The sequence below is a fragment of the Mus musculus genome, chromosome 5, assembly GCF_000001635.26.
Source record: "Mus musculus strain C57BL/6J chromosome 5, GRCm38.p6 C57BL/6J".
NCBI classification, from domain to species: domain Eukaryota; kingdom Metazoa; phylum Chordata; class Mammalia; order Rodentia; family Muridae; genus Mus; species Mus musculus.
Window position 1 is genome coordinate 115354288 of NC_000071.6, and position 202023 is coordinate 115556310.

Consider the following 202023-nt stretch of genomic DNA (forward strand, 5'->3'; position numbering starts at 1 on the left):
AGCTCAGCAAGGCTGAGGCAGGAGGATGAGTTTAAGGGAAAATCGGTTACTAGCAACTGAGAAAGATGTGGGTTTTCAGGGGTGGTGGGGGATAAAGAGAGATTGATAGGGCTAGAGAGATGGCAGTTAAGAGCACTGACTGCTCTTCCAGAGGTCCTGAGTTCAAGTCCCAGCAACCACATGGTGGCTCACAACCATCTGTAATGAGATCTAATGCCCTCTTCTGGTGCTTCTGAAGACAGCTCCAGTGTATTTACACATAATCAATCAATCAATCTTTGGGCCAGAGCAAGCGGGGGGGGGGGGGAGAGAGAGAGAGAGAGAGAGAGTGAGAGAGAGAGAGAGAGAGAGAGAGAGAGAGAGAGAGAGAGAGAGATGCCCACTATGTACTCAAGTGGAAATAGCACACTGAACCCTACTAATAGGTACTGTTAACATAAGCTAATCAAAATAACCATTTAAAAATGGTTCTGACTCACAGTCAGCTATTGGATGGAACACAGAGGCCCCCCAATGGAGGAGCTAGAGAAAGTACCCAAGGAGCTAAAGGGGTCTGCAACCCTATAGGTGGAACAACAATATGAACTAACCAGTACCCCTGGAGCTCGTGTCTCTAGCTGCATATGTAGCAGAAGATGGCCTTGTCGGCCATCATTGGGAAGAGAGGCCCCTTGGTCTTGCAAACTTCATATGCCTCAATACAGGGGAACGCCAGGGCCAGGAGGTGGGAGTGGGTGGGTAGGGGAGTGGGTGGGGGGAGGGTCTGGGGGACTTTTGGGATAGCATTTGAAATGTAAATGAAGAAAATACCTAATTAAAAAAAAATGGTTCTGACTTCTGCGGAAATATTTCAGGTCATCCTCGAGAATGAACCAGGTCATCAAATGTCTTCTCAAGGGTCTGAGGTGGCAGTTCTACACCGGCTGCCTCTCGCTGCCTCCCCGGGGACTGCCTGGCCTCTCCGAGTACCCAGCCTCCCAAGGCCAGCTCCAGGCAGGCTCGGGTCTGAGGTCATCCTCTCTAGCGGCCCGTGATGTTTACATCCAGGCTGGGGCCATGGCTTCTGCTGTCCTGTTTTCCGGAACAAATATCTGGTAGGTGAAGAGCTCTGTAGTGGAGAAACTCACGTTGGTGGAAGAGGATGTTCGGGTGACCCTGGCTAAGAACAGCCCTCGCTTAGGAGGAAACCTTATGGGGGCATCCTGCCTGCTACTTTAGCTACAGTCTCTCCAAGCTAAGAGCACCTTTTAATTCCTGGACCAAAATACAGTTGTCTACCAGGAGACTGCACCTGGAAGGTACCGAGGCGTCTTTCCAGCAGGTCCCCAGGGAAACAAGCAGGTTGTGACCAGCGCCTTCATCTTTGGCTGGTCACATGGACCCCAGGATTCCTCACGGTCTCAATATGACCCTTCAAATGGGGACCCAGCAGTGGCCAGTCCAGAAGGAGGTGCAAGCTAACGTGTTGTGTTCTGCAGCGAGGAGGAGACAGGACTGCATGCATCACTGACATCAAGTTCAACTCTCAGGTCTGCCGCTTCTCTCTGTAATCATCCTTAAGGCACCTGGGAAAGCCCACTTGTGAGGCGAGGGTTTACCATGTAACAGGCTCGCCCCCTGCACTGATCTCACAGTTGCAACACTTCGACAACCGGTGTTATGCTGATCCCCATTCTGCAGATGGGGCAACTGAGGTCCTGCGTGGTTAAGTCATTTGCCGAAGCTTCACCCTTCATACGATAAAGCCTAAAGCCGGTATTCGAATCCGGAAGTTTGGCCCCAATGCTTTCCACGTTGAAGCGCCACGAAACGCTGCATCAGGGGCTGGAGAGATGTTAGCTCAGCCAGTGAGCACTTGTGGTCAAGTCCGGACTTCTTAACCGACAAGCCTGGTGTCCACAAGCGCCTGCAACTGCACAGCCAAGGGGTTGGACACCCCCTTCTGCCTGCCCAATGGCACACTTGCACACACCAAAGCAGACATGTACACATACAGATACTGTTTCTAATGGTTAGAACTGGAATGGTTGGGGGGGTACTGGGGGGAGGGTAAGGTGCTTTCTACCAATCATGATGACTGAGTTTGATAATTGGGACTCACTCCCTGGAAGGGAGAGAAACTAGTCCTGAAAATTGTCCTCTCGTCTCCACATGTGTGCTGTGGACATATGTGCATGTGTGTGCCCACAAATAAAAATATATGTGATTTTAAAAGTACCTTAAAGAAACATTACAAAGCCAGGCGTAGTGGCACATGCCTTTAATCCCAGCACTTGGGAGGCAGAGGCAGGCAGATTTCTGAGTTCAGCCTGTCTACAAAGTGAGCTCCAGGACAGCCAGGCTACACAGAGAAACCCTGTCTCGAAAAACAAAAACAAGCAAACAAAAACAAAAAACACTACAGCGGTAACTCAAGGGACCACAGGAGAGTGTCTGGCAAGAGCTTAAACTTGTGTGAGTTCGAGGCCAACCCACACCATATAGCAAGACCCCCTTCTTCTCTCAAAAGAAGAAAGAAAAAAGAAAGAAAGAAAGAAAGAAAGAAAGAAAGAAAGAAAGAAAGAAAGAAAGGAAGGAAGGAAGGAAGGAAGGAAACAGGGTGTGGTAGTGAGTGCCTTTACCTGTAACAGAGGCAGGCTCTGAGTTTGAGGCTAGCCTGGTCTACTTAACGAGTTCTGGGACAACCAGGGCTACAAAGTGAGACCCTGTCTTGCTTGGCTATTTTTCCTTCCCTGTCTAGATCATTAAGCTTGTCCACTCCTGACTTCCCTCAGGCTGCTCTGGAAGGTTTCCTGATACTCCATACCTCACCTCTATCTGCCCTTTCCAGCCAGTCCCCAGCTCCCCACCTCCAACAGGAAGCCTCTCCGGATTAATTCCTACCCTCCCTCTGGCTTCTGGTCCTCCAGTGATGTCAAAGTTCTCTGCGCTCCTGAGTTCCCGGGGGGGGGGGTGGGGGGGTGGGGGGGTGGGGGGTGGGGGGGGTGGGGGGTGGGGGGGTGGGGGCGCTGGCACAGAGCAGAGCGGAGCACACAGGGATGAAAGTTCTGAGATGGAATTGGATTTAGATCCTGGTTCTGCTACTTTTGTTGAATAAATCATTTATCTGGGCCTTAGTGTTCTCAGGACTGAATGTGGTTTATGTGAAACACTTAGTATCTTGCTCCGTAAATGACAGCAATTATTTTTGTTGTTGTTGTTGTTTTGTTTTGTTTTGTTTTTCGAGGCAGGGTTTCTCTGTATAGCCCTGGCTGTCCTGGAACTCACTTTGTAGACCAGGCTGGCCTCGAACTCAGAAATCCGCCTGCCTCTGCCTCCGGAGTGCTGGGATTAAAGGCGTGCGCCACCATGCCTGGCTACAGCAGTTATTTTTAATTTTCTTTGTCTTGTTTGTATGTTTGTTTGGTTGGTTGGTTCGTTTTTGAGACAGAGCCTCACTGTGTAGCTCTGGCTATCCTGGAACTTGATATGTAGACCAGGCTGAGATGCAATCCCTCTTGCTTCCCCAGTGCTAGGATTAGATGTTGTGCCACAGGCTGGCTTCTGACTGAGCTAGTATTGATCATCCGCAGTTTCATTCAGTGAAAAAACGAGGCAGGTCCGGGATGTGGCTCAGCAGGTTGAGTGTTTGTTGGTCATGTAGGAAGCACTGATTTTGGCCCCCAAGTCCCTACTATACCTGGGCATCAAGGTGAACAGCAGCAACCCCAGCACTCCAGGAGTTAGGATGGTCCGAAAGGCAAGGTCATCCCGTGCTACACGGCTAGTCTCATCTACATGAGATCTTGTCTCAGAAAGAAAACAAAATCGAATCTGCTGGGCAGTGGTGACACATGCCTTTATTCCCAGCACTCCGGAGGCAGAGGCAGGCGGATTTCTGAGTTCGAGGCCAGCCTGGTCTACAGAGTAAGTTCCAGGACAGCCAGGGCTATACAGAGAAATCCTATCTCGAAAAAAAACACACACACAAAGAAAATCGAATCTAAGGCATGTGAGGATGTGTTTTGCAGTGCTGTGGTGCTGCTCACTGGTGGAGATCACTTTCTGCTCTGGCAGAGGATAATAAAGGGCCCAGAACCCAGATAGTGGGTCAGAACTTTACATAATTCCAGTTCCAGGGAATCCAACACGCTCTTCTGGTCCCCACGGGCACCAGAAATGCACATGGTACATGTAGGCAAAACACTCATATACATAAAATTAATAATGATGTAAAAAATATGGTCACCGGGCAGTGGTGGCACACACCTATAATTCCAGCACTTGGAAGGCAGAGGCTGGTGGATTTTTGAGTTCAAGGCCAGCCTGGTCTACAGAGTGAGTTCCAGGACAGCCAAGGCTACACAGAGAAACCCTGTCTCGAAAAAAAAAAAAAAAAAAAAAAAAGTCTATGAAAATACATTAAATGAGTCCCTACCACATTGTATTTAAACATTTTTTAGACGGAAAGGCTGCCTACAGTTTGTGTAGCTGCTATGCACATGTTTGAGGAAAGCTATATCTGGGCTTTTTTTCTTTTTAAACATTTGGCTATGAATGTATACTATTTGTGTTGTTTTAAAAAATCCTCCCATCCAAAAAAAAAAAAGATCCAAGGCTGTTCAGCTGCTACCGGGATTTCTGTCGCTCTTGTCAGTTCCATAGACTGTAAGTCACATGAGGACAAGAACCCTTTGGGCAGAGTTAAATCAGTCAAAGGACTGGGTAGGGGGTGGGTGTCCAGCACCTGCAGTACCGCTCGCTCCCAGTGGGTGGCAGGCTCCTCCTAGGCGGGCGCCGCCCAAAAGCCTGGGCCAGGGAAGTCCTGCCTTCGACCTTCAACGTGGCTGGTCTCCTCTCAGGTTCCTGGAAGGAGATGGAGGGAGGTGAAACCTGAGAAAGGAATACAGGGAGAGAGGTCGGCTCAACCCCGGGGGCTCTTTCTTCCGGCCTTCTTCTGAGGCTTCTCATCTTCCTCACATTGGTACAAGAAATCTTCAAGGTAGGCATGGTGGTGCTCCCCCCACCCCCACCCCCATTATCCCAGCACCAGGGAAACTAAGGCAGGAGAATGAAGAATTCCAGGCCAAAACACATGCCTTTCATCCCAGAACTGGGGAGGCAGAGACAGGAGAATCTCTGTCAGTTTGAAGCCAGCAGGGTCTGTCACTATGTATAGTGAATCCCTGGGTGCGTGAGGGATGGGAGTCTTCAGTTATTCTAGTCAGGCCTGTTATTCCAACGACTCTATATTCTGGAACAAAAAGATCACAAGTTCAAGGCCAGCTCCAGGCTGTAGATTGAGTGCCAGGCTAGTGTGGGCAACTTGGTAAGATCTGTCTCAAAACAGGAAATAAACGCTAGGCATGTACTTTTAAACGCAGCAATAGAAGACAGAGGCAGAAAGGACATTGCAAACTCAGGGCCAGCTGGGGCTTCGTGGTAAGAACCCGTATCAAAAACAAGACATGGACAAATTACGATTAAGAAGGCTGGGGATGTAGCTCAGCAGTCTGGCAATTGCCTAGCATGCCTGAGGCCCTGGGTTCAATCTCCAGCACCGCAAAAAAAAAAATTTTTAAGTAACAATCAAACAAATAAATAAGTTAGAAAAGAAAAGGAGAAAGGAATTGGGACAAAGCAAAGTGCTTACCTAACTGCACAAGGCCTGCGCTCTGTCTGTCCCTAGCACTGTGATAAAAACAGCTGTGGTAATAAATGCCTGTTATCCCAATATTCAGGAGGCGGGGGCAGGAGAATCAGGGGCTCAAGGTCATTACGTAGCAAAACCAAGGCCAGCCTGGGCTACAGGAGATCCAGTCAGAGAGCTCTGAGAATCCTCATTTCCTGTAGGAGTGGGAGTAGATAAGAAATACGAAGAAAAGTCCCATCCCTCCCCCAGGAACTGGGCACAGAGCAGAAGGCAGGAACCTTTCCTGAAAATCTGCATAACTCAGAACTCACCTGACAGTTGATTTACTGCCCTGCTTGGTATTCCCTTTGATCTTCAGGTGGTGGTGAGTTGTCTGAAGTGGGGGGCAGGGACACACACACACACACACACACACACACACACACACACACTCACTCACTCGGGTTCTCTAACAGAGCTGCAGGCCCTGAGCCACCTCCTCAGCTTTTGGTTTGTTTGCTGCTTCATTGGTTGGTTGGTTGTTCTTTTCTTTTTAATGACTTCTTTGTTTTTATTTCGCGGGAACTGGTGTTCTGCCTAAGTGTGTGTCTGTGTGAGGGCGTTGGATGCTGTGGAGTTGCAGGCAGTTGTGAGCTGCGATGCGGGTGCTGGGGATTGAACCCTGGTCCTTTGGAAGAACAGCCAGGGCTCTAACCACTGAGCAGTCGCCCCAGCCCTGTTTGTTTTTAAGTAAGGGTCTCACTATATAGCTCAGGCTGGCCTTAAATTCCCACCCTTTTGCCCTAGCCTCCTGAGTCTCTCCCTCCTCCTCCTCCTCTTCCTCCTCCTCTTCCTCTTCCTCCTCTTCCACCTAGTTTTTTTCCTAACTTTTATTTACCATCTCTGGTAAGAAATCGAGAGAGCAAGAGAGTGAGAGAGCAAGCAAGAGAGTTCAGTAGTCAGTGCAAGCGGAGATCAGAGGACAGCTTTCAGGAGTTGGTTGTCTCTCGCACCACGTGGGTCTTAGGGAACTGAACTAAGATTTTTAGGCTTCATGTTTTTGTTGTTTTTGTTTTTTGGTTTTTTTTTTGTTTTTTCTTTCTTTTTTTTTTTTTTTTTTTTTTTGGTTTTTTGATACAGGGTTTCTCTGTATAGCCCTGGCTGTCCTGGAGCTCACTTTGTAGACCAGGCTGGCCTTGAACTCAGAAATCCGCCTGCCTCTGCCTCCGGAGTGCTGGGATTAAAGGCGTGCGCCACCACGCCCGGCTTAGGCTTCATGTTTAGTGCCTTAATCAATGACTCACCTCTCACCTCACCCCTCTGTCTTCTTTAATAACCGCAGGTCAGGGATCTGGGCAGTAGCTCAGCTAATAAAGTGCTTGCCTTACAAGCATTCAGACCCCAGGTTCAATTCCTAGAACCCATGTGGAGAAAATTAAAATAAAATAATATAATATAATAAAAAAAGAAAGAGAAGGAGGAAAAGTGAAAATCCCAGCACTTGGGAAATGAGACCAGAGGACTCCTAGGGCTCGACAGCCACTGTAGCCTAGTTGGTGAGGTTCGTGAGATTCAGGCCTGCCAAAGAAAAAGCTCCAGTCTTTAAAGAACAATACCCAAGGTTATTCTCAGGCTTCTACCTACACGCGCGCACATATACACACACGCCTGTGCACCTGCACACACACATCTGTGTAATCCCTCCACCTGTTCACCTGCATATACCTGTGCATCCTCACACACCCGCACATGCACACTAATTGTAGATAAGACAGTATATAGTTAAAATTAAGAAAAGAAAGACAGGGCCGGGCAGTGGTGGCACATGCCTTTAATTCCAGCACTTAGGCAGAGGCAGGCAGATTTCTGAGTTCAAGGCCAGCCTGGTCTACAGTGAGTTCCAGGACAGCCAGGGCTACACAGAAAAAACCTGTCTAGAAAACAAACAAACAAGTTTGAGGCCATCTCCAGTTACAGGAGACCCTGCCTCAAAACAAACAAAAACAAAAACAAAACAAAATCCAAACCAAACCTAGCAATCAAAACCTTAGAGATAGGAGGGGGGCTAGAGAGATGGCTCAGTGGTTATTCCCAGCAGGGCCGCTCACGAGCTGGAACTGCTTTCAGTTCTGCAGGTGGTGCACGGATATATATACGTGCAGGCAAAACATTCGTACACACAGATAAGCAAATTAAAAAAAAAAAAAACCCATAAAAATAAGACCAAAGAGCAACAATGGAGGTGGGGGGGTGGGGAGGGAGAGAGAGAGGGAGGGAGACAGGGAAAGGGGAGGGAGGGAGAGAGGGGCAGAAGGAGGGGGAGGGGAGGGAGGGAGAGAGGGGCAGGAAGAGGGGAGAGGGGGAGGGGAGGGAGAGAAAGGGGGAGCAGGGGGAGGGGAAGAATGGGAAGGGAGAGGGGAGGGAGGGAGAGAGAAAGGAAAGCGAGGCTGGAACACCCACTTCACTGCTCACCCTCTGGATGAGAGGGGCCACATTTACATCTGCTAGAGCCAAGAGTCTTTGTTGCTTCCCTCTACTGAACCCTTGGGTTGTCATTCAGGGACTCCCAGGGCCACTGTCACTCACTCTGTCTCACCCACGTTGTAGACTCATCCTCCCAGCTCCTTGTCTCCAGCATCTCTGCAACGAGTTGGTGCCATGTGTACGCAGTTTTCCCCTCGATTATTAGCCCTGGGCATCTCTTGCCCGTCCGTTTGATGGTTTTCTTTTTTTTTTTTTTTAAAGATTTTATTTATTTATTATATATAGGTACACTGTCGCTGTCTTCAGACACTCCAGAAGAGGGAGTCAGATTTTGTTACGGATGGTTGTGAGCCACCATGTGGTTGCTGGGATTTGAACTCCGGACCTTCGGAAGAGCAATCGGGTGCTCTTACCCACTGAGCCATCTCACCAGCCCCCCCCCCCCCCCCGTTTGATGGTTTTCTACGGGCGGCAGCCAGTGCCGTCCAGTCCACCTTCCAGCATCCAGGGACCAGTGTTTCCTTCCTCTCTCTCACCAGGATCTCATCCAAGTCCTCCGCATTTCTTTACCCCGGTGTCTCTCAGCTCTTTCCCGCCCACCTCTGTTGAATCACCGGCTAGGCTAGCCGGTGTTCCTCTGCTGGGACCACGGCAGTGCTTCCCAGACTGTTCTCCCTCCTTGGAGCCTCACCCCTTCCCATCTGCTCTCTCTATGGCAGCCACAGGGATCTTTCTAAAGCGCAGAGCTGATGTGAAACCCTTCAGAGACTGCCTGTTGCCCTTAGGATAAACCCCAGATTCTGACCTCCGAGTCCTGACCTGTAAGCGCTCCCCAGTCCCGTCCATCACTGCTCGGTCACCTTCTGCGGTAGCTTTCCTCCTGTTTCTAAAACCTTCCCAAGCCTTTCCAACGCCAGGGCCTTTGTTCATGCTGTAATCTCAGTCAGGAGTGGTCTTACCTTCTCTTCCTCCTTCCCCCTCCTTTCTTCCTCCCACTTCTCCTTCTCTTTCCCCCTTTCTCCTTGCTTTCCTCCTTCTCCCCTTCCTCCTCTTTCTCCTCTTCTCCCCAGCAACCTACCACTGGGCTAAATCCCATCCATCACTGACTTACAAAAAGCCCAGAAGTCCTCCCTCCCACCATCTGCCCCAGAGCAGGACCACGCTTTGCTTATTTCTGTTATCCCATACCAAACACAGCCTCTGACCAAAACCCATGGTTTTGAGTATTTTAATGGCATTTTGCTGTTCCCTTTCTTCTAGTGACAAAAGAAAAACCATCTGCCCAGCGTGGTAGCACAAACCTGTAGTCTCAGCACTCAGGAGTAGGAGTCAGGATTAAGATTTTTGTTTGCTTGTTTGTTTGTTTGTTTGTTTTTCGAGACAGGGTTTCTCTGTATAGCCTTGGCTGTCCTGGAACTCACTCTTGTAGACCAGGCTGCCCTCGAACTCAGAAATTCGCCTGCCTCTGCCTCCCGAGTGCTGGGATTAAAGACGTGCGCCACCACTGCCCGGCTGTTTGCTTATTTTTTTTTTAAATATTTATTTATTTATTATATGTAAGTACACTGTAGCTGTCTTCAGACACTCCAGAAGAGGGAGTCAGATCTCATTAAGGATGGTTGTGAGCCACCATGTGGTTGCTGGGATTTGAACTCAGGACCTTTGGAAGAGCAGTTGGTGGTGCTCTTAACCACTGAGCCATCTCTCCAGACCCTGTTTGCTTATTTTTGAGAAAAGGTTCTACTATGTAGACTAGGTTGGCCTTGAGCTCACCAGAGATCCACCTGCCTCTGCATCAGAAGTGCTGGGATTGAAGATATACTTTGGTAGTCCCAGTTTGGGGAATTGGGATTTTGGAGTCTAGCCTGGGCTACATAACAAGACACTGTCTACAGAACCAAAAGCAAAAACCCCCAGAACATCAGAAAGTGGCTGTGTCAGGATTTGAATCCAGGTTGTCTGGGGCCTAGGAGTCTTCAGTGGTGGCCATCAGGGAAATTCTAGGTGGGAGGCACTCCTAAGCACCACCCTGTGTAAGAAGTGTAGGTGTTCTTGGCGACAAAGTGATTTCCTGCCTACTCTAGTGTCACCACTTCTTGCCAGGCACTAAAAGTTCCACATAGACTCAGTTCAAACAAGTAAAGGTTTAGCCTTGACAACGGAGATAGTACCTACGCTAGCAGAAAGCCCCCTTCAGTCAGCTGATGCCTGTACTGGACACTTTTATGTCAGCTGACCCAAACTAGAGTCGTGAGAGAGAGGAAGGAGATTCAATTAAGAAAATATCACCAGGGGCTGGAGAGATGGCTCAGTGGTTAAGAGCACTGACTGCTCTTCCAAAGGTCCTGAGTTCAAATCCCAGCAACCACATGGTGGCTCACAACCATCCGTAATGAGATTTGATGCCCTCTTCTGGTGCGTCTGAAGACAGCTACAGTGTACTTACTTATGTATAATAATAAATAAATCTTTAAAAAAAAATCTCCAAAACAGCAGGCTGTAGGCAAGCCTGAAGGGCATTTTCTTAATTAGTGATTGATGGGGGCTGGCCCCGCCCATTGTGGGTGAGGCCTGCCTACTGTGGGCGGGAACATCTCTGGACAAGTGCTCCTGGATTCTATGAGAAAGCAAGCTGAGAAGCTATGGGAGCAAGCTAGTCAGCAGCACCCCTCCATGGCCCCTGCATCAGCTCCTGCCACCAGGTTCCTGCCCTGTTTGAGTTCCTGACCGGACTTCCTTCAGTGATGGACCATGGTATGGTAGTGTAACCCAAACAAACCCTTTCCTCCCCAACTTGCTTTGATCATGGTGTTTCATCACAGCAACAGAACCCCTAACTAAGACACAAATTGGTACCAGGGTAATGGGGTATTGCTGTGATAGACCTGATCGTGTGTTTTGGGGAGGACCAGGGAAGGACTTTGAACTAGAAAAGCCGTGTGGAGAGCTCCGTGAGCTGCTCTGCAGAAGCCTGGAGGATGAGACTGTTGAGAGCATCCAGCCAGCAGTGGCGCACACCTTTAATCCCAATGCCTGGGAGGCAGAAGCAATCAGATCTCTCTGAGGTCAGCCTGCTCTACAGCGTGAGTTCCAGGACAGCCAGGGTTACACAGAAAAAAACCCTGTCTCAGAAAAATAAAAATAAAAAAGTTGAGAAGAGTGCACATGATGAAGGCCTGGCTTATGGTGTTTCAGAGGGAAGTTTAAAGACTCTACTGCGGCCAGTTGTTATTTAAATGAAGATTCCGTGGTTCTAGTCAGCTGGAGCTGATGAATCAGCTGTGATTAACAAGAGACCAGCATCACTGAGGTGATGTCTTCTGGGAAGGGTTTCCTCAGAGCTGGCACACAGAAGCTGTGTTCCAGAGATGGACAAGGTTGTATTATCTCCTGCTGGCAGCTGGACTTAAGAGTCACCAAGGTGGTCCTGGTTTTGAAGACATGGAAGGGTCATGGAGAACAGCTGAGGCTTGGCACTTTGTGGTGGCCGGAGTCCCTGAAGAGAGCCCAGGAGAGGCTGTTTATGAAGGTGCAGCCCAGTTGCAGCAAGGGACCCTAGGATTTTGGAGATGCCAGTACCATGCAACGACCACCAAGAACAGCAGCAGCAGTGGAGGAGCGGGGAGCCAGAGCCTAGAAGACAAAGCTGCGTGTGCTGCAGAGGGCGGAGCCAGAAAAGTGACCCAAACCCTTCGGAGGAGCCCGAAGACCTTGAGTTGATTCAGACTTTGGATGCCGAGTTATTTGATTATTGTTGGGGTTTGTTTTTGCTTTGATTCGATTGTGACACTGCCCTGGTTCTTCTCTCTTGGAGTAAGAAAGTATTTAATGTATTTTTTTATTTTACAAGAGCCCACAGTTGAGAGACTGAATTTTTGAAGAAATTTTAGGACCTCAAAGACGCTTTGCGGTTAAAAAGACTGAATTTTAAACTGTTTGAACTTGTGAAGACTGTGGGAGTTTTCAGACTTGGAATATTTGACATTGTGATCACGTTCATGTGGCGGGGCACAGGAAAGGAGAGGTTAGGGCTTAACAGCGATGAGTTTGTGTGTCAAGGTGACAAGGGGTCAGTTGTGCAGGATAGTTTTACATCAACTTGACACAAGCTAGAGACATCAGAGAAGAGGGAACTTCAACTGAGAAAATGCCTCCATGAGATTGGGCTCCAGGCAAGCCTGTAGGATATTTTCTTAATTAGATTGATGTGGGAGGGGTCAGCCCACTGTGGGTGGGGCCATCCCTAGGCTGTTGGTCCTGGGTTCTATAAGAATATGGACTGGAAAGATGGCTAGCAACCACATGGTGGCCTACAACCATCTGTAATGGGTTCTGATGCCCTTTTCTGGTGTGTCTGAAGAGAGCTACAGTGTACTCACATATATAAAATAAATCTTTTAAAAAGGAAGGAAAGGAGCTGGGCGTGGTGGCGCACGCCTTTAATCCCAGCACTTGGGAGGCAGAGGCAGGCAGATTTCTGAGTTTGAGGCCAGCCTGGTCTACAAAGTGAGTTCCAGGACAGCCAGGGCTACACAGAGACACCCTGTCTCGGAAAAAAAAAAAAAGGGGGGGGGGCTTATTAGAGTGGCTTACAGGCTGTGATTCCAGGAGCCCAATAGTGACTGTCTGCAGCAGAAAGTCCAAGGATCTGGTAGCTGTTGAGTCTAGGAGACTGGACGTCTCAGTGGTCCAAATCGAGTCCTGGAGGCCCAGAGAAATCCTAGCGAGCTGCTGATCTTCAGTTCACATTGGCATCCTGAAGAAGTGGGGTCTGATACCAGCAAAGGAATGCCTCTGTAACAGGATAGATGAGCTTGACAGCAAGAGGGAGGGCAAGCAGGCCAAGAGCAAAAGCATTTGTGTGACCCTGCTTGCCCTGGAACTGGCTCTGTAGACCAGGCTGGTCTTGAACTCACAGAGACCAACCTACCCCTGGCTCCCCAGTGCTGAAATCAAAGGCATGAACCATGGCAGCGTCCACCATCCATGACCTTTTATGTGGGCTGCCACCGAAAGATGGGGCCCAGATTGAGGGTGGGACTTCTCAAATGATCCAGTCCAAAACGACAACGACGAAGACAACAACAACAACAACAACAAAATCCTTCATGGGGTGCCCAACTGCTTGGGTTTCAGTTGATTTCAGATAACAGTAAAGTTAACAACCAAGATCAGCCATGCCAGGCTGATCATGTGTGTGTGTGTGTGTGTGTGTGTGTGTGTGTGTGTGTGTATACTAAATGAGGCCAGAAAAGAGCATCAGATCTTCTGAAACTGGAGGTATTGGTGAGCTGCTATGTGGGTGCTGGGAATTGAACCCTTGTCCTTTGGAAGAGCTGTCAGCATTCTTAACCCCTGAGTCATCTCTCCAACTCCCAAGTTTTTCTCAGGCGTGTGTGTGTGTGTGTGTGTGTGTGTGTGTGTGTGTGTGTGTGTGGCCAGAGCTCACCATCGGGTGGCATTCCTCAGTAACTATCCGCCTCGAGTTTGTTTTCATTCTTCTTCTTGAGACATGGACTCATGGAGCCCAGGTTTGCCTTAAATTTGCTATGTAGCCAAGGATAGCCTCGAGCTTCCTATCCCTCTGCCTTCCCCTCTAAAGTGCTGTGGGAAACAGGCATGCACTGCCACACAGGGTTTATGTGGTACTGGGAATTGAACCTAGGGCTTTGATCATGCTAGGTGATCAACTGAGCTACGTACTCAGCCCTACCATGGTTTTGGTTTTGTTTTGTTTGTTTGTTTGCTTGTTTTTTTTTTCTTTTTTCTTTTTCTTTTTTTTTTTTTTTTGTTTGTTTGGTTTTTTTTTGAGACAAGAGCTCTTGCTGGGGACTTGGGCTTGAAGATGAAGCTATATTGGCTGGCTAAGTGAGCCCTGGGTAGGGAGCTGTCTGTTAAATACTTCCTCAACACTGGGGTTGTGAGACTGCTTAGATCCCCCACCGCACCCCCTAACACAAGGCTCTGTAGACCAGGCTGGCCCCCAACTCAGAGATCGTCCTGCTTCTGCCTCCTGAGTGCTGGGATTAGAAGTGTGTGCTACCACAGTCCAGCGGTGTGGTATATCCTGTGGCACTGGGCAAACACACATCCTGAGTGTGTATGTATGTACACGCAAGCCAGAGCAGGATGTCATGTTTCCTGCTTGGTTCCCCTCAGGGCCCAGTGAACCAGGATCCCTATAGTCGGCAGGTGGATTGTCTGGTCAACATGCTCAAGTGATCCTCCTGTCTCAGCGTGCCCCCCACCCCACCCGCCCCCAGGCTCGGGGTCGCAGGCACATGTGGCCACTCCCAGGTTTTATATGGATGCTGAGGAGTTTAACTCTGGTCCTGCTCGCACAGTAAGCCCCTTACCCCGGGGCTGCCGGCCTCTGACCTTCACAAAGCATCCATTTGCAGAAATGTTCATTTTCTTTTCCTGATCATATCTCAGCAGTCTGTCTTATACAGTTCCGTGATTTAATAACAGGGACTGATAACAGGCCCAGTTCGGCTGATTACCAGTAAACACACAAAGCCTCATCCGAAATCAGCAGCTGCTCACACTGGAGATGAAGCCATGAGCCCCTGTGAGCATCACGTCATCCCCAAGTGTACAGGATGCAGACAAGAGCCAGTGTGTGGTCTGACGTCGTAAGCAAGCGAGTTCTTTTTGTTGTTTTCCGCTTACATGTATTTCTTTGAGCATGTGTACATGTGTAGAGGCATGCATGCCGCAGGATACATGGGGTGGGGGGCTCTTCTTCCTACCATGTGGGTCCCAGAGTCTTCACTGAGGTCATTGGGCAATGCAGCAACTGTCTTAAGCACTGAGCCACCTCACCAGCTCTGGTTTTGTTTTGGAGACAGGGTCTCCGGTAGCCTGAAGTAGCCACCAGCTCTCTATGCGGTTGAGGCTAACCTGTTGCTTCCTACCTCCCAAGTACTGGTATTACACACACTCTCACATTCTCACACATACATACACACTCACACAGTCACACACACTCACATCTACACACATATACACACTCACATGTATACACTCACATATACCTACACACATATGCACATATATACACTGACATATACCTACACACACATACAAACATATACACTCACATACATACATGCACAGTCATACACATACACTCACATCCACATATGCTCACGTATACCTACACACATATGCACACATATACACACATATACACTGACATATACCTATACACATATGCATACTTACACATCAACACTCACACACACACACACACACACACACATAGGGTTGTACACACATGCACAGTCACATACATTACACACATAAACACTCTCATACACACATACGTATATACACAAGCATACACATACACACATACATATGCTCACACACACATACAAACATATATACACACACACAACACATACATACATACATAATACATACACATACAAAATCATGTTCAACTCCTGTGGACATGCAATTTGCAAACTTCTATTGTAGAAACACAAAGTTTTTGCCATGGGTAGTTGGAATGACCAGAGCTGGCTAATAGTCTGCTCGCCCGCCCTCCCTCCCTCCCTCCTTCTCCTGCACCTCTCTCCTGCCCTCCCTCCCTAACTCTTTTTCTTCCCCCTCCCACCCCTCCTTCTCTTTCCCTTTCAGTATTAGGAATTGGACCTAGGTCCTGGGACATACTATTCAGACACTCTCCAGTAAGCCGTACTCTCCGGCCTTCTCTTATGGTTCTTTGTTGAGATAGGGCATCTCTGACTTGCCTAGGCAGGCCTTGAACTCTCCGTCCTCTTGCCTTAGCCTGAGTAGCTGAGCTCACAGAACCGAGCCCCTGTGCCTGGCTATCCTTTAGTTACCAAGGTTATCAGCTCCAAGACTGAAATGTTCCTCTTGTCTCCGGCTCCTGAAAACCTAGGGCTACAATGTGCGTGCACGCCATCACCCCACCTTCTGCTCTTCCTGTATATCCTGTGGTTTTAACTGATTTTTATTTTCCTGGTTTGTTGTTTGTTTGTTTGGAAGGCAGGGTGTCATGAAGCCCAGGCTAGCCTCGATCTCATTATGTCGCTGAGTTTGGCCTTGATTCCTGGCCTTCCTATTTCTATCTCAAGGGCTGGAATTACATATAGGAAATGCCAGCCCACTGGGCTTACACACCTCCATATCTTTGTAACGGTTACACCTTTAAATTGGTGAGAGTTTTGCTGGGTGCTGGGGCTAGAAGTCAGGACATATACACTTTACCCCAGCTCCTAGAGCAGCAGTTCTCAACCTGTGGGTTCCGATCCCCTTGGGAGTCAAACAACCCTTTCACATGGGCCACCTAAGACCATCAGAAAACACAGATATCTACTTTATACTTCATAATAATAGCAATATGACAGTTATAAAGTAGCAACAAAAATAATTTTATTAAAAGGAGCATTAGGGAGGTTAAGAGCAACTCCCCTGAAGGTTTGGTTTTGTTCTTGTTTTTTCTCTTTCTGCTTTTCTTTGTAAAAAGACTTTAAGGCTACAGGATCATAGAAGCTGAGCGCCAAAAGAATGAGAACAACCTTCCAATTCCAGAGTCCAGCCTCTCCTAACGGGCTGGGCAGGACACAGCCTGCCTAATTGGGATAATGACAGTGGGGAAGTCTTGGTGTCAGGCAATTCCCAGTATACCTTGGGCCAGCAACAGCAACATGACCTGGGAATTGGTGAGAAATGTAAAATTGGGGGCTCCACCCCAGGCCTGCTTCCTCAAGCACTTTGGAGGGGAGTGAGCCCAGCCGGGTGTGTCCCAACATGCCCACTGAGCATTCTGGAGTGCTCTCAAGTTGACGGATGTTCACATCTGAGCCTTAGGTGACGGATGTTCACATCTGAGCCTTAGGTACCACTTAGGGGCTGTGTGAACTCGGACAGGTCTTTTTTGTTTCTTTCTCTTCTCTTCTTTAAAGATTTGTCCATTCATTCTATGTATATGAGTACTCTAGCTGTACAGATGGTTGTGAGCCATCATGTGGTTGCTGAGAATTGAACTCAGGACCACTGCTCACTCCGGCCCAAAGATTTATTTATTATTATATGTAAGTACACTGTCACTGTCTTCAGACACACCAGAAGAGGGCATCAGATTTCATTACGGGTGGTTGTGAGCCACCACATGGTTGCTGGGATTTGAGCTCAGGACCTTTCAAAGAGCAGTCAGTGCCCTTAACCACTGAGCCATCTCACCAGCCCCGACCTGTTTCTTCTCTAGAAAATAATGATAACACACACAAAGACAGGCTATGCAAAGAGATGGTGCACCCAGCTACGGGCTGGGGGTGTTTACTCTTAGGAGTTTGGTACTGGCATCTGAATTTAGGCAGTAAACATTTAAGAGGAAAGGTGAAAGGTATTTGAGAGTTAATGTAGTCTGGAGCAGCCATATTGACGTCATTCTATCTGCTAATGAATGTACCAGAGCAGAAGGCCCTGGGATAGAGTCACTGGCCAGTTTATAGACTTAGACACCAGGGCTAACAGGCAGCTGTGAAGCATCATGTCAGGGACCCATCCACACCCTGCGCCCCACCCCGCCCCCGTCTCCAGCAGATGCAGGCCGACTGTCTGCTCCCCAGGGCTCTCTCCAAACCATCTGCCCTGCAGAATCTGCCCGCCTCTGCCCCTCGCCTGGACTCTGCTAACCCAATTGCAGCGGGGTTGTTTCCGGGGCTCTAGAAGTCACAGGTCAGAGATGTCAAGCCTTTCATGGGGCTGACTGAGGCTTTCTTGGCACACCGCTTGCCTGGCGCACACACAAAGCCCTGGGTCTGATGTAAACTAGGCAGGGTAGCTCATACCTGTAAACCAGCCCAGGGAGACTGAAGCAAAAGAATGAGGGATTCAAGGTTAGCCTGGGCTATGTAGTGCCTTAGTACAAAGTTCAAAGCCAGCTTGAGCGCCACTGAATCTCTACTCTAGCAAACTATTGTTGGTGTCCGCATGTTTTTTTTTTTTTTTTTTTTTTTTCCAAATGGGTTGAATCATTAGGCAGGTTGGTCAGGGATACCATGCCAAGACGGGTGTGGTGGCCTGTAAACCATCTTTTAATCCCAGTACTTGAGAGACAGAGGCAGGCAGGTCTCTGGGGGCTTAGAGCCTAGCCTGGGCTATGTAGTGAGTCCCAAGCTAGCCAGACCTACATAGTGAGGCCCTGCCTGGGGCAAAAAAAAAAGTTTTATTTGTACTGTGTGTGAAAGATTTGTGCTGGCAAGATGGCTCTGGTGGGAAAGGTGCTTGTCACCTGATATCCTGAGTTTGACCCTGAAGACCCACACGCTAGAAAGACAACTGCAGGTTGTCTCTGGCCTCCATACTCAAAGCTTGCATGTACGCGCACATAAAACACCACACATTGTAAGTGTAGGAAGTTGAAGTTTTCAGGGCTGGCGGCAGCGGAGCTCAGTTGGTTGTGCTAGCGGGGGCTCGGTCCCTTGCATCATATAAACTGCGGGTGGTGTGACACACTTGTAGTCCTAGCATTGTAGGAGGTAGAGACAGAAGGATCAGAAGTTCAAGGCCATCCTTAGTTATGTGGGGAATTTGAGGCTAGCCTGGGCTATGTGAGCTGAGCATAGCAGTACGCGCGCGCGCGCACACACACACACACACACACACACACACACACACACACACACACACAAAACCTCTCTCCTTCCCTCCTTCCTAGTCTTAGACAGTGGAGGCAAAAAGATCAGGAATTCAAGGCAAACCTAGTTATAAGAGACTCCGTCTCGAAAAAGAAAAGAAAAAGAAAATCTAAATAAAACACTTCATACAAAATTCTCAAAGAACAGGCCAGGTATGGGGAGAAGGCAGAGGCAGGCAGATTTCTGTGGGTTCAGGGCTAGCCTGATCTAATTCCAGAATAGCCAGGGCTAGGAAGAAGCCCTGTATTGGGAAAACAAAACACAAAGAAATAAAATTCTCAGAGAACAAATTAAAAAAAAATACAGAAATACCCATAAAGGAAAAATAACCTAAATGAATAAACCCAGGGTTCTTGGAGTAGTGACCTCTAGGAAAAGTAAAGTTCGTCCAGCCGGTGAACGGGTCTACGAGTCACGTGACCTGTGAAGCCCTCTAAGGGCTGATGCAGGAGGCATTCGCTCCCACGGCTGCTTCCACTTCGGAGCCTTAATTCTGTGGGTTATCTTGGGGAAATCTTCCTCTCCTTACTAGTTTCTGCATCTGTAAACTGTGACCTCATTAACACAAACACACACACTAAATTTCATTTGTTTGTATGAGTTTGCGTGTACCCCAGTGTGGAAGCTAGAACACAACTTTTGGCAGTCAGTTCTGATCCCCTGCTTCTAACCTGTGCGTTCTCTGGGACATAAACAAGCTTGCCAGAGGGCACCTCTGCCCACTGGGCTATCTCACCCACCTGGATGTTTCTGGATATTTATCTACTCACATGCTTTCTCTAGTCTTCTTTCTAGTTTCTTGAAACTATTCCTAGTCAGTCTTTGTCTCTCTCTCTCTCTCTCTCTCTCTCTCTCTCTCTCTCTCTCTCTCTCACACACACACACACACACACACACACACACACACACATGCACAAAGGCATTTTTTGAAGCCTCTTGTTTCTCAGAGGTTTTATTTATAGGCCCGCTCCTCATTGTGAACGCGAAAGGGAGAAAGCGCAGCCCCGGGTAGACCTTTCATGTGTAAATCAGGCCGGCCGGGGAGCGCCGGGTCACCGGGAGCGGGATTTCACTCTTAATTACTCCGAGAGAAAGCAGCGGGGTGGGCGGGAGCCCCCTGCTCGGCTCCCCTGGGCAGGGCGAACCCCCGCCCTGAGCCTTGCTGTCTGGCTCTGGGCGAGCATGGCGCAGCTGCCCGGAGCGAGCTCCCAAGTGGCTTTCTTTGGGGGGGCAAGAAGTTTGGAAGAGTGGGAGGTATCAATGAATGTTGCCAAGCAAAGGGGAGGAGGCGTGTGTATGTGTGTGTTAATTACTGTTTTGTTTGTTTGTTTAAAACCTCTCATTGTTTCTTTTCCGAACTACAAATAACATGTTCTAGGGGAAAAAAATACATGGAAAGATTCCCACTGCACAGTTAGCATCCTTGACCTCGGGGTGAATCTGGAAGAGCATCCTTTGAAATTTTTGATTTTAACCTGTTTTTCCTCTTTTTTTTTTTTTAATTATTCTTTTTTCAGTGCTGGAGAAGAAACTTAGGGCTCCTGTCCTCTACCTCTGAGCCACACTGCAATTCTTGCCGTTCCTCTTTTTTTTTTTTTAATTTAGTTGTCTTATTTTTTTTTTTTTCTTTAAGTTATACAAGTGTGGGAGAGTGTCGTGCATGTGAGTGCAGGTGCCCTGTTTGGAGATGTCATGTTTCAAATCTTCAAACCCTTTGCTACACGATTATATAGCACAGTCTATTTGTGTTTTGTTTGTTTGAGACAGGGTCTTACCTTGGAGCCTTGGCCGGCTTGGAACTTGCTATTTAGGCCAGGCTGGCCTTGAACTCACAGAAACCCTGGCATTAGCTTCTGCTTCCAGAGTGCTGGGATGGCAGATATGGGCTACCATACCCAGCTACTTTCTTTTTTTAAACTGACAACGTCATTATTAAAGGCAGTCTAGCTTTTAAATTTTATTTTTATTTATTTATTTTATTTTATTTTGTTTTTTTGAGACAGGGTTTCTCTGTGTAGCCTTGGCTGTCTTGGAACTCACTCTGTAGACCAGGCTGTCCTTGAACTCAGAAATCTGCCTGCCTCTGCCTCCCAAGCGCTGGGATTAAAGGTGTGCGCCACCACGCCCGGCACTTTTTATTTTATTTTATTTTATTTTATTTTATTTTAAAGGCAGAGTCTTTAATGATAGAAAATAAGTAGCTGACCTCAGTTGTTAGGTGGTGGCTTTGGTGGTAGTCTTGTTTGCTGACTTGTTTTTGAGGTAGACTGTATTAGTTCGGGCTGCCAAGCATGTGAGAGGCAGAGGCGGGCGGGTCTCTAATAAGTTCAAAGCTAGCCTAGTCTCTATAACAAGCTCCATGCCAGCCAGGACTACATAGTGAGACTCTGTCTAATAAAATAAAATAGTAAAGCAAAATAAAGATATCTCTGTCTCCTTACTAATAGCAAGGAGTTTTCATTGCTAAGGGTTTATTTTATTATTATTATTATTATTATTATGTTTATTATGTTTATTGGTATTCTGGCCAAGTATGTCTGTATACCATGTGCCTGAAGTACTCTTGGGGGCCAGAAGAGGGCATCAGATCACCTGGAACTATCGTTGTAAGCAGCTACGTGGGTGCTGCAAGACCTGAACCCAGGTTCTCTGCAAGAGCAGCCAGTGCTCTGAACTGCTGAGCCATCTCTCCAGGCCCACAACTTTCTATTGTAGAGAGGGATCATGAACTTGTATCTGTTTTAGCAGCCCACTGCACTGCTCCAGTTAATGACAGACACCAAAAGCTTCAGGTGATGCCTGATGCTTCCTGGAGGAGCAAACAAAAAAACCAAAAAACCCAGCCCTGGTTGAAAACACCACATTAGTGGGTTTTAAAAATTAATCATAGTTATTTTAAGTTCCTAGCTAGAGAGTTGGGGAACTGTGTTGCTCTCCAGCCATAGCAAGCCCCCACTTTTCCTACGCCTTATAGTTTGTTGCAGAAAATTGCAGATCTCATTCAGAGCAGCTGCTCTCAGAAAGGTCTCCGCTGTCCTCACAGGGAAGAGGAGCTTCCATTTCCCAAGCCATTTGTGCAAAGGATTTGTTTTGTACTCACACCTGCTTTCCTCCTGGGACTCTGAAATTGTGGCCTGCACCAGGTGAGGCTGCCTGTGTGACCAGCCTCCAGTAAAAGCCTCAAGGAAAGGGGTGGCTAAGGAGAGCGACCAGTGGCAGGGGCTCACATCTCAGTGATGTCACAGCCGTGGCTGGCAGAGTTGATGCCTTTATGCCTTAAGCCTGTGGGTCTTTGTTGTTCCTGGATTTTGCCCAATGTGTCTTTTCTTTTTGTAGATGTTGCTTTGTATCCTTTCACTGGGAGAGTCCTGGTGACTTATCAAGGCTTGGAGGCACAGGAGTTGATAGAGTAATAATTGAAGAAAATAAGGGTGGTTTTTTTAAAGGTTTATTTATTTTTATGTATGTGAGTACACTGTAGCTGTACAGATGGTTGTGAGCCTTGGTGTGGTTGTTGGAAATTGAATTTAGGACCTCTGCTCACTCTGGTCAACCCTGCTCCCTCTGGCCCAAAGATTTATTTATTATTATACATAAGGATACCGTAGCTGTCTTCAGACACACCCTAAGAAGGCGTCAGATCTCATTATGGGTGGTTGTGAGCTATTATGTGGTTGCTGGGATTTGAACTCAGGACCTTTGGAAAAGCAGTCAGTGCTCTTACCCACTGAGCCATCTCGCCAGCCCAAAAATAAGTTTTCTGCCTAGGTAGGCATACCTTCTGCAAAGCTTTGCATATGGGGTTGTAAGGTAGTTTAAGGACTGCGTGAGACAGAAGACTCTGGATTTACAAAGTGAGTCTGGCCATGTGTGGTGGTGCACAGATTTAATCCCAGTATTTAGGGGCAGAGGCAGGCAGATTTCTGTCAGTTGGAGGTCAGAGTTCCAGGTCTCTGGAGTTCTATAGAGTTCCTGGACATCCAGGGATATACAGAGAAACCCTGTCTCAAAAAAAACAATAAAATAAATTAAAAAGTAGATTGAGCTGGGCATGGTGGCGCACATCTTTGATCCCAGCACTTGGGAGACAGAGGCCAGCCTGGTCTACAAAGTGAGTTCCAGGACAGCCAGGGCTATACAGAGAAACCCTGTCTCAAAAAACCAAAATAAATAAATAAACAAATAAATAAAAGTAGATTGATGGGCTGAAGAGCTGACTGCTCTTCCAGAGGTCCTGAGTTCAAATCCCAGCAACCCCATGGTGCCTCACGACCATCTGTAATGGGTTCTATCTGAAGGCAGCAACAGTGTACTCATATACATTTAATAAATAATATTTAAATTAAAAAAGTAGACTGATCCAGGTGTGGTGGCGATGCGTGTTTTTAATCCCAGGCAGAAGCAGATGGGTCTTTGTGAGCTGGTTTACATCTTGAGTTCCAGACTACTGTCCCAAAAAGAAAGGAGAAAAAAAATCGAAAGGAAGACGTGATAAACAGATCTGAAACCAAGAATCCATGGTCAGCAGGGAGACTGAAGACAGACAAGACCCAGTTAGGGCTGTTTCTTCTTGAAATACCAACAACTATGGCTTACGTAGACCTCTATGGAACCTACACATTCTGTGCATTTTTGTTTGTTTGTTTTTTGTTTTCTTGAGACAGGGTTTCTCTGTGTAGCCCTGGCTGTCCTGGAGCTCACTCTGTTCACTAGGCTGGCCTCGAACTCAGAAATCCTCCTGCCTCTGCCTCCCAAGTGCTGTGATCAAAGGCGTGCACCAACACCACCTGGCTCCATTCTGTGCATTTATAAGTTAAGATTCTCCATTTCACAATAAAAATTTATGGAAAACTTTATTTTTTTTTAACGTATGGAATAGAGTTTATTTAGGGCATGGGGAGGGAAGTTGTGGAGGGAGTGGAGAGAGAAGGAGAAAGAGAGGGGGGAGGTTAGCCAGAAACACATGGAAAGAGAGGGGGAAGGGGAATGGGGAGAGAAGGGACAGAGAGGCTAAGAGAGTAAGGAAAACTTTTTTTTAAAAAAAGATTTATTTATTTTATGTAAGTACACTGTAGCTGTACAGATAGTTGTGAGCCATCATATGGTTTGGTGGTTGAATTTTTAGGACCTCTGCTCATTCTGGTCAACTCCGCTCACTCAGTCCCCGCTTGCTCCGGCCCAAAGATTTATTTATTATTATACATAGGTACACTGTAGCTGGCTTCAGATGCATCAGAAGAGGGCGTCAGATCTCATTACAGGTGGTTGTGAACCACCATGTGGTTGCTGGGATTTGAACTCCGGACCTCCGGAAAAGCAGTCAGTGCTCTTACCTGCTGAGCCAATTTGCCAGCCCAGGAAAACTTTTTTTTTTTTTTTTTAAAGATTTATTTATTTAGTATATGTAAGTACACTGTAGCTGTCTTCAGACACTCCAGAAGAGGGCATCAGATTTCGTTACGGATGGTTGTGAGCCACCATGTGGTTGCTGGGATTTGAACTCTGGACCTTTGGAAGAGCAGTTGGTGCTCTTAACCACTGAGCCATCTCGCCAGCTCCCCAGGAAAACTTTTTAAAGACCTGATGAGTGAGAAAATCCCTGGGAAAAAATGAGTCTGGTCAGAAATTGTACTGGCTAGTTTTGTGTCAACTTGACACAGGCTGGAGTTATCACAGAGAAAGGAGCTTGAGTTGGGGAAATGCCTCCACAAGATTCAGCTGCAAGGCATTTTCTCAATTAGTGATCAAGGGGGGAGGTCCCCTTGTAGGTGGTGCCATCTCTGGGCTGGTAGTCTTGGTTCTATAAGAGAGCAGGCTGAGCAAGCCAGGGGAAGCAAGCCAGTAAAGAACATCCCTCCATGGCCTCTGTATCAGCTCCTGCTTCCTGACCTGCTTGAGTTCCAGTCCTGACTCTCTTTGGTGATAACAGCAGTATGGAAGTGTAAGCTGAATAAACCCTTTCCTCCCCAACTGCTTCTTGGTCATGACGTTTTTGTCCAGGAATAGAAACCCTGACTAAGACAGAAACCTTCAAGATACATCTAAATGATGTCACATGGGACGGAAGAGGTGGGATTTGCTCCAACAGAAGGAACAGCATAGGTGATGCTTAGCAAACCATAGTAGTGTCAAGTACAACTGTGAACTTTAACACACACTGTACAGGGTAGGATGAGGTTTTCTGTTTGACAATAGCCAGATCCTAAACTTGGGTTCAAAGTGGAATTCTGGATTTCTAGAAATGGCACTGGATTTGGGCTGGGTCCGTTTTATCCTTCATCCTTCAGGAAGGTGCTAGTGGGACAAGAGGTGGCCATTCAGCCAGGCCAAGGCTTGGTGGAGAGAGAACACTGCTGGCTTGGTATGTAACTGCCTTAGCTGCCCTTTGAGATGTACGACATATAGATGCTTAGCCTTCTGGGCTATGCCGTTTCTTTATTTCTCCTTGACAGGATGGCTATGTATTGCATTCTTTAGTCTAAAATGGGATCTTTCTTTCTTTCTTTCTTTCTTTCTTTCTTTCTTTCTTTCTTTCTTTCTTTCTTTCTTCCTTCCTTCCTTCCTTCCTTCCTTCCTTCCTTCCTTCCTTCCTTTCTTTCTTTCTTTCTTTCTTTCTTTCTTTCTTTCTTTCTTTCTATAACATACATGCTATTTTCTAATTGCAAAAGTAACTCAGGAGCCGGGCTTGGTGGTGCACGCCTTTAATCCCAGCACTTGGAAGGCAGAGGCAGGCGAATTTCTGAGTTCGAGGCCAGCCTGGTCTACAAAGTGAGTTCCAGGACAGCCAGGCCAGGGCTACAAAGAGAAACCCTGTCTCAAAACAAACAAACAAACAAACAAACAAAAAACAAAACCAAAAAACAAAACAAAAGTAACTCAGGGCTGATGAGAGGGCTCAACAGATAAAGACACTGGGCACAAGGCTGATGATGACCTGAGTTCATTTCCCGGGACTGGGTGATAGGATCTCTCCAGTCAACTCTAGAAAGTTGTCTTCAGACCTCCCCAAATATGAGCCTTGACATGTTTGTGCCCACACACATGCACAACCAACAAGTCTTAAAAACAAAGTGCTGTGCTTAAGCCTTTGGGCCCCAGCTGTTTGTGCCTAAGATTCTAGTCTACTGATACATTTATATAGGTAGGATAAGGCAGACAGGGAAGCAGATCTATTCACTGCTCCAGTCTTTATAGCAGCAACAAAGCGCCAAAGCTTCACCATCAGGGGGATAATTAAAGTATGGAGTAACATTGTATCATTACAGCTTCTACTTATTGTAAGGCCCGGGATAGTGGCACACCCTGGTAACCTGAATACTCAGAACAGGAGACAAGTGGCTGCACTGCTGCACTGGGCTATATAAGGAGACCTTCCCCCCCCCCCAAAAAAAAAGGAAAAAAGTTGGGAGTCTGGGGCTGTCAAGATGGTTGTTCTTGCAGAGGACACGTGTTCAATTCCCAGCATCCACATGTCCCCCACAACTACCTGTGACTTTAGCTCTAGGGAATCCAATGCCTTCTGACCTCTGAGGGCACCCATACATCCACACACACACACACACACACAGAGAGAAGAATAAAAATAACCTTTAAAGAAAGAAGTGTGGGAGCCAGGAGTGGTGGCACACGCCTTTAATCCCAGCACTTGGGAGGCAGAGGCAGGCGTATTTCTGAGTTTGAGGTCAGCCTGGTCTACAGAGTGAGTTCCAGGACAGTCAGGGCTACACAGAGAAACCCTGTCTCGAAAGAGAGAGAGAGAGGGAGGGAGGGAGGGAGGGAGGGAGGGAGGAAGGAAGGAAGGAAGGAAGGAAGGAAGGAAGGAAGGAAGGAAGGAAGAAAGGAAGAAAGAAAGAAAGAGAGAAAGAGAAAGAAAGAAAGAGGGGAGGGTCTTGCTCAGCACAGACACACTGGGGGTTCATTCCCTAGCACCCCCACATCATATGTCATAGACAGCAGGAGTTTCAGAAATCTATACCACATTAAATAACAAATCGCACATCAAAATAAGTGATTCTACAGCTTTTAATTAAAAGTGTGTTTATGCTGGGCAGTGTTGACACACACCTTTAATCCCAGCACTCAGGAAGCAGAGGCAGGTGGATCTCTTGAATTTGAGGCCAGCCTGGTTTACAAAGTGAGTTCCAGGACAGTCAGGGCTACACAGATAGAGTTTGTCTTGAAAAGCCAAGAGATAAAAAGTTTTTTAAAATAAAATATTTTTGTTACGTGTGTGTGTGTGTGTGTGTGTGTGTGTGTGTGTGTATGTGTGTGTGTATGTGTGTATGTGCAGGTCAGAGGACAACCTATGGGAAATGGCTAGCCACTTATCCACTGAACCATCTATCCAGCAACTCTCAAACATAGTCTATTCATTAAATGAACACGAAATTTATTAAATAGTGTTGATTAAAAGAAAAAAAAAAGTCCCTCTACCATCAAAGACAACCACTGTTTTTTAATTTATTCCCTTCTAGGTTTATATTGAAAATGAAACCCAGAGCTCTCAACTCCCCCCCCCCCCCCGACAGGGTTTCTCTGTGTAGCCCTGGCTGTCCTGGAACTCACTCTGTAGATCAGGCTGGCCTCGAACTTAGAAATCCGTCTGCCTCTGCCTCCCAAGTGCTGGGATTAAAGTTGTGTGCCACCATTGCCTGGCCCCTGGGCTCTCCCTGTCACTGAGCCCTCGTATCTCCAGCTCCCACCCTCTATACATGTATACGTGTATGCATATACATATGTTTAAGTTTTAATTTATTTATTTTATGTGTATGAGTATTTTGTCTGTATATTATTCTGTGACTGATGCCACCCAAAGCCAGGAGAGAGCATCAGATCTCCTGGGACTCTGTGAGCCTCCATGTGGATGCTGGGAACCCAGGGCCTTTGCAAAAGCATGCGGTGGTCTTAACCACTGAGCCACCTCTCCAGCCCCTTACATATACTTTTTTGGTCTCATAAAGCCCAGGCTGGTTTTGAACTTGGCATTTAGCCAAAGATAGGTTTGCATTCCTGATCTTTCTGCCTCCAACTCCCAAGTTATAAGATTATTAGTGTATACCACGACCATGCCCAGTCTCTCTATTTTCCTTATTCTTTCTTTTTTGGGGGTTGGGGGAGAGTTCAAGACAAGGTTTCTCTGTGTAGCCCTGGTTGTCCTGGAACTTACTCAGTAGACCAGGCTGGCCTCGAACTCAGAGATCTGCCTGTTCCTGCCTCCCCAGTGCTGGGATTGAAGGCGTGCACCATCACCCTGCCTGAAAGAGTCTCTTGGAATGCAAAGGTCTCACAGGAAAAAATTTAAGGGAGTGTCTTATGATCTTAACTCCTAGATCCGTTTCTCGGGAGTAGACTGTGGAACATAAGGGAGAAGTCCTCTTAGGCTGTGTTCTTTCCCTGACTTTGAGCCCTTTTCCAGCCTCAGTATTTCAACCCATAAAACAGGAGGCTGAACTTGCCAAATCACAAAACCTCACTGTCCCCATCTGTAAAATGGGGATGATAAGATCACCCACTTCACAGGGTTTAATTAAAAAAAAAATAGAGCTTCTTCCCTAGGCCGAGCTAATAAACGTAGTTCTCACACTGCATCAATTAAACCTCTCACTGAGACAGGCCATGACAGAGAACCACAACCAATCAAAATGCAGGGCTGTGGAGCCCCATCCCAATGGATATATCTAAAATGCAACTTCTATACCTAAGGCTCAGAGACTCAGGAATCATCACAGTAGAAGGGACAGAAAATTTGTGAGAGCCAGAGCCACAGGGAGTTTTCTGTGAGATCGTCTCCTAGCCATGTCAGACACTAGGTCCACAAAGTCATGGCTGCCTACACGTGGGCTGAACAAGGAGCACATTAATAGACAGGCTATGGAGAAAGCAGGAAGGCACATGGGGACCAGGAGGCCTCAGCCCTATACAAGGAACTGCAGGCAACTAACACATGCCGAGAGCAAGAGAAATAGTCTTCCCCAGAGAAGAGTCCGCCGTTGAGTAGGTTGTTGCTTCTATATGTAGGAATATGTATGTAAATTTTATATATATATATATATATATATATATATATATATGTGTGTGTGTGTGTATGATGTGTATCATATGATGTATATACATTGATAGGTATCATATGAATATACATATGGTGCATATCATATGATGTATATACATGTGATATATCATATGATGTATACACATGTAGTGGGTATCATATGTATATACATATGGTGTATATACATATGATATATGTACATATTACATGTACATATGATGTATATACATGTGCTATGTGTCATATGATATATATACATATAACATGTATCATATAATATATACACATATGATGCATATCATATACATATATATACATATATGTGTGTATATATCTGTATACACACACACATGAGCAGACACACACACACACACACACACACACACACACACACACACACACACACACATATGAGCAGTTAATGAAAAAAGAGGCCATGAGCTTGAAAAAGACCTAGGAGGGGCATATGGTAGGGCATAGAGGGAGGAAAGAGAAGAGGAAATTACATAATTATCATCTCCAAAAAATTTTAAAAAGCAAATGGAGAAATATACATAAACAATCCCCATACAAAGTTAGAAACCTAGCGCTACCAACGCCTTACTAGTTAGTGACCAGTCATCGCTGTTTAACATTTTTGTGTATAAATGGAATCTTCTTCCGAGGTTTGGGTTATGTTTTTTTTTTATGATTTTATTTTTAATTTTAATTACGTGTGTACGTGTCTGTGGGTTTGTGCAAGGGAGTGTAGTGCCATCGGCTCATGTGGAGCTAGCCTTCTAGGCGTCTGTCCGCTAGCTGTGTGGTGTGGCACAGGAATCGGAACCCCAGGTTCTCTGGAAGGACAGCATGCACTCTTAACCACTGGGTTTGTGTGAGAGTTCATTTTTTTGCTATTTATACGATCCCTTTTGCATACATACGTAGTTGCTTTGCAATTGCTACTGTAGATGGCTTGATATTTTTGTATGTTTTGCAGTTGTTTTATAAGCAGTTGGGAAACAATGTAATAATTCTAAGTTAGCGTCACAACGGTTGGTGTTTTACTTTCCTGTGCTCCTGCTAATGAACCACCAAGTGGCTTCTAAGGCTGTGACAGCAGACAACCCAGGCGACTGTGTCCACTTAGCTTTTCTTCATGGCAAATAATGTCCTCCCATGAGGACACTGGGTTAAAGGGATTAGGGTGGTTTTGCTTTTTTTTGAGACAAGGTGTTTTAAGTCTCATCCTGGCCTTGAACTCCTTATGCAGCCAAGAATGACCTTGGACTACTGATGGTCTTGCTTCCATTTCCCATGTACTGGCCTCATGGCCAGCCATCTATCACAATTACAGGCAATGCTTTTTCCTAGGCTCCTAAAAAGTGTCAACCAACTTGGAGTGGTTCTCATTCCTGCCTGTCTTACGGCACTTGGGAAGGTGAGCCAGGAAATTGCAAGCTTGAGGCTGGCATATATATACTTAGCCAAACTTTGTCAGAGGGGCAGTGCGGGGGAAGAGGAAGAAAATTGAAGAAAGCCAGGCATGGTGGTGGATACCTGTCATCATAAAACCTGCGAGCTACAAGCAGAAAGGTTTTGAGTTCAAAGTCGTCCTTGGCTAGGTATTAAGTTCAAGGCTAGCCTGGGCTACTAGACTGGTGAGACCCTTTCCAAAATCATTTCTCAAGTATGTTAGGCTTCGTAGCAGAGAGGCGACGGACCAGAGACTTGCTGAAGGTTCAAGGCTGTCCTGGTCTACCTAGTGAGTAGCAAGCCAGGGAGGGCTATGTAACAAGAGGGAAAGGAATTAAGAGTCAGGGAGGTCAGGTTGGCATGCCGGAGGGAACACTTAGTATTTAAATAACCCCCTCTGCCTGCCAGCTCCCCCACTTCCTCTCCTCTTCTCTGACACTGCAGCAACCACCACCAATTACTGGGCCTTTCCTTGGTTCCTGGCTTGCTGCCTTCTGCTCTTCTGCACAAAACCATTTGTTTCCCACAACTTCACTCTTGTGAAGTTGGCGATCTTATCATCCCCATTTTAAAGATGGGGAAAGTGAGGCAGAGAGGGGAGCCACCTTTCCCAAATGTGGTTGGCAAGTGCTTCAGTGGAGATTAGAATCAGGCAATCCAACTCTTCCTTTTATGAATTCGCATGTTCAGACTCCTGTTTGACAGGTTGAAATACTGAGGCCCCTGGAAAAGGGCTCAAAGATCGCAGGGAAAGAACGCAGCCTATGCTAGCCTGTAAAACGCTCCCTCACAAGATTTTCCTGTGAGACCTTTGGGTTCCAAAATGAATCTTATAGACTGGACAGTGGTAGTTTGAACCTTCAATCCCAACGCTCTGGAGGTAGAGGCAGGAAGATCTCTGAGTTCAGCCTGGTCTACAGAGTGAGACCCTGGCCTGGAGTGGGGGGAAGTCTTTTAGAACTACAGCCCAGCTGTGCATTCCCCCTCCGGGGCTGGGCACTGCCTGTCCGTCGTAAAAAAGCGAAGCCAAGTATTTAAGCATCACAAGTCCAGACAGGGAGGAACTCTCAGAGCCAGAAACACGCTCAGTCACCCCCATCCCATCATGGGGAATAAAGCATTTTGCCCAGTGGAGAGGCAAAGGAAGAAAGTAGAGAGACCCGAGGAACAGGATTTGGGGCAGAATCCTAAAATTATGAAGAGGAGAGAGAAGGTTCCTGGAAGATGGGACTGGAGAAAAGTTGGCCGCATGCAGGGGAAAAGGCTTAATGCTTGGTCAGAGATCATGCTCCAAAGAATTGTAGAGCCATCATCTGGCTGGAAGTCTCTACTCCTGGTTGTTGATTGTTGTTTTGAGACAGGGTTCCATGTAGCCCAGGTTGGTGGCCTCAAAGTCACCCTGAAGCTCCCCAGGGCTGGGATTATAGGTGTGTATGACCATCTCTGATTTACACTTGGCTACCTGAGCTAAATGCTCAGCTTCTGCAGGGAGACAGGGCAAGCTTCCCCAGGCCACGCTGCTGGCAAGCCTGGGGTCCCACCACTGCCTCCAAGTGCAGTTACTCTGTCCTGTCATCGTTCCTGGGCTGGGGCGTCAGAGCTCTTAGAAGGATCTAATTCTAAATCTTTTTTTTTTTTTTAAGATTTATTTATTGCCAGGTGTGGTGGCGCATGCCTTTAATCCCAGCACTCGGGAGGCAGAGGCAGGCGGATTTCTGAGTTCGAGGCCAACCTGGTCTACAGAGTGAGTTCCAGGACAGCCAGGGCTACACAGAGAAACCCTGTCTTGAAAAACCAAAAAACCAACAACAACAAAAAAAGATTTATTTATCATTATACATAAGTACACTGTAGCTGTCTTCAGACACAACAAAAGAGGGCGTCAGATCTCATTAGGGGTGGTTGTGAGCCACCATGTCGTTGCTGGAGATTGAACTCAGGACCTCTGGAAGAGCAGTCAGTGTTCTTACCTACTGAGCCATCTCTCCAGCCCCTAACTCTTTTTTCTTACGAGGACTGAACTCCACTCCCTATATATACGGACCAAGTTGCTCTTGCGTCAAGGATGGATGACTGGCAAGTGGAGGTTGGAAAGATCCAGGAACTCCAGGGTCTTAGGTATCCACCCATCATCTACGTACCCACTCACCCTTCTGATGCTTCTCCCACTCACCGGTATCCATCATCCACAATAATGTTCATCACAAAGGCAGGCTAAAGGAAGGTGAACACACTTCCTTTTAGGCTGAGGGATGGCTCACTGGGTAATGGCATCTGCCACCAATCTGACAACCTGAGTTTGATCCTCAGAACCCCAAATGGCAGAAGGAAAGAACCAGCTCCTACCTGCTGTCCTCTGACCCCCACACACGCACCATGGCACGCTGACCCACATATACCACCCTCCTGTAATAAAGAATCTTCAGGCTCCATTTTTGAGGCGCAGAGTCAGTTGCCAGCCCGCACATCAGGTGGCTCACAACCGCTTGTAACTCCAGCTCCTGGGAATCTGATGCCCTCCTGGACTCCAGGACACCTGCACTCACACACGCACATATACACATGTTGGGGTTTGTCTTGTATACTGTGTTAGACGCTCAGTTCTGTGCTGTGATCCAGACTGTAACCCGATCTTAGGGCACTATTTTAACCTATGTACTCTAAAGAATGCTCCCCAATATTCTCTGATTGGTTAATAAAAGTCTAGAGCCTGTGATTGGCCAGAGACATAGAGGAAGTCGGTCCCATGTAATATAGGACCAGGTAAACAACCACGTAGCAGAACTTAGAATAGATTAATGAGATTATTAAGTTATAAACCAATTGGAGAATATACCTAGCTATATGGCCTAGGTTTTTGTAAATATAGTTGAGTCTCAGAACCATTATTTCCATGAGCTTGAGGCTGGAAGGAAACACACACACACACACACACACACACACACACACACACACACACACACACAAACCTCCCTACTACATACACATAATTTAAAATAAAATAAATTTTTAAAAAAAGTTTTTAGCTAGGTATGGTGGTGTATGCTTTTAATCCCAGTCCTTGGGAGGCAAAGTTTTTAGCTAGGTATGGTGGTGTATGCTTTTAATCCCAGTCCTTGGGAGGCAGAGGCAGGTGGATCTTTGAGTTTGAGGCCAGCCTGGTCTACAGAGTAAGTTCCAGGACAGCCAGGGCTACACAAAGAGACAAAAGAACCAAAGGACTACTGCTACTAAAAGTTCTTCCTCACTTTTCCTCTCCTTCCCTTCCCCCCTTCACCTGTTGGTTTCTTCTTAACCTCCCACCCCCACCCCCCAGTTCTGTTTTAAGAAGGGGTGACACTATGTAAGGCAGGCTGGCTTCCTGCATTAGCCTCCAAACACTGAGATTCCAGGCTGGCCTGCCTTTCTTTCTTTCTTTCTCTCTTTCTTCCTTCCTTCCTTCCTTCCTTCCTTCCTTCCTTCCTTCCTTCCTTTCTTTCTTTCTTTCTTTCTTTCTCTCTTTCTTTCTTTCTTTCTTTCTTTCTTTGTCTCTTTCTTTCTTTCTTTCTTTCTTTCTTTCTTTGTCTCTCTCTTTCTTTCTTTCTTTGTCTCTTTCTTTCTTTCTTTCTTTCTTTCTTTCTTTCTTTCTTTCTTTCTTTCTTTCTTTCTTTCGAGACAGGGGTTCTCTGTGTAGGCCTGGCTGTCCTGGAACTCACTCTGTGGACCAGGCTGGCCTCGAACTTAGAAATCTACCTGCCTCTGCCTCCCAAGTGCTGGGATTAAAGGCGTGCGACACTACTGCCTGGCTCTTTCTTTCTTTCTAAAGCAGGGTCTTAGGTATCCCAGACTGGCCTTGAGTTTGCTGTGTGTCACAGAAAATAACCTTCTACTCCTGAAATTCCTGCCTCCATCTCTCAAGTGCTGGAATTGCACTTGGTGTTTCTTGTCTGTCTGTCTGTCTGTCTGTCTGTCTGTCTGTCTGTCTTTTTACAAATAGGATCTCATGTTTTCTCAAGCTGGTCTTTCCTGCCTCAGCTTCCTGACTAACTGGGACTCTGAATGAACACCACTGGACCCAGCCAAGACTGAGTTCTGCAGCCAATCTTCATTATAATCCTGGGGGCTGAAGAGATCAGTGAGTGGTTAAGATCAGAAAGCTTAAAGGTGTCTGGTGGCGCACGCCTCTAATCCCAGCACTCAGGAGGCAGAGGCAAGTGGATCTCTGGGGGTTCTAGGCCAGCCTAGTCTATAGAGAGAATTCCAGGACAGCCAGAGCTACACAGAGAAACCCTGTCTCAAAGCCACCCCCCAGAGAGAAAGAGATAGAGACAAGAGAGCAAGAGAGACAGAGAATCAGAGAGATAGAGAGACAAAGAATCAGAGAGGCAGAGAGACAGAGAGATTCTGTCTCAATCAAGCTTTAAAATCCCTTAACCTCTTTCACATCTACTTCTTCAACTGTAAGCATAGACAATCACACAAAGTTCATCTCACTGGATTATTGTAAACTTTAAAATATGTTTAGTATTTATTTAATATAATATAAAATATTTAATATTTCATTTCATCTAAATATTATATACATATGAAATATTTAAAGTATCTATAATTGGATCACATCTATGATATAAATGCTTGTTAATATTATCAATTATCAGTCAAAGTTGTGCTTAATGGGTTCCTGAGCGTGAAACAAGTCGCCAAGGAGAAAATGGCAGGCATAGAGTGTTGTGTTGAGGATCAAGTCTAAGAACCCTGCGTTTCCAGTTCCTTGACTCTGTTTTTAAGGCACACCAGCATCTGAGGGCGAGAGGAAAGAATGACTCCGCTGCGATATAGAACCTGAGGTATCATTTAGACCCAGACGTGTATTTCTCATTTCCTGGAGGTGCTGCTAGTCACTCGACAGCTCATACAGGTCAATCTCTCCCTGTGACTAGCCAACCACTGTGGTGGAGATGGGGGTAGCCACGCCCCCTCCTCCCCGTCAGTCCACGTCCACGGCTGTGAGTGTCAGCCCCCTCACATCAACTGAGTCAACCCTCAGGGACTCATCGGAGCTTCAAAGCCTCCACTAGACTACATACAAGTCCACTCTTCCCTCTGCTTCATCCCCTTCCTTCCCCTGCCCCCCCTCCCCCCACTATGTCACCTCCTTAGAGAAGGTTAGATTTGGACTCTTGGAGCATCAGGCTCTCTATTGACCAGTGGTGTCATGTGGACTGAGGAGTGAGTCATCTTCCAAGCAGACAACCACCTTAGCCTTCCACAAGGGTGGCTGGTGTCTCCTACCACAATGGAGGCTGTATAATTATAGTTAAGAGAAAGAAATTATGGTAGAATTCCTTCTATCCTGCATTAGACCGTGGGTTCAATTCCCAGAACAGTACTTAAAAAGAGGGGGAGGGGGAGAAATAGTACCAGGCAAGTCTGTAACTGCTTTAAAAATTTTATTTTATTTATTATTACTGTATGTACGTATAAATACGGTGTGCAAGTGTGTGATCACATGCGTTGGTGCAAATCCCAGTACATGTGTGCCACACTTTGCATGTGCATGCTAGAAGGCAACTTTCAGCTAGCCAGTGGTGGCGCATGCCTTTAATCCCAGCACTCAGAAGGCAGAGGCAGGTGGATTTCTGAGTTCGAGGACAGCCTGGTCTACGTATCGAGTTCCGGGACAGCCAGGGCTACACAGAGAAACCCTGTCTCAGGGAACGAACAAAAACAAAATAAAAAAAGACTCTGAGAAGTTGATTTATTCCCTCTACCGTGGATTCCTTGGATCCAGTTTAAAGGTTGTGGGGCCTTTGTAGGAAGCCCATCTCTCCACCAACCTATCCTGCCAGCCCAGATGCTTGGGATAACGCCTGTCAGGCAGAGAGAGAGAGAGAGAGAGAGAGAGAGAGAGAGAGAGAGAAAGGAAGAAACGTTGGAATCTAGCTGAGGCCTCAGAGCAAGAAGCAAACAAGCTGTGGAGTGAAACTGCTGCCTTCAAACCCCTGCTTTGCTTCTTAGCTGTGGGATGTGCCGTTGTTTGTTCTAGGAAAAATCGTGTATTGGATACAGGACAGGGGAGAGCAGGCGGGGCATGAGCAAGCACACTGATAGCAAGTCTGAGCTCTGTGATTTTTTACCAGCGTACCCTCTCTGATCCAGTCTGAAAAATAGGATTACTAGACTTTGACTTTGTTTTGTCTGAGGCGGGGTTTCTCTGTGTGTCCCTGGCAGTCCTAGAACTTGCTCTGTAAACCAGGCTGGCCTCAAACTCAGATCTGCCTATATCTGCCACCAGGATACTGGAATTAAAGGGACGTGTGCCACCACCTGGTTTATATTTTAATATTGCATTACATTTGTGTGTGTGTGTGTGTGTGTGTGTGTGTGTGTGTGTGTGTGTACATGCCAAATGTGTGGAGGTCGGAAGACAACTTGAAGAGATAAGTTCTCTCCTTCTTTCACATGGGTCTTGGGAATTAGGGTCTTTAAATTTGGCAGCAAGCACCTTTACCGACTGAATCACTATGCAGTTCTGTGTAAGGTAGGATTTCTATAGCGTATCACTGAAGGGTTCCTTCCAAGGCTTGGGTGCCCATTCCAGTGGAGCAAGGCTGAGAGAAGCTTGGTTTCCCACCTCAGGGGTTCTCAGCCTTCCTAACACTGTGACCCTTTAATACACTTCCTCCTGTTGTGCTGACCCCGACCGTAAAGTTACTTTTGTTGCCAGTTCATAGCTGCAGTTTTGCTACTGTCTCAAGTTATAATATAAATATCTGTTTTCCAGTGTTCTACAGGTAGACCCCAAAGGAGTCACAACCCATAGGTTGAATGCCGTTGATCTAGAGGAAAGTGCATTTGTTAAGCATTGGCCTTAAGAAGTAGGTACTGGGGTCTGGAGAGATGGCTCAGCAGTTAAGAGCACTGACTGCTCTTCCAGAGGTCCTGAGTTCAATTCCCAGCAACCACATGGTGGCTCACAACCATCTGTAATGGGATCTGACGCCCTCTTCTGGTGTGTCTCAAGTCAGCTACTGTATACTCATATACATAAAATAAATAATCGAAGGAGGAGGAGGAGGAGAAGAAGCAGCAGCAGCAGCTATCCTGATCATAGTAACTTGCCCCAAGTCACACAGCAAGGGGATGACAAAATCATATTTGGGATGCTGACCTGATTCCGGTCTTCCTTGCTACCCTCCAACTACGCTGCTGTCTGACCCAGGAACTTCTGAGTTAGAACAAGTTGTCCCATACACTACTTTATACAGATTCATACTGCCTTCATCGGTGTCTCGCCAGGCACCTAGAGAATAAGTCTAGATTTGTAGGTGGCCAGGTTTGACAGGAGAGAATGAGCGAGTGTTTCCCTTTGTGCAGAGAAAGACAGCTAACCTAGTTGAGCAGGGACGGGGGTGGGGTGGGGTGGGGGATTGGGAGTGGGGTGGGGTGGGGGTGGGGGTGGGGGTGGGTGGGAGATGCTAAAGGCAAATCATGTTTCTGTCTCAGACCATAAACAGAGTTAGGGTTCTGCCAGCACTGGCGGGCAGGCACACAGACAAGAGGCAGACAGAAACAGCTCCCACAAGGAAGCAGGGTAGAGCCTACGCCCAGAGGAGGAATTGAATGTTTTCCTAAGAGCAGAAAGGAAGACGGCGGTTAAAGCCAAGCCGTGACTCTAAGCCTGAACCCGAGTGACAGCATACGTGAGTGAGTAAAGGCCCTTAATTTGTACCTGTGCATTGTGAATTCTTTCTCGACCTAACTGTGGGAAACAAAAGTAATAGTTAGGACTGAGTCGCCGCCGACGCACGCTGTCATTTGAAAGATGCGTGCCTGGCTTTTATATTTAGATCGATCTGTTTCTCTGTATATATGTGGAGAGACTCTGTGCTGGCTCAGGTATATTCATCAGAGCTCTTGGTTGACTGAGAGAGAGAAAAAAATAACTCAAATACAACAACAACAGTCAATAGTGTAGCCCCGTGTGGTGGCCCATACCTTTAGTCCCAGCACTCTGAAGGCAGAGGAAAACGGCTCTCTGTGAGTTCGAGGCCAGCCTGGTCTACAGAGTAAGTTCCAGTGCAGCCAGGGTAACATAGTGAGACCTTGTCTCAAAAATAAATAAGTGAAGTAATAATTCTCCTGTCAGATGTGGTGCCCCAGGATTGTGACTCTGGCTCCTAGGATAAAGAAGCAGAAGAATTAGCTGTTCAAAGCCACCCTCGGCTACAATGCAAGTCTGAGGCCAGCCTTGGCTACACGAGACCCACACCTGGATCCAGGAGCCCAAAGACATGAGTGCCCTTACTAGATCTGCCCCTGCTTTTCCCAGTGGGAAAACTGCAACTCCCCAGGAGCTAAATCTCAGGCTCTCCCTCTCATTGGCTCTAATTGATCACATGCACTGTCTACAACCAACTTTGTGTATAGCTTGGGCCATCCCACCTAGATACAGAGGTTGTGGAGGGATTGGGGTTTCTTAAAGGAAACATGGCAGGGCTGCTTCTGGAAGGTCATTCCCATTAATCCTCCTGAGAAAAAGCCTTCAATGATAATGATGATGACCATGATGGCCTCATTGTTTGAGCATCCACTATGTGTTAGGCATGCCAAATGAGCACCCACTATGTGCTAGGCACCCACTATGTGCTAGGCACTCACTATGTGCTAGGCACCCACTATATGCTAGGCACCCACTATATGCTAGGCATGTCAAATACTTTATATGCATCATCTTCTGTATCTTCACAGCTCTTTTTTATTACTCGTCTTTATCTTGACTGAGAGTTCAAGGAATTGGCCCAAGTTCATGTAGATAGTAAGGTGTAGAGTTAGGTAGTTATTTTCCAAATTCTAAATTCTGAGCTTCTCGGGGAACCACAGTCTCTGGTCTCTCTGTCTCTGTCTGTTTGTCTCTCTTTGTCTCTGCCTCTCCCCCCCCTCCCCATCTCTGTCTCTAGCAGACCCTGGGCATCTCCTTTGACATGAAGCTAAGAGGTCACTTTGCAAGCCTGTAAGGAATGTGAGATAGCAGACCTCATTCTGATGACCCGATGACCGGGGAGTCATTTGTGATCCCCAGAGCGCTGGTCTCAGGGAGACATCTGCATATCCAAAGTCTGACACCAAGGGAAGAGCAATCCAAGACCACGAGGATACAGGGTCTACACGCCTTGCTATCATCTCATCGCCCACCAAGAGTGGTGGCCAAGGGTGCGCCATGCAGGGATGCGCTCAGGCTGGCTTCCCATTCTACTGAGCAGTTTGTGTCCTCCGACAAACTCCCTTAAGGTCTGCCAGACTCAATTTCCACATCTATTAACTGGGTATACGTAGCGTCTTCCTTAAGGGTTATGGGAATCTCTTTTTTTTCCCTCTCTCTCCTCCTTCTCTCTGGAGTCCTGGAGATTGTATGCTGATTGTTTTAAAATAAGTTTCTTAGGTGGGTGTGGCCACTCCCATCTGAAATCCAGCAGCTAGAGTGACACTACACGACCACAGTGCCTTCTGATTCCTGAGCTCGGAGTTCAAGTTCAGCTCAGCCTCTCTTCTCCTAGCCTTGTCTCTCTCCATCCATGTAACTTCTTTCAGATAAGAAGCCAATCCCCACCCTCACCCCACTCTTGCACCCCACGAGATCTGATGCAAACCCTGTCTGCAAAGCTGCCTGCCCCATGGGGGTTTGTTTATTCACTGGGTGGGTGGCTGGGAGGGGGACAAGGCTGAGTGAGCCTGGCTATGCAGGGCTGGACCAGAGAAGGGTCTGGTGAGCAGAGGGGCCCTCGGAGACTACTCCACTTCCCATCTCCTGAATAATTCATGACAAATAAGATGACTGGGCCTGACCTGGGCCCTCCCTTCTCCTGACAGGGAAGGGAGAAAAGTTTCTAATTACAGATCAGCCCGCCTGGCTCCCCCGGGGCCCCTGGGCGCTGCACACAGGGGGTATTTATGGGACGAGAACCGAGGGGAGGGGCTCGGTCCCTGCCCCTTTACTGAAGGAACTCAACCCTGTTTGAAATTGTAGCTTTGCCCCAGACAAAGTGCGGGGAGGGAAGGAGGGGTGGGGTTGGTGAGGAAACTTAGAATCCACAGGCTGGGGCCAGAAGAGGAAAACCTGCGGAGAGGAGTGGTCAAGGAGGATGCCTCCAGAAACAAGCCAGGTCAAGGGGGAGCTCTAGGGAAGACCCAGGGAATAGGAGGGAAGAGATTTGCCAAAGTCCTTTGTTGAGCGGCAGCATCCGTGCAATCTGCTAAAGCAGGTTCTTCACTGGCCTCACCTGTAAAATGGGAGCTCTTCCTCTTTCGTCTTCACGTCGTGCCTGGGGAAGTTACAAGAGTTGATGTACTCGCAGAGTACAGAGTCTGGTACTCAAACCAAAAAAAAAAAAAAAAAAAAAGTACACCTCTGGGGAGGTGGCTTAACAGCTAACGTGCGTACCACGGAAGCATAACGACCTGGGTTTGGTTCTAGGCACCTTGTGTGGTGGTGGGAGTGAGAGATGCAGGAGGATGATGGGTGGGGCTTAGTGGGCGGTAAGACTAGCCAAAACACGTTTGCTCCAGCTTGAAAAAGAGAAGCTGTTTTCTAAAAGTAAGCTATCTAAAGCAACCTCTGACCTACACACACACACACACAGGTGAGCACACCTCCTGGAACATGCACATACATATGCATGCATGTATATTAGAAATAGTATAGTTATATTTAAGCACATATAGTATATCCCTATGTATTATATTTACATTATACTACATTCCTAGAGAAGACAGAATGAAGATGACCAAAGACAAGATGAAAGGAATTGATAAAGAAGAAGACAAGACAAGAGGCAGTTAGAGCCAGGCAGTGGTGGTGCACACCTTTAATCCCAGCACTTGGGAGGTAGAGGCAGGCGGATTTCTGAGTTCGAGGCCAGCCTGGTCTACAGAGTGAGTTCCAGGACAGCCAGGGCTACACAGAGAAACCCTGTCCCGAAAAACCAGTAAATAAGAAAGAAAGAAAGAAAGAAAGAAAGAAAGAAAGAAAGAAAGAAAGAAAGAAAGAAAGGAGGGAGGGAGAAGGGAGGGAGGGAGGAAGGAAGGAAGGGAAGGAAGAAGAAAACATGGTTTTCATGAGAGATAGCATTCTATGCACATCTTCTTTGGAGAATATCTCTGTGTGGTCTACACTGGTCTCAGTTTGGGGTTCCCCTTGTTCCCACTTCCACCACAGCTGGTCCAGAGTATGATTTTCTTAAAAGAATAAGGAGTGGGCTGTGGATGTGCTCAGCCGCTCAGAGTGTCTGTCCAGCACGCACAAAGCCTTGGATGGGTCTCCAGCATTATGCACATCAGGGATGGTTGGTGCAGTGCCTGTAATCTCAGAACATGGGAGGTGGAGGCAGGAGAGTCAGGAGTTCAAGGTCACCTTCAGCTACATACCAAATTCAAGGAGACCCTGTGTGCTGGCTAGTTTGTGTCAACTTGACACAAGCTGGAGTTATCACAGAGAGGAGTTTCAGTTGAGGAAATGTCTCCATGAGATCCAGCTGTAAGGCATTTTCTCAATTAGTGATAGAGGGGGAGAGGCCCCTTGTGGGTGGTGTCATCCTTGGGCTGGTAGTCTTGGTTCTGTAAGAGAGCAGGCTGAACAAGCCACAGGAAGCAAGCCAGTAAGTCACATCCCTCCATGGCCTCTGCATCAGCTCCTGCTTCCTGACCTGTTTGAGTTCCAGTCCTGACTTCCTTGGTGATGAACAGCAATGTGGAAAGTGTAAGCTGAATAAACCCTTTCCTCCCCAACTTGCTCTTGGTCATGATGTTTGTGCAGGAATAGAAACCCTGACTAAGACACCCTGTCTTCAGAAACAAGTAAAAGAATATGTTCTCCAGGAATAGGCTGCCTGGGTTCCTCTGTTAACTCTGACTTTTTCAGGCTGTGTCATCCTGGGAAAGTTACTGTCTCTCTGTCTGTCTCTGTCTGTCTGTCTCTCTGTGTCTGTCTGTCTCTCCTCTACCCCCCAAAATCTGGATTCATGAAAACAGAACAAAAAAAAACCATGGTTCTTCCCTGATTCAAAGTCTTCAGCAGAAGGGTTATAGAAAGCAAGAACATTTATCGAGCACCTCCCGTGTACAGGTTCAGTGTTCCCTGCGAGCCTGTTCTCAGCTAAATCAGGACACATCCACCTTCGCTGTCTGGATGAAGCAGCTGAAACTGAACAAGCACAGGCAGGCCACCACACCGAATTCCCAGAGCGAACCAGACGTGAAGGAGTTCCTGTAGGATTTCGTGTCTCCAACGTTCTAGAACATGCAAACTAATTTATAGTGACAGAAGAGAGATGACGGGTTGCCTGGGAACAGGATGGAAGGACACAGGATGTCAGGGGTGCGTGGGGTATTTTCAAGGAGATGGAAACGTTTTTCATCTGACAGTGAGCTACTCCAGAGGATGGACTTGTCAATGTTCATCGAACTGGACACTCAGAGTGGATATCTTTCCTTGCTTGTAAATTATACTTCAGTGAAGCTGGGTTGGTTTCTGTTTTTTTGTTTTGTTTTTTCTTCAACAAGGAAGTATGTAACTGTGATTCCAGATCCCTGCAATGCATTTTACACTATTTTAGAGTCTGATTTCAACCTCATTTGTGGGCAGAAACTATATTAATTTCCCCTCATTGCTCAGAAAAAAAAATCTTTTTATAAAAAATATTTATTTCATGTGTGTGTGTTAGCTAGGGTTTCTATTGCTGCAATAAAATATCATGACCAAAAAAGCAAAGCAAGTTGAGGAGGAAAGGGTCTCCCCGTGTAGACCAGGCTGGCCTCAAACTTACAAAGCTCCAACTGCCTCTGCCTCCCCAGTGCTGGGATTAAAGGTGTGAGCCACCACTCCAGGCTCAGCAACAATTTCAACCCCTCCCCTGGCCCCCTTTTAGTGCTGGGGACAGACCCAGACCCAGAGCCTACTAGGCAAATCTTCTCAGCCTCTGGAACTCAGTTTGGTTCTTAAACCTAAGTTGTTAAGATTAGGAAATAGTTCACAGCTACCCTGGTCTTGTTGGATGCCAAGGTCACTGCCTCTGTTGGAGAAACAGACAAAAATGGACCGATGGATTAGCTGCCCAGCTAATTATAATAGATATGCCCCTTATTAGCTATGTGGCTTTGGGTCCTGTACACCCCCAATCCCCAGTATACCAGCCTTCATTTCTGTCGCTCAAAAATGGAGGTCATAGCAGCCCAAATCTGGGGGGGGGGGGATGTTTTATGAGTTATAGGAACCCTGGAGCAGGGAGCTTACCATTTTTAAGCCAGCCTGGGCTACAGACTTTAGGTCTAGCCTGGGCTACATACACACTGAAGTCCCATCTTAAAAACAAACCAAAAAAAGGAGCCAGCCATGTCAAATGCTTGGGAGCTATAGGCAAAGTAAGTGCTGGGTAATTGTTAGCTGCCCCTATTGTGATTGAAAAGCGAGCAGGGAGCTAGAAAAGGCCCCGGGGTGGGGGTGGGGCCCAATCTGTCCAACCTGAGGTGGGAGATGGGCCAAAGATGCTTTCCCAGAGAGGTGATACTTTCAGAAGGGACTGGCTAGTTCAAGTGGTCTTCTGGGGTGGGAGGGAATGGGAACAGCTTGGAGCAAACGTTCAATAAATATTTACTCAATAAATAAAAGTAGACGATTCGAGGAGGTCTTGCCAGTAACCAGGGGGGACAGAGCAAACCTGCTAGCTAGAGCGGACTGGGGGGTCCTCAGGGGGCGGGGTCTGGGTGACTTGTACTATTGACACTTTTCGACCCCACCCTGTCCCCAGATAGACCCGGGACACCCCCACCCCCACCCCCAGACCCTTGTCTCAGAGGCTCTAGAAGGGATTGCTGCTAAGGGCTGGGGGCCAAGGGTCCTCGAGGGCCTTCGCCCCTAATGAGAATAGACCGAGTCCCCACGAGGCGCCTCTCCCGTTGTCCGAGCCACAAAGGAGAGGGATCAATGCGAGGCGGGAGCGGCCGAGGGGCCTCCTCTTTGTGCGGCTGTCTCGGGCCTGTTTGCGCCGCCGTCTCCGTGCCCCCATTGATCAGGCATGTGGAAAGATTCCGCCTCCCGGGCTCCCTTTGTGGCAGCGTTGCCAGGCTGCGGCCCCGGCGTGACTGCGGCGCTGCGCGGCGCGGGGCGTTCGCCCTGCGGTGGGCACGGGCTTGCGACAGAGCGGGGTCCCGGGAGGGTGGCGATCGCCAGATTTAGTGAGCGAAAATCGAGAAGGCCCGATTAAATTCCTGCTTACGACAGATAATAAAAGCAAAAAATAAAAGTCCCAAATATTGTACAGGGGATGCTTATGCCACGTGTTGTTGGTCTGACATTCAAACTTCACTCAAGTATCTCGGATCTTATTTGGTACCCCAGGAGACAGGGAGGACGACATTTACCATCATCCTGTGGGATTTTTGTTTATGAGCTTGCTTTTTGTTTAACCGCTTGGGCACACACCCTCTGAACTCCACCTTCACTCCCCCCAACCCCCTCATCATCCCCCCCAACCTCCCACCCCCACCCCCTCCCTGCCAGACCACTCCTTGTAACCCTGGTTGGCCTGGTACCTACAGTGTGGCCTGGGCTGGCTTCAAATTCAACATCCTGTCTGGGTTTCCCAAGAGCTAGGACCACAGGCCTTCGAATATTACTTAGCTAGACTAAATTGAATTCAATTTTTTTTATTATGCTGGGGACTGAACTCTATATATTAGGGCTGAACCACACCCTGAGATATGAACTACTATGTAACATTTCCTTCTCTCTCCCTTTCTCCCTCTTTCCCCCACCTCCACCCCCGTGCCAAAGCTCCGTGCAATAACATGGTCATATCAAAAGCTGTGCACTAACATGGTCATATCAAAGGCTGTCTTTGAATTTCTGGTCCTCATGTTTCCATTTCCCAAGTTTAAGTGGGGAAAAAAAATGGCTGTTGCTGTTTGAGGCAAGATCTCTCACTTTTGGGCTGGTGAGACGGCGCAGCAGTTAAGAGAGGTTAAGACTGCTCTTCCGAAGGTCCTGAGTTCAATTCCCAGCAACCAAATGGTGGCTTACGACAATCCGACCATCTGTAATGAGATCGGATGCCTTTTTCTGGAGTGTCTGAAGACAGCTACAGTGTACTTACATAGAATAATAAATTTTAAAAAAAAAAATTTTTTTTGTTTTTTTTGAGACAGGGTTTCTCTGTATAGCCCTGGCTGTCCTGAAACTCACTTTGTAGACCAGGCTGGCCTCGAACTCAGAAATCTGCCTGCCTCTACCTCCCAAGTGCTGGGATTAAAGGCATGTGCCATCATGCCTGTCTTATAAATAAATCTTAAAAAAAAAAAATCTCACAATGTATCCCAGGGTAGCCTATGATCCTCCATCACCCTGCCTCAGCTTCCCAAGGGCTAAAATTATAGAAGGGATATAACAACAACTGGAACTGTCATTATTATCATTGTTTTGACTGTTATTGAGACCAGGCCTCACTATGTAGACTAGGCTGGACTTTAACCTCAGAGATCCTCCTGCCTGTGCCTCCTGAGTGTGTAGATTAAAGGTGAATACTTACCACATTTGGCTAGACTGAAATATTTTTTTAATTTAGCTTATTAACAATAACATAGTAACATATATATATATGTTAACATGAATGGATTTTTAAAAAAGATGTATTCTTCATTTATGCATATGTGTGTGTGTGCTCACACAAATGCTCTAGGACCTAGACAAGTTCACAGAGGCCAGAAGAGTACATCAGATACCCTGGAGCTGGAGCTATAGGCAGCTGTGAATAGTCTAGTGTAGATGCTGGGAATTGAACTTGGGTCCCTGGAACAGCAGCAAGCACTCTTAACTGTGGAGTCTGTTTTCTTGTCCCAAACTTGGATAAATTTGCTGGCAAGTTTTTAACCTACGGGGACTGCTGAGAGACTGCATATAGAATGTTCCCGTTGTACCAGAAGTTTCTCATGAACTGATTGGCATTGCCTTCCCAGGGAGCAGTCACTAGCGTGCCGTCTGTGCCCAAGTTCTCAGTAAATGTTCTTGAACATCATCGGATGGAATTGTCCAGTCTGTACCGTGAGTCTCGCTGTTTTGCCTCACACAGCCACATCTGAGGCTTTTTCCCTGCTGTGGGTTGGAGCCGCCTTTGCCACTGGCTGAGCAGTATTTGCTTCCTGCCTGTGTCCCACTGTTTGCTCTCCCACTCTCCAGGTGAGGGACGCCTACCTAGCCTTAGAGCTCTTCCCAGGGCTGTTGTCTTTTTGAGACAGGGTGTCAGTGTGCTTACCCTAGGCTGGCTTCAAGCTCAGAGATCTGCCTGCCTCTCTGCCTGCTGGATCAAAGGTGTGCACTACAGCCCCGCAGCCCTTCCCAGTTCGGCTATGACTGCACCTGTACTAGTCACCACAAGGACTTCAATCTATTTCACCAAAGCGAAACGGCAGAGTTCAAAGCCTGCAGATGCTGCCTTCCCTTCTCCTCCTGCATATGAACTCTGCCGGAATCTAATAGATTATTGCGGGTTCTGAGACTGCCTTCTTCCGTAGAGCCACAGTCTTAAGCCTTACTGGAGATTAGAAGTTACTAGGACAAACAAGATCAGAGGGAGATGCAAGGTTAGAGCACTTGCCCAATGTGCACAGAGTCTAGGCTGGCACTGATGTAGGGGAGAAGACAGAACAGGGTGACTTAGAGTGAACCCCGAGCAAGAGAGACCCTCTGCTCCTAGGTTTGTCCGTTGAGTGATGGTGTTAATTACCCCTCTAGGTGGCTAGAAGGTAAGATGGGATAATGCCTAGGGGAAATGCACAGCAGGGCATGGGGTTACCATAATCCCAGCTCGCAGGAGGCCCAGAAGCTGAAGAAGTCCATCCTAGACTACATGAGGCAGTGATGATTTCTGAGCTAGCCTGGGCTACGTAAGATCCTGTCTCAAATCAACAGCAATTAAAAAAAAAAAAAGGAATAAGGCTAGCCCACATGGGAGTCACTATCAAGTTTTTTTTTTTTTAAGTTTTCATTATCATGCTTTTCTATATTATTTTACATTTGTTCGTTTACTTATGGGGGGGGGGCTTCCACACCCATGTGTGTGCTGTGGTGTGCATGTGAAAGTCGAGAGGAAAAATTCCAGAGTTGGTTCTTTCCTCTCACCACCAGGATCTGGGGGCTGAAACTCAGGTTGTCACACTTGGTGGCTGGAGCCCTTGCTTGCTGAGTCATCTCGAGGGCCCTCATATCAAGTTCTTCATCCCAAACCAGTGAGCTGGGCCTCATTAGATGCCTGCTTTCTCCCATCAAGCCTTTGAAGTAGTAGATACTAGTCTCACACTCCCATTTCACAGATTGGCAAACAGAGGCAGAAGGAGGCCAAGTCACTTGCTAAGAAGGCATGATAAAGGGCAAAGGTACCTCCCAGTGTGGTCCCCTAAACCAGAGGGATGTGGCTCTTACTTCCAGAATAGAGCAGGTTATAAGGCCTCAAAGATGAGTGGCTATTTGGAAGGTTGGTATAGCTTAGATAGACATTTTGGGGTGGGTAGCCAGACTCTAGGACAACAGGTAGGTGGGAAGACTGGCTGGAGGAAGCCTATAGAAGCCAGCCCCCCCACCCCCACCTGCCCCCAGTGGCAGCTGCTCAGAATCGCTACCTGAAGGGCACAGAGCACAGGGCACAGAAACTGATGATCTCAGCGGATTAGCGGAACAATCCCAACCCGATCCCGCGTCCCAAAGCTGGGTCTGCACAACCAGCTTGCTTTAGCTACTTAGGGAGGGAACATGGGGGCACAACCTTCTTAGAGGGCCTCTGTGCCCAAGGCCCAGTCTGGAGCTCCGGGCTGAAAATGACCTGTTGACAGTCCCTTCAGCACGGGGCACTCCAGAGTCTCCCCTTCAGCCCAGCACTGTGGTGTACCCCGGATTCTCCCCCCAGGCTGAAGACATGCTCCCACTGTGGGCATTCTCCTGCCTCAGCTTCCTAGGCAGTTAGGACAACACAGGGGAGACTCTAAAATAATCTTTCTTTCTTTCTTTCTTTCTTTCTTTCTTTCTTTCTTTCTTTCTTTCTTTCTTTCTTTCTCTCTCTCTCTCTCTCTCTCTCTCTCTCTTTCTTTCTTTCTTTCTTTCTTTTGGACACAGTGTCACAGTGTCTGTAGCTGCAAGCTGGCCTCTAATTCTCAATAATACCGAGGATGGCTTTTAAATTTCAGATCCTCCCAAATGCTTGGAACGCAAGAATGTGTCCCCAGGACCCCTGGATTTGTGAGGCGCTGGAGATTAAACTCCGGGCTTGTACACACTAAGCAGCAATCTATATCCTCAGCCCCAAATATAATTTTTCAAAAATATTTTTCTACTTTTAAATTTCAATTCATGTATATACAAGTGGAAAGAAAAAAAACCAACAACAAAAAACTCGAGAGAGGGTCTCCCTATACAGCCCTGGCTGTCCTGGAACTCTGTAGACCAGGCTGGCCTTGAACTCATGGAGATCGTCCTGCCTCTGTCTCTGAGTGCTGGGATTAAAGGTGTACACCTTGAAACTTGGTCTGTTATAAACTTTAAGGTAATGAAACCACAGAGCCAGTGGGGTAGAGCTCAGCTCTCTAAGTACAATGTAACAAGGCCTGGGGCGGGATGCGGGTGCAGGGAACTGGGGTAGCCCCTTCAGTTTTGCCTCTCAGGGTTCCAAGTTTCAGAAACCAGAGAGGGCACCAGAGTCAAAGAAGCAGAACACACGCCTTGGGGTGAGAGAGCGGGCTGCAAATTCCGGGTCTGTTCTTTCTTCTTGAGACTATTTTTTTCATCTGTAAATAGGATCCATCAAGTCATGCTGGCTGGAGTGGGATTGGGTGTAGAGCTAACATGTTAACATGTTAGAGCTAATATGTTAGAGTACTTGCCTAGCACACTCAAGACCCTAGTCTGGGACTCCAGCACCATAGGTAAACAAAAACCTGATTCAGAAATTACCTATCAACCCGGAGAAGGGTGTTCTATACCTGTAATCCCCACACTCAAGAGGCTGAAGCGGGAGGATCAGGAGTTCAAGGCCAGATTAGGCTAGTTAGTGGCAGGGGTGGAGGAAGGAGGAGAGGAAATGAAGTCAGAGGCTTGCCCAAGACTCCCACCTACAAAGTTTCACCTGACTCTAAAACAATGGCTTTTCCACGGAGAAGGGACTAGCGCAGTGGTGGCCACCACCCTTGCCCCACTTAGCCGGGGCGGGGCAGGCGGGCAGGCTCCAGTATGGTGTCTTGGTGTGTCACCCCCGCCGTGAGAAGCATTGCGGTGACCTCCGGGGAGAGAGCTAGGCACAAGATGGATGAGACATACATAGCAGCAGGTTTCTCTCTTTCCTCTGAGGGGGTGGCGGCTGGGATTACCGGATCAGTGTAATCCTGTGGGTGGGTGGGAAGCAGGTCAGGTGGCGGGAAAGGGCAAAGGCAGAGAGGCCCAGAGGCAAGAGCCAGCTTGGGGCATGGAGGAACTGCAGGGCAGGCAGCAGCCAGTGGGGCTGAGAAATAGGGCGAGCCTTGGCCAGGCAGGACGGGTGGACGCACTAAGAACTTTCTAACCAGGTTTTTTTTTTTTTTTTTTTTTTTTTTTTTAAACTTGTCTCCTTTCTCGTCTCCCTTTCAATGCTTTCTGTTTCTCAGGCAGGGGGCCAGGGCTGTCTTCCTTCTTCCCCACTTCTTCTCAACCCACCCCCACCCCTCTTCATCCTCTTCTGAACAGCTGCCCCGCCCCCACAGGTCCAGTTCACACCCACCCCTTCCCCTCCCCTCCCCTCCCCTGACAATGAGGACTGAACCCTGAGACCGACTAACCAGGGCATTGTCCCTTTAAGGAATCCCGAAATCCGGACACCCGTCTCCTCCCCCACCTGAGAACCAATTTGGGTTCCCGAATTCAACCAGAGGCTTTTGTGTGTCACGTGTTTGGGGAACAAAGCCCTGTGCGGCAGGAATAAAAAGCTCCCATTCAGGAGCCCGTTTGTTCTCCTGCTAAACGTTTCCACTCCAGCCTCGCCTCTCTCCCGGGTTCCCAGGGCCGCCTAGCTCGGGCCTCACCTTCCCCGCCACAGCTTTAATGCCCTACCCAAAGCAGGTGGCCACAGACCCAGGGCCCTGCCCACCTTTTCTTCCCGAGAGATCAGATGACACCAGCTGGCCCAGAGCTGTACCCTGCATGCTCTGTGCCTCTCCTCAAGGCATCTGAGAAGACTCGAGGCTCACGGAGTTTAGGTAGCTGCCTGAAGTCCTGCATCTGGGAGTCTGGACACTTAGCTGGGTCCTGCAAGACAGGGTGACTAACTCAAAGCAGGCAGCCTGTGGGGTCAGTCACCTGCTTCGAGGCAGACAAGTTGGAACCTCATCTCTGAGGGAAATCGTGGGTCGGTCAGAAGCACTGTGGAAGAGCCAGGGAGAACAGGAAGAACCAATACTTGACTCATCTTTAACCCCCAGCACTCAGGAGATAGAAACAGGTGGATCTCTTGTGAGTTCAAGGCTAGCCTGTTCCACACAGCAAGTTCCAGGCCAGCTGTGGCTACATAGTGAGATCCCTGTCTCCAAAATAAAAAGGGATGGGGGGAAAATATATTGATCTGAGATGCTAATTGATACGTTGCCAGAAAGGTCAATAAGTTATAGTGTCATCCCATCTGTGTAAGGCAAGGAAGGGGCTGCAGAGATGCCTCTTAAGGAAGACTTGGGTTCTATTCTGGCACGTGCATCAGACAGTTCACAACTGCCTGGACCGCCAAAGGAGCCAATGCCCCTGGCATCTGTGGGCACCTGAAATCACATTGTACGTGTTTTATTTGGTGTAATGTCTCCCCCCCACCACCACGTCTGCCGCCTCAGCCTCTGTTGCTAGGGTTGCATGTATACTTGGCAAACAGGACTTCCTCCTCTCTTCCTGGGACTGGGCATTGAACGAGGGTCTTAACACCCTTAGGCAAGCATCCTACTGTGGGGCTGTACGCCCAGCCCCCAGTCAGCCACCTCAAAGTGTGCATCAGAGGCTCTTCCCAGTGCCGTGAAGCCCCGATTCCTTCCAGGCCTGCCTCTCTTCACCTGGGGGACAGCTATGCCTCATTAAACCATCTCTCCTCTCCTCTCCACCAGTCTCCGCAGCTCCTCACCTGCCTTCTGTTTCTCAGGATTCGGCCCAGTTTTTGGTATTTCAAGTAGAGGGAGATACGTGTGGTTTCCTGTCTAGGGAACCAGAACTGTGTTTACTTAGCATGGTTTTTTTGTTTATGTGTGCATACATGTGTGTGCAGATGTGCATTATCAAACGTGTAGGTTAGGAGGTCCCTGTGGAGTGTCTTTCTCAGTCACCATTTTGTTTTTATTTTGGGGTTTTTTGGTTTGTTTGTTTTTATTTGGTGTTTTTTTGTTTGTTTTTGTTTGGGCTTTTCTTTTCTTTTCTTTCTTTCTTTTCTTTTTTTCTTTCTTTCTTTTTTTTTTTTTTTTTGGTTTTTCGAGACAGGGTTTCTTGTGTAGCCCTGGCTGTCCTGGAACTCACTCTGTAGACCAGGCTGGCCTCAAACTCAAAGATCCACCTGCTTCTGCCTTCCAAGTGCTGGGATTAAAGGAGCGCGCCACCACTGCCCGGCTTGTTTGGGCTTTTTGGTGTATGTGTGTAGTGCGTGAATGTATGTGTATGTGTGTGCACACATTGTGTTTGGGTGCATATGCACGTTTGTGTGTCTGTGTGTGTGTGTGTTCATGTCTGCATTAGTGTATGCCCACACCCAAGTGCGGGTATTTGTGTGTGTGTATGTATGCATGTGCTTGTGTGTGTGTGTGTGCTTGCATTTGTGTGTTTGTGTACTCGTGCCTGCATGTGTATGTGTGTGTACATATGCGTGTGTGTGTGTGTGTGTGTGTGTGTGTGTGTGTGTGTGTGTATGTACTAACGCTAACATCAGACGCCTCCCTCAATTGCTCTTGAGCATTATTTACTGAGTCTGGGACTGCGCATGAACCAGGAACTGCCCAGTTCTGGCTAGCCTAGCGAGAAGGCTTGCCCTGGCTTGCCAGGTTTTATGTGGGCTCTGAGGTCCTTACCTCCTGTCTTCACACTTGCATGGCAAGAGTTTTAAGCACTGAGCTGTCTGTCCAGGCCTCATTGAGAAGGGTCTCTCCCTGAACAAGTAGCTTGCTGACTCAACCAGACATGCTGGTCAGGAAGTCCCAGGCATCCCCCTGTCTCTGACTCCCTGGCACTCCAATTACAGGCCTAAGCCTCTGTGCCCAGCTTCACATGGGTGTCCTGGCTCTAAGTCAGGTCCTTAGCTTGTGAGGCAAACACCTCCTGGGTCGAGTCATCTCTGTAGCCCCTACTTATGCGTAGCAAGTGTCAGCACACTGTTCTCCCTGTCTTTTCTCCTCTCTCATACAGGGACATAGAACTCAAATCAGCAAAACTTGTTGTGAGGCTGTGAGCTCAATCCCTGGTATCATAGAAGCTGAGTTATCTTAAAAAATTAAAAACAAAACACACACTGAGTGGAAGAAGAACCTTGAAAGGGTTGGGAAATCAAACTTAAGTTCTTTTTGTTTGTGTGTGTGTTTTTTGAGACTGGGTTTCTCTGTGTTGCTCTGGCTGTCCTGGAACTAGCTCTTTAGACAGGGCTAGCCTTGAACTTAGAGATCTACCTCCCTCTTGCTTCCCAAGTGCTGGGATTAAAGGCCTGTACCAACACTGTCTGAATCAAACCCAAATTCTTGCATAAGCCCTCTGCCACTGAGCAACATTCTGAAGTTGTTTCTCGAGCACAGGTGCATGTGTGCGAGTGTGTGTGTGTGTGTGTGTGTGTGTGTATGTGAATACTGTGTGCATGTATGTGATATATTTGGATATGGGTACCCACTTGCCACTGCTTGCCTGTGGACAGCTTGGATGTGAGCCCTCACCTCCCCTTTGTTTGAGACAGGGTTTCTTTGTGGTTTGCCCACTGTGTGTGTTGGGCTGGCTGGATCTCCACTTCCGTGGGGTCTCCCGTCTGTACCTCTAATGCCTCCATAGGAGCTGGGATTAAAGGTACTTAAAAAACTCCTAGATTTGATGTGGGATCTTTGGACTTGAACTCTGGTCCTCACACTGTCACTTAGGCGTTTCTGTACGCTAGGCATCTCTCCCAGTCTGTTTTTGAGGTAGGGTCTTGCTGTGTAGCCCAGGCTAGCCTCAAACTGGCTATCTAGCTGAAGATGACCTTTGAAGCTCCTGATCTTCTTGCCCTCACCTCCCAAATACTGTAATTAAAGATGTGCCCACCCTCAGTCCAGTCCAACAACAACAACAAAAAGTACCTGTTTTTTTGTTTGTTTTTGTGTATGTGTATATATATATAATCATATTGATGACCTAGGTTTTTCTGGCTGGATCGTTCTGAGTGGCTCCCAGGGACTCTGGCTTCTCTGGAGCCTGCTGATGCTGATGACCCAGCAAGATCAGCACTGCTGTGGGGACAGCTGTGTCACTTATAGTAAAACAGAATTTGGGGGGGGTTCCACTTTTCGGGTTCAACATCTGTCTTCTGGGTCACAGTCAGAAGGGCAGGCGTTTGAACCCTGCTGCCTGCTCTTTCTTAGTGCTCTGATACTAAATTAAGGCGCTGCCTTCTCGGGCTTGCCCCATGGCAGCTCCCAGAAACCCCTGGGAGAGGGAGTAAGGGAAAGGGCAGGAGAGGACAGCATGGACCCAAGCAGCCAGCCCCACCCTCTGTGACGTGGCACCAAACGATTGGCCCAGTGTAAAGGTGCGGAAGAGCCCTGGGCAGAAGCCCCGGTCTTCTCCTTAGATGCTTTGCCATTTTAGCCAAGGGGTGGCATGTCTCTGAATCTCAGATACTCATCCATCCTATGGATATACTAGTAATTAAGACAGCATCATGAGTTATCCGATGAGCCAATGAAAGAGCATGAGAAACTGCTTCGGCTGCTCCAAGAGCTCAATAAACCACAGTGGTCATTATTATTATGTCCAGAGGCTTAAGGAAGGCGATGTGTCTGCCACACTGTGCATTCAAGATGGATAGAGTGCCTCACGAGCTAGCCCACGCCATGGGGAACAAGAGGAAATAGTCCTAAGTTTCCGGAAGGATTTAAAGAGGCTGAGATGTAGCTTGGTTGGTAGAGCGCTTGTCTAATGTGACTCCTGGGTTCCACCCGCCAGTGGTCCATAATCTGGTTGCCGCTCTAGTGGGAGGTGGAGACAGGAGGATTCCAGCCAATTTCATCTTCAGCTACATATCAGGTTTTAAGCTAGCCTGGGCTACATGAGACTGTGTCTCAAGGAAGAAAAGGGCAGAGGACCTGGAGAGGCAGGGAGAAAGATATTCACCAGCTGCGGGGCATTCATTGACCATGTGATACATGCACACACTCACACAGGTACCAAAACACACAGTTGCAACAAAGCTTCCTGTGAAACCAAAGGGGCAAAGGGAAATGGAGCAGAAGGATGGCCCTGCGGGGGTGGGGGTGGGGAGGGTGTCTGTGGAGAAAGTGACATTCGTGGGGGACACTGAAAAGGCAGAGGGAGTGTGTGAGACACAGGAAGGAGAGGAGGGCACAGCCTGGGGGAAAAAAACCTCATGCTGAGCCTGGCGTGGTGGCTCACGCCTTTAATCCCAGCACTCGGGAGGCAGAGGCAGGTGGAATTCTGAGTTCGAGGCCAGCCTGGTCTACAAAGTGAGTTCCAGGACAGCCAGGGCTACACAGAGAAATCCTGTCTCATAAAACAAACCAAAAAAAAAAAAAAACCCTCAGGCTGAGGTAGGATTCCCAGGCTAATGTGGGCTTGTCCATAGCAGGAAGATAATGTCGCATGGGGAAGAATGCTCCAGGCCAGCAGTTGTCAACCTGTGAACTGTGACCCCTTTGGTGGGGGTGGGGGGGCTGAAAGATCCTTTCACAGGGTTCTCACCAAACCATCAGGAGACACAGATATTTACATTATGATTATTTTAAAGGTTTATCTTATGTGTATGAGTACACTGTAGCTGTCTTCAGAAGACACCAGAAGAGGGGGTCGGATCCCATTACAGTTGGTCGTGAGCTACCATGTGGTTGCTGGGAATTGAACTCAGGACCTCTGGAAGAGCAGTCAGTGCTCTTAACTGCTGAGCCATCTCTCCAGCCCTCCATCTTAGTTTTTGACAGAGTCTTTTCTCAAAACCCAAAGGTCCCTGACTCAGCAAGACTATCTGATGACTGAGCTCCAGAGAGCAAGCACCCTGTTCCTGCCTCCCCAGTGCTAAGATTACAGGCGTGCAGGGTCAACCTTGGTTTTGATTTAGTTGCTAGGGAACAGAAGTGAGGTTCTCATACCCTTGGCCCTTTCTTTCAGGGACTGAGCCATTTGTAGCCACACTAGGCTAAAGTCATGGAAGGACAGCAGCTCCTGGATTCATTTGACAGACAGACAGACAGACAGACAGACAGACAGAAGTGATTAGATTCAAGTGTGACTTAGAGTCCACATTCAAATTCAGGCTCCCTATTCCTTTGCTATGTGGCCTCGGGATTCTGTGCGTGCTCTCTGGGATTGGCTTTCCTCTATTGTGTGAAGTTAACAGGAGCTGAGGGTGTCAGTTCCTGGTGGAGGACAGGCTTGGTGTAGGGGGTGGGAGGGGTCTGTTCCCAAACCCACCTTCCCCAAGCCTTTTTTTTTTTTTTTTTTTTTTCTTGCAGAATGGCTAAATGAACCAGTTGGTGTAAATTGCTTAGGGAGCCCATGGGATATTTTGTAAATGTCTGTTATAGTTTCTTAAGTTAGGAAGAGGGGAGGGAAAGGGGATTTTGGTGGTGGTTGGTATAGTTGAGTCAAGTCCCAAGGATAGCACTTAGCACTGTTTTCTTTTTGTTTGTTTTTTGTTTGTTTGTTTGTTTGTTTGATTTTGGTTTTGTCTTGGTGAGATTGAGTCTCTTGTAGCCGGACCTCACTACACAGTGGAGAAGGACCTTGAACTCCCAAGGCTTCCTTCTTTACCTCCTAAGTGCCAAGATCACAGCCAGGTTTTCTCTCTCCATCTTTTGCCAGAATGAATTCTACCCTGTGTAAGTCAGTGACCCTGGCTGAGCTTTGTGGACGGAGCACCGTGACACCGGGGCAGATCCTAGAGACAGTAAGTAGTTGAGTGTGGAGTGGCAGAGATGGGGCGGGACACCAGTTCAGCTAAGCTACGAGGAGTGTTCTGTCCTCCATATCTGCTGCTCCGACTCTGCCCAAATTCCTACCTTCTCTCCTCTCTATCCCAGGGTCTTCTTCCTTCCAGCCTTCTGGTTCCCTGAGGATCCCATTCTCTGTTATAATTTATACACTGTGTTCTTTACTTGGAGATTAACCTCTGTGAGAACTGGTGGGAAGATACAGGGATGGGATTCTGCTAACGTAACTCATGGTGTATAGAAAAGGTGAAACCGGTCCTCCGAATGAAAAGTCAAGACGAAGAGATGGAGTCTCACAACAAGTTATCTGTGTGATCTTAGACTTAGTACATCTTCATCTGGGTCTTCCTGTAAGTCAGGGGAAGTGCCAGAGCCTTCGCCCATGGCCGTGGCTCAACCATTTTAAAACTGGTACACTGAAGACCAACAACCGTCCTTGTGATACAGGCCCCTGCGTATTCCAATAAAGGAACCTGAAGTTCTAAGTAACCCCAGATCCATCTACCCAGCAGGAGAGCTGTCTAAAGGCAACTCTGGGGGCAGTAGTGACATCATTAGTGGACATAACCGCCACACCTCGCCCCTTCTTCCTTCTCCCTCTTTCTGTCTATCTGTCAGTCTGTCTTTCTTCCTTCCTTCCTTCCTTTGATTCTTTCCTCCTCTCTTTCTCTCTTTCTTTCTTCCTTTCTCTCTCTCTCTCTCTTTCTTTCTTTCTTTCTTTCTTTCTTTCTTTCTTTCTTTCTTTCTTTCTTTCTTTCTTTCTTTCCTTCTTTCCTTCTTCCATACCTTTTCAATATTCAGCGGAGGCAGTGGCTTTAGAGAGGCTTTTTCAGGATTGAGAGCACTGGCTGCTCTTGCAGAGGACCAGAGTTCAACTCCCAGCACCCATATCCTGGCTCACAACCACCTGTAACTCCAGTCCCTGTAGATCTGACACAGTCAGATTCAAGGCCTCCAAGGGACCAAGACAGGCACTCACATGGCACACATACCTGCCTGCAGGCAAAGCACTAATACACATAAAATAAAAATAAACAATCTTTTTGTTTGGGAGCCAGTCCCCCTACGTATCCTATCTCTAGATGACCTGGGGCTTGCTGTGTAGCCCAGGCTGGCCTTGAACTCACAGAGACCCACCTGCCTGTCTTCTCCTCAGTGCTCAGACTAAAGGTGTGCACTACCACACCCCACCTTTGTGTGTGTGTGTGAATTGCCTAGGTTTTCTTGTGCCTGTGTGTATGTGTGTAGGCCAGAGGTTGACATCTGTGTCTTCTTTAACCACCCCCAACTTATACTCACTGATGTGACAAGGCTGACTCATCTGTGAGTGTCAGGGATCTAACTGTCTCCCTGTCCTGGGATTTTATGCACAATGTTTTCTATGTGTGCAGATGATCCAAGCTTAGATCCTCATTGCTTGGTGGAGAATACTACCTGGTGTCTAGTTATGTAAGACTACTTCCCACCCACAGGTGGTTCATGCTGGTGATCCCAGCTCTTGGGAAAGTGAGGGGGAAGGGTTGTAAATCCCAGGCTAGCCTGGACTACATTGTAAGCTCCTGTTTCAGACGTTTTCTTTTGATGGAAACTTTTGCCTGCTTCTTTCTCTACAGAGATAAAACAGCACCTCAACTTCTCTTCTTATAGATTAGTTTTGTCTGTGTTAGAACCTCTCACACACACACACATACACACACACACACACACACACAATTGACACTGATCATGACACTGATCATGTGTGGTTCTATACATAGAGGTAGTACCTAGAAAGGTCGATAATGACAGACAAACCCATCAGCATAGGGCAGCAGAGGACGAAATGGACTTATTTTGTGTTAACATAAATATGGATTTTTTCCCCTGTAAATATAGATACATCTTAGCAACCAAGAAAAAAAGTAGTAAAAATGATTTTAACCAGACTATGAAAGTATAAAAAATACACTTGAGGTTTTTTTTTTTTTTTCTAGATTTATTTACTTATATGAGTACACTGTAGCTGTCTTCAGACACCCCAGAAGAGGGCATCGGATCCCATTACAGATGGTTGTGAGCCACTATGTGGTTGCTTGGAATTGAACTCAGGACCTCTGGAAGAGCAGTCAGTGCTCTTAACCACTGAGCCATCGCTCCAGTCCACTTGAGGTTTTTTTTTTTTTTGCAAGTTTTCTTTTCTTTCTCTTTTTTTGGTGTATGTGTGTGTGTGTGTGTGCGCGCGCGTGTGCCTGTCTGTCTGTCTGTCTGTGTATGTCTTCTTTTGTTTTAAACATATCGCTTTTGAGATTTATCTGTATTGTGTGAACCAGTCAACGGTTTCTTTCTCCTTTTGTGTAGTACTCCATTGCATAAGAATATTATTCTTTACTTGTTCCCCTGCCCATGGACACTTGGAGTGTTTCTAGTTTCTGGCTTTTATGAATAATGCTGCTATCAATGCTTTTAGACAATCTTTAAATAGCCTGATTCAAATCATCTTTACCGTGTTTTGGTTTTTTTTTTTTTGTTGTTGTTGTTGTTAAGATGAATTCATATTTACAGAAAAAAAATCCATATTCATGCTAACATAAAATAAGTCCATTTTACCCTCTGCAGCCCTATGGTAATGGTTTGTCAGTCAATATAAATCTTCCCAGGTACTTCCACTGGGTATAGAGCCATACATGATCAGTAATAATGAAATGGTCCCTAAGGCAATTCCTCCCTTGGCTGTGTGATTCTGGGGGATACTGCATAGTTTTTTGTTTGGTAGCTTTGGGGATTTTTCCTTTGAGACAAATGCTCATGTCATGACAGCTGGCCTCAAATTCACCAGATAGCTAAGAAAACGACTGACCGTGACCTTCTGACTCTCCAATCTCTGCATCCAGACCCTAGGATTACAGGAGCATGTCCCCTGCCTCACTACAGAAACACGCTTTCTTTTTTTTTTTTTTTTGTTTTTGTTTTTGTTTTAAAACAAATTTATTTATTTATTTATTTTATGTAAGTACACTGTAGCTGTCTTCAGACACTCCAGAAGAGGGAGTCAGATCACATTACAGATGGTTATGAGCCACCATGTGGCTGCTGGGATTTGAACTCCAGACCTTCAGAAGAGCAGTCGGGTGCTCTTACCCACTGAGCCATCTCACCAGCCCCAGAAGCACGCTTTCTTGATTCATCATTATTAGCTGTTTGTGTGTGTGGGCATGTGTGCACCACAGTGCATGTCTGAGTTAGGGTTTCATTGCTGTGAAGAGACACCATGACCACAGCAACTCTTATAAAGGACTACATTTAATTGAGGCTGGCTTACATCTTTAGAGGTTCAGTCCATTATCATCATGGCAGGAAGCATGGCAGTGTCTAGGCAGGCATGGCACAGGAGGAGCTGAGAGTTGTCCATCTTGTTCCAAAGGCAATCAGAAGGAGACTGTCTTCCAGGCAGCTAGGAAGAGGGTCTCAAAGCCTACCCCAACAAAGCCACACCTACTCCAACAAAGCCACACCCACTCTAACAAAGCCACACCTCCTCATAGTGCCACTCCCTATGGGCCAAGCATGTTCAAACCACCACACTGCACATGTTGAAGTCAGAGGACAACTTTTGGGAGCAGATATCCCCTCTCTGCCATGTATTCCAGGGATATCAGGCTTGTGGGTCAAATGCTTTTACCCTCTGTCTCAGTTCGGGTTTCCATTGCTGTGAAGAGACACCATGACCAAGGCAACTCTTATAAAGGACAACATTTATTTATTTATTTGGGACTGGCTTAGAGGTTCAGAGGTTCAGTCTAGTTCTAGGCAGGAACATGGCAGCATCCAGGCAGGCATGGTGCAGGAGCTGAGAGTTCTACATCTTCATCTGAAGGATGCTAGAAGACTGGCTTCCAGGCAGCTAAGATGAGGGTCTTAAAGCCCATACTCAAAGTGACACACCTACTCCAATAAGGCCATACCCACTCCAACAGGACCACACCCACCCCAACAAGGCCACACCTTCAAATAGTGCCACTCCCTGGGCCAAGCTTATTCAAACCATGACACCTCTGAACCATCTTACCAGCCCTAACCATGTTAATTCCCCCCACCCCACAGGGGAGATGTGTGTGGTGGCTCCTGCCTATAATCCCAGCACTTGGAAGGCTGAGTAGGAAGACTGCAGAGAGTTTCAGGAGAGTCTGGGTTGCATTACAAGTTCAAGGCTAGCCTGGGCTATAGAATAAGTCCCTTTCTCAAAAACAAAGGATGGAGTACAGAGGATGTGTGCGGGTCATTCGAGTGCTTGCTTAGTAAGCATGAGGCCCTGCGTCTAATTCCCAGCAACAACACAACACACACACACACACACACACACTCTCTCTTTCTTTTAGGCCATGGTCCGTTAAATTCATGTAAAACCTTTAGCTACTGAGGGCTTACCGTATTAGGCATATCTTGCCCCATTCCCCAATTCCCTGTATCTGTGGCAGACATTGATAATCCATCATAGATTTCCATCCTGGATCCATGGCAGACATTGATAATCCATCACAGATCTCCATCCCCGCCCAGCCGCAGCCACTGCCAGTTAGTAGAAAAACTGAATTCAATTTCCCATCTCGAGTATAATTTGGCCACTTTCCATTTTGCACATGAATAAACTAGGACTCTGGGAGGGGAAGAGCCCTGCTTCAAGGTCAGAGACAGAGCCCCAGGCTCCGGCCTCGCTGTCAAATGCTTTTTCCACTGTATTCACTGACTCCAAAAGCTATTTTCCCTGGGACCACTGAAAACCCGGTCTCTAGGGAGAAGGCAGAGAGTAGGGGACCCTGCCCTCTAGCCGGCCCCTTCATCTCTGTGCCCTGCCTGAAGTGTCACGGAAGCCCCTGCCAACAAACAGCCTGGCAGCCCCTCCCCCACAGGCACCGGCACCAAACCTGTGGTTTCTGTTCAGTTTCCCAAAATAAACACTGAAATTTTTTTTTTTTTTTGATAAAGGAAGTGTGCTTTTAGCATCTTCGTGTTCAGCCCCCCTGAATTGTGGGATTATTAACTGACCAGACAAAATCAAATAGTTAATTACAGGCAGGAGGCAACTTCAGTTGCTGGAAACATCGAATTTCTCAAGTGCGCGCGCACGCACACACACACATACACACACGCCCTCACCAACACATCACACTCGCTTTGGTTGTCATTGGAAGCGACGGTGAGAAAGCGGGAGAGTCAGCAGGTCTGGACAGACTGGGTGTCCCCAGCTGGGCAAGCAGAATCCTCTAATTCCCTCGTGTCAGGACGGGGCAAAAGAAGCAAAGGGGGAAATGAAATTTGTGATGTTTGACTCTGGTACACATGGGAGACCGGCTTTATGACCTTACCTGACTCGTCATTCTAGGCATCTCAGCCTCAGTTTCTTCACCTGTAGGATGGGCACCAGAACATAACTGGTATGCTGTGCTAGGTCCCATAGGTATATATAACTCTAAACCAGGGAGTTGCTTGCCACTAAGGCTGACCAGCCTAAGTTCCATCCACAGGTCCAACATGACAGAAGGACATAAATGACTCTTGAAAATTGTCCTCTTACCTCTGCGTGCACACGGTGACACATCTGCCAGCATGCTCACATAAATGTAAAAGATATGCACAATTACCATGTATCAATTAAAGCTAAAGTTATGGAGCTGGGGACGGTGGTCACTGACGGTGGTGATGGTATAGTGTGCTTATCCCAGCTACAGATGAAGTTAAAAGTCCTCTGAGCAATAGGATGCGACCTCCTCCTCCTCAACCAAACTTAGATGTGCACACAACACCTGGCTGGGTCTGTGGGATATCTCGGTGGGACAAAGAATGCCCTGAGTGTGTACTTCTATGGACTTGATACCCAGAACCAATAAAATAATGTAAACACTTTGAGAGAGGGGCAGAAAGACAGAGATGGGGGGAGGGAAGAGAGGGAGGGAAAGAGGGAGAGAGAGAGAGAGACTGTATCTACTACATTACAGTGATTTTTAAAGCTGAGGCAGGAGGATTGAGATACTAAGGCTCTGCTTATTTGTTTATTTGCTTGTTTGTTTATTTATATTTAAGTTTTTGTTTTGTTTTATTTTTTTCTTTATTTTTCAAGACAGGGTTTCTCTGTGTATCCCCAGCTGACCTGGAACTCACTCTGTAGACTAGGCTGGCCTTGAACTCAGAGATCCTCCTGCCTCTGCCTCCCAAGTGCTGGGATGCCTGTGTGTGTGTGTGTGTATGCATGCATGTATGTCTGTGTGTGTATGCATATGTATGCTTGTGCCTGTGTATCTGTGTGTGTGTGCATGTGTGTCTGTGTGTGTCTATTTGTGTGTGCCTGCCTGTGTGTGTACATGTACCTGTGCCTGTGTGTTTGTGCCTGTGTGTCAGTGTATGTGTGTGTGCATGAATGTATGCCTGTGTGTCAATGTATGTTTGCATGTGTCTGTGTGCATGTATATATGTCTGTGTGTGTATGCATGTGCATGCTTATGCCTCTCTTTCTCTCTCTCTCTGTGTGTGTGTGTGTGTGTGTGTGTGTGTGTGTGTGTGTGTGTGTGATAGAGAAGTCCCATTTAGGAACAAGTACTGACTCAACAACCACTTTGACCAGTTGTGAATCCCTTGCTTTAACTGCTGACTGGGGAAAACAGAAACTTCTCCAAGAACAGCACTGATCTATGGATATAAACATACACATCTTGAAGGAAGTTTGGCAACTTGCATTTAGTAAAACACCAGTAACGGTTTCCCTCTAAGGACTGTGATCTCCCCAGCTATGGACTTTTGATCAGAAGCACAGCACGAGGCATAAATGCCCTCCTGTGGAACAGGCCTCAAAGCCAATCAGGATGTGACTGGTTGCTCCCCAGACAGTGGAACCACTACTGCACCCAGCCTGCACATCCTGCCTGCTCAGCGGTCAGTTTCAGAGCCTGCAGGGTCTACCCGTGAGTAAAACCTCGAACGACTCCTCTTCCCTGGTTGCTTGATTATCACCTTCCAGCACGATACAGCTAGCCAACAGGGAGGAGGCGTCTGGGTCAGCTCTGGCTTGACTTCTCTGTGCTCTATGAACAAATGTGTCTTCAGCAGCAAGGTCTTACCATCTAGTTCTGGTGGGCGACCCAGAACAACGGCAGTAGTCCGAATGTTTCAGAGGCTTTGGTGTTTCCCTGGTTGACAAACTTGTGAATTATAAACGGTATCCACACACACAGGAAACTTCTCTTCAAATTTCTTTGTATGTATGTATATGTGTGTGTGTGTATACATATATATGTATGTATGTATGTATGTCTTGAAGTTTGACAACATGCATTTAGTAAAATACACACACACACACACACACATATATATCAGGGTACAAAGTCCATACATCTTTTTTATACATCCTTACTTCTGTTGAACCCTCCTGCCTCCATCCCATCCTTGCTTAAACCTTCCATCTCCCATATTTCCCCTTCTTCCCTTCCTTGAATCCCCTCCCCCACAATTGATATTTCAGACTGCACTCCTTCTACACACATATAAACACGCCTATAATTAAAGGGGTTAGAGACACAGCTTAGGGTCAAGTGGTGGTGGTGCATGCTGGCAATCCCAACACATTGGAAGCCAGATGCAGATGGATCTCTATGAGTTCAAGGCTGGCCTGGTCTACAGAGCTAGTGTCAGGATAGCCAGGGCTACACAGAGAACCCCTGTCTGGGATGGATGAATGAATGGATGGATGGATGAATGAATGAATGAATGAATGAATGAATGAATAGGTTCCAGTGGAAGCTGAAGACCCAGGATGTATGGACCCATACTCACTCCTTACCAGAGAGGCTTCTGTTTGCATAGATGGTATAGAGACCCACAGCCAGTCGATGTGCAGACAAGACAGGACTGTGGAGTGCTCAGCTCTAAGTGGGACACATGTATCACCCCTCCATCCTCCAAGGCTCGGGGATCATCTCAGAAGATGGGGCAGGAAGATTGTAGGAACCAGAGGGAGCGCAGGCAGCGTCAGGCCAAAGCCAAATCGTGGACCCACAACATCTGTGACCGCACGCACAAGGCCTGTACCGAATCAAGCCGGCCAAGACCCCTGCACAGTGCAGGCAGGGCTGGCGAAGTCCCAGCACTATCTGAGGAGCTTTGGCAATGATGGCTGCCGGGGGGTGGGGGGGGTGAAGCCACTGGTTCTCAACCTTCCTAAGGTGTCCACTCTTTAATCCAGTTCCTCATGCTGTGTGACCCCCAACCATAAAATTGCTTCATTGAATCATAATAGAATCATTTTTCAAGACAGGTTTGCAAAGGGGTCGAGCCCACAGATTGAGAACTGAGGCACTAGGACCCAGTAGGTATTAAGAGAGAGCCCATGAGATCATTGGGGGAGGGGAGGAATTGAAAGAGAAGAAATGGGAAGTGGGTTTGATGAAAGCATATTACACACACCTGGTGGTGGTGACAGCACACGCCTTTAGTCCCCGCACTTGGGAAGCAGAGGCAGGCAGATCTTTCTCTCTGTGACTTCGAGGCCAGCCTGGTCTACAGAACAAGTGCCAGGACAGCCATGGGATACACAGAGAAACCCTGTCTTGAAAAAACAAAAAAGGGAGGAGGAGGAGGAAGAAGAAGAAGAGGAAAAAGAAGAGGAAAAGGAAGGAGGAAGGAGGAAGGAGGAGGAAGAGGAGGAGAAAGCAGAGGAGAAGGAAGAAGAAAGAAAAAATTAGACACATACATGAACATTAACTATTTTTTTAAGATGTATTTATTTATTTATTTTATGTATGTGAGTACACTGAAGCTGTACTGATGGTTGTGAGCCATCATGTGGTTTCTGGGAATTTGAATTCAGGATCTCTACTCACTCCGGTGGACCCCAGTTGGCTGTGTTAAGCCATCAGGACCCTCACCTGCACAGTGCCTGACTGTCTTGATCACATCATAGAAACTCACAAAGTAATCGGCTATACCGTTAACTTAGATCAGTGTTTTCAATCTGTAGGTCTCGAACCCCTTTGGGGTCCCATATCAAGTGTTTATGATTTGTAACTGTGGCAAAAATTATACTTATGAAGTAACAATGAAAATGACTTTATAGTCGCGGCTCGCCACAGCCCCAGGTGCTGTATTAAAGTTTCGCAGCGTTAGGATGGTTGAGAGCCACTGATTTACATTGCCATCCACACAGCAAACTCCTTGACAACTCACTTCTCAGGATGTATCGCTATTGTTAAGTGACACGTGAACACACATAAATCTGTGCTTCCGTTTGGGAGTGCAGCGATAGCAGGCTCACTCACCACCCCATGTTACCTGAGATGACCTTGAACTCCCCATCGTCCTGCTTCCACCTCCTGAGGGCTGAGATGGCAGGCATGTGCCATCATGCCCTGTTTGTGTGTTCTGGGGGATTAAACCTAAAACAGGTTCTCTACCCACTGAGTTGTACCCACAGCTTCTGACTCTGAACTTGTGGTCCTCTTGCCTGCGCCTTCAGTGTGTCGGGATTGCAGGAATCACCATCGTGCCTGGCCTCTGGGTTAATTCTTTTGTTTGTTTGTTTGTTTGTTTGTTTTGTTTTTCGAGACAGGGTTTCTCTGTATAGCCCTAGCTGTCCTGGAACTCACTTTGTAGACCAGGCTGGCCTAGAACTCAGAAACCTGCCTACCTCGACCTCCCGAGTGCTGGGATTAAAGGAGTGCGCCACCATGCCCGGCTTGGGCTAATTCTTAATGAAGTATATCGAATCAAGTACACTTGGTCCAAAGGATGGAGAGGGGGATGGAGGGAAATTCAAAGAGGCTTAGCCCTGGGTCCCTGCTGTCAGGGACTCTCATTCTAGCACAATAAATAGACAACCCAGAACCATCTATAATTAATAGGTTTATTGTGTGTTCTTTAAAGAGGTGGGTAACATGGTATAGTGGTTTATGATAGAAATAATGACATCATGAATATGTCTGACATCCTCAGCTCACCCACTTGCGGTCAATCTGACATTTGTGTGTTGTTGTTTGACATGAGGTCTCACTAGGTAACCCAGTCTGGCTTCAAATTAATAATCCTCCTGTCTCTGCCCCCAAAGGACGGACGCTACAGATGTAAACCATCACAACTGTCCAGCCAGAGCTATAAGGGTACATTTGCTCCTCGGTGCTTGTGTCTCTTGGTCTGTAAAATAAGGGTCCCATCCCGGAGTAGTTGTCAGCGTTGAATGAACGGGCTGGTGGTCCAGGTGTCAGCCCAGGGCTTGGCAACTTGTAATGGCCCAGGACATCCTGGCATTGAGACGTCGTCATTTATTATATGGCTGTTTGCATTATATGTTTTCCTGTTCAGTAAAATAAAAAATAGATTTGCCAGGAGGACCAAACTGGAAAATCCTGGGAGGTGCTTAGTACAGTGTCTCGCAGGTGAGCAAGTTCTAGTCACATTCAGATAATAATGAAGAAAAAAAGTGTATCGTGGTAAGGGTGCCGCGCATCCATTCTGTTGATAGGCACTGGATTAGAGAAAGGGTCACCCTAAGTTAAAACGACCTTTTTTTGGCAACATCATCACTGCACTGTAATTCCCATACCATCCGATCCACCTACTTCACTTCTTAAAATAGACTCCTAGAGTTTTGAAACATCACCTTAATCAATTTCAGGACATTTTCATGATTCCAGAAAGGATGCTGAAGCCAGGTATGGTGGCACATCCCTGGAATGCCACTGCTCCACTGTGAGAAGGAGGAGCACTCCAAGGTCACCCTCAGGGACAGAGTGGATAAGAGGCCAGCCAGCCTGAGGGCCAGAGGTGCAGCTCAGTGCATAAGGGTGCCTCTCGCCATGGCCAAAGATAAACTCTGAGTCATCTCTGGACCCACAAAGCAGGAGAGAAGTAATTTTTGAAATTACTTCTACATATATGTGTATGCACACACGCATGTGCACACACACACACACATGAAACGTATTAAATTTTAAACAAGAGGCTAGCCTGTGCTACATGAGACCATGTCTCAAAAACTATAAAAAACAGAACAGCACTAAGGAAGTGCAGGCAGGTGGGATGTCTGTGAGTTCTAGGTCAGCCAAGGGTATATAGTGAGATCCCTTGTCTAAAAAAAAAAAACAAAACAAAAAATGTGTCACACACCCCGGCTCTCAGGGGCAGAAGCAGGACTCTTTGAACCCAAGGCCAGCCCGATCTACGTAATAAGTTTCAGGCTAGCCATAACTATATAGAAAGTGTATTTTTTTTTCCACATGACATCCTCAGCTCACCCACTTGCTGTCAATCTGACATTTGTGTGTTGTTGTTTGACAAGAGGCCTCACTAGGTAACCCAGTCTGGCCTCAAATTAATGATCCTCCTGTCTCTGTCCCCAAAGGACAGATGCTACAGATGTAAACCATCACAACTGGCCAGCCAGAGCAATAGGGGTACATTTGCTCCTCGGTGCTTCTGTCTCTTGGTCTGTAAAATAAGGGTCCCGTCCGGGAGTAGTTGTGTTGAATGAATGGGCTGGTGGTCTAGTGTCAGCCATAGATGGATGGATGGATGGATGGATGGATGGATGGATGGATGGAGAGACAGACAGAGAGAGACAGAGAGAACAACTTGCAGGAATCTGTTCTCTTCCTACCCTTAGGTCTTAGGGATTGAACTTTGGCCTTAAGGCTTGGCAGCAAGCATCTTTACCTGCCGACCCATCTCACTGACCCAGGGGTTTTTCTGTTTGCTTTTTAATGCTGAGGTAAACCCAGGACTCCACCCATGCTGAGCAAGTGCTGTAGCAGTGAGCTTCGAGCCCTGAACTAGGCTGTTTTGACAGTAGCCCAGCCCCTCGGTGCCTCCCTAGAATCCCATTTCCATCACTCACTGCCCCCGAGGAACTCAAAGGCTGTTGTGGACCCTAGGCTCGATGATGCCGGCCGGGTCTGTGATCCATTCTGAAATGTCTGCATGCTAACGGGTGCTCAGGGGCTTGAAGACCTTGTCCACATTAAATCATTCAGGATGGCTGTTTGAATTCTCAGCCTACAGGACCACCACTGTCCTCAAGAGCCCCAAAGGCCAGATGCTATCTGAAATAAAACTGCCTGGCAATGGCATTGTGAACTTCCAGCACCTTCCTCACAGCACCGGAGTTTGACAGCAGCTGGCCCCCGATCCTCAGCCCTTAGCTGCTATGCTTTGCTGGCGTGTTGGGGTAGACAGTATGTGGCGACAGAAACTGCAAGCACCCTGGGGCACACAGAAGCCATCCTAGGTGGGACCTGCCTATTTTTAATTGAGCCGTTTACTCTTTTGTTAATGAGTTGCCTGGATTGTATATGTACTCTAGCCATGAATCCTGTATTCCATAATTATTCAGTGTGTGTATATGTGTAGTGTTTGCATAAGCATAAGCACACATGTATGTGCAGGTGTGGGTACATACGAAGGCTAGAGATTGATAACAGGATGTTTTCCATTGACCTTCACCTCTCTTTCTGTCTCTCTTTCTGACTGTCTCTCTCTTTCTTTTCCTTTCTTCCTTCTTTCTCTCTCTCTCTTTTTCTTTTCTTTTTGAAACAGGGTTTCTCCAAGTAGCCCTGGCTGTCCTCCTGAAGTTCATTGTGTAGATCAGGCTGGCCTCAGACTCACAGAGATCTGCCTGCCTCTGCCTCTTGAGTACTGGGATTAAAGGTGTGTGATACCATGCCTTGCCTGCTAGTCACCTCTTTTTTTCAAGGCAGGGTCTCTCTCTGAACTTGGAGCCCTCAGGTTGCTGCTATCTATCTCCAATCCCCTCACAGGGAGGTGGGGTGGGGTGGGGTTACAGAAGCAAGCTGCTGCACCCAGCTTTTACCTGGGAGCCAGTGATCCTAACTCAGGTCCACCCACTGAGCCATCTCTTCAGCCCCTCCTACTGTCTTTGCATTTCATTGATGGAGTTCTTTGAAACACACACATTCTTCAAAAAGTGAAGTTCATGGCTGGGCAGTGGTAGAGCATGCCTTGGGAAGCAGAAGCAGGCGGATCTTTGAATTCGAGACCAGCCTGGTCCACAGAGCAAGAACCAGGACAGCCAGTATCACACAGAGAAACCCTGTCTTAGGGAGAAAAAAAGGTGAAATTAAATTTATGTACTTGTGGGTGTGCACAGGTATGTACTTTCCTACAGTTTCATGCGTGTCTGCCACCGTGCACAAGATTTAAAATTTTGACGTTGTCCAATTGATTTATTTTTTCTGCCTAGAGTTTAGCTCCAACATTTAGGTTTTCAATCCATTTGGGATCAACATCTGAGGGTGGAGTGGGGTGGCACACACCTTCATTTCTTTGCGTATGGATACCAAGTTGTCCAGCATCACTTTCTTTTTTGTTTCTTTTCAAGATAGGGTTTCTCTGTGTTGCCCTGGCTGTCCTGGAACTCACTCTGTAGACCAGGCTGGCCTCAAACTCAGAAATCCACCTGCCTCTGCCTCCCGAGTGGTGGGATTAAAGGTGTGTGCCACCAGCATCACTTATAGATGAGACAATCCCTATCTCCATACCCTTGTCAGATATGAGCGGACTATAAATGCAAGGGTTTATTTCCTTTTAAACAATATTTATCTTTTTTTTTTTTTTTTTTGAGACAGGGTTTCTCTGTGTAGCCCTGGCTGTCCTGGAACTCACTTTGTAGACCAGGCTGGCCTCAAACTCAGAAATCTGCCTGCCTCTGCCTCCCGAGTGCTGGGACTAAAGGCATGCGCCACCACGCCCGGCTTTATCTTATTTTTTAAAGTGTGTGCCTGTGTGTATATGTGTGTGTGTGTGTGTGTGTGTGTGTTATGTACATGTGAGTGGAGGTGCCCTCAGAGTCCAGGGAAGTCAGAGCCCTAGAGCAGGAGTTACAGGTGGTTATAAGCTGCCAGTTGTGAGCGTGCAGGGAATCGACTTTAACTCTTCTGGAAGAGCAGTGCGCCTTTAACGGATGAGCCCTCTGTGTAGCCCACAAGGGCTTATTGCTAAGTTGTCAGTTTTCTCCTATTGATCTGTATATCTCGGGGTAGGCTAACACTACACACGGTCCATTTCTCTTTCCTTCCTGTTCTACACGCTGTGTACTGAACCCAGAGGGCTGCTTGTACACTCCAGGACTCCTGAGAGCTGACCACTTCTGTCTTGACGACAACTGAATTTGAACTGGACCAAATTCACTGGACCAGGGAAGGCACAGAGAGCGCCCTTATCTTTCCACACAAATCTCACTGCCAAAGCAAATCTGAGAAGACACCAAGCTCAGGAGACTTCCCAGTAAGGCGCTAGACCCATCCAGGGCACCGGAGATCCTGAGACCAAGGTATGGGGTCATCTGACCCCCAGTCAGCTGCTCTTATTATTCTGGTGTATTAATTCCTGGTGGAGTCCAGAAATTTGAGAAAAGAGAAAAAAAGGAGAGAAAAATTTAGAACAACAACAATAAAAAGCAGATTAAAAGTCAATGTCTGCACACCGGAAAAAAAAACTGCACATGGCTGTCACGGCAGCTTCGTTTATAAATTGCCGAAACTTGAAAGCAGCCACAAAGAATAAACAGGGACATGCAAGAAATGGAATATTATTCAGCACTGAAAAGGAGTGGGCCGGGCGTGGTGTCACACGCCTTTTCGGAAGCTCTCAGGAGGCAGAGGGAGAGATCTCTAGGAGTTCAAGGGCAGCCTGATCTATATCGAAATTCATGTGTGGTGAGCTACATGATGAGACCTTGTCTATAAGTAAGTAAGTAGATGAGGGATGGATGGATGGATGACTGGATAGATGGATGGATGGATGACTGGATAGATGGATGGATGGATGGAAATATATGGCGGGACCTCAAATGCATACTACTACTCCAAGGATGGCAATGTATGGTATGCCTCCTAAAAGGTGCTAGGCATTCTAGAGGAGAAACTACTGTGGAACAGTAGAGAGATCAATGGTGTCAAGAAGGGAAGGGTGCAGAGGCAAAACTTGAAGAGTGCAACTTTATAGCAACCACCAAGATAGATCATGGCTCTTCACTGATACTGTATCAGTGAATACTTGAATATTCTGGGACTTGGGAGGCAGAGATGGGTTGGTGAGGAGCTCAAGGCTAGCCTGAGCTCTGTCACAATTGTGAGGATCTGAGTTCCAGCCAAGAGCCACATAAAGGTGCCAGATGTTGGGGTATAACCCCTGGGGTAGCAGTGGAAAGAACACCCACCCCCAAAGTTGTCCTTCAGTTTTCACATGTGTGACATGGCATGGCGTGCCCCTCACGCTCCCACAAGACACAACAATACATCAAAACGTTTTAAACTAAATCCTATACCAACAAAAAGCAAACATATTAAAATCTAGCCTTCTGTTCTGCAGTTGCTCCCAAAAGCTCAAGTTAGTTTGTTTTAAAGTAGTGTTTCCTTAAAACCTGCCCCGGGAGACCTGAGTTATCGACACTGTTGGAGAGTGAACTCCTTTTTAAAAAAAATGCTAGCCGGGCATGGTGGCGCATGCCTTTAATCTCAGCACTCGGGGGGGGGGGGGGGCAGAGGCAGGCGGATTTCTGAGTTCGAGGCCAGCCTGGTCTACAAAGTGAGCTCCAGGACAGCCAGGGCTATACAGAGAAACCCTGTCTTGAAAAAACAAAAAACAAAACAAAACAAACAACAAAAAAAGTGCTGATATCAGACTTCTGCTGCTGGGCATGGTGCTACATGTCTGTAACACCAGCGCTTGAAAGATGAGGCAGGAGGATTGCCTTGAGTTTGAGACTAGCCTGGTCTACAGAGCGAGTTTCAGGACAGCCAGGGATACACAGAGAAGCTCTGTCTCGAAAGCAACCAAAACCAAGCAACCCAAAAAGTTCTGGATAACACAGTGGATTCATGTAGTCATCTCCTTCCTCGAGAGTGCTCTGCTGACTTAAAATTAAGTAGAAAGACCCAGGAAGATGGCAAAAGCATTCGCTGCCAGACCTGACCTTCCCAGCTTGGTTGGTCCTTAGGACCCTCACGATAAGAGGAAACTGACTTTTGAGAATTGTCCTCCTCCGGCTTCCTTCTGTGGGCCACGCAGTGTGTGAACAAACACACTAAACCAAGTATAGAAATCAAAACTGGACATCAAATCAAGTGTGGTGTCTCAGACCTGTAACCCTGGCACTTAGGAGGCTGAGGCAGGAGGATCAAGAGTTCCAGGGCAGGCCAAGCTACATAAATAGATACATCGGCAGCTCTCCCCCTTACCTCCCAACCTCCTCATCCCTTCTCCACAACACTTAACCGTGCTCCTACACATTCATCGGATTTTTGTTGGCACAAATCAGCCGTCATCATGGTGGCTGTGATGATTCCTGTGCCTCTGCGGTAGTGGCTAGAAGGTAGGTGTTCTGTGACTATTTGACCCAGGCTGTGTCATCTCGGTCGGTTGCTGGGTGCAATGTCACTCACTTGTCCTGGATGTCTTTCTCAAGAGGATTGAAAGGCATTATAAAGCAAATTTTTTTCATTCATGGAGTGAACTCGTGTATGTAGTGCTGGAGAGAATGGAGAGAAGGAGCTGGGGCTACGTCTTCTAATCTCCCAATTCAAGTCTGCGCCCCTGTGATGGAAGGACCCCCCAATACTGCCCAGATCCTCAATTTACTCTGAGGATCATGCATTGTCCCAGGAGGGCCACCCTGACAAGGATTTGTTGTCCCTTGTGAGCAGAGCCAACTGAACCAGCTAGGTAACAACAAACCTGCTATGGGAGTGGACTGGAGTCACTCAGTACCTCGGTGCTACAAGCTAGTTATTGATACAAGGAGGTACAGGCTTTCTGCTCCAGGGTACTGAAGATACCAATAGAGGATGCTATCTTAAGTGACTGCTTACAGTCTTGGCTGGCCCTGAACAAACCATGCCTACTATCTGCCAGCCTCTGAGCCACCTGCCAAAAACATAAGCACACAAGCCAGTGTTCACACGCACTCACACACAGATCTGCCCTTCCCTTCCCAGCATGTCTCAGAACATTTTATACACAAAGAACCAGAAGTTCTAGGAAGAATCAGGTCACTAACACTGGGCACAGGGAGTGGTTACCTGCTGACCTCTCTCTCTCTCTCTCTCTCTCTCTCTCTCTCTCTCTCTCACACACACACACACACACACACACACACACACACACACACACACACACGACACACCTCAAGTTCCAGCTTAGATCAAGGTGGTTAAGTATAGGATGGTCCCCACCTCCCAATCTAGGGGACACTGAGAACCTGGGAGAGTAGGAGGAGACAAATAGGGAAATGGCAAATTTGTTTGTACCCGATGGCCGGATATACCTGCTGAGCTTTCCCACAAGGTTCCTAAGGAAACTTAAAAGGGGCTCACTCTCTCTCTGGGGTGTGATGGCTGGGGGGAGGGGTGCGTGCTAGGAGGAACAGGAAAGCACCTCTAGGTTGGGGTGCCAGGACCAGGGGCACACATTATCACAAAGGAGAAAGAGTGCAGGATTGGTCCTGCACACAGGTGGCTACTGAGTCAACCTGGGTGGATGTAAGGAAGGGAGGAGATAGGGATGCGGGGTGGGGGTGGGGTAAAGTGGTAGGGTGGGGCTTGTAAAGGCACCTTAGCCTCCTGTTTGGACCATTTCTATCGTGGTTTCAACCAGGGAAGTGAAGACATCCCTTGGTCTTGAGGGAGGAGGGTGAATCTGCCTCTTGTCATATATAAGGGACTTTCTTGGTCTTCCCAGGCTGGAGAGAAGGAGTTTATGGGGGTGAATGAAGAGACATGGGGTTCAAGTACTAGGAGGTGATGCTAAAGAGCCAGGAGTTAGAGGGAAGAAGACAGGAGTTTGGCTTCATAGAAGGAAATTATTTACAAGGGAAGTTAACTCTAAACCTGGTGGAGAGTCAGCCCAGGTTCTTCCAAATCAAATGGAAGGGAGCTAGGACCCCAGATGAAAGGGAGTCACTTGGAGGGTGCACAGCCTGGAATCTCCGAGACACCGACTTCTCTCTCCACTTCATTGGGGACCCTGCCAGCGGGCAAGTGTTTGGAATCAGTTTCCCCCCACTCCAGACAGTCCGAAAGGGGCTGGAAGTGAGACAGGAGGAGGTGCCCACAGAAGGCCGGGGAGGTGACAACTTGGGAAACCTGGCTCGAGGCTGGGCATTCTCTCAGCTGACCATAGGGGTCCCAGGTGTGGAGAAAAGGGGTTTAGGGGAGTTACAAGGCACACTTAATTTGGACAGCAAGGGCCGAGGAGGGGCAAACAAAACTGGGAAAGATTCTACTAGTGTTGCTGATAAATGCTCCCCACTCGGGACGCAAGGCACTACGAGGGCTCCCCAAATTGGACGTGGGAAACTAGGAATGGACTGGAGACTGTCGTCAAGGCAGTCTAAATTAGGTTCAGGAGAAACTGGGGGTCTCCAAGGGCAACTCCTCGCTCGGACTGGGAGAGGTTTCTTACCAGTTGGAAGGTGTTGGGGGGCACTGAGCTATCTCCAACCCGACCCAGGAAGATTGGGGGCACCTTCTAAATTCTCAATAGCGAGGACCAGGGAGGAAGGACTAGGGAGGGTTCCCCCATCCGAAGCCGAGCTACCTTGAACGCACCGGGAAGCGCTTCATCCCGGGAGGGCGTTCCCCACGGCTGGGCCCCCGCGCCGCTGTGGGTGAGGGGTGCGGCCGCGCCCCAGGCCCGAGCCCGCACCAGGAATCAGGGGAGCTCGCTCACCCCCCGGACACACAGGAACCCCGAGGGAAGTGGGGAGGGGGGTCCCAGCGCCGCCGCCTCCGCGGGCGCCCGGGCGCGCGCCGGGCTTTATGCGCGCAGGGCGGCGGGGGGAGGAGCCGGCAGGTCGGCCCCCGGCGGGCCCTCCCCTTGGCCGTCCCCGCCCGCCCGCCCGAGCGGGGTCGGGGGAGGGGGCAGCATGGCCTGTCCGTCCGGCCCCCTTCGCCGCGCTCCTCATCTGCCCCGCGCCGAGCGCCGCCGCCGCCGCCGCCGCCGCCGCTCCGCTGCCCGCGCCGCCCGCGGCTCCCGATGGAGACTGACGCGCCCCAGCCCGGCCTCGCCTCCCCGGACTCGCCGCACGACCCCTGGTACGGTCCGGCCCGGCCCGGCCCAGCCTGCCCAGCCCGCGTCCGCCCCGGCCCCGCCAACATGGCCGATCCGGGTCGGGCCGGGGCCTCCCCGGGGCTCGGGCCCGCGCCCCCTGCTCCCTGGCGCCCGGCGCTCACGCGGGCCCTTTGTGTCTCTGCTCCTCCCGCAGCAAGATGTTCATCGGAGGACTCAGTTGGCAGACCACGCAGGGTGAGCCAGCCCAGGGATCGCCCGCCGGCCCCCGCACCGCCACCCTGCACCCCTTGCGGCACCCCAAGCCCGGACGCCCCTGCCCGGCCCCGCGCCCCGCTGACCCCGGGCGCCCTCGTGCCCTCTTCCGCGCCCCGCCCCGGGGACCCCGAGAGCGCAGCACGCTCGGCGAGCGCGCACGGCCCGGCGCGGGTTGGGGAGCAGTTGTGGGGGGTGGGGGGCGGGTTGAGGGGGCATCGGGGGGGGCGGGCTGGGCCCCCGGGACCCGCCAGCGGCAGCTCCAACTCCGCTCGCACCTGCGGCTCAAACTTTTGTTGAGGCTGCTCCCGGAGCGGCGGGAACCCAACCTGAGCGGTCCCCTACTCCAGCCCGGCCCCGGCCCTTGCCTTGCCGAGGCCCCGGTGGGCGCCAGGAAGGCTCTGCGGGACCCCCCTCCCCAATCCCCGGCGAGGGCAGGGGTGGGGGGGCCGGCCGCGGAGAGTGCGCGCGGGCAGCTCGGCGCGGGGGCGGCGGGGCCGCGCCGGGGTCACCAGGGGCAAAGGACGGGGGAGGAGGGGGAAGGGCTCCGGGCCTGGGCTGGTCCGAAGGCGAGTGTGTGGTTACAGAAGGGCTGCGCGAATACTTCGGCCAGTTCGGGGAGGTGAAAGAGTGTCTGGTGATGCGGGACCCCCTGACCAAAAGATCCAGGTGAGTCCCGGAGACCTCTCCTGCCACCGCGCTCGCCCCTCCCGCCGAGGCCACTCGCTGTCCTTGTAACCATCTGCCTCTCCCTCACTACCGGCGCAGGGGTTTCGGCTTCGTCACTTTCATGGACCAGGCGGGGGTGGATAAAGTGCTGGCGCAATCGCGGCACGAGCTCGACTCCAAAACAGTGAGTGACCCTCGGGGTTTCGGGGGTCCTTTGGGAGAGGGAGGCTGCCGGAGGAGAGCGATCCGGGAACTCTCTCTCGTGGGGACAGTTGCATGGAGTTTGCAGAGTGAGAAAGCTGTCATGCCCTGAAAGTTTGTCAGTGGAGTTAGGGACAGAGGGAGGAAAGGAAAAAAAAAAATCTCAGGCCTGGGATAAGATGCCACACGCCCCACCTCCAGTGTTGGTGAGGGACGCAGCAACTACTACTCTTTCTCTGTGAGTACTAATCTTGGTACTTCTGGCTTTGGGGTGGAGCCGGGCCCCTATCCTACCCCCAGATTGAATGAGTCAGGGCTACAGTTACCCACGGTGGCTTCTCTGAAATCTAACTACTATTTGACTCTGTGACACCCCCTTTTCCATTCCAGACCAATGGCAAAGCATCACAGAGCCCTCCCGCTCCCCCCCCCCCTTCTCCTTCCCGGACTTTGGTCAGTGAGCTCCTTGCTTTTGTAGAAGACACGAACCTTCTTTATCCTTACAGGGTATTTATGAACAGGGAGCTAGCTTGCAAGGAAATTGGAAATAGGGGGAAAAAAAGTGCTCTGTCGACCAGATCTTAGGAGACCCTGCCTGTTTGGTATTCAAACTCCTGGAACATTTTGCTTCTTTCCCAGTGTTCCCAGTGTCTTGGACCCTGCAGGGGGCGCTGGCGGAGGCCAGCTCAGGGGTTCCAGAAGGCAAAGGAGAAAAGCAGAGGAAGAGGCTCACTTGATGATGGGGGGTGTCTGTCTGCCAAGGGTGGGGAGGACCGGGACAATGTGACCTCTCTCCACACTCCCCCATTCTTTCTTCCCCAGCCCTGGGCCTCCCTGCTTGGGCCAGTTACTAGCTCCTGTTTACCTGCAACAATGGCTGGTTGTGCCCCAAGAATTTGTTAAATTACCGTCTGTCCCCAGCTCCTGTTATCTCTGCCCAGTGGCTCCCACTCCCGCACACAGTAATGAGCAAATGAAGCCAGGCCTCGACTTTGCCTGTTCTGAAAGGCTCTTCCTGGCTCAGCCCAAGTGACCCAGGCTGGGGAGAGAAGAGACAGTGGCCTATTGTTTTTGACGATTATCTACCGTCAAGCTGCCTGTTTTCCTACCGTCCCCTGTCCTCAGAATGCACCGATGGCTTCTGCTGCTCTCAGGAAGCTGAGTGCTGGGGTGGTGGTGGGGAGCTGGAGGCGTCCAAGATTGATAAGGGGGTTGGAGGGGGGAGGATGCTGAGGGGGACATCCTTAAGATATGGAGACTGCCAACCGAAAGGGCTTTGTCTGTGTTTAGCATCTCTGGGCTGGGGAAAGGGGGCGGGAAAGAGTCTATTTTGGGATCTGAATTTCACCTTTTATTTACTTGTTGGGCCTTATTTATGTTGCCAGCTGTGAGTCAGAGTGGAGGGTGTGTGTGTGTGTGGTGTGTGTGTGTGTGTTGGAGATTTTCTGTGTGTGAGTCTGGGGGAGTGTGGCCGTCTCTCCATCAGGGTCTGTTCAGGGGGCTGTTGGAGGTAGGTGGCTGCTTCTGGAAGAAGGAGGGTGAGGTTGTATGAAATCACAACCTCAGATGAACAGTTGGGTGGGTTTGGTTTCCCCTAGAGATCACAGGACCCGGCTATAGGAGGGACATTGCCCTAGTGCGGGCTTTGGAGATCCGTCTCTGGGCAGATTCCGGAGGGGAGCTGGCAGAAGGTGGCTTCCTGGTTCATGCCATGTGGGCAGAGGGAGGCTGGGGCCAGTTGTCTAGAATCCTGAGTTTTGAACAGAAGGAACTTCAGGAAAAAGATAGATCTCGCCTGTGATTGGCTGGTAACTTCTAAACGATGTCCATCCGTGTGAACAGCAAGAATTGTCACGACCAGGCCTCACGGGTCCTGTCTCGGTCGCAGAGTACCTGGTGTTCTGTTTCTTACTGTCTGTCAGCAGGGCTAGAGCACCTAGGCATGGTACCCAGGTGTGTCCTGGTTTCGTCAAGGGCAAAGGTAACCTGGTAATGGCACCTTTGTTTGTGCAGCGGAGGGACATTGACAAAGGGCCGCTTTCAACCTTTATCTCATTTGAATCCCCCGCAGCTGCCCTCCGGAGGAGTGGGTGTGATTGTCCCCACTCTGCAGATGCGTGGACTGAGGCTTAGAGAGGTCTACGAGGATTAATAACCTTGCCCTGTAGCCCATTTCTTAAGTCCCATTCTCTCTCACACCAAGAAAGACTACACTCAGCCTCACCTGGAGCCTCGCTCTCCAATAGGAGCCATTCGCTTTCAGCTCCTAAGGAGGGCTGTCAGCAGCTGGAGGAAGTAGGGAGACAGTACTGAGCCTATTCCTGGTGGGTCCAGACTCTGACCTTCACATCCTTTTCAGGCAAAGGCTAGATAGTCTGGCAAAAGTCTTGTTTTGCAAAGTCAGAGTAACACGAGCCACTTAGGCAGGTAAGGCACCGACGCTGACACCCTTGTGGAGTCTGTTTAGCGAAACCTTCGGTGTATCTGATACTTGGTGAAACCAGGCTTTAGCTCACACAGTTTTGGGGGTTTTTGCTGTGGGCTAGACACCAGCCACGCCCCATGCTCTGTGAGCGTGATCTGAAGAGAGCTGCAGACGGACCTTTGGGGGAGGTATTAGTTGTCCATTTAGCAGGTGAACTTGACCTTGAAGCTTTGAGGACTTAACTTGTCCAGGGTCTCACAGCTAGAAAGCAGTGTGTGTGTGTGTGTGTGTGTGTGTGTGTGTGTGTGTGTGAGAGAGAGAGAGAGAGAGAGAGAGAGAGAGAGAGAGAGAGAGAGAGATTTGAACCCTGCTACTTGCTTTAACCACTCTATAGTCCTACCTAAAGCCATTGTAGTTCCTCTTACTTCTCTGTGCCCTGGGATGAAAGAAGCTGAAGGTTGTGTGACCACCCAAGGCTATATATGGTACCCAAGACTCCTAATCTGTTCCTTTTCTCGCAGATTGACCCCAAGGTGGCCTTTCCTCGAAGAGCACAGCCTAAGGTAGGTGTGTGATGGGGATGGTAAGGGGGTTGCTGGGAAATTTCCTTTATTCTGGGCAAGTTGGGGTAGTGGTTCTCTCAGCAAGCTCTTCTATGGCAGATGTTCCTGGAGCATCTGTTTGGTGTGTGTCTCGAATGGGCAGGGGTAAGGAGAAAGGATGTCTGTTGCATAGAATTAAGACACTACTCTTCACACCCATGTGCTGGGGTGGACGGCGGATAACATGGCTGAGGGAGTTGCTTTGTTGTACTGTATATGATGCCAATACAGTTTAGACCCAGAGTGTAATTCTGGCCTGTTGGATCACAGCCTCTGGATGCTAAGCCTTGGGGGTGGGGGCAAACCCAGAGTGAGCTTGACCCAGGCTTAGGTGAGGGAGCTTGCCTCTTGACTCTAGGCCATCCTCCTGTCTCTGTTTTGAGACGTGTTGGGCTTCCAGAGGGTGAAGGGAGGCGGGAGCCTTTCAAACTTCTCACCTGTTGGGTTTTCGCTTGAAGCTCTGTGGCTGTGTGAGCAGATTTCCGAGTGGCTGAGCAGAGAGCGTGCATCAGGATTTGTGACGCGGGGCAAGGGCCTTAGATTTGATTCCAGGCATTGTGGCAGCTGGCCAGACCTTAGGTTTTAAGCAGTTGACTTATGGGCACTGGAAGAAAGGCCACCGTTACAGCAGTACCAGGAGGCTGGACCTCCACGTTTGTGTGTTGAGATCATTCCAAACCCTGGATGTTCCTTTTCCTGGAGGTCTTAGTTTCTCCCTTGATGGCAACCAAGGTGCTCTGAGACTGTGAGCCCTGCATTCCATCAAGGCTGCCAGGTCCTGCTGGGGGAGAGAGAGAGAGAGAGAGAGAGAAACAAGTTCTAGAAGACAAGAGAGGGGGCATCCTTGGAAAGGATCCAGCCTAGGGTCTGAAAGTAATTATGGAGCAGGTATCCGAAGGAAGCCACACCAGGCAGCGCATGGTCAGAATTGGGTTAATTCCATTAAGCAGTTTGGTGACAGAAGGTGCCTCAGTGTTAGGATGGGGCTGGGAATTGCCCTGGATTAGCCATGCGCTCCTGGGGTAATTAGGACCATGTGGTCTTCCTGAAACAGGGCTGGGGGCCACGGGGAGGCTGCCCGAGGTTGGTTGGCTTGGGAGGAAGGTTGATGAGGAAACTGTTGGTGTTCCTTTCGGTGACACCCCCGTGGTATCTTTGGTGTCTCCCAGAAGAAGTGGTGGGATCTTTCATGCTAGGCAGTGAGTCTAGGCCCTTGGCATGCCTCCCCTGCCCCCATCCTTGTAAGGTTCCTTAGGGAACCTTCCATACGCAGACCCCAGGGAGGGAGGCACACTAGAGCCAGCCAGAGTGTGGGGCACACAGCTGCCCGTGGCAGGCCTAGAGGCAGGAGTCCAAGGAGGAGCTGGGAAGGGGGCCTTGGAGAAGCTGGGGCCACCGAGAGCTTGTCAGCTGCCATCCTGGCAGGAGGGGACCCCACCCCCCACCCCCGCCACAGCCCCTGCTGATGAGGGGGAGGCCACAGGACTCAGATGCCCACTTGCTCCTTCCTTCCCCTGACAGATGGTCACTCGGACGAAGAAGATCTTCGTGGGGGGGCTGTCTGTGAACACCACGGTGGAAGATGTGAAACACTATTTCGAGCAGTTCGGAAAGGTAGGTCTTTCACTGTGGGTGTTCCTGGGAAAGCCCCAGAGTATATAGATCAGGAGGAAAGAGCAGGCCCAGGGGGTGGGTGGCAGGCAGTCAGATCACCCCACAGGTGAGGTCAGACCAAGTCACAGTTTGGGGATCTGGACCCATCTGTGGGGCCCCAGACTCTGGGCCTCTTCAATAGAGTCTCTCATTACCTTTCTACCTTTCCTCTCTATTTTTCTCCTGCTCTTCACTCTCCCCGGGGAGGAGGCACTTCTGTAGCCAGTTCAATCCAGCGCTCCCCTCCCCTTGCCCTCTTGGGAGCTTGCACCTGTCCAGACCACAGGCAGCTGCACCTTCCTTCCACCAACCCCCCCTTCCTGGAGAGGATGATAAGAAAGCAATAAATAAGAATCCTTATTGCAGTTGGGTACCCCCCTTAAGCAGGTGGGGAGCTGGGGATGGCTGCTGATTCCCCCAGGTATTGGAAAACACCCCAGAGTCTGCCCCAGCTCCTGAGAGGTCACTAGCTCTCAGCTCTTGGGTGTGTCAAGATTTAATTTCTGGGCCTTGGGAGAGGGTAGTCTGTGAAAGAGAGGTGGGTGTGGTGCCGCCCAGACAATAAAGGCATCCGTGCAAAAGCAAGCAGTGAATACCCCCAAGGTTCCATGGGGTCTGTCTGGAGTGAGAATGGAAGAGGAATGAATGCCCGCTTGAGTGTTTCAGGTGGTCTGGGTCCCGTGCCCACTCCTTCGTGGGATGTGAATTCCCCATCAGGCCAAGCTGGACCAGGCTTGGGAGATAGGCAGTGAGCCGTGGCTGGGTGGGGGGTCTGCAGGCCAGAGGATGCTGACGTGTTGAGGCCAGAGGCCTTGGCTCAGGCGCCTCCTTGGGGATCTGGGTCCAAGACGCAGGGCAGGCAGAGCCTGGGCCCCAGAGGGAAGGGTGCTCCTGGGAAGCTGCAGGCCCCGGCTCGGCTCCGGCGGGGTGTCTTTGTGTCTGAGCACCGAGCATTAGAGCCCGCACTAATCTGATCCAGCAGCTGTGATTGGAGGCCGCCTGCCCCCGGGGCCGGCGTTGCCGTGGCAACCGGGCCCCAGGAGAAGCCGTCAGCGGCCGCGTCTTTTGTTCGGGCCTAAATCGGCGTTGGCATGTGAAACCGGCCCGGGGAGGCCAGGGGGAGCTGGAGAATAGGCTGCCAGGGAGCGAGGGGGACAGCCGGGAATGCCAAGGGCCCCGCGGCTGCCCCCCCGTACCCCACCCCGCCCGGATCGAGGGGCCGCCACGGAGGGGGTGAACAATGGTCAGCCGCCATGGCTGCCACTCAGGCTTAGCCGCCGCCGAACTTGGCGGCTCCCACTGGTCAGCAGGCCTCGGTCGCCTCCCCTCCCCCCCTCCGGAGCCCCCCTGCCCCCAGGTTCCCATGGAGACCAAAGCCTATTAAGGACACTGGGCTGGGAGCCTCCCTCCCCTCAGCCAGCCTCAGGAGGGGACATCACCGGTAGGGGGTACCCTGGACCCCTAGCCACTTTCCTCGGGTGGGAGGGGGGCTACCCGGCCACCACCCCACCACAGCAATGGGGTCTCTGTCCAGCTAAGCCCCGCTTGAAGGATGCTGGGGACCAGGGATGTTGTGTGTGGAAGGGAACCGGAAGGACTGGATTTGACCTGAATCAGTTTGTGGGTCAGGCAAGAAACTCAAAGCTGCAGGATTAAGGAGGAAGGTGTGGCTGGTTTTTCTGTTCATTCACTCATCCATTCAAAAAATAATTAATTGAGCACAAGTCAGGATGGTCCATAGAATAGTGATGGCTATTAACAGCTGAAGCAGCTGTCCTGGTGGGACCTGGGAGTCCTCCCCTGTTGGGACTTGTGGGCCAGTCTCTCCGTAATAAAGGTGCCAGCTGCTATTTATTGAGTGCACCCTGAACCCCCCCCCCCCAGCCCTGGAAGTTGAGTGTTCTACATACACCTTACACCTCCCGCCTGTAGTGGATAATCAGTCTTATACCCATTTTACAGACTGTGGAATCAAAGCTGCAGAAACCTAAAGCCATTTATTTACCCAAGGACACCCAGCCAGCACACACGGTATCTGAGCTTGCCCTATTTGAAGCCTGTGCTTGAGATGTGCTGGGCTTAAAGAAAACGGGCTTAACTGCCTCTTTGGGGTTAGGAATAAGACTGTGGTCAGATGGCATTCTGCAGCAGGAAGCTCTCATTTCTCCAAGATTCTCCGGGAACCCCACTGCCTCTTAGATCAGGGCGGCCTGGTCTAGATTAGTCCCTAAGGAGAGCTTCCAGGTTCTCTAAGGAGACCCAATCTACTTCTGGGTCTGCCTTAATGAGGCATGAGAGACAGAAGACAGATGAGGAGCCCGGAGTTCTGTGGGGCTAGGCTGTGCCTCTCCCTCCACCCCCACCCCCACCCCACCCCAGCCATTGGGAGTCAGGCCAGTGGTTGGAGTGGGATGTGGAGACCAGAGGGTCAGATGTAGCCCAAGAAGGAGGCCCAGGATGCCCTGGCTTGTCCCTGTGTCTGAGAGGATGTCTGGGAGTGGAGCAAGGGTAGCAAGGAGCCTCGTCTGTGGCTAATGTAGACCCTCCCCCTCCCTCCCCTCCTCCCCTCCCCCAGCCAGTGCAAGGCAGGCAGCCCAGGCAGTGAACTCTGCTTGCTTTAATTACAGCCTCTGGCCTAAGGAAACCTCAATTAGAGCACCGGGCTGTAACAGAAGGGAGTCTGGCTGCTGGCCTTTTCCAAAAAGGGAAAGAGGGGCTTTGGTTTCCCCACCTCGGAATCTTGCTCCCCATATTTCTTTTCCCTAGCACCTACTTGTGTACCCTTTCCTCCCTGGCTTTGTGCAGGGCTTGCTGTATGACCTTGGCAGGTGACTCCACCTCTCTGAGCCCCTCAGTTTCCTAAGCTATGCCATGGAGATAGCCGAGCCTGCGCAGGGAATGTTGGGATGATAGAGGCAGAGTGTCAGGCATACATTCGGAGTTTAATAAATACAGACTGAGCTGCTGAGAATCTGATGGTTGTCTCTGGTGTGCTTCCGGAGAGTAGACAAGAGGGGTGTAGGTTTGGTTTGGTTTGGTTTGGTTTGGTTTGGTTTGGTTTGGTTTGGTTTTTGTGGGTGGGGAGAGGCTGGTGTCTGTGGGGCTAACACAGAAGTCTGCGTTTCAGGTGGATGATGCCATGCTGATGTTCGACAAAACCACCAACAGGCACAGAGGTGAGTGCGGCCCCTCCCCCTTCCTTTCCAGGCTGGGCCCAGGACCCTGGTCAGCCAGGGGGCTGCAGGTCACAGCTGCCCTTTCATGTTGCCTCCTGACATCCTATCCCTGAGGAACTGCATCCTCTCCGGGGCCTGGCCTTACAGAAGGCTTTTGTCTTCTCCTTTCCTGCATCAGAAACTTTGCCAATTGCAGAGGAGCCGAGGACACCCCCCGCCCCCCCCCAATGGTGCCCTGCACCCCTCCCTTGGCCAGTGTCTGCTCCGGCCTGGCCTGGGCTTACCTTATCCCTGGAAACCAGAGCTGGGGCCAGGCTGCCCTGAGGTCAGGCTGACTCTACAGCCTCAGGCAGTCTGGTTCACCACCGCTTCCGAGCTGAGCCCATGTTCTGCAGACCCCTTCCTTGGCCCTGAACCTGTGTGTCCTACCTGGTTGTTTTCTCCTAGCCCTTGGGGGACTCCCTGAAGAGACAGGCAGTTGGGACAGTTTCTCAATGGCTTCGGGGCTCTTAGCTTCTTAGAACCGTGTGGGCTATGAGTGGCTATGAGTGTGTGAGAGGTGTAGTGTGTGTTGGGTGGAGTGCTAAATGTGCCTGGTTTGCCAGGGCAAGCATACCTGCAGAGTGTCCCCCAGTGTCTGTGAAATGGGGTTGCGTGTGCAGCTGAGGGGAATAAAGGGTCTGTTAGGTATGAGCTCATCCTGTTTGTGTGGATTTTGCTCTTCTGGGATCAAGCAAACCCTTGGTTTGAAATGACTCCCCCCCCCCAAAATATGGTATCTAAAGGGCTGAGAATGTAAGAGATGCTAGACCCTAGTTCTATCTTCAGCTAAAATAAGAGAGAGACCTAAGTTACATCTGTATCAAGCAGGTGCAGATGTTTTTCTCTCATCCATTCCCTGAACTGTGGAGTGTAATAATAGGCTGTATGGAGCACTGGTGTTGGGGATTAGAAGTTCACAGGTAGGCCTGGATTCTATTGCAAATGTGTGGGTCTGTATGAGCAACTTGAGCACAGCATAGACACAGATTTGGGGGGTCACAGTGAAGCACCTAGGACCCTTAGTGCTGTGATTCCCAAGGATGGCATTTCATGACGGCTCTGCCACTTTAAAAACAACAAAAAAAGATTGGCCAGGCAGTGGCAGAACAGGGCTTTAATCCCAGCAGAGGTAAGAAGGCAGATGGCAGGCAGATCTCTGAATTCCAGGCCAGCCTGGTTTACAGAACTGAGTTTCAGGACAGCGAAGAGTACCCAGAGAAACCCTGTCTTGAGAAACCAAAAACTTTGTATTTATGTATGAGTGTCTGTGTGAACGTGTGCCGTATGTGTGTGGGTGCCCCCAGAGAGGACAACTGGAGTTACAGGCTGTTGTGAGCTGCCCCATGGGATCATAGGAGACGAGAACCCGGGTCCTCAGGAAGAGTAGCAAGTGCTCTTAGCTACTGAACTGTCCCCTCCAGCCCCAGCCCCAGCCCCACTGTGACCACTCTCCAACTTGCTGTGCAACCTTGGGCACGTTAGTCTACCTCTCTGAGCCTCTGCCTGCTCTTCTGTAATTTGGGACCTGAAACCTTGACTCAGACAGTAGTTGGGTTGCTCTCTTAGGCTATGGGCAGAGCCTTTTATTAACTCTCAGACACTTGCCGCAAGAGATGAGCTGCGGTGTGTGCGCGCGTGTGCTCGTGCTTCTGACCTGGCCCCGCCCTTGTCCAACCTCTAGGGTTTGGATTTGTCACGTTTGAGAGCGAGGACATCGTAGAGAAAGTTTGTGAGATCCACTTCCATGAAATCAACAACAAAATGGTGAGCTGGGATCGGTCGGGGGTCGGAGGTCGGGGGTCGGGGAGGAGGTTGGGGGTCGGGGAGACCGGGACTCCAGGAGGAGGCAGTCAGGGAAGCTCTGGGGTTCTGTAAATAGGTAGAGGTGGGGCTCTCTCAGAAATCAGCAGTCTGTCATTCCGAACAGTTCAGAATAGGAAATGAATGCCTTGGGACGGTCCCTCTCAGAGCCCAAGTGTCCACTTTTATATGGGATTCCCTACCTTGGTGGCAATGGCGGGGTATGCCTTTCAGCCCAGCCTGGTCTGCAGAGTGAGTTCCAGGAGAGCCAGGGCTACACAGAGAAACCCTGTCTCAAAAAAAAAAAAAAAAAAAAAAAAAAAAGAAGAAGAAGAGGAAGAGGAAAGAAGGAAGGAAAAGGGAAAAGGCGAGGATGGAAAGATGGGAATCTCAGCTCCATGTCATGGAACATGCCTATAATCTCAGCTCTCTGGGCAGGAGGATTGCCACAAGTTCAAGGCCAGCCTGGTCTGTATAGCAAGTTGCAAGCTAGCTAAAGCTACACTAATAAGACCCTACCATAAGAAAATTAAAGTGAGTTAAAACTAAAAATAAGTCATGTAGGAATCGTAATGCATTCACGGTTGGTCCGGTGCGATCGTTCTGGTGACTGAGCTAGCATCTGTAAAGCCCTTCAGACATAGTGAGCGCTCTTTAAACGGTAGTTGAAGTAAGAATGAGGAGGCCTGCTGTAGCAGCCTCTGACCGTCAGCTTTCGTTGCAGGTGGAATGCAAGAAAGCCCAGCCAAAGGAGGTGATGTCCCCGACAGGCTCAGCCCGGGGCAGGTCTCGGGTCATGCCCTACGGAATGGATGCCTTCATGCTGGGTATTGGGATGCTGGGTACGTGCCAGGCCTACACCTGTGGCTTTTTTCTTGCCTAGTCTTGCCCCTGAGGCTTCTGGGGGGGTGGAGGGGGGCAGGCTGGGTGGGTGTGACTTCTCCTCGTGGTCTGCCCTTCTGTCTGAGTCAAGAGTAAAGGCAAAAACTGTGCTTCCAATCTGGCAGACCTGCCCGAAGTGGACAGATTGGTGTGGAACACTGCCCTCTTGTGGTGGTTCTGATATACTGCAGCCGCCCCATAGTATCTGGTCTCCTGACTACTTGGGGTATCTGTATCCATCCCGTGTTGAGCGCCTGATGCATGCTAGGAATTTCCAGCCATAATTTTCCTGAGTTCAGGATGAAGTATAGGCTACCAAGAGAGTGTGGGCAGAGATAATTGGACCAAGACTCTGGAGAACCAGGAAGCACACAAGAGTTACACTGAGCCTGTAGGTTGGGTCTGCGGGCAGTCGTGGGGAAGAAGGGAGAAGCGTACCAGACAGGGAGAGTAGCATTGACAGAGGTCCAGGGGCTTGAGGAAGGCTTGGTTGTCTCACGCAGCTAATTCTCGTGTTGTTATTGTTGTCTTTGTTGTGTTTTGTGTGAGGGGTAGGATCTGCTGTCACTGGGCTGTGGTTCACCTGAAAGACAGGAGTGTCTTCTATAGAGGGATTCGGGGCCATGGAGGTCCAAGGAGCCACCTAAACAACCACGGGAGGCTCCCTGGAGTAGGTGATGGGACTAGCCATGAGCCTTGAAATCAGCTAAGAGTCAGCTGTGCTTTGAAAAGCACCCAAGGGACTGGGACGATGGCTCAGTGGTTAAGAACACTAGCTGGTCTTTTGAAGGACCCAGGTTCAATTCCCCAGCACCCACATGGCACCTCAGAACAACCTGCAACCTTAGTTCTAGAGGATCTGGCTCCTATTCTGCATGGCATTGTGCACATTGCATAAAAATATTTTTTAATTAAAAGAAGGGGGCAGGAGAGATGACTCAGTGGTTAAGAGCACTGACTGCTCTTCCAGAGGTTTTTTTTTTGGTTTGTTTTGTTTTCTTTTTCTTTTTTTCTTTTTCTTTTTCTTGGTTTTTTGAGACAGGGTTTCTCTGTGTAGCCTTGGCTGTCCTGGAATTCACTCACTTTGTGGACCAGGCTGGCCTCGAACTCAGAAATCCACCTGCCTCTGCCTCCCAAGTGCTGGGTTGTTTTGTTTGTTTGTTTTTGAGACAGGGTTTCTCTGTGTAGCCCTGACTATCCTGGACTGGAACTCACTCTGTAGACCAGGCTGCCTTCGAACTCAGAGATCCGCCTGCCTCTGCCTCCCAAGTGCTGGGATTAAAGGTGTGTACGACCACTGCCTAGTGTCTTCTTCCAGAGAAGTTCTGAGTTCAATTCTCAGCAACCACATGGGGTGACTCACAACCATCTGTAATGGGATCTGTCGCCCTCTTCTGGCGAGCAGGTGTATGTGCAGATACTCATACATTAATTTTTGTTTGGTTGGGTTTTTGTTTGTTTGTTTGTTTTTTGTTTTTTGAGACAAGGTTTCTCTGTGCAGCCCTGGCTGTCCTGGAACTCACTCTGTAGACCAGGCTGGTCTAGAACTCAGAAATCCACCTGCCTCTGCCTCCCAAGTACACCACTATGCCCGGCCACATTAATTTTTTTTTTAAAAAAGGTGAATTTCACAAAAGTACCTAGATCATGAGGTGTTATATGTATGCTCAGTCCTTAGGGAGCACACATGAGAGGGCACTCGAGCACATACACACATACACACACACACATATATATATATACATACATACAGAGATACACATACATATACATACACACATAGAGACACACAGACACACACACATCATAATACAGGCACACAGACTCACACATACATATACACATACATACATATACACACATACTCACATGCATATGCACACACACACAGAGACACAGAGTAAACAGGCTGGAAAGCCAGCTCAGCAGTTAAAAGTCATAACTGCCTTTGTAGAGAACCCGGGTTTCACTCCCTGGACTCATGCCTGCCCACACCCACACGGCCAGTTCCAGGGAATCCCGCAGCTCCTCACTTTCCCCGTGCAGGCAATATGCATAGACCAGACATATACACAAACACATACATACAAATAATCAAGGGTGAAGACAAACATTGAGAAGATGAACATACGGCCAGGGGGAGTTAGTGGCTAGCCTGTTCCAGGACAAGGCTGGAGAGATGAAGAAGTGCTGAGCCATCTCTCCAGCCCAGTATGTGTGAGTTTTTCCTGAGTCTTTTGAGGAAAGGTCTTTTCCTTAAAACTGGTTTTTTTTTTTTAAAGACAGGATCTGTTGGTAACTGGGTAACCTGGAACTTGCTCTGTAGACCAGGCTGGCTTTAAGCTTACAGAGATCTGCCTGCCTCTGCCTCTCCCTTCAACTGCCATAATGTATTTTTTTAATCTTTATAATTGTGGGCACATACGGGGGGGGGGGGTGTTAGCGCATTATAGTTTTATATTGATGAAATATTTACATCTAATGTACTATTTCCTACTATTATTAGTTGACCGAAAAATTTTTTTGCTATTGCCAGCTTGTTTGTTTGTTTGTTTGTTTGTGACAGCGTCTCACTTTTTAGCCCTGGCTGTCCTGGGCCAGGCTGGCCTCAGATTTACAGAGGTCCACCTGCCTCTGTCTCTCAAGGGCTGGGATTAAAGGTATGTGGTATCATGCCTGGCTCTATTTTATTTTAATTTTTTTGAGACGGACCCATGTAGCCCAGGATAGTCTAGAACTGGTTCGTAACCAAGGATGACCTTGAACTCTCTACCTCGCTGAGGTGACCAGCTTAGGGTGTGTTGGAGGTGGAGCTCTCTCAAAGCAAGTCTTGGTCCTCCCCGGACCGTCTGGGGCTGGAATGAGGCGGTTCACTGCCTCTCTTTTGTTGTCTTCCCATCCAGCACTTTGAGAAACACCTTTGTCTGCGGTCAGTTGTTTTTGGCTTAAGTGATTTCGAACAGCTATAGAAAAAAGTAATAAATGGTGCAGTCAGTCGGGAGCTGCGGGGATGGCCCAGTGGGTAGAGCATCAGCTGCGCAGTCACGGGGAGTTCTTATCCACAGCGCTGTCGTGAAAGCATGCATCTGGAACCTAGTGCTGGGGCCTTCCTGGTCACACAGTGTAGACGGTGGGGAAGCTCTAGGCCCTGGGAGAGACCCAGCCTCAAAATAAAATAAGGCAGAGAGCAACAGGAAAGGACACTCGTGAGTTGCTGAGCCCTTGCATGCATACACACCCATGCACCACACATGCTGAGCCTGCAAGGGCTGGTGAGGGAGAACCAGGGAGCTAATCGGATCTGAACCGGAATTCCAGTGCTCCGTGAGCACTGACAGAAGGCTTTCTTCTTCTGGGTGATAGAATGCCCACCCTCAGAGGAATCGCGGGACGACGCAGGAGGAACTGTAGCCTCCGTGCAGAGAGAGGAGAGACCTGCCTGACACCAGCGTAACAAGGCCTCAGTGGTCTCGTGTGGGTGCCACGGGCAGAGATGGCATTGTGTGCAAGGGCCCTGGTCTGATCTCTGCAAACTCTTGAGAAACAGCAAGTCGGGGCGTAGAGGCAGGAAGAGAAAGCTGTGTGAGAGATCGGGAGCAGAAGAAGATGGGAGCCCGGGTGGGAAGAGTTGGGTAACAGGGTTGTGTTGTTCTTATCCAGTTTCAGCTCTCTGTGCCTCAGTTTCCGTGTGAGCCCCTCACCAGGCCTCCCTGATACAGCACTTGAGAGGTCTTGTAAGATGATAAACGCTGTGCCCAGCTTGGGGCTTGGTGCATAGAAGTCTACTGGAAACCTAAGGCTTATCTGTGACAAGCTAGCTGTAGGAAGACTATGAGCACCCTCAGATCCAAGCTGGCCTTGCCCCCCGCTGAGGGCAAGGTTTCTCACCCCGTCGCTTTGTCCCATCAGGTTACCCAGGGTTCCAAGCCACGACCTACGCCAGCCGGAGTTACACAGGCCTTGCCCCTGGTTACACCTACCAGTTCCCCGGTAAGTCCCCCTGGGTGTCTCTCCACATGTCCAGCATGTCCCCAGTTCCAGACAGTGTGACTCCTCCTCAGGGTGGCGGGCATCTAGAGTGCATGGCCGGATGCTTGGAAGGAAGGGCGTGTCCGAGGAGTCTCTTTCTCCCACCCCCTCCACCGAGAGTGTGGGGATCCTGGTGTAGCCCTGCATGGTACAGTTTTGCCCAGGCCATCCATTCTCTGCCTGTTTTCTGACTTTCTCCATCCCTGCCCGACTTAAAAATTGCCAGTCCCTCCAAAGACAGCCCTGGACTTGGGGTGGGGGTGGGGGCTTCTCCAAGGGCCATTGGGATTCACGTCCTCACAAAGGTACTTAAAGGTGCTGTACTGAGTCTTCACGGGGTACCGAGTGCTGTATAGAGCCTGAGAGCTTACCCGCTGAACCTTAAAGCTACAAAATAAAGATAACACTAGACCTATATTTTAAACAGAAATACAAAACCCTGGGCTGTCGTGTTAGTATTTAGCATTGTTTCCTGTTAAGTATCAAATCATTTCCAGACCCTTGGTTGGTTGTCTCTGTAGTGCTGGGAGTGGACTGGACCTCACACGTGCTCCGCCAGAGCCACGTCCCAAGTATTATTCATCTGTCGTTGAGGTAGAGCCTAGGCAGGCCTCAAGTTCACCATGTAGCCACCTACTCCTCCTCTTCTGTGCTGTGGCTGGTTACGGGCAGTGAACCCAGGGCCTCCGGGATGTTAAGCAAGGCCTCTACCACTGAGCTACACATCCCAGTCCGTTTGGGTCTTATTTCCTGGAGGGGTCCCTAAGCATTTACCTCCCCTGTCCTTGGGCTGTTTGTTTAGCTTGCAGTCCTTAGTACACACCACAGACACCTAGCCCTCTCGGGGATCCTGTTGTAGAGATGAGAAACTGCTCAGAGGACAGAAGAGTTGCTACAAAGATTCGACTGGGAAGTGGTGTCACTAGGGACTGACCCCAGTTAAGAATACTGGCTGTTCCGGAGGACGAAGGTTCAGTCCCCGGCACCCTTATGGTGGCTTGCAACTGTCTGTAACTCCGTTTACAGGGCATCTAAAACATCCTTCAGAATTCGAAAGGCCCCAGGCATACACGTGGCATGCATATATAATATATATATATACATATATATGCATATATATATATGTATATATATATACCTACCTGTCGGCGAAACACCCATACACATAAAATAAATAACCCTTTAAAAAACGGAACAGAAACGGGGCCCCAGGGTGCAGATCAGTAAGAGAGTGCTTCTCTTACTGATCTAGCCTATGTAAAGTCCTGGGCTCAGTTCTCAGCACCAAACCTTGGGAATCCCACTGCTGGTGGTGCCTTGTGCGCAGGATTAGGCGGCATCTCTAGTTTCGTTCATTCTCCCTTTCATATCATCTGTCTGTCTGTCGGTTGGTCTGTCTGTCTCTCTCTCTCTCTCTCTCTCTCTCACCCCTCTGCCCCACCTCACCTACTGAGACTGTGCACTTTCCATTCCCAGTTCTTGAGTCCCGTGCATGACCCGCCCCCTCGCCCCTGGTCCCCGTGGGTGCGTTTCTCCCTGCCCCCTGTCCCCCGCCAGGGGCCATGCCAAAGGGGCTCCCCTGCGATTTCCTAAGCTGTCTTACGTTTCATTTTAGAATTCCGTGTAGAGCGGAGCCCTCTCCCGAGCGCCCCAGTCCTCCCCGAGCTCACAGGTCAGTGGCTCAGATTCCGTGCATCTCATAGGCCACGCGGGGAGAAAGGAGGGGAGAGGGACTGTCCCCTTCCCCGGGGTGAAGCTGGCAGAACGACTGTACCTGGGCACTGGCCAGTTTCTTCAGCTACATGGCCCTCGAGGGTGGGGCGGGAGGCCAAGCCAGGCAGACGGAGGTAAAGTCACTCATCTAATATTTATCTAGTGTCTCCTGTGTGCCAGGCACCGTGGAGGCTCTGGTGCCCAGTGGTGAACAGGCCAGGGTCACGAACTTGGAGCACAGCAGGCTAAGAGGGACTTTATACGCAGAACTGGGGGGTGCCTGTACCCAGTGCAGCATTCTCATCTAATTTCCCCCAAGAAACTAGAACCCCCCCAACTTTCGCCTTGTAAGAACTTTGCAGTCTTCGTTCTGTCTTGTTAACACACCCCAAGTTACCCAGATACTTGGGGCCCAAGCGACATACCTCCGATGGCCCCAGGGATGCCCGTGGGCTCCTCCTAGGAAAATAAGGACAAAAACGTTTGGCCCCGAGGGAGACGCAACTCTACTCTGGAGCTGGGTCAGGCCAAGGGGTTGTGCACATGAGGTGGGCCATGAGGGGCTTCTCTGTCCAACCCGCTTTCTTCCACCCTACCTGCGGACTCTGCCCCCCACCCCCACCCTGGCTATGTGTGGGGAAACTGCTTCAGATCTTCCTTCCAAGGGTGCAGCAGGCGAAGAGAGACTGGGGTGAAGGGAGGGGAGGGGAGGGGAGGGGAGGGGAGGGGAGGGAGCAGGGTCCTGGCGGTGGTGGACATAAGGACCGCAAGGATCAGAGGGTCTGGCACTTGGGGCAGGGGGCAGGGGTTCCTCTCTCCTCATGTAAGACCCTTGTGTGAGTACCTACTGTGTGCAGCATGTACCACCAGGCTAGCGGCCATGAAAGCAGGGGTATACCCGGACCTTACCTACTCATAACCAAGTGTACAGGTTAGCGAGGCTAGCAAATATTTATTATACCAAGAATAATTCTTCCCGATAAGAACTCAGTGAGGTTGGCTAGAGTTTGCCATGTGAAGGGCTAGAACCCCTGAGACCTTAGTGCCCAGTGTCCACCCTGTAGGCCTGAGTTAATGCCGAAGGTGTCTTGGCAGAGGGGCCCATGGACTCCAGCCTCTCCAGCCCTTTTGGAATGTGTCGCCTGAACTTTTTTTCCTGGCTTGGAACGGAGATCAGAGTATTTCTTTTATGTGTTCGGTACATATTTATTGTGCCGATGCTTGGCCAGGCACTGGGGTGGAAGGTTAAGGGGGCACAGACACAGATAAGGTCCCCCACCCCACAGGAGCTGGTTCCTAACAGAGGCGCATGGATTAGTTAAGTAAATGGAAGATCCCTGGGAAGATAAAACAAAAGCTGAGCTGAGTGGCTAGGGCGTCAAGCTGGTGGAAGGACTAAACAGAGAAGGAGAAGCCAGGGGGCAGAGTCTCAGTGAGAAGAAGCCAGTTGGATGGCCGGTTACAAAAAGGAGAATCCAAGCCTCAGACGCCACAGTGTCACGGGTTTGGGTCTCCTGCAGGACAGCTTGGCTAAAGATTTTCAGGGAATGGACAGTTGTGGAGTGTTGCGTTTATCTGGTAGTCTGCTTATCTCATATGCACAGAGGCCTGACAGATATGCAGCACTGTATATATAGTACCAGTCAGTTACAATGGAACATGGCTATATCCCAGCCCTTGTGAGTTGGAAACAGGAGAATTGGAAGTGAGTTTGAGACCAGCCTGGGCTACACATAACAAGGCCTTGTCTCAAAAAGACCAAAAACAAAAAACAAAAAACAAAAAGTAGAGGATAGTGCAGATATTTATTAAGGACCTACTGTATACAGAACTGCAGAATAGAAACAGGAAGACAAGCTGGTCGTGGTGGTGCACGCCTTTTATCCCAGCACTTGGAGGGCAGAGGCAGGTGGATTTCTGAGTTCGAGGCCAGTCTAATCTACAGAGTGAGTTCCAGGACAGCCAGGACTAACACAGAGAAACCCTGTCTCGAAAAAAACAAAACAAAACAAAAAAACAAAAAGAAAGAGGAAGACAGAAGAGGGGCTGAGGGACTTGGAAGGGACACTGGTCATTTTTAGCCTGGTGGTCAGGGAGGCCCTAAGGACCGTGAGGACACACAGCACACACAGCAGCAGGACTTAGCAGAGCTGGGACCTCAGTGGCTCTGTAGCTCTCTGTCCTCAGGCGGGTCCTGCTTAGAGGCAGTGAGCCTGACTTCTGTGCCCAGGGCCAGCCAATAACCAGTTCTGAAAAGGAGCAGAGACCAGCAGAGTCAACTAACCTGGTCTCTTGGGGCTCTCAGAGTTCTCAACCATCAACCAAAGAGCAAACCCCGGGCTGGACCCAGGCCTCCCCATCATATGTAGCAGACTTGTGGCTTGGTCTTCATGTGGGTCCCAAACAACTGGAACAGGGGTGCGGATATCCCAAAAGCTGTTGTGTGTCCGTGGGTTACGTTCTTCTAGCTGGGCTGCCTGTCTGGCCTTAGTGGGAAAGGAAGTACCTAGCCTCACAAAGAGTTCAAGTGACAGGGTGGGGGGATACTCTGGACGGGGGGGGGGGGTCTCACCCACTCAGAGGAGTAGAGAGAAGATGAGGTTGTGGGAGGGGACAGTGAGCGGGATGTAAAGTGAATATGTTAAAAATAAATAAATAAATTTTAAAATGAAAAGAAAACCTAACCCCCCAGCCCCAGGCCCCTTGTAGCCAGACAGCCATTGTCCTGTCCTGTGGAGAAAGTACTGATGTCTTACCCACAGCGGGTCAGGAATATTACTCAAGTGTGTCCTAGGATCTGGTATGGAGACTGAGGCGCAGCTGCTCCCTGGGATGCATTAGGTCGGGGTGCAGAATGGCTGTCCAACCTGTCTGTGCTTTGACACCCCCCCCCCCCGCCTCCACTCGAGGCCTAGGTGGGAGAAGCGCTACCAGACGGTAGGGTCCTTTCTCCTCCTCCAGCTCAGTGCACGCCCTTTGTCTTCCAGCTATCCCTCTCACGGCTTATGGGCCCATGGCGGCGGCAGCGGCGGCGGCAGCTGTAGTTCGAGGGACAGGTAGGCCTTCTGGGAAGGGGGCACAGGGAGGGGACGGAGGAGTCCAGAGGGGTTTGTTTACCACACAAGTATTCACTGAATTGAGTGTATGAGCCAGCCAAGAGTGATGCTGTGTCCCCCAGAGCATACAAGCTGCTGGGTGTCCGAGTGCAGACGGTCATGACCCTGCCGCTCTGGGGACATTGGGCACTAGAAGAGTTGTCAGCTGCTGCTTTAAGAAAGGCTGAGGAAGGGCTTACAGGAGGAGAATGAAGGAAGGAACAAGGGTTGTTGTAGCCCAGGGGGACAGCCAGTTTGGGCAGTGGGCCAACAGAGTATCAAGCAACAGTGACATAGGCCAGCCTTACAGAGGTCACACGGGACATGACGGGAGCCAGAGCGATCTCCAGGGGGTGGGGGTGGGGGTAGTCTCTGGTCCAGGGCTGGGTGGGAGGGAATTGGAGCGGGTGTGTGGGGTGGCCTTGGGCACCCGGGCTATCACTCTGTTCTTTCTGGGTTGCCAGGCTCTCACCCCTGGACGATGGCTCCCCCTCCAGGTTCCACTCCCAGCCGCACAGGGGGCTTCCTAGGGACCACAAGCCCCGGCCCCATGGCTGAGCTCTACGGGGCAGCCAACCAGGACTCCGGGGTCAGCAGTTACATCAGCGCCGCCAGCCCCGCCCCCAGCACTGGTTTCGGCCACAGTCTTGGGGTGAGTGGCCAGGCCGGAGGGCCTCCACCTCACCCCCTTCACGCTGGGAGATGTCTGAAGCTGCGGGAGGGAGCGGCCTTGTCTAACTTGGGGAGGGGCGAGCGGGGCTTGAGGGAGGGTGACAGGAAGAAAGTATCCACAAGGACTAGAGGGTGTCCTGTGATAAGCTGTATCCTGGACTCTGTCCAGCGGCCCCAGAATGCTGTACAAATGCATTGCCATCTCCTTTCTGTGTGGTCAGAGTCCAGCTCAGGAGCATCCCAGTTTTAACCAGGGAACTGGCTCTACACAGGTCCCCAGGCCCCGCCTTGCACACAAGTAGATCTGTGCCCCGTTAGCCGATCTGTACCGGGGCAACCCGTGCCAGCCAGAAGAACCTGTGTCTCACCATAGGGGTCCCACAGGGATAGCAGGAGCCCCCCCCCCCACGGTTTGCCTGAATGCAACCCAGGATCCTCGGAGTCTAACTCTTTTCTTTTCAGGGTCCCTTGATTGCCACAGCCTTCACCAATGGGTACCACTGAAACAGGGAGGAGGTAGCAGGAGGTGAGGAGATGGGGGGATGTGGGGGGCACTGGGCCGCCAACCCTCAGCTATGCTATCTCGAATGCCAGCCCCATCTCCACTTCATAGAGTTCCCAGACCACGACAAGAGGGGGGCCTGGATGCCAGCAGTGGCCAGCAGGCACGAGAGAAGATGCTTAGCCTGCCACAGTCCAATTTAAGTTAAGCCAGGCATGGTGGCACATTGCCTGTCTATAATCTGAGGCCAAGGCAGGAGGATTACTTTGAATTCTAGACCAGCTAGGGCTACAGAGTGAGGCTCTGGGGGAGATGTGTGAATTGGTAAAGTACCCGCTTAACCAACAAGGACCTGAGTTCAGACCCCTAGACCCCCAGAAAGATGAGCACAGCGGCCCGGACCTGGGACCCACAGCACTGACAGGTGGCTGGGTCCCTGATGCTCACTAGCCAGCCATTTAGCCCACGTTCCCTGGGAGTACCTGTATCAAAAAGTCAGACTGGAGAAGGCAGTTGCCATCAATCTCTGACCTCCACGTGCAGGTACACACACGTGTACTTATATCCTCCCGTATACATACATACAGTACACACATCTACACAAATAACGTTTATACATTAGCCCTGAACACGGAAGGCAAAGGCAGGTAGATTACAAAGTCAAAGCCAGATTGGGCTACAAAGTGAGCTGCCAGTCAGCCTGATGTGCATAACAAGACCCTGTGTTAAAAAGCTGAATATTAGCGAGGCAAGGCGGTGATGGTGGTAGTGGTGGTGGTGGCGGTGGCGGCGGTGTTGGTGGTGTTACACGCCCTTAATCCCAGCACATGGGCGGCAGAGGCAGGAAGATCCCCTTGAATTCGAGGCCAGCCTGGTCTACAGAGTGAATTCTAGGACAACCAGGGCTACACAGAGAAACCCTGTCTCAAAAAACAAGATCGAGAGAAAAGAAACAAAATATTAAATAATATGTAAATGAAATACTAATTAATCATATAACATTGGACTGACAAAGATTTGTTCTTTTATTTTTGTTTTGTTTTATTTTTTACAATTAATGACACCCAACATTGCTCTCTGTGTAAACTGGCTCCAAGTTCCCAAGGGTCAGTGTTATGTGTGGAGATTTTTAATTTGTGCTGCCATTGAACCCAGGCAGGGCTTTGCATGCCTGGCATGATCTATACTGAGCTTTACCTGCGAATGTGTATGCCCACTCTGTGTGTGTGTGTGTGTGTCCTGCTGAGGCCAGAGGAGGGTATCAGAGCCTCTGCAGCTGGAGTCAGAGGCAGTCGCGAGCCGCCATGCAGGTGCTGGGGACCCAGGTCCTGATTGATCTACAGAGCAAGTTCCAAGCCATCCAGCGATGCACAGAGAGACCCTGTCTCAAAAAAGAAAGGGGGAGGGGAGGAGGAAAAGGAGGAAGAGGAAGAAGAGTTTAGCTAGACAGAATATACGGCTACTGTAGGAAATTAGACAGCTTATACAATAGGATATAAATTAGGCTTACATGTGTAATCCCAGCACTCAAGAGGCTGATGGTGGAGGAGTGCCACAGGCTTGAGTCCAGCCCACAACACACACAGTAAATCTTCTTAAAGGTGTAAAAATACCTGGGTCCTGGAGAGCTGGTTCAGTGGTAGAGAATGCATACGACTCTTGAAGAGGGCTGAATTCACATCAGGCGGCTCAAAACCTGTAACTCTAAGCCCCTGGGAATCCAACAGTGCTCTCTCCTCTCCACAGGCTCCTCCATCCTTGTGCGTGCGTGTGTGCGCACGCGCACACACAAACACACACACCTCCCTCAGCCTAAAAGGGCATGCACCACCACGCCCGGCAGTAAACATAGTTGAACACATAATAATAAATAATAATGAGGGGTATGAAAACATAAGAATAAAACTAACATGAGATACTTTCAAATAGTTTACAAGGTGCCGTTTTCTGTGGGGTTCAGGGGCTTGAGAGATGGCTCAGTGGTTAAGAGCACTGACCGCTCTTCCAGAGGTCCTGAGTTCAATTCCCAGCAACCGCATGGTGGCTCACAACCATCTGTAATGCGATCTGATGCTCTCTTCTGGTGTGTCTGAAGACAGCTACAGTGGACTCATGCATAAAATAATGAAATCTTCAGGGGACTCAGATAAAGCTTTTCAGGGAACAGAAATCGAGCTATTCAAGATCTGGGGAAAGTGCCCAGTGTCGTCCCAACATGTAACAGGAAGTGCAAAATCTGAACAAAATTCATCTAGAAAGAAAGGGGTTGGGAAAGACAGCGGGCATGCCTGTTCTGCGGGGTCCCACACTATCTTACTTTGTCTTTCAGCGCCCCAGCCTGCAGCTGACTGAGGACCAGACTGAGCCAGCAAGGGGATTGGGACACCTCCGCCGCAGCAGCCCAGCCCCTTGGCTGCCACTTGGACCGCTACTGCCTGTCCCTCAACCCCTGGGCCCAGCCCCCTCATGTCTGGCTCCCCTACTAACCTCCTGTTCAGACCTTGTCTCTTCTCTCGCTCCCACCTGCCTCTCTCCCTGGTCGCTTTTATTTATTTTTGGATTAGCCAGTTGCCCTACCCCCACACCAGATCTGCCCTCTCCTCCGGTCTGCCCCATCCCTCCCTGCTGCCCCCTTTAGGGCACCCCCCCCCCAGAAAGGCATAGCTGGAGGGCGGGCAGAGGGGGCCTGCTGCAGACTGAGGCCCCAACCCGGTTTTTTTGTTTGATTTTTTTAATTCTGGCTTTTCCCTCTTTTTGCTCTTTACTTTTTTTTTTTTAAGAAACTGTTTTTAAACTATTTCTAGGTTTGTGAATGTGAAGCCCCAGGCCGCAGGGGGCCAGGGGCCAGGTGCCCCCCACACCAGCTGAGTGTCTGTGGGTGTGGGTTCCTGGCCTTCTCCCTCCCAACCCTGGAGAGGAGGGCAGGGCTGCGGGGTAGGCCAGGCCGAGCCCCTGGAGCCACCCCGTCCTGTATCATATGTAAATACTGTGAGGTGAAGCCCTACCCCACCCTTCCCTAAGACCCCCTTGGGGTGACAGCATTTGTCTGACCCCACAGGGCAAAAGTCCCTCCCCCGTCCCCTTCTCCCTGTCTCTGACCCTTCTTCCTCAGACACCGTTACTGTAAGGTTGCAGACCTCAGCTCTGGCCACAGGCAGGCCCATACTCTCAGGCCCTCCCCAAGTTCAAGGCCTTGGGCGGACTCTTCCCCCAAGAAACCCCCTGGTTAGGGGAGCAAGGGGCCAGGGGAGAGGAGGGCTTGCCTAGAGCCACTGCTGGGAAGGAATTGGCTCTCCAAAGGCCCCTCCTGGCCCCCGCCTAGATGGGACCTTCATGGTTTCTGCTCTGAGCCCCCCAACCCCCACCCAGGAGTGGGCATCGGGAAGCGCTTCAGCAAGGAGTAGATACCAGGAAAGCAAAGGGCTTCTCAGGGAACCCCCACATCCTCACTGAAGTTTCCCACCAGGATGATCCCGTGACCAGAGCCCTTGGTAACCCCCACCCCCCACCCTGGAGACCCTTTTTTTTGGGGGGGAGACGGGGGCTCAGGGTGTGAACATGAGGTGAGACCTGGCATGGCAGGGCTGAGTCGTGCCTGCTGTCAGCCCCTCTCTGTCCTTCCCGAGGCTGAGGGGGGCCTCAAGCTCCCTTCCCCAGCAGAGCCCCACCCACCCACCCACCCCGCCTTCAAAGCCCCCTTTGGAGAGTTAACTGTCCGTGTGAGGCGCTCACTCAACCAATAAGCCCCAAGAACTCAAAGCAATAATCTTCGTTACTGAGATGCGCGGCTGTTAGTGTTTGTTGTTGGTTTTTGTTTTTTGGGTTTTTTTTTTTTTTTTGGTTTTTTTTCGGTTTTTGTTTTTAATAATTCCTAATAAAAGAGAAGCTGCATTTTTATTGGATTTTATCTTTAATTTTTCTACACATCTGAGGGGAGCCTCAGGAGACTTTGGCTTCCTTTCTTCCCCCCACCCCCTATTCCCTGGACCCTCTCACTCCACTGGACCTAACTGTGGGTTCGTGGACCTGGATTTACATTTCTGATTCGTTTGAGGAAAAAAAAATTTTTTTCTTTTGAAGATGTTACATGGTGTTTTGAAGCCAGCAAGTTCCACCCTCGGTGTCTTTTTCCCTCCGCATCTGTAACTTCTTTTTCCAGGTTTTATTTTGTTTTAAATTCCTAATAAATTATTTGAAAATAACTTGCCTTTATTCATGTGTGTACGTGAGTGCAGGCACACACACAATATTACAAAAATAGTGTTTATAACTCATAGGGCCAGGTGTGGTGTGTGCCTGTAATCCCAGCAATCAGGGCCAGAGCAAAAGAATCAAACTCCAACCTAGCAGGGCTCCATAGTGAAACCCTGTCTCAAACCAACAGGAAAAAGCCAGCAAGTGGTTGGCCACCACAGTCCCAGAATTTGGGGCTGAGACTGGAAGCTCCCTGCAAATTCGAGGTAGATCTGGGCCATGTAGTTCCAAACCAGCCAGAGCTACACAGGTCCCGACTCCCACTCCAAACAAAAGCCCCAACCATAAAACATTCTGGGGTAAGGGTATGGTGGTACAACATCTTTGGTTCTGGCTCTCTAGAGACAGAGATAATCTGAGCTCTGAGTTCAAGGCCAACCTGGTCTACATGTTAAGGATCCCGTCTCGAAAATAAAACCCGTGGTTGGTTAGTCTTGTTTTGAACTTCGTGGTTTGTGGCGGTTGATCTAATGACATCAGGCTAATGAGCCAAGCGCTTTTACTCTGTGAGCCATCTCATTTGCCCAAATGAAAACTTGAAAACATTAAATGACTCAAACGTGTCAAGGGGTAAAGGGTGCTTGTGACACAGGCCTGGTAACCTGAGTTAGATCCCTTAGAGCAAAGATGGAGGGAGAACTGACCCCGTGAGGTTTACACCAGAAGAAGGAATCGGATCCCATTACAGATGGTTGTGAACCACTATGTGGTGGCTGGGACTTGAACTTAGGACCTCTGGAAGAGCTCTTAACCCATGAGCCATCTCTCCAGCTCCCAACACACCATTTCTTAACTTCTCTTGTCCTGACCTATTTTCCTCCTGGTAATGGTCCTGCTTTTCCAACTCAACCCAACTCTGTTTCCAGCATCTTGGTCAGGACGTGCAAAGAGGGATGAAGGAGACTGAGATGAGCCCTGGAATGTCAGCAGTGTGGCTGGGCTAGGGGGATAGCCTATTTGGGACGATCCTATATGAAGGATCTTAATCAAACTTTTGAAATTGTAGTAATGGGAGTTCGAGGCCAGCCTGGTCTACAAAGTGAGTTCCAGGACAGCCAGGGCTATACAGAGAAACCCTGTCTGGAGGGCGGGGGGAGAAACACCAAAAAAAAATTGCAGTAATGGGTCCCATGATATAACTTGATGACAGAGGTCTTGCCTACCATGTGGAGTGTGGGGGCTCGTCCCCTAAGTTCACAAAGACAGAAGCAAAGCCCCTCCAAGATTACAGCAGTTGCCAGTGGCTAAGAGAGGGCATTGTCCAATGGGTTCAGCATTTCAGAGGTGTAGGGTGAAACCTTAACAATGTGAATATATTTCATACAATTGAGCCATCAAACTAGAAACAAAGATCCCCCTCCACCCCCAATAATAAAAAGTTTCTTGAGGTGCTGAAGAGAGAAGAACCCAGTGGCCCGGGGGGAGTTCAGTTCCCAGCCACCACACTGAACATCTCCCAACCTCCTCGTTTCAGTCTCAGAGCATTTGACACCCTCTTCCAGCTTCCACGAACTCTTGCATGCGCCTGGTACACACACATGCATACAAATAAAAACTAAAACAGTCAACAAAAATGCGAGCAGAGTGATGGGCCTGCTGAGGTAGCCGAGGGTGACAGTGGGTACCACACCAGTCTGACGACCTGAGTTCTATTCCTGGATGCCTGTGAAGAAGCCAGATATGGCTGCAAGGGTCTGCAACTCTGTAATCTCAGCACTCAGGATGAGCCGTGGAGACCAGAGAATCACACAGGGGCAGAAACAAGGTGGAGGGAAAGAAAGTCATCCTCTGACATCCAAGTGTGGGCTGTGGCACATGGGTGCTCTCCCTCCCTTCCCTCCTCCCTCCCTCCTTTCCTCCTCCTTCCCCTCCCTCCATCCCTCTCTCCCCCTCCTCTCCTTCCTTGTCTCCCTCCCTTCCTCTTCCCTCCCCTTCATCTTCTCCCTCCCTCCCTGTCACCCCACCTGTCTCTGTCTCTGTCTCTGTCTCTGTCTCTCTCTCACACACACACACACCAATAACAAAAGAAAAAATGAAATGACTGGAGGTGTGACCCGGCTGGAAGAGTGCTCCGCTAGCTAGAGTCCAGTACAGTGGTGGATGCCTATTAGTCTAAAACTTGAGATGTGGAAACAGGAAGGTCGGAAGTCAGAGGTCATCATCCTAGACTGTGTGTCAAGTCTAAGGTCACCCGGAGAACCATGAGACCCTGTCTTGAAAAACAAACAAACAAACAAACAAACAAAAAAGGAACGTTTAATGTAGAGAAAAAAATGAAGAAGGAAAGGAAGGAAGACGATTGGGAAATGTTGACAAGAAGTGAGTTTGTTTTGCTGTCTTCTCTACCTCTGCATACTTATATTGCTTGTCTCACTCAATGTTCACACATAATCAACCAAAATTAGAGAAAGGAGGATAACGTATAAGTGTTCTGCTTTGTTTTGGAGATGGAGGCCTCACTACGTTGCTGCACTTTACCTCCTAGGCTTTATTGGATCCTACATCAGCCTGCCAAGCAGCTGGGACCACATGCGTGTGCTGCCACCACTCTGTGTGTGTGTACATGCATGCATGCATGTTCTCCTGTGAGTGGGCACATACATGTGTGCGTGCACACTTGAGTGAGAAAGCCTAAAGATGACATGCAGCCTCCCTCTGTCTCTATTTATTCAGAAGGGTCTCTCAGTTGAGCCCAGAGCTCTCTGATATGGGACTGACAAGCCAGACAAGATAGCTGGGTGGCAGGGATCCCCTTTCTCCAACTTGCTTGTCCTGCCCTTCAGCACTGAATGAGCTCTGAGGATTTGAACCCTGGTCCTCTTGCTTGTGAGCAGTTATTTTATTCACAGAAGTATCTTCCCAGCCCCTTCCTCCCTTTTCATTATTTTCTTCTTAGTTTTACTTTGTATGTATAATAGGTGTTTTGCCTGAATGGATATGTGTGGGACCGAGGGCATGCCTGGTGCCTGCAGAGATCAGAAGAGGCCATATGGGGTTTGGGAATCGAACCTGGGTCCTTGGGAAGAACGGACAGTGCTTCTAACTTCCGGGCCATCTTTCCAGCCCCTGCCCACCCACCTTGCTTTCCTACAGTTTCACTTGGGAGCCCAGGTGGACTCGGAACTCCCGAACCCCCTATTTTCGCTTCGGAATTGCTGGGATCTCAGTATGACTCGGGCTGTGTGACTTTGAACATATTATCTAACTTCTCTGAGCCCACTTTATCCTGTCACGTGGGGAAGATGACGTCAGGAGACCCGCTGCTGAGCTTCTCGGGCAAAGTCCGTCGCCTTCTATGCCAAGCCTAAGGGGGTGCTTCGCCATGGCAGCGAGCAGCTCTTTTAAGCATTTCCAGGAAAGCCGGAGCCTTATCCTTTGAGGGTGCAGCAGATGTGACCTTGACCTTACTGGAGTGTGGGTATGCCGGCACCTGAAGGAGTCAAGAAGCTATCAGGGCCTGTACTTTCCACTTGACATTGTATTTTTTTTCCAGACAGGGAGAGGTGGAGTTTTACACACCTGTGCGCGGATCTCAGCCAGCAGAAACCAGAGCACAGACTGTGAGGGGCTGGGGAGGTCTTCAGGGAACTTCTGCAGGGACTGCGGCCGGCCAGTAGCTTTCGCTTAGCATGGCCTCTCCACTTAGTGTGGCACCAGAGAATTTGCCCAGACTGCCCTGGACCCTGGTGAAACCTGTGGCACTCACTGCCCTGAATATGGTGACTGTGGTTGCACACACACACACACACACACACTAACTAAGCAATTAAAAATCAAATTTCTAACTGGATCTACCTCAAAGGCTGGGTCAGGTTCTTGGGACAGACTTAGCACTTAGTAAGTATAATCAGCTCGGAGGATGGGATGTGCCAGCTGCTTGCACCTTGGACCACACATCTCTATCCCTTAGCATCCTCCAGTCCCAACCCCAGGGTCAATGTCTTCCTCTCTATCTTCTTTTGACCTCATAGCATCCACAGGGGAAGGGGTCAGCACTTTGCTGGTCCCTGCATTTGAGCTGGTATAGGGTCTTGGGCTAGCCCTTTTTCTTTGCTTTGTCATCAATATGGACTTGGCCTCTGTGGCTATCTTTAGTAGCTAGCTCTGCCAGGCAGCACTGCCTGTGCAGGTGTGTGCATTCTATGTGTGAGCTAAGAACACAGTAGCCACAGGTTGCAAACTGTCAAAGAACAGCTAGAGAAGCAAGAATGAATGGTTGTGTAGCCCAGCTAGCCTGTGACTCTCAATTCTCCTGCCACAGCCTCCTGAGTGCTTGGATTACAGTCACACACCACCATGCCCATGTTATTTTCTTCTTTGTGTGAGCCTGTATGTGAGTGTGAGTGCATGTGTGTGCATGCATGTGTGTGTGTGCGCGTGCGTGCGTGCGCAAGTGTGTATGCACGTGCGTGCATTGCAATGTGTGTGCATGAATGTGTGTGCATCCGTGTGTGTGTGCAAGCATGTTTGTACATGAGTATGTGTGTACACTGGTGTGTAGGTACACATGTGTGTGTGCATGCACGCGTGTGCATGTGTGAGTGTGTGTGTGCACAAGCACGGGCGTGCCTATGCACCTGTGCTCAAATGTGTATGTACATTGTGTAAGTGAGTGTGTATGCGTGTGCATGCGTGCGTGTGTGCACACTGCTAGGGTTGAACTCAGGGCCTCACACAGGCTAAGCAAACACTCCAACACTAAGCTACGCTGTCAGCCCTGGCACATCCTCCACAGCTGGGATCACAGGTGGGCAGAGGTCAGAGGAGGTTATCGCTCACTCAGTGAGAAAGAGAGTTGATTCCGCCAGACTCTCACACAAGATGACCTCGCTCAGGGTGGAGGAAGATGCATTAGTGGGAAGCTGCAGGTGTAACCATTTCTAGCTCTACCCCATTCTCTGCCTACTTCCACACCTGAAAGCGATCCAGCAAAACAGATCAGTGTACTTGCTTTCATATCCCATCACCTTGTGCATCCTACAAGATATATCCCTGCCTGACCAGGGCAGCTCAGAACTATCAACGCCACAGCCTGTAATCCCAGCGAGATGTTGATTAACTAGGTGGAAACTGTCGAGAGAAATCTCTGCTCAATAAGGACAATCAAATGAGGGCTGGAGAGATGAATCAGAGGTTCAATTCCCAGCAACCACATGGTGGCTCATAACCAACCATAATGAGATCTGATGATCTCTTCTGGGGTGTCTGAAGACAGCTAGAGTGAGCAGGGCCTGAGTGAGCGGGGCCAGAGCAAGAGCTGGAGAGATCTCTCAGTGGTTAAGAGTACTGACTGCTCTTCCAGAGGTCCTGAGTTCAAATCCCAGCAACCACACGGTGGCTCACAACCATCTCTAATGAGATTGGATGACCTCTTCTGGTGTGTCTGAAAACAGCTACAACGTACTTATATATAATAATAAATAAATAAGCCTTGTAAAATAAATAAATATTTTTAAAAAGAATAATCAAATGAATAAATAAATGTGATAAGGTAAAAAGGCCTGGGGCTGGGGAGATGGCTCAGTGGTTAGGGTCACTTTTTACTCCTGCACAGGACCCATGCGGCACCTTTGAGCTGTCTTATTTTTCCAGTTCCAGGGGACCCCAACACCTAAAATATTTTGGTCTCAAATATTTAGGGTAAGGGACAGCGAAACATGTAATACGTAACATCATTGGGGAACTCACCTTGAAGGTAATGGACTGAACCTCTGAATCTGTAAGCCAGCCCCAATTAAATGTTGTTGTTTTTTAATAAGACTTGCCTTGGTCATGGTGTCTGTTCACAGCAGTAAAAACCTAACTAATATAGAAGTTGGTCCTCCAGGCACGGCAGAACTATTGTGAGTTCAGAGCAGCCAACACTCCCCGTACTCATGAGAACTTCCTATGATCAAGCCTGGGTGGTGAGCGTCACTGGACCCTTGTCTGCAATTCCAGCTTTGTGGTCCTTGCTCCCTGTCCCCAGAGGTGTGTCATCCTCTCTGCTTCGTGTGGTCTCCAGCAGTTCTGGGAGGGGACCAGATCTATGGACCCTTTGGAGATCATCACCCATGTACGCGGAGGTGGGAGGTTTTGATGATGTAGCTGTTTGGGCTGGGGGGCACCCAGGTTCCTGTAAGTAAGCCTTGTGAACTCACAGGCTCACCACGTTAGCCTCTGGCAGAGTCATTCCTGTAGGCTGTTGTTAGTATGTCATAGAAAGTAAGTAGATGTTAGTTCACAATGCCCCCAGGAAATCATGTGACATTTGTCATTGATTGTGCTTTTCTGTACCCACCAGGACAGATTTTTTTTCTACAGGTTTGGGGGAGGGGTGTGTGTGTGTGTGTGTGTGAGAGAGAGAGAGAGAGAGAGAGAGAGAGTGACAAGGTATCTTAGGTATGGAACCCAAGTCTAAAAGTAAAATTCATGTATCATCTATAAATACTCATATATGTAATCTGGAAGTAATAAGTAATTTTATTTATTTTTTTAAAAGATTTATTTATGCTGGGCGTGGTGGCGCACGCCTTTAATCCCAGCACTCCGGAGGCAGAGGCAGAGGCAGGCGGATTTCTGAGTTCGAGGCCAGCCTGGTCTACAAAGTGAGCTCCAGGACAGCCAGGGCTATACAGAGAAACCCTGTCTCAAAAAAAAAAACCAAAAAAAAAAAAGATTTATTTATTTATTTTATGTATAGGAGTACACTGTAGTTGTCTCCAGAAGAGGGTGTCAGATCCCATTGTAGATGGTTGTGAGCCACCATGTGGTTGCTGGAGATTGAACTCAGGACCTCTGAAAGAGCAGTCACTGCTCTTAACCACTGAGATTTCTCTGTGTAGCCTGGCTGTTCTGGAAATAGGTTCTCTAGACCAGGATGGCTTCAAACTCAGAAATCTGCCTGCCTCTGCCTCCCATGTGCTGGGTTTAAAGCCATGCACCCCCCCCTCACTCCCCACGCTGGGTTTTGAATTTTAATTTTTTAATGTGTGTTCTGTATGCACGTATGTATGTGTACCATGTACCTGCCTGGTTCCCTTGGAGGCCAGAAGAGGATATCAGATTTTCTGGAACTGGAATTATAACAGTTGTGGGTGCTATGTGGGTGCTGGGAATTGAACCTGGGTCCTCTGGAAGAACAGCCAGTGTTCTCAACCCCTGAGCCATCACTCCGGCCTGTAGGTTTGAATAAGAATATTCAGCATGCATGCAAAAGTTCCAGATGAAAAAAACCCACGGGGACACACAGTGGATTAGTTGTTGCTAGGAATTGGGAAGAAATCATTACCAGTGGGAGCAAGGTTTCTTCCTGGGATGATGGAAGTGGAAATTTGAAGGTTCTTTGGAAAGTCGGTTGGATGGTGTTTTACTAGGGCAGACATGAAGGAGTGGTTTGTTAAAGTGGACACAGGTGTGAAAGGCTAAGGCGGACTTGTGAAGGAACGTTTTGCTGAAGCAGACACCAGAGAGAGGGCTGCTGTGCTAATGCAAGCATGTAAGAGGACACATGATAAGGATTCCTCACTAACAAGATGTACGTCTCGGTCCCCCTTACACTGCATAGCTGAGCTGCATTTGTCCAGCCTCCATAGAGAGAAACGCACCAAGAAACACTGGTGGTGTGCTGTGGCTTGCTGCTTTCCCAGACTCAGGGTGATTGGCAGAGTGATGTCAGCTAAGACAAGACCTTGGAAGACACATGATGCTGGGAGCGAGTATGAAAGGGACTCTATGGGGCTGGTGAGATGGCTCAGTGGGTAAGAGCACCCACCCAACTGCTCTTCCGAAGGTCCGAAGTTCAAATCCCAGCAACCACGTGGTGGCTCACAACCACCCATAATGAGATCTGATGCCCTCTTCTGGTGCAAGCTACAGTGTACTTACAAGTAATAAATAAATAAATAAATAAATAAATAAATAAGTCTTAAAAAAAAAAAAAAAAAAAAAAAAAGAGCCGGGCGTGGTGGCGCATGCCTTTGATCCCAGCACTTGGGAGGAAGAGGCAGGTGAATTTCTGAGTTCGAGACCAGCCTGGTCTACAAAGTGAGTTCCAGGACAACCAGGGCTACACAGAGAAACCCTGTCTCGAAGAAAAAAAAAGGGGGGGGGGACTCTATGGGGTAGGGGTAGGGGTCCTGATGAGATGGCTCAGTGACTGCTCTTCCAGGTCTTGAGTTCAATTCCCAGCAACCACATGATGGGTCACAACCATCTGTAATGGGATCTGACGCCCTCTTCAGGCAAGTGGATGCATATGCAGCAGAGCACTAATACATGCAATAGAATTAAATAATTTTTTTTAAAAAGGACTCTGAGGGCAGTGATGGAAGCTGAGCTAGACTTACTAAGCTAGAAATTTAAAGAATTTGTTCACCCACAAAATTCGTTCACCCCTTTAATCCCAGCACTTGGGAGGCAGAAGCAGGCAGATTTCTGAATTAGAGGCCAGCCTGGTCTCCTGGTCTACAGAGTGAGTTCCAGGACAGTCAGGGCTATACAGAGAAACCCTGTCTCAAAAAAAAAAAAAAAAAAAAAAAAAAAAAAAAAGTTCCCAAGTTCTAGTCTGTAGGCGTTTACAGACTATACATTAACTGCTAAGTCCTTGACTGTTCCAAGAGTCATTCTGGTCTGATTCCACATCTCCAAAATTTTCTCACAAACCTGCACTGGGAAGCAAAAATATGATGTTTTCAGAGTGGGAAGAAACTAAGATGCGTGGCTTGGAGTTTGACAGACATAAGCATGAACCAACCTTGCCTTGCTTACTCACAGTCTGTGACCTTAGGCAAATTATTTCACCTCTCTGAACGCCTTTCCTCATCTGTAGAGGGCATGGTAGATAGAACCATTCAATGACACCGCCCCCACGCAAACCCAAGCATTCCAGACACAAAGGCAGGAGTCATCTCCACCCTGCCTTCCTCCCCGACTTCTTACGGTGTCTAACAGGATAGTTGCCCCAGGTCCCTTGAAGCTAGGCTAAGGAGCCGTGCGAGGAGGCAGGAGTATCAGAAGCTCAGGGTCAGGCTTCAGGTTAAGATCATACCGCTGTGGCAGAGCACCAAGTTCCATTCCCAGCATTCACGTCGGTGGCTCAGAACCCCTGTAACTGACTCCCTCTTCTGGTCTGTGTGGCGTCTGCACTCTCACATGCACACACAAGGGAGCTAGTGAGATAGATCGCGCTTAAGAGCGCTGGCTGTGCTGAGGTTTTCATCTTTGCCCGTCTATTGTAATGCAAAGTGCGAGCCCCCAATACCTCTGACCCTGCCCCAACTTATTTCTGATTGGTAAATAAAGATGCAGACAGCCAATAGCTGGGCAGAAGAGACATACGTGGGGTTTAGGTGTTTAGGTTTCCCACTCTTGGGGTCAGAGAAGAAGGAGAGGAGAAGAGGAAGGAGAGGCCATCTTTGGTTAGGAAAAAGGGAAAACGTCACCACGTGGGCTGACCAATTGGAGATAAGAGCAGTCCAGATGAAATATAGTAAGTAATAACTCGGGGTTATCGATAGGAAGGTAGATTCTAATAGCCCAGAGGGTAGGCAGCTGCCCAGCAACTATGCTGCTTGAAGCTTATTGTTGTGTGTGTTCCGGAGTCTAAATGGTCTAAGGTGGGGTAGAAACCTTGGGCCTGGGGCTGGCGAGATGGCTCAGCGGGTAAGAGCACCAACTGCACTCCCGAACGAACTGAGTTCGAATCCCAGCAACCACATGGTGGCTCACAACCACCCATAATAAGATCTGATGTTGGTGTCTGAAGACAGCAACAGTGGACTTATTATAATATAATAAATAAATCTTTGGGCCAGAGCAAGCGAGGCCGACCAGAGCGAGCAGAGGTCCTAAAATTCAATTCCCAACAACCACATGAAGGCTCACAACCATCTGTACAGCTACAGTGTACTCATATACATAAAAATAAGTAAATAAATATCTAAAAGAAAGAAAGAAACCTCGGGCTGAGATTTAAAGTAATTTCTACAACAGGCAGTCTGTTCTTTCAGAGGTCTGAGTTCAATTCCCAGCAACTACAAGGTGGCTCATGACTGTCTGTAAAAGGGATCTGATGCCCTCTTCTGGACTACAGGTGTACCTGCGGACAGAGCACTCATACGTAAATGAGTGCATTTTTAAAAATATATTTTTTTTTAAATCTAAAAAAAAAAAAATTTAAGGCTATCCTCAGCTACACAGCAAGATTGAGGCCAGCCTGGGCTAGAAACCTTGTCTCAAAAAAAAAATTAATAAAGTAAAGAGGAGTTCAAAGATGTCCCATGAGTTCCAGGGCAACCTGAGACTTGTCATAATGGGGTTAGGGGGAGTAGTAAAGGATTCCAAGATCTGGAAACCATCCCCTTGGGGAGGAAGTGCCAGGCGCAAATCTGTGGCATTATTTTCTCTTACAGGCAAATCCCTCTGTGTTGTTCCCCCGATAGACCAAGGCCAGCCCAGAGTGGCTAAGAGCAAAGCAAACAGCCTTATCTTGGGAGCGTGGGGCCCCATGTATAAAAGAGGGAAGTCACTGGAGTTCTCCCCTCACTCCTTCTGAAGATGAAACTCCTTCTGCTGGCTGCTCTGCTCACAGGTAGGCCCCTCTGTCGCCTCTCTCTGAGCACCTTACGGTCTCCCTCTTCTCCAATGCCTCCCTCCCACTGGTCACGCTGGAATTGTTTGGCATTCTCCTTAGGGTCTAATAGCCTCTGGGTTGGGGTCTCCTCTTCACCCCAGTGTTCAGGACAGCTGGTGCTTTTCGACCTCTGGGTCTGAACTCAGATGACCCCTTAGAAAATGCTCCCTCATTTGCCTACCCAAGCAAAGGAAGCCCCCTTCTGCCTCTGATGTCTTCTTGCCCTGGCACCACTTTCCTTGGCCTTGCCAGTGCCCTAACAACTTTTCCTTTTCTTTTTCTTTAAAAAAAAATTTTTTTCCCCAAGTAGTACTAATGTCTTTAATCCCAGCTCTCAGAAGGCAGAGGCCAGCAGATCTCTGTAAGTTCGAGGCCAGTCTTGTCTACAAAGCAAGTTTCAGGACAGTCAGAGCTACACAGAGAAACCCTCTCTCTCTATATATAGATATAGATAGGGTTTCTTTGTATAGTCCTGGCTGTCCTGATATATATATATATATATATCATTATGTGTCTGAGCGTTTTGCCTGCACATATGGTATATATTGTGTGAGCAGTGCCTGCAGAGACCAGAAGAAGGGTCAGATCCTGTAGCACTGGAGTTGTAAATAACTATGAGCTGCCTGCCATATGGGTGCTAGAACCAGACCTGAATCCCATGGAAGGAACGAAAGTGTTCATGACTTCTGAGCCATCTCTCCAACCGACCCCCTTATCATCATCACCATCAATAGTAATCATTATTATTTTATTGATATGACCTTGCTATATGGCTCAAGATGTCTCCTCTCCACAGTATAGCCCAGCCTTGGGACCCTCCTCTCTCAGCCTCTGAAGTGTTAGGATTCCATCTGTGCCTGGCTTGAGTCTGCAATTTTTGTTTTATTTTGTTTTGGTTTTCGAGATAGGGTTTCTTTGTATAGTCCTGGCTGTCCTGGAACTCACTTTGTAGACCAGGCTGGCCTCGAACTCAGAAATCCGCCTGCCTCTGCCTCCCAAGTGCTGGGACTAAAGGTGTGCACCGCCACCACGCCCAGCTGATTCATTTACATATTCAGGCACCATCTGCATACAGGCATTACATCCCCAGCTCCGTGAACAGAAACAGATTTGGGCCCTGTGCACGGAGTCACCTGTAGTTGGCACGTAAGTCGTTTCTATTCACCCAGCAATGATTGAGACCTGCAATCAGGCTGTAGACTGAGCCTCAGAGATAAAAGCGTCGTGTGCCTGTTCCAAAAGCACATGTGTTTGCGCACACGCGCACACTCTGTGCGTTAGTTATGACTGTGTCTAGCTTCTGTAAAGCATATGTCTAGCTGTGTCACCTAGGGATACAGCCCCTACTTACTGCCACCACAGGGGTCACCCACATCGTGGGAAAAGCCAGCTGCTCCCTTTCTTTGTCCCTGGGGTCTCCCCACAAATGGTTAGCCAGAATGAGCCCAAAAATAGAGTAAGCAGGGCAGGGTCTTACGCGCCCTTGATCTCCACGCTCAGGAGGCTGAGGCAGGAGGATTTCTAGTTTGATGTCAGCCTTGTTTACATAGGAAGACCCCATTGTGGTGCTCACACTCATCATTCTAGCTCTCCAGAGGCTGAGGCAGAAGGATTGTCATGAATTCAAGGCCAGCCTATTTTTACAATGTTAGCTCCTGTCTCAGAAAGAATGAATAAAGGAGGCCAAGCAAGGTGCTGCTGCGTGCCTTCAATCCCAGCACTAGGGAAACAGAGGCAGGAAACTGTGAATTCAAAACCAGCCTGGTCTACAGAGTGAGTTCATGCCAGCCAGGACAGTATAGTGAGTGAGACCTTGTCTCAAAAAGATAAAAAAGAGAATGGAAGAAAGATGAAAAGATGGAACTGGACAACGTGTGAGACGATAAGGCAGCATGGTGACTGAGGAGATGGGACCCCGAAAGTCCCTTGTTCTCTGTGCTCTTTATGCAGCAGGACTCTGTGCAAGCGGCTGACGGCCTCTGCTCCACGAGCTGCTCTGCAAAGCCTGTGCTTTGGGCAAGCGCAGTCATGGCACAGGTTTGCTCATTCATTCAACAGAATTTTGTGGAGTGTCTACTAGGTACCAGGCACATACTTCACTCACTGACTTTATTCATGGCTTATCTAGAGTCACATGCACACACACACAAACACAAATACACTCACTGCATAGACACAAACACAGATATACCACACACACAAAACACACACCACACACAAATATGCACAAACAACACACAACACAATACACACACATATACACACAAAGAGACACACACACCACACACGCAAGCAGATATACACCACACATATACAGACATACACAAACACACACAAACAACACATAACACAATACACACACATACACCACACACACAGGCACACACATACCATACACAAATACATATCACACACACATACACCACAACGTGTGTTAAGCACAGTGATAGGCTTTAAGGAGAATGAAAGCCAGGAGACCTGCTCTTGAGAACCTCCTGTCCTACCGACTGAGTGGGAACACATTAGCTAGGATGCCTTAGCACCCACAGAAAAATCCAGGCACAGCAGCGACACCCCTACAATTCCATGACTTCAGAGATGGAGACAGGTGGAAGCTCTCCGGGGCTTGCTGCTTAGCCACCATAGCCAAGCCCCCAGCTCTCAGCCACCATAGCCAAGTGGCAAGCCCCGGGCTCACTGAGAGACTCGGTGTCAAGAATAAGAGAGTGAGTTAAGATTCCAGATGTTGACCTCTGCCCTCCACCTACATATGCACACATACACACACATATGTCAGTCCAAACACAAACCGAAGTACTATGAAGCAAAAAAACATGGGACAGTAGAGACACTGCTTGGATGTGTGGACCGGAAGATCCTCTTTAATGGGGAAGCATCGAGGCCAAGATCTCTCTAGCCATTCAGGAGGCTGAAGCAGGAGGATTGAGAATTTAAGACTTGGACTATAGGGGCTGGTGAGATGGCTCAGTGGGTAAGAGCACCCGACTGCTCTTCCGAAGGTCCAGAGTTCAAATCCCAGCAACCACATGGTGGCTCACAACCATCTGTAATGAGATCTGACTCCCTCTTCTGGAGTGTCTGAAGACAGCTACAGTGTACTTACATATAATAAATAAATCTTTAATAAAAAAAAAAAAAAAAAAAAAGACTTGGACTATAAACCGGGCGTGATGGAGCACGCCTTTAATCCCAGCTCTCGGGAGGCAGAGGCAGGTGAATTTCTGAGTTCGAGGCCAGCCTGGTCTACAAAGTGAGTTCCAGGACAGCCAGGGCTACACAGAGAAACCCTGTCTCAAAAAAACCAAAAAAAAAAAAAAAAAAAAAAAAGACTTGGACTATAGGTAGACTCAAAAAAAGAAAGAGGGGGAGAGAGAGAGAGAGAGAGAGAGAGAGAGAGAGAGAGAGAGAGAGAGAGAGAGGATTAAATAAATAGTAACATTTCAGTCAGTCCAGGAACTCTCAGAAAGTGACTCAGAGAGTGGCAAGCCTATTTGTGCTTCCGGCCACTTGTCCATTGGTGACCTGGGCAGGAGTGGCAGTGGAGAGAAAGAAGAGATGAAGTGGAGTCCCAGACCCATGGAAGGGAGAAGCCTCAGGCTGAGGTGCAGGGCCGACACTGGGGCTGAGGGAAATCCAGGATGTTTGTGCATTTATGAACACAGCCCTGAAGGGCACAGCGAGACAAACTCAGAACTGGTCCACACTGGCCTGCGCTGACCCAGCTTCGGCTCAGACCTACTTACTTACTGATTGCCCTCCTGTTGGCTGTTCCTGCGTGTGGGAGGCACTGAGCACCACACCATTCTTTCATCCTTGCCTCCATCTTCCTCCTCCTCCAACTTCTTTTCCTGAGGCAGGGTAACACGTAGCCCAGGCTCCCCATTCAACAACAACAAAAAGAAGTTCAAATTGAAGTTATCTTCTTACAAGGCAAGTTTAAGGCTTTCCCAGGTTATGTGAGACCCTGTTTCAATCAAGCAAGCACAAAGTCCTGGCTTCCATCTGCAAACTTCTTATTTTTTTTAAGATTTGTTTATTATTACCAGGCAGTGGCACATGCCTTTAATCCCAGCACTTGGGAGGCAGAGGCAGGTGGATTTCTGAGTTCAAGCCCAGCCCGGTCCAGTGGTGCTCGTTTATAGTCCTAGCACAAGGGGAGGATGAGGCAGGAGGGTTGCTGCTGAGTTGGAGGCTAGACACCTTCCTGCTCAGGTTCGACTTAGCTCCAAGATCTAAATAATGAAAAGAGACAATCATCCGCACATTAGTAGGCTTCTGGGAACCGATGCTCTCCCGAGGCAGCAACTGATAGGAAGCGAGAAAGAAGATAACAGGCAGGCTTCGGACCCCGGGTAAAGCAGTTCGGAGTGGATTTGAATGTGCTGTACACTCTTGCAGCAGGCGCTGCTGCACACAGCATCAGCCCTCGGGCTGTGTGGCAGTTCCGCAATATGATCAAGTGCACCATCCCCGGGAGTGATCCCCTGAAGGATTACAACAACTATGGCTGCTACTGTGGCTTGGGCGGCTGGGGCACCCCAGTGGACGACTTAGACAGGTGAGTGGTCTATCCCATGGGAGACTGGAGCGTGGGCACGGGGGTGGGGCCAGAGAACCGGCCAATCACATCTCGTCTCGAGAGGCAGGAAGGGGAGGCATGCACAGTCCCTGAGCGTCGTGTGTATTCTTTTTGTTTAGTTATTCATTATTTACATTTGTTTGTTTGTTTGTTTGTTTGTTTTCCAGTCAGGGTTTCTCTGTGTAGCCTAACTCTGGCTGTGAACTCAGATATCCTCCAGCTTCTGCCTCCTGAGTGCTGAAATTAAAGGCATGCATCACAATGCTCAGCATATATTTTCACCTCTTGTTATGTAAAGAAAGAGGTCCTAGAGGACCCATTAATCTAGTGGTCTCCGAAAGTGGAAAGTGGAAATGTAAAGTGCGCGATGCTACCGTCTAGTGGCAGAGCAGGGTACTGCCAACCATCCACATGTCAGCCTTGGCTTTAAAAAAGTCATCGCAACTTCATAACTTGTAATTTCACTGTATTCCTGCAGCTTTGAAAAAAAAAAAAAGGAGGAGACAGAGGCAGGCGGATTTCTGAGTTCGAGGCCAGCCTGGTCTACAGAATGAGTTCTAGGACAGCCAGAACTATACAGAGAAACCCTGTCTTGAAAACAAAAAACAAAAAAACAAAACAAAAAAGTCATTTTTTGAGACAGGGTCTTGCTGTATAGCCCTGGCTGATCTCAAACTCAGAGATCCACCTGCCTCTGCCTCAAGTACTGGGATTGTCTTTTTTTTTTTTCCAGAGCTGAGGACCGAACCCACAGCCTTGTTCTTGCTAGGCAAGCACTCTACCACTGAGCTAAATGCCCAACCCTCAAGTACTGGGATTGAATAAAGGCGGGGGCCACCACACCTGGAAAAAGTAGCTTTCAATAAATATATGCTAATAGCGATCACAGAATCTCGAGTCATTCTCCAGCCATTGCTTCTGGAACATTGGTGCTTAAATCAGCCTCGCTTGCTTGAGAAAGACTGCAAGCTGAGAACCGACCTCCGGTGGGTGCACTACCCCACCTTCAGCCATTTCTTCCTCTCTCCAGGTGCTGCCAGACTCATGACCACTGCTACAGTCAGGCCAAGAAGCTGGAAAGCTGTAAATTCCTCATAGACAACCCCTACACCAACACTTACTCCTACTCATGCTCCGGGAGCGAGATCACCTGCAGCGGTAGGGTTACCTTCTGAGACCTCGGGACTCTCTACCTGGCCTCTGGCGGGTTTGGAAGGGGGAGGGAGGGACAGGGACAGTCACCATTTAGTGTGCCCACATTTGACAGATTTTATGTATTTACGGGAGGCATGTGTATGGCATTACACACGTGCACAGCTTTCGGGAGTCAGTTCTTTCCTTCCACCATGTGAGGCCCGGGAATGGGACCCAGGCTCAGACTTAGCACCAAGCCCCTTTGTTCCCTGAGCCACCTTGCCTCCCCAAAGCTTCTCCCCTTAACTGCTATGTTATATACTGATTTTGTATTTTCTAAACACGTGGAAGCTGTATCATTGCTTATATGCCAAACACTGAACTAAACATCTATTCGGGAAAGATTTCTCATCCCCACGTTACAGACGAGGAATCAGAGGGTTGGGAATGTAACTCAGTTATAGATCGCTTGTCTAGCATGCACAGAGCCCTGAGTTCCATCCCTGGAACCTATACATTGATATGGTGGTGCATACCTGTAACCCCAGCATGTAGAGGCAGGACATATAATTTAAAAAAAGATTTATCTATTATATATATACATATGTATATATATAATAGATAAATTTTTTGGTATATATATATATATATATATATATATATATATATACCATTGCTCTCTTCAGACACACCAGAAGAGGTCATCAGAACCCATTACAGATGGTTGTGAGCCACCATGTAGTTGCTGGGAATTTGAACTCAGGACGTCTGGAATGGCAGTTAGTGCTCCTAACTGCTGAGCCCTCTCTCCAGCCCAGGATATATAATTTATAAGTGGTAGTTGATGTAAGAATTAATATTACAAATGTATTCAGGAAATTGGTAGAGCAGCAGTTTTTCTTAAACCTTGCTTGTCCCCAAATAATGACATAGAGACTAAGATTTATTTGTGTAAAAGCACAATAACTAGACAGTATAATTCTAGTCTAATCCTCTGATCTAACCTTGCTACTTCCCAGCCAAAGTCCCCATAATCCTTGCACTTAGAGCCTTCCACGCTCAAGTTAAATTCTCAAGCCTGTTCCTTCCTCCTTCCTCGTGCCCAAGTCTCCCTGCCTCTCTGAATCCTTTCTCCTCCCACAAGTCCCGTCTCTCCTAGCTATTGGCTTTTCCAGATTTTATTGACAAGTCAGAGAATAAATGGTGTGCATTGTTTACACAAACTTGAGACAGGAGATGTACATAACTAGCTGTCTTCAGACACACCAGAAGAGGGCGTCAGATTTGATGTATGAGTATCTGCACGTACACCTGCTCGCCAGAAGAGGGCGTCAGATCTCATTACAGATGGCTGTGAGCCACCATGTGGCTGCTGAGATTTGAACTCAGGACCTCTGGAAGAGCAATCAGTGCTCTTAACCGCTGAGCCGTCTCTCCCGCCCCTTGAGACAGGAGATTCTTAATATAAGCATTGCAATACCGGCTCCAGATTAATGGTGGGATAGAGAGATCAGCATTTGCATACTACAAGGGTAATCTTCACACAATTCACAAAAATATTATTACAGCCAATATTTGTACTTTTCTGATTTTTAGGTTTATCTGCTTATGTTTTTTTTTTGTTTTTGTTGTTTTGTTTTGTTTTTTTGAGATAGGGTTTTTCTGTGTAGCCCTGGCTGTCCTGGAACTTGCTCTGTAAACCAGGCAGGCCTCGAACTCAGGGATCCTCCTGCCTCTGCCTCCCAAGTCCTGGGACTAAAGAGGTGCACCACCACTCCTGACAATGTTTCTTTATTTTATGTCTAAGAATAAGTTGGCATCCTGGTGTCTTCTATCACTCTCTGTCATATCTTTAGAGACCCAGCCTCTCACTAATCAAGGCACTCACCTGTAGCCTGACAGGCCAACAAGTGCTGGCGACTTGTGCTCTCCACTTACTGACAGAGTTGCAGATGCCCCAACCACACCTTGCTCAAGGGCTCGGGGATCCTCAGTTAGAGGCTGGAGCTTGCGTGTTATCCACTTGATCCACTGAGCCCAAGAAGTACCTTTCTTTCTTTTTTTTTTAAGATTTATTTATTTTATATATGTAAGTACACTGTTGCTGTCTTCAGACACACCAGAAGAGGGCGTCAGATTCCATTATAGATGGTCGTGAGCCACCACGTGGTTGCTGGGATTTGAACTCAGGACCTCTGGAAGAGCAGTCAGTGCTCTTAAGCGCTGAGCCTTCTCTCCAGCACAAGAAGTACATTTCTATTATAATTTGGCAACCCCAACGTACTTTCGTTTTGCTTCTGTCTCTCAACCCTACATCTGCAACCCACGGAATGGTCACCAGGTTCTTTCCATTCTGTCATGTGGCGTCCTGGGCTCCACTCGATTCGATTCTCTGTTCTTGTTTCTCTCTAGCCAAAAACAACAAATGCGAGGACTTCATCTGCAACTGTGACCGTGAGGCCGCCATCTGCTTCTCCAAGGTCCCGTACAACAAGGAATACAAAAACCTTGACACCGGGAAATTCTGTTAGCCTGTCACCTCACTTCCTGCCCACGCCGACCCCGCCCACCTTGCTGTCTTATTTCACCCTGCGCCCTCTAATAAAGTACCTGCTGTCAGAGCCTGGTTTTGGTGATTGTTATCTCTGTCCACCGAGCAGGGCTAGATCCTCAGAGGAAAGCATTCCGTCTAGCCTTGGAAACGCAAGATGAAAGAGAACATTTCCAGGAATCAAGCGCCTCCTAGAATGGACGATAATCCGGGTGATGGTAGTGCACACCTTTCATCCCGGCACACAGGAGGCAGAGGTAGGCAGGTTTCTGTGAGTTTGAGGCCAGCCTGGTCTACAGGGTGAGTTTCAGGAATAACCAACTGTCTTGGAACAAAAGAATAAGAAAAGTGGCTGCTGGTTTGCAATCACGATCAATGGATTACCCTGCACACAGCCTGTGCCTCTCTAAGGTCTCGATCGTCTGCTGTATGGCGACTATGAGGAATCTTGTTTTTCTAAGCTGAGACCCGGTCCGATAGTAGGATGGGAAGCCGGCTCTGATTTGTTTGAACCAGTTTTCATCTGAGCTCATCCTTCTGCTTCTATTTGCAATAATCTCAACCCAGTCTTTTTATTTGTTTGTTTTTGTTTTTCCTTCTTTGAGATAGCCCGGTTGGCCTGGAACTCATTATGTATGATAATTTTTTGAGACAGGGTTTTACCGTGTATTCCTGGGACTCACTATGTAACCCAGTCACTCGTTTCCAGGTGACAGGCTAAGCTTAGAACCTCAATCTTCGGAAGTCTCCCGAGCTTGTGAACCCTAAGGAGGCAGAGTGAGGCAGCTTAGCCACCTTTGAATCTCTGGCTCCCAGGGTTCTTTGGAAACCCCTGCTGAGCGTCGAGGCTCAGAGTAGCAACCCTAATCCTCAAAGAACTGTGAAGGCCCTGCGGAAAGAAGCTGGAAGCTTAGTGTATGGCAGAAAAATAGGCAGTCAGGCGTTTGTTCCCATAGTTCTTTCACGTGATTGAAACAAAAGAGAACGGAGAACACAGCTCAGGTGACAGTGTGCTGGCCTAGGATGCAGGAGGCCCTGGGTTCGACTCCCAATAGCTAATAAACCTGGGCATGGGCGCATGCCTGTAATGTACCCAGCACCCAGAAGGTGGGGGCAGGAGGATCAGGAGCTTCGGGTCCCCTTAGCTACAGAGTGAATTAGAAGCCAGCCTGACATACAAAACACCAGATCGTCTAGACCTGCGCACAGCCTGGTTAATCTCTGTCCCTGTCTCCCCTGTCCCGTGCGCACAACCTGGTTAATCCCTGGTTCCCCAGTCAACGGATTTCGGAGTCAGGTGTCTGATTGGCTGCTGTGAGGACACGTGGTTCTTGATTGCCCCTCCCCTTCACCTCCCTCCCCCCCAACCTCCTCTGTCTCTCTCGCGCGCTCTCTCTCTCTCTCTCTCTCTCTCTCTCTCTCTCACTTTAGTTATCCACCCCTCCCTTCCCAAAGGTCAGGCCAGGCCACCTGCGCAGGCACTGTGATCCGTGACCCCGGTAGTAGCTCGTAATTGCTGTCCAGAATCCAGCTGGAAGGGGGTAGAAGTTTGAACATGAAACCCCACATGGTTTCTATCCTGGTAAGGGTGAGAAATGGGAGAAAGGAGGTGCTGTAGTGCTAGTGGGCTGCGTGACAGATGCCTGACCGCACAGGCAAAGGCGAGAGGGCTTTGGGCCAGGAGGCATTGTTCACCAGCCACTGTGTGGGTTCAGAGAATTGAACCCTGGTCCTCTGGAAGAGCGAAAGTGCTCTTAACTGTTGAGCCCCTTTGACACACATCTGGGAAGGGAAAACCTGGAAAGGATTGTCCCTGTTGTATTGTCCTGTAGGCATGTCTGCAGAGCATTTTCTTGATGGATGAAGGAGGGTCCAGCCCACTGTGGGCGGTGTCATCCCTAGGTAGGTGGGTGTGGGCTGCATAAGAAAGCATTCCTCCAGCCGGGTGGTGGTGGAGCACGCCTTTAATCCCAGCACTTGGGACGCTTCTGCTTCAAGCTCCTCTTGGGCTTGCCTCAGTGATGGGTTGTAATCTATAAAATGAAATAAACCATTTCTCCCCAAGTTGCTTTTGGTCATGGTGTTTAGCACAGCAGCACAAAGCAAACTAGGACCATGTTTCAGGATACTTTCAGGATACTTGCTTTTCACGTTTTTTCTTTCTCTTCTTTTTTTTCTTTCTTTCTTTTTTTCTTTTTCTTTTTTTTTTTTTTTTTTTTTTGATGCTGTTGATTGAACTTATGGCTCCACACATGCTAGGAAGGCTGTTAACAGTAAGCTACACACAGAGAGACACCTGCCCTCGAGTAATGTCATCTTTCAAAAGAAATAATAGTACCTATTACTATATATAATATATATTTAACATATATATTATATATATATCATGGACTTGTGGGGCTGGGATGTGAGGAAGTAGGTCATAATATGCTTCCTAAGTGTGTTGTAAATGATGTTGAATATTTTCCTAAGGATGGGTCTTAGTTTTAGTTTGTCTTGGCTCTTTAACGTTTGTGACTTGGTTTTGTTTTGTTTGTTTTTTGAGACAGGATCTCTCTGCCCTGGCTATCCTGAAACTCACTCTGTAGACCAGGCTGGCCTCGAACTCGGAGATCCGCCTGTCTCTGCCTCCTGAGTGCTGGGATTAAAGGTCTGCACTGCCACCACCTGGTTGTGATTTGTTTTTAACTAAAGTATATAAAAAGAAAACGAAGGGTCTGGAGAGATGGCTCAGTGGCGGAGAGCACTCATTGGCTGCTCTTTCAGAGGTCCTGAGTTCAATTCCCAGCACCACATGACAGCTCACCATCTACAATGAGATCTGATACTCTCTTCTGGTCTTCACATGTACAGACAAAGTACCTATATACTAAAATGCATATAAACAGATCTAAAAAAAAAAAAAAAAAGGTTGGATGGGGTAGTGCATGCCTTTAATCCCAAGAGGCAAAGGCAGGCTGGAGAGATGGCCTAGCAGTTAAGAGCCCTGCCTACTCTCTCAGAGTACAGTTCCCAACATGTTCATTCGGCCACTCAAGAGCTGAGATTGCTGCCGAGGCTGGAGCAGGGTAAGTGTGGGTCCCCTGCCCTCATCTCAGGCACGAGTCTTTCTGAAGTAGAGTGTGCCTCCCCTGTGCCTCCTGTCTTGGGGTACACTGATTCTTTCCAGTGAGGGCTGTAATCAAAAAAGTCAGCTGAGGAGCCCACAGGAATTAGCCATTCTCTCTAGAAACCAGGTTCAAGGTAGGCGTCACCCTCAGCCAGCTAACATCAAGGAGAAATCCCTATGACACGGGAGCGTAAAGCCTGCTTTCTTCTTAGCTGCTTAAAAGATATGTGTAAGTTCACAGTCCACACATTTGTTATGCTATTAAAAATAATTTATTATTTGGCTAATAATTAAAAAAAAAAAAGCCGTGTTAGCTATTGCTCCTGCCATCAGAAATATCAAAGTGCTTCAGTCAGACACATCCATTTGGAATTATGAATGAATTATAAATGCCCTGAATGAGTGAGATCTATCTCCACGTTGCCCCTCATAGACAGTTGTGGTTTACTGACTTCTGCCTGGTCCTTCTTCCGGTTACCAGAAGGCGACACAGCTACTCCATCAAGAGCAGCTATTTCTTTGGAAAAGTCTTTCCTTAGGGGGCAGCTCTCATTTCTGTAAACAGGAGGGTGCCTGGCCTCTAGACGTGGCTTTGCCACCTCTAGGATTCAGAGTTGGAGCGGCATTGGGGGGTGGGGGGATCCTTAGGGATCTGAAAAGAAATGAAACAAGTTAATGCCAAACGAGGCAGGGGGATTTCTGAGTTCGAGGCCAGCCTGGTCTACAGAGTGAGTTCCAGGACAGCCAGGGCTACACAGAGAAACCCTGTCTCGGAAAAAAAAAAAAAAGAAGAAGAAAGAAAGAAAGGAAGGAAGGAAGGAAGAGAGAAGAGAAGAGAAGAGAAGAGAAGAGAAGAGAAGAGAAGAGAAGAGAAGAGAAAACGTCCATCCACCTTTCCATTAAAAACCAGGTGGCCAGGCTAGAGAAATGGCTCAGTGATTGCTCTTCCAGAGGTCCTGAGTTCAATTCCCAGCAACTACATGGTGGCTCACAACCTGATGCCTTCTTCTGGTGTTCTGTCTTGACACGCCCCCCTAAAATAAAACCATCTACTGTCTTTTTGTTTGTTTGTTTTTAAAGCTCCTGAATATCTTAAGACTAAAAATAGTCTTAAGAAGTCTAGAATTCGGGGGCTGGTGAGATGGCTCAGTGGGTAAGAGCACCCGACTGCTCTTCCGAAGGTCTGGAGTTCAAATCCCAGCAACCACATGGTGGCTCACAACCATCTGTAACAAGATCTGACACCCTCTTCTGGTGTGTCTGAAGACAGCTACAGTGTACTTACATATAATAAATAAATCTTTAAAAAAAAAAAAAAAGAAGTCTAGAATTGGGGCTGGAGAGATGGCTCAGCAGTTAAGACATACCAGGAGGGGGAGTCAGATGTCATTAAGGATGGTTGTAAACCACCATGTGGTTGCTGGGATTTGAACTCAGAACCTTCGGAAGAGCAGTCAGTGCTCTTAACTGCTGAGCCATCTCACCAGCCCCCGAATTCTAGACTTCTTAAGACTATTTTTAGTCTTAAGATATTCAGGAGCTTTAAAAACAAACAAACAGCTACAGTGTACTTACATATAAAATAAATAATAAATAAAATCTTAAAAAAAAAAAGTCTAGAATTGTCTCTCTTGTCTGGCACCTGACTACTCCGTGTAACAGGAAGCTGAATCTGTCACCTGGCTTTTGTTTTGTTGCTTGAAGTTAAGGTGTCAGTGGCCTATGGCCTGATCTACTGGCCTTGAGCTCCAGGCCAACCGCTTTCATCAGCCTCTGAGGGATTTACAAGCGAGAGCCACGCTCCACCTGGCTAGACCCCTTTACCTGAGAGGGCTTTCTCTTTACCTTGAGCAGCGGAACTCAGAGGAAAGTTCATTTCCAGCCTTTGGACATCAGAGTGCTGTCTCCGCGGGTCTATTAAAGGCAGCAACTCTCCACAGCGGGAATCCAGCTTCAGGCAAGCCAAATCGTCAGACCGGGTGGGGCCGATATTCAGAATGGCTATTGGGAGCTTTTGCTCGCGGGCGGTGAGGATGAACCTGTAACCAGAGTACACCTGCCCAGGCAAATCACAGTGATCGCTCTAGATCCCGGGAAAGAACCCACCCGCAGCCTCAGAAACGGAAACAAACAAACAAACAAAAAGGATAAAAAGGTGCTGAGGTGGGGGCTGGCTGGCGAGATGGCTCAGTGGTTAAGAGCACTGAATGCTCTTCCAGAGGTCCTGAGTTCAATTCCCAGCAACCCATCTCTAATGGAATCTGATGCCTTCTTCCGGTATGTCTGCAAACAGCTACAGTGTGCTCATATAAATAAAAATAAATAAATAAAAGGACCTTGCCGGTTATAGTTCAACATGTACGCATGCGTACACTCGCACACACTCGCGAAGTGAAACCCAAATAAGAAGGAACTTCTAGTTCTCACCCTGTAGGATGGGCAAAGGCAACTGCCACCCTGACAGAGTCAGGTACCTGCAGGGATGATCCCACCACCAGTAGGGAGTCCGCCTCTTTCACACGCCGGTGCACAAAGTCAACCTTGTCTGGGTTCACCGTGTCCCCAAAGAAAACGACGTCCGGTTTCAGAGGGCCGCCGCATCGATCACAGCACGGGACCTGAAAGCTCCGGACCTGCTCCTCAGTGAGGAACACGTCGCCGTCGGGAGCCACGCCCTGCGCCTCGGCGCTCCAGCTGGGGTTCAGGGCTTGGAAGCGTTCCTGCAGCACCCTGCGGGCAGTCTGCTCCCCACAGTTCAGGCACAGGACTCTAAAGACAAATATGAAATCTGCTGAATATAATTCCTGGGAGCCGCGGAGCTGCCAGAGCAGTCCGACCATTTTTAGTCCCCCTCCCCCAAAACAGTGACTTTCTTTTCCAACCCCCCCCCCCCCGTCCCATTTTAGGACATCCAAGTGTTCTCCTTTCTCCCCTTTGCAAGGTTCTCAACCTGTGAGTCCAGACACCTTGAGTCGCCTAGGACCATCAGAAAAAACGCAGCTAGTGGGCTAGCGAGATGGCTCAGCGGGTAAGAGCACTAACTGCTCTTCCAGAGGTCCTGAGTTCAATTCCCAGCAACCACATGGTGGCTCCCAACCATCTGTAATGGGATCCGATGCCCTCTTCTGGTATGTCTTAAAGACAGCTCTGGTGTACTCATACATAAGATAAATAATAAAAATAATAAAAGAAAACATGGATAGTTACATTAGGATTCATATCATTAGCAAAATTATAGTTATGAAGTAGCCACAAAAATAATTTTACGGCCAAGTGTCACCACAATGTGATGTATTAGAGGGTTGCTGTGTTAAGGTTGAGAGCCACTGCTCTAGATTCCATTCGAGTGGTTTTGTCCTTAATGCATCAACATATACTCTACCCTCATTTCCTTAGTACACAATCCCGTGCCCCTCCACACTTGCTCTGTCCATTATAATAACTGTCACTACCACTTCATTTAAAGACACCTTTTGAAGGGTGGGGATGCCATTAGGTTGGTAGCGTTTTTTACCTAGTAGGCACAAAGCCCTGGGTTGGATCCCCAGCACCCCCTAAGGCAGGTGGGTGCCCCACACTTGTAACCCCAGCAAGCAGGAAGTGGAGGCAGGAGGGTCAGAAATTAAGAAATTTAAAGAAGCCGGGCAGTGGTGGTGCAGCTTTTGATCCCAGCCCTTGGGAGGCAGAGGCAGGGGGATTTCTGAGTTCCAGGCCATCCTGGTCTACAGAGTGAGTTCCAAGACAGCCAGGGCTACACAGAGAAACCCTGACTCAAAAAAAAAAAAAAAAAAAAAAAAAAAAGAAAGAAAAAAGAAAAAAGAAATATAAAGAAGATGTCTCACTTGGAATAGTGCTTGCTATGCACACATGAGAACCTGAGTTCAGACCCCAACACCCATGCAAAAGGAAAGGCCTATCGCCGCAACTCCAGGGAGCAGAGACAGGAGGATACCTGGGACTTGCCAGCCCATCAACTGGTGGAGACAACTAAGGAAGACATTTCCACCTCTGGTCCCCACATGTGCTCACATACCAGAATATACACAAATACAAAGTCACGATCATCCTTAGCCACATAGCAAGTTCCAAGGCAGCCAGGGATATAAGACACCCTGTCTCAAAAAAAAGGGGGGGGGCAGGTGTGGTGGTGGCACACACCTTAATACCAGTGCTCAGGAAGCAGAGGAAGGAGTAACTCTCTGAGTTCAAAACTAGCCTGTTCTACAGAGTGAGTTCCAGGATATCCGGGCTACACAGAGACACTCTGTCACAAAAACAAACAAACAAACAAACAAGAAGAGGAGGAGGAAGAGAAGAAGACAATAACAACTTTCTTTTGGTGAGAAGAAGAAAAGAAGAAGAGGAGGAGGAGGAAGAGGAGGAGGGGGAGGAGGAGGAGGAAGGAGAGGAGGAGGAGGAGGAAGAGGAGGAGGAGGAGGCAAAAGCTTTCTTTTGGTGAAATAATTCTTTCTTTTTTTCAACCCAAACTCAGGGTTAACAACACTACCCATCAACCTCACAGTGGCTCTTTCTGAAATAAGTCTGAAGTCCTGGGCTAGAGCCACCGCAGGACGCAACCCCACTCACGTTATTTTTCCTGGTGCTGGGAGACTGAGCTCAGAGCTTTGCCCAGGTGACCACTGCACCCGAGCCAGGCAGAAAGCATCCTCTCCTGGCTTGCTCCCTCCCCTGCTCCCGTCCCTACTTCCTCTCCTCAGTTCACTGGGCCTAACTCCAAAGAGAACAACTTGCTCCGGGAGCCTTTGCTTGCTCTCCATCTTAAGATAACCCTGGTCCAGACAGCCAGGGGCCGTTCACCTGGGGGACCACACGTCTTCTTAGGGCCAAACCCCGCAGACTTCTGCACCTGTGCATGCATCCGTGGAGCTCCGTCAGCCGCTGACTCCCTGCTTTGGAGTGCAAAGCGTCCACGTTCTGAGTCACCAACCAGTGCAGCTTCCCCAGTCTCTCCCAGTTGCTCAGAGCCCAGTGTGCTGGGTTGGGTTGGTGAGAGGAGAATTGAGGCCAGCCCACAAAGTTTCGGGCCCAGTACCGCTGGCGGACCGGAGCACTGCGGACGAAATCAATGTGCTGGATGGGTCTCCGGTCAGTGCGGGCGTAAAGTCCCACCTTTTCTGACCTGTAGTCTGGGATGCCGGACTCGGTGGAGATCCCCGCGCCTGTCATCACGAGGAGTTTCTTGGAAAGGCTAATGAAGCGCTGTAACTCTTTGATCTTTTCAGGGTCCAAAGGAGGGCTGGGCGGCACAAATAACCCCGAGGGTCCACAAGAACGCGGCCGGCTGAGGTGGGTGATCCAACGGCCCTTTGTCGGCCTGAAAGTCAATCCGCTCATTCTTATTCTGGAGAGAAAGAAATCCATGAGAGCAGCTGGGTTTTACAAGTCAAGTTAACCCACCAATTGATAGACACCGGAACTCTATTCGACTATGAAAATTTTGCCACGGTGGCCCCGGCCTGGGATTGTAGCACTGGGGAAACAGAAGGGAGGACGGTTCGTCCGGAAGCCCTTCAATTCTCAGCACCTACAATGGTGACTTACAACTATCTTTAACTCCAGTTTCAGGCCCTCGTCTGCGCTCTGCAAGCGCCGAGGAATAAAAGGGATGCGCAAATACACGCGCAGGTAAAATACCCAAACACATAAAATAAAATTTAATTTTAAAAAATTAAATATTTTTTAAAACAAACTTTAAAAAAATTTTTTTTTACTTATTTTATGTATATGAATGGTCAACCTGCGCGTACACCTACTTCCCAGAAGAGGGAAGAACTCATCAGAGATGGTTGTGAGACACCTTGTGGTCGTTGAGAGTTGACCTCAGGACCTTTGGAAGAGCAGGGGGTGCTCTTAACCACTGAGCCATCTCTCCAGCCCTAAAAAACAGACTTTTAATAGCCCATTATTTTTCACCTGCTACTAATATAAACATGTTTTAGTAATATTTATATTTTTGTTAATATTATCTCTCATGGGACTATTTGTTCTATAACTCTACTTGGTTTAAATCAGATATTATTATTATTATTATTATCATTACTTGAGACAGAATTCCCTGTAGCCCAGGCCAAGGAATACAACTAAACCGAATTATATCATTTCTCCAAAAGATTTTTTAATTTTAGTATGTCAGTTTTGTTTTGTCTTTTTCTACACGGTTCTCGGTACCAAATCCAGGGCCTCTGGGATGGACGCTAAGTAATCACTCTGTCTGCTTACCCTGCATTGTAAATTCTGCTACTTGGACACATAAAAATCAAGGCATACAAACTTGCCTGTCTGGTTTTCTAGTTGTAAAGACAAGCCTTTGACACAGTCTTTGACATAATGCGGAGCTATCGAGTGATAGGCACACATATTTAGGCTTGGCTTCCTATCCAAGAAGAGCTCAGGACCCTGCTTTCTCCATGAGATTTCCCAGCTACGTGTGAACGGCTAAACAGTCGGGTTTTGCCGGGATAAATCCTCCTTGTCCCCTCGAGAACAAAAGAGACAGATGGAATCCCTAGTAAGAATGCTCAGCGGGAAACCTTCAGCCGGATCAGAACACTTACCTTCCACAATTCTCACCCAACAGTGGGACTCGCTTGTTACGTGTGCATCTTGGGAAATGTAGTCCGCGAAGCCGATCTAGTTGGAAGAAAACTACAAGTCCCAGAATCCTACGTGTCTCCCACGCCAAGATTCTTGGGCGCTCCTCTACGGATTGCCCGCTGTCTTTCCTGCTCAGCTCAGTTAAGGTTCCGGATATGCTGCTGACGCCTGGGGCAATGATTGCCTTTTGAGGTTCTTGTAGTGTTTGTTTGTTTGTGGCTTGTGTTGTTTGCTGAGAGAGGGTCTGACATATCCTTGTCTGACTCCAAATCCGTGATCCTCCTGGCTCCACCTCCCAAGTGCTCGGATTAGAGGCTTGTGCCACCAAAGAAGTGGTTAATATTTCCCATGTCCTGCGTGCGAAAGAGGATCCAAGCAGTCCTAATTTAGGAATTCGCTCTCTTAAAGAAACTCTTTCACTAGTAGCACAGGACAATAATCTGCCACTCAATAGGCTTAGGCGGAAGAATCACGAGTTCAAGGCCAGTCTGGGTGACTTAGTGAGACCTCGGACTCAAAATAATACTGTAAGAGCACTGGGGCTATAGCTCGGTGTCAGCGCGTTAGCCCAGCCCTGGGTAGCCCTGAATTCACACTAGCGGGCATTTCTCCATCCAAGACGCTTTTTAAAATAGACTGGTTTTTTTTTTTTTTTAATAATGTGTGTGTTTTACCTTCATGCATACAGGAGGAGCTCCTGACGGCCATAAAAGGGCGTCAGATCCCCTGGAACTTGAGTGACAACCTGTTGTGAACTGCCCTGTGGGTGCTCGGGATGGAATCTGAGTCCCCCTGCAAGAGTAGCAATGCTCTTGTTTGTTTGTTTTGGTGTTTTCGAGACAGGGTTTCTCTGTATAGCCCTGGCTTTCCTGGAACTCACTCTGTAGACCAGGCTGGTCTCAGAGATCCACCTGCCTCTGCCTCCCAAGTGCTGGGATTAAAGGCGTGCTCCACCACCACCTGGTGAGAAGCAATGCTCTTAACCAGTGAGCCACCTCTTCAGCTCTCCCAACCCCTCCCCAAAAGACCCTTTCTTTGTTTTTTGTTTTTGTTTTTCTGAGACAGGGTGTTAATGTATAGTCTGACACTTTTTTTTTTTTTTTTTTTTTTTGGTTTTCCGAGACAGGGTTTCTCTGTTTAGCCCTGGCTGTCCTGGAACTCACTCTGTAGTCCAGACTGGCCTCGAACTCAGAAATCCGCCTGCCTCTGCCTCCTGAGTGCTGGGATTAAAGGAGTGCGCCACCACGCCCAGAATTTTTTTTGACACTTTTAATAATAAATAATTGCCCCCTTTGTTTTGTGTTTGTTTTAAGATGGGTTCTCACTATGTAGCCTTGGCTGGCCTGGAACTCCTTATGTAGACCACGCTTGGCCTTGAATTCATGGAGATTCACCGGCCTCCGCCTCCCTAGAACTTTGATGAACTGAACGATGTGTGCCAACACGGTTCGCAGATTTGATTGGTTTTCCTCCTAAGTGCCCACGTCCACTTCCACTGCAAAGTAATTAAATTTCCTGCTATAAGTTAAAGATTGATAGGGGTCTGCCAGGTGGCTAGGCAGGTGAAGCTCTGCCACTTGACAACCCAACTTTGACCCCCTGGATCGAGGGAGGAGAGCGCCAACTCCACTTTTGGCCCACATGCACACACAGTGTTCTTATTCTAAACAGCAAAATAGATCGTGGATGCTGGGGAGATGGCCCTGAGGCTCAGAATTACAGCTGAAGCATGAAGACCTATGTCTGGATTCCAGTACCCACATAAACTCTCCTCCCAGCACAAAGGCGAGCAGAGAGCAATCGGACGGCTGGCACCTGCTTGCTCCCAGCCTGGTGGAAGAACTGGAACTCCGAGTTTATCGACACGCTGTCAGATTCTGCCTCAGAAGGAATAAAGTAGGGAGTGATGAGGGGGATCCCCAAGATTCCCCTCTGGCCTCCGCTGACTCCCCAACACATACGCAGTACACACACACACCCCAACATACAACCAATTTGGATTACGAAGAAATGTGTCCACGGACTTGAAAATGGACGCTTTGGCAGCAACTATGAGCAGAGCCACGTATAATGCATAGAGACTGATACACTCCCTCTCCTGACTTCAGGAGCTCTTTTATGTTTTGTTCTGGTTTGTTTGTTTGTTTTCGGGAAGTGTCTCATTTCTCCCAGACTGGCCTCAAACTCACTAAGTAGCCGAGGATGACCTTCCTTCTGGGTGCCGGAATCACAGGTGTGCTCAGCTCTTCAACGCCATTTCTTAGGGTTTTTTTGTTTTGTTTTGTTTTGTTTTGTTTTATTAAATAAGCAATACAATGACCAGGTCTCGCTTCCAGATTTTTGTTTTGCTTTGGTTATTATTATTATTAATTTGGGTTTTGTTGTCATGGTTGTTTGTTTTGACAGTGTTACCCCACAGCCCAGGCTGTCTTAGAACTCTCTGGACCCAGGCTGGCTGCCAGCTTGTAGCTGTTCAGGCTGCTGTGCCTGGGTTCAGGTTCTAACGACATTGATTTGCAGAGAAGCCAGGGAACCTGTTTACTCATATCTTGGCCGCTCCTGAAGTGAAGCCAGCAAAACCTGCCACTCTATACCGGTGTGTCCTTTTTAGAATGTGAAGTGGCCTCAGTGGTTAGCATGTTACCTGCCGCAGCATCCTTTCCCCTATTCAATAGCTGATTGGCTGGCTCTATTTACCCAGTGGGGAGCTATGGAAGGAAGTTCTGGTTTCCCCTGCTGTCTTCTGTCTTCACTCTCCCAAGGTAGCGTGTCTCCCCCCTCACCACCCCCCCCACCCCCCCACCCCCCCCCGTGAGGTAAACTATGATCTCCAGAACAGAGAGAGGGCTTTGGGACCTGGGAGCATACATGTCCTGAGTCCCAGACAAGGATCTATCGGTGATGTTCATTTCATTTAGAAAACTGAAAAAAAAAAATTTGGCCTTGGACTTTAATATTCTCATAATGAGGGGCTGGAGAGATGGCTCGGCGGTTAAGAGCACTGGCTGTCTTTCCAGAGGTCCTGAGTTCAATTCCCAGTACCCACATGGTGGCTCACAACCATCTAGCATGCAGGTTGCACACGCAGAGAGAGAACTCATATACATAAAATAAGTAAATAAATCTTTTAAATTTTTTTCTCATAATGAATCCGAAGGGGAGGTGAGTGCCACTATCAGTATTTTTGTAGATTTTTTTACCACACACTTATTTACTGATGGTGGGTGGGCATGCGCTCGCTGTGTGTGGCATCTGCACAGAAGTCAGAGGCCTCCTATCGAGAGGTGCTTTTCTTCGTCATCTATGTGAGACCCAGGGATTGTACTCAGGGCTGGCAGCAGGCTCCTTTACCCATCTACCCATCTCACTGGGTTTCAATGTCCTGTTTGATATCTTTTCTGAGAGACTTGAAATTGGACTCAGGGTTTGAGTTGGTTTTTTTGGGGGGGGGGTTTTGTTTTTTTTTTGGTTTTTTTGGTTTTTGGTTTTTTTGTTGTTGTTTGTTTGTTTGTTTGTTTTTGGTTTTTCGAGACAGGGTTTCTCTGTATTGCCCTGGCTGTCCTGGAACTCGCTCTGTAGACCAGGCTGGCCTCGAACTCAGAAATCCGCCTGCCTCTGCCTCCCGAGTGCTGAGTGCTGGCTGGGATTAAAGGCATACGCCACCACTGCCCTGCTGCTCTTGAACTTTAATGAGAAGCAAAGGCCAAAATAAAAATGGAAACTACTCCTCAGGCAAGAAGGTCAGGGCTGGAGTGATGGCTCAGCGGTTAAGAGCACTGACTGCTCTTCCAGAGGTCCTGAGTTCAAATCCCAGCAACCACATGGTGGCTCCCAACCATCTTTAATGGGATCCGATGCCCTCTTCTGGTGTGTCTGGGGAGAACTACAGTGTATTCATATAAATAAATCTAAAAAGGAAAAAAAAAAAAAGGAAGTTCAGACACAAGGTTTGAATGAACAGCTTTCTACTTGTCAAAGTTAAAACAAAGCAGAGAAATTTACTTCCCATTTTCATGTGTTCCAGCATTGCTGGGTAACGAAGCCTTTTTAGCCTCTCTCCTCAGAATTAAAGTCTTTTCACAGAAGGGTTAGGAAGTCCTCCAAATCCAAACGTTGGATTTAATTTCCTATACCACAAAACGGGGTTGAAGTTGATTTGGGGCCCTTTAATCTTCAACACTGGGAAGGCAGAGGCAGAAGGGTCTCTATGAGTTTGAAGACAGCCTGGTCTACAGAGCAAATTCCAGGTCAGCCAGGGAGACCATTGTGTCTCAAAACAACAAACAAACAAATCTTCACTTAGAATTAAACCTAGAATTCCTGTATGAGCCAGCAACTCCACTACTAGTATATACCCCAAACAATTGAAGACAGGGGCTGGGCTGGTGAGACAGATTGTGGGTAAACCTCCCCTGAATTCAATCCCTGGGACCCAGGTGGTGGAAGGAGAGAACTGTCTCCCACAAGTGGTCCTCTGACCTCCACACACTTACACACACAGTGTTTTCAGATGTGTAAAGTCTCTAGCGTGAGAGCGTTTGTCACCGGCTGGTCCTGAAAGTGGGCCAGGGAGCTCAGAGTTTAATGCCGACCGAGCTCTATTTTGGGAAGATCAGGTTCTTACAATGAATGTGACTGTCGTCAACGACGCTGACATCATCCTTAAGATAGTTAACACTACCTTTGATGCTATTCTAGACTTTATATGCGTATTTTCTTGTGTCTAAAGTCATAAACAAGAAAGCCTCGTTGGAAAAAGTGGTTAACGTTAAGCCCAACTTTACACCTTGACGCGGGCGGTTGCCTCCGCTCCTTTCCCCCGCCCCCCCCCCCCCCACCCGCAGGCTCGGAGACCAGTCTATTAGCATGTTCGGTCCCATAATGCTTTGCTTCATTTCCGCTGCTTAAATCTTAAATAAAACCAGCACGCCTCTCCGTTCTATCACATAGAGAATGCCAAGAGAATGTCCTTGCTGCTCTCATTTCCAGGGTAGCGATAATGGAGGGTTTTCCCGTTTGCTCGAAACCCCCTTTTTGAAATAGGGTCCTCGTCTGCTAGGAACGTTGCGCTGGGGCGGGAGTTCTTTAGCTTTGCGCAGTGGCAGTATCGTAGCCAATGAGGTTTATCCGAGGCGCGATTATTGCTAATTGAAAACTTTTCCCAATACCCCGCCGTGACGACTTGCAATATAGTCGGCATTGGCAATTTTTGACAGTCTCTACGGAGACTGAATAATTGTGGTTTAAAAAAAGCATGCTACTTTTTAGAGATTGTTATAGAATCCTAGTTTACTTTTGTTAAGATAATTTCATTTTTCAGCTTTTCCTACCGTCTTCCTATGTGTTAGTTTTCTATTTCCTTGACAAGGTTTCCTTTTTCTCCTGCTATACTGAGAAGTCTGTTATCCCTGGCTGCAGCAATCCTGTCTCCGCCTCCGGTCTCCTCAAACTTGTATCAGTGACTGGCCCAACACTCAGCAAATCCTCCTGTCTCCGCCTCCGGAGTGCTAGGTTTACAGACCTCTAAACCACCACCCCGAGGTCAGCCTCTGCTTCGGACCGTCACGACACATGTCCTTTCATCCCTTCTGGCTTACCCTCCTTCTCCCGCTGCGGTTGAGCCTCCACCCAGGCCATCGCGATGACGTTGACTCGATTTGCATAAGAGTCCCCAGCATCCCAAGCGACTGCCGCGTAGTTTGCAAAACACGGATGTTCGGGCTCGAGATAACCCACTGGCAAGAACGTGTCCACGCAGATAACCGAGATGGAACCGCCGGGCTCCGCTCCCGTCACGTGGAGGTCGCGCGTGGACTGAAGCTCACCGTGACTGAAATGGGAGTCGTCAGCCCTGGGAGGCTGAGCGAGCACGCTTACTCGTCAGCTTTGCGCAGTGGCAGTATCGTAGCCAATGAGGTTTATCCGAGGCGCGATTATTGCTAATTGAAAACTTTTCCCAATACCCCGCCATGACGACTTGAAATATAGTCGGCATTGGCAATTTTTGACAGTCTCTACGGAGACTGAATATTCATGTTTAAACATTAGACTTGCATTCTACTTTATAGTTTTCTGTTTTATCCTGTATTTATTTAATTTCAAGTTTGCTTATTCTCTGCATAGGCTGTAAACATTATAGCAACTGACAAACTTGTATTACGTCTCTCTGATTTTCCAAATTTCCTTGCGGTATTGTTTAGTGTAGATGCGCACACACAATAAGGAAATAATTTTTTTTTTTTATCTGAAAGAACTTCACGAACACCAGTACCTTTTGAAATTAGGGTAAAACGAACATTGATTCTGGTGATTTACATTACAACTGGCTTTCAGAAACCCTGAATACTTGAAGCTCTGGGCCGGAAGCCTGAGTTTTTTTTAAAAAACCTTGACAGTGCCTGGCTATGTAGCCCTGCTTGATCCGCCTGCCTCTGCCTCCCAAGTGCTGAATTAAAGGTGTGTTTCACCTTGAGCAGCTTTTTTGTTTGTTTGGGTTATTTTTTTAAGAGATAAACCGGTGAGTTAGCTCAGTGGATAGAAGTGCTCGCTATGCAAGCCTAATGACCTGTATTCGATGCCTGGAACCCATCGAAGAATTAACAGACAGCGGCCAACTGTCCTTTGACTTCCACGTGGTACAGGAGCACCTGAACTCACACAATAATAATAATAATAATAATAATAATAATAATAATAATAGTAACAAAGAGGACTGAGGCTATATCTCAATGGTAGACCACTTGCTTCGCATGCATGAGACCCTGGGTTCTATCCTTATTAGCATATCATTGCTAAATACGTATATAATTAACATATATGCATATAAGACTGTCCCTGGTGGCCCACACTTTGAATCCTAGCACTGGTAAAAGCAGTCAGATCTCTGTGAGTGCAAGTCTACAAATCAACTTTCAGGCAAGTCTACATAGTGAGATCCCGTCTCAAAAAATACACACATGGGCTGGAGAGATGGCTCAGCGGTTAAGAGCACTGGCTTCTCTTCCAGAGGTCCTGAGTTCAAATCCTAGCAACCATAAGGTGGCTCACAACCATCTGTAATGGGATCTGATGCCCTCTTCTGGTGTGTCTGAAGACAGCTACCGGGTACTTACATACATAAAATAGGTTAGCTAAAATCTTTTTTAAAAAACCAAAACACACACACACATGCGTGCGTGTGTGTGTGTGTAAAATACATATATACAGGAGAAGAGCTGCTTGCGGAAGGAATATAGTAAAACCACTTTGGAGAGGAATTTGCAATACCAATGAAGGACCCATTTTATTATTTTTTTTAATTTGAGGTACATAACTTAAGGGTGACAAAAACTCAATAATCAAATAAATAATATTTTTAGTTAATTGAGTCAAGGAGGCTGAGGGCAGAATAAGAAGATCCCTTCACACAGGGGTCTCACTACATAGCCTCTCAGTCTCCCAAGGGCTGAAGTTTAGAGTTGCACAAGTCTTTTAATGTCCCAGAGGACTCGCAGTTTACTAGGCAGCTGCCGGGAAGTGATCGGTTAGACTTGGCCACACACTCCTGCTCATGCTTTTTGACCGCGTAGGCGTTGGAGGCGTCCTCAGCGATCCCTGGTGAGCTCATCCTCCAAACGCTCGGCAAGGGTCTGGATGTTCCGGAAAGAGTCCGAGGAGCACCTGCGCACAGCAGCCAGATGGCCTGAATCACCAGGCGGGGACACACCCACAGCCCGCAGCCCTCCTGTCCCGGCTCATGCAATGCCTGTTGAGGCGTCCCCGGGGGCCCACTGTGGACGGTGGCAGTCACCAGTACCCGCAGAGGAATTTTTACCAGTGAGCAAGTAGGTGATCTCAAAGGCATGCTTGACTATGCGAACGGTCACGAGCTTCGTGTATCAGCACGGAGTAAGGGAGGTGCTCCGGGATGGGGCTCTGTGATTTACATACCGCGCTCCTGTGTGGGGCAGGGACTTTTCCAGGGCAATATAATCCTGAAGAGAAGGATGGTGGATCTGCGCGTCATAACTGTTCAATTTCCCAAAGAGCTCAATGTCCACCCGGGTCTCCTCCACTGCTGGTGTGGCTGTCTCCCACTGGGTCATTCTGAGGACACAGTCCCACCGTCCCATTCTGGCAAAACTAGCTTAATTTACTATTAATTGGGGCTCAGCCTCTGGGAAGTTCTGGTTATACTGTAGCAGATCTAGAATTCCAAATTATTTCTATCCACCTCAACGTGATTTCATTTTATATTATATTATTTTGTACAGGACATTTTGAGGAGGTGCTTTTTTGTTTTTGTTTGTTTGGTTGGTTGGTTTTTCAAGACAGGGTTTCTCTGTGTAGCCCTGGCTGTCCTGGAACTCACTCTGTAGACCAGGCTGGCCTCGAACTCAGAAATCCTCCTGCCTCTGCCTCCTGGGATTAAAGGCATATGCCACTGCCCGGGGTTTTCCTGCCTCTTAATACTTTAACTGGCAAAGTAAACAAACCTGAGCCAGACCCCGCCCCCCTCCCCCCAGACTATCATTGCAAGACTGTATTAATTTCACGATGTAGTTCTTGTAGACCTGGGACCCACAGAGCTGTTCTGGCCCCACCCCCTACCTCCCAGCCCCTCTGCTGAGATAAAGGACACCTGCCTAAGGCTGAGTGTACATGTTGTTTTACAACTTCCATTCTCTTCCCATCAAGCAATGCGTCTTGGTCGTATTTTGCATCTCAGCATCCAGTTTGGCTGTCTTCATCCCTATGAGTCAGTCCTTGTGTGTGTGTGTGTGTGTGTGTGTGTGTGTGTGTGTGTGTGTGTGTGTGTGTGTGTGTAAGCAATGTTACAATGAATATCCTTGTGGCTTCATCATCCCTATGAGTCAGTGTCTCTGTGTGTGTGTGTGTGTGTGTGTGTGTGTGTGTGTGTGAAAGTGTATGTATGTGTCTCCCTCTTCCCCCCTCTCCTTCCCCCCTCCCCACCCCCTGCCCTTTCTCTGACAGTTTCATGTAGCCTAGGCTAGTTTTGAACTCACTATGTAACTGGAGATGGCCTTGCACTCCTGATCCTCTTACATCCATCTCCTAAGTGCTGGGATTACACACTGTGCCTGGCTTCCTTGTAGGCCATTTTGTGAGGAATTTTCTATAAGTGAGATCGCCACTTTCAGGACCATGTGTTTTTATTTTTACAATTTAAAGGCAGGCACACTTCCAATTTGGCATCTGAAAGCTTGCTGATATATTTGGGCCAAAAGTAGTGAATGAATAGAGCGATAAACTTTCCCCGGCTGGGAGCAGGGAGGAAGGCTGCTGGGTTGGATGAAGTAATCTTTGTGTCTGAGGGAAGAAGGAGGAGGAATCTGGACCCATCCCAAACTGACCCTCTCCTCTTTATCAGACATAAACACACACACACACACACACACACGCACACCTCCCACCCCTAACGCTGTCTTCAAAGCTTGCCTTGGACCCCCTGACTGGCTCCAGGGCTACCTCAGCGGAGAAAGGGCCCAGCCACTCCTAAACAATTTGCTCAGTGTTTAAGTTGCTGCAGGATGTTTGCAAGAACCAGCTTCTCAGTTAAAAATATCCCATGCTGGAGGGGCCTGAGTCTGTCTCAGAACAGAGCTGCCCCACAGCCCCAAGGCTTCTTCTCCGTCACTAGGGGAATTGAGGAGATCAATTGATACCCCCCACCACTCCCCATCATACTTTGAAGTCACACTTTCTGTGTTCTAATCTGGCTCCATGATTCACTAGCTCTGTGACCCTAGGCCACACAATTAGTGTCTCTGTGTCTTGCTGCCCACGGCTATAGAGGGGGCGTCATGTTCTTTCTCAGAGGCCATAGGTCTCTACCCTGTCTGCCAATTGCCTACAGAGTTTTTTGTTTTTTGCTTTTTTTTTTTTTTTTTTTTTTTTTAATCCTGAAGTATAGAAGAAGAGAAGGAAGGGGGAAAAAATCCTAATACTCAGACTACATTCCAGACCAGTTGACTCAGAATGTCTGGGGACTGGGTCTGGGCAAATATATAGATAATAAACTTCCCAGGTAGTGACAAGTGCCTTCAAGACCAAGGCATGGTGTGCTGCATAGGGACGGAGCTTGCAAGCATACTGCCTGGCACAGTGGTGAGATCATGGTGCCAAGAGTACAAGTCCTGGTGGTAGTCACTGAAGGCTGCCTGGAGGAGGGGGTAGGCAAGCTGTGAACTGAGGAATTCCCAGGACAAAGAGAACAAGGTGGATTCTAGCAGGGTTTTAGCATCTGTGGAGCCAGGAATCTTTGCCTCGGGGAGGAGATATGTTCCTCTGTGCTGGGCTCGAGCTTAGGGAGAGAGTGCAATCTTTCTATGTCCTAGGTTCTGGATTCAGATCCAGGCACCACCTGAGACTGGAGGTGAGATAGAAGTCAGGTAAGGGAGGAGGCATGGGCTTCCCTCCAGTCTTCTGCTGAGGTCAGAGGTCATTGAGAGTTCCTGCCACTCTTCTGGAAGCACAACCGTGATAGAGACCAGGGTTTTGAGGGGAGCCACGTCCTTTCCAGGTGTCTCCCGTGAGACAGCCCTGGACTCTAGCCTGGCCTTCTCACTTGTCAGCTCCATGGCTGTGGGCAGGTGACTTCACTTATGAGCCTCAGTTTCCCAGTATATAAACTAGGTGTGAACTGGATACAATAGCCCTACCTGTGGGAGACACAGAGGTCCTTGGGCTCACAGTTAATCACTAGGGGAACCTGGAATGTTAAAAACACAGGCTTGGGGGGTGGGGTAGAGAGATGGCTCAGTGGGTTAAGAGCACTGGCTGCTCTTCTAGAGGACCCAGGTTCAATTCCCAGCACCCACATGGGAGCAAACAGCTCTCTGTAAGTCTAACATTGTCACACAGACATGTAGGCAAAACACCAATACACATTGATGTGTTTATAAAAAGATAGAGAGGTATAAGATTATGTTCTATGGAGGTGCAGTCAGGAATGGGGGGAGGGGTGCCTCAGTGGGCCCATGCTAAGGCATCCCTTCCCGCTGAGAGACCAGCCACATGGTATAGTACAGAATAGAGTTTATTCAGGGCATGGGAAGGGAGTTAAGAGGACAGTAGAGGCAGAGAAAGGCAGAGAGAGGGAGAGTAGAGAAGTAGAGGCTGGCCATGGCCATGAGCACGTGGAGAGAGGGGGAAGGGAAAGGGGAAGGGGAGAGCAAGAACAAGAAAGAAGCTAGGCGTGGTGGCGCATGCCTTTAATCCCAGCACTTGGGAGGCAGAGGCAGGTGGATTTCTGAGTTCGAGGCCAGCCTGGTCTACAAAGTGAGCCCAGGACAGCCAGGGCTATACAGAGAAACCCTGTCTCAAAAACAAAAAACAAAAAAAAGAGCAAGTGAGAAGCAAGAGATGGAAAGAGCAAGAGAGGAGGGGGCAAGCAGCCCCTTTTATAGTGGGCCAGGCCTACCTGACTGTTGTCAGGCAACTGTGGGGTGGAGCCTACCTTGCTGTTGCCAGGCAACTGTGGGGCTTGCTGTTGCCAGGTAACTGTGGGGTGGAGTTTAGACAGAATGCTAACACAAAGCTTGATTCTTCAAAGGAAGAGATGCACAACCTGTTATCCACCCAGAAGGCTGGGAACGGACATGGTTAATAGCCTGATGACCTGTGCCCTATCGTCCACTGGACCCTTATCATAAGCTCATCACCCTATAGAACCCATCATCACGGAAGGTGTCACATGTAGTCAACCTATAGAACCCATCCTTATGAAAAATGTCAGGAGCAGTTTGCAGAGTCTTGATATAGTCATGTCTTTGCTTTATTGTACGCACAGGATCGAGTTAATGGTCAACAGAGATGCTCTCACCAAACTGTGCTGTGCCCAAATATACCTAAAAGAAGCTACTCAGGATCGGGTTCTCGAAGTTTGAACCAACACCAGCTACTTAGTCATGTTGAACTGAACTGCCTGCTTGCCTTCCTCAGACTGTTACTCTGCTGGCTGTAGCTGTCATGGTTGTAGAGACCCCTGAACATGCCTGTGATCCAGGATTTAGGAGGCTGAGGCAGGAGGATTGCCTGGTACAGAGAGAAGCTATCTCACGAAGCTCCCTCTAGGAAACAAACAAATGGCATAAAACCTCTTGTAGATTTATGTATTTTTTCATTAGCTTATTGGTTGACTGATTTTTTTCATATGTTTAGGGTATTTGTTTGCTTGCTTGTTTTTTGAGACAGGGTTTTTCTGGGTAGCCCTGGGCTGTCCTGGAACTCTATCTGCAGACCAGGCTGGCCTTGAACTCAGAGATCTGCCTGCTTCTGCCTCTCAAGTGCTGAGATTAAGATCATGTGCCACCACGCCCGACTTGTGTATAGGTGTTTTACCTGCAAGTATATCTGTGTAATGTGTGAGTTTCTTGGTGCCCACAGAGGTCAGAAGAAGGCCTTGGATCCTCTGAAACTGTTGTCATATATGGTTGTGAGCCACCATGTGGTTGTTGGGAATCAAACCCAGGACTTCTGGAAGAGCAGCCAGTGCTCTTAGCCTCTGAGCGATCTCCCAGGGACTATAAGAATGTTTGCTTTTGAAACAGGGACTTCAAATAACTCAAGGTAGCCTCTAATTCTATGTAGAGAAAGATGACCTTGAACATCTGATCCTCCTGCCTCCACCACATAAGTGCTGAGATCACAGATCTGGGCCACCATGACTGGTTTGTGTGTGGTGCTAGGAATCGAGCCCCCCTGGAGCTCTGTTTGCTGTGGAATTACCCTCCCAACTGAGTTACATCCTAGCTGGGACAGGGGCTTTTGTAATCTCTACGATTAAAGAAAGCAAGGCAGAGAATGTTCACACCCCCGCAGCTGCTGAGTCACAGCCCTGTGGAATCTCACTCCCACTATGTGGATGAGAAAGTTGAGGCTTGCGTGGGGGAGGATGCACAGGCGGCAGGCACAGAGCCCAGAGTTGACCCTGACTTGACATGGGTTTACCAGATACTAGGGGACTCCTCCAGAGGTCATAGTCTTGCCTAGGATCCACCGTTTGGATGACAGGGCTCCTTTTTGAAGTGAACGTATATATTTTTCTGTCTGTCCTTCCCTCCCCCCTCCCTTTCTCCTCATTATTATTGTTGTTATTTTAAAGGTATATTTATTTATTTTATGTATGTGAGTACACTGTAGCTGTCTTCAGACACACCAGAAGAGGTCATCAGATCCCATTACAGATGGTTGTGAGCCACCATGTGGTTGCTGGGATTTGAACTCAGGACCTCTAGAAGAGCAGCCAGTGCTCTTAACCGCTGAGCCGTCTCTCTAGCCCCCTGTTGTTGCTGTTGTTGTTATTATTATTATTGTTATTGTTATTATTATTATTATTATTAGACAGGGTCTCACTCTCTAGCCCTGGCTGGCCCAGAGTTCTCTATGTAGCCTAGGCCATCTTTGAACTCACAGATATGCATCTGTCTCAGCCTTGCTACTGAGACAAGTAGCCTTGCTACTGGCCAAGGCTGGAATGTTCTTCACACAACCTCTCCTCTAAAAATCAAAGTCACAGGTAGCCCTTTTCTTTCCTTCCATTTTTTTAACCTTCCTTCTTCCCATCCTTCCTACGTCCTTTCTTCCCTCCTTTTTCCTTCTTTCTTTCCATAACATTATAATTTTATTCATAACAGAACCAGCTTAGAAATGGGTCACTCGGCCTTTTCTTGTATCACATCCTAATCTGAAACGATTGCACCTCTCTTTTATGTTACTTATTTTATGTGTACGACCCTTTGCCTTCATGCTTTTGTGTGTGTGTGTGTGTGTGTGTGTGTGTGTATGTGTGTCGGGGGGGGGGGGATGCCTGTGCTTGCAGAGTCCAGATGAGTGTGCTCGAGTCCCTGGAATGGGCTCTACAGGCAGTTGCAAGGCTGGAATGTTGTTTCTGGAAATGGACCTGCGTCCTCTGTAAGAACAGCCAGCGTTTTTTACCACTGAGCCATCTGTCCATCCCGGGGCTTGCATCCCTTAAACCTGAAGTGGAGCTCCCCAAACTCCAGCCTTAGCCCAACCCAATTTGTAGTCTCAGCTCTTTGTGGGAAATGGTCCTAGCCTGTCCACTGTGACCACTCTGCTTCCTGCCACAGCCTCGCTTTCCCTGGGCAGACAGAAGGTCCTTGTCCTCCCTCGCACTGTGCCATTTGGTGGTGCAAATGTGTGGCTTGCTGCCTGCTGCACTTCTAGCAGAAAGTCTGGCAGGTTTGGGAACATTCCCCGTGCCCTCCTCCTCTTCTTCAAAAACACTTCCAGAACAAAAAGCAGGAGTTCAAGTGTTTCTAGAAAACATTGCCTTTAAATGCCCTGTTCTACCTAGATGGCATCCCCCACCCCCAACTCTTCTGGGAACTGAACAAAGGACTTCACACGTGTCGAACATACCCCGCCCCACCCCTCCCAGGTGATCTGGGACCATTGCTGTTTGTGCCTTAAAAAACAAACCCAAAACTACAGTTTTTATTTTTTTATATATGTAAGTACACTGTAGCTGTCTTCAGACACCCCAGAAGAGGGAGTCAGATCTCCTTACGAGATGGTTGTGAGCCACCATGTGGTTGCTGGGATTTGAACTTCAGACCTTTGGAAGAGCAGTCAGGTGCTCTTACCCACTGAGCCATCTCAGACAGGGTCTCACCCTCTAGTCCTGGCTGGCCTAGAGTTCCACCATGCCCAGGTTTGTCCTTAGCTTTTAAAAACAGCACTGAATGAGGCTGGAGAGATGGCTCAGAGGCTCAGAGCTCTGGCTGCCCTTGCAGAGGCCCTGGATTTGATTCCCTGCACCCACATGGCTGCTCACAACTCTGTCTAACTCCGGTTCCAGGGGACCCAACATGCTAACACAGGCATACATGAGAGCAAAACACCCATGCACATAAAAATAAAAAGAAAGAAAGAAAAAGAAATTATTAAAAAAAAAATAGTTGAGCAGGGGTGGTACATGCCTTTTAATCCCAGCAGAGGCAGGTGGATGTCTGTGAGTTTGGGGCCAGCCTGGTTCTACAGAGTGAGTTCCAGGACAGCCATGGCCACATTCACCTCAGAAAACCTGTCTCGGGAAAAACAAATAAATAAAAAATGAAAAAGCCAAACAAATAGATAGAGAGTGAGAGAGAGTGAGTGAGAGAGAGAGAGAGAGAGAGAGAGTGGAAAGAAAGAAAGAAAGAAAGAAAGAAAGAAAGAAAGAAAGAAAGAAAGAAAGAAAGAAAGAAAGAAAGGAAGAAAGGAAGAAAGAAAAGAAAAGAACGGAAGGAAGGTGTGATGGTTTGCATATGATCAGCCTAGAGAGTGGCACTATTAGAAGGTGTGGCCCTGTTGGAGTGGGTGTGTCACTGTGGGTGTGGGCTTTAAAACCCTCACCCTAGCTGCCTGGAAGTCAGTCTTCCACTAGCAGCTTTCAGATGAAGGTGTTGAACTCTCAGCTCCTCCTGCACCATGCCTACCTGGATGCTGCCATGTTCCCACCTTGATGATAATGAACTGAACCTCTGAACCTGTAAGCCAGCCCCAGTTAAATGTTGTCCTTAGGGCTGGTGAGATGGCTCAGTGGGTAAGAGCACCCGACTGCTCTTCCAAAGGTCTGGAGTTCAAATCCCAGCAACCACATGGTGGCTCACAACCATCTGTAACGAGATCTGACGCCCTCTTCTGGTGTGTCTGAAGACAGCTACAGTGTACTTACATATAATAAATAAATAAATAAAAAAATGTTGTCCTTATAAGAGTTGCCTTGGTGCCAGGCAGTGGTGGCACATGCCTTTAATCCCAGCACTTGGGAGGCAGAGACAGGCAGATCTCTGAGTTCGAGGCCAGCCTGGTCTACAGGGTAAGTTCCAGGACAGCCAGGGCTACACAGAGAAACCCTGTCACAAACAAACAAACAAACAAACAAACAAACAAACAGAGTTGCCTGGTCATGGTGTCTGCTCATAGCGGAGAAACCCTAAGACAACAGGACATAATGTCAGATGATGAAGGTAAATAAACAAGCCAGGATAAGGAGATGTTTCTAATGAGGAACACAGACAAGAATCTAGAGATAAAGTATCTAGGATTAGAAGGGCCTGAGGTGAATAGCCAGGCAAGATCTCTGAAGAATATTCCAGAAAGAAAGCACTCAAAGCAGATCTCCCCCGGAGGGGAACTTCCAGATGAGGATGTGGGCGGTCAGTTACACCCCAACAGAGGTCACACACCCGGCTTCCAGCTCCGGAGCATCGGAAACGGGTCAGCGAGCCTATGACTGTAAATTGCTAAGTGTGTGGTAATTTGTTACACAACTGTAGAGAAAGCGAGCCACAGAAAGGGATTTGAGCAAAGAGAAAGAACTAGCTTGATGGGTTTGGGAGGCATCAAACTGGATGAACCGAAGCCTGGTTTGGCTCCAGTGTATTGATCCGGGGAGACTGGGTAGAGAGCAGCTTCCAGGTGGAAACCTGGTGAGCAGTTTGGATTTTATCCCAAATGTAACAGGAAACTAGCAGAGAAGAGCGGGACAAGACCTAATTTGCATTTTTCGAAGGTTACATTGTAAGCTAGTTGATTCCCTCTTAGGGGTTTAGAGGAGAGAGACATGAAACCATATAGCCACCCAAAGACTTCCAAAATGTGATAGCAAATTTATTCCTAGCCCGGCCAGCCTAGAAAAACAGCCTCAATGTTCATCAACAGCACAGTGCAGAAATGGGTTCTGGTACATCCATACAACGGAATACTACTGAGCAATAAAAATGAACAAATTACTGATCCCTAATAGAGATGAAGTTTATAAACATGATGTGCCCAAGAAGGCAGACCTCCCCTGTGCACCCCCCAAAAAGATACCCCCCTGAAAAAAAAGAGAGAAAATGCAAAGTGGACATAGAGGTATTTAAATTCAAGAGTTGGAGAGGCAGGAGGGTCAAGAGTTCAGGGGCGGGCTGGTGAGATGGCTCAGTGGGTAAGAGCACCCGACTGCTCTTCCGAAGGTCCAGAGTTCAAATCCCAGCAACCACATGGTGGTTCACAACCATCTGTAACAAGATCTGGCACTCCCTCTTCTGGAGTGGCTGAAGACAGCTACAGTGTACTAACATATAATAAATAAATAAATCTTAAAAAAAAAAAAAAAAAAAGAGTTCAGGGGCTGGGGCTGGAGAGATGGCTCAGCGGTTAAGAGCACTGACAGCTCTTCCGAAGGTCCTGAGTTCAAATCCCAGCAACCACATGGTGGCTCACAACCATCTGTAATGAGATCTGACGCCTTCTTCTGGCGTGTCTGAAGACAGCTACAGTGTATATAATAAATAATAGACAAATAAGTAAATAAATAATAATAAATAAATCTTTAAAAAAAAAGAGTTCAGGATCATCATTGACTACATGGGGAGTTTTGAGGTTACCCTTGGCTTCAAGTCTGAAAAACAATCAACACTCTCAAACTACTCTCTAAGGACAGAAAACAAATCAACGACGATACAGGAAGGTGGGAGAAGCTGACTGGGAAGGAGCAGCAAGGGCAGATGGAATGTTCTAGATCTTGTCTGAGGTGGTGGTTACACAAAGCTATCCATCTCCCTCCAGTCCCTATACTTAACAACTGCTGTTCGTGTTGAGAGAGGTGAGAGAGGCTCTCCCTCCCCACTATAGCTGAGGGCTGTCCTCCAATTCCTAAGGATCCTTTGGTGGGGTTCTTATTGCATTTACTGCATTTATTACCACACTCAGGAGGCAGTGGCAAGTGGATCTCTGTGAATTCAAGTCCAGCCTGGTCTACAGATCGAGTTCCAGGACAGCCATAGAGAAACCCTGTCTCAGAAACAAATGTAACTCTAGGGGCTGGATGGAGCAATGATTCATTAATTGGGATCTTGCAGAGAACCCACCTTTGGTTTCAAATACCCATATTGGACACCACTGCTTGTAACTCCAGCTCCTGGGGGTGGGGGGTTGGATCTGACACCTATGGTCTCTTCAGGCACTGGAACACACATGATCAGATCCACATGCAAACATGTATATGTACATATAGTTAAAAATAATAAAAATAAGCAGGGTGGTGGTGGCTCACGCTTTTAATCCCAGCGTTTGGGAGGCAGAGGCAGGTGGATTTCTGAGTTTCAGGCCAGCCTGGTCTACAGAGTGAGTTCCAGGACAGCCAGAGCTACACAGAGAAACCCTGTCTCAAAAAAAAAAAAAAAAAAAAAAATCTTTAAACCAGGTGCTGTGTCCAAAGCCTTCAATCTGAGCATATGGGAGGGAGAAACAGGCAGCTCTCTTGTGAGTTCAAGGCCAGCCCCCCTCAGTCTACACAGGGACTTCAGGCCAGCCAGGGACACATAGTGAGACTTGATTTAAAAAAAAAAAATCTTAGGCAGTGGGAGTGCACATCTTTAATCCCAGCACTTGAGAGACAGAGGCAGATAGATCTCTGTGAATTCGAAATCAGCCTGGTCCACAGAGTGAGTTCCAGGACAGCCAGGGTTTCACAGAGAAACCCTGTCTCAAAGAAACAAACAAGCCCAAACAAAACAAAACAAAAATAAATAAACAAATAAGAGCTATGGCGCTGGCTTCTGGCTGGAAGCATCCAGTTTAATTTGGAGGTTAATGAATTACTTGTCTGGGCAGGAGGATGGTAGAATAGTTAGAGAGAAAAAACAGGAAAAAAAGTAGAGGTCGAAATGGCGGAGCGATAGAGGCTACATTGACCTGACAGGAGGGGAGGAGGAAGAGGGTTTAGGGACTGTAGTGTGCCTGGCAAACACATGTCCCCCCGCTCTGATATGGCTGAGGATGGAGTGTTGGAGGTGACTCATCTTTCCTCCTAGGGCCACATCATCTCTTTAAGGATCTGGCTGGGGCATTGAATTTATGATCTTGGGCATGTGACTGCAAGCATAGGTATACCATCGAGCCACTCCCAAGCCCCGTATGTTTAACTTCTGACGCAGCACTTCCGCTTGCAGAAATCAATGACCCTCAGGAAGGATGTGCGCCAAGGTTTAGCTACAGGGGAGGTCTCCTCAGCATCGTTAGTTAATTACGTTAATTACGGGGACAGCGTGGAGAGAATTCCATTTCACTAAGGCGTTGGTTAAGTAAATGCTGGCTGGGGTGCATCACTCAGCACTGTTATGGGTTAAGTAAATGCGGGTAAGACGAGCCACAGCAGGGGTCCTCAACCTTCCTGAAGAAGCTGCCTCTAACACAGTTCCTCATGCTGTGGTGACCCCCGTCCCCCGCCATACAATCATTTTCGATGCTACTCTATAACTGTAATTTTGCTACTGTTATGAATTGTAAGATAAATAACTCTTTTTCCAATGGTCTTAGGAGACCCGTGTGAAAGAGTCCTTTGATGCCCCAAAGGGATCAAGATCCACAGGTTGAGCACTGTGGATCTAGAAACTGGAGATAGCGGGGCTGGGGGGCTGGGGGACTGGGGAGCTGGGGGGGTAGCTTAGTCAGTTTAGTGTTTGCCCAGCATTTATGAAACTGGGTTCTGTCCTCAGTACTGACAGAACCAGACATGGTGGGCCACACCTGAGATCCTAGCACTCTTGCAAGAGGATCAGAAAGTCCAAGGCCATCTTTGGCCTTTGTTTTAAGGCTGTCCTGGGATACATGAGACCCAAAACAAAGCGAAACAATAACAATATCACAAACGCCTATTAGTCACATTATTGGACTTCAAATAGTTTTAATTTTGTCTCTTAGTTTATCTGTATTTTTTTGTAAAGATTTATTATACATAAGAACACTGTAGCTGTCTTCAGAGGCACCACAAGAGAGCATCAGATCTCATTACAGATGGTTATGAGCCACCACGTGGTTGCTGGGATTTGAACTCAGGACCTTCAGAAGAGCAGTCAGTGCTCTTAACTGCTGAGCCATCTCTCCAGCCTCTCTTCTTTATTTTTATTTTACAAATCACTTGTCTTAGTTACCTTTTCAATTGCTGTGACAAAACACCACAAGCCAGGCTGTGTTAATAGAGCAGTTCATTGGAAGCTTGCTGTTCCCAAGGGCAATGCCCATGATCACCAAGTGGGGGGAGTCAGGCAGCAGGCAGTCGGGCCTGGCGCGGGAGCCGTAAACTAAAAGTTTAGGTCTTGATCTATGAAAAGGAAGCAGACAGAGAGTGGGAATGGAGTGGCGCTTTTGAAACTTCAAAGCTTGCTTCCTAGTGACACACCTCCTCCAGCAAAGACCACACCTCCCAGTCCTTCCCAAACAGATCCACAGGCTGGGGAACCGAGTGTTCAAATATATGAGCCTGTGGGGCCAATCTCATTCAAACCACCACAGTGTACACTTTCTACTATTAGGGATGGGAGTACTGCAGACTAAATCCAGGGCTTCAGGCACTTTAAGCAGGTGCTTTGTCACTGAGACAAAAAACATTTTTTTTTCTTCTTTTGGTTTTCAAGACAGGGTTTTTCTGTATAGCCCTGCCTGTCTGGGAACTCACTCTGTAGACCAGGCTGGCCTTGAACTCAGAAATCCACCTCCCTCTGCCTCCCAAATGCTGGGATTAAAGGGATGCACTACCACTGCCCGGCTGTTGTGTTGTTTTTTGAGACGGGTTTTTCTATTACGTAATTCTGGTTGTCCTGGAACTCACAGAGATCTACCTGCTTCTACCTCCTGGGTGCTAGAATTAAATGTATGTGCCACCATGCCTGGCCAACAGTTTACATTTTTATTTGTCAATGATTTTAGATAGAGTCTTATATAGCCCAGGGTAGTTTCATAATCAATATTTAGCTAAGGATGGCCTTGAATTTCTTATTCTCCTGCTTCCACTTCCTAAGGGTGGGGATTTAAGTCCTATGTTACTTGTTGGGCTGGTCTTGAAGTATGTATGTATGTATGTATGTATGTTTTGAGACAGGGTCTTATGTAGCCCTGGCTGGCTTTGAACTGAACTGACTGTGTGGTGTTAAGGACAACTTTGAACTCCTGATAAACTTGCCTCTGCCTACTAAATTCTGGGATTATAGTCTTGTGCCACCACACTCAGTTTGTGTGTGTGTGTGTGTGTGTATTTATTTTTAAAAGTTTTCAAAAAATTTAAAATTTGAGACAGGTCTTCCTATAAATTGCCCAGTTTAGTCCTTACTCTTTCTCTAGTCCAGTGTAATCTTGAATTTGAAGACCTGCCTGCATCTCCCAACTAGCTGAGATTATAGTCCTGAGCTACTACACCAGGCTTTTATCATCCAGTTTCTGAGTCCCCTGGGCAAATCTGCCAGGATCCGGGAATGAAGTTTTGGTAGTTTTTGCTTTGCTGTAATGTGGGGTAAATCTACCTTGTGCAGAATTTTGGCAGTCTCTAGGAAGGGGGAAGCAGGGAAAGGGGTAAAATGAAAGGTTTCATAAGCTCTAAAGTACTGGATCTGGGGCCAGAGTTGGTCGCAGCCACTGCTGATGTTACCAGTCAGGACAAAGGTCTCAGGTTCCAGCCTGGCTGGAGGTACAAAGAGACCCTGTTTCTCCGGGCAGTGGTGGTGCATGCCTTTAATCCCAGCACTCAGGAGGCAGAGGCAGGCGGATTTCTGAGGCCAGCCTGGTCTATAGAGTGAATTCCAGGACAGCCAGGGCTACACAGAGAAACCCTGTCTCGAAAAACCAAAGAGAGGGCTGGTGAGATGGCTCAGTGGGTAAGAGCACCCGACTGCTCTTCCGAAGGTCCAGAGTTCAAATCCCAGTAACCACATGGTGGCTCGCAACCATCTGTAACGAGATATGACGCCCTCTTCTGAAGACAGCTACAGTGTACTTACATGTAATAAATAAATAAATCTTTAAAAAAAAAAACCATGAATTGTTTCAACATTAATTCAAATGAATACTTTAAAAAAAAAAAAAAAGAAAAACCAAAGAGAGAGACAGAGAGAGAGAGAGAGACAGAGAGAGAGAGACCCTGAGAGAGAGAGACAGAGAGACAGAGAGAGAGAGAGAGACCCTGTTTCACAAAAACTACATCTGGGATATTATTCTGGGATGACTAGCACTGCCATCAGTCCAAAGGCTCCAGGCAAGCCGATTTAATCCTCCTGGGAGGTGACCTACAGGGACAGGTGGACAAATCCGACTCTCTTGAGTGACAAATCTGCCACCGACTCTCTTGAGTGACTAGTCTGCCAGAAGGTCGGGTCAGACTGAACGCAGAGGTTCATGGCCTATAGACGCCACCAGCCTGTCCAGCCGCCAGGGGGCGCCACGACCACGCCCAGCTTTCGCCCCCTGCGGGATTGGGCGTGCTGGGGGGGTGGGGGGTCGGAGGCGGGGCGTGGCCAGCGTGCACGCGGGGGCGGGGCTATCCTGTCGCGGGCGCGCGCGCCGGCGGCGGCGGCGGTGGTGGAGGAGGAGGCAGCGCGGCAGCGGGTTCCGTTCCGGGCCGAGGCTGGACGCGGAAAAGTTGCGGGGCGGCGAGGAGCAGCCCGGAGACGGGCAGCGAGGGCGACATCGAGCCGGGGACTGGCGTCTGAGGACCAGCCATGGACGACCTCGGTGAGTGCGGGAGACGGAGGGCGGAGCGGCCGGGGCCCGGCGGCCGCCGATCCCACCCTAGCGCCCGGCTGGGCTGCGGTGCCTACGGCCCGGGGCTGTGCTGGCCGCTCTTCGCTGCGGCGCCTGAGGACCTCGATCCCGTACTGGGTGTTCAGGGACCCACCTCTGGGAGAGGCGCCCCGCTCCCGGGGCAGACCTCCTTGGCTTGCAGGAGACCCTCACTTGGCTTCCCCACCCCCACCTCAGAGCGTCTGCCTATGGGACTCGGTCTCAGAGGCTGTTTCTTCTATGACCCCCCTCTGTTCCCTCCAGGCCACCTTCCACTTTGCACACTGCCCCCAGACCCCCCACCCCGTTTCAGGGATATAGCCCCTTTCGAGAGAGCCCACCCATTTCCTATCACAGCCCACAGAAAAGCTTGTGAGGACCACACCCCCATTCTAATGACAAGTGTCCCCGGGGGTACTGCATATACACCCCCCCCCAACCCCCACCACACACCGTTTCAAGTCTGGTCACCCTGTATTACAAGATCAAGTTTAAACTTAGAAAGGCAAGTTTGGGGGGGTGGTGGCTTATGACTCCCGCCTCTCACCCACCGTTCCCAGACCCTGGTGACATGCCAGAGGAATGAGAAGGGGAATGGGCCGCAGGCTACGGCCATCTCTGAACGTGTCCTGGCTGGCAAGGTCCCCCACCCCCAGCATCAGAGCTGCTGGAAACCCCACAGGTAAAGAGGACAGGACACCCAGAACAGAGTTTTAACTGTCCTCGTGTTATTGGAGCCCAGAGGCCATTCTTTTCAGCCCACACTTGGTCTGCTGTTAGGACAGAGGAAAGGAAAGACTCTCCTGGAAGTGGATTTTAAACCCAAGGGGGTTGATTCAAGGCTTCTAGGAATGCCCAGTGAATCCCAGCGTGAAGGAGCCCCTGTCTTCCCCTCCCCGGAGGGCCCCTCAGCTGAGGAGGTGTGTGTGGGATAAAGTCCCTTCTCTGTAGGAGCCTTGTCTTCACTCTCTGGACTGTGGGTGGCTTGTATGACCGCTGGTGCCATCCGTGTCCCTGGCTCTGAGGAGCAGATTCACTAGATAAGACTGAGGGACCTCTCAGGCAACACAGGGTACCAAGTTAAGACTGGTCATTTTTAAAACTGGCTACAGTTTCCTTGTGGGATCAGGGAGCTGGTGTAACATCCTGGAGGCTGGGATGGTGTTGGGTCCTGCTTGGTTCACGGAGTGGGCTGTCTGCCAGGCATAGCTATGCTTTTGGGTCAGGCTTGGCACGTCCGTTCCCGATGCACTCAAGGTTGGCGTAGCTTCCAGGCAGGTATTTTTAATTTTTATTCTTCCACATAAAAATACCTGAGCTTTCGAAAGGAGGCCGGGGTGATGAGCTTTTGAGTAGGTATCTGAATGTGTAAGGGGTTCCCCCGGTGGGGACGAGGGGAATCTAGTCACAGCACCTCACAGGCTGGTTGAGGGCCCTGTTGCTTCTGGACAGTCCCCGTGCTGTTTGAAGGACTGAGGAAGTCTTTGTAGTGTCCGCAGAGCTCGGAATTCCCGGCTTCTGACTGTCTTCCATTTAGGGCCAGCACACTGAGTTGTCTTTGAAAGGAAAGAGTGCTTTCTGGCAGACGGGGACCGTAGGGATTGAAATGGGCTGTCTGTGGAGTTCTTACCCATGCCTGGATTTGTCCTGTCCTTTCTGTAAGATCACCCTGAGGCCATGGCCACCAACACTACCTCTATTTAACAAGAGACCAAGAGAGGCTGAGTCTCTGACCCAAGGTTGCACAGCCCAGAAACGAATGAAGTCTGTGCCTAGAAGCTGGTCCCTGGGCAGCTCCTGTATACATTCCTTCCGGGGAAGGGGGTGAGCTGGTGCTGGCAGGAGGGGTGGCAAGGGGTGGTGGCTGCCACCTGTGACTTCTGCTGCCTTCTCTAGACTCTCCAGTTGCTCCATCCGAGCTACACTGCCTCCTTAGTCTGGGCTCTCAGGGGGCCGTTCCGCCTGGCTGACCAGAGCCCAGGGCGGGGTGGGGGTAAGGATGGATGTGCAGGACTGGAGAGGAATTTGCTTCTCAGCCCAGGCGGTCAGCTGTCTGCATGGCTGCTCAGCACACTGCCCGTCAGCTGTTTTCCTAAGTTAGGATGGCTTATGACGGGCCAGCCCTCTTGTTTTTATTTGTGTCCCAAGAGAGATCTCAGCAGCGTGCACCTCCCCGTCACTTAACATGGGGCAGTCGTTTAAGGTGATCTCCTTGTGGCAAGGCCATGCGTGGGGTGCATACCTAGCCTCCATGATAACGGTGGGGTTTTTTGGGGGAGGGCTTGAGAGTAAAAATAATAAATCAATTTAAAAAGATTAATTGGAGGACTCTTCCCCTCCTCACAGTGGCCAGTGAGAGTCACCATGTGCTGTTTAATAAGTTACAAATTTATAGCTCATTGGTCAGAAAAAACAAAACAAAACATAAACACAGCGTGTTCTGCCTTCCTCCGCGTGTTCCCTGCGTTTTTTTGTGTGCTGTTGGGCGGCTGCTTGGTGGCTTTTCTCATTAGACGCTTAGACGCTGGTTTGGCCCAGAGCTCCTTCTGTTCAAGTTCTGGCCGGGGTTTCCTGGACAGAGTTCTCACAACACAGATCACTCTCATTATGCTTTCTGCCCTGGCTCTCCTCTCTCCCTCTCTCTCCACGTTCATGTTGTTCATGTCGGTAATGTATTTGGGGCGGCCGTAACCACAGTGTGGCCTGCCTGTCAGGAATCCCTCTTCCTCTGCTGGAGACAGGCCCCGTGCTCAGCACTTTCTCTCTCTCTCTCTCAAGAAGCCTGAGCTTAGACGTTCTGGCAGAGCTGGCTGGGGTTTGAACCTAGATCGATCCAATTCTGGATCTGGTCGTCTTAATCGGAAAGCATTAGGACCTAGTACTAATCAGGGAGCGGACCCCAAGAGAGGCCTGCGGAGTAACTGGTAGTTACCTCTAAAGTTTCTGCTCTACCAGGCCAGGAGGTCCCCCAGGAAATGGCTTGATAGCATTGCCCGCTCCTCCATAGCGGGGGACACAGCCAGCTGTTGGCAGTGGCCAGGCTGCTGGAATCTGGACATGTCTCCTTTCAGCTTCTCAGCGGGCTTGACCCGTTGGAAAACAGTGCCTCATTGTGTTTGGGGGTGATGCTATGAGGGTGGGTGTGGGGGTTAAGGGAGTTGCCTGGGGCATTCCGGGCTACAGAGCTGCCTAGTCTCCATAGGAAAGCTGGCCTTAGGGCTCGCCTGTATGTGGTATCTCTGTGTGTTAGGCCTGGTTCAGAGCAGAGGCTGGACCTGTGACAGAGGCGGTATCCAGGGGTCGGGCAGCGAGGCCCTCCCTCCCAGTGGGTGTTGTGTGAGGTGCCTGCTGGTAAGGGTGCCCAGCTTGGATTTGAACCCTGGGTGGATTGTGTTTGATTGTTAGGCAGATCTTTTCTGATCAGGACAGAAAGCTGTGGGCTTTGGGCCGGGTGATATCTTTCTGATGGGGGACATTGCATGTTCCTTCTTTTTGCTTTCTTCAGGGGTGGCCGTGTGTTGCAGAAGCCGGGCCCAGTCATTGGCTGGAGGGGTCTGACAAAGGCCAACAGTTGCTGTTGGGGCCCTGCAGGGCCACTTCCCTACATACTAATCTCCTGTGGAGCTTCTTGTGGCCTTTACCTTGTTTCAAGACCAGAGATGTTGAGGAACTTCTTCCAGGGCTCACTTAGCCTTTTACTGAGCTTGTACTGGGCTCAGGGCCTTCAAGAATAAAAATAACATCTATGCAGTCCATTTTTAAAAATCGTTTTTTTAAAGTCAAGGTCTCTCTTTGCAACTGTGGCTGTCCTGGAACTTGCTATGTAGACCAGGCTATCCTCAAACTTGCAGAGATCACCTCAGCCTCCCAAGTATGGGATTAAAAATGAGTGCCACTGCATCTCATGTATGGAATACTTTAAAAACCATGTGCTCACCAGGCAGTGGTGGCACATGTCTTTAATCCCAGCACTTGGGAGGCAGAGGCAGGCGGATTTCTGAGTTTGAGGCCAGTCTGCTCTACAGAGTGAGTTCCAGGAAAGCCAGGGCTACACAGAGAAACCCTGTCTCAAAAAACAAACAAAAACAAAAATGTGCACAACTCTATGACTTTGCAGAACACTTTTTGGAACAACATGTGCAGAGCTCTTTTTTGAGACATATCTTTTGTACTTACATGCAAGCACGGCTGGGCATCTCGCACCCAGTGTTGTTTCTGCCTACTTAGCTCATATGGAGCAAGCTCTCTTGTTCTTAGTAGTTACTGCTGCCTGCTTCTGAAGGAGGACACTGAAGCTGGGAGTGAGCCCACTCGCCCAGATTCTACAGCCAGTGAGGGGCAGGAACGGGAACCGAATCCAGGGTCACTGACTGCAGAGTAGAAATCATGTTGATCCATCGATTGATCTACCTATATATCTATGTATCGATGTATGTATCTATCAATCTACATCTATGTATATATGTATCTATCAATCATCTATGTATCTATCAAGAAATTTTGTTGGTTGATTGGTCTATGTATCTATCATCTATCTACCTATCATCTATCTATCTATCTATCTATCTATCTATCTATCTATCTATCTATGTATATCTATCATCTGTCTGTCTGTCTGTCTGTCTGTCTGTCTGTCTATCTATCTGTTTTGAGAAAGGGTCTGTCTGTCTACCTAGCCCTGGTTGGTCTGGAACTCCCAGTGATCCACCTTTCCCCGCCTCCCAGTGCTGGGACTAAAGTCGCGAGCCACCACATATGGCTTTCTTTTCACTTTGTATTTTAGGCAGGGCCTCATCCTTTTGTCCAGGCTTCCCATCAACCCATTCTTCAGCCCAAACTGGTGTTGAACGTGTAAACCTGCCTCAGCTTCTCGATTAGCTGGGATTATAGGTCTGTGTCCTCAGGCCTGGCTTCAGAAATCTTTTCTGTTCATCTCTTTGAGTCCTCATCTGTCCAGCCCCCACTCCCCTTCCCTCTGTCCTTGCGTGCTCAGGAGGAGCTGAACGACACCGGTGGCTATGGCTGTTGATAGACAGAGGGCTCCATTCAGCTCTTAACAGCCACTGGCCCAGTCACCTGTACCCTTGACACAGAGCTGTGGGCAGAGAGTCCAGCTGCTAGAAGTTAGTGTCTCCAGGGCAGCCGCTTTTCTTTCCGTCTTGTAGGTTCTGCCCTACCCTGCATGGACGCGGTCTTTGTCTTCATTCCAGTATACATACTCTCTGTCACTTGAGACATCCGTCTCTAGTGGGGTAGCTGTTAAAAATGTCATGGTGGGCCTCATGTGGTGACATAAGCCTCTAGCCATAGCATTCAGGAGACAGAGGCAGGCAGGCAGATCTCTGTGAGTTCTGAGTTCCAGGCCAGCTGGGGTCTCCGTAGTGAGACTGCAGTCTCCAAAAGAAAATGAAAATGTTGAGCAAAGGAAGAGAACGAGGTGGGGGGTGGGGAATGGGTGGTGTCTGTGGGGATGGGAGAAGTTGGGGGTCTGAGTGGGGAGAATTACAAAGCTGAGAAATGTTGGTTAAACATTGGAAGGGAAGGTCAAGGTGGGTCTCTTCCCCAAGGATAAGCCTTTCTCTACTTTCATGGCTGGTCTCAGTGTGGTTCATATCCCGATTAGTTTCCAGCCGCCTGATTGCCTAACCAGTGGGGCTTAGCACTGGCTTCCCTAGGGAGGCTCCGGACATTGGGCCAGCAGCAGGCAGATGTGCCATCGGGAAGGCCTACCACAGCCCCAAGTGGCCAAATCTTCCCTCGAAGATAGCCTTTAATGCTTATTTCTGGTGTGATTGTGGTATTGTGGTTTGTGGGATCATCTTTCTTAGGGGCACGGGAAAGCAGGAGTGTCACGAAGCCTATACTTTTTATTTCTTTGTTCATTCGTTTATTTCCTAGAACTCACTCTGTAGACCAGGCTGGCCTTGGAACTCAGAGATCTGCCTGCCTCTGCCTCTGAGCACTGGGATTCGAAGGGTATACAACCACACCCAGCCCTGCAACTTAGTTTTAAATGATATATTAAAAGAAAAAAAAATCAAAATCCAACCCCCAAAGTCTCACGCATCCCTCGGGAATCTCTAGGGGATTGGTTGGTTCGGTGCGTCCCGCCCCCCTCATACTCAGGTCCCTATAAACAGACCTTCCTGCACGCTTTTTCTAAAAGTACATTTGTTAGCATGTATTTACTTTATGTGTATGTCTATGTATGATGTACACCCTAGAAGTGAGTTGCAGGGCGCTGTGAACTGACATGTGGGGACTTGGAATTGAACCTGGATCTTCTGTAGGGATGGCCAGTGCTCCTAACCCATGAGTCACTCCTTCAGCTCCCGATGTTTTTTTTTTTAAAGACAGTTTCTTGTAGTCCAGGGTTAGCGTCGCACTTACAAAGTAGCAGATGAGACAATGACCTTGAGCTTCTGATCCTCCAGCCTTCGCTTCCGCCTCCCAAGTCCCCGGATCATAAGCGTGTCCCCACTCAGTATATGCAGTGATGGAGACCAAACCTGGAACTCGGTACGGTTAGGCAAGCGTTCTGCCAACTGAGCTGTGCTCCCCAGCCCTTCCCGTAGACTTTGGAATTGAAACTATCCCAGGCTGGGGAGATGGCTCAGTGGGTAAAGTGTTTGCTTTTTGAGCGTAAGGACCCCAGTTTGGATTCTCAGCCACCCATGTACAAAGAGTGTGGAGGCATGCACGGGATGCAGAGACAGGCCTGTGCTCCGAACTCGTGAGCCAACCGGTTTAAGCGCTCCAGATCTACTGAAGAGATTCTCAAAAAGTAAGGTGGAGGCTGGCTGGCTGGCTGGCTGGCTTAGTGGGTAAAGGAACTTGCTGCCAAGCCCTACAGGCTGAATTCGATCTCAGGTCCTACAAGGTACAAGGAGAGAATCCACTCTCACAAATACGTCCTCTGAACTCCACAGACGTGCGGTGGCGTAAGTCTCAGTGTTCCACCCACCAGTGCACGTCTCCATTACTTATAGTTCCTGATTGACGTTGCTGCTGGTAATGACGGCGGTACTGCGTTGTTTAGGGAGGAAGAACTAGAAGGGATCCTGTGCTCACAGTTAGCTGATGCAGCGTTTTCCATATTTCCCTGTCCTCTGTTGTTGAATCTGCAGATGCGGCACCCATAGGTGCAGGGAGCCGATTATACATGGATTTGTACCTGAACTATGCGGATAGGTGCGCACGTAGAAAGCGTGTCCCATACATTTACATGGGGTGGCCGAGTATTCACATCTGAGTCTTAAGAGGAAGGTACGCGTGTCTGTGGCAGGGTTTTCTCCGAGTTTCTCCGAGTGTTTAGGCACAAATAAGGGGTATTGGAGAAGAGTTCAAAGGCACCTTTTCCATGGGGACTCAGAGGAGTTGTTGAGCAGGGGTAGGGTGGGGGTGCTGGCTTGTGTCTGCCCGTGTTGGCCTTCTGGGGCTGTAGGTGGTGGGAAGAGAACCAGGTAGGAGGTCTGCTGTCATCTGGGGCAGTAGATCACAGCACTGTGACTTATACTGAAAACAAAACCAAACAACCAGACCAAACCACCACCACCACCAACAAATCGGGATCTGGGAGACAGGCCACTTCTATAGGGGCAGAGTCCGCCGCGTCAGCTTGTGTTAGTTATTTTGGCTGACCTGACATCAATCAGGAGTCAGGACAAGAGAGATGTTGATCTCTGGTTGGAGTTAAAGGGTTGTCTCGGCCAGTGGTTACAGAGCAAGAGTAGATGTCTTCAGGCAGTGTGAGCCCAGGGAGGGCAGGTGTGGGTGTGGGCATTAGCCCGTGATTGGCCAACATCTTTAGCCTGTGGGCACAGGGCCCTAGCTTTTATTTGCAGCTCAGTCTGGCCCCTGTGGTTTCCAGTGTTCTCAGCTCTCCTGGAATCTCCATTCCCCAGGTCCCACTCGTGTAGTGGGCTGAGTCAGTTGGGCCCCTTGGGCCTCTAGCTTTTTGGCTGGTGACAGTGGTAGTGTGGATGGCTAGAGTCTAGCACTAGTGGCCCCGTTGTTGGCTCAGAGGCAGAGCTGAGGCCCTTGTCCCTCCCCAGAACCTACTGAGCTGGCCAACAGGCCCTCTGGAAGTCAGTGCTTCGTCGAGGAGGTGGGGTGGGACTGGGTCTTTGTCCATCAGCCTGACCGCTTGGGAGGGACTCGTGGAGGCTTCCTAACCAGGCCTGGATGTGGTGCACCGGGGCCCTTATACTGCCGATCTCAAGAGTAGCCTGGTGTGTGTTTTATGGGGGAGGGGACGGGGCCTGGAGGAAGCTTTATGTAATCCTTGGCTCCAGCTCAGGTAATTGTTTTAATGAAATGGAATGCAGCTTATTCAGAACTTGCTTGGCAGAAACAGCCGTGTTCTGGTGTGTTTTCTTGCTGAGGAGCTCGGGGTTTATATTCCCAGCTGTTTCGAATCATAGACAAGGTGGGTGGAAGCCACCGGGGTGCTCCTTCCTCGTGGGGGTGGGGGGAGCCAGGGAGCTTCATTCGGGCTGTCCCGGTCTTCCTTGGATGTCTCCGGTGTTGTGGGGATCCAGCCTGTGGCCTCTGCCACTGAGCTGTCCTACCCCGGTGCCAGTGTGTCTTTTTGAATGGGCCGTGGAGCTTTTGACCTAGCAACAGAGAAATCCCGGGACCCGGGGTGGGTGCTGAGCACACTGCAGAAGGCCCTCAGGAACACCTCTTTGTTTACACAGTTTCCTTCTTTCACCCCACAGCCAGGCCCCTCCCCCTGCCCCTCCCCTCTTTAAGCAGGTTGATGATTATTATTTATTTATTTATTTATTTATTTCTTACTGTATGTGTGTGCGTGCGTGTCTGTATGTACACCAAGTTTATGCACGTGTCCTCACAGGCCAGAAGAAGCGGTCAGATCCCTTGGAACTGGAGTATAGGCCCCTGCGATCCACTTGATGCAGTTGCTGGGAATTGAACCTGCGTGCTTTGGAAGAACAGCCAGTGCTTGAGCAACTGCGGAGCCTTCGACGGGCCCCTTCTCAATGAAGTGCCTTTAGATTTAATTTTAAAATTACACTTGTTTATTTACTTACACTTACCCATAAATTACATACATTTACTTACCGTGTGTGTGTGTGTGTGTGTGTGTGTGTGTGTGTGTGTGTGTGTGTGAGTGTGTGAGAGAGAGAGAGACAGACAGACAGACAGAAGGTGTGGAAGTCAGACGATATCTTGCTCGAGTTTTCCCTTTCTACCCTGTGGGTCCCGGGGATTGAACTTGGGTTGTCCTTCGTGGGTGACCCCGCCCCTGCCCAGTGGCATGAGGTTGGCCCACTGTCCCTTGCGGCCTTGCGGTCCCAGTCTGTCTCTATTCATCTTGGCCTCTGAGCTGGTTTCCTCTTTTTCATTTTTTGACCCAGCCTGGGACATCCTCACCCACTTGCTGACACACTTCCTACCCCCGTGGGTGTGCTTTCCTTGCCGCTCGCTCGCTCGCTCGCTCGCTCGCTCGTTCGGGTGCACGTGTCTCTGCCGACCCTGTGCTCTCCGCATCCCTCCTTGGGCACCTGTAGTGGGAGTACCTCCTGCCTCCCCTGCTGAGCCCTCTGGTATGGCTGTTCTCCTCTTGTTTATCTCCTCCCGTGACCCCTTTTAGAACCTTTGTGCTGGCAGCTCCCAGAGTTCCATCCCCACCCCGACGTGGATTCTATTGTCCAGATTCTTCCGGTTTGCAAGCCGGCAAAGACCCAGCTCATTTCCTTTCCGCTCTCCCTCTTGGCGGTCTCAGCTGTTGTGAGAGCTCTGTGCTCTGGGCATGGCCCTGCTGCTCTTTCCTCGGCCTCTGTTTAGATAATGGACTTATGGACGTAAAGTTTGAGGTAGGAGGCAGTCATCCCAACCTACGAACGAGGAAGCGAAACTGAAGCTCACAGGAGTTAGGGTGTGGGGACACCCCCAGCACCAGTGCAGACCACAAGGAAGGAACTTAACCCAGGGCTTCTCATACTCAACCCATTTTTTTTTTTTTTTTGAGACAGGGTTTCTCTGTGTAGCCCTGGCTGTCCTGGAACTCACTCTGTAGACCAGGTTGGCCTTGAACTCAGAAATCCACCTGCCTCTGCCTTCCAAGTGTTGGGACTAAAGGCGTGCGCCACCATCCACGTACATAAAATCCTGTTTCTTTGCCCTCCCCCTCCCCCATGGTTTTTCAAGACCGGGATTCTTTATTTAGCTCGGTAGGAACTCATTGTAGATCAGGATGGCCTTGAACCCAGAGATCCGCCTGCCTCTAGGCATGCACTACCATCAGCTGGCATAAACCGGGTACCACCACTCAGTAGGCAAAGGCAGGCAGATCCCTGTGAGTTCAGAGTTCCAGGCTAGCCAGGCCTGTTCTGTTACACAGAGAAACCCTGTCTCAAAAACCAAACCAAATCAAACCAAAACCAAAAATTTAAAAAAGAGAGAGAGAGAGCGCGAGCAAAAACTCCTGGACTTCTTGTTCTTTTGTTTGTTTGTTTTTGTTTTTTCGAGACATGGTTTCTCTGTGTAGCCCTGGCTGTCCTGGAACTCACTCTGTAGACCAGGCTGGCCTCGAACTCAGAAATCTGCCTGCCTCTGCCTCCCAAGTGCTGGGATTAAAGGCGTGCGCCAACACTGCACGGCAACTCCTGGACTTCTTTTGGCCTTTCTACTGTGAGCTTCTTAGGACAGGGCATCTGCTGCCTGTCAGGTGTGCCAGCCACCGCTGCTCTGTGCTTCCCGCAGTTGCTCCGTAGATCAGTCTTTGATGGCGGTTGATGATTAAATGGGCAAGAACTGCAGGTACCCACTGCGAGTCTAGACCTCCAGCAAACCACTTCCTTCTCTGGCAGAGCCAAGTGAGCCTCTCTGGGTTTGGGGTGTCCAGGCTCCCCAGCCTCATCTGAATTGGTGGGGGTGCTACTGCTGCTTCAACAGTCACTGTACACCCGAGCCTCTGCCCTCACATCCCAGAAACAGCACTTTAGTCTGTGTTGAGACATTTGTTTTTAATTTATTTTATTTATTTTAAAATGCTGTGTTTCAAGGCGTGTGCCGCCTCTACCACCCAGGCCATTTCTAAGTTTTATTTTTTAAAAAGATAGATTTATTTATTTATTGATTGATTGATTTCATGTATGTGAGTACGCTGTCACTGTCTTCAGACACACCAGAAAAGGGCATCGGATCCCCATTACAGATGGTTGTGAGCCACCATGTGGTTGCTGGGATTTGAACTCGGGACCTCTGGAAGAGCAGTCAGTGCTCTTTTTTTTTTGTTTGTTTGTTTTTTTGTTTTTTCGAGACAGGGTTTCTCTGTATAGCCCTGGCTGTCCTGGAGCTCACTTTGTAGACCAGGCTGGCCTCGAACTCAGAAATCCGCCTGCCTCTGCCTCCCAAGTGCTGGGATTAAAGGTGTGCGCCACCACGCCCGGCACAGTCAGTGCTCTTAACCACTGCACCATCTCTCCAGCTCCCCATTTCTGATGTTTTAAATGTGTGTGAATGTTTTGCCTGTATGTACATGTGTGCTTCGTGCCTGCAGAGGCCAGGAGAGGGCATTGGATTCCCTGGAACTGGAGTTACAGCTGGTTGTGAACCCTCAGGTGGACGGTAGGAATGGACGTCTGGTCCTCTGGAAGAGCAGCCTATGTGCTGAGCCATGTCTCCAGCCCCCATTTTTTTTTTTTTTTTTTTTTTTATTTCTTGAGACAGAGTCTTGCTTTGTAGCTCTGGATGGCCTCAAGCCCAGAGTAATCCACCTGCCTCAGCCTCCTGAGTCTTGGTGTTATAGGGGTAGATCCTCTACGGCACCTGGCTTAAACTCTCTTGAGTGTTGGGTCAATGATAATGATTAACATTGGCTCTTGGAATCATCTAGACTCTACTCCAGGCTTTGGCCCTTGGTGTTAGTTACCTTCAGTGTTTTATTTATTACTTATTTGTTTGTTTGTTTGTTTGTTTTTTTCCGAGACAGGGTTTCTCTGTATAGCCCTGGCTGTTCTGGGACTCACTCTGTAGACCAGGCTGGCCTCGAACTCAGAAATCCACCTGCCTCTGCCTCCCAAGTGCTGGGATTAAAGGCTTGCGCCAGCACTGCCCGGCACCCTCAGTGTTTTAAACTTCTACCACACATCTGTTTTGATGCCTTGGCAGTGAGCATCAAAACACCTGTGCCCACTGGGCTCTTTAGCTCCCTGGAGACTGTGACTCGGTGGTCCCCTAAGAGGACATAAGTTGGCCACCTCGCGGCACCGTGGGGCTGTGCCCTGGAGGTGCGCTGGTCTCCCTTCAGTGCTGGCAGCGTGATGTCGGTTTCCTTATGTGGTGTCTCAGTTCTCCTGAGTCTCTTTGGTGGCTCAGAGGGGAAAGAAGAGGGGAGGAGATTGTTCTTTAGCTTGGCTCATACCAACCCCTCACTTAATGCTGGTATCTGAGAGCTGCTACCGCTCCCTGTCCTGGGCTCCATTTCCAGCTCAGCCTCGGGCTGTGAAGGATGCACTGTGACATCTGTGAAGCCTCCCAGAGGTGCTGGCCACCGAGGCTTCAGTAGTAGGGCAAGGGAGACGGAAGCTGGGTGTGATGCAAACACCATTATCCTAGCATTGGGGTCACGGAGGCAGAAGCACTGCCCTGGGTTCCAGGCCAGCCTGGGATACAGAATGAAACGTTGGAGCAAAACAACAGGGACCGAAGACAGGGCTCAGCAGTTGAGAGCAGTCATGCAAAGGACTGGAATTTGGTTCCCAGAGCCCACATGATGGCTCACAACCATCTGTAATTCCAGTTCTAAGACATCCAATGTCCTTTCCTGGCTTTCATGGATGCCAAGAATGCATGTAATGCACATACATACATACACCATACATACATACACACATAATACATACATACACCATACATATATAATACTTACATACACCATACATACATAATACATATATACACCATACATACATAATACATACATGCACCATACATACATAATACATAAATGCACCATACATACATAATACATACATACACCATACATACATAATACATACACACACCATACATCCATAATACATACATACACCATACATACATAATACATACACACTCCATATACAGGCAGAATAATGTTCATACAAATAAAATAAATAAATCTTAAAACTTTTTAAAAAGGGAAAGGGGGAGTGTGCTGTGTTCAGGACGGACACCTGGAATGGCTGTGGGTGGGTGGACACGGGCCATCTCCTCTCAGGGCAGCTGGTCTTTTGGGGACAGCCCTGGGCTCTGTTTAGGTTTGGAGTGGCACAGCACCCTGGGTGAGCTTTTTCTGTCAGTTTCTAGGAGCATCCCTCTTCCTTGGGTAGAAATGGTCCACACTCGGTTCCTGCAGCCTTTTGGCGCCTCAGCTGCTCAGGGCGCCTTCTCATCCCGGATGAGCTCTGGGGCAGCAGCCTTGCTTTGGCTTCTCTGGGGCTGGCGAGAAGGAGCTGCCACGGTGCCTGCGCCCCGACACTCCTTGGCTGCCGGCCTGAGCCCTTCTGGTCATCCGCTGCCCAGCTTGGAAAGTTCTCTGCCACAGGAGTGGCTGTGTGGTCTCGTCACCCTCCTGACCGGCAGGCTTGCCCCGTGTTTGGGCTGAGGCAGCCGCTGGACGGCCGGTGGCCGCTCTCTCCTGCCTCACTGCCTCGGATGGCCTTGGTTCTGAGCGGTTCTAGAATTCCTCCTGCCCCTTCTGTGTCTTTAGTTGGTTTGCTGAAGGGGCCAGGCCGGAACAAGCAAGCGTGTCACCTGGAGGTGGTTGTCACCGGCTTCCTGAGGTCACTTGTCATCGGTTTCCAAACATCCTGTTTGTGCCTGTGGAGTAGGACTGTTGGCCAGGAGGCAGGTTATCTGTTCCCTGCCCCACCCACCCTCAGGCCGAGTGTGGGGCCAGGGTGTCAAAGGTCATCCTCTCACTAAGGGGCTCGGTTTGATGCAGCTGGTGGTAGATTGTTGAACATCCTGCTCTCCTGGTTCAGTACACTGGTTCTGTCCTGTCCTGGCTCTGTGTGCTCTCCTTGCCCTACTTTGCCTGCCCGGGACATGTCCCCCTAATGTTCTGGCAGCAGGATGCTAACAGCCCTTCTCAGCTCCCAGAACTGGGGTCGCTAGCCTCTGCCTCCCTCAGTCAGAGCGACTCCACTTCTCCTGCTTATGTGTTGGGCTTCAGAGGGGGTTGGTGGGTGGTCCTTTTGTTTCTCTTTTTGAGAGGGGGTCTTCACGAGTTGCAGGAGGGCCTCACATTAGCTGTGTAGCCAAGGACCGTGAACTTCTGATCCTTCTGCCTCAGTGCTGGGATTACAGACTTGAAGCGCTTATGTTGTGTCTGTTCTTGGCGGTGCTGAGAATCGAACCCAGGGCCTCACGGCACTAAGCTGGTGCTGGGATACATTGGGTGTCGTTTGTTACTTTTCTTCTCCCTCCTCCTCCTCCTCCTTCTCTTCCTCTTCCTCCTCCTCCTCCTCCCCCTGCCAGCTACAGGGTTTCTCTGTGCAACCCTGGCTGTCCTGAAACTCACTCTGTAGACCAGGCTGGCTTCGAACTCACAGAAATTCTCCTGTCTCTGCCTCCCGAGTGTTGGGATTAAAGCCATGCACCACCACCTCCCGGCTTGGGGATTGTGTTTTAACCTGCGGGCCCACACTGCCCCTCTCGGCTGTCACAGTGTGACCTCTTGCCACACTGGACTTTGATTCCTGCTTGTCATGAGGGGGATGGCCGCCGTTGTGGGAGGACATTCTGGGGCGCATGCATGTGTATATTTTGTGCACGTGAAAGTGAAAGTCATCTGTGGGTCGATTGGGGCTTGCCCGGCAGTGCTGCCATTGAGACAGGGGTCCTGCCAGTCGTGGGAGGGAGAAGGAGTGGCTCTGAACCAGGTTATGACCATAGGAGCGAGCAGGACACCAGAAAGTCAAGTGTGAGCAACTGGGCCTGGGGGTGGTGCTGGGGGAGGAGTTTTCTGCCGCCCGCCCAGTCTTCCTCCCTCCATGCTTGGTGAGGAGGGCACTCTGTTTCCTTGTCAGTTCTTGAGTTCCTGGCTTCTACTCTCTGACTTTTTGCTTCCTTCTCTTTCTCTTTCATCTCTGTGACTTCTTGCTTCCTCTGTTGGAGTCCTGCTATTGGCTGACACACCGTAAAATGGTTACTTTTTCTGGTTGACACCCTTTCATAATTACAATGTGTCTCTTTACCCGGGAGCCTCCGCTTGTGTGTGACTAACAGAAGCGCCTTAAGCTTCCTGTCCTTTCCCTTCCTGGTCTCCCCCCCCCCCCGCCCCCCCTCCATACACACACACTTCTTTCCTGCTCCTCAGTTGAATAAAGTAGTTGCCTGGAGCACCTGCAGTGGTGACCTCAGCCCGGACGCCTGGCTCTGCAGATGGCCAGAATGTGTAGAATGTGATCCACAGCCTGGAGAGGACAGCGGGTCAGGGCCTCGGGTGCAGATCCTCATCTGGAAACAATCCCACATCTTACAGCCTTTCTCACAGGAAGTTTCCTTTGTTGTGGTAGGCCTTTCCAAGCTGGTCCGTGAACTTGAGAGAATCTCTGAGTGAGTCGGCCCATGCCTCCTCTTGTTTTTGTTTTGTTTTTTTTTTTTTTTTCTTTTTCTTTTTTCCATAAAGACATTCTCATTGGGTGAACCATCACTCCTGTTCCAAGCTGTCTCTCACAATGTGGCTGTAGTATGGCTCCCTGAGTGACCTGTTCCTGGGCCACAGCGAATGACTGCAGGTCAGGAGCAGGCAGCGACAAAGTTCAGAGCTCCCTCCAGCTGCCTCAGAGGACCGCTTTAGCTTTTTCTTTTGGAAGACAGGGTCTCCCAGTGTTGCTCAGTCTGGTCTTACAGTCCCAGGCGCAAGGGACCCCTCTGTGTCAGTCTCTCAAGTGCCAAGGGGTGGCCACAGGTCCTGTCATGTACACTCTGACACATTTGCAGGAGGAGCAGTGTCCTCTTAAAAATGATTTGGGGATTTCTACCCCACCTCAGATCATTTGGTTCCCAAACAAAAGACACAAACCTGTATAGTTATGTGTAATAAGCCTTAAAGCACTAGAGCCGGGTAGATATCAGCCCTCTATGCTATTTCTTCTACTTTCCAGTCAATAACCCCAAGATATCACTTGCCACGTTCCGACAGGCCTGTCCTGATGGCAGTCCTTCCCTTTTCTCTCTGAGACCGGGAGCCTGGGAGCCTTCAGCACCGCCTACCTCACCTCTGCCCGGCAGTAGGCTGTAGGCATCTCTGTTAACCAACCCTGGACTACTCGGGGGCAAAGTCTACACAGTAAAAGCTGGTATCCGGGAGGATCTGTGGGGATCAGATCAGGAGCATCCGGGTCTTAGGATACAGGATCAGCACCAGCCCAGCCCACCGCAGCCCAGGGCTTCCACCGCCGACCTGGCCCAGCCTCTGGCCCGTCCAGCGTGGGAGTTTTGCCACATCCCTCCATCTTCCCCTGGTGCCTTTGAATCTGTCTTTATCTTCAGAGTTTGTTTCTTACGGCCAGCATCATTAAAGTGCAGTTTTAATTAGTCTGATGACATTTAACTTTACTTGTGGGCTTTAACCTCTAACTTTCTGTCTGTCATTGTCCTCCTGTCTGTCAGTGGCACAAGTCCCCATCTGTCATTTGTCCTCTGCTCATACCTTCTGTTCCTTCTTTTTTTCTGCCCCTGCATACGTTATAAACACACAATTGTTCTCAACTACCTGGTGGTGGTGGCCCACGCCTTTAATCCCAGCACTCGGGAGGCAGAGGCAGGTGGATCTCTTGAGTTCGAGGCCAGCCTGGTCTACAGAGGGAGTTCCAGGACAGCTATGTAGTGAGACCCTATCTCTCTCTCATTCACACACACACACACACACACACACACACACACACACGCAAGTGTGTTTATGCATGGACAGGCAGCGTGAGTTTGGCTGGCACTGTACGTCAGTGTAGTGTGCATGTGTGGCATCTGTAGATCTCTGAATTCAGTCCTCAGCACCAAAGCCAAATAAACAACAAAACATTCTAGAGAGCTTAACATTTTTTCCTTCTTTTCCTTCCCAGCGTCTTCATCCTCACTTCGGACCCACCTTCTGGGCGGGTCTGCAGAGCCCACAGGGAGATGCGGCGCACACATTCCAGCAGCACGCGTTTCCTAAAACACTTCTCTGTCTCCCAGGATAGGCGTGACCAGCCCCCTCTGGACGCCAGGCCGCCGCTGGGCCGTGCCCCTCCCCCCTCAGCACCAGGCCCAGGTGCTGCCCACTGTCAGGCCCTGACCCTGCCTGTGCCCACATTCCTGAGCAGTGAGCTCCCCTCCTCCACTCCAAAGGAAACCAGGCAGGCCACACAGTGAGCTGTAGCCTTAAGTAACCACAAGGGGCTACGCTGCGGCCGCTAAGTTTTCCTTTGCTCTCTTTTTAATTCATTTTCCTCCTCTTTTTAGAGTCAGGGGTAGTGTGGTTGGAGGGAGGGGTAGTAACTAGATCATAGTAGGTAGAGCGTTTCCTGATCCAGGACGAAGAGACTTTGTGTCTCTGACACTCTCTCACTCTGTGCTTCCTATATACTGAGAGCTCACAGATGGTCAGGAAGGGGGTGCTCACGGAGGGTCAGGAGGTGGGGTGCTCACAGAGGGTCAGGAAGTATCGTGAGCTAAGGTCGAAAGGCAGATCTCTGCTGCAGCAGGAGGCTTGGCCGGGGCCATTAGCTCATCCCTTCATTAGTGTTCACCCAGCATCTGATTGTCCCAGGCTCTGTGCAGCACTCAGAGGGGCAGAGGGATGTGATGAGGGTGCTGCTCCTGCCCTCCCTGGGCTGCTCAGGGGCTGAGGGATATCAACACACAGTCAGTCCGTCACATCGCCATGTGCTCTCATCGGGGAAGAGCGTGGGAGCGCAAAGGAGCAGGGCCTTGAACCGAGTACAGAGCGCGAGGTCAGGAGGATGTGGATCTTTCTGCTGTTTGCTGTTCAAGCTGACTTTACTTAGAGCGCGGACATTCAGTGGAGACGGATTGTCGTGGGTGTCATGGCCGTAGACAAACACGGACATTGAGAAAGGCTTTCATCTTTTAAGGAGATGGCCGTTCCGGGATAATATTTGTGAGCTGCTAACAAGAGGTCCCCGGCCAACACATTCCTTTTTCCTTAGGTAGACAAACTGAACTTTTCAATCCTGTGTGGCCAAAAAGATACCGAGGTGTGAGATTCAACAGATAAGACAAGATTTCACCTCGTAAACAAGATGGAGGGTGGTCTGTGGCAGGGTGGTGGGGTGGTGGTGGCAGGCGCAGAGACCCGGAGGGAGAAGAACATGTATGTACCTGCGTGTGCTTGAACTCATTGTGTGATTTGGCCACTTATTGTGACTTGGTACCCCGAGTCCTCCTAGTTGGATCTTTCAAGCAAGTCAACCAGCCTGAATCACAAGGGTGAGGGCAGTCACCAGGCTATGCTTCCTCCACAGAGTGGCCTTTTAGGGGTAGCCGTGTTATAGCTGCTGAGCTGAGGCCTGGACATGGGTGTCTGTCAACCTCTGGTGTGATGCTGGGCTTTTGTGACACTCTCTAGGCTCAGCTGTACCTGACTCCCCAGCCAGTTCTGAGGGGATTTCTATGAGAGCAAGGGACCTGGGATTGTCCTGGAAGGGCCTCCGGGGAGCCCGCTTGTAGCAGGAAGGACCTGGCTCCCCTGACACCATGCTTGACTGAGCCTTCTTCCTGGAAGAGAGCTATTGTACATGGAGCTGCCTGTGGACTGCCTAGACTGCCCTTAGCACAGATGGGAGCAGGCAGAGAGGGGACCCTAGTGTTCCCATGTGCTCTGAGAGCCCTTGGAGCAGGGCGCATGCAGCTTCTAGAACTTGTCCAAGACCTGGCTTGGAATGACCTGCCTTCAGCAGGAGACAAACTGGAGGTAGGCACCATACCATCTTCCAGGTTACTTCCCTGGCCCCTGGATCTGCTTCCTGCTGTCTTCCCTGTCTGTCTGTCCTCCTCTAGCACAGATACATCCTCCTCCCTCCATATCCACCCAGTTAGCAGGTCTTGTTGATTTCTTGTTTCATTTAGAGCATCGTGACTTTCGTTCTTCCAACGGTGCCCTGCCTCCCTCCCATCCTGCCTGCCTGCACACACTGGCTGAGCAATCTAAAGACAGGCCCGGGCCTGCCTTCCCCTGCCAACTATTCTCTGTGGAAGCCCTTGGAAGTCCAGACTCTGCAGGCCCTGGGCCCTCGACCCCCCTCGGCCACGCTTGGACTTGTACTCTGGGCTCCATTCTCTGTCCTGGCACTTTCCCAGGTTGTTTCTACCTCTGCCTGGAACTTGCCACCCCCACGTCTGCTGATCCCTCTGCTCCCCCCTTAAAATAGGCTCCCACGGTGCTCTCTGGTGCAGACCCCAGGCCTTTGTCCTTCCTGTGCTCAGCCAGAAGGTATCTGGGCCACCAACTGAGTATTGAGGTATTGGGGTGCGGAGGAGGCTGCCTCCTATGAGGGAGGGACAGACCTCAAGCAAGCAGGTAAACCAGGTACGAGTAGCTCTGTCTGGAGACCCTGTGGGATTGGGTTTGCTTTGTGCCCTGAGCCCTGTGGTAACTTGTGGGGTATGTACTGCTGGACACGTCCCATCCCGGGAATTCCCTTCACCTGGGGCTGACATGACACTGAAACAGCGTTAGTTAGCCCCAGGCACTACACTCATCACAACTCGAGAGGCATCGAGGTGTGAGTGCAGGGCCATGCCTTTAGCTGGGCCAGGGCTTTCTCACCTCCTCTGCACTGTGGCTGCTGGGAGTTTCCTCCCCAGAGTAATGTGGTGGGGACCCAGATACTGTACAGTTTACAGATCTCCTGGAGGTCACCGCCATGTCAGTTGGTGTTGTAAAAATCCTCTTCCTTTCTGGGCTTTGGGAGAGGATCTCCATGGGTGCCTATCACACTGAATGTCCTCAGCAAGCTGTGTCTCAAAACTTTGGAGTCGGGAATCGGAGGGCTTAGCTAGACCCATCTCTGTATTTACGAGTGCGTTGGGCCAGAAGGCTGGCCTTAGACCAGACGCCCAAGGGGACTGGCAGTGTCTTTCTTTCTGTTGGCCGCGTGCATTGAGCCTCCACATCCCAAGCACCAGGCTCGCGGATGCTTGTGCTTGGTGATCTTTTGAATCCGGGAGTGGCTTTACAGTCAAGGGGAAAGAGATTGGAGTTTTAATTGGGTCTTAGATGTCAGTCCCAAGTCCCTTTCTCATGTAGCCCAGGCTAGCCAGACTCTTAATCTTTCTGCTTCTACCTCTCAAACTCTAGGTATGAGCCTCGATGTCCTGCTAAGTTTTTTTTGTTTGTTTGTTTCTCTGTGTAGCCCTGCCTGTCCTGGAACTCACTCTGTAGACCAGGCTGGCCTCGAACTCAGAAATCCATCTGCCTCTGCCTCCCAAGTGCTGGGATCAAAGGCGTGCGCCACCACCGCCGCCTGGCCCTGCTAAGATCTTTTTGACAGAGACAAGTGTTCTGCTCCTGGTGTCGTAACAAATGGAGCTTGTGACAGTGTGGAGGGCCCCGCTACCCAGCGGACACCTCCCCAAGAGTCTTCTCCTGCGCATTCTCTCATGCCTGCTCAGGTGGGGAAGCCAGGGATATTGTCAGCTGTTCAGCCTCCACCCGACTCCTGGCACACCATGAGAGTGGCACTGAACTGTGTAAGGACGGTACAGTTTTTATTAGTTATTAACGTAGATTTTTATTACCTTTTATTTATGTATTTACATGTGTGGACGCAGAGCAGTGCGTGTGTAGATGTTGGGGGACAGCTGGAGGGGGCTGGTTCTCTACCGTGGGGTCCCAAGGATTGAAGTCAGGTTGTCAGGTTGGGCAGCAAGCACATTTCCATGCCCACCGTCCATCTCTTCAGAGGGCTATGTGCTCTGGCATGGCAGGTCTGCTTTACACTCACGTCCCGTTTGTCTCCTCATATGGCTTGTGAAGGGCTTGGGAACCCACAGAGTATAAGGGACCACCAGGATGCCCAATTACTCACAAGGAAACTGAGCTCAGAGGTGCCGCGCCAGCAAAGGGTGGAGCTCGGACTCTTGGGTACGCTCTTGAGTGATTACAAAGCCACACTGCATTTATTCCAGGTTTTTTAAATTTGGATTTCCTAAGCACAAACACATCTATTAAGTGATTCACTTGCAGGCTTTCTACTGGGGGGGGGGGGTGTCTCTGCTTCTCCTGGCCCTGCTTCTGAACCTGCCGGTGCTACCTCTAGAACCCCCTGTAGAAGGAGGAGAACCAGAGGCCATTGCTGAGAGATCTAGGAAGTCTGGCCGCCCAGCGGCCATGTGTAATTCCTAATCCACCAAAAAGGCAGAAAGGCTCAGAGAGGTGATGAGTCATAGACCAGAGTGTCAAGGACAAGTGCAGGCACACTCGAACCTGTGATGTCCAGTTAGAGCAGCCTGGACTCAGGCCTGGCCTCTGCCCAGCTCTGCAAGGATCTGTGTGCATGCTTCACCACACACACGGGCACATGCATGGGCACACTTGCACATACCTGTGCACACACATATTGTGCTACCCTTGGCTCTTAGGATAGCAGCCACTGGTGTTTTTTTGTTGTTTTATTAGTATATGTTTAGCTATGACTTTTTTTTTTTTTTTGAGACAGGGTTTCTCTGTGTAGCCCTGGCTGTCCTGGAACTCACTCTGTAGAACAGGCTGGCCTCAAACTCAGAAATCCACCTGCCTCTGCCTCCCAAGTGCTGGGATTAAAGGCATGCGCCACCACTGCCCAGCTAGCTATGACATTTTATATGTGTATATGGCGTCTTATTATATTTATCCCCCCACACTCCCCTTTTGCTGACTCCCACTGACCTTCTCCTGGTCTTTGTTATCCTTTCGGTGAGCTAACGAGTTCTATTAGGCTTGCTTGCAGGAGCGCCGGGAAGGGGTCATTTACTGGAGCATGGACACTTTATCAGTGGCTCCACTGTGGAAGAGCATCTTTTCCTTCCCCAAGCATGGTACCCATAGAGCCTCAGGGGAGCGTAGGAGCCTCCCTACTCTCTTCCCACAGTGCCTTTAGGCAGAGGACCTAGATACTAGGCCAGTGTTACGGTTGTTCTTTCTGTCTGGGTTTGAATTTTCCTCATTCGCAACAGGAAATCTTGTTCACGGTCAGGGAGATTGGGCCCCTCTTATCCCAGCTTGGACGTCATCTAGTTATGTCTCAAAAATTGGAGTGGGACCTCTGTCAAGGGGTAGCATCTGTGGGGAGGCAGGTGTCACAGTTTGGGGTACGCACGAAGGAGGAGAAGACAGAGCCTTCCTCGCTTCGTAAAGAAGAAATGACTTACCTCAGACAGACAGGTCGGCAGTGGAGCAGGTGATGGGTCAGCTCACTGACTTGTGTGGTGACCATTTCCTGTCTGGGCACCAAGACGGGCAGGAGAAATGGTAGTCCTGGCTGACAGCTTTGTTCTAACAGAGGTCACCCGCTTAACTGCTGGGCCTCTGACTCACAGAGTTTTGAGGAGGTTGTGGGACTCACAGTTGTCCCATCTGTCCTAGGGACATTTACCAGGACAATCCTAGACAGCTAGCTGTGCTCCATACATGGCAGAGCAGGAGGCTCAGGAGCGCTAGATGTATTCCAGCCCAGCCCAACCCCCATTCGAGCTGTCTCTTCCACACTTCATTCCGGAGAGCATGCTGTCGGACACACCTGTGGCTTAGGTGACATGGTGACAGCCTGCCTGGTCAGTCACCCGGCTGCCCCCTTCAGAATGCGGCTTCTTTTAGAAGACTGTCTCTCTGGTTCATCATCTAACACACAAACAAGCTTGTGGAATGTTCCCTGTGTGTACATTGGGGACTTCCTGTGTGATATTTCTGGGCATTTCGGACAGGCGCTGCTATTACCATCTGTCCTCTTTCTGCTGGGTTGGGTTCCCTGAGCCCCAGACTGTCTCCTGCAGTAAAATCCAAATTGGGGATGTGGTGGGTCCCACCCTCCTCTACCCCCTGTTGGTGTCCTGGGCTGGCCAGCTGGGAGGGCAGGCTGGCTGAGCCAACCCAAGCAGGAGCCTTGGATCTCCCTCTGCCTCTGAAGCCAGTGGGCAGACTCCACCAGTCAGGGTCCGCGAGGGCTGGCGTGTGCTTGGCTTGAGGCTCCAGCTCAGGGTCAGTGGGCTTCTTGCAGGCTGGTCATATGACCTTGCTTGTGTTCTGCTTCCTCCTCCTGCATCCTACTTCCCTTGCATACGAGCCCTGTCAGCCAGGCTGAGCCCACAGGTCCCCTGTCAGCCAGGCAGAGCCCACAGGTCCCCTGTCAGCCAGGCTGAGCCCACAGGTCCCCAACACATTTTGTTCCAGGAAAGCCTGTTTTCCGTTTTTTCCTGTGTGGTTTCCCAGTCTGACTTTGCAGCCACCTTGTGCTTCCTCCCTGTCCAGGAAGAGGCAGATTTCCCACTGTGAGAGTTGGAGAAGATCTTCCCTCTAGTGGGACAGGGACAGGCTGGAGCTGTCTGTCCCTCCTTTGTGGGAGGCACTGTCACCCCACCAGGGCCTCCTGGTGAATTTGCAAGTCACCTGTGAGTAAGAGAGGCACGCTTGTGGGCAGGAGGCCGGGAAGGGTCCGAGAGCCTCTGTGCGTGGGATGGCTCTTTTTCAGGAGGTGCCAACTGTCTGTGGTGACACCAGCTGTCAAGGGGCCCCGGCATTTCCTGGAGCTCTGAGCTTAGCAGATGGCTTCCTAAAACTGAGAGTCTGAGGAGCCCGGGGGTCGGATGGTGTCAGTTCCTCTAGGGAAGCAAGTGTGTCCTTGAGGGTTGATGATGGAATGCTGTGGGCCGCTGGCCTGCTGCCTCTTCTGCCTCCACCTGGCTGTCCAAGATGGCTGTTTCAAGTTCTGACGCCGAGGGTGTGTGTGGGGTCCTGAAGTCTCTTGAGTTCTCTTACATTCAGCACTGCGGCACGTATGGAGGAGACTTTATGGTGCCATCTTGAACCCACTTGAGGTTTTTTTTTCCCCCACAGTAAAAGCACATTGTCACGTATGTCAGTACTTGATGACTGCTGGCCACCCGTGGGTAACACTGCACCTCTTGATTGATTGTGCATCAGGCCAGAGACGAGGCCAAGGTTAGCTCTTGGCTGAGTTCTCTCTTACCTGGGCATGCTTGTGCCCTTGTGGGGACAGCATTTATAGAGGGCAAACCTGGAACTACCTGGTGTGTGTGTGTGTGTGTGTGTGTGTGTGTGTGCGCGCGCGCGCGCGCGCGTGCGCGCATGCACGAGTGTGCTAGAGTGTGCATGTGTTCAAGCCAGCTGTCTGTCTCCTCCTTATTTGACTGGTGTGGTGTGTATAGGAGACCTCCATCTGCCTGTGGGCTGATCTGGGAGGCTGCAGGTCTGTGCCTGGGGGAACCTTGCTTTGCTTGGCAGTGCTCAGACAGGAGGGAGCAGCTGCAATCTCATTAGGGGCCAGGAGGAAAATGCTTGTACAAGTTGACCTGGTGTCCCACAGATGAGGCTAGGTGTGCGGAAGGGTTATTTCTCCCTTCCTGAGCAGCTGCCTCGATGGTTGTAGCCCTGTCTGCGGTCCCTCGGGCACTGCACTCTCCTCCTTCTTTCCTGGCCTAACTTCTTAGGGTCTTTGGAGCTTAGGCGGCTCCTGGTCAAAGTTGGAGGGGCTCTCAGGCCCGGCTGCAGTGGGGAGGAGTAGGGAGCATTGAAGCCCCTGGCTCCTCGCCCCCGCCCGCCTCTGCTGGGGAGTGAGCTGGAGGCTGCTGGGCTCAGCTGACATTCTCCAAGGAGGACTTGGAACGAACCCCAGGCATAAACGGGTGAGGTCAGTGGTGTGCTCAGCAAGAAGGCCCCAGTTAGTGACGACCTGCCACAGCTCCCAGGCTCCCTGGCTGACGTCCCTGGCTCCAGCTCCTTCCCTGTGCTGTTCCAGGGGACATGACCATCAGGGATGCAGATTTATGTACCGTGTGCCTCAGTGCTAGAGTGGGAGGCCCACATCATTTTACCGCCAGCCACCATGCTGACTTTCCCCACACTTCCCAGCTGTTACTCACAGTGAGCTCTGTGAGGGACGGAGTTGGTGAGCGGAAGCTCCTAACTGTCTAGTAAATTTTCCCCAGGCTATGAGCAGTGGATCCAGAGTCCTGCGTTTCTACTGGGTAGGCTGTTATCTCTGCTGGGGCACAGTGCCCGGGGCGGGGTTACCAGAGGGTGTATGGAGAGTCACGTGACACCAGAGCAGCCCAATCTGCGACACCTACGACACATACAGCGTGGCTTTATGTGTGGACAGTGGGGGCCTTGTGGTGCTGCGTGATACTGTGCACTGAAGGCCCCAAGTGTGTGCAAAGGACTCTCCGCAGCCTCTCTCTGTCTGTCTGTGTCTGTCTGTCTGACTGCAGTCTCATTGCCTCCAGAACCCAGCCTTGCTAGTTTGATTCCAAGCAGTGATTTTGACTTCTAGCTTCTGTGTTAACTTGGTCCCCAGGGGGCTTCTGGGTTTTCCTTAAGGTTTCCTGGGCTCCTGTCTTCCTTTGTCTCCTGCAGGTATGAACATCCAGGTAACAGGAAGACGAAGGAGGGAGAGGTTTGGACCGCATTTGCTATTGTTTGTAGAGAGAGACACCAAGGCTGGAAAAAGGGTGAGGTGGGGGTGGGCGGGTCCCAGTCCTGCTAAAGAGGAAAGTTGTGGTCAAGGCCAAAGCAGGGAGTGAGGGCCCTTTGGCTTTACTTTCTAAGAGGCTCAAAGATGGAGTGTCAACGCCAGGGGTTCTGTCCCCTGGAGTTGGGCAAAGACAGCATTGGTGGGAGTGTTTGTCCTCTATATCTGTGGCCTTATACTTGAGAAATATTTGGAGCCAGAAAACACAGCTCAGTGCTGTCTGTCTTGTGTTGCATGAGGTCCTAAGTCCTGCACTGGGGGAAAAGAAGAAAAGAAATATTTTTAAAATCACATCTACTTGCAGAGAACCTGAATTTGGTTCTCAGGATCCTCCCTTGACAGCTTCCAACCACCCTCAACTGCATCTGAAGCCCGAGATGGGCTCTGCAGGCACGCACGCATGCACGCACACATGCTGTGACCAAGCCTGGATACCTAACTTACCTGTCACCCACATGGTGAGAAGAGAGAAGCGACTCCATAGTTGTCTTCTGACTTGTATGTGTGCGTGTGCGCATGCACATATACACAGATATAAAAGGGAGTAAATGATTTTAAAAAGATGTATTTTATATGTGTGACTCTTTTGCATACACATATGTATGTGCACTATATGCGTGCATGGTGCCAGAGGAAGCCAGAAGAGGGACTCAGGTCCCTTGGGATTGATGCTCACATGGGTGCTGGGAACTGAACCCGGGTCCTCTGCAAAAGCAGGGCACACTCTTAACTACTGAGCCATGTCTACAACCCTTAAAAAAAATGTAAAACAAAACAGTATATAAGTCTACTGGGCGTGGTGGTTCATGCTTGTAATCCCAGCGATTGAGGACGCTGAGTCCGTACTGAAAGTTGACGGCAGCCTGAGGAATACAGTGAACTGTCTCAAGATGGAAGCCAAATCAAATCATCACATACACGGGAGGTGCGCATGGGCCATATGCGCACCACACCATTCCGAGCGCGGAGGACTTGCAAGCCAGGACTATATTGTGTCTCCGGTCTGTCTCCATCACACATTAACTCCAGCCCTTCAGTGAGAGGCCAGAAAGGGTGGAAGGAAGTTCCTATACCGAGAGCCCGAGTCTGGGGAGGGGTGAGGGGGAAGTGTGGACCCACACAAAAGAGGTAGGCACCCAAAGTGAAGCATGGAGCCCAGCCGAGCCAAGGCTCAGAGCCAACCTGATCTGTGTAAGGAGCCATAGCTTCAAAATAAAAAGTGTGTGTGTGTGTGTGTGTGTGCATGTGAGTGTGTGTGTAGTTCAGGAAGTTCAAACCATTTTGTCTACTGGAAGTAGGCTTAGCAGAACCCAGGGAGGTGACGGAGACTGAGAAGGGACCGAGCCTGGTTTCTGATGCTAGACCGTATTGTTGGCTGCAGATGATAAAAAAGAAAGTGTGACTGTGACAGGGAGAGGCCCAGCGGGGACAGTTATACGTGGGAACCAGAGGAGGGGGGTAGCCAGGTGAACAGAAGCAGGCGGCTTGGCCAGTGGGGAAGCCTTTTGGGCTGCGTTCGCCAGTCAGCATCTGACGAGTAAAGAAAGAGCAGAGAAACTGGTGTCTCTGCGTCCATAAACGCGGTGGACAGATCACAGCTCATCCCAGAAACAGGCAAACTTTTGAACTTTTTGTTCAGGTCTCTGTGGGGCCAGAGATGACTCAGAGTGGAGCCCCTCCTAACCTCTGTTGGTGATTAGCAGGGGGAGCCGCCCGCCCGCCTGTAGACTCATGTGCTTGGAAGAGCCCAGATTGCAGGAAGGGCCTGGAGCCGAGCTGGAACAGACCAGGGACATTTCCAGAACAGGAATCCCCTGGGCGCCAGTCTGCAGCGCACACCTTTGATCCGGGAGGCAGAGGCTGGCGGATCTGAGTTGAGGTCAGACAGCCTGGTCTGCAGAGTGAGAGCAAGCACCAGGGCTACACAGAGAAACCATGGCGGTGTGGGGTGGGGAGATGGAGCCTATGGGTTAGTTGAAGAGGTCGCTAAGATCTGACCCAAGAAGTGTGTCCCCGGCGGCGTGCCGGGGCGGTGGGGGAGGGGCTCTCAGGATGAGTTCTTAATGCTGCTGCTCCCTCACCTGGGGGTGTGGCTGGATCTGGCTCCGGGCACATACAGACCCGGGGTTGGAGACCAAGACAGCTGCAGTCTGGGGTGTGTGGTGTGGTGTGTGTGTGTGTGTATACCTACCTGCTTCATAGGGGCCCTGGTAAAGTTGGATCTCAGAGTGACCTCACAGAAGCCCTGCAGCCTATATTTTCTTATGTCTCCTCTCACCTGTGCCTCGTGCCCTTGGCTGCCTGCACACTCTAGGTTTCGGGGTTGCATGAGCCTCTGGCAGGCAGGGCTCAGCCAAGAACCGGAAATCAGCCTCTGGCACACGGGAGCTGGGAAGAGACAGCTGTACCCGGTGACGGCCCCTGTCTGCTGATGGCTGGAAACCTCTAGACCTTTCCCCCTGGTTTCCTGTTTGTCACCTAGCCCACACTTCCTTCAGGGCAGCTCCTGGTTGAGCAAGGCTTGAGTCAGCTAGGGAAGCTGGGCGGGTGAGTCTTCACAGCCTGCAGGCATGGCTGTTAAATAGTCAGATGGCACCACCAAGGCTCTCCTGCCCCTTGGGGAGAATAGCTCCCGTCCCGGGTTCAGATCATAGCAGTGCCTTGGAGTGAGGCAAAGTCTTGAAGAGCTCAGTTGCTATATAAATCTCATCTAATCCTGTTTCCTCCTTGGAGCCTGCTCAGCAATGGGGGCAGCTCAAGACCTAGTCCATGTTCCTTGCTAGGACCCTGGCCAGGCAGCCCAGTTCCTCCTGTACGCTGATTGCCCCCGTCCTTTCCTGTCTTTCTCTCTCAGCAGGACAGAGTAAGGTATCCATCTCTAAGAGATTAATTCTCCAAGAGGGGACAGTTGTTGAGGGTACAGAGCCCAGTTTGTGAGGGAAACTCCCTCTAGAAGGTTGAATTCCTACAGAGTGTTGAGGCCTTAGGTCCCTAGGCATGGTAGGGGCAGAGATCTGGCTTAACTGTATTGGCTGGCCACAGCCACCTTCCCCGAGGATAGACAGTTACCAGGATAAATATACCCGGCTTTCCATTCCTGGGGAGTTACTCACTGAGTCGAAGCACCCCACTGTGGGTTAGGTTACCTCTGCTCTAACTGCTCTCGGGCTCTGGCGGCTTGAGGGGACAGGGACTGGGCAGAAGCCATGGGAGGGGGAGGGGCGGGTCTGCCTCTTGTTCCTTCCTCTTTCCAAATGGAGAAGTCTCACCCAAGGGGTGGGAGGTGAACCATCCCCAGCTCCTCCAGCTGTTTACATAGCTCCTCCCTTGGTCAGGCTGAGCCCACCCAGTGTGTACATCCCTCTGTCTGAGCAGCTGTAAGGGCCCTTAGGCTACTACCTGGGCTACCCGGGTGACCAGCGGGGGACTGAAACCCCTTTTTGGGCACAAAAGGGTAGACAAGCTGTTTAAGCATCCCCTGGATCCGGACGGCAGGTACTTATGAGCTTATCAGCTCTCTGCTTCACCATGGAGCTGTGGACAGTGGGCCCTGGTGTGGTAAGGGCCCAGGCAGGGCAGCCCATAGCTGGGAAAGGATGAGAAAGGTGGCTCAGAGCTTGCAGTAGTTCTAGCCGTGGGTTCAGAAATAGCGATCTGATGGTGAGGTCAGGTTTCTTCAGAGGAACAGAACGTATCCAGTGGATATATGAACACTCACATATTCAATATATATGATATATAAGTATACTTATATATTTATACTTATTAGAGTGACTAACAGATGTAGACCTGCTAGTCCACCAATGGCTCTCCACCATCAAAAGGTCTAAGAATCCAGAAGTTGCTTAGTCCACAAGGTTGGCCCTCTCAGCTGGTCTTAGGTATACACCAGTGTGGCGGTCCCTGCCAACCCTAGGCAGGCAGAGAAACTGTCCTAACTGTTCTATAGCTTAAGGGCCCAGGGGAGAATCTGGTGTGGTCTAGGTCATGGGAGAGGCCACCAAATTACAAAGTACACGCACGTGACATCTCTCCTAGGGATGGGCTTGATTGACTGAGAAACCGTGTTCAAGATAAAGGTCTAGGGAGGAAGAGTCTGGGATAGGCATAATGGTCTAGGGGCCTGGGGTATGTGCTGGCCCCACAGATCACCAGGATATTAACCACACCCACTCTCAGCCTTCTGGGTGGAAGACAGGTACACATCCCTTCCCTTAAAGAGACAAACCTGTGTGCTTGTCATCCCTGGTTTCCCTGATTCTTATCTGTGAGCACAAGGGCCTTGTGTCCTCTACACACCAGAATCCCCAAGAAGTAGGCTCTAAGGAATGGACTTGCCAGAGGGAGAGGGAGAGGGAGAGGGAGAGAGAGAGAGAGAGAGAGAGAGAGAGAGAGAGAGAGAGAGAGAGAGAGAGAAAGAGAAAACGAACTTCCTTCTTCCATGTCCTTTATGTCCTTTATGTAGGCTGTGAGCAGATGGTTCAGTCCGGGTTCAGGGTGGATCTTCCCAACCCAGATCAGAATGAGGGACTGGAGAGATGGCTCAGTGGCTAAGAGCACTTCCAGAGCCCACTAGTTCAAAATTTTAAAAACAAACAAACAAAAGTCCAGATTAAAACTGGGTTTCAGGCTGGAGAGATGGCTCAGTGGTTAAGAGCACCGACTGCTCTTCCGAAGGTCCAGAGTTCAAATCCCAGCAACCACATGGTGGCTCACAACCATCCGTAATGAGATCTGATACCCTCTTTTGGTGTGTCTGAAGACAGCTACAGTGTACTTAGATATAATAATTAATAAATCTTTAAAAAAAACAACTGGGTTTCACTGGGCATGGTGGTACACGCCTTTAATCCCAGCACTTGGGAGGCAGAGGCAGGTGGATTTCTGAGTTCAAGCCCAGCCTGGTCTATAAAATGAGTTCTAGGACAGCCAGGGCTACACAGAGAAACCTTGTCTCGAAAAACCAAAAAAAAACCAAAAAACCAAACCAAAACCAAAGCACTGGGTTTCCCACTTCAACCACGTAGTTGAGGGAAAATTCCTCACAGGTGTTCCCCTGCCTGGGTTTTAGTTAATTCCAGTCAAGGACAACCAAGAACAACCGGGTCTCCCTCCAAGGCCTTGTTTTGGGTAGAATGATGCCCTGTCTGCCATCCCAGCACTGGGTATGACATTTCTTTGTCCTTAGAGTTGTGGGTCCTCTAGTACAGAGCTCCTGCCTGTTCAGCACCTCCCACATGCTAACTGTGCCGTGATTTGATCCCGGTGCCCAGTAGGCACTTGATGCCCGTTTTCTTGTTTGATCTGAACCCTAAGCTTAAAATGATGACATTCCTGGAAACGTGGGGCAGGCAAGACAGCTGAGGCACAGGCCCCTATCCAGGCAGTTCATCCAGAGAGCAGACAGCCTGTCTGCAAATCCCCAAGTGCAGGCTGTAACATCCAGCCACCTGAGGAATGGCTGGGGCCCCAGCTCCGGCCGCAGAACCTGAACCACCTTGGGTTGGACCTGGAGCTCACCGCTCTTGGCACCTGTCCAGCGCCAGGACTCTGCCTTTTGACAGATTGTATCACATGCCTAAGATGTGGCTGGGGACAGCTAGAACAAAGGGGCACCGCTTGGGAAAGAGCTCTGCATGGGCATAGGGTGGGAAGGCTTCGCCGATTCTCCCCTTGGCTGTCCTTTCAGTGGGGGTTGGGATGGGTGGAAGGGAGTTCCGGGGTGCTTACTATCAAGTCTTGACAGCCCAAGTCCAGTCCCTGGGCGCCATATGGTACAGGGAGGGAACTGACTCCCCGAACGTTGTCTTCTGGCCTCGACATGTGGGTGCCCTTCCTCCTCCAGTAATGGGACAGTCCTGCCATTGAGTGCTGGGCTCCAGTGCAGGTTCCTGGCTTGAAGGTGGTATTGCCTCAAGCTGTAGCCCGAGCAAGGTACAGCTATAAAATGGGGTGCCTGTGCCCTGCATTTGCAGAAGAGATAGTGGAAGCTGACTGAATGTGTCCCTCTGGGTCTGTGGAGCTTGAACTTCATGCTACCCTTAGATTGCACCTCCAGATGTCCCAATTTGCATGCCCAGGGTCTTGGCACTCAGGCTGGTTTCCGTGCCAGCTCTGTGCCGCCGGCTCTAGCTTCTCTGAGACTGAAACTTCCCACTGTGCCTGGGGACTCCCTAGTCTTTCCCTAGCTCAGCAAGAAAATTCTGCGGTTGCACGAGGTTACCCCTGGTAGCAGGAAGGTGATAGACCAACGGCTCCCTCTGGTGGTGAGCAGCGGAAGGCCCGCACGCTTACTCAACAGTACACAGCACTGTGAGTTTTGCCATCCATACCCAGGGCTGCACAGACCTGCCCTCCCGCCCCCCCCCCCCCGTGATTTTTGCTTTCCCCCTCTAGTGGATTCAAGCTTTTGGTTCGGACTTTAGTTGAAATGGTGTCAAGCCTGGACCCAACAATTTAGTGGGGTGATGCTGATGCACTCTGAGGTGCCCCAGCTCTGGGCCCTTTAGTCTGTGAGAAGAAGGACACAGGTGGTGATGGATCTTTGTCTGACCTCTGTATGTACTAAAGGATGGGGCCATTGAGGCGTGAGGTGAAGGAGTTTCTAACACCCCTTGTATATTTAGAGCTAGTGAAAGGTTGTAGCCACGGCTGAAGCCTGGGGAAGCCTGGCAGGTAGGGAGGCTGCTTTGTGAAGCCTCATCCTGGCTGTGTTTACTGAAGCCAGGGGAGGAGTTTGCTGGGTTTTGGGGGCTTTAGCCTTTAACAGCGGCCGATGGGACCGCTAGGCTAGGTGTCTACAGCACAGGACCCAGAGCCTCAGAGGCTGTGTTTAGGTGGCCTCCTGTATTGCTGTACCAACTAGTGAGGGGCCCTGGGGCACGGGGACTACAAGTCTATTCAAGCCACAGGTAAGGACTAAGTTAGGGTACAGAGAGAGGAGGAAACCTTGTCGGAGGCTGTGCTTGGGTAAAGTTCCGCTCTCTCAGGTAGGCAAACGTTTAGAGGAAATTGGGAAATCATTTTTTTTTTTTTTTTTTTTTTTTGGTTTTTGTTTTCTGAGGCAATGTTTCTGTGTGTAGCCCTGCCCTCCTGGATCTTGCTCTGTAGACCAGGCTGATCTTGACCTCAGATCTGCCCGCCTCTGCCTCCCAAGTGCTGGAATTATAGGCGGGTGCCACCAGGCAGGGCTTTGAATGCTCCTTTCTTACTCTGGGGCTCTGGCCCAGACTGTTTTCATGGCTGCATCCGGTTCTACGAAGGAGGGTCTTTCTCTAGATGTCACAGAGTAATTAGGTCTGGTTTGGCAACTGATGCATTTTGGCAACTGTTCGTGGGCCAGCCCTTGTAAATCTCACTGATACTGCAGGGTAAGAGTTATTTACAAGCCGGGCGTGGTGGTGCATGCCTTTAATCCCAGCACTTGGGAGGCAGAGGCAGGGGGATTTCTGAGTTCGAGGCCAGCCTGGTCTACAGAGTGAGTTCCAGGACAGCCAGAGCTGCACAGAGAAACCCTGTCTCGAAAAACCAAAAAAAAAAAAAAAAAAAAAAGAGCTATTCACAGCGAGGGCTGGAGGGTCGGATAGCTCAGCGGGTAACAGCATGTGCTAGGCGAGCCTGACATCCCCAGCTCCCATGTAAACCTGGACAGTGGTTGTATCTGCAGCCCCAGCACTGAAGCTGACATCCGCAGTGAAGCCCCTGTCACAGACAGGAAGCGGGGCATGGGCTCTTGAATGTAGTCCTCTGATCTCCATGCTCACGTGCAAAGTACACACAAATAAATAATCAACAAAGATAAGTATGAAGATTGTTTTTACGTGTATGGGTGTTTTGCCTGCGTGTATGTAAGTGGATTAAATGTATGTGGTGCCTGCAGTCTGAGAGGATGTTGGATTCCCCCTGGCATGAGAGTTACAGGTGGTTGTGAGCCGCCTCGTGGCTGCTGGGAACTGAACCCAGGTCCTCTGCAAGAGCAACCAAGAGGTTTTACTGTGGAGGTGTCTCTCCAACGTGGACACTTGACTGATTAGACTAGGCCTTCCTTAAAGACAGGAGGTCAGTAGTCCTGGAGATGAGCTGGGCCTGAGTTCAGGCCCTGGTGCTTCCATCTGGTATCCACATGGCAGACAGTTCTTCTGTAAGCTCAGAGTGAGCCCTTTTTTCTTGTATTTAAGATTGACTTTTTTTTTAAGATTTAATCATTTATTTCATGTATGTGAGTACACTGTTGCTGTCTTGAGACACACCAGAAGAGGGCATCAGATCCCATGACAGATGGTTGTGAGCCACCATGTGGTTGCTGGGAATTGAATTCAGGACCTCTGGAAGAGCAGTCAGTGCTCTTAACCGCTGAGCCATCTCTCCAGCCCCTTGAGATCGACTTTTAAGTATGTCTATGTCTCTGTGTTTGTGTGTGTGGGTGCAAGTGCCCGCAGAGGCCAGAGCCTTTGGAAACTCCAAAGGCAGGGTATAAGCTGCCTGCTGTGGGTGCTGGAAACCAAACGTGGGGCTTCTGCGTGAACTGTCTGTAACCCGGGCTGTCTCTTCAGCCTCCTCTCTTTCTTTTAATTATACCGTGTTTGATGTGTGTTCGTGCGTGCGTGTGCGTGCGTGCACGTGTTGGTCAGAGGACAACTTGCAGGCATTATCTTTCCTTCTACCACGTGGGTTCCAGGGATCAAACTCAAGCCATTCGATTTAGTAGCAAGCATGCTAAGCCATCTTGCTGGCCCCAAACCTTTCTTCATAAATTGGAAGGAAGGAAGGAAGGAAGGAAGGAAGGAAGGAAGGAAGGAAGGAAGAAGAAAACAGGCAATCTGGGGAGAGAACTCAGCTGCTAAAGTGCATGATGTGCAACCTTGAGGCGCAGAGCTCTTCAGCTCTCACTGACAGCCTCCTGTGCTGATACACATCTATACCTTCCATGCCGTGGGGAACAGGTGGATCCCAGGGACTTGGTGGCCAGCCAGTTTTTCTGAAACCCCTTCTCTCAAAAACACAAGGTGTGGAGGCTAGCCTGGTCTACACAGAGAGCTCTAGGACAGCCAGGGTTACATAGAGAGACTGATGTATCTCTCAAAAAAAAAATGGAAGCTGAGCTGCTGAGACGGTGCAGTGGAGACTGTAAGCCTGATGACCTGGCTTTTTAGGGTTTAACTCAGAACCCTACAAAAGTGGAAGGTGAGGACCAACTCCACCAAGTTGTCTTAGGATCCGGGCGGTGCTGTGGCACACCCTTAGTCCCAGCACTGGGGAGGCAGAGGCAGGCGGATCTCTGAGTTTGAGGCCAGCCTAGTCTACAGAGTGAGTTCCAGGACAGCCAGGGCTATACAGAGAAACCCTGTCTCGAGAAAACAAAACAAAACAACAACAAAAACAAAAACAAAAAACAAAAAAACTCTCAGACACATACAATATAAAGAAACAAATCTTAAAAAAAAAAAAAACAACAACAACATAAAACGGTGACCTACAGAAACAAAATGGAACAGGACAAAGAACATACCCCAGCCCAACTTCCAGCCTCCACACAGGCTCGTGCTGGGGAGCACAGCATGTGTGTGCACGTACACACGTGTACACACCACACGCATGTGAAGACACACAAGAAAGAAAACGAACGGAAAAAGCTCATGGGAGCCGAGTGTGGTGACTGAGGCAGGAGAAATGAGAGTTTGGAGCCACCTGGCTTGCATAGCCAGGCCCCGTCTCAACCCCAGGCACTAGGCTGTGCCCTGGTGGTAGTGGTAGAGTTGACGAAACAGAGCTCTAGGCTTTATCTGTAGCACCATAAAAATCGGAAAAAAAAAAAAAAAATCAAACCAGAATCCAGCCCAGGCAGCAGTAAAGCCGGACATGGGATCTCAGCCTGGGTGCAGGGCACAGGGAGGGAGACGATGTGTGGGCTGTGTGGGCAGCAGAATCCCTGATTCACTGTCTAGCAGAGAAGGCTTCTGTCTCCCTCGGAGTGTTCGGAGCCCGAGGAACTGTGTCAACTTGGGCAGTGGGGACCTCAGCCCTGCTCGCTACGTTAAGCTACGTTGCTGTTGTGGGGAGGATGGCAGGTTCCGTAGGTGAAGCTCCTGGCCCTGGGAACAGTTCAGGACTGGCGGCTGCTCTTGCCCTCTCCGGAGCACTGCAGTAGTCCAAGATGGAGAAAGAGGGGTTCCGCCTCCTGGGGGTTGGGCCCGGAGGAAATGGCCAGCAGGTGTGGCCCCAGAGACGCCTCCGGGATTGGCCCTGGACATTAGTTCCTGCTATGCCTTACCTAGACACATATAGACTCCCCCGTAGTAGTGTAGTTCCGGTTTGTTGGAGGCAGGAAGTCAGAACTCCTCCAGGGGACCTGGAAGAGGAGGGGCCGCAGGAGTTTCTCCAGCAGTAGGAAGCTGGGACCCAGGGTCTCAGCTTCTCTTCCCAGTGTACAGCAGGAGCCAGGGGTAGGTGTGCCGACTCAATGATGTTGGTAAGCAGGGCCGCGGGGAGAAAGCATGGCCTCAGGAGGTTCTCGTTTCCCTCTCCTCTGAGCAGGAATGGGGCTGGGGGCAGGGCTGCAGCAAAGGTCAGACTGACAGCCAGCTGGGCCTGCCAGCTCGAGCACCTTAGATTTGTCACCATCTTGTTGCCGTGTGATCACAGCAGCCTCCCATAGGTTTGGGGTTTGGAACTTGGGGAAGTCTGAGGAATCATGTGACCTTGTCCTTATCTGCCCTGTTACCTGGGACAGGGACCCAGGGCTTCCAAGTTGGCTCTCCTCAGCTCTAAAGAGAACAGTTGTAGCCGTTTAGGTGACCGGAAGGGTCGCCTGTGACCATGTGTGTAAACACCTCTCACAGCGCCTAGTAGACACCGTGATGAGAGCAGGCCACTGAGTTTGTGATCGTTGCTTAGGAGGGCCAGGGACGCAGGTCACTAGAGGCTGAGCGTAAAACAGGTCAGTGAGCAGTCTAGGAAGGAGGGTGTGGCGTTTGGGGCTGGACTCTACCCAGGCCGCGGCCCCGCAGAGGGTTTCGACACAGGAGGAGGAGTAAGGCAGGAAGGTCACCACTTCTAGCCCCTACCCTCTAGCTGAGTTCTTCCTGTCAGGAACCTGAGCCCCTGTAGGCTACCCCATGCTAGGGTAATGGCAGCTTGCGTGAGGGCCCCTGTGTTACAGTTAAACAGCCCTGGGGCCCTGGAGCCTCTAGGGCTGGGTTCCTTGCCAGTTGGCAGGGACAGTCAGCAGAGCAGCCTTGCCCCCAGCTTGTTGAGGGGGTGGCTAGCGCTGAGCTGGCTGCATGCCAGCCCCCAGCCTCTCTACATGCCTTAGCTGTAACCTGGAGCCCGGGGAGGAGCTTAGAGCACGGAATTCTGCTCCTCTCCCTGGCCTTGGAGGACAGGTGCACCCCAGGGCCACCTCCTGACTTGGCTCAGTCTGCCCAGCCCCTCCCTGTGCTGTGACGTGTTTCGGGGCTCCCCCCACCTGATTACCCCAGTCGCCCCGTGGAGTCAAGAGTTCCAGGCAGGCGTTTCTAGCTTGCACCGGCTTCAGCACAGCCCTGTCAGGAGGAATGCAGAGCCAGGCACCCTCACCCCTGAGGGAGGAGCCCAGAGAAAGCACTTTTAGTCTGGGCTGGGGACAGGGCAGCAGATGTGGGAACCTGAGGAAGGCAGGGCACTGTCCCTGGGAAATTCCCGGTAAGGCCGGTGCTCACTGGTGAATGGACACCCTCTCTTTGCAGATGCCCTGCTGGCAGACTTGGAATCTACCACCTCCCACATCTCCAAACGGCCAGTGTTCTTGTCAGAGGAGCCCCCCTACTCCTACCCAACTGGAAACCACACATACCAGGAGATTGCGGTGCCACCTCCGGTCCCACCACCACCGTCCAGCGAGGCCCTCAATGGCACGGTCCTGGACCCTTTAGATCAGTGGCAGCCTAGTGGTTCCAGATACGCTCACCAGCAGGTAAGGGGTGTGGACCCGAGAAGCCCTCGGGGACTTAGGGATGATAGGAGCTGATCTACCAAGGATGCGTCAGGCCACTGGAGAACTGAGGTGGGGGGTGGGGTGGAGGGGATAGACATACACAGCCATACACAGTCCTTCCTATGCACCATGTGAGGGACCAGTGACCAAGTATTAATCACCTGACCGGCCCGTGGAAATTCCCTGTGAGACAGGCTGCGAGCAGGAGCTGCCCGGGGGCTGGTGCTGCTCCTGGCTGCTGTTCCTGTCTCTCCTCGGGGGACAGGCCTGATTGTTCTTCCCCTCCGCAGCCTCCGTCCCCACTGCCCGTGTACAGCTCCAGTGCTAAAAATTCCAGTGCCTCCAACACCCAGGACGGCGTGGGCTCCCTTTGTTCCCGAGCAGGCGAGGAAGAGCACGTCTACAGGTACAGAGCCAGCGCCTCTGCCAGCCCCCGGCTTCCCTCTGGGAACCTCTGGGCCGTTGGCTTAACTACAGAAGGCCCCCGAGGCCCCTACCAGGCCCTGTGCCTGTCAGGGGCCTTGGGGCTCCCCCTGCCACCTCACAGCGGTGGGTGGGCTGGGCTCCCACAGCATCTGTGTAGTTGAGGAACTGCAGCAAAGTTTCCTTCCTCCTCGCTCACCACATTCCTTCCCTGCCCTCCCTCCCTCCCTCCGCCTCCTTGCTTGACCAGGAGGCTTATGACATTCTGCCTCAGGGGCCTCGGGTGGCAGGGGGACCCTCTGCTGCTGCATCCAGCATAAGGAGGAGAGGTCTCATTTCTCTCCTCTGCTTCTCGAAGCTTCCCCAACAAGCAGAAGTCGGCAGAGCCCTCACCTACCGTCATGAGCTCCTCCCTGGGCAGCAACCTCTCTGAACTTGACCGGCTGTTACTGGAGCTGAACGCAGTGCAGCACAGCCCGCCTGGCTTCCCTGCAGGTACAGCTGGGCATCCAGGCCACCCATGAGCCTTCGGGTCCCTGGGGGACTGAGGGATGAGCAACCATCTTGGTTTCCTTTTTTTTTTCCCCAAGATGAAGCCGAATCGAGCCCCCCCTTGCCTGGAGCCCTGAGCCCCCTTTATGGCATCCCAGAAAATAACACTCCCTTGGGGGGCAAAGCGGGGCCCCTGGTGAAAGAGAAGCCAAAGCGAAATGGAGGCCGGGGGCTGGAGGATGTGCGGCCCAGCGTGGAGAGCCTCTTGGATGAACTGGAGAGTTCCGTGCCCAGCCCTGTGTGAGTATTCACTGGGAAGCTCTTGAAGGTCCTGCCCAGACAGGCTCCAGGCCGGAGTGCCTGTGACGTAGCCCTAGAGTCACCTGGTTCCCTTAAGTGCCCGTTACTTGCCGTACCAGCCATCAATCGGCACTGTGCTGTGTGTGCGGAGCCCGTCTGTGGTTCAGACGGTTGCTAAGGCCCCAGAGGGCTGGAATCCTGGCTGGGCCAGTTAGTACACTCAGCTCTCCAGTCTGTCTTTTCCTCTGTAAGTTGGAATAAGCCGAAGTGAGGCACGGTGATAACGTGGTCACGAGCCCAGCATCTGGGGATTCGGGGCTTGGGGGAATCGCGTGTTCAAGGCTAGTCTAGGCTATACACTAAGTTCCAGGTTGGTCTGAACTGCACAAGACCTTGTTTTAAAACAGGAAGCAAACTGTAAAGTAGGTTAGCAGACAGGGATCACGGGATGAGACGACATAGGTAAATCCAGTGAGACCATGTAGTCCCATGTGTGCGGGGGGCCTGGTTCATAGCTCTGCTGCTCACAGGATGCTCCTAGTAATGTTAGGTCTTGTCTGTTCACTCTGAGGTAGGGTCTCCCTCCACAGCCCGGACTGTTGTGGAACTCACTACGTAGTAAGCCTCTTCTTGCCCCAGCCTCCTGCATGCTGGGATTACAAGTAGGAGCCACCGCCACACCTGCCTGTCTTAATGGTAGCTAGCGCTGACTGATGTGTAATAACCTGACGTCTATGTGCAGCGCTGTAGAAGGGACCTAGTGGGACTCCCTCTGTTTGACAGGGGAGCCTGCCTTGCCCTGCCCTGGCAGAGGTGTCTTCCTGTAAGGGTACCATGTGAGCCACCTGCCTTTTTCCTCTGGTCACCTCCCCTTGGCACGGTCTCAGCCAGTTGTACTCAGCCAGGGATGGGGGTCCCTAAGGTACTGGGTACTGGAGACCTGATCCCCTGTGGAGCTAGAGTCTGGCCCCCCGGGCTCCCCGCTGACACAGCACCTGTCCTTGCAGCCCGGCCATCACTGTGAACCAGGGAGAGATGAGCAGTCCGCAGCGAGTCACCTCCAGCCAGCAGCAGACCCGGATCTCGGCCTCCTCTGCCACCAGGGAGCTGGACGAGCTCATGGCGTCACTGTCAGATTTCAAGGTGCCCTGTGACCCTCCGTCCTCTCTGCTTTCCCCCCACCCCCCATCCATTCTTCGACCTCAGTTGAGTAGCTGGCCTGTGGCTCCACAGCACCCTGGGGGAGAGAGGCTAGGCAGTCCGTGGGCGAGACTGTGCTTCTTAGCAGCCAGTGAAGGCAGAGAAACCAGAGCCTCTTTTAGCTGGGACATTCCTCCCTCTCCTGGTGTTCCCAGCCACCCAGGTCAAGGGGATCAGGAGGCACGGACACAGGGACAAAGAGCCCTGTGTTGATGGCTGCTCTTGCTGGAGGAGGGTGTGTCCTGCTGGGCCCGTGGGATCAGGATCCCAAGCCTGAGAGGTCACTTGCCCCAGAGCTGCCTCTCCCACGCTTGCTGTCCTCAGAACACCCACTTTCTTTCAGCCAGTGCAGATGGGATTTACAGGCCTCTGCAGCCAGCCTCCGTCCACACTCCACTTTGTTCTCCCGGGGCCTGAGTCCCCAGAGCACAGAGCCCTTGGCCCATCAGCAGGAAGTGTCCCACCTTCCCCTCCCAGGCTCTCCAGGCCCACCAGTCCACAGCGTTTTATTTAGAAGATGTATTGCCTTGATAGGGCTTCATACTGACAGAACTCTCCAGTAGCTGCTGACTTCAGCTCCATGTGTGTCAGCCAGAGACCTCTGGGGCGCAGCTTGGGGAATATGAGAAGGGAGCCAGGCCGTATGTCCACTCTTGGCCCAGAAAGGTGCCTCCTGTCTCTCTTCAGCTGTATTTTTGCTTGGAGCTCAGAGGCGGGAGAATGGGTGCTGGCACCGTCCGGACTTGTAAACCTTGTTGCCTGGTTCTAAGCAGTGGGAAAGCAAGTTGGGACCCGCACTAGCTGTATTGCCTTAGGCGTTCATCCCAGGACACTGCGGTTGCTTCCTTAGACCGTGTAGCCCAGTGCCACTCAAGGAAAAGCCACACCACTTCTTGCTGAGCACTAGAGAGGGGATGTTCCCATAAAGGAAAGCAGGAGTGGGCTGGGTGGGATGGCCCGGTGAGTAGTGTGTGAAGCTGGTGCCCGTGGCCAGCTTCCCCCGGGTTTGCACTTCGTTGTAAATCCCCAACATGCTTACTCTGGGTGACTTTGTGAGCATGGCTTTGTGGCTGGTCTCTGATGCCTGGGTCTCCTAAGGTGTGAAGGATACCCAGACCAGTGCAGACAAACATTTCCGGGCTTGGAGCCTTTCCAGAGACCCTGCGCCTTAGTGTCGCACAGGTGTAAGATGGTGGTTCTCAGAGCACTAGGCCACATCTGCCCCCTGCTCACCTCTCCCTGTTTCTCTCTCTTCCCCTTTGTCTTTCTTCTCTAGACTAGCACTTCTGCTGTGCTGCTGAGCTCCCAGGGGCTGCTGCCCGGCTCTTCTCCACCCCCGCCCCTCACCCTCCTTCATCCTCCTCTTCCTCCCACTAACTCCTCCCCTGGAGACCACACCCCAGAGGCCCTCTACACAGAAGGAAGTAGTCAGGTCCTTTTACCTTCTGTGGCTCCCAGATGGCTTGGTTTGGGTAGTCCTGAGGAGACGTCTGACACTCAAAATTCAAGGTATCCTTCTGTGGCGGCTTCTCAACAGTCACGTGGTGCGAAGAGCCAGGCTCAAGTTAGGTGTGGCCTGATGGGTGCTGTGGGTCCCCCCTCTAGGACTCCCCCATGCCACACTCCATACCCTGCAAGGAGCATAGGGTCCCCGGGGCCACTGGCCAACCATGTGTTTTCAGAGGAGACTGTGGCTCCCATTTGGGGACAGCCACAGGCTCTGACAGCATCCAGGCCTGAGAGTCCCCATGGAGTGACTTACAGCTTTCAGGAAGGGCTTGAGCCACCCGCCGTGGCATTAGATCGGCAAGATATCCTTCCTGACACCTGGGCTCTCACCAAGGAGTGTGCCCTGCAGGAGAGGGTACAGTCAGAACCAGAGGGCCTGGGAAGCACTTGTCCTGCCGCAGGGGACAAGGAGCCGCTCCGTGGGAAGACTCCCCAGAAGGGAAGCCTTGGGGGACCCACTGAGGCACTCGGGAGCCCAGGGAACCCAGAAGGTACCACTGAAGCCACTCTGGAGGCCAGGAAGGAGCAGCCGGAGCCTTCTTATGCCATGGCCGTGGGGACACCCAGCGTCTCGGAGAGGATTTCCACCTCCGGCCAGGCAGGCACCAGCTTGTGCGGTCACTAGGCATGGCTCTGGCAGGACTTGAGTGTGGGCCACTCCTTGCTAACTGCATGCTGCCCTTACAAATGCCTGCCTGGGCAGAGAGTGCCAAAGGATGATGGTCTAAAGATATGCTTGGCGGTGAGCCTGAGGGGCCAGCCTTGTGTCTAGTGATGTTCGATCTCCTGCTTCTTAAGATGTCCTTTAGAGGAGCTGACCCGGCATCTCAGTGTACAGAACGGTGGTTAGATGCATGCATTTGGGAACTACAGAGATCCACACAGCACTCTGGCAGCTCTCACTCCCTATGTATACTTGGGGAACCACCCAGAGGCTCAGCTTTCCCTTCTTTAAAATGGGAGCACTAATAGCACACTGTCCCAAGGTCATGCAGAGGGTTGGCTGAGATAAGTCCTGGAAAGTGGAGACAACCCAGTACATGGTTTTCCTTCCCTCTGCCCCCAGCTGTCTGTCCTGCCTTTGCCTCCTCAGTGCTGGGACTCTAGCTGTGTGCCACCACGCCAGGCTCTTCCTTGTTTTTCGTAGGATTCTGACTTTACGCCTTCATCCCAAACCGTTTCCGCCAACAGTACAAATGAGTAAGCTTTAATGCGTACTATAAACTACGTACAAACACTGGCTAAAAGATGTAAAGAAAAGAGAAGCCTCCATCTTTCTACTTAAGTAGTGAGGAGAGAGGCGAGGGAGGGGTGAGAACATCAGGTGACTACTGTGTGACCCCAAGTGTGAGTCAGGAGAGCCCCGCTGGCTCCGGCTAAGGAGAGCGTAGCTGGCGTCCTCCGAGTATTTTGTCCACGGTTAGAGACTGACTTGGGAGTGAGCGCTAGGCCGTAGGACCCTCAACAGCCCTGTTTGCTTCCTGCTTTCACCTGTCTCAGCTGGCCTCTTGGTTGTTCTGCTTTGACCTCTAGTGTGGCCCAAGTGGCAGCATCCCACCTTCCCTGGAATGGGATGGGTGACAGCTGCTTTGTCCTCCTCCCCCAGATCCGCTCTGTGATCAGGAGGAGCCGGGAGACGGGCCACGTGCACCCCATGTCCCGGGAGCTTTCCCCTCGCCGCAGGCTGGACCCTGCCAGCCTGAGCAGGAACCCATCCCAGGAGCAGCTCATTGCTGAGCTGCAGGGCCGGCTGGGCATCCAGCTGGCGGCCGAGGAGGTGGCAGGGACCCCCGAGCAGGACTGGCTGACGGAAGGCGTTGTTATCACCGTGCAGCCACGTGGGAGGCAGGCCGGGGGGCAGTTGGTAGAGAAGGTAGCCAGCCAGCCGATGTGGCCTGGGGAGTGGGGGTCTGGCGGTTCCCTCAGCCCTAGTGAAAAAGATTTTGGGGCGGTGGGGTGGTTTCTGCACTGTATTGCCTTACGACAAGGCTGGCCACATCACCCCCTCCACCCTCTTTTGGCTGCTGAGTTCTTACCTTCCTGTCTCTTTCCCCTCTCTCCTTCCTAGGTTGTCTACCCTCCTGACTCTCCCGTTCCCCTGAGAAGAACCATCTCTGTTGTGGCTCCTTCTCCCCCTGCCCCTTTGCTCCAGGATCACCCTGACCCTTCGACTGGCAGCTCTCCTCTCCCACCCAGCCTGCCCACTCCCTCCTGGCCAGGGCCCTTGGCTGCTGCTTCTGCTTCATCTTCTGGGGTCCAGACTGAAGGGGGGAAGTCCCCAGAGGAGGGTGGGCGTGGCCCTCCTGGTCTCACCTCTGTGCCCCACACCGTGAGGTCTGTGGGCTGCCAGACCAATGAGGACCCACTCTTCTGCCCGATGCAGGCCGGCCTCCAGGCACCTTGCCCTGCCCGTGCCCTGTCTCGTCCCGAGCCACCTCCCAACTCTGAGGATGCTGCAGAGGTGTGCACTCATGCAGGCACGGAGGGCTCCGTCCTCCATCCTCAGCCCAGACAGTAACTGGAGTCCTTCCTTAGGGTCTGCCTGACCCTGGTATCTGGCAGCACCTTAGTAAAACACACACACACACACACACACACACACACACACACACACACACACACACCACACTGGCCCATTCCCTTGGGTTCATCAGCTGTGGAGGCCATTTTCTCACTGGAAACTACGAACCATCTCTGCCCTTGTTGGCCTGGGCATTGTCAGGGCCTCATGTCTACCCGTGTGGTTCACCCCTTCCCCCTCCCCTTCTTCTCCTAGGCCTCCTCTCTCAGGTTCTCTCTCTCTCTCTCTCTCCCTCCCCCATCTCTTCACCTCCACCCCCACCCCCCTCTTGTTTTCTGCCATTGCCAGTAGGGAGAACTCCTCTAACTTTGTGTGATAATCCAGTGGCGAGGCCTCTCTATCTCGGTTTTTAAACAATGCCTTCTCCTCTTCTCCTCTCTTTGCCACCTAAGATGCAGGGCCTGGAACAGAGAGTGGATGGAGAGCGGCCGTGGGCAGCCAGCTGGCCCCCCAGCAGCAGGCAGAGCAGCCCCGAAGGGCAGGACGAGGGAGGGGTCAGTGCTTGGGCTGGGGGCTGAGTTCTTGCTTGGCATGTCGCCCCTGGGCTTGGTCATGCAGCTGGGTGCTGGAAGCCCTCCTTGACCTTCCTTCGGACTGCCTGCGATGTCACCCCACCCCCACCCCACCCCAGGGGACCGTGTGCCTTTTGCCTCCGTCAGCCTGTCTGTTCGGGATAGAAAGCCTCATATGTGTTAATGCTGTGAGTTGCTCACACCAGGGGCCCTGGAAATCTGACCAGCTCTCTGTGTCCACAGTTCATGGCCCAGGGGAAAACTGGGAGCAGCTCACCCCCTGGGGGACTCTCCAAGCCCGGGAGCCAGCTGGACAGCATGTTGGGGAGTCTGCAGTCCGACCTGAACAAGCTAGGGGTCGCCACCGTTGCCAAAGGGGTCTGTGGAGCCTGCAAGAAGCCCATCGCCGGGCAGGTAAGCAGGGGAGGTGGGCACTGAACACCGGGGCCTGGGCTCCGGACCTCACCAGAGTGACTCTGTGTGCCTGTCTTGTAAGGTCGTGACCGCCATGGGGAAGACATGGCACCCCGAGCACTTTGTGTGCACCCACTGCCAGGAGGAGATTGGATCCCGAAACTTTTTTGAGCGGGACGGACAGCCCTACTGTGAGAAGGACTACCACAGCCTCTTCTCCCCACGCTGCTACTACTGCAACGGACCCATCCTGGATGTGAGGCTCCTGGGCCCTGTCTGCTCCTTTCATCTCCTGGGGTTGGCAGTCCTCTCTCTGAGCCGTGTCAGCCAGGCTTACCCAGGCAGAAAGTGGTAGGGTAGGCCTGAGAGTCTGACCTGGCGGCTCACAGCAGCCCAGAAGTGTTAGGTGGCTCCCCCTCCCATCCTGGAGTCCTGGTGTGGGAGGCCCAGGCATTAGGAGCCTGGGTGCCGGGTGTCTCCCTTCTCACAATCTGGGATGTTACTTATAAAGTAGGAGTCACAATCAATCCGGTGAACCCGTGAGTTTGAGCTCGAAGTTTGAGGAGAGAGATGTGTATGTGTGTCTGTCGGTTGGAGATGTGTGTGTCTGTCAGTCGTATCCCTCAGCAGCTCTGAGTACTTAGTGTTTGCAATTAGGAAAGAGCCCTCTTCCATTGGCTATGAGCAGGGCTGAGGTTGGAAGGAGAGCCTTGTCCATGCGCCTTTTTTTTTGCTTTCACAGAAAGTGGTGACAGCGCTGGACCGCACATGGCACCCGGAACACTTCTTCTGTGCCCAGTGTGGAGCCTTCTTTGGTCCAGAAGGTAGGGCGACACTGGAAGGGCCTGCCTGCCATGCTCTGGGAGGTCTCAGAAGGAGGTAGGGTGACCTCGCCGATGGTGGGCTCAGGGTGGCTCTGGGTCTACCTCTGAATGCCACCGGCTTCCGATCCTCAGGCTTCCACGAGAAGGACGGCAAAGCGTACTGTCGTAAAGATTACTTCGACATGTTTGCTCCCAAGTGCGGCGGCTGCGCCCGTGCCATCCTGGAGAACTACATTTCAGCCCTCAACACCCTCTGGCACCCCGAATGCTTTGTGTGCAGGGTAAGGGGCACCTCCATTCAGCCAGAGGGCCTGGGAGCAGGCGGGGGTGGGGGGGTAGGGGTGAGTCTCTCCTGTGGTGCCTGTGTTCAAGGCTCTCTGCAAGCGAGCAAGCGAGCAGGGCTGGGGTATGTGTATGTATGCTCCTTCATGTCCCAAAAGTCCTCAGCTGGGGTCGAGACAAGGAGCCAGGTAGAGGTGTTCCTCGAAAGCTCCAGTGTGCAGGCCTTAGGACTGGTCACACTGGACAGAGCATGTGACGATCAGATGACGTGTAATAAATCCTGAGACTCCGGTGGGGAGCGGACTGTGCTTCTCAGCTGGTCTGTGGGGTAACAGGGCCCTAGCGAGGGCTTCTGGACCAGTAAACCTGGGAACACTTGCTATAGGCTCCAGCCTTTCACACCTGCGTGCGCACACTAATCAGCAAATGGGGATCCACAATGAAATGTAAGCTCAGCTCTCCTCTCCCCGTCCTTTTTAAAAGTGTGCCCGTTTCTGGCTACAACTGTATGGCCCCCCGTGTAAATCCAGAACTCACACCTCTGACTAGGCCATCCACGGAGCAGTGAGCACGGCTGGATCACATCACGTACAGACCTTCTTCCTTCAGGAGAAAGTTGAGGGTGTAGCCTAGCTCACAGGAACCGATGAGCAAGCAGCGGTCCTTACAAGGGTGACAAGGGTCCTTTGGGCGTCAGCCAGGACAGTTCCCAAGCCCCTCTCGCTCCTCTTCTGCCCGCAGGAGTGCTTCACACCCTTCGTCAACGGCAGCTTCTTTGAGCACGACGGGCAGCCGTACTGTGAGGTCCACTACCACGAGCGGCGCGGCTCGCTGTGCTCCGGCTGCCAGAAGCCCATCACGGGCCGCTGCATCACCGCCATGGCCAAGAAGTTCCACCCCGAGCATTTCGTGTGCGCCTTTTGCCTGAAGCAGCTCAACAAGGGCACCTTCAAGGAGCAGAACGACAAACCCTACTGCCAGAGCTGCTTCGTGAAGCTCTTCTGCTAGGCCGGTGCCTGCCCTCCCCGCCTTCCCCAGCCAGCCAGTGCCGCCACGCACTGCTCGCTTGGGGCCAATCCACCAATGGAAACTGGAACCTCACCCCCTCAGCAGGCACAGGCGCAGGACAGGACTCCGGGTCGGTCCTGCCTGTCTCTCGTCCCTACCACCTGCTAAAGGGGCCTCCTCCCCCTTCCGTGGCTCTCCTGGGCTCTGTGCACTTCATCTTCCCCAGAGGTGGAAGCTGCTGCCCAGTTGTCCCGTGGATGTCCCTAAGAGCCAGCACCTCACACTGGAGCCTTTGACAGTCACCTTTCCACAGTGTGGTCATTGGGAGGGCAGAGAGGGTCAGCTAGGGGCTCTTTTTATCCTTCTCCAAACCCCTACTGTATTGGGGACACCGGGCCCCACTAGACAATGCCAGCATAAAGTCACCCATGGGCCATCAAAGGCACTTTGGGTGCCACCACCCAGTCTCCCAGAGTCTGGGTGACTGCCCCGTTTGTACCGGCCCCGGGGTCTCTGAGAAAGCCTCCTCCAGCAATAACCTTTTATATAGACACGTGCTTCATCTCTGGGGACGGCGTGAGGTGGGAGTGTCACCCGCCCACGCCTCAACACTGTACCAAATTTGATAGATTTCTACACTGAGGTTCAACTTCGTATGGCTCAAGTTGCTTTTATGTATCTCCACAAGATGATTTTGAAGAGATTTAAAGAACTCCCCCTTTTGTACTCTGGTCTGTCCTTGCCGCTGGGTCAGCCCGTGGCATTGGTTTTGGTATGGACTTTGCTTTGTATGAGGGGGAAATACTTTGTATCTTTATGTTATTTCTTAGCACAATGAGCTGGGAGCGGCCCTTGACGACTTCTGAAACCTCGCAGCTCCCGGGACTGTTTTTAAACTGCTGTATTTTCAAACCCTTCCCTCACTGCCCAGGCCAACGGGCTCTTCATTAAGAACTACTCTAAGAATGTCCAGCCCTTTGGACCTGGAGTTTTGAACCTCACGTGTCCTGTTCCCAAGGCAGGCAAAGGGGAAAGACATATTTGGGGGTCTGCTTCCTGCCTAAGTAAGCCATCTGGAACCAGCCTCTGCTCCCTGTGAAATTTTTTTTGGCGACAAGGAGAAACCCCTGAATTTTCTCAGCCTCCTCATTGCTTCTCTGGGGCTCGCTCTTCTTCCTTCTCAGGAAAGCCGGTGTCTGATTTTGACCAGGAAGATGGTAAAGGATCTCTGGTCTCCACTCCACTGGGCGCATCTCTCCCTCCCTCAAACTTCCTGTCAGCTGACCGGGGCTAAGGCTGTTCCCTTTCACAGGTGGGGTTTGTGTTGGGGGGCTGGGGAAGGGGGTCTGAGAATGCCCCAAGCTGGAACAGGGGAGCCTGGTAGGAGTTGGGGCAGAGGGACAAGATCCCTATTAGAGTAACGAAAAGTCCCAGAGCTCCCAGTCCAAAGGATGAGATGGGAGCAGCCAGCTTGGAAATGGCTGGGGAAAAAGGCGTCTGGAAAAGGGATTCCAGACAATTCCATAGGCTGGGGACCTACACCTTACATCAGCTTCCCAGTAGAGGACCAGCGTGATGGGGTCCCAGACAAGGATCCCCAGTCAAGGTCAGCTCTGGCAGTGGCTGCAGACACCGGCACTTCCACCCACAGGCCTTACTGCTCTGTTTACAGTGACCTGCTCCAGCCCCCCTCCCCCTCCAAGACGAGGTCGGGGTATCTGGAGGGCCATTCTCTGGGTCAATGGATCTGTGATCATTTGATTCCCCTCCCCCTTATAAACTTTTAACCTGGCTTTTCTCATTTCAACTCCTGTGATATATGCCAATAAAGTTTGCCATGATTTTCACCCGAGCTGATGTTATTTCTTGGGACTTTGAGCTAGTTGCCACAGCAGAGAAACTAGAACCTCTCTAGACTCAGCAGACTCATACAGAGGAAGCAGATACTTGCTGTTCTCTTCCTGGAGGCCCAGAGAGCCAGAGAATGGGATTCTCGGAGCTTGCTTGTGGCCATAGGTCCTTCTGACTCCAGCGTGAACTTTACCTACCTAGCCTAGGGAGTACTGACTGCGCCCCGCAGGGGCAGGTCCTACTCTAGGGCTATCCTGTGGATTCACGGAGTGTGTCTCCCTGTGGGCCTGTTGAATGACTTCCACTCACTGATCATGGAGAAAG

The 202023-nt window shown here is 49.9% G+C and overlaps 4 protein-coding genes, 4 long non-coding RNA genes, 2 other non-coding genes and 1 pseudogene across 39 annotated transcripts; 7 read left to right on the forward strand and 4 right to left on the reverse strand.

Annotated features, from left to right (window-relative positions):
- Positions 1–4412: 4412 nt before the first annotated feature.
- On the reverse strand, positions 4413–5836 carry 4930401G09Rik (RIKEN cDNA 4930401G09 gene). The gene is made up of 2 exons (NR_163911.1): positions 5633–5836; positions 4413–4845 (listed from the first exon to the last, which is right to left on the reverse strand). It is a non-coding gene; the product is annotated as an RIKEN cDNA 4930401G09 gene (long non-coding RNA).
- Positions 4772–101411, forward strand: Msi1 (musashi RNA-binding protein 1). 9 transcript variants are annotated; one of them, NM_008629.2, is made up of 15 exons: positions 75388–75519; positions 75690–75730; positions 76336–76417; positions 76517–76601; positions 79565–79606; positions 81167–81259; positions 84426–84474; positions 86198–86280; positions 87041–87158; positions 91108–91188; positions 92843–92899; positions 95928–95996; positions 96500–96687; positions 97170–97233; positions 99539–101411. In NM_008629.2, the coding sequence occupies exons 1-14, from the start codon at positions 75461–75463 to the stop codon at positions 97209–97211; spliced, it is 1089 nt and encodes a 362-aa protein (NP_032655.1). In that variant the 5' UTR covers positions 75388–75460; the 3' UTR covers positions 97212–97233; positions 99539–101411. The 9 variants fall into 9 exon arrangements, with proteins under 9 accessions (XP_030110047.1, XP_006530243.1, NP_032655.1 ...); NM_001376960.1 differs by having other exon boundaries at positions 96533–96687; XM_006530180.2 differs by lacking the exons at positions 75388–75519; positions 75690–75730; positions 76336–76417; positions 76517–76601 and adding exons at positions 4796–4981; positions 14567–14730; positions 56328–56412 and having other exon boundaries at positions 99539–101273.
- On the reverse strand, positions 66307–75217 carry A930005G22Rik (RIKEN cDNA A930005G22 gene). Of its 3 annotated transcripts, none has more exons than NR_168255.1 (2): positions 75034–75217; positions 66307–66938 (listed from the first exon to the last, which is right to left on the reverse strand). It is a non-coding gene; the product is annotated as an RIKEN cDNA A930005G22 gene (long non-coding RNA). The 3 variants fall into 3 exon arrangements; NR_168295.1 differs by having other exon boundaries at positions 66307–66767; positions 75023–75217; NR_168086.1 differs by having other exon boundaries at positions 75023–75217.
- Positions 101412–111854: 10443 nt separating the features above from the next.
- Positions 111855–120435, forward strand: Pla2g1b (phospholipase A2, group IB, pancreas). 4 transcript variants are annotated; one of them, NM_011107.2, is made up of 4 exons: positions 111855–112033; positions 116495–116654; positions 117706–117833; positions 120222–120435. In NM_011107.2, exons 1-4 carry the CDS (start codon positions 112000–112002, stop codon positions 120338–120340), a joined length of 441 nt encoding a protein of 146 aa, NP_035237.1. In that variant the 5' UTR covers positions 111855–111999; the 3' UTR covers positions 120341–120435. The 4 variants fall into 4 exon arrangements, 3 of the variants coding, with proteins under 3 accessions (NP_035237.1, NP_001343515.1, NP_001343516.1); NM_001356586.1 differs by having other exon boundaries at positions 116498–116654; NR_151517.1 differs by lacking the exon at positions 116495–116654.
- A 3283-nt stretch (positions 120436–123718) lies between these two features.
- Sirt4 (sirtuin 4) lies at positions 123719–135977 on the reverse strand. Of its 11 annotated transcripts, none has more exons than XR_003955717.1 (6): positions 135682–135847; positions 130045–130437; positions 128337–128831; positions 125897–126238; positions 125315–125525; positions 123719–124121 (listed from the first exon to the last, which is right to left on the reverse strand). XR_003955717.1 is itself a non-coding variant. In XM_006530482.4 (6 exons), the coding sequence occupies exons 3-6, from the start codon at positions 128822–128824 to the stop codon at positions 124114–124116; spliced, it is 1032 nt and encodes a 343-aa protein (XP_006530545.1). In that variant the 5' UTR covers positions 128825–128831; positions 130045–130437; positions 135682–135848; the 3' UTR covers positions 123719–124113. The 11 variants fall into 11 exon arrangements, 9 of the variants coding, with proteins under 9 accessions (XP_006530545.1, XP_017176616.1, XP_030110728.1 ...); XR_003955718.1 differs by having other exon boundaries at positions 125315–125508; positions 125944–126238; positions 135682–135846; XM_006530482.4 differs by having other exon boundaries at positions 125315–125508; positions 135682–135848.
- On the forward strand, positions 130163–132406 carry Gm42007. The gene is made up of 2 exons (XR_878704.2): positions 130163–130276; positions 131756–132406. It is a non-coding gene; the product is annotated as a predicted gene, 42007 (long non-coding RNA).
- On the forward strand, positions 135172–135312 carry Gm24265. Its single transcript, XR_003956126.1, has one exon. It is a non-coding gene; the product is annotated as a U4 spliceosomal RNA (small nuclear RNA).
- Positions 135967–136107, forward strand: Gm24407. The gene has a single exon (XR_003956125.1). It is a non-coding gene; the product is annotated as a U4 spliceosomal RNA (small nuclear RNA).
- A 1406-nt stretch (positions 136108–137513) lies between these two features.
- On the reverse strand, positions 137514–138168 carry Gm13836 (annotated as a pseudogene).
- Pxn (paxillin) lies at positions 137683–201700 on the forward strand. Of its 7 annotated transcripts, none has more exons than XM_006530202.3 (15): positions 152389–152581; positions 190056–190282; positions 190594–190709; positions 191085–191221; positions 191317–191518; positions 192526–192661; positions 193995–194825; positions 195834–196100; positions 196296–196688; positions 197201–197302; positions 197564–197734; positions 197817–197990; positions 198477–198558; positions 198691–198839; positions 199582–201700. In XM_006530202.3, exons 1-15 carry the CDS (start codon positions 152569–152571, stop codon positions 199846–199848), a joined length of 3267 nt encoding a protein of 1088 aa, XP_006530265.1. In that variant the 5' UTR covers positions 152389–152568; the 3' UTR covers positions 199849–201700. The 7 variants fall into 7 exon arrangements, with proteins under 7 accessions (XP_030110078.1, XP_006530265.1, NP_598676.2 ...); XM_006530205.3 differs by lacking the exon at positions 152389–152581 and adding an exon at positions 188620–188800; XM_006530204.3 differs by lacking the exon at positions 152389–152581 and adding an exon at positions 188620–188774.
- On the forward strand, positions 156652–161708 carry Gm13840. Its single transcript, XR_387611.3, has 2 exons — positions 156652–161057; positions 161487–161708. It is a non-coding gene; the product is annotated as a predicted gene 13840 (long non-coding RNA).
- Positions 201701–202023: the final 323 nt, after the last annotated feature.

What these genes read in the sequence shown, in the direction of transcription:
- Pxn (XM_006530202.3), top strand. An exon ending in CGTCACTGTCAGATTTCAAG is followed by an intron (nt 192,662 to 193,994) that starts GTGCCCTGTGAC and finishes TTTCTTCTCTAG; the next exon opens with ACTAGCACTTCTGCTGTGCT. An exon ending in AGCCTTCTTTGGTCCAGAAG is followed by an intron (nt 198,559 to 198,690) that starts GTAGGGCGACAC and finishes TCCGATCCTCAG; the next exon opens with GCTTCCACGAGAAGGACGGC.
- Msi1 (NM_008629.2), top strand. Translation starts at nt 75,461, where the DNA reads ATGGAGACTGACGCGCCCCAGCCCGGCCTCGCCTCCCCGGACTCGCCG. An exon ending in GACTCGCCGCACGACCCCTG is followed by an intron (nt 75,520 to 75,689) that starts GTACGGTCCGGC and finishes CTCCTCCCGCAG; the next exon opens with CAAGATGTTCATCGGAGGAC. An exon ending in CTCGAAGAGCACAGCCTAAG is followed by an intron (nt 79,607 to 81,166) that starts GTAGGTGTGTGA and finishes TTCCCCTGACAG; the next exon opens with ATGGTCACTCGGACGAAGAA.
- Sirt4 (XM_030254866.1), bottom strand. Translation starts at nt 128,824, where the DNA reads ATGAGCGGATTGACTTTCAGGCCGACAAAGGGCCGTTGGATCACCCAC. An exon ending in CTCCACGGATGCATGCACAG is followed by an intron (nt 126,239 to 128,336) that starts GTGCAGAAGTCT and finishes ATTTGTCTTTAG; the next exon opens with AGTCCTGTGCCTGAACTGTG. An exon ending in GCCTTTGCCCATCCTACAGG is followed by an intron (nt 125,509 to 125,896) that starts GTGAGAACTAGA and finishes CTCTGGTTACAG; the next exon opens with GTTCATCCTCACCGCCCGCG.
- Pla2g1b (NM_011107.2), top strand. Translation starts at nt 112,000, where the DNA reads ATGAAACTCCTTCTGCTGGCTGCTCTGCTCACAG. An exon ending in GCTGGCTGCTCTGCTCACAG is followed by an intron (nt 112,034 to 116,494) that starts GTAGGCCCCTCT and finishes ACACTCTTGCAG; the next exon opens with CAGGCGCTGCTGCACACAGC. An exon ending in GAGCGAGATCACCTGCAGCG is followed by an intron (nt 117,834 to 120,221) that starts GTAGGGTTACCT and finishes GTTTCTCTCTAG; the next exon opens with CCAAAAACAACAAATGCGAG.